Genomic DNA, 252,932 nt, shown 5'->3' with positions numbered 1-252,932 from the left:
TTAAAGTTTTTTTTACCTTAAAGATTCTGATACTGTCAGACAATGAAAACAGAAGATCCCAGTGCAGGTAACAGAAATGTTTATTTAAATAATAATGAGTGCAAAATGACAATAGCACGTCTGGGCTAAAAGCCACACCAAGGCAGACGGCTGGGAGCGGGGAGCACACACAGGCACTGGGGCGAAGAACCACACACGTTCGGGCTCCGGCCAGACAACGAACGGTGGGAGAGAGTATATAAGGCCGATCACCTCACGCAGGGAGAGTAGTAGTCAACCCAGCTGCTGGCACACGAGACAGGTGGTAGAGAGGAATCCTGCAACGGGCAGAGAGAGAGAGGCGGTCAGAGTCTTCAGCAGAGTCCGTGCTGGACAGCGCACAGGGGCTGTCCGAGTCTTATGCAGAATTACGCGCCGGAGCGCACTGCGGCTGGACAGCACAAGATGGAGACAGGCGCTCGGAGAATCCACGGGCAGAGTGTTCACAGCGGCTAGAAGGGAGACACGCCACTCAGGAGAGACTGACAGCGGGCGGGGAATCTAAAGGGGTAAAGTCAGCAGAGAGCACGGAGAGTAATCCAAAATCAAAAAAAGGAGACAGATACTATGGCACGACAGGACAGGACTAGAACTAGACAAGCTAGCGGGCAGGAACATACAAAACGAACTTGCAAGGAACAAACACACACACAGGGATTAAATACTAAACCGATAGGGCATCAAATGAATATCAGGTGAGGGACGCAGGTGAAGGAAATGACACTGATGACACCCGTGACAGAGCCGCGCACGTGTGAAACTGTCAACACAAAAACATGAACAGAGAACCAAAAACATAGCGGTCACTGAACCAAAGTCACGACAGATACTGGATTTTTATTAAGTTGAAAAGCATTATAAAAATATAACGCCAATTCAGTTCAGCATTCAGTTAAACAAAAAGTGAGAAAGATGGAAAAAAAGATGGAAGTTAAACATTAAGCAACCCCTGTTACAAAAACAGATATCAGATCATCTTACATGTTGTACCAAAAGATAAAAAGTCACTTCTTTATTTTATCAGTTATTTCACCATTATTTCTCAAGTATATTTCTCAACCGACAAATGTTTTTTTTTCTAAGTTGTTTTTCCATTTAAAAACAGCTTTTCAGATAAAAGTTGTATTTGCTCCTGAGGTTACAGAGTCCCAACCATGAGTCTGTCTAATGTGTTCATTTTGATGATCGTCATTCCTCAAATTCTTGTTCAGGTAAGAAAGATACAAAGTCCAGTTTATTGGATTTGTTTCATTTTCATGTAATGTTTTATCCTTTTTTATTTTAATGTTTTTTTCCAAATTCCCTCAAGACATAAACTAAATGTGTAATAGCATAAACTGTTTGTATCATGGATTTAACAACATAGATTCAACCCAATATGTCTTTGTTTTTCATTCGTTTGTTTGATTATTTATTGTCCTGTGATGTGATCAACCCAGTCGGTGAGAGGAAAGGACTGTGTGTGCGATCTAAAAAACACTGATCCTGCTTTCCCTAAAAGCAAATTTAAGAGAGTAGAGACCATCGCCTTACAATGCACTGCGACCATCACTTCAGAAAAGGTACACAAAGTACATTACGAATCTTTTGAATTAAATATTTATATTGATAATCTTGTCATTGTCCCTTAAAGATGTAATTTTTGTCGTAGTGTTCAATTTCTAAGTCGCATTGAATAAAAGCAAGAAATGTTTTTGTAGATGTTAGAGAATGACAGACGACTTCTGGGTCTACAACAACGTATCAAGCAGCTAGAGGACTACGTGGGGATACTGGAAAAAGAGGATGATAAAAATTTGTACGGGGCCGTGTCTCTCCGGATCATTGAGCTGGAGTATGCCGAGATTCGAAATCTCCTGGACAAATTTAACAAAACCACCTTCAACTCTCAGCATCTCAATGTACAGACTGTAGCAGACGTAAGGAGATTTTAAACAATAATAATGGTTTAATATTTTTCTTTCTAACAATTACCAGACTTTATCAACAATGTAACAAGTGACACCATGCACAGAAGCGAAGCTACATTAAGGGAGCTGAGATAATGGCATTTTTGTTAAAGGAATAGACCATTTTCTTAAAAGAAAAATCCAGATAATTTACTCACCACCATGTCATCCAAAATGTTGATGTCTTTCTTTGTTCAGTCGAGAAGAAATTATGTTTTTTGAGGAAAACATTGCATGATTTTTCTCATTTTAATGGACTTTAATGGACACCAACACTTAACACTTAACTCAACACGTAATAGAGTTTCAAAAAACTCTAAACGATCCCAAACGAGGCATAAGGGTCTTATCTAGCAAAACGATTTTCATTTTTGACAAAAAAAATAACAAATATACACTTTTAAACCACAATTTCTCGTCTAGATCCGGTCGAGCGTGACTTAACGTAAATGCTTAGTGATGTAGGGAGGTCACGTGTTACATATATAAAACGCACATTTGCGGACCATTGTAAACAATAAACTGACACAAAGACATTAATTAGTATCAGTTGACATACAACAACGTAGGAACGGTCCCCTTTCTCCACACTTGTAAACACTGGGGCGGAGTTTCGCGTTCGTCCACTGTGACCTCTTGATGTCATGACGTATTGCGTGGGGTCACGCTGACGCTTTCAGTACTGGATCTAGACGAGAAATTGTGGTTTAAAAGTGTATATTTGTTATTTTTCTTGTCAAAAATGACAATCGTTTCGCTAGATAAGACCCTTATGCCTCGTTTGGGATCGTTTAGAGTCTCGTTTGAAACTCTGTTGAAAAAAACTGTTACGTGTTGAGTTAGGTGTTAAGTGGTGGTGTCCATTAAAATGAGAAAAATCCTGCAATGTTTTCCTCAAAAAAACATAATTTCTTCTGGACTGAACAAAGAAAGACATCAACATTTTGGATGACATGGTGGTGAGTAAATTATCTGGATTTTTCTTTTAAGAAAATTGACTATTCCTTTAAGGACCTTTGTTAGGGATCAGAGCCAGAACGATGATCAATACATACACAGAGGTAATGATTGGGTTTGGATAATAGCGAAATTATGGATTGCCATAAAAACTAGTCAAATCATAAATTTTTACAGTACTGCAAGTTTAACGTGCTATGCCTATGCCAGTTTGAAACAGGCGGCAAAGGCGTCAAGAGCATAGGAGCATAACGAGAGGGGGCCCCACTAAGGGGGATGCAGACATGCGGTTGCATTACGTATTATTAACATTACAATTTCGGATTGTTTGAAATGATCATCGCTCAGGCAATTGCCTGCCTTGCATTAGATGCCTAGATTACATACAAAGTCAATGTAAAGATGTTAATAGATGCAAACTCATGCGGGAGTGTCTTGCGCAAGTTAAAATATTCAACTCATGCTAAAAATTAAGTTAAATCCCATGAGTAATCTAGAGCGAGGAACGTGATGCTTCGCCTTTGGTGTTTACGCAGCATTAAGACAAGTCTAATGGGGCATACCCACAAATGTGAATACAGTGAATTGCACAAGCAGATTACATACAAATTCAATGCACAGATGCAAATAGATGCATCTGTGCACTGCGCCCAATTGAGTAATGCTTTGTACTTTTTCCTCCAATAGCTTCAGGACATGAAGGACACGATGGCAGAGCTGGAGAGTTTTGACAGCATGCAGGTGATGAAGAAAGAACGTCAGAACCGCAGTTTGAAAAAGGACCTTGAGAAGTGCAAAGAAGACAAAGCTCCACCACCAGCCCCAACACTTCCCCCGGTTAAGGGTAAAACACAAATAGTCCGTTCCTTCGTGCTTTTTGGATTTTGTATTATTAGCCAAATGTGAAATGTTCTTTGTTTTACATTTCTTTATAGGTCGATGTGGTCTGGGTCAGATTGTCAGTGTGAAAGGACCTAAAACTTATTCCCTCACGGTATATTCAACCTCTTACACCTATGGCGCTTGGGGCAAGGATGCGAACCCTGCTCCAGGAGATGAGAATAAATACTGGCTGATGGTGCTGTATACTAGTAATATATATGGCAACTTTATCCGCCAGTACAATAGCTTGAGCACTATGTTATTAGGCATTGGACATACCGATGTATATATTGCAAGCTCTAATCCCACAACTAACACAGTTCAGGGGCCAAACATGGTGATGTATAGAAATGCGCTCTACTATAACTGTTATTACTCATATTCCGTCTGTCGGTTTAATATGACGGCAGCCACTGTTAGTAACGTGGCACTGCCAAAAGATACAGGTTACGAGAACAAGTTTCCGTTCGGACATCTCGGAGCAGAATACAGCTATACAGATTTGGATTTTGTCACAGATGAATTTGGCGTGTACGTTATATATGCAACGACAAGCAATTTCGGGAATATAGTCATCAGTAAAGTTGAGACCAGCACTCCGCCCGTTCTGGGCCAAACTTGGTCAACTTCACTGTTCAAAAAAACTGTCACAAATACTTTCATGGTGTGCGGTGTGCTGTACGCCACCAGGTTTATAGACAATGACAAAGAGGAGATCTTTTATTCATTTGACACCAAAACCAACACAGAGCGCTACGATTTGAAAATTTATATCAAAAAGATGCAAGCCAATATTAAATATCTCAACTACGACCCCAGAGATCATTTGCTGTACGTGTACAGTGATGCCTACATTCTAACATATGAGATCGTGTTTAACTAATTTAAACTGGATTATGGCTACATCCCACTTATACAACCTTATACGCTTTGGAAAGAGCAGATGTTTTATTTTTTGTGCTTTTAAGCTAATACTCTGGAAAATTTAAAGGAATTATCTACCCAAAAATGAAAATTGTCATAATTTACTTACTCTCATGCCACCCCAAATAGATTTAACTTCCTTTCAGGGATAGCATGAGGGTAAATAAATTAAGAGACCATTTTCATTTTGGGGCATAGCCCCATTTTGGGTGATTTATCCATTTAAGGCAGATTTTTACCCAAAAAGTAAAATATAATTTTAGGATAAATTATTTAGCTTGACGCTAACACAGTATGAAATTGTATCCCAATACTAGCAGTATACTTTTTTACTACATATCTAAAAGTATGTACTTTACCATCCACAGAATGTACATTTGGCTTTGAGTAGAAATATGTGATTGGTATGCAGCCTTATAATTTTGAAGTTTTTACTTTTGTCTTTTTAATGCTTAGCTTTGTTTTGTAAGCTTAAGCAATCTACTGATGGAATGGGAATTTTGTGCCTTGAAATAAATCACAGCATGTCTAGTGTTGGATTATCACTGCTGGCAAATACATTACATGCAGATAGCGTTGCAAAGGGGTGGACAATTTCCATGGGAAAAAACGTATTCTCTGGAATTTTAGAAATATTCCAAATTTGAAACTTAACGGGAATTTATGGAATATACGGACATTTGTGGGAATTTATGGGAATTATTAGGAAATTTATATAAACTATATCATATGCAATCATAAATAAATATTTAGTTTGGTCATAACCAGACATGGATGCAAGATAATACCAATTTTTAAAATGACGTCTTGACTGATTAGTGCTGACTGAGCTTTATGTATCACCTTGAGGCAATTAATTTAGGCTATCGTGGTGCTTCACACAGTAATATACACATACAACTTTTAATGCATCAGAAGATACTATAGAATAGTATCTAATATATAGTATATCCTCTATAAAATCAGCTATGTCTGGTTTTTGTTCTCAAGGGTTTTTTACCCTCCTAGGATTTTTTCTCATCCTGATTAAAAAAGCCAGGAGGGTTTTTCTCCTAGTAGGTTTTTTCAACCCCTGGGGAGTCAGCCGAAATTGGCCTAACTTAGCACCCTCCTCTATACGTTACATTATTACTACGCTTGCTCATACAGTTTAATCTTTGCCACTGTTTTCTGCTGCTTATGTTTTTTTCCTGCATCTATTAATATAAAGCTGCTTTGAAACATTTGAAACAATTGTGAAAAGCGCTATATAAGCGCTATGAAATTATAAGAATTTGTCTTGAATCAAGTTATTTCCTAAACAAAACAGTCAGTGGCTTCAGATTTATAGCCAAAATTAATGTCTGTAGGGAGAAGGATTTGTACAATATTTGCTTTGAATGCCCCCTACAGGTTAGATGAAACCATTCAAATATGAGCTGTATTGACAAGATGGACAAAACACAAAACTTTAAGGGTATTCATTGGACAAAATAATTTGACAAAAAGGCAAACCACAGCATATTAGGGAATCTGTGTTTTATATGAATATACAAAAAAATGTCATATTATTGTAATATCTTAACATTTTACAATAATATGACAACATATTAATAACATTTTATCTGTTATTAATATTTGTTGATCCTCTTTGTGGTAATATTTTGTTGTCAGTGTCCTGCACTCTCAGAAAAAAGGTACATGAAGGTACAAAAGTTGACACTTTTTAAAAGTATACTTATAGGACCTTTTAAAAGGTACCGTTCCAGTAACAAAAAGGTACAACTTTTTAAACTTGTTTTTTAAGAGTGTAAGATGTGTCTTTGTAAGGTTTGCAAATGTGTTGTGCACTCAAAAAATGGATGGGTTATTTTTTACCCATGTTGGGTAAATATTGAACAAAACACATGCTGGGTTAAAAATTAACCCAATGTTGAGTTGTTGTTATGCAACCATGGGTTAAAATAACCCAGCAGTTGGGTTAAAACAACCCAGCATTTGGTCAATTTTAACCCATCGTTGTGTTCTGTCTAATATTTACCCAGCATGGGTGTGTGTATTTTCCAAGCCTCCTTAACCCGTTCCCCGCCAGTGTTTTAAAAAAAAATTGCCTCCAAGTTTCCTTCCTGAAAATTTAATAAATAAATAAACATACAATATAGAAAATAAAAAGAACAGACCATCTGCTTTCAAACAAACAAACTTTCAAAAACTCCAATTCCAAAAAATGGAAAAAAGTTTCATTCTACCTTCATTTGTTCTCTTTTTATCACCTCTACAATATGGGTGGGTTTCTTCAAAAATACCAACATTTTTGTAAAGGACTTTGCTTAGAGATCAGATTCAGAACGATTGTCAAAACATAAACAGGGTTATCAATATTTTTGAATCAATTGAGGCCTACATTTTTTATAAGCTGGGTTAGAGCACCACCTAGTGGATAATAGCGGAAATATAGATGACAGTAAAACCTCATCAAGGAAGCGTCACTGGCAGGAAAAGAGTTAAATTCTTCTCAAAGCTGAGCTTACGGTTATACTCCAAACACACCAATGCAACATGTATGCACAATTTTGAAAGGAACACGCCGATTTTTGGATTTTAATTTATTCATCATATCCCCCAGAGTTAGATGAGTCCATACATACCTTTTCATCTCAGTGCGTGCTGTAACTCTGTCTGACACACCCACCGCTAGCCTAGCTTAGCACAAAGACTAGAAGTAAATGACTCCAGCTAGCATACTAATCCCAATAAGTGACAAAATAACGCCAACATTTTCCTATTTATATGTTGTGATTTGTATATTCACATATAGCACTGCTACTTGGGTGGAGTGATTAGCCCAACGCTTGCACAAACTCTCTGCTCCTCACCACGGGACTTCTCTTCCCGCCCAAGAAGCAGTGCTTCGCCTTCTGAGAATATAGTTCCCTGTATGTGGTTAAAAGATGGCTGTGTCTCATATGACCTTGTTATTAAACACTGTGACTATACAAATCACAACATATAAATAGGAAAATGTTGGCGTATTTTGTCACTTATCGGGATTAGTATGCTAGCTGGAGCCATTTACTTCAAGTCTTTGTGCTAAGCTAGGCTAGCAGTGGGTGTGTCAGATGAAAAGGGTGTGTATGAACTTCTCTAACCCTGGGGGATACGGTGAATAAGGTAAAGTCTCAAAAAGTCGGCGTGTTCCTTTAATGCATACTGTATTTGATAAAAAGACAAAGATGTCAATTGTGAAAGCTTTTGGACTCGCTATTTGTACGTCCAGTATTACACTTTGGGAGTAGTTTCATCAAATTATTCACATTCAATTTTACAACAACTTTCCTATCATGATTTTAGAAATGTTACAGTTGGACATTAATGTGCAATTGTTAAAAGTTTGTGTTGTGTTTTTTTAGTAAAACTTACACAACACAAATGCTAAAATGGGACACCAATACCATATAAAAACTCTTTGATGTATTACATATCTAAACAATATTTCAAATGAATAATAATCATAAATGTTGACTAGATTTCGTTTCCTGCCTGTGTGTTTATGTTGAATTCTTTTATTAAATAAATGTTTGTCTTTGCTAAACTTCTATCTCATGTCTTTATGTTTATAGAGTTGCCTGGTGCGATTTTAAGCCAAAAGTCTCCGTGAATGTGACGTAATTTCCGGTAAGAGAACATTGATGTCCTGTTGTTGTTTTCTGATATTCAGTTTTTTTGTGCATTGTGGGATTTCTATGGGAGCTAAATTTTCTTTACCTTAAAACATTTTAAAGTAGGCCTTAAACTGGTTGACTCGAGTCGTGACTATTGATTGTTTATATGACTTTTGTGTATGACTCTTTTGCTGCATTAGATTTTTGTTGTATAATCTAATTAGCTTTACAAGTCATTTCAATGAACTATTTTATTACAATTACAACTCATTTTTATAAGCAATTCAACACTGTTCAGAATTAAAATAATAGCTAAAATTCGATTATACTTAAAGATTGTAAGGAAGCAAAATATTAGAGAACTAATTGGGATGCACCCCATGTATTTTCATGTTTAGTTAAGGTTCCACTAAAATAAAATAAAAAACCACCAACACTTCATAAGCACGTTTATTTGGAAGATTTGGTCATCTTATTAACAAACATTGTAAAAGTGTAATCTTCACATAACAATATAAAACCATACTTATTATTGCTGACTATATGAAGGACAGATCGTATTTCAGTCCCAACCCAAACATCAAATGACTCTGGGCCAGATCCACAACGGAGCTGCTGATTTCGGCACAGATCCGGCCCAGAGTCATCTGCTGTCTGGGAATATAAAAAATAATCGCATCAAGTGTAATTTGACTTTCAATTAAACAGTTGGGCAATGTATCTATCTTATCTATCTGCTTATCTCACCTTAAAAGACCGTGTCATATGCTAAAAGATAAGCATCGTTATACAGGTAAAGTTTCCGGTCAACTGGGTTAAAATGCAGATTGGCTACACCCTCTGCAACTTTCTCAAAAGGTATAGAAAGAGTGTTTATCGCCTGACCAGTGACCGTATCAAAGGCATAAAATACCTCTTCTCGATAAGCATTAACATAACGTGTAGCATACAAGACACCGCACACCATAAACGTGTTAGTGACAGATCTCTTAAACAAATGTGTTTTCCAGGTATGCGTGATATTGAGCTCAACCGGGTCCAATCGGCTCACAACGATATTGCCGTGGTTCTCCTCCGTGGCGTATATCACCCATACAGCGCCTTGATCCGCTTCCAGATCAAAGTCTGTCCAATCACGACAGCTGTAGTAGCAGTATGGAAATGTGTTTTTGAAACCAGCACCAACGATAGGCTTTCGCTTGGTTACTTTTGTTAGAATATTGTAACTGCAAATCTCAGCTTTGTTGTAGCATTGGTAAAACACAGTGTTATCGTACAATATAGTGCCTGAACCCTGGACGGCATTAGCGTGACTGTAAGACGATGCAATGTATTCATCTTTGTAGTTCTTGCTGGCCATGAAATCTTCATATGATTTGTAAATTCTGATTGTGTTGCCGCGTTTGTTTCCACTGACCAGGCTGTGCTCCCAGTAGATTTGCTCGTTCAGTTTGGCATCTCGGCCCCAAGCACCAGAGATGTACGACTTATCTAATGAGTTGAGCTTTGTGACACTTGGAGAACTTATGCTGGTCATGATACGCTGATGACAAGAACCTACAAGTGGAGTAGATTTATGGATTTAGATTAATACAGGACTAGGCTTTAGTTATATTAGGACATTAAAGCAGTTTTTACAAACATAGCTTACAAAGAACATTACTTTTGTGCATCTTGAGACCAAAAAAAATGGCACTGACATACTATATGTTAAGATATGTCAGGGCAAGATGTTTTTTAATTAAAGGGGACATTTCACAAGACAGGTAGTACATAATGTGAAGTTTTAGCTCAAAATATCATATAGACAATTTTATTATAGCATGTTAAAATTGCCACTTTGTAGGTGTGAGCAAAAATGTGCTGTGTCCTTTAACATGCAAATGAGCTGATCTTTGCACTATATGGGAGTGGCATGGTTGGATAGTGCAGATTAAGAGGCGGTATTATCCCCTTCTGACATCACAAGGGGAGCCAAATTTCAATTACCTATTTTTTTGCATGCTTGCAGAGAATGGTTTACCAAAACTAAAGGGGGTCGCACACCGGCCGCGTAGGAAGTTGCTCAAATCCCTGTCACGCCACAGAGTGCCACTCACATAGTTAAATAACACATTAAATAACATCATATTTGTCCCAAATCATTAACGACTAACATTGGCTGCTAACATATATTTTGCATTTTGAAGTAGACACTATCTGACTAAGCTCGCGCTATTTAATGTGCACTTCCGGTTTACGATACCTCCGAGTTGTCCTAGACGCAACTCGGCGTTGAGCTGCGCGTCCGGTGTGCAACCCCCTTAAGTTGCCGAGTTGTTCTAATTCACATTTTCTAGGTTGATAAAAGCACTGGGGACCCATTTATAGCACTTAAATATATTTTGAATATTTTCAACTTGGGCAAAGACGCATTTGAGGTGAAAAGCGAGTGTTTTTGCGCAAACGCACAGCCCATATCGTGTAATTCGCATCGCCCCACGCGAGGACGCGTCTGATTGCGTCTTTGCATTGACTTTATATGTAATCTACTCACGCAAATCGTTGAACTCGCGTCGGGTGTAAACCCACAATTATGCTACGCACACACCAAACGCAGGGCATTGCGTTACTCGCTCTAGATTACTCGCTGGATTTAACCTTGTGTCATGCGAATTTTTTGCCTCATTTGAATATTTTCAACTTGGGCAAAGACACATTTGAGGCGAATAGCGCATGTTTTCGTGCAAACACGCAGCCCATATCGTTTAATTCGCATCGCCCCACGCGAGGAAACGTCTAAATGCGTCTTTGCATTGACTTTGTATGTAATCTACTCGCGTAAATCGATGAACTCGCGTCTGGTGTAAACCCACAGTAAAGGGCGATTTATAGTCGTGCGTAGGTTCTACGCCGTAGCTATCCGTAGCCTGTGCGTAGCTGACGCGCACCTCACAAAAATTTTAATCACATCATTTAAGTCACATCTACGCGGACCACAAGCGCTGTGATTGGTCCACCAGAACCCCTCCCGTCAGGTAAAAAAACTGCGTCATAGGTATTTCCGTTTGTGACGGTGAAAACAAAGATGAGCCAAGTTGAGGAGTGATTTAACTCAAACTGGATCAAAAGTCACTGTTTATTTACTTCCATCATTTCTGGTCTTCTCAAATTATACACAACAAGTTGCTGTTTCTTCTTCGTTTGTGGGTTAACTTGCCAAGCTTCTTCTTCTCTGACGGTCGCGCTGCTACTGTGGTTACACGTGTGGATACTGCATACCAGCGGTTTCTGGGTGTGTTTGCACGTTGACGCGGAGGACGACGCAAAAGTATAAAAGAAAACCGACGCGGAACCTACGCCGTAGGACCTACGCACGACTATAACGAGCCCTTTACTCGTTCTAGATTACTTGTGGGATTTTACTTTGTGTCATGCGGATTTTTCGCTCGAGTTGAATATTTTCAACTTGGGTGAAGACGCGTTTGAGGGGAATAGCGTGTGTTTTCGCGCAAACACGCAGCCAATATTGTGTAATTCGCATCGCCCCACGCGAGGACGCGTCTGATTGCGTCTTTGCATTGACTTTGTATGTAATTTACTCGTGCACATCATTGAACTCACGTCTGGTGTAAACCCACAGTAAAGGGCGATTTATAGTCATGTGTAGGTTCTACGCCGTAGCTACTAGGTTCGTAGGTTCTATCCGTAGCCTGTGAGTAGCTCTGCGTAGCCTGACACGCACCTCACAAAAAATTTAACAGCGCGTCACATCTACGCGGACCGCAAGCGCTGTGATTGGTCCACCAGAACCCCTCCCATCAGGTAAAAAAAACTGCGTCATAGGTATTTCCGTTTGTGACGGTGAAAACAAAGATGAGCCAAGTTGAGGAGTGATTTAACTCAAACTGCAACAAAAGTCACTGTTTATTTACTTCCATCATTGCTGGTCTTCTCAAATCATACTCAACAAGTTGCTGTTTCTTCTTCGTTTGTGGGTTAACTTGCCAAGCTTCTTCTTCTCTGACGGTCGCACTGCTACTGTGGTTACACGCGTGGATACTGCCTACAAGCGGTTTCTGGGTGTGTTTGCACGTTGACACGGAGGATGACGCAAAAGTATAAATGAAAACCGACGCGGAACCTACGTCGTCGCTGCTACGCCGTAGGACCTACGCACGACTATAACGAGCCCTTTACTCGTTCTAGATTACTTGCGGGATTTAACTTTGTGTCCTGCAAATTTTTCGCTCGAGTTGAATATTTTCAACTTGGGTGAAGACGCGTTTGAGGGGAATAGCGTGTGTTTTCGCGCAAACGCGCAGCCAATATCGTGTAATTTGCATCGCCCCACGCGAAGACGCGTCTGATTGCGTCTTTGCATTGACTTTGTATGTAATTTACTCGTGCAAATCATTGAACTCGCGTCTGGTGTAAACCCACAGTAAGGCAGCTTATACATGCATTTTAGTTTGGGACTAGGATAAACTCTGTCCCATAAGGTTTATGTCTATCATATTTCGTATAACATTTAATAATAACATTCACTCAGTGAGTCAGATAAGTACTTACTTCTGAAATCATCTGGTATGGTTTTGCACGTTTGTGCTCTGTTGTTAAGGTCACGTAATCTCATTTTCATGGTCTGGAGATTGAATATATTGTCGTTGTACATGCTCTCAATGTCACTCTTTGTTTTATCCAACTACAGTAAGAGGAATAAAAATGAACACCTGATGATTTCAATATTCAATATATATATTTTTATAAAATTCCCAACAAGCAATAGCCATCATTTCAACGTTTAGGTAACCTATAGATCCATTAAAGTCCGGCTATGAGTAATCCACTTCTAGCCGAAATAAACTTGAATTTGGTTACAACTATTTCACGAGATGCATGATATTCCATTATATAAGCAAAGTCACCAGTGATTATAAGGTGTCAGTAAAAAGCAAAAGAGCACGTGGAGAGAGGTTTACCTCTTTGAGAAGTTTGCGTGTGTCTTCGTTGGGATTTGTCTGATGTGCTTCAGTGGCGGTCTGATGGATCGCTTCAAGTTCCTGGCTTAGCTTTCGCAGTTGAAGGGCGTTGTACAGGCCATTGTTGTTGAGATAATCAAAGGGTTCCAACCGATCTGTGATGTTCTTAAGAGCAAATTCCATCTTTTGTAGCGCTACATTATTGGTCTTTATCTGTAAGTTACAGAGGAAAGAATTCACAGACACTTCTTAGGGCTTAAAAGTAAATGGTTCTTTCCTGTAATAAAAGTGAAGTGTTGCTTGAAGAACCATTTTTGGTTCCCCAAAGAACCATTCAGTCAAATGAAGTGTAAATGAAGAGCTCAGATGCGAAGCCGCTCATACCACCTGGATGCTGCTGTCATCCTTGGGATGTCGTTGCTGAACTTTTTTGACAGCGATCAGCCTTAAAATGTTTTGGTCCTGCTCGATTTTTGTTGACTTGGAGTACTTATTAAGTGTTTTTTTAAAGTGTATTTTAATGCAATTTTTACCATGTAATGGCATTTTTTATCTTATGTTTAGGTTCAGTAATTTCACTTTAATGGCAATGAAAAGGTTATTAGTCTATAATTGAATTGCATATTTTCACAAATCCCACTTTACAATGTAAACCTTGTACCTTTTCTGTCGCTGGAGTGGTACCCCGAGGTTCTGTTTTGTATCTTTACAGGTATACTAAACATAATACAACATTTAAACTTTTTGGGTACATTACTGTACCTTAAGGATCTATTGTGCAGTGGTGTAATGGTGCATTTATATGGATCGACAGCAGTTTTATTTCTAGGGATACAATGCAACTAATAAAATATCGATATGAGGTTTCTTTATTTTGACACTCTCCACGTCCTCATTGAAATAACCACTGCAGCATTGTTTGACTGCTAGATCTGAAGTTTTGTGACAGATCAAATGCTTAAGTTCAACAGCTTTATTTTTATATTCCTCAGTGATTGTCACTATTGCACATTTTGGCACAAAATACTGAAAGACAATGACTGTTGCCATCATAAGTTTGATTTTTAATAATTGTGTCGAAGAAGTGTTTGATGTATTTGCAAATACCGCATCACTGGCGGAGAAATTAATATCGCATCGTAAAGAACGGTCCGATTTACACCCCTATACTGTGTAAATGTACCACAACTGTTTTGTACCCCTAACATTTAATATAAAAAATTGTCTTTAGTACTTCTTATGATAGCTCAGCTGTGCAATTTTGAGAAAACATTTATTTCAATATACAAAAAATCAGACTAAAATATCAAACTGGTATTTAGTATTTATATACTTTAGAAATGTACACTATTATTAAGCAAAAAAAAACAATGTACTACACTGCACTTAAACTGTACCTAAACACCTAAAAATATATATTATTTGGGGGGAGCTGTACCTAAAACACATACAAATCTTAAACTTAAAATTTCCCACTTTAAGTTAAAAAGTGGAACATGCTTAAAAATTTTAGGTGCTACCAATTTAAGTAATTTTTAAAAAGTTGTTTACCTTAAATGTTTTACTTAAAGTGAAAAAAAAATTGGAAAGAAATATTTATTAGGTGCTACCAATGTAAGTATTTTTTAAAAGTGTTTTACCTTACATTTTTTACTTAAAGTCAAAGAAATGTAAGTTGGAAATTTTTTAGGTGCTCCCAATTTAAGTAATTTTTAAAAAGTTGTTTACCTTAAATGTTTTACTTAATGTGAGAAAATTAACGTTGGAAAAAATATTTTTAGGTGTTACTAATTGAAGGAATTTTTAAGTAGATCCAACTTACACTTTTTGCAGAGTAAAAAAATTTAGTTGCTGATATTTAAATGTTTTTTTTAGTACATACAAGTATATTTTATTTTTCTTTAAGTTTATACAGTATGTACATGTATTTAAGTATAGGTTTCACCTTTTTCTGTAAATTCTTCAAGTTTTCATCACAGATCTGGACTTGTGTTTCGACTTCCTCAAACCGTTTGGCAGGAAAAGCCCAGATAGAGCTGCTTAATTTACATACACAGGCATTGTTCTCCTCTACACCTTGAATCTTCTCAGCCTGAACAGTCGACTGAATACACACAGACACATTTACACAGACATAACACACTACAGTTTTTACAATGCTGCTGTTTATGAAATATTTTAATTTTTAAGGGTTTTTATCTGATCTAGAATAAATGAATTAAACAACCACTGCAATGTATCCAAATAAATAAATATTATTGTGCAGTATGCAATGTACAGTTGACATTGAAAATAAACTTACTATGACTGCGAGGAGCAACAGGTACGAGAGCATGATGGTCAAATGGTGCCAAAGACAATAAAGTCCTCCTTTAAACCCGCACACAAACAAATGTTGCAACCGTACTCATGCAAATACTGTCTCTGGTATTACAAAAGCAACATAACGAAATAATATTTAAAAAAAAACATTTCAAAACCTGCATGATTTCAGCATTTTGTTTTTATATTGAAATGATGATTAAGCAAACTCTTATCTAAACATGTCCATTTTCTCACAGATCTGAAGAAACTGTCCACAGAGATAAGAAAACAGAGACTTATTTCTTCATTTGTTGAGTTTTTCAAGTTCAACGTGGTTGGCTTACTCTGCTAGCTGGCCACATTAAAAGTTCAATCAAAAAAGAACCAAATGATAAATTACTGTAACAAAATATAAATAACATTTATCATTTTACAGTCATTCAAAATATTGAACAGTTTTACGGCTGAGGTAAAAAAAAATTGACTTGCATGAAGTATGTGAAACTACAGCGCCGCTCCAGTGTTTACAAATGTGGAGAAAGAGGACCGTTCCGACGTTGTTGTATGTGGAAAAATACTAATTAATGTCTTTGTGTCAGTTTATAGTTTAAAATGGTCTGCGAGTGTGTGAGTGTGTATCACATAAGGTGTGACCTTTCAACGTGATTACGCAATATGTAAGGTCACACTGGCATTTCACACTGCTAATGAAAGATGGGAATTTATGGTCTAAAAGTAAATTTTTTTATTTTTCTTGGCGAAAATTACAATCATTTTGCTGAATAAGACCCTTATGCCTTGGTTGGGATCGTTTATAGCCTTTTGAAGCTGCACTGAAACTGTAACTTTTAACTGCATTAAAACTCTAAAGTGTTGATGTCCAATAAAGTCTTATAAATAGAAAACAATCCTGGAATGTTTTCTCAAAAAAAACGTAATGATTAAAGAAAGAGAAAAATATCTTGATGCAGTGGTGTCTGGTCAATTGAGGCGCGCTACCTATCTAGTTTTTAGACCAAAAATATCAAATTTAAGTGATTTTGTGCATAAAACAAGCCTGCCAATGGGGTAAGCTAAATTTTTTTAAATTTAAAGTGTTTAAGAAACATTTTCAAGATTTTTTTGCTTACCCCATTAGCAGATTTTTTTTGCTTGTATTATGCACAAAATCATTTAAATTTGATATTTTTTGTCTAAAAACTAGACTTATTTTCTTGGGTTGTTTTGCTCATTAAGAAAAAGCATCTTAATTTAAGAATTTTTAGATATTTTTACTGAAAACAAGAGAAAGATACTAGGAAAATTTTTTCTTGAAAATCTTTTTTTGCAGTGTACTTTTTACAGTGTACAAAACAATTAAATACAGTCAGTAACTAACAGAGCAACATCAACATCATCCTTTTTTAAAAATATAAACCATTGAGTTGAAGATACTGCAGTGCATGCTGGGAACTTTTAAGTTCTTAAAAGTCTAGTTTTTTATTGATTACGTTTAGCAAATTGGTCAAACTTTTGACAAGTTTTGTACAAAGACTCAACTTAAGTCTAGACGACAAACTAATCTTATTAATTATTAACAAAATAAGAAATTAACCCTATGTTCAGATTTTTGTTCCTTGGTTAGGAAAAGATTCTGATACTGGATTTGTATTAAGTTGAAAAGCATTATAAAAATATAACGCCAATTCAGTTCAGTATTCAGTTAGACAAAAAGTGAGAAAGATGGAAAAAAGATGGAAGTTAAACATTTAGCAAACCCTGTTACAAAAACAGATATCAGATCATCTTACATGTTGAACCCAAAGATAAAGTCACTTCTTTATTTTATCAGTTATTTCACCATTATTTCTCAAGTTAGAAAGAAACTGTTGGCTCACCGACAATTTTTTTCTTAGTACACCATTTAAACACAGCTTTTTTAAGTCCTGTCAGATAAAGTTGAATTTGCTCCTGAGGTTACAGAGTCCCAACCATGAGTCTGTCTAATGTGTTCATTTTGATGATCGTCATTCCTCAAATTCTTGTTCAGGTAAGAAAGATACAAAGTCCAGTTTATTAACTTCGGTCCACTTTCATGTAATTTTCTTTATACATTATAATCTTTCTTTTTTTCTGAATTCCCTCAAGACAAAGACACATAAACTTAATGTGTAATAGCACACTGCAAAAAATTATTTTCAAGAAAAAAAATCGTAGTATTTTTGTCTTGTTTCAGTAAAAATATCTAAAAATTCTTGCATTAAGATGCTTTTTCTTGATGAGCAAAACGACCCAAGAAAATAAGTCTAGTTTTTAGACCAAAAAAATTCAAATTTAAGTGATTTTGTGCATAAAACAAGCAAAAAAAAAAAATCTGCCAATGGGGTAAGCAAAAAGATCTTGAACATTTTTCTGAAACACTCAATTTAAGAAAAATTAGCTTACCCCATTGGCAGATTTTTTGGAAAATCATTTTTGCAGTGCATGAACTGTTTGTATCATGGATTTAACAACACAGATTCAACCAATATGTCTTTGTTTTTCATTCGTTTGTTTGATTATTTATTGTCCTGTGATGTGGTCAACACAGTCGGTGAGAGGAAAGGACTGTGTGTGCGATCTAAAAAACACTGATCCTGCTTTCCCTAAAAGCAAATTTAAGAGAGTAGAGACCATCGCCTTACAATGCACTGCGACCATCACTTCAGAAAAGGTACACAAAGTACATTACATATGAATCTTTTGAATTAAATATTTATATTGATAATCTTGTCATTGTCCCTTAAAGATGTCATTTTTGTTGTAGTGTTCAATTTCGAAGTCGCATTGAATAAAAGCAAGAAATGTTTTTGTAGATGTTAGAGAATGACAGACGACTTCTGGGTCTACAACAGCGTATCAAGCAGCTAGAGGACTATGTGGGCATACTGGAAAAAGAGGATGATAAAAATTTGTACGGGGCCGTGTCTCTCCGGATCATTGAGCTGGAGTATGCCGAGATTCTAAGTCTCCTGGACAAACTTAACAAAACCACCTTCAACTCTCAGCATCTCAATGTACAGACTGTAGCAGACGTAAGGAGATTTTAAACAATAATAATGGTTTAATATTTTTCATGCTAACTACAGTAGTGAGGCCCTAATAAAAGTTTTTTCATTCTAATATCTTCATTATCCAGACATATTATTATACAACATACAATAGTCAAAACACATTTAACAAAACATAAATTGTTTATTCTAATTAAAATAATGTCAGTATTTATATTACAATTTTCAGAAAATTATGAGCAAAGAGCTCAGATAGTTGCATTTTTGCTTTACGTATTATTAATATTAAAATTTTAGATTGTTTAAATAAACAGCCCTCAGGCAATTGCCTGCCGTATTGCTACAACACCATGCACCTAAAAGGAATTGGTTTAGAATGGCAAATAATAAATATAAGGATATATTTGTTTTGTAATTTCTAATAGCCACTTTCTAACCATTAGTAGTCCATTTCCAGTGACAAGCACTAACTTTAAGATTTAATTCGGAGCATTGGGATTCCAAAGTGGGCGGGGCCACTCGGTGTGACAGTGCAGATGTTAAAACTAATCACACCTACTAATGGGGCTTACAGTATACGCCAAACGCGAATAAAAAAATTGGCACGAGTAGATTACATACAAAGTCAATGCAAAGACGTGAATAGTCACAAATACACGTGAATAGATGCGGGACGATACAAATGATGGGAATCACCTCAAAGTGTCTTCTAGCAAGTTAAAAATATTTAACTCAAGCTTAAAATTTGCATAATACAAAGTTAAATCCCACAAGTAAACTAGTGCAAGGAACGTGATGCTTCACATTTGGTGTGTAAGCAGAATTACATTAAGATAAGTCTTAAAGGGCGTACACACCAAACGCGAATTCAAAGATTTGCGCAAGTATTACATACAAAGTCAATGCAAGGACACGAATAGACAAAAAATAGACGTGGGACAATGCAAATGATGCGAATTGGGTGAAGCGATTGCCGTGAAAATGCCATATTCGCCTCAAGTGCAAGTTAAAAATATTCAACTCAAGCTAAAAATTTGCATGACACAAAGTTAAATCCTGCGAGTAATCTAGAGAGAGAAACGTGATACTTCGCATTTGGTGTTTACGCAGCATTACATTACCGTACTCACCGTAGTTTAAGCCGCAGCATTCAAAAATGTGTCATCAAGACCAAATAACATATATAAGTCACACACGTCGTGTTTATTTAGAAAATTATTTTACAAAATCCAAGCCGAAGAACAGACATCTAATCTGGAAAGGCAAGTTATTCAAATAAACAATAGCAGACAGAACAGCAGGCTGAATAGATGTCTTTACGTTAAAGTAACATTATCAGTTATTTAAACGATAGACCATAGCATCAGAACTTACCTAGAAGGTTGAATAGGCTAGACGGTAATGTTGTCTCTTGCCTCATAAAGGTCAAATTAATTCATATTAAAAGGCGCACCTGACTATAAGACGCAGCACCAGCCAAGTTATGAAAAAAATGCAGCTTATAGACAGAAAAATACGGTAAGATAAGTCTAATGAGGCGTTTAACGGCATTCAAATTCAAAGATTTGCACGAGTAGATTACATACAAAGTCAATGCAAAGACGCGAAAAGATACTAACTTACACGGGCCAGTGCGAATTACATGTATTGGGCAGAGTGACTGCCGCGAAAACATGCGCTCTTCACCTCAAACTCGTCTTTGCACAAATTGAAATTTTGAAAAATTCAGCTCAAGCTACAAATTTGCATGACATGAACTAAAATCTCGCCAACGCAATCCTTTGCGTTTGGTGTGTACACAGCATTACATTAAGATAAGTCTAATGAGGTGTACACACCAAATGCAAATTCAATGATTTGCGCAAGTAGATTACATATAAAGTCAATACAAGGACGTGAAAAGATGCTAACTTACACGGGCCGACGCGAATTACATGTATTGGGCAGCGCAACTGCAGCAAAAAAAATGCGCTCTTCACCTCAAACTCGTCTTTGGGCAAATTAAAAATATTCAACTTAAGCTACAAATTTGCATGACATGAACTAAAGTCTTGCAAGTAATCTAGAGCGAGGAACGCAATCCTTTGCGTTTGGTCTGTACGCAGCATTACATTAAGAATGAGACATACACACCAAACGCGATTGCCGTGAAAACACGCGCTCTTCACCTCAAACTCGTCTTTGCGCAAAGTGAAAATATTTAACTGAAGAATTTGCATGACAAAAAGTTAAATACTGCAAGTAATCTAGTGTGAGGAACGCAATCCTTCATGTTTGGTTCGCAGCATTACATTAAGATAAGTCTAATGAGGCGTACACGCCAAATGCAAATTCAACGATTTGCGCAAGTAGATTACATACAAAGTCAACACAAAGACGCGAAAAGATACTAACTTATATGGGCTGATGCAAATTACATGTATTGGACAGTGCAACTGCCGGCAAAAACATGCGCTCTTCACCTCAAACTCATCTTTGCGCAAATTAAAAATATTCAACTCAAGCTACAAATTTGCATGACATGAACTTAAATCTCGCAAATAATCTAGTGCGAGGAACACAATCCTTCGCGTTTGGTGTGTACGCAGCATTACATTAAGATAAGTCTAATGGGGCGTACACACCAAACGCGATTTCAACGATTGACGCGAGTAGATAACATACAAAGTCAATGCAAAGACGCTAAAAGAAGCAAACTCACACGGGACAATGCGAAAGACGCAAATTGGGCAGCGGGATTGTTGTGAAAACATGTGCTCTTCACCTCAAACTCGTCTTTGCGCAAAGTGAAAATATTTAACTGAAGAATTTGCATGACACAAAGTTTTATCCTGCGAGTAATCTAGTGTGAGGAACGCAATGCTTCGTGTTTGGTACGCAGCATTAAATTAAAATGAGTCGAAAGAGGTGTACACACCAAATGCAAATTCAACAATTTGCGTGATTAGATTACACATTAAGTCAATGCAAAGATGCAAAAGATGCTAACTCACACAGGCCAACGCGAATTACATTTATTGGGAGCGCGACTGCCAGGAAAACACGCACTCTTCACCTCAAACCCGTCTTTGCGCAAATTGAAAATTAACTCAAGCGAAAAATTTGCATGACAGAGAGTTAAATCCCACGAGTAATTTAGAGCGAAGAATGCGAGCTTCACGTTTGGTGTGCATTAGTCTTATTTGTACCTTTTCTTCTAATAGCTTCAGGACATGAAGGACACGATGGAAGAGCTAGAAAGGTTTGACAGCATGCAGGTGATGAAGAAAGAACGTCAGAACCGCAGTATCAAGAAGGACCTTGAGAAGTGCAGAGAAGACAAAGCTCCACCACCAGCCCCAACACTTCCCCCGGTTAAGGGTAAAACACAAATAGTCCGTTCCTTCGTGCTTTTTGGATTTTGTATTATTAGCCAAATGTGAAATGTTCTTTGTTTTAAATTTCTTTATAGGTCGATGTGGTCTGGGTCAGATTGTCAGTGTGAAGGGACCTAAAACGTATTCCCTTACGGTATATTCAACCTCCTACACCTATGGCGCTTGGGGCAAGGATGCGAACCCTGCTCCAGGAGATGAGAATAAATACTGGCTGATGGTGCTGTATACTAGTAATATGTATGGCAACTTTATCCGCCAGTACAATAGCTTGAGCACTATGTTATTAGGCATTGGACATACCGATGTATATATTGCAAGCTCTAATCCCACAACTAACACAGTTCAGGGGCCAAACATGGTGATGTATGGAAATGCGCTCTATTATAACTGTTATAATACATATTCCGTCTGTCGGTTTAATATGACGGCTCGCACGGTTAGTAACGTGGCACTGCCAAAAGATACAGGTTATAACAGCAAGTTTCCGTTCGGATATCTCGCAGCAGCATACAGCTATACAGATTTAGATTTTGTCACAGATGAATTTGGCGTGTACGTTATATATGCAACGACAAGCAATTTCGGGAATGTAGTCATCAGTAAAGTTGAGACCAGCACTCCGCCCGTTCTGGGCCAAACTTGGTCAACTTCACTGCACAAAAAAACTGTCACAAATACTTTCATGGTATGCGGTGTGCTGTACGCCACCAGGTTTATAGACAATGACAAAGAGGAGATCTTTTATTCATTTGACACCAAAACCAACACAGAGCGCTACGATTTGAAAATTAATATCAAAAAGATGCAAGCCAATATTAAATATCTCAACTACGACCCCAGAGATCATTTGCTGTACGTGTACAGTGATGCCTACATTCTAACATATGAGATCGTGTTTAACTAATTTAAACTGGATTATGGCTGTATTCCACTTTAGGACTACAGGCCACAACCTTATACGCTGTGGAAGGAGCAGATGTTCTCTTTGTGCTTTTCAGCTACTAATACTCTGGAAAATTTAAAGGAATTATCTACCCAAAAATGAAAATTGTCATCATTTACTCACTCTCATGCCACCCCAAAAGGATTTTACTTCCTGTCAGGGATGGCATGAGGGTAAATAAATTAAGAGACCATTTTCATTTTGAGGCACCACTGACTTCCATAGTATTTTTTCTTACTGTGGAAGTCAATAGCAGCCCAGATCTGCTTGGTTATGATTTTTTTTTAAATATCCTGTTTTGGAATAACTCTAGGGTGAGTACATGTCCATTTAAGGCAGATTTTTACCCAAAAAGTAAAATATTATTTTAGGATAAATAATTACTAGTAGTATGCTTTCTTACTACATATCCAAAAGTATATACTTTACCATCCACAGTAAAGAATTTACATTTGGCTTTTAATTGAAATATGTGATTGGTATGCAGCAAAATTTTTACTTTTGTTTTTTTAATGCTTAGCTTTGTTTTGTAAACTTAAGGAATCTACAGATGTAATGTGAATTTTGTGCCTTGAAATAAATCACAGCATGTCTAGTGTTGGATTATCACTGCTGGCAAATACATTACATGCAGATAGGGTTGCAAAGGGGCAGAACATTTTCGGTAAATGGGAAAAAACTTACTCTGGGGAATTTTGGAAATATTCCAAATTGAAAACTTAACAGGGATTTATGGGAATTACTGTATTAGGAAATGTATATAAACGATATCATATACAAAAATAAATAAATATTTAGTTTGGTCATAGGTCATGCAAAATAATACAAATTTTTTAAATGACATTTTGACTGATTTAATTGTAAGTAGAACTTGTTTTTGTTTAGTTTAGAGCTTTATTTATTTCCTTGGGGCAATTAATTCAGGCTATTGTGTTGCTTCACACAGTAACATACACACAACTTTTAACACGAATGCTTTGAGAGAGTCTGTCCATTATATACAGCTAGGGGCGGAGTGGGACCCAAAAATCTACCGGGAAATTTCATAGACCACCAGCCCTCTGTGGTCAAAAAAAAAAAGAAAAAAGAAAATGGTTCGCTGTAAATAAGCAAATGCTGAAATCTAAAATTACAATAAAATGACTGCAAAACAACATGAAATACCAAGTGTAATAATTATTATTTAAAAGATCTTAAAGTCAACAGTTCCCTAGTTTTAGGTAAGCTAAAGCTTACTTTGGTTGCAAAGCAGTTGCTTATAAAATTATTATGCCTGTTTGGAGAGAGATATTTTATGTGACAACATGTCAGTCATCGTGTGATAACGAAAATTTAACGAGGCTTAAACTAACTTACGTGTTCTGAGCAGGTGTTGTCAGTGAACAGGCTGTAAACTGTTGGCTAAGTTACAGACGCTCGTGAAAAACTGATGCTGATTATCTGGGAAACATTCTCTAACAGCAGTCAATTTGTCATTGTTTGTGTCAAAGTTGTGCATTTGTTGTAACATTAAAATAGGAGATCAGACTTACTCTGTGCTGCTCAAAGTGATGCTCGGAGCTTCATTCCTCTGTGTGTGTACGAGGCTATGCTTTTTTATTGGTTGTTGCGTTAAATCTTACCCAGATACAACAGTCCTATTTTCTGATTGGCTATTGTGTAGCCTCTTTCTTTATTTTTTGATTGGCTGATAGAACTCCAGGGGAGACGGGCTTGATAAAGAGAGCGCGGTGCGGCCAGATACATTTTAAGCGCTGAAGCATATTAAATATATGATAAATAGGTAGTGTGGCCGGAATGCATGACTAAAGACTGAAAGCACGGCTATTATCAGACCAGCCCTCGCAGCCTTAAAACACTACCGGCCCACCGGAAAAGTCCCGACTCTCCCAATTGCCACTCCGCCACTGATATACAGTATTCCACTGATCTGGGAAGTTTTGTCAATATTCAGGATGTGTGTTGGGCTTATCGAGAGTTCAATCAGATTAATAATAATCACGCTGCACATGATGTAGGTGAGCACGCTCCCTACCCTACTTTCCATATAGTGGTGTCCCATTTCATAGGGAAAGATCGTAACCCCCACTTCCCTCGTTGAGGGGACTTTACTGTTGAGGGCACTCAAAACCAAGTGGAAGTTTTAAGGGGGTAGAAATGGGACGGGGCCTAAATGTACTGATTTGTGGAACATCTAATTGATCTTAAATGTTGCCCAAGGGGCATCCACTCAAAGTAGTCAACATTAATCGTTTTTCTTTTGGGTAACAGAAAAACATAATAAACATTATTATAGTTATTGTAATAGTGCTAGCTTACATTTAGATATCTGACTTACTGGCTAGCCAGCTAGCTACTGTACAAACACATTTAGGTATTTGCTAGTTAAACTTAGACTTCTGTGGTACTCAAGGCCTGGAAAATGGAGGGGAATAGGAGGAAGGGAAGTTTTAAACAAATGTATGTAATTTATGTGAATGCAAAGATTTTGACATTATTTTGTGTGTAGGATTCGAGAAATGATCTGTGCATGTTATGGAAAAATGCAAATACATGCAGGAGGTGTGGCCTCTATGGCCCTTCAGTAAGTGTGCATGTGAATAAAGAATATGCTGGGTCGAAATACAACAAACATTGCTCTAATCTTGTTATTTTAAACAAAATTATGCTGCAAGATTTTTTAAACTATATTTAAGTTCCCTGTTATAGGCAACTCTGCATTTTTTTTTTCAAATTCCCAGTTAATTCCCATGGAAAGTTTCCAGCCTTGAAAATTCCCAACATTTTGCAACCCTACATTTTGATTAACATTTAGCAGACAGTTTTATAAAAAAAAACTTTAAAGCGAATTCAAACCATACACTTTTTAACAATGCATGTGTAATACACTTATTAAATCCACATTGTGTGAAAAAAATTGTCAAAATATGTACCCCAGCTGTCACTATAGGCAGTACACTTTAAAAAGGTCCTGTCATGTAACATTAGGTACAGATACGCATACATTTTGTACCAATATGAGGTACCTCTGAGTCTGACATACTTATATGAACTCTTTAGGTGCAAAGCTATACTTTTTGAAAGGGTATTGATCGGATGGCATCTTGCAGTTGATGGAGATTTGTGGGATGCACATCAAGGGCACGAAGCTCCCGTTCCACCACATCCCAAAGATGCTCTATTGGGTTGAGATCTGGTGACCATTTTAGTTCAGTGAACTTATTGTCGTATTCAAGAAACCAATTTAAAATGATTCGAGCTTTGTGACATGGTGCATTATCCTGCTGGAAGTAGCCATCAGAGGATGGTGGTCATAAAGGGATGGACATGGTCCGAAACAATGCTCAGGTAGGCCGTGGCATTTAAACGATGCACAATTGGCACTAAGGGGCCTAAAGTGTGCCAAGAAACACCTCACACCATTGCATTAATGATAATTGAACAAGTGTTCCTAATAATCCTTTAGGTGAGTGTATATTGATTTGATATAATTTTAAACAGTGTACACTATGAAAACCAAAACCCACAGAGGCACAAAAAACGTCAGTCTTTTACATACAGTATCTGTTTTATTTGATGCACGTTCAGTTTTTTTAGTACACAGACAGTGACAGCTTGTATATAGATGTACATATTACATAAACACATTGTTTCGTTTTATTTTCCTTATTATGGCAAAGCAGGTTAAGTGAATCTATTTCTGTAGATGTATTTGTAACAACCAGCTTCCCTTCCAAAAAAAAACAAAACAGAAAAACAAAGGAACTTATTGCTTAATAAAAACAATGGCTAGTCGTAACAACCATAATCATATTAAAAATTAATAATAATACTCATCGAATCTTCACAATAACAGATGCAGCACACGGTTAAATAAGAACTACCATTATATATATATATATATATATATATATAATAAAAAAAGGAAATTGTATTTGATTTCCACATGACAAGGCTAGTGGTAGAGACCTATTTTTAGATTGTATGCCCTAAAAACAGCAAATATCTACAGCGTAGAACATTGATCGATAGGGGAAAGGGTGCAAGGAAGGCAGGTATGGCAGGTTACACTGGTGTGAGCCCTGATTTTAGTAAAGGTGATATGGGGCCACATTGACAATACTGTACATCACTTCCAAGGACTCGATACATTCAGGGCCCCCAGGCAAACACTGGGGTTTGGGGATAAAAGCGCACCTTTAAAAGGTGAACTTGTGGCATGCTCCTCGTCTCTTATTAAGAGCTCACGACTGCATACTTCAAACAGGATATAACGGACACAAACACGAGGTTGGCAACTCATGCAAATCAATACTGGGGAAGAACGCTTGTTTTTGTCCATTCAGTCTTGAGGAGGAAACGCCACCACGGTTTGCTCTTTCGCTATATTTGCGTTTGGCTTTCACCCTCCTGAACCACTTTGAGCATCATCATCGCTTCTCTCAATCAGACTCTCCCTCTCTCTTTCGCAAACATTCATCTCTCTCTTTGTACAGTATCTACAGTAACGCCCAGCATGGCACGGAGTGAGGAAATCTCGATGCGTTGCCCGGGTCGACAGCCCTTTGAGGCGCCTGGTTGTGTTTGTGAGGGCCGGGGCACCTTGTGATTTTTAGGGTTGGGTTTTTTGGGGTTGGGATTTGACCCTACATTCCGAGCTTGGAGCAACGTCGCTCCTGAAAGCCCCGCCCCTTACAGACACGCATGCAGGAATCACCCCTGAGAAAGTGTTATTGTTTTCCTTATGGTAGAAGCACATGACATTCAGTAAGACAAAAAAGTGCGGATGTGGAACGGAAATTGCTCCGCCCCTTTAGTAAATCAGGCAGTGTCAGCCAATCAACTCATTTCATGCCATTCATTCATGTTTAGTATGGTGGTCGTCTACATAAAGCAACAATAAATTAATACGCCCATTATGAATTAATGAATAATTACAACAATAACAAATGTATAGCAAAGTTTAGCATTCATACAAAAGCATGAATTTAGTGTCTGTACAAACATGCATAACTGACATGCAAGTCTATAAACACTACAAAAAGCTTAGTTCTCTTGCAGAGTCCAGCCCTCATCTATGAATATGCGTTTGTGTGTGTGTGTTGTTTCTTTAACTTTGGTATATTCTTCGTTTAGGGCTGGATGCTGTAAGAGAAACTCGTCGCTTGGTTCATGTCCCACTAATGGCGACTAAATAAAAGCGACAAACCCCGTCGCACGGGCTCTGCCTCAGTTGACGGTTCCAGTTTGGTTTGGGTCAGAAGATGATTGTCTACAAAAGGGAAACCGTACAGAACCGATCTCAGGCGAAGCCACCTTCGTATGACAGGGAGTGGACACTACGACGATCATATGGGTGCCAGGTATGTACCTAAGGTATGGATGCACCTTACCAAAAAGCCACATGAATGTCACATGCGCCTTTCACAGGCGAGAAGATGTGAAAATCATCATGTCGCTTTTTGTAAGGGTCGACTAGCTGGTGCTTAATCCGACAGGAACGGGAAAATACAGGTAAAGTTTGACTATTTAGTATGTTAGTATGAGTTTATAATAAATACTACGCATGCTAGTCAGGTAATGTTCATGCGCTTCTAACGGCTAAAAAAGTGATTGCGTAACACAAGCGATAATCACTAATAAATTAAATGTGCATACGTTCATACAGTCGCCATAAACAATGTCACAACTTGAAAATTAATTAACGAAAAAAACTCGTCACATCGCGTGCACACCTCGTGCAGTGGTTTTGAAATGTACAGTATGTTGTTTATACTACATACTAAATAAACAACACAGTCTCCTGTCGATTCGTAACGATTTGACAAGGTGGCTAATCATAGGCTGAGTTTGGGGGGACAAAGGGGGCATTGCCCCCCCCCAAGACCAGAGCCACTTATAGAAATATAAGAATTCACATTGTATTTGTAAAATTCAAGTTTGAGTAACTTTAGGCTAAAACAGTTTTAATTTATTTAAACCATATTTAAAGGCGCTCAACGCGAATCTGTGTGACGTCACTTCTTGTTGACATTCGAAGTGTTGTCAAACAAAATGGAGCGTAGTTAACTCCTCCCCCTCCCTTCTGTGCTTTCTGAACGAGTCATGAACGCTCCCAACACCTACTCTCAAATCCTTCTTGTCGTTTATTGGCTGGAACACTTTGTTATGTTTCGTGGTGGTAGGTTTGACCACTTTGTTTTTGTTGCCGTTTATGGTGCCTGGGCTGTCAACAGAGACCGCGTTTTTTACAGTGTGTTCAGAGGACAGGCAGCTAGCAGATAGTGAGGAGATGTTTACTGTATGAAACCAAAAAAATGTTTTGTGGCCTAAAACGCGTGAATTTGCTTAAGCCGCACACTCGTGCTAATCTCAAAGCATTGCAGTACCCTTGTTTGCCAGTAGGTGCCCCCAAGGGGGTGGGGCTTAATTAATGCTTTTTATGGTAATTGTGCGTTTTATACAAGTCACATCGCACATTTCATACAAATTGGCCACCTCGTAAAATAGTTACGAATCCCAGTGACCTGAGATGATTAGTCAAAAGCTGCTATTCATTGGTTAATTTTTGCACTCTTTAACAACGCAACTGCTTCGCGTTTACACGTAGCAAAGAGGGAGAGCATAACCATAATGTCACTTTTATATCTCTCTCCGGATCAATCTTCTTTAGCTTTATTTCATATTTTTTCCTCAGGACCCACCCCCTCTATTATGACCCACCAATCAGTTACTCCACAAAGACTGTCGTAGGACAGGAACGAGTGAGAGCTGATGGGACTTGTAGTTTTTTCTTAGGAGAAGGTGAAGGCCAGAGGCAGCAAGCGAAGGGTGCAGAAATACTGACACTTAGCGATAAATAAGTCGTGTTATACAGTTGGGGAGAATCAAACACTGTTAAGGGGAAGACATTATTGTCTTTATTTTACAGGTTATTTAAGTAACAGTTCGCCCAATAATGAAAATTGGGTCATCAATTACTCCCCCAATGTCATTTTAAAACTTAGCTAAGCAGAGTTCCTCTAAATTGTCTGTATTAATTATTATTATTAATTATTAATTATCAGTCTTTATTCACTGCATCTAGACTTAAACAGCCTTACTTGAAACATCAAGTACATTAAGGGAAGCAACGATGACCGATTTGTCATTTTTGGGTGAACTGTTCCTTTAAGAGGGCTAACACTGAAAAAATAATCAAGAGAAAAGTACATGGAAAGTGAATGGCTGAGAAAGAAAGAATGAAAGTAATACGAGTTTTCCATTCTTCTCAGGCCCTTCTTCCATGCAACATGTCTCTCTAAATGTGTGCATGTGCGAATATGAACGAGGGCTCAGCAGGAAACCTCCATGGTTTGGCTGACCTGCCCGACACCCTCTGTGCTGTCTGAATGCGTGCATGCGCGGTTGCGAGTCCCGTCCACCGAGCCGGCGCTGGTCAGAGAGGCTGTTCGCGAACGAGCGAGACGGGTCATACTGGCCGAGGGCACTGGGAGAGAGAAACAAAAGAAAAAGAGAGAGAGAAAGAGATGAATATTTGTATATTCAGATATAATTACATCCAGGGTGCATGAGGTGTTGTGGAGGCAGTATGACATGCTTGAGCTTCTGGTCAAAATCTTTTTAGCCTCAAGCTGATCACATTCCCAAAAAAATAAAATCACATAACCAAAAAAATTATTTTGATCCGCTCAACCTATTTGCAGTTTTTTTTTTTTCAATATCATTTGATGCAGTATCACACAAAAATGTTGTTATCTATTATGCTATAATATATGCAAATGTATTTGTCATCCTTTAGTTTTTTATTTTGCAATCATATAAAATTAATATCCGATAATAGAGTGGCCACCAAGATAAACATAGTTGTAGGCCTATCTCATGTGAATTTACATCGCACTAAACCTGTTCAATAAATGAAGAGTTTCGTTGCAAAGAAATCTCGTTTTTTGGTTGTGCATTCCAATTAATATCAATTCAACTGCAGTTGGTCTGTTTTGATTTAAACCAACATAACTTATAAAATACAGCTAAGTAGCACCATAAAACATAATAATAAACATGTTTTGACAAAAATTTTAAAAACGGATTTATCTCGTTTTCCAACGAAACTCTTCAAATATACTATTAATTTCTTAAAGTCCCGCTGTAGTCAATATTTTTATATTTAAAATGTTATTTTTGATCATCAAAATGTTTTCCCCTGTGAAAACAATGACTTTATGCCTTTAAATAGCTTGAGTTTAACTATATAACCTTGATTCATTTAGTCTAAGTAGATTCATGAATATGTTAATTAGCCCCCGCCACCACTTAAAGGGACACTCCACATTTTTTGAAAATATCCTCATTTTCCAGCTCCCCTAGAGTTAAACATTTGATTCTTACAGTTTTGGAATCCATTCAGCTGATCTACGGGTCTGCGCTAGTACTTTTAGCATAGCTTAGCACAATCCATTGAATCTGATTAGACCATTAGCATCGTGCCTAAAAAATAACCAAAGAGTTTCGATATTTTCCTATTTAAAACTTGACTCTTCTGTAGTTACATCGTGTACTAAGACTGACAGAAAATTAAAAATAACTCTTTGGTTAATTTTTTGCGCGATGCTAATGGTCTAATCAGATTCAATGGATTATGCTAAGCTATGCTAAAAGTGATACAGCCAGACCCGGAGATCAGCTGAATGGATTCCAAAACTGTACAAATCAAATGTTTAACTCTAGGGGGAGCATATTTTCCCTTTTGTGACAAGGAAAAAATGTTTTTTTTTTGTAAACTGAAGTTTACAGATGAAAATACTCGGCAATGGTTTTTCGACTGATGAGTTTGCACATGGTTTGTTTTATATTAAATTAAAAAACACCACACAGACATAAACAACATTAAAAGTTGATTTTCACCACAGGGGGACTTTAAAATATAAAACTATAATAAAAACAAAAATTATTTTTACAAGTTCAGAATATTAACACGCTTTCTAAACCTGACATTTGGAAATAATCGCCATGCAAAGAGCACGAGAGGCCATTCAATGCCCGCAGTGTGCAGAAGCGCAAGACACATTTTTCCTCAAGTGGAAAAATCACTGATCCATAAAGAAAATAATGAATGAATGGAAATATCGGTCTGGGGCAGATCATTCAGAAATCAATCGGGTAGATCAACACAATCGGGAGACTGAAGGTACATGTGTCATCTGAATGAGGGCTGGGGATGAGGAAGAGGGCAGGCGTAAACACAAAACAGAAAGTACCTGGCCCTCCACTCAATCTCCGATCCTTTATAGACGCAACTAGAAAAGGGCAGGAAAGGGCAGGAAAATATACATAGGGTACAGATTATAACAAATACAACATACACACATGGTCCAAAATTAACTAATATCACTTTATTCACCACAAACTATATTTTGCCTTGTTTAAAAATAATAATAATAATAGAGGAGCACAAATGCAGCTAAACGCCACCTCCATCGATTATTATTATTATTAATTATTATTATTATTATTATTATATAAATAGCAATAAAAATGTATGTTGTTGTTGAAAGTATTATTCATATTTTATTTCTACAAATTAGCAAGTGGTAATTTTGGACCCTTACCCGCACACATACACTCCAAGGATGTAGACACACAAGGAAATAAGACACTCTGAGAGTACTGGATCGGATTTACTTTGGTAGGCTGGTTTACGAACATGAATAATTTGTTAAATTAATACACTGATATTCAAAATAATTCCGACTTACTGTATCCCATCCCTTGTAGGAAGTACTTGAAAGCCTCTGTGAGCTTTCCAGGCTGTGGGAATCAAAACATTGATAGTTTAAAGTAAAAATCTATTAGTCTTACAGTCAGCACAGAATATCAAAGACTGATCTGAGATCAGACATTTTAAAATAGGCTGACCTGTGTAATCTGAGGCAATCCACCAGAGTCAGCCATCTGCAACAAAACAAATACGTTTTCACAGAAACTTCACAATTTTATAGTTTGAATGTTTGCAGTATTTCTGTTTTCTTACCTTCAGGAATGTGGTGTTAGTTGGATCCAGTTTGGAGTTGCACTCAACCTAAAACAGAGGACACCATACATCATTTATGAAAAAAATATTCTGCCAGATCTCCTTTTGTGCGCCATAGTGCTATAAAATGTCATATGTGTGCATTTGATATACTATTCAAACGTTTGAAAACACTTCTCTCATGACGCTAAAAATAAAAAAATTCCTTGTTGCACTGAAATTTTTTAGAAACAGATTACAGACCTTACTAAATTAATATACATAAATTACTCAGAAAAATAAAAAAGTTAATAAATAAATAATAATGATACATTTCCATTTCAAGACCACAAGATCCAGACAATCATAATCTAGTTAAACAAGCTTAAATTACAACTTTATTTTTATAATTTATTATAGGAACTTCTTACTAGTCAAAATGTTGAACTGTTAAAAGTTGAAATTTCTTTTTAATTCAAGTTGTTTAAATTTAAACATTTAGATGCAACAAATAATTTTACAGTGTAATTTTACAGTTTTGTTGTTCTATAGTTTTAATTTTACTAGTATTATTTTTTACTAGTATTATTTTAACTCTATAACCTTGCTTCATTTAGTATAAGTAGATCATGAATATGTTAATTAGCCCCCGCCACCACTTAAAGGGACACTCCACTTTTTTTGAAAATATTCTCATTTTCCATGCAGCTCCCCTAGAGTTCAACAAGAGTTCCCCTAATTTTAACTCATTCCTGACAGCCTTTTTTGAAAAGTTGCCCGCCAGCATTTTTTGTGATTTTCACAAAAGTTTAACAAAATGCATTCCAGGAAAATTTTATTTAAAAAATATGTAAACATAAAAATATATCAAACAAAACGGGGACATTTTTTTCGTCCTATCTGTATTTTTTTCTCTGCTTATAAACTCTTAAATATGGGTATTTTTCTTAAAAAAAAAAAAAAATTATTTATTGAAATAATTGCATTTTTGTTAAGAAATGTTGTTAGAGATCAGTTTTAGAATGATTATTAAAACATACACGGGTGTAAAATTTATAAATAATTTTTTGCTTCAGTTTTGTTTATAAATTTGGCCATAGTGCTATAAAATGTCATATGTGCATTTGATATACTATTCAAACGTTTGAAAACACTTCTCTCATGACGCTAAAAATAAAAAAAATCCTTGTTGCACTGAAATTTTTTAGAAACAGATTACAGACCTTACTAAATTAATATACATAAATTACACAGAAAAATAAAAAAGTTAATAAATAAATAATAATGATACATTTCCATTTCAAGACCACAAGATCCAGACAATCGTAGTTAAACAAGCTTAAATTACAACTTTATTTTTATAATTTATTATAGCAACTTCTTACTAGTCAAAATGTTGAACTGTTAAAAGTTGAAATTACTTATTAATCCCAGTTGTTTAAATATAAACATTATTTGCAACAAATAATTTTTACAGTGTAATTTTACAGTTTTGTTGTTCTATAGTTTTAATTTTACTAGTATTATTTTATTATTACTAATTTTAACTCATTTCTGACATTTTTTGTGATTTTCACAAAAGTTTAACAAAATGCATTCCAGGAAAATTTTATTTAAAAAATATGTAAACATAAAAATATATCAAACAAAACAGGGAATTTAATTTTCATCCTATCTGTATTTTTTCTCTGCTTATAAACTCTTAAATATGGGTATTTTTCTTAAAAAAAAGCTGAAATAATTGCATTTTTGTTAAGAAATGTTGTTAGAGATCAGATTTAGAATGATTATTAAAACATACACGGGTGTAAAATTTATAAATAATTTTTTGCTTCAGTTTTGTTTATAAATTGGGTATTACAGATAATCATAAAAACTTAAAAAGAACAGTTTTTTTCATGCAAATGTTTTCTCTTAATTGAAGAGATAACTTGTCAGTGGCAGAGAAAGGGTTAAAGTTCATTATTATACTAAAATATTATACATAAAAGGAAGCAAAAACCAGGATGTCCAAAGATCACATGAACCTTATCACCATGTCCACTGAATTGATTGGGAGCGATGGAGAGCACCTACTAAAGCTGGGCAAAAAAAAAACACCTGCAATTCTCATGCGTATATCATCAGTAAAGCCGGTTCGGTGATTGGTAGTAAATCGGCATCACCTTCTTTCAGATGGAGATGGCATTTACTACACAGAGCCGTATTTCACAGAGAAGCTAGGCAAAATCGCGTTCATAATCGTAGAAAATAATGTATGCGATTTTGCCTAGCTTCTCTGTGAAATACAGCTCTGTGTAGAAAGTGCTGCTCCATATGAAAGCAGATGATAGTGATTTACTACTAATCACCGAACCGGATTTACTGATAAGACACGAATGAGAATCGCAGGCCCAGCTCTAGCACCTATTGCCAAATGTGCTGAACGCCATGGGAGGATGTAAGCGTATTAAAACCTTTGAACAGTAGTCCAAAGTCAGATATAAATACTATATATATATATATATATATATATATATATATATATATATATATATGTATGTATGTGTTGAGAGGGCCTGACCCAGTTACTGTGGTACTGCAAAGATGAGTCATATCCCAGCACTAATAGAAGACAGCTGCGCAGACGCAGACACCTGCAGGCTTATTTCAGACTATACCAGACGGTAGAAAATGGTGCTAAATAGCACTAAAAGTGTTTCATTGGCTCATAATCATAAGGGAACCACTTTCAGTGCTATATAGGAGCTATGTAAACCACTTTCGGTGCTATTTAGCACCATTTTGGGCTTGTATTTTTGCACTTGTCGGTGTGATGCTACATGCAGAAAACAATTTGTCAGGTTCCTACCTTCTCTTTCCATACACATCCATTTCAAAAGAATGGACACGCTTGACTTTTATAGGTCAATTATGTTAAACAGCGTATTTGTTTATTTTTCCGGATGTCTCACTTTAGCTGTATTTTATTTATTTTCTTCTTAATCTCTTACTCATCCCTGTCTATTTTTAAAGAGCCCATTTTTTCCATCTTCCTCCTCTTGCCCTTAATGACTCAAATCCCATTCTTTCTCATCCCTCCCTCATCACACTCTCCTCCTGCGTGTCTGATTTGATATGATGGGGCACTGACCCGGCTTTTATATGTTAGATTAAAAGGCCACGGTGTGGAGCACACAAGCTGGCCAAGCCCAGAAGATCAAGCCCTGGGCCAATGCCATCTGTTCCCACGAGGGATAAGGAGGTAGGGAGGTCGTCACAAGGAGGTAAACAGAGGAAGGGAGACAGATGGGGAATGAATTGACCTGTCACTAGATGACAAAACACTTCCTGTTTCCAGCTTGCTAAATATGCCACATAGACGCATGAATACATACATGTAATGAAGCAGAACAGGGAAAGATGTCTTAAAGGAACAGCTCACACGAACATTTATATCATGTTAAATTGTAATATATAATATAATAGCTGCCAAAACAATGTAATAAATAAAAAATAAATAAAAATGAATAAATAAATAAATAAATAATTTATTTATTTATTTATATTTATTTATTTTTATATTTATTTATTTATTACATTATTTTGGCAGCTATTATATTATATATTACATTTTTATGTTAATTTCATTCAAAGCAACTGACAGTGCATTCAAGGTTCATATGTTTTATCAGTATTTGTGCTCTCTGGGAATCAAACCCACAACATTTTGGGCTGCTAATGCAGTTTTTTACCAATTGAGCTACAGAAACACTGGCACCATAAAAGTAGTTAATTAAATAATATGTGACTACTATGTGTGTGCTAAAATCCCTAAAATAAAATTTGCTGCATTATCATGACATCAGAAGAAAGTAGGTGGTATGGATATATTATTATTATAATTATCATTATATTATGTAGGTGAGACAAAGGTGAGACTCACCACGCCCTCCTCAGCCGGTGCATTGTCTCCAACGACAAGCATGACTGGGCACCTGTAAAAAAAACAAGAGCTGTTAAACATACTGATCATAGAAGCACATTAAATCACATGTATCATCTAATAAAGATTGTCTTCACCTCAGGGTCTTGGCATTCAACACAGAGCCACTGCGGTTCATTTCCAGATCCCTGCGGCTGAGAAAGAGAAAGATTTTTATGTATTTCAAGCCAGTTCCTTTAACAAATGTGTCCATGCCTGTGAAAACCCAACTAAAGTCATTTTTGATGTAAAGAACATCATGTTAAAAATATAACATTGAGTAAATTCAGATCAAAAATTAAAATCAATGACTAAAAAAATAAACTTTGATGCTCCTGTCTGATAATAAAATTATATTATTGTGGATTGATATGTGGAAAGGGTACAAATATGCATTTTACTCATGCATTATGCATATCTTATTACATATTAATGAGGCAGTGGGCGTTACCTGTTGTACATGTTCCAGAAGAGCTGTAGATTGAACTGGTTGACGGTGTTATTAATCTGTTGGCGGTACGTCTGCACCACCTCTGTGTTGCTCATAAGCTCCTCCTATAGATCAAATACAACTATATATTAATATAACTATATAATCTGTTTCACTTTATATCTAATGTTTACAAAGTTAGTTATTTTTACCTTATATTATTAAAGGTGCCACAGAATGCATTGAAATAATCTGTTAAATTGTTCTCTGATCTACATAGGAGGTATGTGACTTTATGAAGTTCCAAAATGATCCAGATGTCCATTTACAACCCCAGAATTTGCCCTTAGAATAAAATTGTCTTTTATTACCTTATTGAAAGGGTCATGAATAATAATGTTGAGCTTTGCTCTGATTGGCTGTTTCACAGAGCAGCTCTTTCAGTAGCTGTGTGTGTGTAAATGCATCTTATGTTTGAGCATGTATCGGATGAAGATACAGAATTTGAGGGAAAATAAATAAATCATACAAAATTAGAATAGAATTGTAAAGACTTTACATTAAATACATAATTTGCTGTTTTGAAACTATTTTGTGAACCAAAGGTGACCCAGTGGTAGTATATAAAAAACTTAAGAACTTGATCCCCTAGTTGTCACCACCAAAAGCAATTTGTTCATATCTGTTAATGTTGTACCTGGCTAAAGAGGTGCGCTAGAACAGTGTCCGGGAGAGAACTGGTGAGTCCAGACAGTTTTGTGGCGGCCCAATCGATCCAGCCTTTCCCATTGGGGTCGATGTTTAATAGAACCAAACCCTCCACGAGATCAGGGAAGATGAGCTATAGGAAGAAAGCAGGATTGAATTGTTAGATCGAATGCGCACAAACAAACAGAATAAACCAATGGTGATTTACTAACTGCAAATTTGGCAAGGATGTAGGCACCAGCCCCGACTCCGATACCAACAATGCTCTTAAAGCTGGAAAAAAAAGAAATTGAATTTGAGCAAAACATCACTTAAAACTGCAGTGTTGACAAGAACAGTTTACAGTACATCAATCATTACTGATCTCACTCACCCAAAGTGTTGCACGACACTGGGAAGCATTCCAGCTAGCTGATCCATAGTGGGGTACTGGTACCTGAAAAATATTTGTTACGAAAGAGATTAAGTTGCTAATAATGGTGGGTTTATGCTCGACTGTAACTCAATTGGTTAAGCATTGCATTAGAAACACAAAGGTCAAGGTCACTGCAAAAGCGTCTGGCAAATGTATGAATGTAAATGTGTGCATGTGTTTGTCTTACCCTTGTGGCAACTGAGGAGCTCCAATATGCTGGCCAGGTGCATCCACGTGGCACACAACGAAATGCTTGGTGATCTCTTGCATGTCTTCATTGTGGAAGAATGAGTTGAAGCACAGCTTATCTGCTCAAAGAAAGGTAAAGATAGTTAACAGTGCAGTCCTAAGTTAGTACAATGGTAAAGTCATAGCAATCAGATGCTACTAGTGCTGCCTCACGATTAGTCGCGACTAATCATTTGCAGAATAAAAGTTTTTGTTTACATAATATATGCGGGTGTACTGTGTATAATAATTATGTAAAAATACACATACATACACACACACGCATGTATATAATTAAGAAACGTTTGCATGTGTATATACATGTTTATATTTATATATAATCTATACTATATATATATAAATATACATATTTATTATATAAATATATTTTTTTTCTTAAAATTATACATGCATGTGTGTGTATTTATATAAACATAATTATTATACACAGTACACACACATATTTTATGTAAACAAAAACTTTTATTCTGCAAACGATTAATCGCGACTAATCGTGAGGCAGCACTATCTTTGCTATCGTTTAGCTTGCACATCAGCGCATCAAACCGTTTGGCTTTTCCAGTAATTCATAGCCAATGACAATGCACTTAAATGCTGTTGGTGTGCTTTAATATAGTCCCTTTTTTACCCATATGCGAGGGTCCGCGTACAGTTCGCATGATGCAAATAGTATTTAATAGTAGTTACAATATATCAAAAAGCGAAACAACAAACAACTCATGCATTCTTACTGCTGAGCCATTTCATTCCATCACAGCTAATGGCATGAACGATAATATAATTTTCACACATTGTTGTGATTATTTAAATTAAATCTTTTGCAAGGTTTACCTGGCAGTAAATACTCATACACATAACACATGTTTAAAAGTAATTATTTAATGAATATATCTTTCAAAAACTGAAATTCTTCATAATATATAAACAATAACTGAAAATAATAATGCAATCAAAACAAACTGACTATACCAGAACAGGCCTTAAATAGTAGCCAGTCCTACTAAGGTCATATTAGTACTGGACCAAATGTCTGTAGTGGTTGCAAAAATCTATTCCTTACAGATCCTTAAGAATAGCATCCTTCACTTCCCTAAATTTGAAATCGCTGTTTTAGAAATGTATGTTTTACATGGCAGTTCATACTACTTATCAAACTTTTGCAGCATTTCTTTAAATGCTGTTTTTTCCACGGCTTTGCAATGTATCGTTTATACAGGCTCTTCAGCTCCCCCTTGTGTTTTTTAGAGAGATGTGCAATCATTGCGGTGATCTGAAATCATTGGGACGAGGTCAAACAAAAACAAAAATGGTTTGGCCTAAAAAAAAGAGATCACATAAGCCATGTAACGTAATCTCAATGTAGATTCCTATAGACTCTAGTATCAATTTTCTGAAATTCGATGATGGTTTAAAAACAAAGAGAAATCAGGTCTGAGCGAGCCTGTGCACTTCACCATAGTGCCGCATCATGGTATGAATCATATTCCCAGCTGTTGACCCAGTTTTTACATCCCCTCCAAGCTGTACTGCTCACTTTGCATTTAGGCCACTTTCGATGGTCTGTCTCTCTCTCTTACTGTTTCTGTCACTGAGTCATGCTTTGGGATGAAGAACGGCCACGCATACTAATCCATGTATCCGCAGCAGAGAGGAAAGAAACAATCGCTCCGTGCCGCAGTGCTGACCCCAAAACACTGCATGATGGGTATGTTTTTGTGACCTAGATATCTCTCCCTCCCTGTCTGTCTCCCTCGCAGCATAAAAATAAAAACAAGCAGCAACATCCGGTCCTAACAATACACATGAGAAATGCATAAGAAATAAATAGATGTGGGAAGGAAGAGACGAAGGGATTAAGAGAAAAAAGGAAGTAAATATGACAAGAAGAGGACAGGAAAGTCATGCTGAGCGTAATAAATGATCAGAGCCAAGGCTGCAGGAGGAATTTAATGCTGTTAGATTGATAGAAATGTGAAGTTCAACATCAAGGTCAATAGTGTGCCGGACGACTTGTTTTGTTGACCCATAAATAAAATTCCTGTGATGCATATTAGAGTAACAATGCTGTTTGAGGTTTTAATGAAATGAAAAACGGTTTAGTTCAAAGCAAGCTAAGTTGTACTTCTTGTAATCTTGAAGATAAGACATTTTTCTTTTTTTTCAAAGCTGTGCCCGCAGCAAATGCGATGCTGAGATCACCTGCCACCTGCGATCAGTCACGTCTCACACTGTACGAGATCTGTTAAAATACCCGAAAAACTGCCATCTGCTGGCATCCAAATTACACCTCTGATGACACCCACATCATTTTCACAGATATTGACGAGGTACAAACAAAAACAGCAGTCTGCTTTTAGTTATGGAGATAAAGAAATTAGCTCCAGTTCAGTGTTTTGGAGACAAGCGAAGCATTTGAAATCGTGCAGTACGTGATGCTTCTGAGAACTTTGACTTTGGTATCACACACAAACAAACAAGCTGTTTACTTACGGTTGAGCCCAACATCATGGTAGGTCAGGATAGCTGGCTTATTGCCTTTGGGAGCTCCCCGGATGACCACATGCAACATCCCATAAGGCGTTTCAATATCGTGTTCCTGCATGTGATACAAAAACAACTATTTTTGTAAAAAGACTTCAATGTGCTTAATGCCGAGACATGACACACTTTTGTGTACATATTTCCTGTATTTTCAGTTTGTATGAAAAATAAGCATGGCTTAAACAAAGACTTTTGCGCAGTACTGTAAATGCGCACCATTAACTCAAATGTGAACTACCAACACCACTCCATTTAACTTGGAATAATTCACTGCTATAAGGAATAATATAACTAAACATGATAATATATACTGTATATCATTTTATTAAATTATAATGAATACATAAGGACAATAAAATGTGCTAAAATTCCATACATATTTATGAAATTATATTCTACGTACTATACATTAATACTTATAATTTTCTGTGCTTTCTTTTCATATAAAGCTGCTTTGAATCAATGCAACATTGAAATAAAAAGCATAAAATGCATAAAAAGTGCTATAAATATAGTAAATAAAAAAAAAACTTTTCACCGGATCAAATTTTTTTTTATAAAAAAGACCCCAATTTACCCTTAAAGGAAAACAACACAATTTTTCATAATTTTACTTTGTTCTTACCTCAACTTAGACAAATGAATACATACCTATCTTTATTCAATGCGTGCAATTAATCTTTGTACAGCGTGTCGTGAATGTGTTAGCATTTAGCCTAGCCCCATTCATTCCTTAGGATCCAAACAGGGATGAATTTAGAAGCCAACAAACACTTCCATGTTTTCCCTATTTAAAGACTCTTACATGAGTAGTTACACGAGTAAGTATGGTGGCACAAAATAATTTATATTCATACAACTATATTGTATGGCGAAGAGCACTTAGTTTGCAGCACTTCGACCTCAGTGCACAGTAACATCATCACTCCTGACTGCTCCCTCTTTCCCTCAAACTTCTGTCAATATTACTGCGCACCGTTTTATTTTGTGCCACCATATTTACTCGTGTAACTACTCATGTAACATTTTTAAATAGGGAAAACATGGAAGTGTTTGGTGGCTTCTAAATTTATCTCCGTTTGGATCCTAAGGAATGAATGGGGCTAGGCTAAATGCTAACACATTCACAATGCGCTGTACAAAGATTGACGTACGTATTGATAAAAGATAGGTATGTATTCATTCATCTAAGTTGAAGTAAGAACATAGTAAAATATTGAAAAACTTTGGTGTTTTCCTTTAACTTAAACCCTAACCATTTTTTACCCCTCAAATTAGTGTGAAATAATAGTTTTGAAAATAATTTTTGAAATGCATCTAACCCAAACCTAAATCTAATATACTTCCTAATCCTGCAATCTGATTGGTTTATAAAAATGTTGATCCAGGACCAACAATGGTGTTGATCCAGGATCACATCCTACTTGGTTAAATCACATTACTTTCTTTATTTACTTGCAGTTAATGCACACGGTTGTCTAATCACTTTTAGGCATTTTAATCTGCGCTGACCCATATTTACACTTAATTTTCGACATGGGGATGTGTGCCTGTTTTATTCTTTTCTTAGGTTTATTTTAGCATCTTCATTGACGAAGCATGCATCTTCAGGCTTCAGTGCTGTGCACAAATCCGGGCATCTAACTAAAGGTGGTAAGATTAATGCAGATCGAGGTACAGACGAAAAAATCTCCCGTGGGATTTAAGCCATCATTTGTTGTTTTTGATGTTGTAAAATGCACGTCTGTTCAGACTGGATGAGTGGTGCGAATCAAGTGAAATCTCGTGACATCTGTCACTTTTGTCACAAAATGCTAAACATGTTTTCTAGTGTGATAATATGTAACGAATCACTAAAGGGATTAAGTATAAAATTTGACCTAGATACAGCAATGCTGCGTAAATATGGCACAAACTAGCTCTAAAATACGTCTATCATAAACATTTTCAAGGTCATAGATTTGTCCTCGCCAGAAGATGTTTACAAGGGCAGATACAATAAAAACAAAATAAAGCAATAAAAACATAAAGACACGACTGTCGGATAGAAAAACAGACAGGCAGACAGACACAAGCACGCATCAGACACGCTCAGGTTATTGCATAGGTGCATGAGTGTGCACACGTTTCACACGTGTCAGTGTGTTAGTGTGTCAGTGCAAATGGCCACCTCACACATGACTGTACATTTCTGCACAACAACAAAAACCTAAACTAAAAATGCATCCTGTCCTTTTTTGTTGATATTAAATATACTAATTTTGCTTAAATTTAAATGCAAATCATTACTTATTAAGGGCAAACATATTTACAAGGAATACATAAATATGCAATGAATTTCTTATACTGAATAACAACCAGTTCAGTAGGTCAACTGATTTATTCTGACCATACTGCAAATAAATGTAAACAGCAACCATTATTTTATCAGGTAAATCATAATACAGCACACAAATAACTATGAAATGCACACCTTAACACAAAGTCATTTAAAATGTCGTAATATTTTTAGAGAAACTAGATCTCTCTCTCCCTATTTACATTACGATATCCCACTCACCCCATCCCAGCATTCCGGCATGGCTGCTCAGAGATAGTGTATGCTTGCGAGCAGTAAAAAGTCAACACAGTGTCGTAATCTGTCAGATACGGGTGACCAGAAGGATGCTGTGGTTGCTACGGCGTCTCTTTGTCTCTTCTCCTCGTCTCGATCAGTGCCTGAATTATGCAGTGCTGCTCTCCCCTCCCCCAGCCTATTTTAAACCCCACCCGAGCTTCTTATTGGTTGGCAGAGTGGACGCGTGACTGTGATTGGCTGCTGTTAGCGTCAGTCTAAATCTGTTGTTGTCTGTATTTGTCCCACATTTGCAATTTCTTTCTTTTATGGTCTCCAAGCTGTTTAAAATGGATGTAGTACATTTTAATATGATTTAGCGCAGCATAGTAATGCTACTTTTTTCCGAAATTAATTGTTTCCACATTTAAATCAAACATAGAAATGTGCCAGGTCAGATGCTTCAAAAGATACGATAGCTGATCGTGTTTAAACACAAAGCTTCGTATGCTGTACTGTATGTGTACAGCGTGTGCTTTGGGTATGTGTACAGTATGTGCTCTCACATTAACACGTAAGGGAGGGCTGAGACATGAACACACGAGGCACACGGCCCACTTTTCTGCAGCCTAAAGGAGGTGGATTTCATCTACATGGCTCGTCTTTTGTGTTCGATTCTTGTTTTTTTGCATCTGATAGGTGAAACTTTAGTTAGTCTCAGCAAAAAAATGTATCTGTTTGCAGCTAACTTGACAATCGGCGTCTCTCACAAATAAACAACTATTATCAGTTATGTGCACGTAAACTGTACTGTCAATAAAAAGGTAGTGGGGCAGTACTCCTTAAACGGTCCTAATATGTACCATTTAGGTACACATTTGGTACCAATATGTACCTTTGAGGTATAATTGTACACTCTTTGGTACCAATTTGTACTTAAGGACGTACTAATTTGACCTCTTTAGGTGCAAATGTGTACTTTTTAAAAGGGTACCATCCCTGTGACGGCTATTTTTTGACAATGTTTCCTGACAGTTTAATAGCTGATACTTTAATTTGTAATGTGGCATCCAAAACAACAATAACTTTTGTATAGATATTGTATGCTTACTTAATTTGTTTTTGCATTTGGGTAGCTGTATTGTGAGCCAACACCTTTTTAATAAATCTTTTCTCTGTCACAATTAAAACCTCTCGCTTGCTGAGCGTGAACCTTACAGTTCCCTTCATCTTCAGCCCCCTCCCCGTTTTGTTTTCTCACTGTTTAAATCAAATGCTTCTCACTGCGATTTCGTCCTTATTCTGTTTGAGGTGTGAAAAGATGATGTAAACCGTGAGACAGACACAAATCCGAGGTGAAAAAGTTCAGAGGCTTAAACTTTTGTCTTATTAGTTCAAAAGCTACAGTTGCAAATGATGCAAGTTAAGGATTCAGGATAAATACAAACACGTATAAATACAAACTTAAGTCAGTTGTTTTCAAACTGGGGGGCGTGAGATGGTCCCATGGGGTTCACAGTTTTATGACATTTTATAAAATACATTAACTCATCCTAAATTCTGTGCAATTAAACCTTAGAAAAATAAGGCTAACCCACAGCACTACATTGTATCCTTTAATGCTTTGTTTTATTCTAAACAAATAAGAGATTGTTGTCATTCATTTTCTTCGGAGGGGTGCGAAGGGATGCACGCCGAAAAGTCTGAGAACCACTGCGTTCAACATGAAATGAAAAACAAGAATAACTAAAAAATCTAAAATCTGTTAATGTTATATTTTGTTTCATCCATGTTATGAACATGATACATAATCATAATATAATTTGGCGATTTTTTGTGTGTTGTTGGTTTGTGACTATCTGCCTGTAGCTGTGCCTTGCGTGTATATGTTCGCTGTTTATTTCTATCTGTGTGTGGGAGCTGGAGTTTCATCCAGCAGGAACAGTGTGTCTGGACATTTTATTTCTTCACTAATACCGTTTGGACTGATGGATCGCATATGCGTGAATTGGACTCTGTTGTTGATGTTACCTGTGATCGAAAGTACATTGTGTTTGTTGTTATATTGTTTTGGTCACTTATTTTGATTAGATGTTCTTGTATGTTAATGCTTTTAAAGTGCATTTAGCACTAGCTGAAGGCAAAAACAAAATCTTTACTTTATAAAGTGGTTTCATTTTATTTACTGTAGCAGACTGGTCATGTGATGTCAACATGGCAGCGTGCATTAGCCCCTTCAGACCCTGCGTCCACTGGAATGGACATCACATGTTTTGTGGTTCAAACCAATAAATATGCTGATCAAATATGTAATCAAAATAAGGCACACCGATTAAACACCTTAAAAATAAGGTCTGAAGGGGTTAAGTGAGTGGTTCTGTAACTAAGGGGTGCAGGCCCTCTATGGTGGGTGTTAGATGGTGCTGGGGAGGGGGGTGCAGTTTTATGACATTTTCAAAAATAAAATAATTCCTCGTAAATTTTGTGCAATTAAAGGTGCAGTGTGTAAATTTTTGTGGTATCTAGCAGTGAGATTGTGAATTGCAACCAGTGGCTAGTGATCGTCGTTTTCGAAGCACTGCTTCATGAGGCTTCGAAACATTTACGAATCTTTTGTTTCGAATCAGTGGTTCGGAGCGTGTTTCAAACTGGCCCAAGTCATGTGATTTTAGCAAACGAGGCTTCATTACGTCATAACTGTTTCGAAACATTTCGAAAATCCGATGGTTCACCACGAGGGGGAGTTGATCACAAATGACCAGTGTCTAATATGTTTAGGTGAACTCAGGTCAGTTTTATTATGCAAGTTCATAAAACATTTATCTGATCTGACTAATAACACTACCATTTTGTCTACTTTTTGTTTATAGACAGATTTAATGACAAAAATGTGCATAAATAAAAGGGTAGTTAGTTTAAATTATTTGTTTGCCCTAAATAAAACTAAAAACACATAATCCACTTTTAATTATGTCTTAATTAAGTTAAATCATTTTTTTAACATATTTTAATAAAAATCTTGCTATTATTTTGTAAAAAAAGTGTAAAATGTTTGGACATATCTGCTTTTACACTACTTTGACCAGCAGGGGTCGCCAGCGTGTGTGGTGTTTTTCGAAATGCTTCGAAAAACTGAATCAATTTTCGAAGCAATTGGTTTCTTCCATCACTACGTGGCTCAGTCTACCGTTCACCAGAACGCACAGAGAAGCTACGGTAGCCGCACAAGGACAAACATGTTGTTGTCTAAGACAAAATAAAAATGCGCTCTGTAGAGCAGTTTGTCCGTTTAGTGCTACTGTAGATACATGGAGACACAAAATGGCGACTCCCATGTGAGGGGACCCTTGGTGTATGTAGATAAAAACGGCTCATTCTAAGGTAATAAACACATAACAGTTCATTATGTGCGGTCTTTATACACCACTGATAATATAGTTATGTATATTATATTGCAGATCCTTCGAAAAGTTACACACTGCACCTTTAAACCTCAGAAAAATAAGGCTACTAAACAGCAATATATTGTATCATTTTATATGTTTCTTCTAATTCAACTTATACAGTAAGTTTAAGATTTTTTGTTATGAATTTTCTTTGGATGGGGGCACAAGGGAGGTGCATGCCAAAAAGCCACTGCATTAGGGGGTGACCTGCTACAATTAAGAATTTGAAAAAATTGTCCAGACCAGCAGTGTCCAACATGGTGCCTGTGGGCATCAGGTTGCCAGCACGGAGTCTGTGAGATTCCGGCCTTAGCGGGCCTCAATTTTAATATTTATTTATTACATATTTTTAATATTAGCTTGGCTTCTTTTATGTATGTTTAGGTGAGATAAACATCAATGATGCTTTGCTACAAGCAGGAATTGCAAGAGCTACTTGGATATGGAATATCGTTCCACGATGAGAAGTGGAGCGTCCACATTGTTGGAAACCCTCTGCATCGTCAGCAGGTGTCTCAGGTTCACTAGCGTTTCACCCCTTAGCCTGTACGCTTCACCTGAGTGGGGCAGCAAAGAGCTTTTAGCCTTTGCCTGCAGAGGGGTTCCAACTCTGGGCTCTCTTCAGCCACAGCCATCTTGAGCTTGTCTCGGCTGCTAAGGCTATCTCCCTAGTGGCTTTTTTCAGATGTCTTGGATCCAGGCCAACTTTCTGCAGGAAATAGCGCAAAGATGTTGTTGGTAAACCGCGACAGCCGACTTCGATGGGAAACATGTTAGCGTGCCAACCTTTGGTAAAAGCCTCATCAATCAAGTCCTGGTACTTGTCCTTCTTAAGTTGATGTGAGATAGCTAGCCTGTCCTCCCACGGCACCGTGAGTTCCGCTACGAAGATGGTCTTGATATTCCTGGAAATCAGGACCAGATCCGGACGGAGTGAGGTCACTGCAATGTCTTGTGGAAAGACCAACCTGCTCCCCAGGTCCACTTGCATCTCCCAGTCAGAAGCACGCTGTAGAATGGATGGCGGGTGTTTGGCAGTTGCCTTTACCGTTGGAGTATGGTTGCCTTCATGCTGGAAATCAATAAATTCTGGAGACTGTGATGCCAGGTTGCTGTTGGCTTTGACCCTTTGCAGATCCACCCATTTGGCGACTTCTGTCAGGACCTTGTCATGTCTCCACCTGTATCGGCCGTCTCCCAATGATTTGGGGCATGCCGTCAAGATATGATTCAGCGTGCAAAGCCCTGCTCCACAGTTCTTGCACGATGGATCTTCTTCCTTGCCCCAGATCTTTAAATTACTTGGGGTTGGCAAGAGGTCAGCTACAGCACGTAGCAAGAAAGCCAGCTTGCCTTGGTCGATTTCCGAGAGCTCTTTCCAGGACAGTGATCGCTCAAGAGCATGACCCCACTGCATCCACTGCCCTTGCGAGGCCAGCCCTACCGCTTTCACACGGCGGTGTTCTTCTTCTGCTTCTCGGACCCTCTGCACCACAAGCTCTCTCTTGCCTTTGGTGTTGGCCGTGCTCCACCTCTTAGTATTGTAGTGTCCAAGTCCCATGCGGCCCTGGCAGACCACTCCGACAATCTCCTGATGTCTCCAGTGTGCTTCAGCTTCTGACACCGCTTCTTGGGGCTTCCATTTCCTGCCGCACTTGATGAACTTGCTAGCGTGCTGGACTTTCCTATCCTTGGACGAGAGTAGAGTGCTGACTGCTCTTGCCTTGGTGACCTTATATTCTTCAGCTACTGATGAAACAGGCAAACAGAGTTTGGAGGTCTTGCTGTATAGGTTTACTGAGCTGAAGGAAGGGGGAACACCCAGCCATTTCCGCACAAACTTGCTACACATCCTCTCCATTGCTTCCACTTGTGTCATAGGAAAGTCATAAAGCAGGAAGGGCCACTGCAGTCTGGGTATAATCCCGTACTGAAAGCACCATACCTTGAACCTCCCCAGCAACTGGCTGGTGTCAATTGCCTTAAGCCAGATGCTTAGTTGGACTTTGGTGTCTTTGAGGTTGCTGGTATCCTTCAGGAGGTAGTCATAGTTTTTCCCAAGGCATCGAATTCCTTGGTCTTGGATTGCTGGGATCTCTGAGCCTTGGATTCTGAAGGTGTTTCTGGTCAACTTTCCTTTGTGGATACTAAGGCTCCTGGATTTCTCTGGTTTAAATTGCATCCGTGCCCATGTCGCCATCTTCTCCAGTGCACTCAGGATCCGCTGTGTTCCCTGAACTGCCGGGGTCATCACAGTCACATCGTCCATAAAAGCCCGACAGGCAGGATGTCTTGTGCCGTCTTCTGCTCTAGGGCCTCTACACTGCGTTTCTCCTGCATTCAGAAGAAGATTCATAGCAGCCACGAACAGGACCACTGAGATAGTGCATCCTGCCATGATTCCCTTCTCCAGCCTTTGCCATTTGGTGGTAAAGTCTCCCACTGTAAACCTCATTTTTAGTGAGCCCATGTGTGACATCACCAGCTTAACAACCTCTGTTGGTACTTGGTAGTGTTCCAAAGCCCTTTGTATCAGCTGATGAGGTACGCTTGGGTAGGCTTTAGCCAGATCTAGCCAGACAACAGCAAGTGTGTTTTTATTTCTCTTTGCTTCTTTGATGATCTGGCTGATCACTGCTGTATGTTGCAGGCATCCAGAGTATCCTGAAACTCCTCCTTTTTGGACACTAGGGTCGATGTACTCGTTGTTGAGCTAATACGATGTAAGCCTTTTAGCAACAATGGACCAGAATATTTTCCCCTCTACGTCCAATAGGGAGATCTCTCTAAATTCTTCGAGTCCTGTAGAGTTCTGTCCTTTAGGCACGAAGCAGCCCTCAGCGAGTGTCCAGAGCTAAGGTTCCTGCCTTTTTTTCCAGAGCGTTCGTAAGAGCTTGGCTAACCTCTTCAGTAGCAGTGGACAGTTTTTATAAATCTTATACGTTGTGCCCGATGGTCCTGGAGCGGATCCTGCACAAGCTTTTTTAACAACTGACCTCACTTCGTCCATAGTGAAGTCTGCCATACTAAATGGAAAGTGTGGTATGGGCCTTGACAGCTGGAACGGGCATTCCCCCAATGGGATGTCTCTACCGGGGTCGCTGTGTGCTGCCGCCACACTCTTCTCCACCTCCTCTGTGGAACACCTTAGCTGCCCACTCTTAGGCTTTCCTAGAAGGTTAGATGTAAACTGGAAGGGGTTGTTAAAAAAAACTTTCCTCTTACAACGCTTTTCTCTCTGCTTCTTCCGGAGTGATTCTGCTTTTTGGAGAAGAATTAAGTTTTTCCGCACTTCCACCTGTATCTGGTTCAGTGCTATTTTTTCCTCATCATTTGCCTTCTGCCATCTTTTCTTGAGTACTCTCAGTTGTTCCCGTAATTCTTTAATCTGCCGCTGTCTCCTGTTTGGACCAGTTGGTGGTCTAATACCATTGCCTTTCTTTTCGCCAAAGGTATCCAGACATGCGTGAAAGACAGTTTTTACCATGGTTTTTATTTTCTTGGTTACATCTCCCTTGAGGGTATTCTCCAAGGTGATGTCCAGATCTCTGTCCAGCTGTGCCCATCTGCAGTCTTTAGCTGATGGTAAATTTAATCGTGGTTTCCTCTCAACTTCCTCTAGCGTTTCAGATTCACCCCCTCTTCTTGTGCTATGAGCAGATTGAGCTGAGAGGTCCTGCGCACTGTGGTGTGCCTCCTGGCTCCAGTCCTCTTCCGACTGACAAGCGACTGGGAAATACTCTGAGATAGATCTCCGGGTATCACCGGGTGCTTCGCGTTGCTGCAGCTGCTTTTTGCACTTGGTCTTGCCTTGGTGAATTTTAACGCCACGCTCGTTCTTGAATACTCTGCCACAGATGTTACATTTTTTACATTTTAAACAATGATAAAACATATTAACAAATAAAATAAAATAAAATCAACAAATAAAACAAAAAAGTTTTGAGTAGACTACACTCTAAAAACAAACGGTGCTAAATAGCACTAAAAGTGGTTCACTGGCTCGTTATCATAGGGGAACTATTTTAAGTGCCATGTAGCACCACACAAAAAGACATTGATTTTGACTAATAAAATACATAAAAAACTACACATTGTCCCTTTAACCGTATACATACTGGGAACTATATTTTCAAGGAAAAAAGCACTGCTACTTGGGTGGAGTGGTAAGCACAACACTTGCGCGAACTCTCTGCTCCTCACCACGGGGTCTTCTCATGTGCTGCGAGCAAATCAATCTGCCCAAGTAGCAGTGCTCCGATGATGTAATATGACGATTTTTGCATCATCGGAGGACTTTTTTGCAGAACCAAAATGCAGATATCTCTCCTCTCAGGGGGAAATGATGGAGGGAAACATGGTCATTCAGTAATACTGCCGGGTTTCTACAGATACAAAGCTGAATGCTAAATCGGTGAAGTATCCCTTTAACGGTGGGTGCATTAGACAGAGTTACGGGACGCACAGAGAGGAAAAGGGTATGTATGGACTTATCTAACTCTGGGTGATACAGTGAATAAGCTCAAGTCCCAAAAAGTTGGCGTGTTCCTTTAATAAGCAGATTACATTTTGACAAATGCAAACTAAAATTTAAAGCGACAAACGAAATCCGTGATATTCCATGACTTTTTGACGTTTTAAAATTCCATGATATTCCAGAAATTCCGTGACGTGTTGGGAACCCTAACAGCAAGTACATCTACAGTTCTTACTGTATCTCATGTGAGTGAACATCACTGTAATGATAATACTAGATGAACCTTTAAATAGATTCATGTAAATTTATTCACAGATGTAAAATAACCTGTCAAATTACATAATACAGTACTGACCAACTAAATTTGATAATGACTTAATCTTTTTCGAATGCTTGTCTCTTATTCTATCTCTTTTTTTGCTGCTATAATATAACTACAACTATAATTGTCTCTATGTGACCAAGATAAACAATGCATCATCTGAATAATCACATAAAAACACTTAACTAAAAATGTATTCATATTAAGCCAAGAAGTTCATATTCATAAATGAGGCAATGCATCAAATAGTCAAAGGGAAGAATTACTGTACCTTCCAATCTCCGGAATACACATCCAGCGTTTCACAGTTTTCCTGCAGGAACACAAACGGTCAAATTCATCAAAGCCTTCAGCACAATTTCATTAACTTAAATCACAACAACTGAAGTGATTGGAGCAACACGCTGCAAGGTTCGGCCGACAGAGGAAAGCTGAAGAGTTTCTGTGATGGAAACAGTTCATATGCTGCTGATTTCAGACCTGTATGTGAGGTTTTCTTTTATTAGACAAGGTTAGTATGTGGGTGACTCAGCTGGCTTCAGATCGGCAGCTGAGATTAGTTTTGCTGCAGATTTGAGTCCTGTTTAATGCCATTATACATTAAAATACTGTATAATGCGCAGCGTTTTTGGTTAGTCCCACTTCAGAATTAACGATGGGTCAGGGTTACTTTTATAGTTTAGTGCTGGGAGAAAAGGTTTAGTGGGTGCAAAAGGGTTAAATTTGTTCCCCTCGCCAGAATCTCCTTGCACCTCAAAAATCACAGCGGGAATAAAACATAATCATGTTGAATGAGTTAACACAATCCACAGAAAGACAGACACGTAGAAAGATAGATACAGCAACTAAAGTGGCATTTATTGTTAAAGAAACATTGACACAATTCACACAAACACAAAAACCAAAACAAGGCACCCACATTGGCAGAAAAGCAAAGCAAGTCTATGAATGATACCTTAAAAGCTGGAACAAAGGTACAACCTAAAGAAAGAGGTTAGTGCATGCAGATTAAGCTGTTGAGAGATGGCTGACGAATGACAAAAGCAGTTTTAATGTCGGACCAGCAGGTGTCACTCCTTTTTAAGATTCAAACCTCCAATGCAGTACCTTAGAATTCCATAAGGGGGCACAATTTTAGGTAAACAACAATGTGCAACAGTATTGCTTTCTTGAGTATGTTATATTTGGGAATCTGTGTTAATATGCTTTTCTAAAAAGATGTGAAATGGTGAAATTGTAAAATGGGATGTTGTTACAACATGACATGTTAAAGCATTTAGTTAGTGTGAAACACATGAAAGGAACTTGCCTAACTTTCGAAATGTGTTTATAAATATATAGACATTCCCTGTGTCCAAAATTGCATACTGTGACAGTACTTATTGAAATAGATGAACGTTCCCAAGCTATCACCGGGGCAGTACCCTTTAAAAATGCCCTAATATGTCCTATTTGGGTACAGATATTTGGTACCAGTATGTACTAACTTTTTGAAAGGGTATGGCCCCAATTACAGTTACTGTAGGGACTTTTTTCACAATTTTTTTCTGACAGTGTACCTACTTATCGACTGTAAAGTCGATCAGTATATAGTATTTTGTGCATATATAGTATATAGCACAATATAGTTCGAAATAGTATGCATACTACATCCCCCATGTTTTCAAACATAATTTGTTACAGTACATCACTAACACTCAATAAAGTTGTTTTGAAAATATTTTATTAGTTTTTTTCTCTTATGATATCTCCTTACATAAGGAATATTATTTTATTAATATGTTACTTTTGTTAGCTAAGTTTAATATACATAAATGTAAATATGGAGATTATAAACCATTATTTCGTATTTTTCTATTAGAAGTGAAGCAATATTTAAATACTATTTATAATCTGATAAACAAGAAAGCTGCTAAATGTATTAATGTATGTAAGTATTTCCATGTTTTTATTTAATTCTTTTTTCTCTTTCATCCCCTGGCTAATGTAAAAACAGTGTTGAATATGTTTGATTAAAAAAAAATATATATATATGTATATATATATATATATATATATATATATATATATATATATATATATATATATATATATATATATATATATATATATATATATATATATATATATATATATATTGACGACGCCAAGTAAAAAAAAAAAAAGTAGAGGTGCCCATCTTTTTAAAAGGTATTTTTAGCTTGAATTTTTTCATGTGATAGAAAAGTGTCCATCTGATACATACTAAGAATTCATAGTGGAAGAAGTACATACTTGCATAGGTGTACTATTTTTTGCATACTGAGGTTTCGAACATTCTCACTTCACAGATTGTTGCATACTATACAGCAGTGGTTCTCAAACTTTCATGGCGTGCCGTCCCCTTTGGTACGGTGCATCATTTTGCGGCCCCCCAAAAGAAAATGTATGACATAAAACTTTTAATTTAAATGAAACAAAACATATTCAATTATAAAACGTATTGCTGTTGGTTAGTAGCCTTATTTTTCTGAGGTTTCATTATACAGAAATTATAATAAATGAATGTATTTTATAAAATGTCATAAAACTGGGGCCCCCCTGGCACCATCTCGGGCCCCCTAGTTTGAGAACCACTGCTATACAGTATAGTAAGCATGCAATTTCTGACACAGGCAATTTCTTTTGTACTGTTCACATCTGTGTCTTCCCCCAAAAACAAGTAAAAGTGAATGCATGTGGACTAGAGACTTGAAAATCTTGATCTTGACTTGCCTAAAAGATGTATTTCATGAAAAGTAATTAGTATCTTTTAGTAAGAAGGGTGGACGTGCTCGGTGCGGTACTCAGCCTACCGGGATGTACCCGCTGGTCCGACGGCGTGTGATGCCAAGCCAGTGCCGGGCCATCGAATGCCAGCGTTTAGGGGGGCGAGCCGTGTGAGGGGAGGGCGTATCACTAGGCGGTGCTTGCACACACTGTTCTTTAGCCTGCACCGTTACACACAGACACAAACACTAGTTACAGCACACTACATCAGACAGCATCCTCTACAGGACTGGAGGACAATGTTTGGTAGGGGTGGTGGGTGAGAAGCTGTATTGGGAGAAAGTTTGATATGTATTTTCTCAATACATCATATGTGTCATATAAACAGTATTGTGATATGTGGGTAAATGAATTGCAGACACAACAGGGTTCGGTGTCAACACATTTTGATGAACAACTTTTTCAGTCGCTTAAGTCATTTTATAGAGATGACAGTGATTTCTAGCAAATGAAATATATGAATAATATATATGCAGAAAAATAAATACTACTTATTAATATATATCATGTTCTAAGGCCCACAGAAAATTAAGGTACTATACTCTCATTCTGGCATAATAATCAAGGACTTTGCTGCCCTAACATGGCTGCGGCAGGCGTAGTGATATTACGCACTGCCCGAAAATAGTCCCCTTGGTTACTTTTAATAGCAGGGGACTACAGGCACTGTGTAATATTATTGAGCCTGCTGCAGCCATGTTACTGTACAGCAGCAAAGTCCTTGATTATTACGCCTAAATAAGAGTATAGTTCCTAGCCATATCTGCCTAGAAAATCGCAACTTTAAATTTTCCCTCGGTCTTAGTACACGATGTAACTACAGAAGAGTCAAGTTTTAAATAGGAAAAATATCGAAACTTTTGGGTTATTTTTTTTGCAAGATGCTAATGGTCTAATCAGATTCAATGGATTATGCTAAGCTATGCTAAAAGTGGTACCACCAGACCCGGAGATCAGCTAAATAGATTTCAAAACGGTAAAAACCAAATATTTAACTCTAGGGGAGCTGTAAAATTAGCATTTTTTTTTTTTTAAGTGGAGTGTCCCTTTAATTCTTTAGCTAACAGGAACTAACAAAGTGCAATATATTTTTACAGCATTTATTTTATACAACATTTATTCATATTTATTTCAGATATGTCACGCTTTTCATTTTACATTTTGATTTAAATTAAACTCAGTATTTGGTGAGGGTAGATAAATACTCATGCACACACACACATAATATTTTGTCATCTTGCAAAAAAGTCACAGTTTTAACCGGTATACTATATTTAGTCAAGGACACACACATCCACACTCACCGTCTCTGGTTCCTGTCCCCTGATTTCTGGCAGAAGCGGTTTCTCTTCAGTAAACTGCTGATCCTTTATGCCAGCCATCCTGGAGAGCAACCTGCAATCACCATGGCAACACACACACCTGAGATTAACATGGTCATGCGACAGCAAACCAGTGTCCAATAACATCAATCTTGCTGCTCTAATAATTGTAATGCTATTATGTACCGCTATTGTTTAAACATCTTATTAAGGCGATGCTGGAAGAATTACCTCTGGAAATACCAGCTTGAGGTGGTTCACCACTTTAGGTGCGTTTGGGACCACAAGTGCCAAGTGTAAAGGTATGAGTTTGGATATAACAAGATCGAGCACTGCATTTACTATGAATAGAAGATGATGCAACTCTAAATATGGCGGCTTTGGCAATGGAAGTCCCGCCAAACTCATGTTAAAAAGTGTGAAGCTCTTGCCAACCTATGTGTATGGGCAATAGTTGATACAACGCAGAAAGAAAGTTTTTTAGCACAATTTGAGCTTAAAGGTGCATTGTGTTACTTTTAGAAGAATCTCTTGACAGAAATGCAATATAATATATATAACCATATCATCAGTGGTTTATTAAGACCTTACATAATGAACTGTATTGTTTTAATTACCTTAACTGTGAATTTTGAGATATCTGTCTTTTCCCATTCAAGTATATAGGACTTTTGCAGACTGATCTCACGGAAAGTCGTGTTATAAACGGTTTCATCACTCATCAGATGCACGTGCGGTGACGCGATACGCGTCTGGTCCAAACTTTACTTCCGGTTTCAGTTTTTTTTAATGGTCTGACTAGTTGCTAAACTGAACTTTGAAAAATACCTCGTCGAAAATAACAAATGTTTTGGTTTCCTGGGTAATCTACGTGTTGTTTATTTTGGTTGTTATATAAATAAACTACGTTTAAAGTACTTTGTTGTTATTTATTCTTAGCTGAGTTTACTTATTTATGTATGGTTTTCTCATAGTTTTTTTCTTATTTTCTTACTACTGTCACTTGGAGTTAGAAACTTTTTTTTTTTTTACATTTATAGACATCTTAACCCAAATCCCTACTCCAGGCGAGAATAGTTTTAAAAGCGGAAGAAAAACATGTAGAAACCAATTCATAAAAGTACATACTAACCCAAAACCCAAATCTACACTGCAAAAAAATAATTTTCAAGAAAAAAATTCTTAGTATTTTTGTCTTGTTTTAAGTAAAAATATCTAAAAATTCTTAAATTAAGATGCTTTTTCTTGATGAGCAAAACGACTCAAGAAAATAAGTCTAGTTTTTAGACTAAAACTATCAAATTTAAGTGATTTTGTGCATAAAACACGCAAAGAAATCTGCCAATGGGGTAAAGCTAATTTTTCATGATTTTTTCTTGAATTTAGTGTTTAAGAAAAATTGTCATGATTTTTTGCTTGCCCCATTGGCAACAATGACATTAAAATAGGGGAAAAATTTGAAAACAATACATAAAATTACACAAAAAAGAAAGTCGTGCCAAGGACACAAAAAAAGTTGAATATCGTGCCATGGACACAAATAAATTAATCCTTTTTTTTTAATATAACACGACTTTCCATGAGATCATGTTGGACTTTTGTCTTGCATGACTGAAATAACTGTGGCCGCCTAGTGGCCAGCTTCCTTTGAAAGCAATACTGGTGATCCAGTTAAACACTTACAGTACATCAGTTAAGATCAGCTAAAACCATGGCTGTGTGGTAAATCTATCTATAAATCAATCACCTCAGTCAACGTTTTGTTTATCATGACAGCATTTCTGGCAAGAAAATACAGTAGGAGCCAAAGGTGATGTTTTTTGAGCAGGATTTGCACAACATTTAAATCCCTCAGGCTAGATTAAACCATCAAAATATGAGGTGTATGGTACAAAGTAGACAAAAAGCTAAACCTAAAAGATATTTATTAGACAAAATACTTTGGCAAAAAAGACAAACCATAGCATATTAGGTAATCTGAGATTTATTTGAATACACAAAAAATTTATAATAAAGCATACACTGGCTACAACTTTATTTGTTTTAAATATTTCTTGATCGTCTTCTGTGATATTTTGTTGTAAACTGTAATTTTTTGCAAAGCTCAGCTTCAGTTCATACTCCAAACAAACCAATGCAACATGCATACAAATTTAAATGCACCTTTAATAAAATATTTAAATAAAAAGCAAAGATATCAATCGTTCAAAGCTGGACATCACTTTTGGCAACTTCTGTACATCAAGAAGTCAATGCTCATTGGATCTCTAGGGAGCGAACGTTGTAATGATCAGAGGTGGAAAAAGTAATAAAATATTGTACTCAAGTAAAAGTAAAGTTACTGGTCTAAAATCTACTCAAGTAAAAGTTACTTTTTTTAAAGCGGGGAGAGGTGGAGGATTCTAGTATAGTTCAAAAATGAAAAGGGAATATAAATCTCAAACTAGTTGTTTTTAATTGTAGGAACATCTTTACAATTAAAGTTAATAAAATAAAAAGCTTTTTTAAACTAACAAACATTTATGGAATTGTTTAATGATTTTTACATTTGAGTTATGCACTTTTGAAGGTGGTCAGCAGCTTGTAAATACAATCACTATAGTAAGGTTGTAATTGACCTCGGAAGATAATGCGCATGATAATGAGCGGTAAAAACCGGTCGTTTCGTACTCAAGAGAGCATGAATCCTACCTTTCATATGAAAGAAACACTCGCTTCGCGTCAGTGGAAAGTGGTCGCTTAAATATGGCCAGGGGTTTCTTTCATAAGATTTGAACTGAGGCGGGTCTGCATTAGCGCGCGCCTGTCTCGTCCATCTCCATGGTTCTTTTTGCGCGTTCCCCCGCCCATCAATCATCCGTTGCGCGTCTTTATCACCTTGCTTTTTTTAAATATTTTTTTACTCAGTAACGGATATGATTTAAAATGTAGCGAAGTACAATACTTTAAACAAAACATACTTAAGTAAAAGTAAAAGTACAGATTTTAAAAACTACTCAAAAAAGTAAAAGTACACAAAAAAACTACTCAATTACAGTAACGTGAGTAAATGTAATTCGTTACTTTCCACCTCTGGTAATGATTTTGACCACACGACAGCATTTACAGACAGTCCTTACTAATGAATTAAAGAGCGGATTGAGAAACACCAAACGTACCAGGTACCATCTGAAGCTGGTAATCACACCATTTTTCATGAACCTACTATATGCCTACATTAGATTATGAGATTTTGTGGACTTCAAATGGGCTTTCATAAGGTGGCAGTGTCTTAAATGCTGTTCAGAAATGGTGAAGATAAGGATGAAACAAAACTCTGAACTCTGTTGGCACATCAGAGCTCCAACAGCGTCACATGATATTTCGAAAACATAACACTAAGTTAACAAAAGCAACAGTGCACAGCTAACTGTAGTATTGCTAAACTGCAATGTTATTATTAAATTGTGAAGACACATATGGTTCATGAAGAAAAGCTTTGATCCAAGCAAGAAAGTAAAGCAAAAGTTATGGGAACGGTTTACATTAAAGGTGAAGTGTGTAGTTTGTACACCATTTGCATACATCGGCTGAACAAAAAAATAATAGCCCCACCTGAAACTCATGCCAATATTGCTATTTTTGGCTATAGTACAGCTGCTTTGAAACTGTTTGGATTGTATAAAGCGCTGTTAAAAAATACGCACTTCACTTTTAACAACAAACACTGCAACTAAAGGTAAATGCGCAGCATTTGGGGCATACTTAAAAACATGAACATGAGCCTTGCACAAATGAATATGAATAAATGAATAAATGTGTAGGTGGTGTCCACCTTTTCTCGAAACATACATGTAACACTTAATACATAATTCACACACACAGAATGAGTCTCACAATTTACTGTAAATACCAGAACAAGTCAACAGAAAGTCATTCAACTCTTATTTCCTCACAAGAGCTGCGTGAGTCTGGAATCATGGGCAGTGTAAATCAAACCCTCGGATGCGAGAGGACAGAATGATTCAGTGCCCTGCGGGGAATGATTATTTTGGTTACGTAACACCAGCCATGAGGTGATTATAAGAAGGTCTAGACTCCACCACAATGATTTCGATTGCCCTCTCGTTCTCTATCTGTCACGATCTCTCTGTTTATCTATCTCACTCACCCCATCCTCCTGTCTCAGATGAACTGACCTTTCTCACATCATTATGAAACCTGTTTTACGAAGGTAATGGGACGTAGCGTTTCGACCACATGCATTTATGTGTTTGCTCTACGTTGTAAATAAAACTTGATATGTACATTTTCTGAGGTGCTTGCAAAATTCAAACCTGTGATGCTCAGGTGTTGCTAAGATGGTTGGCCGACACTCCTTGGTACAACCAGTGGTTGGGTAAAATATGGACATTTTTTAAGTTTTGCATATATTACCCAACAATGATTTCACTCTAAAAAATGCTGGGATATTTTCAACCCAGCATTGGGTAAAAAATGGAAGAACCCAACCTGTTGGGTTTTAATTTATGCTTTAACACAAAAAAGTGGGGTTTTTTTAGGGTTGTGACTTTCATAATGATACTTGGCGTTAGTTATTATTATAATTTGCATCATAGCTTCACATTAACATGCGCACTACTGTACGTGCTTTTTTCTCGCATGAGAGGTTTTGTGTTTTTCTGGACTTGGACTCCATGCATACTTGTCAACATTGGGATTTCAAAATAAGGGAAATTTCCCAAACCCTAACCCCACCAGTTTTCACTTCTACACAAGGGAATGGATGGGTACATTAGTATTTTGTTTTCAATATCTACAAATTCTTTAACCGAGATGTATTTTCTTAATGAGCAAAATGACCTAGGAAAATAAGTCTAGTTTTTAGACTTAAAAAAATCTAATTTAAGTTAATTTGTGCTTAAAATAAGCAGAAAAAACAATGGGGTATAAGAAAAAAAATCTTGAAATTAGTTTATTATATTAAAACTAGTGCTGGGAAAAGATTAATTGCAATTAATCGCATACAAAATAAAAGTGATTTTTTGCAAAATATATCTGAGTGTGTGTAATTATTATGTATATATAAATACACACACATTCGTGTATGTATTTAAGAAACATTTACATGCACTACAAAAAAAAATTTTCAAGAAAAACAATTCTAAGTATTTTTGTCTTGTTTTCAGTAAAAATATCTAAAAATTCTTAAATTAAGATGCTTTTTCTTGATGAGCAAAACGACCCAAGAAAACAAGTCTAGTTTTTAGACCAAAAATATCAAATTTAAGTGATTTTGTGCATAAAACAAGCAAAAAAATCTGCCAATGGGTTTTTTTTTTCTTAAACACTAAATTCAAGAAAAATTCAAGAAAAATTTGCTTACCCCATTGGCAGATTTTTTTGCTTGTTTTACGCAAAAAATCACTTACATTTGATATTTTTGGTCTAAAAATTAGACTTATTTTCTTGGGTTGTTTTGCTCATCAAGAAAAAGCATCTTAATTTAAGAATATTTAGATATTTTTACTCGCGATTAATCTTTTCCCTGCACTATTTAAAACACTTAATTCAAGAAAAAATTATGTTAAATTTTCACACCCCATTGGCAGATTTTTGCTTGTTTTAAGCAAAAATTCCCTAAAACTAGACTTATTTTCTTTGGTTAAGAAATTGCATCTTGATTTAAGAATTGTTTCAGATATTTGTACTGAAAACAATGCTAAGTCATTCTTTGCACATTGCAAAAAATGACTTTCTTACTTCGTATTCTTGTCTTGTTTTCAGTAAAAATATCAAACAATTCTTAAATTAAGATCTATTTTCTTGATGACCTAGGAAAATAAGTCTAGCTTTTTAGACAAAATATATAAAGTTTAAGTAAATTAGTGCTTAAAACAAGCAAAAAAAAATCTGCCAACGGAATAAGAAAAATTTTCTTGAAATAAGTTTACTTTTTCATAAACTTATTATTTTCAAATACAAATATTTTCTTGGTTACTTTAACCCAGTGGTTTTCAAACTTTTTTAGGAGCGACCCTAATTTAAAAAAATAAAAATTATGCGACCCACACTCTACCCCCCCCCCCCCCCTTAGTAGCATGAAGAACATAGATCTGATGAAGCAGGGCGGGGCCGAAAGCCGTCATAGTGGAGTGAGCCCGGTGAAACGTGCACGCGCGCATCTGTATGTATTACCTAATGAGCAGACCCGACGCCAGACACAAATTCACGGATGGGCATTTCATTTTTTCAGGGGGAACAAATGAGATCAACCTCACTGCAATTCATAATATCATTAATTATGAAAATGGGCAATAAACGAGGAAGAACTGACATACGCAACACAACGGAGGAGTCTTAAAGATTGGACCTAGCTTATACTGAAGCAGTCTAAAAACACGTCGCAGGGCTCGACATCAATGCTTGTCCGCTTATCAGGAACAAGTAACGTTAGATTAAAACGCCAATAACAATCACCAAAACACGCTAATGATTCTGCATCCTTTAGTCTCAATGACAACCGAAAGTGGATAATGTAATAACGCTAAGTTAAACAAATAAGTGCAGCAAACACAAAGTGAGTTAACACTGACAAAGTGGGTTAAACATACTGCGGTAAAAATGTGAAGTTTTAAATAACATGATACAGTTAAGCAGCATCACATCACGGTTGAAAATGTGACAGATTTCATGACAGTTCACTAAACAAGTAATTAATATTAAGCCACTTACATTTTAGACGCAATGTTGACTGTTTTTGTGGTTTCAGCAGCGAAAATAGTTCAAAGATAACAGCAGAACCATAACGTGTCAGTCTTACTGCAAAACTCAACCGTGTCGTAACGGTGGCGCTTTGCTTAGCAAACAACTAAACATTTACGCGCTCACTTTCGACAAACCAATCAAATACATTAAAAATATATATTTTGTTAAATCAGACCAAACACATTTTTATTTTTATTTAGGAGTTTTTATTTCCCCTTGCATCATTTAAAAAATGGCTGTGACCCCGTGCGCAATTTAATCTGCTGTCTATGAATTTAATACAGTAAGCTGCGCACGCACATGGGTCATGTGACACAGTGGTGGAGTATTTTTTATTTATTTAGTGTATTTAAAAGATATTTTACTGTGCTTTTATTCAAGTGTGTTGTAATTATTATAGGTTTTATAATAAAATTGAATAAATTATTTTAGTAAAATTTTTTTGAAATCTTTCTGGCGAGTGGCGACCCAATTTTTAATTTCCGCGACCCACCAGAGGGTCGCGACCCATGGTTTGAAAACCACTGATTTAACCCACCGATTGGGTTTCCCCCTTTATGACCCATTGCTGGGTTAAAAATAAGTCAGCATTTATAAAATTTTTAGTCACCACTGTAAAAAAAAATACAGTTTTGAGTTAATTTAACTTAAAAATATAAGTTGACACAACATTTTTACACAACTTCAACAAATACTTTTAAGTTGAATTAACTCAAAATTATAAAGCAACCAGGTAACTTAAATTTTAGATTTTAACAAATCTCTTTTTACAGTGTAGCATTAGGTACGCTTGCTTTAACAACCACCACTAACTTATTAAAACCCATTGGCTCATGAAGGTTTAAAAGCAGACGAATTCCATTTGTTTTGGTATGCAAAACTTGCCCTTTTCCCATCTGGGTCCAATAAATCCCAAAGTCACCGAGCCTCTGGGTTAAATATATCACTCTATTTAATTAATACTGACGCGCTAAACCTCTTGCACAATGAAACCTTTCTATTATTCTCTTCTGAACATGCTAAAGAGAGATGAAAATATCAAACAGACAATCAAGCTCTGGCACTCCATGTTTGCAAGGAAAAATATTTTGTGGGTTCTGCACCCCGTCACTGTTGCTATGGTAACCGCTAGTAATGCCTACAGGCGCCCCTGCAATCTTCAGGGAGCTGATAACCTTCATCTTTACTACGTCCTTTATTCGACAACATCACTGTCAGTACAGTACATCACTGTGGTTTAACAAGAAAGACAAATCGTTCCTAAATAGATTACTATTGGAGATTGATTGTTAAAAAGCCATTAATCTATATATGTGGCTCATGCATCGAGTGAACATCAAGACTGTGAAGACAGACAGTGTCAGCCAGAGCTTGCAAATGACATAGCACGAAGACAGAAAGTGTCTATAAGGGACAGTTTATGTGTGTGCGTGACCCTTAAGGGAGTATAAAGAGTATTTCATCAGACACCAAATCAATAGACGGGGTAACATCTGACCTGATATACAGATTTACAATCAATACCTGGAAACTGGGTTAGGACAGGGTGTGCACATAAAACCCAAATAGCTATCTCCATGTCAGGTGGATTTCTAAAAAACACTCTCCATTTATTAAACATATATCTTGGATTGAACAGCACACTAATATATTATCGTTTCATTGGCGTCACCATTAGGTCATACAAGAGGGGGATCAGATGTATTTAGCCATTTAGATGCTAACATTACAGATGTTAACACCCTGTGGAAAATCTAAGGTTAGCTAGTAGCTATGATTTATGATAGCTGGTACACAGTTGGTCCATTAGGCACCATCAACAAATCAGCTGTACCAGATTTGTTTTTGGACATGTTGACTTGTCAACTAGCCAATGACCAGCTTGGACCAGCTAGAAAGTATCTATGTGACCCTATAGTACCTGTGAAAACCCAGCTAAAGTATTTTTTCGGGGGACTTTACTGTTTCTTCATTAACTCATCCTACTTAATGTATAGAACATTACAAAAAATATAACCTTAAAGGGGACATATTTTTTAAGATGTCAAATAAATCATTGATGTCCCAGAGAACATATGTGAAGTTTTAGCTCAAAATGCCATATAGATAATTTATTATAGCATGTTAAAATTGCCACTTTGTAGGTGTGTGCAAAAATGTGCCGTTTTGGGAGTTTCCTTTAAAATGCAAATGAGCCGATGAAATTCAAACACTGATCACAATGATGGTGGTTTGATGTTATTCAAACTCAGTTTTGCTGTTAATTATTTTCTATCTCTCTTTCTCTCTGCACTAAATGGCAGTGCTGTGGTTGGATAGTGCAGATTAAGGGGCGGTATTATTATGACATCATAAAGAGAGTCAAATTTCTATTACCTATTTTTTGACATGCTTGTAGAGAATGGTTTACTGGGTTGATCTTTTTCACATTTTCTAGGTTGACAGAAGCACTGGGAACCCAATTACCAGTATAGCACTTAAACATGACAAAAGTCAGATTTTCATGCCATGGCCCCTTTAATCTTGCTGTACGTTAACAACTAATTTGTCTCCCCTGGCATGGAGTAAATAAAAAAATGAGACAAAGTGCATGCATGAATGTAATATAAATTAGTTATAAAAGAGGAATATCTAATAAAATTGAGGGACTGTGTAGACTCTGTTAGGTACCACCCACATGCATGGCATAGACCAGTGGTCCTCAACTGGGGGGAGGCGAGATGGTGCGCTATGTAATAAAATCTCAGAAAAATTTGGCTACTAACCAACAGCACTACATTGTATAACCTAATTTGTTTAATTCACATTTTAAGTTTTACAATGTTTTATGTCATACATGTTCTTTGAAGGGCCACAAAAGGAAGCACCGTACACAAGGTGGGCTGTACACCGAAAAAACTGTACACTACAAGAAAAAAAATAGTTATTAAAGGATTTTTTGATAAAGAGTCTGTCAGCGCAGGAAATGAGCAACAGTAGTCTTTTAAGAACACTTGTTGCTCCTGGGAAAAAGTCATAACAAATATCTCCCTTTACACCCACTGGAAGGTGGCTTGGACGTTTGTTAGCTTCTTTGTGGTTGTTGACTTTTATAGAATGAATGATGTTCTTGTTTTCCTCTGCATGTATTACTTTTAGTCGAAGAGGGCCAAGATGAGGAAACAAGCAAACGAAACAGACTAAAGCATCAACAGACAATAATTAACAGGCAAAAAACAGGCATGAACCAACAAAAGACAATGCACACACAAGATTATGACTTCTTCACCTTAGTCAGATAATCTGGTAAACAAGTTACAGTCTTTCATAACATTGATTTTTCACATGGTTCTGCGCATCATGTAGCATGTATCATGCTTTAAAATGTCCCAATAAAGCTATATGAGACATCTTGATAGGTGTAGATGTATATAGATCCAAAAAATGGTTCCCAGTTCAATCCAGTTTTGATTTAGATACAAAAGATTTGACTCCATAATGAATCAGCTCAATACTACAGTACATAATCAGATCATCTGACTGTTGCGAATACTGTGCGTGGGTACATTTAAAGCACAATATTTGTCTATAGCACAACAAGAAATAAAATTAAGCACCTTTTAGGCCACATTTCCACAACAAAGTTTTCAACCAAAAAGTGAAAGCCTTTAATGCAGCATTAGCCAACTATGTGCGGGGTGTGGCTCGTGAGGTCAAAATACATGCCTGCTGCATATGCGTCGAAAGGGTTAAAAATAAAAGAGACGCTCACGTCTCGCAAGACACTTACTTAACACTAAACTCTGATTACACATGAGATTAAGCGAGTATCTAGCAAATGTGAACATCTATTTTATCATAAACCCTTACGAAGGGTCAGCGGCAGGTACGTATTTTGACATGATGCGTAATGCACATAGGTTCACATGATGCATGGAACCAAGCGTGCCGCACAAGCAGCACGCAACAAATAGGTCATAAACCCCGCCTCCCCCATGTTATTCAAGGACTTGAGACCAACTAAACAATTTAATTACACTTACTTAGTTTCTGTCATTTACTGTAGTTTTTATACCGCTGATTTAAATTCAAGTGTTTGTTTTTAAAATAAGTTTGTTTTTAGTTAGTTACTTAATGCTATAACTCTGGGTTTACACCAGACGCGAGTTCAACAATTTGCGCGAGTAGTTAACATTCAAAGTCATGCAAAGACGCAATCAGATGCGTCCTCGCATGAAGCGATGTGAATGACGCGATATGGGCATTGCGTTTGCCGCAAAAACACACACTATTCGCCTCAAACGTGTCTTCACCCAAGTTGATAATAATTAATTCAAGTGAAAAATGTGCATGACAAGAAGTTAAATCCCACGAGTAATCTAGAGCGAGTAACGCGTTGCCCCACGTTTGGTGTGTACGTAGCATAAAAACGGTGGTGTGACGTCATGATTGACAGCTGTGATACGCGCATTCTGCAAGAGCGAGGGCGGGGTCTTGATTTTGCGGCTTTACTTCCTGTTCACTACTGCACAGGACTGGTCCCGAAAATGCTGCTGCACACACTCAAGACCCAAGATGTCAACGCTGTATCCGAACACTGGCGGCTTCACTTTTCACCAATGGAAGAGAGCGAATGGGCGTCGTTCATCTTTTTTTACAGTCTATGCACGAAACACATATTTTGACATGAAGATCCACACACATGACGATGTTTTGACGAGCTTAACATTCGTGCCTCCTCGGAAAAGAAGTCACGAGTCACTACTGCTTTTTAACTTTGGCTGTCTGTTTACACAACATTGGCGTTTTGGGGTCCTAAAAACGCAAACTTTTAAAAACGGGTTTCAAAGTGCAAGAGTTTGGAACGACACTATTACCGTTTCCATGTAACTACAAAACGCAAACGGTGAAAATGGCGACGTTTTGCGCATACGTACTTAACAATCATAATACACAGTGGTGGCCGTCTTGTGTTTGTGCTGCTCAATATATTGAGTATTTTCGCTTCCGCAATAAAATGTACGTTATTTTGACCCTTTATAACCCAGGATCACAATAAACCAACCTCATTGTCCATTCAAACAAAACTTCTCAATGCTTTTGCATCAATTGTTTATTTGTATTACAAGAATTTGTGCGCAGGCGCATAGTGTTTCTTTACAAAGTAACATTTCCACCTACTGGCCTGGCATGCATAATGCAGCATTTTAGTCATTTTAACGATGTTGCCTGTATGCAAAAAAAAATTCAGTACACTGTTGTCATGTACATACCCTGAAATTCATGAACGGATACTCTGGAGCTCTCAGAAAGCTCACTTCACACCTCCAGTGGGATTCTGGTTAACATCAGACGTGCCAATCATGGTTATCTGGTGTCAGAAATGCCCTGATAGCATTGTACCAACAGCAGGAATCCACCCTGATTTCAAGTCCCTCACACTGCCTCTCATCAGGATCTGTCTTGTGTTGTCAACCAGGCTGACAGAAGGTGAAATGGTATGTGGTCCTCAATAGGACTATTTTACATTAGCCAAAATGTATAGTGCGCTGGCTGAAGATTTTATCACGACAGGTTAAAACAGATAAGCTGGAAATCAATCCAGGGACATTAGCTGTGGTTTCATCTGCTTCAAAAGAAACAAATTAAGTAGAATGACTCCATAATGGCCGGTCATCCATTTTGATAAATAACCTGCATCTAAAAGCTATCCTTCACCCCGGCATGGGATTTCATCACAGCTGTCCATCTATTCAGCTCGGAATAGAACAGACTCTCACATCGGCTTTCAGCAGTCATGGGCACTTCAATTATCCATGGAGATTTTTCATTTATTTTAGTTCATTAAAATGAAATGGGTGTCATGGGGCTCAGTTGATTATAAGCTGCATTGGGAGATTTGGAGGTCAAGGCTGGCAAGAATGCAAATTGAGTTTTTGGTCTTCTGAATAGGAAATCGTTCAAACCATTTTGCCACAAAAGAATGTGCAAATCTACATACATTTATTTCATAATTTCAACAAGTGGGTCTTTAAAAGGCCTGAAGAATTAGGGGTCCACCATACCCTTTCATATGGGCCGTTTTCATTATCATTTAACTCAACAATCCTATACTTAAAACAAAACTGGAAATCATGCAACGATAAAAAAATACTTTTGTCCGTTTACTGCATGTGTACATAAATCAACAAGTGAATCCGACATGTTTTCTTGTAAATGAGCATTTTTTTACCAGCCTCTTATGTTTAGGTTCAGTCATTTCAATTGAAGGCAATGAAAAGGTTAATAGTTAGTGATTAAAATGACTTATTTTCACAAATATCATCACTAAAGGCACTTCATTGTTATTTAACAAATTTGACTGTCTGTAGCTGCAAAAATCATACTACATGCAAAAATCTCCACTACTAAAATATCTTCAGTCTTTCTTTACTGTCCTTTCTGAAAAAGGTAAGAGGCTCAAAAAATCATTCAAAATCCATATATTTTCGATAAACTTCTTTTTAGCAGATAAAAAGCTCTTGCACCTTGACGTGCACTTAGAGGACTTTGCTACTTAATCATCTCGCTGTTTTAACGGATTCTACCAAAACTCAATATTTCTGAATGGCTTTACACCATGATATAGCAAATTTAAATCGAAACTATTTGATGAACGTATATGTACGGAGATCATTCGGGTTAATTTTATTATCTCATTTTGTACGGAGGTAGCGTTTAGCGGCTTTTGCATCTGAGCTCCTCGTTTAAAAATAGCACAGAAATACACAGCTAGGTGTGAGATAATGTGTGAATATCTTAGCTAGAAACCTTTAATTGCACATCAGTATCATAGTTGAATAATGCTTACAGTTATGCTATGATAATAGGAACATTATTGTCAAATCTGAGGTCTGAAAGTAATTGCCTTGAAACGTATTTTCGACAACTGTAAAAGTTACTAAGTAGCTGTAGTTGTGTAATAATTATTAAGTGGATAAAAAACCAACAATTTCTCTTTAAATGTTTGTAAAGCTGCGTGCACACCCCCAGCGACTAGTACATTTTAATGGAAGCATGGTGACTTACGGTGACACAAGCAACATTGGCGGCAGGAAGTGGGTGTGTCCAGCTACCCGACAAAGTTGAAAAAAGTTTAACTTTATGCTAATGGTGTTGAGCGATTTTCAGAAGCAACTACCAACGGGAGTGAAGCAGTTGATTTCACTATATGCATCACACGTCACTTACTCAGAGGATGGTTACTCAATTGTTTATATTTATTATAGGGCTGTCAAAAGATTAATCATGATTAATCGCATACAAAATAAAAAAAAAATTTTGGGGATAATATATGTGTGTGCACTGTGTGTAATTAAATATTTATATATTTTTTAAATTTATTATTTTAATATATTTTCTATTATATATAAATAAATAAAAATGTACATAAATACAATTTTTCTTAAATAAACCAACCATAAATATATTATGCAAACACAGATTTTTATTTTGTATGCGATTAAACATGATTAATCTTTTGACAGCCCTAATTTTTTACTAGGATCAGAATTAGGAACGCCTCCTAACAACCTCATTGAAAGAGATGGTATTTAATATTAGCTCTTTCCCCACCATTGACGAGTTAAGGGCTCGTTATAGCTGTGCGTAGGTCCTACGGCATAGCAGCGACGGCGTAGGTTCCGCGTCGTTTTCATTTATACTTTTGCGTCGTCGTCCGCGTCGACGTGTAAACACACGCGTGACCGCTGGTGGGCAGTATCCACGCGTGTAACCACAGTAGCAGCGCGATCGTCAGAGAAGAAGAAGCTTGGCAAGTTAACCCACAAACAAAGAAGAAACAGCAACTTGTTGTGTGTGATTTTTGCGAGGTGCGCGTCAGGCTACACAGAGCTACGCACAGGTACGTAGCTACGGCGTAGAACCTACACACGACTATAAATCGCCCTTCACGCCACGTGTGAATGTACTGTTAACGGTGCGTTAACTCCGTATTTCCGCTATTATCCACTAAGTGGCGCTCTTACTCTCCTAATAAATCCCGAAAGTATTCCCTTAGGGCAAACAGTTCAAGCTTTATGTATCTCTATGAAAAGTCCTTCACAAATACGCATCAATTATATCTATCAAAAATATCAGCTTTTTGCTCAAAATTAGGTATTTTTTAAGAAACCTACACGTATTTGAGAGGTGTTTAAAAGAGAACAAATAAAGGTAGGAGAAAAGGTTTTTTTAAAGCAGATGGTCTGCTCTTTCATTTGATATATTGTATGATTATATATTTAAAGAAGAACATTTTCTGGAAGGCATTAAAATTTATTGAAAATCATAACAAATGTTGGCGCTAGCTGGCAACTTTAAAAAAAAAAACGCTGGTGAGGAAATAGTTAAGATGTGTCACTGTTATTGCAAGCAAGCAAGGATGCAACTTTATTCATGGGGGAGATCACAACAGTCAGAATGGCCTCTCTAGTCCCGCCTCCCAGTAAAAAGAGCCAATTGTCAATCGGAATCCTTGTCAATCCGGAGTCTTGTTGGTCTTGTTCGTAACAAGTCCTGGAGGCGTTGCAAATATGGTGGCGAAGTGCGCGAATTCCTTAAAAAAGACTCACAGTAACATAAGTGTTTAAATTCTAATTTTAAATTCCAATATGGTGGACCTGAGCGTTAAATGAAACAAGGTTTACCTGAAATCAGCTCATTCACATAAATATCTATGTATGAATTGGTCGATGGCTCAAGGCTGGAACAATCTACAGCTATTGGCCAATGATTCATGAGTAATGATTGGTTACTGACACGCAACCTCGTTTGACACACTGCTCAGTGATTGGTCGACAAATCAAGGTGTGGTCGTTATGTGGTCAGACACAGCAACTGGCCATGGATTTAACAAGCAAAAAGACGGACAAAAAAAATGAGATGAATGCCAAAAAACGGAAAATAAAAGCTACAGCCTCGGTCACAGGCGAAACTACGTACATTGTCTGCAGCAGGCTCTGTGGAACCGTGCAGCTAGTCTTGGATGGGAAGTTCCAGAACAATCCGGGCCCCATCTAGCAGTACAAAACAAGATCCATTTGTAATTCAGCGACACACAATATTCGCTACACAGAAAAATCTCAAAGGATGTATGTTGTCCTGGGCAAGACATTCAGGGAAGGGGTCTCACAAAGAGATGTGTTATGAAAAAATCCCAAGTATTTTTTTAAATCCTCTATAAATGACATTCTTTATAAAGCACTGAAGTAAAGCTAACAAGCACAGAAAATGAATTTATAGAAGAATGCGTCTCCACGCTCAGTGGTCGAGCAGCACAACAGTTTTAACAGGGAAAGCTTCCAGGAGTTTTGCAAGACACAAAAGTTTCCAAGGCGTCTGTTGCATGGTTATGTAATCCAGAAATGGGGCCATCTCATTGTTGACTTGCAGGAAGAGACGTAGCAAAAAAAAAAAATCACAGCCTTGCATCAAGTTACATCAGTGTCTTCCTTCATGCATCCTTAATTTTAAAGTACACTAGAGATGAAAATATTTTTTGCAGATATTTATATTCAGTCATCCCTTGCATTAGTAATTAAACCGCATGCTAAGTCCCCACCCACCCATGAGTCACGTAGACACAACATAGGCGATGTATTTAAACCGAATGCCATGGCCAGGATTAAAGCATAAGTCTGTGACATAACAACTTTATAAAAAATCTCCATCGATCAACAAATTGAAAGTGTCAAGCTCCGATTGAACCACCCTGGAAAGTTCCACGGCCCTGCAGCCTTCCAACGCAAGCTGGCACCCGACCAGTTACACTGGCGTCAAATATTTTATGAGGTGTTATTGAGATTAGGAAGAGGGAGAGAAACAAACGCCGTGCTTATCTATTATCACCCAGGCCTGAATGCATCTCAACAATACGGCAGATGGCATTAACCCAACGAAAGGAAAAGACACCTGTTTGTTGACTTACCCTAAGATTAAAGTCGGACTGCAACTGGCGTGCTGTTTTTGGCAAACCCTGTCTGTCTGCCGCAGTTATTTTGCGGGGTTAATAAATTCAAGTCGACCTCCTACTCACGACAATGCAGAGGGGCTGGAAGTGGAAAAGCCCAGCTTGATATCAAGTATAGCGAACATAACGGGCATTATGCAGGGTAGTGACTCAGATGTTGCACCTCAAGGCCCTTGGTTAAGGCACCTTCAGTTGTCCTTGCCAATGTACACAATAAACCTTCACCCACCTTGCGTCAAAACAACAGAGTAGCCCCTACAACCTAACGGATACATGTCTTGGAATTCGCCTGATTCATCTCGATCTTTTCCATCTCATATCTACAAAAGCAAATGAAATTTACTAAGGAGATCATTCTTACCTCTGCTAAAGGATTATGTCTGCTCAAAGATTTTGGTGCGCTTTGACCTCTTCCTGTTTGCTCGTGATTGTGATTCGGAAAGATGCTGTCTAGCCTGTGAAGGCTCTGCTGTGTGATTCTCTCTCCACGTCCGATCCGCCCTCTCTTTCTCTCTCTTTCGCTCTCTCTTTCTCTCTCGCCCCCTCCCCTGTTCGGTAATAAACAGAGAACACGTGTCCTTTCGATGATGCAGCCTGAGCCATACCGACAGATGAGAGCGAGAGCGGTAAGAGAGATATAGAGAGAGAGAGGTACAGAGAGAGAGAGAGGGAGAGATGAAATCTACACAGTAGATCAGGATTGCTTGACTTTGAAAAGCTCAGGGGCCACAAAGTGCTTTAACCCTCAAGGGCAGCACTTATAAAAAATCAGAAAAACAGACAATAAAAATAAGAAAAGATGTTTTGCATTATGTAGTACTGTTAAAGTCACAATGAAATTGAAATTAAAAACTTTTTTTGGAATATTGTGCTTCATTACATGATCTTTGAAAGCCAATGTTGATATTTAAAATCACCTAAACAATCACGCCCCTACCCCAATAGAATCTCGACCTTTTTTTGATAGACCCACCCCACACATATGCAACCCAGGCAACAATGTCGTTTAGTAGACACGCCTCTTACGGTACATTCACACAGGGCGTAAGCGTTAACGCTTAACGGAAAGGCTTGTCTGAAGCGTGGCCAACAGCCAATCACAGTGGCCGCTACACATGCTCCGTTCTTCCATAAACGTAATTGGCTGGCACTGTCTAGGTTATTTGCATAAGGCGATCTGATTGGCTGACGCACGCGTTGCCGCTTGAAAAGTTGAGAAATGTTCAACTACTTCCGCGAGCAACGGCACTGACGCGGCGCCGACGGATCCACAATTCAGTTCGGCAAGGCATGACATCACCCATTAAAAGTGAATGGGAAGCGTCAACGCTGACGCCCCGTGTGAATGCGCCGTTACTGCTGATTGGCTACAAGTGTGTTTTGGTACTCGTCCTGGCTCACTTTTCCAAAGTGTTTTTTCAAAAATCATGCACCCCGCCTTTAATGTGCCCTCATAATCTTTAATCAAAAACGCAAACGCCTCCTCGAAACGATCTCTCTTTACTTCCGGCAATGGGGTATGGCGGGTGGGCGGTGCCCGGGAAAAGATCACAGCGATTAGCGAACAGTAACAATCCAACTAATAATCGATGGATAAATTCAAGTCCCGCCCTACCATTTTTTTCTTATTTCAGAAGCCGTTTTACTCGGATATACGTCATGACGGGGAAAATAAGACAGTTGCTACTTTCATTTCATTGTGACTTTAAAAACCAAACAGTAGTATTTTCTTATTCATTTACTAGCTTATACAATGCTCTCATTAAAGAATTTGTTCTCCCAAAATCTAATGTCATCCCATTAAAATGACTTCATTTATTCAGGTGAACACAATTTCTTTGTTTTATACATTTTTTTACAGATCAGCACTGCAAGTACTATAGCGACACGTTGATAATGTTGATAGTGACTAGTCATATGCGTGTTTTGTAATAAAAATAGCAACACCAATCGGATTTGATGTTGTCAACATGTCGCCATATTTGAACTGACGGTGCTGATCTGTATGTTTCCATTAATATGTGACGTACCAATAACTAAATACCCTCAAAATATTCATTGTGTTTTCTCTCACAAATGTATAGTTTCACTTCAGAAGACATAAATTAACATTTTGGATTACTTTAATGATGGATGTTTGTGCTTTTTGGAGCTCTGCCATGTTGACACCAAAATAAGAAGATAACATGATGGCTTTTTAATATAAAATTTGTTTGTGTTCAACTACAAGTTCAACTAAGTCACATATATCTAGGATGACATGAGGGCGAGTAAATCATGAGAATTTTCATTTTTGGGTGAATATTTTTTACATAAATCTTATGGATAAATCAGATCATTGTAAAAAAAGTTGCCTGATTGCCTGAAATTTTTTTTATTAATTAAACTTAAAAATATTAGTTGACAACATTTACATTCGTGGACATCACATTTTTTGTTGTTTGCACCATAATACTTAATTCTGTGTAACTGGAACCTGTTGTACACAAACATGGACAATTACACTGCTTCATGTTCAAAGAAAAATATTTGGTGATAACATTTATTGGTTCTTCCTAACCCCAAATAGCTGGAAGAAATCTAAAGTGGAAACTAAAGCTTGATTCTTAAGAGGTTAAGTTGAATTAAGTTCAAGTAAGGCAACCCAAGTAGAAATTGAGCCAACAAATCTTTTTGACATAAAAATATTAAAGGTCAGGTTCTTTCTGATCCCATTTTTTAAACCCTAGTTAGTGTGTAATGATGCTATAATAGCATAAATAATACCTGTAAAATGCTAAAGCTCAAAGTTCACTGCCAGGCAATATATATTTTCTTTAATAGAATCTTTCAAAGCCTACAGTGAACGTCCGGTTTGGACTACAGCCCTTTACTTCCTGCTTTAATGATGTCAGTAGAACAGTTTTTGACTAAACTCCGCCCACAGGAATACGTCAGTCACCAGCTAAGCTAACAGCAAGCTAAGCTGCTATCGAATCACAACACACTAAACAAACTATACAATCAGAACTCGTTACGTTTTTCTGAAGTAGGGACTTCATGGACAAGAAAGACATCAGCTTGTTTTAAGGACAGTGAAAACAGCGCTATACAGATAAGTAAATTGTGTGAAATAGAATGTGTTTTTTACACCTGAAACATGAACACATGTAATAAAACAATGTTATGTTCAAAAACACAAAAAGAACGGGACCTTTAATGCATTAAGTTGTGATGTTGCATTACAATTAGGGTAACCTAGTTACACTCAAAGTTCACTCAACCAAAATCACTCAAAAATAAATCAGCATGTTTATAAAATCCCCCATCTGTAACACAATAATTTGGCATTTCTCAGCCTCGCATTTTCTGCTTGGTGAGACTACGTGCGTCATGCTGTATACTGGGTACAACCGAATCACAGTGACGACAACATAAGAAGGGCCACTAGAAATGCGATGCTGAGCTGTGCTTCAAGAGAAGGAGAGGAGAATAAAACAGCGAGACGCTGAGCAAAGCCTGGAGGCTTGGGATAAAAGGCAGTCCAATTACACAGCGAAAGAATGTGAGCTCTGTACAAACACTTGAAGGAGAAGATACGAAAAAAGCATGAGGTTTGTACTGTATGGTCAGTTTTTATCAGACACTGCTCATACAGACCAAAAGTACACCGGGAGTATTCCCAGGTGGGTCTGTCTGTTTTTTGTCTGCGAGGGCCGGTGTTGTCATGCCACCGTGTTAAAATTTGCTGCCTGCACTCACAGCAGATTTCCCCACAGCTTTACGCTCACTTACTGTATTGGAATAATTCTTGCATTATCGTCGAATAACATCTAAAATACATGGAGAACGCGTGACTTCTTTTTCGAGGGCGCTTGATGCGAAGTTCGTCACAACATGTATGTAGCCCCTCATGTGTGTGGTTCGTCATTTCAAAATATGTGTTCTGCGCATCAAGAGATCCTGTGTGCATCGCATATCTTGTCAAAATAAGTGCCTGCTGCAGACGCGTCTAAAAGGTCTATGATAAAAGAGACGCTCGCGTTTGCCAGATACTCGCATAATCTCATGCATAATCAGAGTTTACTGTTAAGGGAGTGTCTTGCGTGTATTTTGTGAATGTGAGCGTCTCTTTTATCATAAACGGTTTTGACGCGTACACTGCACCTGTGTTACTTCAAGTGAAAATGAACAAGTAAGATTTAGAGAGCAGTAGGTTACAGCGGACGCGTTTTTTACGAGAATGCAGCCCATAGTCAATATTCAGAAAGTTTCCTGCATGAACATTGAATTGGTCTGCAACCAAAATCCAATGCACTTTAGGTTTTGATGATTTGACATTATTGCAAACAGTAATTAAGTACGGGATAGAAAGACAAGCTAGTCGTCTCTAGCCCCACATCTAAAGAAAATTTTTGCGGTATGACAACGCAGATGATATTAAAGGTGACAACCTGACATTTACAAGATGCAGAGACCAATGAATCACACCAAATCAATTTCCTAGTACATCCACAGACAAATGTCTCGTCTCCCCATCACATTCTCGTTATTTATTGCTGCTTCATGCTTTACCCAAAAAAACTGCCTGGAGCTCATACAAAAAGCTTCTGGGTGGAAATTGTCAGCATTTTTCAAAGCTATAAACCTTTTCTCTGGAAATGCTTCACTTATTTTGAGGATCTTTTGCGTTTGGATGGCGCACATAACTCACTATGCAGCCAGCATCAGGAATGTAAATAAATAAATGGTTTTTCATGGCTCTTATTATCTTGTTGGCAACCCTGAAAAGGAAAATAAATGCACATGCCAAACGGCTGCTCAACTGATCTTATTTATACTAATACAAACTGACCACCAACCATTTTTTCATAAATATGTTCAGATAGGTTTAAGATCTAGTCATTTACGCATTTGACAGATGCTTTATTTAAAGTGACAGCGTTTGCATGGGAACAAACTTATGATCTAGCGTGTTAGCATCATGTTGCAAATCGATTTTGCAGTCCCAACAACACCAACTAGTCCATTTTAGCTTTAAAACCAAAAAGCTTCGTTTTAAAGCATGGTAGCTGGTAGTGTTGCCTAGGTTGGACCATTTCATGCTGGATTTTTCTTTGCAAAAGGCTTCTTTATTCACCCTGCAAAGTCCTGTCTAGTTTCACCATTGACAATTACAGGCCCATTATCAAGAGACAAACCAACAGGGCACCACAGTTTACAAATTCCTTCACCATTTGTCGAAAAAATAAAGACAGGCGCAAATTCTTGGCACGAGGTCTTGAAGGGCAATTGACACTTATTTGTCTCCAGTTTAGCTCTGCGATAAGGAGAAATAGGCCATTTGCCTTTTTTGGAAAGGTCTAGAACAGTAGATGGACTTTAGCCAGACTTGAAGTGGGGAATTGGGAGAAACCTGGCAATGGAGTGGGCCGGGGTTGATAGGCTAGGCACGTTTAGAGGTCTTTCGTTTATCCGAGGTGTGCTTGTCTGCACATGTGCCAATGTGCTGCTAATATCGTAGCACTCTTTGGTTAGAATGAAATAGCAAAGGCATGAGCTTTCCCAGAGGCTCCCAGATTGGCCATTTGCCAATCAGAAAGTATCAATATGAATACGTGGATGTATATAGATAACAATATAAACATTTAAGTCATTATTTATTTATCCTCATGCAATTTTAAACTAAAGAGCACCATTAAAGTGTTATTAAGCCAATTTCTATATGGCTTCTAAAGCCATGTAATATTTGCAATTATTCTTTCATGTAATGGTACGGACACAACCTTACACTGCAAAAAATTACTTTCTTTCTTAGTATTTTTGTCTTGTTTTCGGTCAAAATATATATAAAAAAATTAATTAAGATGTATTTTCTTGATGAGCAAAATGACCTAGGAAAATAAGTCTAGTTTTATGACAAGAAATATAAAATTTAAGTAAATTAGTGCTTAAAACAAGATAAAAAAAATCTGCAAATGGAATAAGTTTACTTTTTTCATAAACAGTTAATTCAAGAAGATTTTTTAAAGTACAAATTAGCTTAAATTTCATATTTTTGATCTAAAAACTTCATAGGTTATTTTCATTTTGCTCATCAAGAAAATACATCTTAATTTAAGAATATTTAGATATTTTTACTGAAAACAGACAAAAACACTAAGTAAGAAAGTTATTTGTTGCAGTTTATAGTCACTTTGCTAAATTTTCTAGATAATCAATGGTAAATGTAAACTATATTTTGGTATTGTTGCAAAATTTGTCATGTACATATTAGTTTAATTTTTATGTTTAAAATTGTAATATGATTAATATCATTCCTGTAATATTTTATCCTAATAAATGGACAAATGTCTCTGAAAAAGTATATGAATTAGTATATATCCATTTAGCAATAATTTTTATATTCACTTTTTATATGCATATTTGCTTAGCATTATTAATATACCATTCTGACTGCATTCCCCTTCTTGCTAACAATTATTTTATTGTCAGTATAGCTTATTTTTACCTCTTAAATCAGGGGCTTGTTAAATGCTTTATTTTGATTGGTTGAGAAATGTTCCATGGGTGTTGATCATTTTCTGTAAAACCCACACCTGATATGTCAAATGTCTTAAAGGGGACAGAGAATGAAAAACCATTTTTACCTTGTCTTTGTTGAATAATGGTAGTCTACCCGCATTCACGAACATACAAAAAGTGCTAGACATGCTAAACATCTCAGTCTCATAGAAATTCCTCTTTTAGAAATGTCAGCCAGAAAACGGCCCAATCTGAAAAACTGATGCTTATGACATCACAGGCATCTAACTGCCCCTCCACTTTAAAATAATTGGCTACATTTTTTGAGTGGCACCAAAGTCAGACAATCAGTAATGAGATTGCAAGTTAAGCCAGTAGGGGGAGCCAAAGAGGTGCAAAACCACTTGTTTAAAATCCCCCACCCTAATGGCGCTTTTCCATTGCATAGTACCCCACGGTTTAGTTTAGTTTGGGTCGGGTCAGCTTACTTTTGAGAGCTTTTCCATTGGGTGCAGTACGTAGTACCTGATACTTTTTTTCGTACCACCTCGGTTGGGGTTCCAAGCGACCCGAGCTGATACCAAACGTGACGCGAAAACACTGTAGATCACTGATTGGTCTGAGAGAATCGTCACGTCATCGCTATAATGTAAATATTAGCTTTAGCTTACTGCTAGCTTGCGCTGTCTCAAGCAAACATGTTGTTATCTGTGTTCTGCTATAAGTTTCCAAACACCCTTTTATCGATGAAAAACATCCGCAGGTTGAGAATCAGGGACACCATAACAGTTTTTTCCAGACTTGCAGTTTGTGGCGGCACATTCGCGACGTGCACGTCCGCATTATATATGCTTAAATGCAACTTGAATGAGGCTCAGCGGAGCGCCGTTGACTGACGCCACGGGTCGGGTGTTTGAACAGAAACTGTCATGTAAGACAGAGGTAGTTATAAACGCGATGTGCAAACATCTATTTGTGGTGGACAATTTTAATTTTGTGGCAGACTGAGAAATAAATGAATGTATGGGAATGTTCAACAACGCTCTCACGTGTATGATGTCACAGCAGTAGGCAGCGTAAATATAACGACACGCCTATAATCCCTCCCACTCCGAAGTGATACTAAACTCGATGGAAAAGCTAACCACCCCAAAGTGAGGTGAGCTGACCCGACCCAAACTAAACTAAACCGTGGGGTACTATGCAATGGAAAAGCGCCATAATACAGATATCTGAGAGAGGTTTTTAGGAAGCTTCTAAGGCATTACAGACCCAAACAAAAAAAAATTGTCTACATGTCACATCACAGAACAAGGATAAATACCCCGTTTAATCATTCTATGTCACCTTTAAAATAACAACCAGAGCAATTTGTTTATGTAACCGTGGGATATGCGAAATAGTTGACACTGGTCCTTTGAATTATTTTCAAATAATTCAATGGCTTGCCCTCAATTATTCCTTACATAAAAAATATTGTATGCATATTTTCCTCAATTCAAATCAAAAATCAAATCTAAAAAATTTTAATTATTTTAAATCTATGGATATATCCATGTCTATATCTACAGTATATGCTGCTTGACCCTCATGAAAGTTTATAATTTGTCTGAGTTTAAGGCCTTGCTAATTTAAATATTGAAACACAAGAAGACACAAATAGATCCCAATACATTACTTACGCAAAGTTTGAGAAGTTTTGTGCATGCGCACACTCAGATATTCCCGGAAAGCCACATCTCAAGACTTCAGACAGAGTGCTGATACACTTAAATGGTTCAGACACCAACTAAGAGTTTACGTTTTCTTGTGCTTGAACGGACATATTAACACAAAATCATCTTAAAATGCAGCGATAATCTTTTTAAACACAGTCTGATATGTCTTACACCTACTATTCTTGACTCATCAGCTTTTGCAACTTAATAAGGATTGCTCTATATTTAATTTATGAGGACTATGCATAATTATTTTAGTAAATTTTTGCACCAGAAAATTACAGTACTCCTATGCTGTGTACACACAAAATGGTAAATGGACTGCATTTATATAGCGCTTTTAACAGACCTATGGCCATCCAAAGCGCTTTACAATTAGCCTCACATTCACCCATTCACTCACACATTCATACACCGACGGCGGTGTCAGCCATGCAAGGCGCCAGCCAGCTCGTCGGGAGCAGCTGGGGTTAGGTGTCTTGCTCAAGGACACCTCGACACTTGGTTCAGTGGAGCCGGGGATTGAACCACCAACCTTCCGGTTTGTAGACAACCTACATGAACCACTAGGCCACTGCCGATCTTCGCTCGAAATTACTTACAGGATTTAACTTCGTGTCATGTGAATTTTTTTCCTTGAGTTCATTCTTTTCAACTTGCATGAAGACGCGTTTGAGGCAAATAGCGCGTGTTTCAGGTAGGGCTGGGCAAAAAAAATGATTTTTCGATTAATCAGGGTTTTTTACGTGGTCGATTCAAAATCGATTCTCAAAGAGCAGAATCGTTTTTTTCTTATATATTTATTTCCGCAAACATTAAAACGTAAGATTAATGTCAATCTAATTACTAATCTTCTTCACTAGATGTCACCCTCTTTTTTGACTTGCGCGATGTTACCAAGGAGCGAGAGGCGAGCCTGTCATTCATTCATTCCGTGCTTAAAATGGTGCTTCATCCATGTGATGCCACGTCACATAAAAAGTCAAAGGTATGAAAGCATTTTAGATTCCGCAAGCAAGACGACGACGATAGTGTTGTGGCTTTTAATTTCTTTTAGGACAGTTTCACATTTGGTGCGATTGCCTGGTCCCCCCATGGACTGTGTTTACATATTATTTTTGCATCCGAACCGCGGTACGCTTGCATCATCAAGCTGCAGCCGGCGCGTTCTCATGTTGCTTGGCAGCCGCTGTAAACGAGAAGACGACAAGTGTGATTGATGAACTGCAAGCAGAGAGATGATTTCCGAATGCCTCCGCAAAAATTGAAGTCAGCAGACAGACCGCGTTGTCATCGAAACGACTTTAATATGTTTGCGGCAGACAGACGAAAGTGCGTTTCTGTATTATTTCTTTGAAAACAAAACCAAATGTTTAAAAAAATAAGAACAAAACTTAAGCAAGCATTCTATGCATTTTGTTGTCAAGGTAAGTGCACGCACACAAACACACACGTCTGTTTTGGTGGGACATTCCATATAATACGTAATTAACAGCGGTTCACTTCCGCGATTTGATACGATTGCGCTCACATTAGCAGCGAACCGATCTGGAGTTCACATGGAACGAACCCCAGACCACCCTTTTTAAGCGGACTCGAGTACGTTTCGCGGGTGCGCACCCGAGTTCGGAAGACAGCGTTCACATCATCCAAATGTACCGAACTCTGATGTCAATCGAACCCGGGTGCGCACCAAAAGTGCTAATGTGAAAACGCCCTTAATTAATTTCCCACTTGTAAACTGCTATTTGTATTAAATCTATATTCATTGAGTTGAATCGAGAATTGAGTACAAAAACCGGCCCGAGAACCGGAATCGAAAATTGAATCAAGAATAGAAATCGAATTGATAGCTTGTAAACCGAAATTGAATCGATCTGGAACATTTGAATCTATACCCAGCCCTAGTTTCGGGGCATTGCCCCACGGGAGTTCGCATTTATTTGTGTCTTTGCATTGACTTTGTATATAATCTACTTGTGCAAATCCTTGAATTTGCACTGTTTATTTCATTTGTAAGTTTAGTCTGTTTTTATTTATTTGTGATTTTTCACATAGTTTATTTCTTCTTATTTTTTACTGACTGTTTACTTGTTTTTAACTGTAATACATATTTATACCAATAGGTTTTGGTGTCATAACATTATTTGTTAAGGTCACATGGGTCAAAAACAGTAATCAGATAACTTAAAGGTGACATAGAATGATTGAACGGGGTATTTATCCTTGTTCTGTGATGTGACATGTAGACAAAAATGTTTTTGTTTGGGTCTGTAATGCCTTAGAAGCTTCCTAAAAACCTCTCTCAGATAGCTCTATTAGGGTGGGGGATTTTAAACAAGTGGTTTTGCACCTATTTAGCTCCCCCTACTGGCTTAACTTGCAATCTCATTACTGATTGGCTGACTTTGCTGCCACTCAAAAAATTTAGCCAATTATTTTAAAGTGGAGGGGCAGTGAGATGCCTGTGATGTCATAAGCATCAGTTTTTCAGATTGGGTTGTTTTCTGGCTGACATTTCTAAAGGAGGAATTTCTATGAGACTGAGATGTTTAGCATGTCTAGCACTTTTTGTATGTTCGTGAATGTGGGTAGACTACCATTATTCAACAAAGACAAGGTAAAAATGCTTTTTCATTCTCTGTCCCCTTTAAGGTCACATGGGTCAAAAACAGTAATCAGATAACTTAAATGTTTATTTTAGCACTCTTTTCTGGAGGGGCTGGTAAAAATTTTGGCAGGGCAAGTAAAAATCTGAACCAATGGGGAGTAAAAAACATCCCTAGCATTGAGCCCTGACACTTTTTACATAAAGCCGCTTTATTACAATGCAAATATGTTAAAAGTGCTATAGAAATAAATTTGCATAGAATATCTTTGTGTAAATCAAATTAGAGTTATTATTGACTAAAAATGTTGCCTGAGTTTCATTGCTACACAGCCACCATTATCATTTATTTACACTGTATGGCAGTATGGATATATTTTACTACAAAATATTTGTGTTTTTAATAAAAGACTAAAAGAGTCCACTGGGTATTAAAAGACATAAAGGCAAGAGTATCTTTATTTTTGGATAAGCTGGTCTCTTACGCATAACCAGATTGAACGCCTGTAAAACAAAAACACTCCTGTATGTGCTGATGTGCTACCAGAATGATAGAAAAGAGATAAATACAGCGAGAGCTAGACAGCCGAGTGGTGACTCATCATCACTCCATCATAACAGGAACGAAGCAGAGCACCTCGCTGAAGTCCGATATTTTTGGATCGTTTTTCTCATCTTGCCTGGGTGCACACGTCCATCAAAATGGCTTCGAGTGACATTGATAGAGAAAAGAAAAACAAGTCGAGAGATACAGAATCACATCATATCGTGCACCGAACGATCTCACTGCTTATTTATGAAAGACAGGTCAATCTGCAGTGAAACAAAAGGGTGGATCTCTAAAACAACACAGCTAACACAACAGAAAGATGATGTGTTACACGCGGTTCAGATGGGGTCAGGTTTCCAAAACGCTCACACATCCAACATCAGTCGAGTTTGTACCCTGTCAAACAAAACTGAAATGCAACACTGTTCTCAACCTCCCACCTGCTCTTGTTATATCTGGTGCTCCAGGATGAAACCGAGCACAGTCAGGGAGAGATTAAGCCACATTTGAAGAGCAGAGCGGAGGCGTTTGCTCAGATATTGCTAATCCTGACACCTCTGTCTCACTCTCCATCTCTCACTAGGTTTCCTCTGTGCCTTCAAGACATGTCTGTTCTTTACTGTAGAGAAGGTCTGCTTACTGGAAAGTCTTAGACTAGAAAGAAATGTGGAGGCAAACATGGGAACCTTCAATTGATACTTTCTTTCAACCTTGATGAAGATGGAATCAGATGGGATCCCAATATTTAGTAGCAACCTAAAGTAGATAAAAATTTATATTTCTGTGCAATATCTGAAGACTGAAGGAGTCATTAAAGTTTCTTTTTTTGTACAGCGCCTTGTGAATGTTAGCATTTAGCCTAGCCCCATTCATTCCTATGGATCCAAACAGGGATGAATTGAGAAGCCACCAAACACTTCCATGTTTTCCCTATTTAAAGACTGTTACATGAGTAGTTACACGAGTAAGTATGGTGGCACAAAATTTTACTTTTGTTTGGAGCCATAGGAATGAATGGGGCTAGGCTAAATGCTAACACATTTACGCTGTACAAAGATTAAACGTGTACGCATTGAAAAAAGATAGGTATGTATTAATTCATCCAAGTTGAGGTAAGAACATAGTAAAATATTGAAAAACAGTGGTGTTTTCCTTTAATATCCCCTTTTGATAAGTAGTTTAATTGCAATGTGATTTTCCAGGACAGGGCGCTACCTCTTCATTGTAAATATTTAAATGTCTTCACTATATTTAAATGTTCGTGTGTGCCATTAACCCCACTGTCACAGATTATTCAGGATAACATTAAACAGAGACTACTAACAGGTTTAGGTGGCAGAAGTCGAGTCGTATTTACGACTCTCACGTACAGCGGTACTGTATATCATTAGCCTGTGCCAAAAAAGGCTGTTAGTCACACCGTGAAGGTCAGAAGCACTTCAATGAGCAACAACAACAAAAATGATCTAGAAGACTATTATAGCCAGCGGCAGAGGGGCATGGAGATAAACTTGACTACATTTGCAAAAAGGCTACAGTATGAAACTATGAAACATATACAGTTTAATCCATCTCGGCAAGATTCATTTAGTTTTGCTTTTTTAATTTAGTTTTTTTTTTATTTATTCTCAAATGTGCTATTCGGTTCAGTTTTAGTTAGTTTCATTAAGATTTTGTTCGTTTAGTTTAACACATTTTTATATAGTTTAGTTTTACTTTTAGTAATTTTAAATTAGCAGGAACGGTATGATGCTCGATGGGCAATACAGTCTACACTGCAAAAAATGACTTTATTACTAAGTATTTATGTCTTGTTTTCAGTACAAATATCTAAAAATGCTAAAATCAAGATGTATTTTCTTGATGAGAAAAATGACCTAAGAAAATAAATCAAATTGTTAGACAAAAAAAATATAAAATTTAAGGGAATTTGTGCTTAAAATAATCAAAACAAATCTGCCAAAGTAAATTTACACTGCAAAAAATGACTTTCTTACTTAGTATTTTTGTCTTGTTTTCAGTAGAAATAACTAAAAATTCTTCAAATAAGATGCTTTTTCTTGATGAGCAAAATGACCTTAGTAAATAAGTCTAGTTTTAAGACAAATAATATACAATTTAAGTGAATTTGTGCTTAAAACAAGCAAAATTATCTGCCAATGGGGTGAGACCAATGGGGTGCAAATTTTCTCACCCCATTGGCAGATATTTTTGCTTGTTTTAAGCACAAATTCACTTAAATTGTATATTTTTTGTCTAAAAAATGTTATTCTTTTCTTAGGTCATCTTGCTCATCAAGAAAATACATCTTGATTTAAGAATTTTTAGATTTTTTTTCTGAAAACAAGACAAAAATACTAAGTAAGAAAGTCATTTTTTGCAGTGTTTTTCAAGATTTATTTTTTCTTATCCGATGGCAGAATTTATTTGCTTGTTTTAAGCACTAATTTACTTAAATATGATTTTTTTTAACTAAAAAACAAACTACTTTTCTTAGGTCAACTTGCTCATCAAGAAAATACATCTCAATTTAAGAATTTTTATATATTTCTACTAAAAACAAGACAAAACTACAGAGTAAGAAAATAATTTTTTGCAGTGTAGTCTGTAGTGTGCTTTAGATGAAGGTACAGTAGCTATTGTTTCTTCAGTTAAGATGAGATGGTACACTGCAAAAAAATGACTTTCTTACTTAGTATTTCTGTCTTGTTTTCAGTAGAAATATCTAAAAATTCTTAAATCGAGATGTATTTTCTTGATGAGCAAATGACCTAAGAAAATAAGTCTAGTTTTTAGACAAAACATATAAAATTTAAGCAAATTTGTGCTTAAAACAAGCAAAAAAAATCTGCCAATGGAATAAGATTTTTTTTGCTGAATTTTTCTTGTATTAAGTTTAAACTTGTTAAACATGAAGTCAAATGGGTTAAAGCATAGAGATATTTTTACCAATTTGTGTTTTTTAAAATGGTGAAACATCACATTATCACATTAGTAATCTGTTGTCTAGGCAACTATGCAGTGATTGCAGTTAGATAGTAACAAAAGTGACAATCTATCAAGCTAATGTAGGTAAAAACCCAAGAAAATAAGTCTAGTTTTTAGACCAAAAATATCACATTTAAGTGATTTTGTGCATAAAAAAAATCTGCCAATGGGGTAAGCAAAAAGAATTAAGAACACTTAATTCAAGAAAAAAATTCTTACCCCATTGGCAGATTTTTTTTTGCTTGTTTTATGCACAAAATCACTTAAATTTTATATTTTTGGTCTAAAAACATACTTATTTTCTTGGGTCAAGAAAAAGCATCTTAATTTAAGAATTTTTTGATATTTTTACTGAAAACAAGACAAAAATACTAAGAATTGTTTTCTTAAAAATAATTTTTTGCAGTGTAACCTGACTGGAAACTCATATGTTCATGTCTATCTTTAACAGTTTCATGTATGTTTATTTTCCTGTATAAAAGACATGACGTGATCTAATTCAGCCGATCTTGCTTGAATGAAGCGCTATCTACAGATGTTTATTAAAGCTTGTTGATTATTTTTCATCATTATTATTATTTTATTGCAGTTAGTTTCAAGTTAAGAACAATTGTTTACATGTTAGTATTAGTTTTAGTTTACAAAAATAACCCTGCATCCCTGTTGGTTTTGACTAAACATCTCAAAGCATTAAACTGGTAAATATTGCAAACATACAGTAGTCACTGACCAGATGCTTAGATCTTGCTGTAGGGCCTCAGATGGGACAGCACATGACTCATGACCTTGCAGGCATTGAACCAGCAACCTTCTGGACACTTGCCCTAACTTTCCATCATGTCCAATCACCTGAAAATGAGAGAAAGGTGATTGCTACATTTTGCAAGTAAGTGGTGCTTGCATTTGCAAACCTCACAATCCAGTGGCAGGGTTGTGGTTGTAAGCGCTTTGCTAGTTGTGGGGGTCTTCTAAAAAGCACCATGTTCAATCCTTAGATAAATATGATCAGAAATGTAATAACATCTCTACCAAAAAGCCACAAGATTGCAATTATGTGTCAGAGATTAATATCTATGTGGTCATGCAATGGTAATTGATTTTATTCAAAAGCCACTTACGGGACAATTTTTAAAGTAATTTATTGTGGCATTAAAATCTGAAAGAAGAATCTGAAACAAAATAAGAAATAACAACCACTGTCTAAGCATGTATGGTTTTTTTTGTAAAGTCCTTGCCATTTTTGTATATTAAAGCCACATAATGATGAAACTTTAGGAGAACTGTAGGGCAGTAAGTGACTTTAGTTTAATCAAAAGTTTTTTAAAGAAATCGATAATCCCCTCCTCTCTCACCCAAAGCAATTCAACCGAGGTTGCACAGAGATAGAAGGGTCAATATGACCACCCCAGAGGGACATATCAATAACTTCCATTTCGAAATCACAGATGATGTCGTTCACATCAGCTGACCCACATTTTACACGTGAACAAGCAACTGGGACTCTGCATTCATAAACAGACTCATTAAACCGAAGGCAAAGGCATCCGAAATCTGAAACTTTGACACAAAGAGATTCACTTTGGTAGGTGGATGTATGCAGAGTTTGAAGGACAGACCGACTTACAGCTTTTGTTTTATGCGGTGGGAGGTAAGCAGAGAGGCAGTGAGGTGTGGAGACACGATTTGACTTGTCCTTGTGTTGACTGATGTAAATAAAGCTCACGCACACACAACCTAGTGACACATTGAATGTCACCTCTAAAGTATATAAAAGCTCAGACTATCAGAAATCAACTGCCAGCAGTTAAACACATTATTGTCAATTATGCACGTTTCGGTCGAAACACTAAACATAATAATCGTTGAAATGTTTTCTTTGGTATTAATAACATGCATGGTTTTTTAATTCTCCATAATTCTGCAGGACAAATAGGGACGAAACGCGCTCTATTGAACAGTTTGTCCGTTTAGGGCTACTGTAGAAACAAGATGGCGACTTCCATGTAAGGGGACCCACGGTGTATGTAGATAAATACGGCTCATTCTAAGGTAATAAAACAATACAGTTCATTATAGAAATAAATTTTTGCTTTAATAAATCTTGTGCGACTCTTTTGGGTTTGTGAACATGTTGCAATTTTCATAAATGCATAAAAGCATTTTAGTGCTAGAGGTCAACACAACAACAGCAAAGGCTTCAATTTTGATAGAAGTCGATCTGACAGGACATACAAATCATGTTTCTATGCCGTGCATGAACTTCGAACTTTTCTACTTCCGTAATGCGAACTTCTACTTCTGAATGCGAATTAAAGGAGACATATTATGAAAATCTGAGTTTTACCATGTTCAAGTGCTATAATTTGGTCCCCCGTGTTTCTATCAACCTAGAAAATGTGAAAAAGTTCAACACAGTATCTTAGTTTTGTAAAATCATTCTCTGCAAGCACGTGAAAAATTCACGTGGTCATTTAAAAGGTTATTGAACTTTGGCTCCCCTTGTGATGTCAGAAGGGGATAATTTTTGCTCACACCTACAAAGTGACAATTTTAACATGTTATAATAAATAATTGATATGATATTTTGAGCTTGAAACTTCACATATGTGCTCTGGGGACACCAAAGATTTATTTTACATCTTAAAAAAGTCTTGTGAAATGTCCCCTTTAACACTTGCCACACCGCACAGATTCATCAGTGTATAATATGAAAGTAATGCTTTCGAATCACTCTCACGATTCTTTGACGTCGTAGGCCAATCTGTCTGAGGTTTCTGAGGCAGTAAAACATTGACAAGCAACCCTATTAACAGGGATCCCACCCGGTGGCTCTCACTGCCACCTGCTTGTACAGAAAGTTATCTCATCTCACACAGGCGCAGAACACATATTTGCCTGCCGTCCGTTTGGTGTGTCAGGGCAACTTTGGACCCAGATGATATCATAGTCTTATGCTACTTCGTTGGCGTTGGTTTGGTGTGTCCTAGGCTTTACATATTTTGCCTCTAACGTGTGTCTTTTTAATGTAACAATACTATCAAAACAATGCTTTGTTTTTTTAAGAATCCAGCCATATACAACATTTAATGAAGACTAGTTTTTGATCTTCCATACGTTAACACAAGCTTCTAAAATGAAAAACAAAAAAGAAAATAATAGGATAACTGGATTTATTGACTTCATACCAAAATGTAAACACAAAGCAACATACATTACAGTAAAATATAAAAAGTTTATACATATAGAAATAACGCACAAAAGGTCTCATATACTCACAAGAAACTCTAAATAACCTCTACACCGCTCTTACTCCAGTCCGTATGTTGTCTAAGATCACCTCTTAGGTCTGGAGGTCTGTGATTTTTCTCTTTCTGTAGTTGACAACTAGACTAGAGGCAGTGAGGTGAGAGGACTGGCCTTTTTCCCACTGCTGGAAACTATTGAGTCCACTTTGTCCGGCCTTAAACAAGCTTCTCTCTAAATAGTCCAAACGCTCCACCAGCGCTGATGTGTCCTCATTGTAGGCGTTCTGGGACGAGTCCATGGTCCGGCGGAAACGGCCGATGAAGGTCTGGTGAGAAAGATTATGGAGTTAAGTGAACACGGATACAGATATAACACTATATAGACATCAGATAAACGGCATATGCATCACATCAGTAAATCACAAGAACAAACAGAAGAACAATTGTGAATAAAATCCAGGTTAAAGTCTTATAATATAAATCTGAAATTAGGAGCATCAATGTTTGATTTTAATCATTAATTTCAATCTTTGACATGCCCTTGCCCAGTCAACATTAAAGATAATCAAGGTTATAGTCTTAAAGTTTTTGTAATGAATTAGAGAAGATTGTGTATTGTTTAAAGATGGTGTTGTTCTACAACCATCCGGTTTCTCTTAATTATGCAGTGGCCCTTTAAGTATTATGAAATAACAAAATGTAGACAATACAATAGATGCTTAATTGCAACAGTATCTCATCAAGGCTATTGTACTGTAATAATGACTGTAAACATGCTGCTCCCTCTACTGGTGGTAGTAAGAAACAGCAGCACTATTACTCCTGATTGCATTTGCTTGTTATTGAACTTATGTGACTTAATTTCTTATGGCATTGCAAGTCTAACAAGCCAGTTAAAGCACATGAAATAACACTCTTCACCATCTCTCATATACTTTTTAACATGTACAGTATTGATCACTTAGTATCCATCTTGTTATTAAGCAGACTTATACAGATTTATACCCTCTTCAGTATTTTAATTTGTGTATTAAGAATTTATTTGTATGCACTCACCTGAAGTACAGTCTGAGCAATCTCTGGGTTTTCAGGACTGTCAAAATGCAGCATCTGGGAACCTAAGCCATAGTAATAGGGCCCCATTTTGTGAAGGTCCACGACAGTGGGATCTGCTCCAAACACAGTCCTCCAACCCTCACGATAGACCTTGGGCAGCTCCACGGACAGAACTCGCCTCTTCTTCTCATACAGACCCTTGGCCAGCCACAGCGGCATCTCCATCTTATTACCCTAAAATGTACACAAACAACAAGCACTGATGAATCAAAGTACACACACAGCTTACTTTGGATGTAAAAGGTCAATTTAAATTAGGGCTGTCAAAATATTACTTGCGATTAATCACATACAAAATAAAAGTTTGTGTTTGCATAATATATTTGTGTTTGTATTGTGTGTAATAATGATAAATATTTAAACACATAAAAAACACCTACATGTATACATTTAAGAAAAACATGTATTTTTTTGTATAATTTTATTTATTTATATATAATATAAAAAACACACAGTGCACACATATATATTATGCAAAAACAAACCATTATTTTGAATGCGATTAATCACGATTAATCTTTTGTCAGCCCTAATTTAAACTGTAAGGTGTTCGAACATCATGCTAGTAAAGTATTGACTTAAAGTGGAGTAACCATGTTTTGGGGCAGATTGATAACCCTTTGCATTACCATAGTTTTACTACACATATCATGGTTAAACTATGGTTACTATAGTGAGACAATGGTCAATTTGTGGATACCATGGTTTTACTGCAAAACCATAACTAAACTATGGTTACTGCAGTACACTACAAACATGGTTTATTTTCATAAGGATTGTTGCAGTGCCTTTGCATGTCTGCTTAAACTTATTTTATTGATATAAAGTATTAGATATAAAATTGTATTATTTATTGTAATATAGTAAAGAGTAAACTTCATCTGTCTGCAATAAGAAGCTAATTTTATGAATGCATAAAAAATAAAAACTGCAAAATTTGCAGCCATATGAATAAATACTGTAATTTACTTTGGTAATAGAAAACTTTAATAAACAAAAGTATATTACAGTAATAAGTACTCTTTGTTATTGTATACTATAGTATTCTTCTGTAGCATTAACTATAGGGAATTTATACACTTTAGTAAATACTGTAGTATCCTTTAATATTTACTATGGTACATTTCTCAAAGACTTTACTACAGTATACTACAGACGACTGTCTAAGGTTGCTTCCAAAAAAAGTCATAATACAAAGTGTGGTCTTAAATTAATGTAGGTGTCATTTATCTTGTGAAATATGTAAAATAAACTAAAAACGTAACGTTAAAATATCATTTGACGTGTAATGATGTCAGTAGTTTCAATCTAATGTTTACGTTCTAAAACGTATTTTATTTTGCATTATAATTGATTAAAACAAACACAGATAGGAGGAGGTCATAAACAATCCCCACACAAAACGGTATAAAATGCTGTTATTGTATAAAAAATACCTCGGGTATATCTCGATTCTCGCTGGATTTCTCAAGGAACCCGAGCCGTGGGAACGCGCACTCTGTCCTGCTCGGCAGCCTCTCCTGAGACAACAAAATATCATCCAGGGAGAAATAATTCTCCTCCATCCCGATACCCGGAGGTACGGGCATATATGACTGTGAATCCATAAACGATTTATAAACGATAAATAGACAAAGTAAGATAAAAATGAGAAATCAACTTGTCAAAACAAGCTGACTGTCAAAGCAGCGGGCTTTGGCGCGCAACTTCAAAAGAGAGAAGTAATCGATAATCGAGCAGCACTAGGCGGCAAGCAGGCGTGAGCAATCGATAACATCGATTCTGAAATCTGACTAATTTACTGCAAAAGGGGGGAAAAGTATAAAAGGAAAACTGCAAAAGTCTGTCTTCTTTTAACTGAACAAACAATGTTTTGATGCGCGTGTTTATTTATTTTTAACATTTACTAAGCTTATTTTGATAAACAAAGACGGTCTCGAATGAAACAAAAATCAAAGAAGTAAGGTAATAATTATTTTAAACTTCAGTTTTATCCCTTTTGCTCGTTTCTGTTCTGTTTATGTTGGTTTGTGATGTATTTGTGAATTGTTTGTCGTTTTTAGTAAAATAGCCACATGCATGCATTTATTATGTAGGCCAACAGGTGTCGCTACATCTTTAGTTTCTTGAGTTTGTCTATACATGTACTGTGTCTATTAGTTTAGGTTTTTATTACCAATATTAATAGTCTCCTGTTAACATAAGAACAATGCTTTACTTGTCACTAAACAGTGTAAAATAATTATTTAATAGGTGGTGATTAGTGTGTTGTTTTTTTAATACTGGAACACAATTAAATCCTTTAAAAGAGCTTACAGATTGAGATGGATTGTATAGCTGAAGATGTTAGAAGATGTTTTTGTTATTGTTTTTTATTATTATGTGTAAAACCTTTGATGTTTTCCTAGACTTTTACTTACAGTGGAATCACAAAATGGCCCACAATTTATGAGCTGATTTTAGACAAAAGTGGAACTGCAAACCAAAGAAGGTATGTTTCAAAAATCTCATTGCATTTGTTATCTCTTTCTGGACTGCTACACATCTTTGTGTGATGTATATCTTCATATGCATGCCACTATTGCAACAGTTTTGATGGTTGCAGTCACATGCACGACATTCAAATATGGATGCATTTATTCTGCACAGATCCTCAGATTAACCACAAGTTGCTTTCTGTTCTTAAAATAGTCCATAGCGTATGACAATACATAAAGAACTATACATTAGGCTACCATGACTAAACATTTGTTGTACTGAGACCAGCAGGCATGCACTTGCACTATAGTTGCACTAGAATAATCCAAATGTAAAAATAGAGGCATTGGTGGTTACAAGCAAGGGTGTTGCACATACTGACTTATGTCGTTAAGACGTATAAAAGAGAAGATTCAAACATTCAAAAGTGTGAATGTGTCTTGTCAGTTATCTGACTGTTATCTGTTAACCTAATACCATGTTTGCTCCCATTATGGGGATGAAAGACTAAAATGCAAACATTTAAAGACTGCATTTGAATAGAAAATGTTGAAAATATAAACAGGAGTAAATGAAATCATGCAATCATGCATGCCATTGTTAACTTAGTTATGGCACCTTTTTACTGGGTCACATCTCTGTCCCCTTTAAACACAATATTCATATCATTGTGCAGTTGTTGCAGACTACGCATTTTAAATGCATGGCCAGTCCACGAAGGCAACAAAACGAAACGATCCGTCTCAATGATTGATTGTTTGGGCTAGAAATTGTAAATCTATGTAAGCGTTCACACCACTGTTAATCCGCGAATGCGCAGTAAACGCCTCTATTGTCTCCCAGCAGCGGCGAGCGAGTGAGCGGCGCGCACCGACGGATCTGCGCTTGCAGGGGAGCGGTACACATTGACCCGAATCTCCGGGCAGACGAAGGGAGGACAAGCGGACCCAGTCGTGCACACTGGACGGACATCATGGCTGATATATATCGAGTCATTGCTTTTTGAGCAAGAGAGAGATATTAAAGTACTGCGGATCTGTTGTTGCGCTCGTCTCGTGTGATTTTGGGCAGCCTGTCCTGTCAGTTGGTAAAAAGGGAACGTGTTGCGTTTTTTGCTTGATTGAAATACGCGACATCGTGCCTTTGGCTTTATCATCATCATCATCTCTTGTGAGTCAAGGGGATTGACACTTTAGGTCCATGGTTCGGCCAAGAAAATGGGCTGTTGCGTCTGCGAGACCCAGCTGTTGTAGTCAGACTTGACAACCTCGAATTTTAGCGCTTGTTTTGGTCGCTTGCTTGAAGGAGTCTCGAAAAGCGCCGCAGACAAGCGCATCCGTGACAGCCTTCCCGCGACACCCCCGCCCATTTCGGAGGATACTTTTTTGATGGGGGGCAAGCAGAGTACGGCGGGGCGTCCCCGGGGTGCTTTTCCCGGTGTATCGACGGATGATAGTGCGGTGCCACCATCGGCCCACTTCGGGCACTACCGGCCAGGTGGCACGATGGGACTGCGTAGTCGCTCGGTGAGCTCTGTGGCTGGCATGGGCATAGATCACAGCGCCACGGTGCCCTTCGGCTTTTACACCCCTAGGGGAACAGACTCGGACAGGGCTGGAGGGGGTTCTGGCTCGGATTCGGCCCATAACGGGAACGGGTTCCAAGAACCGGGCGGCGGGCACCACACAGACGGCATGCTTTACCTGGGACCCCGCGCGTCGTTGGCGGACACGTTACCCCTGCACATCGCGCCCCGGTGGTTTAGCCCGCACAGCGGTAAGTGATAACCGAAACTCCGCATAAACAGGGCGCGGGGGCAGCAAACTACGGAATATGGACGCCCGTTGAACTTTATAGGGTGTGCGCGCGCGCCCGCTGAAGAGGGACTGCGTACGAGACCTGTCTGACTGGCGGCTGGACGCGTCGCGTCTGCAGCCACTGAATTGGCGATAATAAACCAGTGATTACAGAGGGAGGGGGGCTCAGTGGTTATCATCCGATTAGCTCGAACCACAATATGTCTCCACGACCTGGCTCGTTAGAGGCCCGGGCCGCAGCGCTGTTACGCCACGGTCCCTCTGTGCTCATTATGAAAACCCCAAATGTGCGAAAGATGTAAACAATTGATTTAGTTTTTCTCTTAAAGGTTATTTCACTGACACCAAACGAGGTTACCCCTTATTGTGAGAGAAACCGCCTCATGTTAACAACTCAGGAATTCAGCTCTGAATGTCATGGTGCGTAATTTGGCTCTAAACAGAGATCACCCACAGGTTGCAACTGTGAGTTAATGAATGTCATACTGAACACGGGAGAGGTCAGGTGCCTTTTTTAAAAGGTGGGGGGCCCGGGGACCGTACAGGAGGGGGATTTGTTCTAGGAACAGTTCACATTTCTACATTTGCCAGACATTTTTATCCAAAGGGACCTATACAGTGTATCAAGATAGGCTTATACATTTTATCATTATGTGCGTTCCCTGGAAATCAAACCCATGACCTTTGCAGGGCTAAGGCGATGCTTTACCAATTGAGCTACATATATCTTACTGCTTGTTCCCTTCAGTCCTAACAAATAGATTTTTTGTCATGTCAAGTACTTAATTAACCAGAGACAATGCATCTGGAACATTGACCTTATCATGCACACACATATCAGACCAGTTTGTCTAGAATTCAATGCATAAATGTAAATATAATTGGCCTCAAGACCAATGCAAAAATGTTTTAATGAGATCCTTGAATGTACTTACTGTAGGCCTATTAAGAGTGAAAGTAACCAATTCAAGTTTAATTTGTAATATAGGCAAAATAGTGGAAAACTAAAATAAATAATAAAGTGGAAAAATACAAATACATCAGCGACAAGAGGGTCAGATCAAATAGCCTTCCAGGTTTTCAAAAAGAAAAACAAATTGGATATTCATTTGATATAAAACCTGTTAGCTTTTGTTATCCAGAGCTATCAAATCCCTACAGGCTCCACATTCATAAATGTTTCTGGATTCAATCAGTGTCTTAAACGTTTATTCTGTTTATTCTCACTCGGCAAACAGAAGTACTGTTTACATGAGTAGCTGGCCTACTTGCAACATATTTTTGAGACCTGCAAGTCAGCTCGCTTTATTCACTTGTCTCATGTGTCAAACTTCATCTATGATATTTGCAACACTGCCATCTTTGGTGACATGGAAATCTACTCTTGATCATTTTAAACTTTCTTTCTTTCTCACTATTAGAAAAAAGGTACAAAACTACATATTCTGTCGCTGGGATGGTACCCTCAAAGATTACTTTTTGCACTTTTATGGGTATACAACACATTTTGGGTTACAATATATACCCTAAGGACCAATTGTGTACTCTAAAAATGGCAAGGTTATTTTTGACCCAAAATATTAGTTAAAATTGACCCAATGTTGGGTTGTTGTTATGCAACCACGGGGTATAATAACCCAGCAGTTGGGTTAAAACAACCCAGCTCAGGGTCAATTTGAACCCATTGGTGTGTTCTGTCCAATATTTACCTGTTATGGGTTAAAACATCCCAGCATTGGGTCAATTTTAACCCAGTGGTGTGTTCTGTCCAATATTTACCTGTTATGGGTTAAAACATCCCAGCATTGGGTCAATTTTAACCCAGTGGTGTGTTCTGTCCAATATTTACCTGTTATGGGTTAAAACATCCCAGCATTGGGTCAATTTTAACCCATTGGTGTGTTCTGTCCAATATTTACCTGTTATGGGTTAAAACATCCCAGCATTGGGTCAATTTTAACCCAGTGGTGTGTTCTGTCCAATATTTACCTGTTATGGGTTAAAACATCCCAGCATTGGGTCAGTTTTAACCCAGTGGTTTGTTCTGTCCAATATTTACTGTCAAAAATAACCCAGCCATTTTTAGAGTGTTAAAGGTACACAATTTTTTACCAGTGAAATGTTAGGCGTACAAAACATTTAATTGTACCTTTAAAGGTACAAAATGGGTCCTTAAGGTACAGTAAAAATGTACCCCTAAAGGCACAACATTGTAGGGGAGAGTAGGGACAAAAGTACCATTTTTCAGAAAAACAATTTTTAAAGATAATAGACAGAAATATATATTTTGCTGTGGTCAATAACTCGCAAGTGGTCTATAAATACCAGGTGGAATTTTGAACAAATGTCAAACGATTTCAGTATAATTTCACTTTGAACATAAATGGCAAATTGTTACTTTAGACCCTGTCAGCTAGGACGAAAGTAACACACAGGTTGGTCAAAAGTAACACAACAGAACAAGATACATTTTTGTGTTTCACTGCTTTTAGTAAATATACATGGCTATGACCTTGTTAATATCTACGCAAACATATTTTGTCGTTTAACTTGAAAATTTTATTTAAAATTTCAGTTTCATCAAATGTTTCAAAGCAACCCAAGAGTACAAACTTGAATTGTTGAAAATAAAAAATGTAACAGTATCAACACTATAAAATTAAATTAAAGCGCACGTAACACACGCTGTTTTCTGCATTTCTGATGTTAATCTGGAGTAGAGTAGTATGGCATCCTTTATATCTCCGAAAAGTCTTTAGTTTAATCAGATTTATAAAAGAAAGATTAGCTTTACCGAATCTTTCCGATAACGTACGAAACAATGAAGAAGGAGGAGTTACTACCACGGGTGGAGCGAGTACGAGTCATGGAACACTTTATACAACACTGTTTAACTTATGATTCACTACATGTTCGTGTCATTTATATAATATGCACGCGCATATTTACAACATAAGACAGAAGTCTTACTTACCGCGTGCAACTCGTCATGACCCGGTTGGGAAAATCCAGTGCATCAAACACACACGCAAAACTCAGCTGCTACCCCGGATAATAAACTATATCCATTGTTTTCATAAGGCTGGATTTATTCTCCTTACATCCAAAAACACACTTCTTCATTCGTGCCACTGATGTGGATGTTTGTATGTTCTAGCGTCTCCCGCTGATTGTCAGGTGGGCCGGGTTTTCTGGGGGAAGTGCCCATATAAAGAAGTGATACGTATAGAAAACCCCTGAAACGTCAGTTGGACCTGTAATCGAAAAAAACTTTCCGAAACTTGTACGAACCCTGGCGAAGTGCATTCGGCACAGAAATACTCTGTAACACGTCCAACTGCTTTTTTGACACTTTGCCTACGTTTAGCATGAGGAAACAACTCTATAACTGTGTTAATAAGTCAGAATGCATGAGATACCATTGAACCCCCCCTTTAAATCGAATTAGAATAATAATAATCTTCAACTTAATTTTGCAACAGTATTAGCAGCGGGACAAAAGTAACAAGTGTTACTTTCGTCCCGACAGAAACTCCTCACATTTAATCCTGATTTACTTTCATTTTGAAAAACTCTGAAAAGGCAAACATCGACTTTTACAGCACTAAATAACCTGTAGATTGATCAGTAGGCATACTGGAACACATGAAACCAGAAACACAATGCCTTATAAGAAAAAAATTACTTTACTTATCATGGAACAAAAACAGCTTTCTGGACCCACACGCACAAAACGATGACGAAATAACACGATATTTGTCAGTTTTGTCAAGGGTTGCGTGCTGTCATAGTTTGGAATGAAAATGTAGTCAGGGCTCTGAGAAAATTGCTTTGTTATCCGGTTCTCCCATATTATATTATGTATGCCTGTATATGTACCTGTTAAGGTAAAATACAGTTTTGTACCTTTTTCTGACAGTGTTCTTTCGTTCGCTATCTGTGTGGTTGCTGGGATGTCCCAGATGGTTCAGTGGACTGCTAGATGGTTGTTCATGTCAAAACATCTTGACCACCAAGTCAAAAGACTTGACATCGGTGACTCTTTCATTTGATTTGAAGTTGACATTTGTTTATAGAGAGGAAGTTGTTCAGTTCAACCCATTCTGCATTGTCATAATGTTAACATTGCTTGTTCTCAAAGACAGTTGATTCAGTTCACAACTGAACTGTTGCAGTTTGGGCGATTCATTGTGGCAGTCTCTCACCTGTTTGCTGAAAGAAAGCAGATTAAAAACGAAATAATCACTTTGTTTAAAGCGCTCTGTTTAATCGTTATTGCTCAGCCAGTAGAAAACAGATTAATCATTTACTTCCCCTCATCGCTGTTTACTTTCTGCTCTTCACCTATCCACCATATACATTTGCAACCAAGGTGATATCACAATGGACGTCTTCATGATAACACTCTAGAGATCAACGGTTCACATTAAAGCACCTTTATTTTTAATTTAAGTGGTCCAAAAAGTCAAATCTTATCACCTATTCTAGCTCAACTTACATGATGTGAGTTTCATGTTAAAAATACCAATGCCTGATTCATGAATGAATCATTCATGTGAATCAGTTTAGTGAGATGATCTGAATGTTACTGATCCAGATCTTGAGTTTCACATCAGCAGTTTAAGTGGAGTGGAAAGGAAAAACAACACAAATATTGGTCTGTTGAGGTCATTTTGGGTGAACTGTTTCTTTAATTTCGGCCATAATAGGGTGAAAAGTGTTTTAGGAATGTTGGGATTGTGTAACATCTGTGCTGATCTGTCTGGCAGCAGGATTCAAGAATATAGGTCACTCTCTCGAAAATTATTTCAGTTTTTCTTCGCCTCGCTGGTTTCTCTCTCTTTCTCTCTTACTGTAGCTTAGGTTGTTATGCATTTATGCAAACACGCACATTCGCAGAAACGCACACGCTAGCGTCTTGACACAAAGTTCCAAACACAGCATCAGTCGACAAGAGGTCGACTGTTGCTGTGACAACCTTGTCGTTTGCCACCACTGTTTCACATTCTGCAGTTCTGCATGCAAGCCTGCCACCCCCACAACACTGGCATACTTGGTTCCCCTCGCTCCATCATTTCGTGCGTGCCGCGTTTCGCATCTAGCGGCCCCTGTGAATGACATCTGACTGGGCCCTTCAATGAAGTAGGGGTGGCTCGTGCAAATGACTCAACAATTAGCAGCACCTAGCAGACAGTGAGAGGCCATGACAACTGTTTCCATGGAGCGGGGACCGAACCTTGCCGTTATACAGTGGAGACCAGTTAAAGATAAACCTGTGACAAACCCTATAGGGACCTCTGCATTGTTGTTTTACAATGGCTTCGCTTTTTGCCATTCAGCTTGTTGTTACTTACACATTGTTGGAGTATCGATGAAAAAATAAGAGCCAAAACAACATCCTGTAACCAGGAAGTTTACAGAGGAAAACAGTAGGTCGGCACAATCTACACCCCCCTCACTCCAAACACATATTCACATATAGAGACGAAAACACATATAAACACACGCACAGACACTCGTCTCCCTCTCCATGTCATTACCGCCTTCTCGTCCCACTGTTGCCATGGAAACAGCTGTTCTTTTCCGACTGGAGGTAATAAGTTGAAACTAGTTGAGGAGAGTTCGTTCTGATGTCATCTGAACACGGGTAAGACCATGTATGGGCATCCTGAACTTTCCATTCAGAGGCACCGATTCAGACATCCACCGATGGCTGGGTTTCACAGTATATTGTTTTGCAGATAGTATTATTTAGGGTGAAAACAGCATGCAATATTTATTTGTTTATGTTCTCTATCCTTCTGACTTCTTGCCGGAGAGTCTCACTACACTTTGCATTTTTATAAATACATATCTGCATTGAACTCATTTTGTTATGTGATTGGTAAACTAATGGACAGTTAATTGGTTTTGTTTGGTCATTTTTTTATTTCAACAATCCATTTTTGCACAAAGCATTTCTATCGTTAAATTATTATTATATCATTTAAATTTGTGCATTTGCAGATGCTTTTATCCAAAGCCACTTCTGCATGGCTAATGCTTTACTAAGTGAGCTATAGGAATGCTTAGCATATTTAAATCTTAATGTATTTTCTTAACTCATTTTTATTTATTTTTACTCTTTCTTTTTATTAATACCATAAACATGATGATTCCATTAAGATTCCTGAGCTTTGCAAAAGCAACAGCTTAACCCTTAAAATGCACCTATTATAGCCTTTTTACAAGATGTAATATACATCTCAGGTGTGCCCAGAATGTGTCTGTGAAGTTTCAGCTCAAAATACCCCCATAGATCATTTATTATAGCGTGTCCAAAATGCCCCTATTTAGGACGTGCTGTTTTAAGGTCTGCACCTTTAAATGCAAATGAGCTACAGCTCGTCACTTCCTTACAAACAGAGAGTGAGAGCTTTCAGATATAATAAATCTGATTAATACAGTCTGAGACAATAGTATATAGTGGACAGAGTACAACTCACCTAGGGCGGAAACTATGGTAATGCATGACTGTAAGTGGGCGGGGCTTTATCAATGTGACCTCACATTACTTAATAAAACACAAGGAGCGGTCAGATTTTTTTCTTCGTAGGGTGGTTGTGTTCACACACTGCCAACACACATTATGTCCAAACACCTTGTAAAAAAGTGGATTTTGCATAATAGGTGCCCTTTAATGTTACTGTATTTTGTTAATACGTAAATGTATCTATTTGTGTACCACCCACAATGTAATATGGAGGTGCATGCACACATCTGTGCTGAAAAAGCAAATGTAACATCTTTGAAATAATGACAGAAAATGCCCTTCATTCTTTTGTCCTTGAAATTTTGTATGGTAATGCAGGAATACTCTCCTGATGGGAACTGCTTTAAAGAAAGCTGTCATGCTGTCTTCTTGCTCTCTCGCTCTCTCTCTCCCTTCAGCAGTGCTGTGTCACCATGTTTACATTCTCATCTCACTGTTCCTTAAGGATCTCCCCTTTCATCTATCCTCATTTTTATAAGAGTAATGAATGTAGATTGATGACAGACTAGTCGGGTACAATATTAACAGCATTCATGTAAAATACAGTAAAATACAAGGTGGGTGAGGTCAGGGTGATTATAAACCTTTAACAATAATTGCCTACTTGGCTGATTTTCCAGGACTAAATGCTAGCAGGTTTTTTAAATGTATTGTACATTTCAATGTAATGTCTTTGCATGTTTTCACAAATGCATTTTTTCATAAATCACATAACCTCATATTTCACCTATATATATATATATATATATATATATATATATATATATATATATATATATATATATATATATATATATATATATATATATATATATATATATATATTAGGTGAAATGTGAAACCTAAATTATTGTACGCTTGCTAATCCCGCTGTAAACATTACCTCATACGGCTATTTTTAAATACAGCTTCTGTTGTTTGCACCATCATTTGCACCATGCCAATAATGGCCATCATATTAACTTTTATTGCCAGCCTAATATTGTTTAAATAAATGAATGACTAAATATCCATTGGTTGGAGAGAAATGTATTCTTGGTGGATGTTTTCTGTGGGCATTAACTTGTACCAGGTTAAATAGCCTCTGTTCGTAGATGTCTATATTTAGTTATTCTTTCTGTTTGTTTGCTGGTGAAATCAATGTATGATTTGTACAAATGTAAATGTAAACTGTGTACAGAAACCTTACCCAAGTATGGAATAGTGAAAAATGTATTGCCGCAGATAGATCAGTTTAGTGTCAGTTTTGTGAACTCAAATGGCGGCTTAAATATTGTTAAATATTTAGCTAAATCATAATAAGCTACTTGTTAACCCTGTTAAGCTGCAGGTTAATAATAATTAAAAAACAATTTACTTCAATGCTGCAAAAAGTATAAAGTTGGATGTACTTAAAAAAATTACTTCAATTGGTAAATACTTAAAGTTATTTTGTGTATTTGGTATAATACAATGTGTTTGCGTGGTTTATGGTTAAAAAACACATACGGTACATTTTTGTTACTCCAGATTTCCCTCTCTTCCTGAAACACACAATTTGAAAAGCGCGGTGTCCCTGATTGGCCAGCTAATTTGTATGTTGTGATTGGTCTGAAAACCTCTGACGTCAGCAGGAAATGTGACGCTCCTTACCATGTTTGAAAGATTCGCTCACAATGCAATGCTAACAGGAGTTAACTTACAGGCTGTGAGTCTGAAGCGGGAGGAATTATGATAAATTCGGTCTTGTCTACATCACCAATCCCAGGAAGTAAACTGTTGCCTACAATCCGTGTGTTTGTTGTTGTCCAAGAAAAGAGATTTACGTTGGAGATGATAACTTGCGTAATCGTTTACTTTGGGGTATGTACATTTAGCATATTGTTAACATGTACTAATACAGACTAACACACCAAAGGAAATGTAAAAATGTGAATCGGACAATAGGTGCTCAATTCAAATAAAAAACGTACTATAATTGGTAACACCTAAAATGTAAGGATTTTTTTTCAACTTAAAGTAAGAAAATTTAAATTGAAAAAATAAAATGTTTAAGTAAGAAAAATTAGCTAACGTGAGATCCAGTAGAAAGATCGAATTTTGCATGCCAAAATTGTTTGTATGACACAGAATATCGACAGCAGCAATTTTACCTAATTTTACAATAACTTCAAAATTACAGTAGATAACTGTAATATGTAATAAACTGTTAGTGTGTAATTTTTGATGAGAATGAATTGGAATTTCCAGTGCTACATATGAGATGTGCGTGTTTAAATACTGCTTCATCTTCCTCTGTTGTAAATCTGCGGTCTGTGTGCAGTTAAATTATGATGAAGAATCGATCAATACAGCTCCACTTCTAGTTAATGGAATAAGTAGCATGTTACCAAAAAATAATAGCTGTAGCTACTTTTACGCTAATATAAAGTGCTGTTAAGCTAGCAGTGTCGCTAATGTTATTTAGTTAATCCCCACTGTTAAACACCAAGGTCTCGGTCTCAGTGTAAAAGACTTTAGCATTAAATATGGCTCACTGTTATGACCCCTGATCCATCAATACAGATCAATATTTTGCAATAAAAGAGCCGGGCGAATAAAACCGAGCTCTGAAGGTACTGCATGCCGTGATGGATATATAAGGCGGTAAGCTGTGGTGTGTTATGACAAACGAATGGTCGCAGGAAGTCATTGTTGTCTGGGCAGTCATGGTTTGTAGATAGTCCTGCAGCGCTTAACACCCTTTAATGGTTTGACCTGTTTTTGTTTGTGGTTTTGTGCTGAGTCATGCAGTGCTTCCTGTCTGTACATTAGCTTCTTTGTCTGTCCCCTTCCAAGTGGCCATCATTAATTTAATCGCTTTTATTTAAAATGATCATGCCATTTTCGTGTCAGCTCGATGTCACGACGCGGATCGTAAGATTTAAATTTGTGTTTTGAATGTCACGTAAACAGCAGTCTAGAAAGCAAGTTGATGGTGTAGCTTACAGAGTGGATTTATTTAAATGCGGTGTATGAATAGACTCAAAAATATGTAGTTCTGTGATGTAATCAGTTGCTTTGTTTTATATCCTGGTGTGCTGCCTACAAAAGTATTCGTTGCTGCATAATTACGCTGCCTCCCAGCTATTGTAGAGTAACAATGCCAGAATGCATGGCAATAAACTCAAGAAAGCTTTTATTGTTCCATTGGAGACAAAAGAAGAAAGAAATGTCATGCCTTAAAGGAATAGTCCATTTTCTTAAAAGAAAAATCCAAATAATTTACTCACCACCATGTCATCCAAAATGTTGATGTCTTTCTTTGTTCAGTCGAGAAGAAATTATGTTTTTTGAGGAAAACATTGTAGGATTTTTCTCATTTTAATGGACTTTAATAGACACCAACAATTAACAGTTAACTCAACACTTAACAGTTTTTTCAACGGAGTTTCAAAGGACTATAAACTATCCCAAACGAGGCATAAGGGTCTTATCTAGCAAAACGATTGTCATTTTTGACAATAAAAATAACAAATATACACTTTTAAAGCACAACTTCTCGTCCAGATCCGGTCGTGATGCGTCAGCGTGACCTCACGCAATACGTCATGACGTCAAGAGGTCACAGAGGACGAACGCGAAACTACGCCCCAGTGTTTACAAGTGTTGAAAAAGAGGACCGTTCCGACGTTTGTTGTATGTCAACTGATATTAATTAATGTATTTGTGTCAGTTTATTGTTTACAATGGTCCGCAAATGTGCGTTTTATATATGTAACACGTGACCTCCCTACGTCACTACGCATTTACGTTAGGTCGCGCTCCACCGGATCTAGATGAGAAATTGTGCTTTAAAAGTGTATATTTGTAATTTTTTTGTCAAAAATGACAATTGTTTTGCTAGATAAGACCCTTATGCCTCGTTTGGGATCGTTTAGAGTCCTTTGAAACTCCGTTGAAAAAAACTGTTAAGTGTTGAGTTAAGTGTTAATTGTTGGTGTCTATTAAAGTTCATTAAAATGAGAAAAACAAAGAAAGAAATCAACATTTTGGATGAAATGGTGGTGAGTAAATTATCTGGATTTTTCTTTTAAGAAAATGGAATATTCCTTTAAAGGGTACATATTATGCAAAATCCACATTTAGAAGGTGTTTGGACATAAATGTGTGTACTGACAGACTGATTCATTTTTCCCAATTTGTTTGTTACATAGGGCTAAGCGATAGAGCTAAAATGTTTATCATCGATATACGTGTTATACTGTATCATTCGATAGCGATAATTATTGATACATTTCATTATGGTTTTAAAAAAATGACAAGTAAATTAAAGTTTTAATTTAACCACTGTATGTTTTATTTACACACTTTATTAAGGCAAACAATAAACAATCTTAGTTTAGCAAAATAACAAATCATCTGTGAGGTATTTTGGGTTAAAACTTTACAGGAACATTCTAGACACCTGAGACTTATATTACATCAGGGATTGTAACACTTGAAATAGTTATCCCTAGGGCTGTCACAATGATTAAATAATCGTCTCATCATGATTGTTTTAGCTCACGCGATGATTTCAGATCACTGCAATGATTGCACATCTCTTTATAAAACACAAAGGGGAGCTGTAGTGCCTGAATAAACATGGCCGTGTCAGATGGCACTTCTTAACTGACAGTGTAACGCCTGTTTCACACATACTCCGTATGCAGTGCGTTTGCGGTGCGTAATTTTTTACGTAGCCATGTTAACAGGTTAGAGCTTTCACACATCATACGTATGCAGTCCGTCTGGTCCGTTGCAGATGCGGTGCGGTGCAGCAGTGCTGCGATCGTTTCGGCAGCGAGTCTATTTTTGCTGTACAGCACGCAAGCTGCACGCGCTGATTTAAAGTGATAGCGCATGTTTTGTGGTCAGAATGAACACAGATTTAACCAAAAATGCAGTAATTTCACTCTAAATGGATGTAAATAAAGTTTTTCAGTAGTTTTTTCTGTAATCTTATTTGTTTAATCCCAGTATGAAGCAATTAAAGCAAAACACCACGAGTTGAAAAATTATATATATAACATCTTGTTAAATATTCTACCATGTTTATATACATGCATATACATAAAGTATACTATTAATTTTACCATTGTTTAATTATACTAACATAGTCTTTTAGTATTTATTTGTAGTAAAACAACAGTAACCAAATTCATATTGTCTGATCACAATATCCATAACTGTTAAAATACAAATCATAATCAATCTGACAAAAAACGTTTTGTCAACCGTTAAAATTATGGTTAATTTTTCTAAGGAGAACTATATAAACTGATGTGTTTGAAAGACGGGGAAGCGCACCTGTCAATCAGCCCTATTATAACAGAGCGAGGAGAGAGACGAACGTGCTCAGTAACGGGAGTAATATGGAATAATGTGTGGATCTTGAATGATTGTAAGAATACATTTGCTTTAAATATAATGTTTGTCATATAACGTTATGGGAGATAATAATGTTTTTTTCAATTGTTATTGAGCTTATTTAGACTTGGCGTATTTACCTCAGAGTTTATTTCAGTAATATTGCTGTTTTTCCGGTAATAATAATACAATTTGCATGTCACTCTTGCTTCCTTGTCTGTTGATTCATGTCATTATGCTGTTATTTTAATTATGTGAGAATATTTCTTGCCATATGAGACGTTCATTGCCGTTATATAAATACTCTCGTCTATGCAAATATATAAATAGTAGGAAATGTATAATATAACCATGCCTGTCACCTATATTTTCTCTTCAAAAGTTATACTGCTAATTTATATTTATGATATATGTGGAGATAAATAGACCTTTGATCCGTTATGTGTCCTGACCACTACACTAGAGATTTTAAACATCATAACTAGTCTATCAAATAATATCTAAAATATATTGTTTTGTGAAGAAAAAAACACAGCAGGCTATTATATTGTTTATTGATGAGGCGCTTTTCAACAGAAAGTGTCAATCACATGATCATTTGATACGCAGAAGCAGCGGTTAGCAACGCACTGCAAACGGAGTATGTGTGAAAGCACAACGGATGCTTGACGGATCCCACTGCATACGTACTGCAATACGCAACGCAAACGCACTGCATACGGAGTATGTGTGAACCAGGCGTAACTCGATACATTGCAAAGCCATTCAATACCGTGAAAAAACGCATTTAAAGAAATGCTGCAAAATTTTGAGAAGCGCTATGAACTGCCAGGTAAAACTTACATTTTCAAAACAAACAATTCCAAATATAGGGAAGTGAAGGATGCTGTTCTTAAGGATCTGTAAGAATTAATTTTTTTGCAGCCACTACAGACATGTGGTCCAGTACTAATATGACCTTATGCTACCTTCACGTGCTATGGTAATTATGGTAAATACCAAAAGCAGACGTAGAAAATGCACATGAACACCCCCTCATGTGGTATTTCCACTGGGCAACTCGTAGAATATTTTGATGCACGAGTTGCCGAGATGAAATAACCTTTGACCTTTTCAAAATGGCGGCGAGCAACAGAAGAGTCAGGAGTGATAAGCATTGTACACTACTAAACCTTTTTTGCTACTTTTAGCACATAGTTTTTGTAGCCTTATTGACAATTGTAATATATTGCGTTAACACTCAGTGTCAGTTTTAAAAATACCGTTATGGTTTGGTGTTACCAGTTTTTGAAAGATTTTCAGTTTTTGAAAGATATATTCATTAAATAAAAAATATGTGTTATGTGTATTCATATTTAATGCTAGGTAAACCTTGCAAAAGATTTAATGAAACAATCAGAATGTGTAAAAATTATTTCATGAACAAACAAAAAATTATGAGAATTAAATATAAAAAGCAATAAAACTGACAATTAATCGTCATAATCGTCAAAGTCCTAAAACAGGCAATTAATCGTCATAATCATCACAATTTATTAGACTAACAATTAAGGGGCTGTTTATACTTGGTATTAAGATGTGTTTTCATCGATCGGATCACAAGTGGACGAGAGAGACACATTACGTTCACACCTGGTATTTAAATCCATCTCTTTTGTCCACTTTCGACCGCTTCTGTCCTGAATACTGTGAGGGGGTGGTCTGTGAGCCGGTGGGCGAGTCTCTCTGCTGTCATTCAAACACGAGCAGGAGTAATTATGAGTTTATATGGACGCAAACTAATATTATGTCAGAGTCCGCTGCTTGTTTAGCCAGTAAACATGCTGCACAGAGTTTTGTACGTTTATATGTTGGAGCTTTCTCTGAATTTTTAGCGCAATTGATGAAATAGGATCGCGCAACTTTCACGCTTTCAAAACGAAACTACGGAGAACACCTGGAGTAGTTTTATCAATGAAAGGCTAAAAATAGCGCTGTTCACCGTATGTTCACGCCAGAAGTAAAAAAAATACGTTAAACTTGTGTTTAATACCTCAGATTAGATAAATGGGCGGAGAGAAGGCGGTCGCGTGTGGCTGTTCGAACACATTCAACCACATTGCGTTCCGCAACTCCAAAGCGATCCGATCGAAAGTGGTTTCGACTACCTCTGGATGTGGTTAAAAGTGGTCGAAAGTTGACGCGTTCAAAATGTTTTGAACACCGTTTACACCTGGCATTAACGTCGTCCACTTGTGATCCGATCGACGAAAACGCATGTTAATGCCAAGTGTAAACAGCCTCTAAGTAACCGTCAGCCAAATTTCATAATCGTGACAGCCCTAGTTATCCCCGGGTATTTTTAAACAGAATCCTGGGTTATTTGTTTCACGTTTCACACTATTCATACTTAAACCTAGGTTACTGTTTTCATTTGCATATTCGTGGTGTCAACAGACAAGATTGGATAAAAAGCGATGTCTAGCTGCCTGAACTAAAATAGCGCACTGCCCCTTTAAATAATCGCTTGTCTCACACTTCCGCATCAGTGACAAAACAGTTCGCAACGTAAATCTCTCTTGGCTGTTTAAGTCTCCTGGGATGTCATTTATGCTCCAATTCAGGTGTTTTCAGTACACAGATCGTGATATGATTTATGTTTTCTTTGTGTCAATAATAAATAGTTTAGTGTAATAAAAATGATTGATTATCTCACCTAATATCTGTATGTACTTTTTATTTATATGCTACTGTGTGTTTGCTAACGTTTTATTGAATCAACTGTGAATCGAGTATGTCACTGCCTCCATACAATGTCATGACAAGACTGTCGTCTACGTAGGCATAGACTGAAAAGTATCTCACTGGGTTAAGGAACCAAACTACTGAGTCCTTTACAAAGTCATGCTGTTGACAATTGATTAAGCATCGCTGCTGTCTGTAACATCGCTTGTTTGAATCAATCGGTTTGTTTGAATACTGTTTAGGAAACACTGATCCTTTCAGGTTTCTCTGTGGGAGACAATAATCAATACTTCCATTCTTTTCTTTCTTATAAGAAACATGCATGAATCACTAGAATACTTGATTCTGATTGGTCAGAATACAGTAATCAGGTTCAAAATTACATGCAAAAATAAAGCAGGGAAAATTGTTTAGTATGTACTGCATTTTAAACTAGTGTTGCATTATAAACCTAAGCAGAAGTACACTACAGTATAATTTCATTAGCATTGCATTTGTTTTTAAATTGCTGTTCTTTATCCTGGTTTTGCTTACTTCGCGTAGGCTTAATTTGCTGAATAAGGCCCCAAGTTTAACATTGTTGGTGAGTCTTGGGAATTTTAATAGCAGAACTTGCACGTCGTTTGACTTGTTCGTCTTCAATCGGCAACAGTGCAAACACTATATGTGGAGGTGTCATCAAAAATGCATAAGGATCAGTCGGAGCAGTCAGCTTTGCTCGAGGATAACGTCAGCCCGGAGGACGAGAGCCAGGGGACACTTTAACCGATGCCGGGCGTGATGGCTCTATTACACGTCTGTGCGGAGACACAAAGCAAAGAAATGCTTTACGAGTCACGCGCCTTGATTGTTTTTACGAGGTGGAACTGATGCGGATTGGTGCTGAATTACATGGTTTTTAATAAGCATTTTCATCAAGTTGATAAAGTGAAGGGCCTTTGACACTTTAGCGAACAAATCTGACTGTACAGGGCTGACAAAACCATGAAAAAGTGTTTGCTGAGGTGTAGCGTGCAATGGTTTATAGACACCAAAGATTTTTTATTGAAATTGAGAAGGGATATGAAATATTTTTGCATACAAACTTTAGAAAGTAAGGATTTTTAGTACATTCATGCATTTGGTAGACGGTTTTATCCAAAGTGACTTACAGTGCATTTTTGAAAAAAAAAACCCTTCCATGGCCTTTGCACTGCTAACATACTGCTTTAGTGAGTTACAGGAACTCAGTTAGTGGTTCATTGAAACACCTTAAAGGAAAACACCACCGTTTTTCAATATTTTACTATGTTGTAACCTCAACTTAGACTAATTAATACATACCAATCTTTTTTCAATGCGTGCACTTAAGCTTTGTACAGCTCGCCGTGAATCTGTTAGCGTTTAGCATAGCCCCATTCATTCCTTAGGATCCAAACAGAAATTAATTTATAAGCCACCAGACAATTCCATGTTTAACATCATCACTCCCGACTCCCCCCTCTTGTTCAAACTTCCATCAATATTACTGCGCCCGAGGTCAAAGTGCTGCAAACTAAGGGCTTTTCCGCCATACAATATAGTTTATCCACAAAAAATAGCCATGTTTTATTTTGTGCCACCATACTTGTGTAACTACTAATGTCTTTAAATAGGAAAAATATGGAAGTGTTTGGTGGCCTCAAATTCATTCCTGTTTGGATCTTAAAGAATGAATGGGGCTAGGCTAAATGCTAACACATTCACAACGCACTGTACAAAGATTAAGTGCACGTATTGAATAAAGATAGGTATTTATTAATTTGTTTAAGTTGAGGTAAGAACATAGTAAAATATTGACAAACGATTGTGTTTTCCTTGTTCTGATAAACACTAAGGGCCCTATTTTAATGATCTGAAACGCAAGTGCGAAGCGCAATGCGCAAGTGACTTTGTGGGCGGATCTTGGGCGCTGTTGCTATTTTCCCGGCGGGAGAAATAACTATTGCGCCAGGCGCAAATCAATAAGGGGTTGGTCTGAAGTAGGTTCATTATTCATAGGTGTGGTTTGGGCGTAACGTCAAATAAACCAATCAGAACGCTATCCAACATTCCCTTTAAACGCAAGGGCGCAAGTTCCATGGCGGGTTGCTATTAATATGACTGATTTACCAGGCGCACACCAGGAGCGGTTCACAGCCGAGGAGACCGACGTTCTTGTAAGAGCAGTCAAAGACAGAGAAGTTGTTTTGTATGGGGATAGGAGAAACCCGCCCAAATCAGCGTAGGTTAAACAGGCGTGAGAGGAAATAGCCGCAATTGTCTCATCAGCTGGCATCCCCATCATTGCGCCAAGCGCTACAATTATGTCAGGAGACGGGGCAATCTCAAGCTTGCCAGCATAAATCGGGCACGCCGTGTAACGGGAGGTGGATCTGCCTCTACACAGATCTGCGTCCACCCTCACCGCTGAAAGGGTTTGGGGGCTTTGAAATCGGACCCAAGAAACGCAAGCAAGGTCCAACCCCAAAGAACACTTACAAATCAAGTTCATATACATTAAGGTTTCTTATGAAAACATTTTAATTATTATTTACATAAAATAAACGTAATACAACCACACAACAAACTTATGAAAATATTTTAATCGTTATTTGCATGAGAATTTTTTAACGCAGCCACACAACAGATAAAAACTATCACCACAATGCTCACCACTATGATTCCCCTTATCTCATGTGTTAATATGTTTTTATTGTAACAATTAATGATTTGCAAAAATAACTGTGTAGATTAGATAAGCAAAGTGTGTGCGCGTTGTGCACGCTATACATTATGGTCAGGCATGCGCCCTTAAAATAGCATAATGAACCACGCGCAACGCGCCACTGACTTTAGACTAGTTTTTTTTGGTCAGATAGCATCAGGGACGGTTTGCGCCGCAACACGCCTCTTTTTTTGCGATGAACCGCCCAGGGAGCGCAAGTTCATTCCCTAGTTTGCCGACGTGCGTCTGTGGAGGGAAAAACCTGCTGTGCGCCGGTGCAAAATACGAATGATACATGCGTCACTGACAAAGTCAATTACGCTGGCTGCAAGATAGGGCCCTAAGTAAGATATTTTGAAAAATTTTTGTGACCAAACTGATCAGAGGCCCCATTGACTTCCATAGTAGGAAAAATAATATTATGGAAGTCAATGGGGCCTCTGATCGGTTTGGTTACAAACATTTCTCAAAATATCTTACTTAGTGTTTATCAGAACAAAGAAATTAATACATGTTTGAAACAACATGAGAGTGCATAAATGATGACAGAATTTTCATTTATGTGTGAACTATCCCTTTAAATCTAGAATCTGATTTGAGGCTCTCATCATTTCAAAATGGTCAAAAAATCGTCTCTAGCTGTCACCGGGGCAGTGTTCTATCAAAAAGTGCTCATTTGCACCTAAAGACTGCATATTATTACCCTAAAGGCACATATTGATACCAAATGCTTACATATAGGATTACTTAAATGGTACAAATTAGGACCTTTTTAAAGTGATACCGAAGTTAATAACTTCTTATAGCATCAGCATAAAACCAATAACCAAGGTGAGACTGTGGGTTGCAGTGTTTTTATCATGGTAAAAGGGTTGCACTGCTTTGGATCTTGCCTAGGAATACCGGTGGTAAAATAAGTGTTAAATATGTCCTGTTGTGGTTAAATTCAACTTTAAAGGTTCTCCTTATCATCGGGCTGTAAAACCATTTTTGAAACCTTTATTTTAAATTAAGGTCACATTTAAGTTAAAATGTCTTATTGACCATTAGCCGCCCCCCTTGACCACTGAAATACACAACAACAGCAGGTCACACAAACACACATACAGAACTCAAAAAACTCAATCTCCCATTAGTGTCGTGGTTCGAACCAGAGCTCATAAAGACCAATAGAGGCTCTAATTAAACCATGCACTGTGAGAGCAAGCATCTGGTCTTTCCAGAAGCCCTAAGGATTTCACAGACCGACGGGTCCATCACTTTATTTTGAACTTTTCCCCTTATCAGAGCCCCAGCCCTGTATACAAAGGTTCGATGTATTCTGCCTGATATCTGATGTTCTGCCATTTACATACAGTACTGTGCAAAAGCCACCATGCTATCATTAGATTTGTTGGTTTTTTTTGCAATAGTGATCATATATAATTATTTTGTCTCTTTATTAGAATACAACCAAGAAATACAGAAAAATTTGTATGTAGTATTAAAAACAGTATAAAAGTTTAAGATGAAGTGTCAAGTTTTAAGGGTAAACTCCCCTTCCACTTGAGCAACAGCAGGAAACTGCAGGATCTCTTAAACCTAAATTGAATAAAATCTTATTTCTAATCGAATTACTTCCACATAAAAAAACTCAAAATATGTTTTGTGCCAAGAGAGGTCACACTAAATACCGACTGATCCCTGAAGAAGACATTTAGTTCTGAAAATAGTTTTGTTTTTGTAATTTTGTGAACATATTTCCTGTATTTATTATATATTTATTATGAGTGCAAAACATACAGTTAAGCAGAACACTAAACAACAAAACAAAACAGACAACAAAAACAAAACAGCTATTGTGATTATGATGTTGTTATGAAGCAATGATAATAAGCTAAATAATACTAATAATACTAATAAATTAAACTGATAATAATACAGATGATTATATTGTTATGAAGTAATGATAATAAGCAAAATAATAGTAATAATAATAATAAAATAATAATAATAAATTAAATGGATAATAATACATATTTATGTAATAATAAAAATTATAAAATGTAAATTATGTAATAATAATATGTCCAATAATGTATTATTAGCAATAATAATTATAAGGATTGTTATGAATACAATAATATTTTTAATTCCCATAATAATAACTTAATAATAATAATAATAATAATAATAATAATAAATTAAACGGATAATAATACATAATAATAATAATTATAAAATGTATATTATGTAATAATAGTATGTCCAATAATGTATTATTAGCAATAGTAATTCTAAGGATTGTTATGATTACAAGAATATTTTTAATGCCCATAATAATAACTTAATAATAATAAATAATAATTATTATTAATGATGATAATAAAATAAAATAATAATAATAAATTAAACGGATAATAATACATATTTATGTAATAATAATAATTATAAAATGTATATTATGTAATAATAGTATGTATAATAATGTAGTAATAGCAAGATTAATTCTAAGGATTGTAATGATTACAAGAATATTTTTTAATGCCCACAATAATAACTTAATAGTAAATAATGATAATAATAATAATGATTATTATTAATAGTAATAATACTAACAACAACAATAACAAATATAATATTATATAAAAGGACTGTGATGATATTAATATTTAGTAAAATATTGCATTTGTATTTTCTGTTTGTATCATAATAAAAAAGTGAAAAATAAATATGGATGGACATTAAAACTTTGCTAAAACAACAAAGCTTGTGGAGGTGGCCTAAGACTTTTGCACAGTACTCTACATCATAATTTAAATTACAATTAGGCATTTTGCAGACAAAAAAAATGATTTACAGTGCATTACAAGATGAGAATTTAGGTGTGTTACCTGGGGATCGAAATCATGACTTTTGTTGTGCTGTCAACTCAGTGGTCTACCAATCAACAGACTCTCATATTGCTTTCTCAGGGACTCAAACCCATTACCTTGGATTCACATTTATACTTTGTTTTTATACTTTATTCTACATACTACTTTATAAAATACATTATTTTGTAGACGCACGCTTAATTCGAGAGCCATACACGCGGTGCGATGCACTATTTCTTCCATATATGTTTTCTGAATGCTGCATCAGATCAAAAGAAAGAGGAAAGCGGCACAGTCACGTTTTCTGCACGGTTTAGAAAGCTCAGCATTGTCGTGTATCCGGTGAAAACTAGGTTTTTGGCCTGTGATGTGCTGAGGGGAAACTGCAATGGCTTCTGATTGGCCAAAATGACTTTACTTTAGGGATACATCAGCATCTGTTGTTTTGGCTTGCTATTAACATACCCGTTTTTTGCGTGTTTGTGTGGACGCAGAGATTTTTTTAACAAAGAAGGAATAAACTCTGTTTGTAAAAATAGACACGAAATGTGAACCACCCTTAGATATCCTTAGGTGACGCAGCAAACCATGGGACGAGGTCAGCGTAAGGTAATTTACAAATAACTTTAAGCCAAATTACCTGATCTGATTATCGCATTGTCACTGTGGACAGGTTAGCACAGACGGCTCTAGCCTGTTTACTGCTGTGTTGAGCTTGTGTTGATATTTTTGTCCCATGTGCTACTCGTGGTAGTGGAAGCAGTTGGCATATCTCGCATGTGTGACTCGAGTTCTGCATGCTGACAGATGGAACCCTATGGCCCCCCTTTAGTAGCTTTGTTTTGGTAAATCACACCTCTTGAGATGGGACATCCCTGATAGAGAATTCCACACCTTCATTTTCCACTTCAGTCTTCTTTCCTTCTCTCGCCCTCTCTCTTTCTCTCTTTTTCCATCTGTCCCTTAGGAATGCCTCAAAATAGCAGCCTAGGGAAAAGTGGGTCAGGCATCATCATGGGTTCCTGGGGTGTGTTTTAGAGGTTGGGGTGTATGGGAAGTGAAAAGGGGGCGGAGACTATCGAGCCCAGGTTGTATTGACAGATGGGACTGTCTTCGCAACTAGATTTATTTCGTTTATTTTGTCGACTCTGCATTTTGTAATCTATTTATCTTTGTCTCACTTTCTTGTATGGCTGCCTTTGTACATTAGAATGACTATACTCACTTTCACAGATATTTTTCTTAAAGCCAAATATAATAACTTTGTGGTATACTCACCATATCATTGCCGACCTGTAAGCTTATAACTAAACGTATATATGTTTGTGTAAACTATAAACCAGGGGTCAGCAAAAGGCAGCCCATGGGCCAAAACTGTCCGTCTCCAATACGTAAGCAAAGGCTGGGATGGGTCCAACTTTCCAGATCATAGATATTCGAGCGAGCACTGAGCTAAGCTGGACAACATGCACTTGCTCGATCAAGATGACTTTTGAGACTTTGGGGTGGGACTAAGCACCATTAGTTGTTTGATTGAATCAATGACACGCATTATCTTTTGCTCCACAATCCGTGTCCAGTCAATCCAGGTAGAGAAGACACTTTTTAATATATTTCAGAACAGGTAATTTATGTTAAAACTAGGGATGCACCGATAGGATTTTTTTGACCCGATACCGATACCGATTTAAACAGACAACTTCTGGCCGATACCGATATTAAACACTTGTATACAATACTATACAGTTGGTCTATTAGCTAGTTTATTTCTGCATCAAATTATTTTTACTGAACATGGATTGGATCTAATTAACATTCAACTGACCAACATAATAAGAGAGGCACAAATTAAGCTAAAACAAATATAAAAAGACAGCATGACAACCTTCAAAGGTGGTTTTTGCTATTCAGCATTAATTTTATTAACAACATTAACTCAATTTTTTGCATATAATGGATTTCTTTATGCAGTTAATTAATAAACAATCGGTATCGGCCTTTCTCATGCTACTGCCGATATGCCGATGGTTTCAAATTCATCAAAAATCGGCCGATATATATAGGCGGCCAATACATCGGTGCATCACTACTTAAAACAAAAGTCTTGTTTGATCCATGCAATAAACTGCAAACCAAACAATAATGCCAATTTTTAAAGAGCACCTATTGTCCGATTCACGTTTTTCCATTGGTGTGTAAGTGTGTATTAGTATGTTAACAATATGCAAAAGGTACAAACCCCAAAGTAAACAATGATCTGAGTGATCATCTCCAACGTGAATCTCTTTTCTTGGACTAAAACAAACACACGGATTGTAGGCAACAGTTTAATTCCTGGGATTGGTGATGTAGACAAGACCGATATTATCATAATTCCTACCGCTTGGACTCACAGCCTGTAAGTTAACTCCTGTTAGCATTGCATTGTGAGCGAATCTTTCAAACACGGTAAGGAGCGTCACATTTCCGGCTTATGTCAGAGGAATTCAGGCCAATCACTGTACAGATTAGCTGGCCAATCAGGGACACCAAGCTTTTCAAATCCATGCGTTTCAGGAAGAGAGTGAAATCTGGAGCTACAAAAATGTACCATATGTGGAAAATAATGTGTTTTGTTAACCATAAACCATGCAAACACATGTATTATACCAAATACACAAAATAACGTTGTTAAACAATGAAACAGGTGCACTTTAATGTATTCATTTACTAATTTTGTAAAATTACAGTGTTTTTTGATCCGAAACCTACTTGCCGACCCCTGCCATAAACTATCAATATATAGAAAAGAGCTATTGTGTGTATCTTTTTTTTTAGGGTGGGTAAATAAATAACAGATTATTAATTTTACCAAAAACTTCAACAAAAGCTAACTAAAGTAAAAAACATGCCTGTAAATTAAAATAAAATAAAATCCAGGCCTAAATATTAGTTGAGAAACACTAAAATTATTAACTGAGACAAAATAATTATAAAAATGTAAGTTAAAATAAATATTTATAAAATAAATAAAATATTTGTGAATAAAACAACATTAAACTAAACTAAAATATATTAAACTTAAAATTTTATATTAGTTAAGAAATAAACTAGTAGGAAAACTAATTAAAAAACGAATAAACTTCGGAGCCGATGGTGTAGTGAGCTCCGACATGTGGTGCTTTCGCACTTTTGGTGACCCGATTTCGACTCCCGGCTCATGGTCATTTGCCTGTCCTCTATACTCACTTTTCAAATAAAGGCAAAATGGCTAAAAAATATAACTAAAAAATTAATAAAAAAATAAACATAAGCGGATTTTCGCATTTGTGCTTGGGGGGGCACCTACCGGCAAACAAGAGTACTGCAATACCCTTTTGAGATTAGCAAGTGTAATTTCCTGGTTTTTACACATGATTTAAAATTATTTTAGCCGTATGCTACTCAGTCCACCCTATAAAATATTAATAAAGAAAATATGAATTCTCATATTTCTAGTTCAGACAAAATCATAAATGGCTCTGCCCCCCACAAATTCCACCTATGCTAATAGAATGACAAATGCTAATAGGAAAAATACTAAAAATAAATACAAAAAAATTAACATAAAAGCTAAAAAGTGTAAAAACAAAAGCTAATTCAAAATACTAATTAAAATAATATAAAAACCAAAATAACTTCATGTTTAACTTTTCGTTTTCTATGTTTCTTAAGGCAAAAATGTTATTAAAAAGTCTTGTGTAACTTATGTTTCAGGCAGCTCCCACAGGGCAAACAACCTGTCTTCACCCTAAATAATTATTAACATAAGCACCAAAACTGTGTTAAAGTATCTCAGAAGTGTTTTTAATTAGATTTTACAATCTCCCTCCGAACCGGGGTTCTGCATCATGGGCACAAAGCTTGTCTGGATGGAAACAGGTTTTTACCATATGTTTACAATGTCTGGTAATTTACCCTCCAGGCAATTGTGAAACAGCCCCTTTTTCATTATGAGTACTCGTTTCTAAACTTGGTGGAAACCAAAAGCTGTTGAATTCACCCAGGAGAAGTGCAGATCTATCATTTGTTTGGCTTTTGGCTCATGTAGTATTTTACAACCACACTTGTACCACCTTAAGTCTTCGACCTCATCAGCTTGCTATATAGCCATGCTGATGTGGCAAGTTTACAGATCACTTGTGAAGGTGAATTCATATATCATTGCATTGTAGAGCAAAGGCTAAACATAACATAAAGCTTGGCCTACTGACAGTGGCGGTCGGTGTCTTCTTTTTTCAAGGGCATTCGATGCGAAGTTCGTCACAACATGTACAGTATGTAAAAAAAACATGATATATAGACAAAAACATTCATTAAAATCATTTTTGTGTGTCATCAAAGTGATCAACAGCCAAAACAGTGCATTTACAATAGGAACACATTATGATGCAAAGGATTATGGGATTGCCAGTATTCAGACTGCTACATTACTGCGTGAATGGGTTGTTTTTTGTTAGTGGGTAACCAGATCTAACAACAGGTTTCTCTTTTCCCTATAGGATTTAAGTGTCCTGTATGCTCCAAATCAGTGGCATCCAATGAGATGGAAGTTCACTTCATCATGTGTCTGAGCAAGCCACGCCTCTCCTATAACGGTAAGCCATCCCTTTTTCAGCCACACATTTAATACAGCACACGCCCAATTTTCCACTTCAACCTTGTGGAGTATGTTTGGTAATTTACTGCTATGTAAAACTATCAGTGCCTCTATTATTTTTTTTTTGTGTGTCACTGTATCAGTTTATCTTTACTTTTTCCATTTTATGGGAAAGTGAACTCCAGATAACCCCCAAATCCATCTCCCTTATGTCTTACAGTCTTTTTAACATGAAAACCAAGGTCATCTGTATTTGACACTTTCTTTCTCGCTGTTTCACTTAACCTCATTTATTTTACTGATTTTTTCTAGTCATCTGTAAAGCATTCACAATCTGTTTTACTTCCATATTGTGATTTAATTGTGAATATTTAGTGGAAAATAAGGTGGGATTTTTCTGATGGGTTTTTATCTATACAGATTCGAATTGATCATTTGTCAAGTAAAATGTTTGGCTATGATTTTATTGGTTATTAAATTGATACAGTATATATGAATGTAGTTGAACTGGTAGAGCATTGTGTTATACTCAAAGGTCATGGGTTTCGATTAGAGGTCGACCTATATGGCTTTTTCTCTGGCCGATAAATCAGGGCAGCCGATGGCCGATATGTTTGGCCAATTTTCTATATGTACATAATAACAAAATGTTCTCATCATTAGCAGATATTTTAAATGTAAAAATGTCACTATTTAAGTCAAAGTATTTAAAAAAATTATGACTGGTCTTTCTGAAGAGTTTTACAACCTCCTCTGCACCATGCATTTATCAGACACAGATATTACCTGACACTGCTGTCATCATCTTTGATCAGTTTTTACCATGGCTTTTATTGCTTTGTAGGATAAAATCCTTATTTGGTAGACCTGATAAATTATTTATTCATCATAAAGTTAACATAATAAATGTCTATGTTTTTTACTTGAGACTGTTATTTAGGGCAAATCTTTCTAAACACATTTACATTCTCATTTCTGAGGCGCTATAAGTGACTGATTGTGCTGACAGTGACGTCTTGTGAATTTAGTGTTGGGACAGATCTGTTGTTTCAACCGTTCATTCAAACGAATCCGTTCAAAGGAGTCAGTTCGCGAATCAGACGCGTTGTGTTCTAATCCAGGATGAGCAGCGCAAAACTGTAAACAAAGTGTTACTGTAACAACACGAAATACATTTCCTCGGTGGATATGATTTGGTCTTCGGACCTTTCGCTATTGTACTGGCTGCTTAATTTGCGCGATCCCGCCATCCTTTACTAAAGCTGTTTGTAAACAAGGCATGGCTGCACACACACAGGACGGGAGCGATCTGCCTTGCAGTAAGAGGCAGCGTCACGAGTTCTACAACCATAGATATGTATATAAAGGCTAGATGGCTCAAGGCGGAGTCAGCTGTGTCGTCACTTGGCGGCCATCTTAGGTCAGTGCTGCCATAGTGCTGCTCCCTGCTGCTGTGGACGGAAGGTGAGTGACATACGCCAACTAAAATGCTCGTAACTTGCTGAATTCTTGACGGATTTACAAACGGTTTGGTTTTTTACAAACGTTATTAACGTGGCTATAATTATGGATGCTTTAACATGTTTCATGAATTTTTTATTTATTTTTAGTATACGTATTCAGTGTCATAGGTACATCTTTGACGTTTATAACAAACCAATCCGTTTGAAAATCGGTAAAAAATTAAGCAAGTTATGGTCATTTAAAAGTACCTGCATCATTAAAACTCAATGCTACGAGTGAGCGAGCGCCCTGTCCTAAGATGGCCGCCAAAATGCGGACGTTCCACTCAATTGGCCATCAGCGCGGACGAGCCATCTAGCCTTTATATACATATCTATGTCTACAACAACGCTTAGGTGCCCGCAGATGCGCCTGCCTATTAATCGGCCTAATTTTGCAGCAAAATCGACCAAAGCCGATTTTTTAAAATATGCCAAAAATCTGCCAATTAATCGGCCGGCTGATAAATCGGTCGACATCTAGTTTCGATCTTACGGGAGCACACTAATCTGGGTAAAGAACCAAAATGGGTAAAAATGCTGGATGTGGGTGATGCTGAAGTGGCTGGTTGCTGAAACCACGCCCATCTACCTTGTCGGTAGTGACAGCAGTGGCAGTTCACCAGTCACTCAAGTGGCCACGCCCTTAATTATGCAGAACTTTAAGGCTTAAAGTGACACCATGTAATTTTTCAACCTTCATAATACATTTTCAAGACCCTTGTGATAGTACATTGACTTTAAATAGGTTGAATGACATGTCTACCATAGCCTGCCGGGGTCTGTATCACTTTTACTCGTATTTTAAAACTTAGGGTTTGTGGTAGTAACCAGAGCACAAAAAAAAACTACAAAATTCGACTGCTTTACGGCATACGTCACTTCCTCCACACAATTTGTTTTTAACGTGAATTTTGCTGGAGGCTACTTAAGGAGTGTAGAGAGCAGTTTCTAATATGTGACTCTGTGGCACAGTCTTTAGTGTCACGGACCTATGACACGGGCGACCCGGGTTCGATTCCCCTTTAAGGCAATTTTTTATATAAACTGTTGATTCATACATAAATGCGATGTTCTTTATAAATTACGGCGATTATATTGCATATAGTTCCCTGTATTCAGATGCTGTGTTCACGTATTTACCTTTCTTTTTACTGTGTCTATGATATTTACATTACAATCCAGGATGCTATAGCACTCAAACTTGCTCACAGTGTAAAACCAAACCCTATTCATTCACCAATCAGATCCGAGCGTTTCTCTCTTCTCTCTTCCTCATTTGCTGCGTTCCGCTGTCACTCGCGTGACGTATTACAAAGCGGCAGACCTAAACGCATCGGTTTACTTGGATTTGGAGCGATTTTCACACAAAAAAGAGGAATAACGAGCGCCATTGCGGAAAATCCTGGTGGCGAGGGAGAGAGAGAGGATGCAACAATATTTGTTTGGAAAAAGGCAAGGAAATACGTCTGGTCGTTTCTGAATTGGAAGGCTGCAGCCTCCGGAGGTCAAATATGCAGGCTCCACACGTCATCAAGCCTGGGTTATTAAGGTAAACTGAGCATTACATTCGCAAGTCATAAGCATACTGCAACAATTTACGATTAACTAAGTATAATAGTCAACTTTGTAATTGTTAATATTGTGAAATAAGACAGTCTTGATGACGTATTAGAAATACGACATCCGGAGGCTGCAACCTTCAGATTGAGAAATGGCTTCTGCCACGACGAGTTCCTCATCAGAAAGTTGTAACATGACTGCGTTTCTCCCTGTTGTCTCAAAATGTTGATCGTTTAGCATTTTAAATGTTTAGTTTTTAGTTTAGTTTTAAGGTTGGCCAGTTCCTTTCCTTTGCGACAGTGCTGCGGCGCTTGTGGGCTCTAGGGGCGCTAGAAGTGAAAAATACGTGTCTAGCACCCCCTAGTGGCCAAAAGTTTCATGGTGTCCCTTTAAGTTATAAAAAAATTTACCTCCTCACAGTTAGCTATGTGAGTGATTCTCACGAAATCCAGACTTGTGGTGTCCAGCATCAGATTTATTTAAAAAACCCTTGAAGAACTTATTTTTGCACATATAAGATTAAGGTCTGAACTTACTATAACCATAATTTTTAGAGGATTTAAAAAATATTTCCTATAGAATTATTTAAATTTTTTAGATTATCATTATCAAAAATTATAATTACAGCAACATGATATTACATTAAATATTAAATATATGCATTTATAAACTCGGTAATGAGAACTTAAAATATGTCTACTTTGTGTACTACGACAAAGAAAATGTCAACTTTTTTCTGAAGAGAAAAAATTAGAACTGCTTACCTGGTAGCCATCTTGAGTGTCACAGTCAATTATGTCCCTTCCAAAAAAAAAATTATTGAATATTGTTGCGGAGGATGAGAAAATTTTTCTTAGAAACATTTATATTCCTTATTATTGTCTCTACATTTACCAATGATCACCAAATACTACATGTTTCTTTACTGTAAATGTTTATAGTATAACATGCACTGAAGCTTTTTATTTTTTTTAGATTTTTTAATTATAAATATTTCCATGTCAAAGAACCCAAATCCAGTCATGGACACGTTGCGGTAATGAAAAATTTCCCCTTAAATGGGGGATGAGTCTTATTTCGCGAGAATCACCCATATTGACCAAAAACACTTTTTTACCAGGCTGTAAACATATTTATTTCTGCTGTAAAGTTGGGCATTTAAACATGGGGGTCTATGGGGACTGACTCTCTTTTGGAGCCAGCCTCTGGTGGACAGTCGGTGAATTGCAGTTTAAGTCACTTCCGTGTTGGCTTCACGAGATTGGAAGGTTGCCCCTTATATACTTATGCATGTATCTGCAAATGTTTAAACTTCACAAAAAATTTCAAGAACTGATGTTGACCCATTGACATGCAGCATTAAATCTGGGCACGCTTCACGGACTGACAGCACATGATAGTTGTAGTGAGTGTAAGTCTTTGCCTGTAACAGCTGTGGGGTGAATAGAGGTCTGCTGCTCGTGACTTACTGACAGATACCTGACTGAAAGACAGCTGTCGAACCCTTGCTTGTGCTAAAGGTGACCCTTGGTGACGCACATACACGTATACTGTATCTGCATTCTGCTTGTGTGAAATCTAGAAAAAGAAGCCACATAGTTACCGAGCCCAAACAGTATGACCAAAATATTATCATGTCCTTTAGATGTGTTGTTTTTGCAATTGTAAAGTGATCATATATAATTATTTCTCAGTCTCTTTATTAGAATACTACCAGGAAATGTGTACGTCGTATTTAAAAGTATAAAAGTATAAACTGAAGTGTCAGTATTTAGGGTAAACTCCACTTCCACTTGACCAATAGCAGGCAACTGCAGGATCTCTTAAACCTAAATAAAATTTAAATCCTAATTTCTAATTAAATTTAAATTAATCTGACTTCAGTCTCCTCAAAAAAGCTCAAGATTTGTTTAGTGCCGAGAGACGTCACAATAAATACTGACTGATACCTGAAGAAGTCATTTAGTTCTGAAAATGTTTTGTTTTTAATTTTGTGTACATATTTCCTGTATTTCTGTTTGTATCTTAATAAAAACATTGAAAAATAAATATGGATGGGCATTAAAACTTTGCTAAAACAACAAAGCTGGTGGTGGTGGCCTAAGAATTTTGCACCGTACTGTATACAAACATAAAGTATATAAATATCTACTGGTGTTTCTAGGAACAAGAAACAGTTGCTTCTCACAAACATCTCATTGCCGTTTTAAAATTTTTCCTGTCTGTTTCCTCTTCAAGTTAGTGGCCCAGCTGAAACACCAGAACACACTGCAGCTAATCTTATTTCCCACAATGCACTCTGTCCCATTGTGAGGCGAGACCAGTGACAGTCACACGTCAGCAGAACTGCTCACTGTAAAAATCGCTGCGTGTGAATCCAGTATGTAAACTCTGCTGGCCTTTTCATGCTCCGATTTGTTCCCACCGGCCTTCCAACTTCTGTTGAACTCTGATCCACCTGTTTTGTAGATCTAGGCAGGTCAAAAATCCCAGCACTAATGGTCCTCTTAACTAACACTAACTCACTAACAAATGTTTTACATTTAAAGATGTTAATACAGAAATATACATTAAGGTGTGTGATAAAAGGAAAGAGAAAATGACTATACTAAACATTTATAAAATGCTTAAGTAGTGGTTAAAATGCGTGAGCTTTTTTATGGTTCGCATTGTATGATATTTAAAGGTGCAATGTGGGATCTTTTGACAGAAATGCAATATAATATACATAACTATATTATCAGTGCTGACCCAACATAATGAACTGTATTGTTTTTATGACCTCAGAATGAGCCGTTTTTATTGACATACACGTGGGTCTCCTTACATGGAAGTTGCCGCCATGTTTCTTCATTAGCCCTAAATGGGCAAACTGCTCTACTGAGTGCGTTTCTTCCCTACGTTGTCTCAGACGACAACATGTTTGTCCTGTGGCAGCTACCGTAGCTTTTCTTTGCGTTTTGAAATTGAGGTTGGTTGCAGCTAAAACACATTACAACTTTAAGTATCCACGCATTTTTTTCTGTATTTTATTAAATTTATGCATTTTGTCCAAAGCGACTTACAGTGCATTCAAACTATACATTTTATAAGTATGTGTGTTGTCTGGTAATCAAACCTATGACATGTGCACTGCTAACCAGTGTTCGAATTTTGTCAAAGCCACCCCCACTTTATTATAAGGTCACCGTGATTTCACAAAGTAACGGTACATTCACAAGGGCGAAAGCGTTAACATTTGACTGAAGGCTTGCCTGAAAATGCCCAACAGCCAATCACAGTGGCCGCAACACAAGCTCCGGTCTTGCATAAACGTAATTGGCTGGCTCGCACTAGGTTATTTGCATAAGGCAATCTGATTGGCTGACGAACACGTTGCCGCTTGAAAAGTTGAGAAATGTTAAACTTATGCCGCGAGCAACGGCAATGACGTGACGTTGACGGATCCACAATTCAGTTCGACAACGCATGGCGTCACCCATTAAAGGGGCCATAGCACAAGCCTTTTTTAAGATGTCAAATAAATCTATGGTGTCTCTAGAGTACATATGTGAAGTTTTGAAAAAAAAAACATAAACAATTTATTATAACAAAATAAAATTGACACTTTTAGGTGTGTGCAAAAATGTGCCGTTTTGGGTGTATCCTTTAAAATGCAAATGACCTGATGAAATTCAAACACTGATCACAATGATGGTGGTTTGTTGTAATTGAAACTCAGTTGTGAAATATTTTCTCTCTCTCTTTTTCTTTGCACGAAATGGCAGTGCTGTGGTTGGATAGTGCAGATTAAGGGGCGGTATTATTATAATAAGAGCTCCTTTTCAAATTTCAACGTCCTATTTTTTCACTTGCTTGTCGAGAATGGTTTACCAAAATTAAGTTACTGTGTTGATCTTTTTCACATTTTCTAGGTTTATAGAAGCACTGGGGACCCAATCATAGCACTTAAACATGAAAAAAGTCAGATTTTCATGCCATGGCCTCTTTAAAAGTAATTGAGAAGCGTTAACGCTTATGCCCCGTGTGAATGTACCGTAAGATGTGATCCTGGATCAACATTTTTTTAAACTTCAATTTACCCTTAACTCAAACCCTAACCATTTTATAGCCCTCAGATTAATGTGAAATAATACTTTGAGAATAATTTTTTTAAAGCTCCTACCCAATTCTAAAATAAACAATCTGTCAGTTCCTGCAGAAAACAGCGTGAGGCGCAATTGAGAGTTTACATTTACTTTTGAATTCGTTTATTGCAAAATTGGGACAAATAATGGACAGTATCGCTTTGTGGCAGCGCAGCATGAGAATTTTAAATTCATGTAGTATTTAATTTGAATTAAAAACTAATTCATATTTTTGAGCTTTATATGGGATCCCTTAATGTTTATAGGGGGTCCGGGGCCACCCCAGCCCCCCTCAATTCGAACACTGCTGCTAACTCAATACTTATCCAACGTAGCTACAGGAACACATCACATATGTCGCAAATAAACAGAAATGGTTGTAGTGTAGGAAGTTGTTATGCTCAGTTGTCTACGTGGTGCTTTGTGAAAATTTATGACACACACACACACACAAACACGTTTTTTAATCTGAAATATCTCCCACATATTATGTTCATTTCCAGTTTATATATTAGAGAATTAATATGTAAAATATGAAAATATTTTTAGTTCAATTTGAATAAAACCTTTCCCCTTAGGCACTGAAAATAAATTGTGTTGCAGTGTTATTCGGGCCTCTTACATTCTCTCTCCTGTTTCTCTCTCTCTCTCTCTCTTATCCACCCCCACCCTATCTGAGAGCTAAATTTAACAGCAGGTATTGAAATATCATCATACATAGTCGTGGCATGAAACAGACACTGGTCAGCTCAGTGGGCCATTTCATACACCACACAAAACTGCTATCAAAGTAATATTGTTCTCATTTTTGGTACCATACAAAAAAAATAATACCATAAACAACAAATGACAAACACACCTGTCAAGTCCTGTAAACTAGTATAACTCCTCTTAGCTGCTGAAGTCACTGGCCGTAAGAGGATAAAACAGGCTCAAGTATGGGATGGCCTGCATCCTGCTGTTGTCAGAGATGTTTGCCGGGACCGCCGTCTGGAAAATCGCAGCGACGCGTGAGGATTTCTTTGTTAGGGGGTTGAATATGTGGACCGTTTGTGTCGTTCAACTAAGCTGATTTGTATTTAAAGCATATGTTTGCCGTCTGTTCTCTCCCGTTTCCCCCAGCTCACCCCATCTTGCTTTTCATCCCATGTTCACATCCTCTTTAAACTGACGTCTGTCTGTTTTCTTTTGTTTACACCGTCATCCCACGGTGATCATGCAAACTTGTGTGCATCCAGAGGTTTAAAATCTGAGCAGGATCATAAATCTGTTCTGGGTTGCCAGATTGATGCTTGTTACAATGCACTGGTAAATGTAGCAGCAAAGGCACATTCATACAGTTTATGGCCAATCCTGTCAGAAAAAATACAAAACTGTGCCTTTTTCTGTCGTTGGGGTGGTACTGTCAAAGGTTCATGTTTGTACCTTTTTCTGACTGCAGCTGTTTTATGAATCATTTTATTTTAACATTATTTTGAGTAGGGATGCACCAATATATTAGCCTATAATCGCTATCGACAGAAAAAAGCAAATTTTCCCACTATCGGAAGATTGTTTGAAAGCAGATGATGATCAGGGCCAATTATATCCTGGCAATCAAAAGAGGGAAAACCCATTTTAAATTGGGTGAAAATGACAACAGAAATGTAGTTTGTAGGATTTCATGACATCATAATTTGAAACAAGGAGTAAAAGCAAAACGGTGCATCCCTAATTTTAAGTGTGCATTTGCTGTTATGGAAAAAAATAGTAAAAACAAAGCAAAAAAACTAATGATAATCCTGACATTTAACCTTTAAAGGATTAGTCAGTTTTCTTTAAAAAAAAAAAATACAGATATTTACTCATCACCATGTCATCCAAAATGTTGATGTCTTTCTATCTTCAGTCGAGAACAAATTATGTTTTTTGAGGAAAACATTCCAGGATTTTTCCCATTTCAATGGACTTAAATGGACCCCAACACAAAACAGTTTTAATGCAGTTCAAAATTGCAGTTTCAAACGATCCCAAACGAGGCATAAGGGTCTTATCTAGCTAAAAAATTTTCATTTTTGGCAAGAAAAATAAAAACTATGCACTTTTAAACCACAACTTCTCTTCTATCTCCGATCATGTGACGTGCCAGCAATACTCATGCAATACGTCATGTCGAAAGGTCACGGATGACGTATGCGGAACTACGCCCCGGTGTTTACAAGTGTGGAGAAAGAGGACCGTTCCGACGTTGTTGTATGTCGAATGATACTTATTAATGTCTTTGTGTCAGTTTATTGTTTAAAATGGTCCGCAAATGTGCGTTTCATGTATGTAACACGTGACCTTTCCACGTCATTACGCAATTACGTGAGGTCGCGCTGGCTCGTCACACAGCCGGAGGAAGATGAGAAGTTGTGGTTCAAAAGTGCATATTTTTTCTTTTTCTTGTCAGAAATGACAATCGTTTCGCTAGATAAGACCCTTATGTTTCGTTTGGGATCGTTTAGAGTCCTTTGAAACTCAGTTGAAACTGCAATTTTAAACTGCATTCAAACTGTTAAGTGTTGGGGTCCATTAAAGTCCATTAAAATTTTTCCTCAAAAAACATAATTTCTTCTCGACTGAACAAAGAAAGACATCAACATTTTGTATGACATGGTGGTGAGTAAATTTTCTGGATTTTTTTTTTTTTTTAAGAAAATGGACTAATCCTTTAAATATAGAATTATAAAAAAAGAAAACAGCACATGCTTAATCTTTTAGACCATCTTTTTAGCTGTTATTCACATCTGCAATTTGACATTTATCCTAAAGCATCATGGGTAAGTGGGTTAACCCTCAATAAAGACCCCGAGCTCGCACTCCATTATCTTTCCATGATTCTCGAACCTTCTGTCAGTACGTGGCACATTTCTCACCTTTACACACACAAATGCACACGCTCAGACACGTATACACTATACAGGTGTTTCCAGGGGAAGCTGAAGCTTACAGAAAAGGATGTGACCCTGTTTCGCTTTCTAGCACATTTCCTCTGTAAACTTGACAAAGATGTTTTACTGGAAACTTGTGAGCATCACGTCCTCACGAATATAGTGAATAATTGCGTCAAAAGCGACTTGTGAGGTCATAAATCATTCATTGTTTAGGACAGGGTGCACTTCCGACAAAAAAATTACTTTTGTGTGGCGGCCTAGGCGCAACCACCTTTGTCGCCTTTGTCACACGACAGCCTTGGAGTCATGTTTTGGGTGGTGAGAGTAAGGGTCCGGGTTGGGATATAAGAAATATCATTTACATTTATGCATTTTGCAGATGCGTTTATCCACAATGCATTCGATCTACAGTATATTTATTTTTCTATCAGTATATGGAATCATGATCTTTGCCATGCTAACACAATCCTTTACCAGTTAATCTACAGAAACACATCATGAAAATCTGATTATGAGAGGTTTATACTGATATCGTTTCGTGTATGTGTGTGTGTTTGAGTCATTACGGGGATCATGCAAGCCTGATCATGCTGCATTTCCCCCTTAAGCTGTTTGGAGAAGATGAGTTCACACCTTGTCTGTCTGCTATAACGCTCACAGCACCATGAATTACAGTCTTTAATGAATACTTACCTTAACCGCTAAACCGTCTCACTTGACCAGTTGTCTTCTGTGTTGAGTGAGAAAAACATTTAAATGCATTTGCATCATTCACTCGCTGCTGCCCCCTGCTGGCAAACAGGTCACTATGGCAAAAACACTGGTTGAATTATTCTGCAATGCCAAACATCTCATCCAGAGATCAGAAATGTGCTGTGGACATGTCGATACTACTGCATGTGCATGTGCATGTAAATATGAATATTACAGACAAGAGTTTTATTTAGGGTTTGCATATGAAATAAGAAAGAGAGTTACATTCATTCATTTGGTGCTTTTATCCAAAGCACCTCGCAGTGCAGTCAAGCTATACGTTTTATCAGTATGTATGTGCATGCATATATAAATATTAGGCCTGTCAAACAAATAAGGCCAATAAATTCGACCTTAGACTCAGTTAAGATATGTTCAATGATTTGTTTATTAAAAAACAGTATATTGACTTCTAAAGAAACTATTTGTACTGCCAATGCAATTCATTAACGTAATATATTTAAATTGTCTATTTGTATGCTTTGTTTTAGCATATGCCATTAATTCGATGAATAATTCAGCATATCAACATGTAATATGTTCAATTGTGATTAACAGTGCCGTGTTATATAACCGTGTGTTATAATGCATAAAGCCGAATGTGTTTTGCTGTCACGGTGGGTCTGAGTATGTGTGTATGTGTGTGCGTTTGTTACAGACGATGTATTGTCAAGAGACGCCGGGGAGTGCGTAATATGTCTTGAGGAACTACAGCAAGGCGACACCATTGCTAGACTGCCGTGCCTCTGTATTTATCACAAAAGGTAAGCTGGAGTTGATCCGTACCAGGCCATCAAATCGCCTGTTGGTTTTAATTGTGCAATTTATGCTTTGTTTAATTATGCAAATGATGATGATTTGTTTATGTCAACACATAAACCAAATGCTTTTAATATGTAGTGAATATTGGAGTGAAAAAGGTTCATTATGTACCCATTATGTCAAAACATGTACCCCAGCTATCACTGGGGCAGTACTCTTTAAAAGGGTCATAATATGTACCATCATGTACAGATATGTATATATTTGGTGCCAATATGGTACCAATTTGAGATTATATATAATAATATAGTCTTTAGGTGCAAAGCTGTACTTTTTTGACAGTGTAGGTATAAAAAGGTTGAAATTATTTTTCCCAAAATGGTTTTGTTGTGAATAAACTTTTAAGCAAGTGTAGCAGCCACTCATTAAAAAGTATTTTGGTTGATTATTGGGGTGATAATTGTTAGTCTCAAAGACTCGAACAATAGACATAATTTTTCCCAAGTGAGGTACACACTGTGGGTACATCCCAATTCAGGGGCTGCGGCCTTCCAATGCCGTATTTAAAGGCCAATGAGGTCACGACGAAGGATGTCCCAATTCGAAGGCTCCTTCACATGCAAGCCTTCAAATGTGGCCTTTTTTTCCTTGAAACCAAAGATCCATAGATGTATCCTTTATAGCCTTGGCTATCCCAAGATTCAATGCGTGCTCGGGTATTTTAAAATAAACATTCAAAACTGTAGTTAAATAAAAGTGTATATTTTGCATGTAATATTTTATGTAATATTATTGCTGCAATATTGTGCATGTTGCTTTTGTATATTTCTAAGGTTGGCGAATTTTACATACAGTTGAATACTAGTTTAATCTTCTAAAATAAAAAAATCTGCCTCCATATTTATTTTAAAAGTCTGATAGGTCTCAGCTGTTGCGTCCCGCTGACAAGCATAGTGCGCGCGGGAACAGCAGGTGACGCAACTCTCCCTGTATAGGCTACACTGTCTCATTCAGTTCGCTTCGTGGCCTTTAAAGGCTGCCGCTTTCAAATATCGAGCCTTGCCTTCAAAGTATGCAGACTTAAAAAGACCCTGAATTGGGATGCAGACTGTGTCTTTACTAGGTGCAACACAATAAACTGTGATGTGAAAAATCACATCTATGCATCTCTGGTGATAAATCATATCCATGTATTTTTGATTGCTTGTCTAAACCAGCTGCAGCCATGACAGGCAACATTTTGTCACGCCATTTGGAATAGCTCTGCCTGTCGTGAAATCTGATTGGCTTAGAATAACCTTAAAGGAATAGTCTACTCATTTTCAATATTAAACTATGTTATTACCTTAACTAAGAAGAGTTGATACATCCCTCTATCATCTGTGTGCGTGCACGTAAGCGCTGGGGCGCGCTGCGACACTTCGATAGCATTTAGCTTAGCCCCATTCATTCAATGGTACCACTCAGAGATAAAGTTAGAAGTGACCAAACACATCAACGTTTTTCCTATTTAAGACGAGTAGTTATACGAGCAAGTATGGTGGTACAAAATAAAACGTAGCGCTTTTCTAAGCGGATTTAATAGAGGAACTATATTGTATGGCGGAATAGCACTTTTGGGAGTACTTCAACTCGCCTGAAAATCCGCTCCCCTTCTCCCTCTCATAATGGGATAGGGAGGGTGTTACTGTGCCGAGTCGAAGTACTCCCAAAAGTGCTGTTCCGCCATACAATATAGTTCCTCTTTTAAATCTGCTTAGAAAAGCGCTACGTTTTATTTTGTACCACCAAACTTGCTCGTATAACTACTCGTCTTAAATAGGAAAAACGTTGATGTGTTTGGTCACTTCTAACTTTATCTCTGAGTGGTACCATTGAATGAATGGGGCTAAGCTAAATGCTATTGAAGTGTCGCAGCGCGCTCCAGCGCTTACGTGCACGCACACAGATGATAGAGGGATGGATCAACTCTTCTTAGTTAAGGTAATAACATATTTTAATATTGAAAATGAGTAGACTATTCCTTTAAGCTAACTTAAGGTTGTGATTTGATGCAATTTGGTTTGATAGTATTTCAACATAAAATATTTTTAATAGAAACAATTATTTGATTCAATTCTGCTAGGGCATGTAGTATTCATTTCAACGTCAAATTTTAAAGAGCACCTATTTTCCGATTCACAATTTTACATTTCCTTTGGTGTGTAAGTGTGTATTAGTATGTTAGTATGTTAACGATATGCAAAAGGTACAAACCCCAAAGTAAACGATGATGCGAGTTATTGTCTCCAACGTAAATCTCTTTTCTTGGACTACAACAAACACGGATTACAGGCAACAGTTTACTTCCTGGGATTGGTGATGTAGACAAGACCGACATTATCATAATTCACCCTGCTTCGGACACCAATCTTTTAAACATGGTAGAGAGCGTCACATTCCGGCTGACATCAGAGGTGTTCAGGTCAATCACAACTTACAGATTTGCTGGCAACACATCACAGATGAGTTTTGTACAAATTGAGTGCATTTCAGGAAGATATGGAAATCTAGAGCTACAAAAATGTGCGTTATGTGAAAAATAATGTGTCTGTTAGCCATAAATCACCGAAAAACACGTTGTATTATTCCAAATACACAAAATACATTTTTTAAGCAATGAAATAGGTGCACTTTAATTTATTAAAGACTTTAAGCTGTTGAAAGGTTAGTATTTTTCAGAGACAATTGACATTTGAAATGAAACTTGAAATAAAATTTGTATCATCTTTTCATTAGCTGTATAGACTCCTGGTTTGAGATCAACCGCTCCTGCCCTGAACATCCCTCAGACTGACTGTCATCATCTAGTTATGCTACCACTGAGAAAGGTAAACACACACAAATTTTCATTAAACAGGAGTCTTTGAGAGTGTCAAACTTTATCAAATAGAAAGTAGCATATTGATCCAAATAAAATAAAAATTACATAATGAAACATTTCAAAATCATTTATTCAGATCTCCCACATAAGAAACCTTCATTCATCCTATTGTATTTTTTTATATATATATATTTTTCTTAATTTCTTCATTTTAAGCAGCATTAAAGGTCCAGTGTGGGTTTTTTAGCAGCATTTAGCATTGAGATTGCGAATTGCTACCAACCTCAATTTCGAAACGCAAAGAGAAGCTACGGTAGCTGCCACAGGACAAACATGTCATTGCCTGAGACCACGTATGGACGAAATGCACTCAGTTTGTCCGTTAAGGGCTACTGTAGAAACATGACGGCGACTTCCATGAAAGGAGACCCGCGGTGTACGTAGGTAAAACGGGTCATTCTAAGGTCATAAAAACAATATAGTTCATTATGTGAGGTCACCACTGATAATATAGTTATATATATTATTTTGCATTTCTGTCAAGAGATCCTCCTAAAATTCCCACATTGCACCTTTAATAGCTGTCAGGTTATTTTCACATGAAACTGAAAAAGATGCTTGATAATGTTTATGTTATGCTGCTTATTCTGACATTATTTCCTTGGTTTTGTATTATAGCCTTGTGAAATTAAATGCATGGTAAACCACCACCCACAGGCAAAAAAAACCGAGATAGTCAAAGTTTTAAATTCATACGAGACATCACGGCTTTCACATAGGACGCGGTGTGCGCTGCGCTATGAAACCCATTCATTTCAATGGCTTGCACCGGCGCGAGGGTGCTTTGTTCTTGCGGTCAAAGTTCAAAATAATTTAACTTTTGCGCTGCGCTCTGTGACGATTACCCGCGCGGCCAATAGAAACTTAGCATCCAAACAAGCAAAATGGATGAAAAGCTTATACTCGGAATTCCTCGGAAGGAAAGCCGTGTCATGGAAACACAAAGCAATTCAAGTTGTCATTTCAGGTGTGTTTTAAGTCAAGTAGCTTGTTGTAGGTAGGCAGCTTAAAGTTGCGTGAAATGGAGATAGGCAACATCAGTCTCTGTATTCCTCATCGACTATTTAACTCAAATATAAACACTTTCACTAATTTATTGAAAACCCCACCTACTTTGGTCTGGCCATCAGAGCACATATCGCTTGGATGCGCTGAACACAACGGCGAGCGCAGCGCACACCGCATCCTATGTGAAAGTATGCCGCATTATGCTGGATTCACACCAAGCGCGGTAGAGGCGGCAAAAACGCCCTATTCACACTTAGTTGAACGCTTTAACATTTTGAGTGTATTCGCTTCATTCGTGCACGGAATTCTAGTCATTCGAGACATTAACGTGAAAATTCGCGTCATGAGAGGGGCTTCTGTGAGCCCCACTTGCTTCCTTTAATTACGTCACTGCTAGAGCAAGCTCCTGATTGGTTAACGCGGTGTGATTTTCCGCCAAAGTTCAGATTTTTTAAATCACGCGTTTCCCAGGGCAACGCTCAATTCGCATCTAGTTTGCACAAATGAGGCAGATTCGTGTCTGCCGCGCTAAACACCTCATTCGCACCGTGAGACCTCCAGGCGCACGTAAACGCATCTTTACATTGACTTAACATTGAAATCACTCGCGCTTGATGCCTCTACCGCGGCTGGTGTGAACGCACCATTAGACCCTTGAAACTCGAGTGAAGACTCTTTTGCTGATATATTGTGAAAACTCGAAATCTCATTGTTTTCCTCTCTCCCAACTTACATTAGGGCACTTTATGGACCTAATCCTGGATATCCTGACACCAAAATAACCAAGCGCAACAATCTACAAACCAATTTGATCACACCTACAGGAAGCGGAAACGTGTCGTCGCGAAACTGAACCAAAAAGAAGAGTTCATCCAGCCAACACTGTCATTGCCACTCCCCAGAAACTCCTACCTGCTGTGTTAAGAGACTGCGTAAATGCTACCAGGCCAAACATGATCACCAGATCTCTGGCTTTTTGCCCCCTCTGTATCATCTGTGTACTTCTAGACATGCGTTTGCATTCACGCTCAGATGAATTTGTTAATGGAAGGTGGGAGAGGGGCGGGGCATATATGGGCGGGGCACAGGCAGCATAACAAGGAAGTAGGAAGTAGCTCATGCTTTGCGGTCGATCCAGAGGCCATATTTGTCCTTTCCGTCAAAATATGCTGATTAGAGGGGGCGTCGCTGGAGCTTCAAATCGTCCAATAAGGAGTTGTGGGTTTGGGGCGGGGTTTGAGGTGCTCATGTGTGTTCGATCAGTGGGTTGGGTCACTCTTTGTTGTTGGACGCCCGTTGGATGTAGATTAACTTATTCTGTGCATGCATGTGCGTGTGATCATGTGTACACAGATAGGGAAATGTATAAATTGTGTGTCCTGTTAGCGCAGAAAGATGTGGGGATCAGGGGTTTATGGCCAAAAATGGAGAGAATTACCCAAGGTTTGTCTTTCAAATGTTTACAGTTCACAGTAGGCGTCTTTCCCCCTTGGATTCAAATGAAAATAAGCTAAAAGCTATTTTCTTTGTTTTACTGCAATTTTTGGGCAGTTGTTATGAAACGCTGACTGTAATATTCAGACAATTTCCCTGTAAAAGCCTTGAGTATGTGTTCAGTGTGTGGATGTTTGTGTGAAAAGCTTCTGTCCTTCACGTTTCTGTATGTGACCGACCAACCGATGGTCTGGTAAGGTAATGTTGCTTCACTACTGTACATAAAGCCCAGAGATACACTGGTGTTGAATCTATTACGAGATCATTTGTATGATCTGCGTGTACTTTTTATTTTTGAAAACCCGTGGGAGACCTCACAAGAAAACCATTTAATCTTCAGGATGCCTCTCTGTCTACTGTATAAACAGCAATCACTGTTAGAAAATAATGTTGCCGAAATTGTAAAAAGGTCGAAAAATAACCGCGAGGTAAAATTTCGACAACCTATTCATTTTGTGTGGAATAGAAATAGCGTTTTGAAAGTTTTTCTGCTTTGTGCCTGTAAATGAGGGCGTATACACACGCCATCCATCAAAACAATGGATAATTTCACCTCTGTGTGCAAAGCAAATCAAACGAATACTGAAATGGAGTTGGATAGTGTTGCACTATGCGGTAAGACATTGTCAAAATCCGTTTTATTTTTTCATTCATTCATTTTCACATTTTTGTATGCTTATTCTCAGAGGACATGAATGATGACTGTTTTTAGGAGGTACAAACTCATTGTATAATGGTTTTGATGTGCAATCTGTGGGGCGAGTAATAATGACAATGATCATACATATAATTAAAACAAGATGAATAAATCCAGATGTTTCTTGCTTTAATTCATCATTACACTACAACAGCGTGACATCAAATAAATGGGTATAATATCACCCATCGCATTCATTCGCAAAATACATTCATACAGATGCATTTGAAGGTTGTCAATCAAAAGTACAAGAAGAGATACCGTGGGTACTATTACTACAAAGAACAATCTCCAGAATAAACACAATCATTTAATATGAATTCACATTTTAATATGGCGTGAGGTATTAAAAGTCATTTAGCACTGCAAAAATTATTGGATTGTTTTAACCCATTGTTGGGTAAAATATGGACAACTCCAACCGTATGGTTCAAATTAACCTAGAAAAGGTACGTATTCTACCTAACCATGGAAAAAAGTACACCTTTGTTATCTTTTAATAAGAAAAACCCTGTACATTAATACTGCATATCCATTATAATACCAAAGAAATGATTTAAAGGGACATTCCACTTTTTTTGATAATACGCTCATTTTCCAGCTCCCCTAGAGTTAAACATTAGATTTTTACCATTTTGGAATCCATTCAGTCGATCTCCGGGTCTGGCAGGTCCACTTTTAGCATAGCTTAGCATAATCCATTGAATCTGATTAGACCATTAGCATTGCACTCAAAAATGACCAAAGAGTTTCGATATTTTTCCTATTTAAAACTTAACTCTTGATATTATCCAGCGACCAAAAATAGTCCCCTTGGTTACTTTCAATAGCAGGAGACTATTTTTGGGCAATGCGTAATACCATTGCGCCTCCTGCAGCCATCTTACGGCAGCATAGTCTTTGATTAACTCATGTTGCCAGTGATGCTAATGGTCTAATCAGATTCAATGGTTTATGCTAAGCTATGCTAAAAGTGGTACCGCCAGATCTGGCGATCGGCTGAATGGATTCCAAAACAGTAAAAATCAAACGTTTAACTCTAGGGGAGCTGGAAAATGAGCAAATTTTCTAAAAAGTGGAGTGTCCCTTTAAAGCCACAATATGTAGGATTTGCACCACTAGAGGTTGCTATTTCACAATAACCAAGGCGAAGCTTAATTAATGACGTTATGAAGGAGTGGTTGGGAAGTTTTGTTTTTACCATCAAGAGACTTTTATCTGCATGTTTGATCATTATTTTATGCCATCATAGTGAATTAGCTGCAAGGCCCAACAGCTGCGTGTTAGATGCTGTATAACCGCCACTATTGCATTTGTCCACTCATGTTGCCATAGTTTCTACAACCGGAAGCTCAGGATAGCGCAGATATTAAGTCACTGAAAGGGAGACGATTAGAAAAGAGACGAGGGATGAGCTGTTATTTAAAATAGGAATTTCTCTGGATTTACAAAAATCCTTGGCAACTTTTGGGATAATGCAAGTACACAACTCAATTAAATATATCACATTGTGCATGTGGTTTTTAGATATATTATTACAAAAATCTTACATACTGTGGCTTTAATCGTGCAAAGATTAATATATATATAGACGTGATGAGTCAACATTTTTTCTATGTGCAAATTGTGTTGTGATTGAAACCATGTTTCTTCCCAGAATCAACACCCCATCTTATAACATCTAACTAGAAAACAAACCTCATATTCGTGACATCTAGTTTGCATAAACTGCAGTGCATCTACACCTATAACACCTTCCCAGGATTCATGAGGTCATTAGGGTCCAAGCCTGCCTTCAGACCCTGCATGACTTCTATAGCAAGGGGTCCGACCTCTTCCTGGAGAAGGGTCCGCTTTCCTAGACCTACTCCGTGTTCACCGGTACAAGTTCCATCCATTTCCAATGCCCTCCTAAGAGAAAATGAAAGAAACAACAGAGAAGGAGAAAAAGGAGCATGACAAAAGTGATTAAAACCTTCATTAGGGTTTGAAACTGAAAGTACAGTGCATATATCACAAGAAATGCAAATGTCAAAATCTATGTGAATGCACCCTTATGGCACTGCGGTATTCAGACACTCGGGCTCATCAAGGTAAAGCATTGATCATCTCGTTATTCAGCAACTTAACCCATATGGCAAAAAAATACATTTCCCTGGCCAAAAATATATTTTAAATATATGCTAAATACATTTTGTAGATATATTTTTGAATTTTTAACCTTCATATATCAACATATATTTCAAAATGTTTTTAAAGGGGAAGCAAATAAATTTCTTATTTTACATCCCATATGGCAAAAAAATACATTTCCCTTCCCAAAAATATACTTTTTGAATATATGCTAAATACATTTTGTAGAAAGTAATGCTCAATTGAATATATTTTTGATTTTGAAAATATATTTAGTTTTAAAGGAATAGTCGACCCTTTTGCCATATTAAACTATGTTATTACCTCAACTTAGACGAGTTAATACATATCTATCTTTTTTCAATACGTGCACTGTACAGCGCGTCGTGAATGTGTTAGCATTTAGCCTAGACCCATTCATTCCTATGGTACCAAACAGGAAAGCCACCAAACACTTCCGTGTTTTCCTTATTTAAAGACTGTTACAGGAAGACTTATACTAGTAAGTATGGTGCCACAAAATAAAACTTTTTTTGGTACCATAGGAATGAATGGGGCTAGGCTAAATGCTAACACATTCATAACGCACTGTACAGTGCACGCATTGAAAAAAGAAAGGTATGTATTAATTCGTCTAGGTTGAGGTAATAACATAGTTTAATATGGCAAAAGAGTAGACTATTCCTTTAACCTTCATATATCAACATATATAAAGGGGATGCAAATACATTTCTAATTTTACATCCCATATGGCAAAAAAATACATTTCCCTTCCCAAAAATATATTTTTTTAATATATGCTAAATACATTTTGTAGAAAGTAATGCTCAATTGAATATATTTTTGATTTTGAAAATATATTTAATTTTAAAGGAATAGTCGACCCTTTTGCCATATTAAACTATGTTATTACCTCAACTTAGACGAGTTAATACATATCTATCTTTTTTCAATACGTGCACTGTACAGCGCGTCGTGAATGTGTTAGCATTTAGCCTAGACCCATTCATTCCTATGGTACCAAACAGGGAAGCCACCAAACACTTCCGTGTTTTCCTTATTTAAAGACTGTTACATGAAGACTTATACTAGTAAGTATGGTGCCACAAAATAAAACTTTTTTTGGTACCATAGGAATGAATGGGGCTAGGCTAAATGCTAACACATTCATAACGCACTGTACAGTGCACGCATTGAAAAAAGAAAGGTATGTATTAATTCGTCTAGATTGAGGTAATAACATAGTTTAATATGGCAAAAGAGTAGACTATTCCTTTAACTTTCATATATCAACATATATAAAGGGGATGCAAATACATTTCTTATTTTACATCCCATATGGCAAAAAATAAATTTCCCTTCCCAAAAATATATTTTTTGAATATATGCTAAATACATTTTGTAGAAAGTAATGCTCAATTGAATATATTTTTGAATTTGAAAATATATTTAGTTTTAACCTTCATATATCAACATATATAAAGGGGATGCAAATAAATTTCTAATTTTACATCCCATATGGCAAAAATTTATTTTTTGCCTGAAAATATTTTAAATATATGCTAATATTTTTGAAGTTGAAAATATATTTAATTTTAACCTTTTTAAAATGTTATGTTTAAAGGTTCGTAACATAAACAACGTTTTTCTTCCAATACGATGTGAACATACTTCCTTGGATTGAAATATATGCAAATATATATATATATACTTTTAAAATATATTTCAAAAAATACAAAATTGGCTAAAAAATATTTTGGTGAAAAATATATTTTTGTAAACATTCCAAAATATATTTCAGCAAATATATTTTCAGGCCATTTTTTGTATATTCTGAAATATATATATATTATATATTTTATTTTTTTTTGCTGTAAGGGAAGAAGTGACCATACAGAGAAAAAATAAAAGACTGCAGTCAATTTATAAATTTGCATTGTTAATTGTAGGGTGACCATACATGCCATTCTTCCCGGACGCGTCCTGGCCAGGATTTCGGGTGCGTCTACCGGAAGTCGTATTTATCGACCGCATATATTATAGAGGATTATTATTATTATTATTATTATTACAAAAAAGCAACCGTTATATTTTAAGGTCAGAATGAAACTACAATTGTATGTCTTATGTTTTTAACAGTCAACAAATATGACTTCCGGAAGACACACCGAAATGCTGGCCAGGACGGGTCCGGGAAGAATGGCACATATGGTCACCCTATTAATTGCATAGGAATAGAGATTGTTGTAGGTTCAAGTCCAGCAAAGGGCTCTATGAATAACACATATACACATTTAAAGAAGCAGTCGTATCGCAGTCACATATGAGATCACTGAAAGCAACAGTGATACCAGGAATGTGATGTAAAGTACCTGGCCAGTCTCTGTGCAAAGTCATGAACCCTCTGCACCTCATCTGGGTCATTGGGATCCAGCACCATTAGACAATGAAAGTTCCCATCACCCACATGTCCTGCGATCGGACCTTATAGGAAAACATACTACAGTATAACCCTAACACATAACATTAACAACAGAAGCTCTGATACAAACCAGGCAATAAAACCAACCCGTGAGACTGTTCTTGATTAAATCCTCTTTGGTTTCCACTATAATCTGTGGTAGCTGAGAAATCGGTACACAGACGTCTGTAGAGTACGCCTGTAAGAAAATCAATACAGTTATACACTGTTTAATATGGTCTTCAAATATATTGTGAAATCCAGACTAAAGTCAAGGTTATGTTCTTTAAATTACATAAGATGATTTTATGTACTCTCCAAAAATGACTTTAAATGGGTTTTCACAGACAGGGTCACATATTAAATATTTGATTTATTAAACAGATGTCACCATTCACCAAGTCAGTACGTGATGGGTTGTTGGGTTGCACATGCTTTTGATTTTTTCAGACATTATAAATAAACCGACTGGAACAATCTGTGAACATGGGTCATGTGGTTGCAACCGCTGTACTGCTAGAAGAATAAAATCATGTGAACACCCGAAAAGTACTCAAAAATCCTCCCTTGTGCAGTCGTGCCAAGTTATAATAAAAAAGGAACTGGTCTCAAGGATACGGTCTGAGTTATAAGCAGATAAACAGTATTTGTCTGAGTCAGAATCATATGTGAAGTGAACAATCTGACCTTACAGCCTGGCCTCAGGGCCTGGGCAGCGTACCAGGCGTCATGACGGGCTTTCCACAGTCGGCCACGAATCTCCTCATCCTCCGCCCAGGCAAAATCCGAGCCCCCGTTTTCCCGCGTGATCTCCTCTGAACGGAAACCATGTGACATTCTTTAGTTGCCCAACCAAATGAATTATAATTTGGGTTCACGTATACCTGTGATGGACACCTGCTCCTCCATGCTCTTTGAACTTCCATGAAACTCCAGGAAGAGAGTTGGTGCTACAGCGTAGGACAGGTTGTTGAAGCGATTGCAGGCGTTTATCATCACGTCGTCCAAAAACTCTATGATGAAACGCACCAGCAACAATTCAGATCTCAGAAGTCTCGATTTAAAGATCTTTAAGAGACCAGTCATGCCTGATTACTCATAAATTGGATGGAGCTACGGGTGGAATATTTTCCCTGAGTGAACTGCAATGGGAAAAACACTTTTGTTGTTCTGAGAACTAAGCGATTGATTAAACCCTTGGATGCACTCAGACTTCACTATGCATATGTGCCGTGATGGCTTTTGAATAAATGTTTATGCTATTGCAGGATGCAGCAATGAACAAACTTGAATAAAACAAACGGTTTTGAACTCAATCACACGGCCGAGAAAGACTACAGAGCATGTTATGTTTCAAGACTAGTGCCACGATCCTTTTGATTTTACTTCAAAAGAATAATTTGCTAGTGCGGGGTATACATCAAGGCAAAGGATTTGATTTAAAAGGAATGAATTAACTAGTAAAATATATAACCGGACTACACTAGCTGGGTTTCAATCGAAACCTGAAGCAAATCTTTTCAAAATTCGCAAAACAAGAAAATGCGAATTTAGCAGTGGTTGCCGGTGACTTCTTTTTTCAAGGCCACACGATGCTTTTGCGAAGTTCTTCACAACATGCATGTAGCCCGTCATGTGTGTTGTTCGTAATTTCAAAATATGTGTTTTGCGCATCGAGTGAACCTATGTTCATCACGTGTCTTGTCAAAATAAGTGCCTGCTGCAGACGCGTCTAAAGGGTTTATGATAAAAGAGACGCTCGCATTGGCCAGATACTCGCATAATCTCATGCGTAATCAGAGTTTACTTTTAAGGGAGTGTCTTGCGTGTATTTTGTGAACGTGAGCGTCTCTTTTATCATAAACTGTTTTGACACGTGTGCAGCAGGCACTTACTTTGACAAAACACGTGATGCACATGGTTCACATGACGCAACAAACACATATTTTGAAAAACAAGCAACACACATGACACTCCGAACACTTATTTTGAATTTGCGCCCCTCGGAAGAGCAGTCACGAGCCGCCACTGGAATTAAGTGGATTTCCATCAAGTTGTTTGAGCGAATGATGGTGGTATTGGTAACCAACAGTAAATAAAACAAGGCATGCTTAAAAATTGATGTAAGTGGATGAAGTTATAAATTTACTAGCAGAATTTTTGATGCAGGCACTAGCAGCAAGGGCACTGCGGTGATGTCGAGCCCCATATATGGGAAAGACAACAGGTTTGTTCGACTACATGTGGCGCCGCAAGAATCGACAAGCAGATGACATCACAGTACCGTGAGAGCGATTCAAGAATACGGTGGAGTCTACTGTCGAATAATTCTCACAGTACTGTGATGTCATTCGCCTGTCGGTTCACATGAGGACAAACGCCTAACGTCAGCTGAACAGACGATCAGTCACGTGGGTCTAATGTTTGCCACGTCAGAATTTTTTGGCCAGTTGCGTTTCCATCTCCCATCATTCACATTTACTCTTTTTGACTTATGGAAAAAAACCACCTCAAGCAAGCATAAAAACTTTTTTAGAAATTTGGCGTTTCTTAAGCAATACTTCAAATGCGCATGAAATCAGTGTGATGGAAACCCAGCTACTGTTGCTTTGCATAAAAGCATCTGCCAAATCCGCAAACACACATCTGCATACATTTAAGGGTACGTTTACACAACAACAAAGTACTAAAACGTTTTATCTTTGCATTTTTACGTACAGACGACAATGTTCTTGTTAAAACAATCCCTGTTCACATGGATCCATAAAAATGTATTATTACTACTAGGCTAAAAGTTGGCAACTAAACACTTAAAAGTTTTCAAAAGCTTGTGTTTCAGATCCCCAAAACATCGTTGTTGTATGTGTAAATAAAGTATTTACTTGTATCCTGTGTCCAAACTGTTAATTTTGCAAGCATTTTATGCTAAATTCACCTTTACAAGATGTTTGGATATTAAAGCTCCCAAAACACAAACTGTTTCTGTGAAATCTGATGTTAATCTGAAGTACCTATATAGTAGTATTACATCCTTTATCTTCAGTTTAATCAGATTTATAAAAGACAGATTAGCTTTACCAATTCTTTCCAATAACGTACAAAAAAAATTAAGAAGGAGGAGTTACCATTACTACAGTTTCATTAGACATGCTGTTTTGATTCTCTTGTTAATGTGATATCACACTGACAAAGCCCCGCCCATAGCCATAGCATTTACTGGTTAACTTTACTCAAAAGCTTTTCTAAATGTGTTTGTTTGCACATTGTAGCGCCAATGTGGCTAAAGATCATATTGTATTCACAGGAATCAGATATATTTTCATCTGAAAGCAGTGGTTCATTTGCATTGAAAAGGCACACACATAAAAACAGTACCACCCAAATATGGTCATTTTGGACATGTTATAGCAAATGATTATTACAACTTATGTGTGTGTATGAATGGTAAGTGGATAAGATCTATTGACCTTTCAACCTTTGCGTTCCTCACATATCACTCACCTATGCGGGCAATGGGCACTCCAGCCTGCATGATCTCTACAGTGCTGTCCACCGCTGACTGGACTGATGGAAAAGAGCAAACAGCTGACACCATGCTCTCGGGAATACCGTATAGCCGGAGCGTGGCTTTAGTAATAATACCCAGAGTTCCCTCTGATCCCACAAATAGGTTTGTCAAGTTGTAACCGGCTGAAGTCTTTCTGAAAAGGTATAAATTTAACATTTCCTTTTTAAAAAGGTAGCTGATTACTAGATGAGAATTAAGTTTTGTATTACCTTGGGCGACGCCCCTTTCCTGCTGTATGGAGGACTCTACCATCTGCAAGCACCACCTCCAAGTTCAGGACGTTTTCACGCATTGTACCGTAGCGGACCGCGTTGGTGCCTGAGGCACTCGTTGCAGCCATGCCGCAGAGAGAAGCATCGGCACCTGGATCTGTAAAGACAACAATGTTAAATTATGTTACTCGTTTCCAAGTGTGTGTATAATAAAAAATCAAGGTTTAGTTTTTTGTAACCTACAAAATGTATATAATATACAGTACAATGAAATTTAACTGACCAACGGGAAACCAGAGGCCGGTGTCACGCAGATATGCATTCAAGCCTTTGCGTGTCACGCCCGGCTCCACAGTTACATCAAAGTCTTCCTGGTGAAGATCAAGCACTTGGTCCATCTTCCTAAGGCTAAAACACACACCACCCTAACAAGTACACGGTATGGTTAAAGGGGTATTTGTACCTGTTGTGATGGCATGCATCTGATGCATTTTTTACACTTTGACCAACCTTCAGAGCACCAACTCCTCCCTCCAAGCCCGTTCCAGTGCCAAAGGGGATGACGGGTAATCGATGGTGGTGACAAATTTTGGCGAGAGCGCTGACCTCCTCCACAGACCGGGGAAATACCACCACATCTGGTGGTTGACATCTGTAAAACAAACATAAGCAATGTAAAACACACAGCTCCCTGTTTACTTCTACAGTTTATAAGTGTTTATAAGGCAGTCTTGCCCTCCCCAATATGGCGGCACCGAAACACCTTAGCAACGGGCCAAAGCGCTTGACGCCGCTTCTATGTGCTTGTTCGACTTCAAGCGGCGCTACAAGAACAGACAGGCGGATGACGTCAAAGTACCGCGAGAGCGAGTCGAGAAATCACACGTAGAACTCGCTCTCGCGGAACTCTGACGTCATCCGCCTGTTGGTTCTTGCAGTGCCGCATGAAGTTGAACACACCTAATGCCTAATGTGTTTGTCACTCAGTCAAAGCTTACCTGTGCACGGACTCATCTCTCCCGTGCTGTTCTCTCACAGCTAAACCTACAGACACGCCTTCATCTCCACTGACCGCGCGAAACGCCGCAATGGCGCGCTCCACGGCTCCAGTCTAAACCAACACGTTGGTAAGTGTCCAAACAAAAATAACTTTATTTATTAATAATTGAATAATGTATGCGTCTGTTGAATATGCTACAATCATTTCTTGTGGAAGAAAAATTACTTGTGTTTGGCTAATTAAGCGAATTAGCATAAGTCCTTAGTGTCTTTCATTTATTTATAAGGTAAGGCAATTATGTAACAGTAAACGCTTACATGAGCAGATGAATATCTCCTGCACCTCCAGCACATAAACGGCAGCCGCGAAAAACGTAAGCTTTGTCTTAAAAATGTCATTTTACTGCTTACAATAAATGTGTTGCAATAATCAAGCTTTCATGCATAGACGCCAGTGGAGTTCTTATAGTGTATTTAAATATCCTTCCGGATCAACGTCAAGTCCCGCCCGCTATTCTACTACGGTCAAGACTAGCTTATGAATATAAATTAACGAAGTGACGTTCGCCTAACTGATTGGTTCAAAACGACGAAGACGTTTGACTTATGAATATTAAGTAGCACGACTGGACTTTTCAGAACAGAGCCGTGCAGTTACTCAATTAATATTAATAAGTGTATACCTGTAGCGTAGTAGGAAACGTATAATTTCATTTCTCGTGTTCGAGCACTAAAAGTAGATTTAGATGTAGATTTCAAAGCAACTTTATAAGAAAGACGAAGAAAAAAACATACACCACAGCAAAACAGGAAAATTATTAAATAATATCTTATTTCTTTTTCATATATGGATTGATTTTGAGTATATTTACTGGTTAAACTGAAGTTCTAGTATTTTTTTATGTCAAATAAAGCATCATTTTATGATTATAGGCTACAAGGCGACATTACTACAACAAACTATTGTGAGACATACAGGATTAATGCATTATGATTATTATAGAATAGACACAAGGTGGCGATATAGTTACACAGTTACTGTAGTTCTCTGTATTGGCCTACAGTTCAGTAGACATCAACCCAGACCCACAGTTTTTGACTTTTTGTCTGTCTGTGTGTGAGCAGCAGGTTTTCCACCACTAATACTAATGTCCAAAAACTTTTTTACATTTGCTTTAATGCATTTAATTATTATTAATTAATAATTATATGCTATTATTTAAAGCAACATGAAATGCATTCAATCTATACATTTATCATTATGCGTGCTACATGTGGATCAAACTCTAAACATTTGTGTTGCAAACAAAGTGCTTTACCAACTGAGCTACAGGACATTCATGAGAGTTTAGTTTTTTACTTTGTCCACACACAATCAGGACACAGAAATAAGTCACACAGGATACTGTCATTGTTTGAACTGGCAGGTCATATAAATCTATGATTGCATGATAATAGTGTAACAGTATATCTCAATGCACAAAGGTCGCCCGGGTACTATGAGGTGTGTTTCTCTAACACACCTAACTCAGTGCATCAATTGACCTTTAATTGTGACCTTTATTAGATTGTTAGCACACTTATGGGGTGCATTTCTTTGTAGATTCATATGGAAGTCTTGATAATGATTCACATAGTTTGTGCCGACTTACAGCATTGGTTCCCATAGTAACCATTGCGTTCTCTACCATGTATGAGCGTCATTTGTTTCCCATTGGGAGAGTTTGTCATTTACTCCTCTAAATAGTTACATTATGTCCATATTGACTAAGACAGACGAAAGCGTGTAGTTTTGCAAGAAGTTCAAACTTGTTGACCAAACCTGTTTCAAATAAAACCCACCCACATATTTGAAATCAAACAGATGTTTGAACAAGGCTTGGTGTTATAAAGAGAAAGAGAGAGACAATGCAAAGTATTTTACTTGTTTCACTTGGGTTATTCAAGGTTTATAAGTGTGCGTGATTGTTGAATTGTTTTATTTTAAGAGACTGGAAAAGAGTAGAGAGCAAAAGAGCGTGGAACACAACCCTCTTGTGACAAAAGCATTTCCGATTTGGCGAGGTGATGTATTTTGATGACATCACTGTCTCCTTGGCTCCCATGTTTTGATTCAGGATGTCAGTCAGTAACACCACAAGGGGAAGTGTGTGCCCAGAATCCTGATGGTTTCCTCCTGTTTTCTGGAATGTGAAGAACGTCCTCTGTTCTGACTTGTACATCCATCACTATTAACCCTCATGGTCTCTTCTGAGTGACTTTCTTCTTTTATCTCTGGTTCCTAATAATTAAAGGGATAGTTCACCCAAAAATGAAAATTCTGTCATCTTTTACTTACTCTCGTGTTGTTACAAACCCGCATAAATTTCTTTGTTCTGATAAACACGAAGAAAGATGTTTGTAACCAAACCTTTCGCAGACCTCATTTACTTCCATAGTAGGAAAAAAGAATACTAAAAAATAAGTAAATGGGGTCCACGAACGGTTTGGTTACAAAAAAGTATATTTAAAAAAATATCTTTCTTTGTGTTCATCAGAACAAAGAAATTAATACAGGTTTGTAACAACATGAGAGTGAGAAATTATGACAGTATTTTCATTTTTGGGTGAACTATCCCTTTAAAGGGCCGAAATAATAATAGGAACCATAATATAGGGATGTTACCCCAAAAAGGATTGTTCACCCAAAAATATAAATTCTGTTAACATTTCTGTCATTGTGTTTGACTGCTTATGGCTCTTTTCTCTGTGAAACACAAAAGATTATATTTAGAGAAATGTTTTTATGTCTTAACAAAGGAAGTCAATAGGGGTCATTGTTGTTTAGTAACCAACATTCTTCAAAATATCCTTTGTTCTCTGCATAATAAAGAAAGCCACAGGTTTGGAATGACGTAAAGGTGAGTAAATAATGAAAGAATTTTCATTTGGGGGTAAACTCGCTTTAAGTTTTTTAATCCCTTTCCAAGTATTTTAAATGGATAGTTCACTAAAGTATGAACATTTTTTAATCATTTACTCATCTTAAAGGGACATTACACTTTTTTTGAAAATATGCTAATTTCCCAGCTCCCCTAGAGTTAAACATTTGATTCTTACCGTTTTGGAGTCCAGGTGTAGTGATATTACGCAGTGCTCGAAAATAGTCAAGTAACCAAGGGGCCTATTTTCGGGCAGTGCGTAATATCACTACACCTGCTGCAGTCATGTTACGGCAGCAGAGTCCTTGATTATTACGGCAGAATGAGAGTATAGTTCCTAACCATATCTGCCTAGAAAATCACAACTTTTAATTTTCCGTCGGTCTTAGTACACAATGTAACTACAGAAGAATCAAGTTTTAAATAGGAAAAATATTGAAACTCTTTGGTTATTTTTTAGCGCAATGCTAATGGTCTAATCAGATTCAATGGATTGTGCTAAGCTATGCTAAAAGACCCGAGATCAGCTGAATGGATATTTTTTTTAAAAAGTGGAATGTCCCTTTAAGTTGTTCCAAATATGTGTTAATTATTTTGTTCTGCAAAATACAAAGGAAGAATGTTTGTAACCAAACAGATCTTGGGCACCATTCACTTTCATATTATTTTTCTACTATGGAAGTGAATGGTGCCCCAGATCTGTGTGGTCATTAATATTTTCAGTGTTCAGCATTATTTTATATATATATATATATATATTTAATATGTCCCTAATATGAAAATAATTCATATTGTGAAATATTTTGCAGTTACTGACGCCAAACAGAAACATAACATTTCAGGACAGGCAATGTGTAATCAAGTTTGTTTATACATCATTTCCCACAAAGTTGTAGGTTAATTCCCCAAGTCTGCTAACTTCTAAGCGGATCCTTTGCTAGAATCCTCCAGTATAGCCTACTAAGTTCAGCATTGCTTGAATGTATAAGTTGAACAAGTTCACTCATCCATCCACTTAGCATATACAATTTGATAATAAATTGAGAAGAATGCCATTTTAAGCAGTTTTTCCATTCACTCCCTTGCCTAATTATAGCCATGTTGCATAAGAGTGTTCTTTAGACTTCAGAAATATTTCTTCATGTGGCCCTGCCTTGCCTCAGAGCTCTCTCTCTCTCTCTCTCTCTCTCTCTCTCTCTCTCTCTCTCTCTCTCTCTCTCTCTCTCTCTCTCTCTCTCTCTCTCTCTCTCTCTCTCTCTCTCTCTCTCTCCCTCTCTCTCTCTCTCTCTCTCCCTCTCTCTCTCTCTCTCTCTCTCTCCCTCTCTCTCTCTCTCTCTCTCTCTCTTTAAGTCTGTCTCTTTCTGTCTGTCTCTCTCAGTCAAGTCCGGGTAAGCTGGAATGCATTGACGTCAGAGGAGGCAGAGCGCGAGAGCAGAAGTGAGCGTGCGAGCACTGCGGAGCCTCGCGCACATTGGAGAAAAAGAGCTGCGACGCGCGGGCCGCTACTTGCCTCGTCCTTATCGGACAGCAGGCATCATAATTCATAAATAAGCAATAATAACGGAAACATATCGTACGTTTGCAGATATTTGGAAGCGAACATTTTTATTTAATCACCCAAAAGAAACACAGAGGCGAAGCTGATAATACTATTCACAGCGGATGTTGTTGCCTAAAGACGCATGAATCGCCGTATATCACTTCATATGGTAAGTTATAATTGTAGAGATGAAAAGCGTTTTGTGTGTTTACGTGTTTGTCCAATCGAATGCATATCGTCAGCGCAGGTGTGTGTGTGTGTTTGTGTCCGTGTTGTGCGTCATTGAGATACAGACGAACTCAAGACTGCGCAGCTGAAGTTCATGCTGCTGAAGTGAACCAGCAGTGATTCAAGTGTAGGAAACAAAAGCAATAGAAGCCATTACTGAAATTATAATGGATTTAATGGTTAGAATAAAGATTGTATTGGTTTAATGGTAACAATAATGATCTAAATATGCTTTATATTCCCATATGTCTGGCTTAGATGTAGCTCACGCTGGGTCAGATGCTGGCCTGCATCTTGTTTCTATCCAGTCTCTCTCCTCCACACACACACACACACTCAGTATGGATGTCACCCTATCCGTCTCTCTATATAGACCCAGCTCTGTGGGGAAATCCACTGCTTAATTTTTAGCAATGATAAATAAAGACAGGACAGATAGAAAGGGCCATGCATGCATTATTTTGCAGTGCAAAAGTGCAAAAAGCGTCCACAGTTAAGGTGGAATATGGTTTGTCGAAAAAAAAAGCTGATGAGAGAGCTAGTTTTTGTTCAATTTGTTGCTAATATATTATTCAACGCAATGGATTATGTGTGACGTGAAATGTCTCGTAAGGCAAATCTTTATACAGGTATGACCTCTGTGCTCTGCATTAGTGCCCAGATGCATACTTGAGTAACTATAGCATGTTCCCAAAGTCCTAGACTCAGCATTGTATGTGCATACATGTGTATAAGTGCATATGCGCATGCTGGCAGACTAACAAGTTTGTGGCAGTGGTCCTTTTATGCTTACGATTGAAATGCTGTGTGTGCGCTCATATGTCAGGTCATTGTGTTATTGCAGCAGTATTCTGAGACACATCGACCTCATCACAAGATCCAAAACAAGAGAGGAGATCATACACTTTTAGAAAAAAGGTACAAAAGCTGTCACTGGGGCAATAAGCTTTTAAAACGTACACTTTTGTGCCTAAAGGGTGCATATTAGTACCTTAAAGTTATATATCTATACCTAAATGGTACATATTGGGGACTTTTTTAAGGGTACAGTTCCAGTGTCCTTTTGTAGCTTTTGCAATGTGTAAAAATACAATTGAAATTGTAAATCTTTCTAAAAAAAAAAGTTTGTGTCTTAAACAAGCACAGACCACAACAAGCGGCGGGACATTTCTTCGGTTGCTTGTTTTCTGTTGTTTTGAAGCCCCGCCCACTGTGAAATGCATATTGAAACAGTACATTAAACATGAAATATCTTACGATTTCGCATTCAGTTTGGACACACAAGTTGCATCACTTATGCTTAGACATGGTTACGATTAGAGAAAATATTACAATGATGTGCATTTATGTGTTTCACATTGCCCATCAGTTATTCTGCAAAACCAGCAAACTAGAATTAAAGATGCAATGTGGGTTTTTAGCGGCATCTAGCAGTGAAATTGCGAAATGCAACCAACCTCAATTTCGAAAGGCAATGAGAAGCTACGGTAGCTACCACAGGACAAACATATCGTCTGAGACGACATAGTTATAAAATGCACTCTGTAGTGCAGTTTGTCCATTTAGGGCTACTGTAGAAACATGGCGGCGATTACCATGTAAGGGGACCTGCGGTGTCTGTAGATTAAAACAGCTCATTCTTAAGTAATAAAAACGATAAAGTTTATTATGTAAGGTCTTTATACATCACTGATACTATAAACCATTTTATTGTTTGTACACAATGATAACGTGGCAACGTATGCGCGCGCATATAGGGAACAGAAGTACGGCAAGAATCAGCACTGAAGCAACACAGACAGAGAAAGTTATTTCAAAAAGTTAACTTTTTCAACACAGCTACCAGATCCGTGTCATATAGTGGAGTGGATAGAAGACGTTAGCAGATGGGCAAATATAAAGTGGCCAGATACATATATACGTATATTAGTGCAACCAAACGCAACAACCAGACATTTTGATGCTGGGAAACCACCAACAACACCACTTCTGTTGCGTGTAAAAGGGTCTATAGTTATGTATATTACATTGCATTTCTCTTTTAAAAGTTACACATTGCCACATAAATATATATACACATTGCTATAGTATACACACACTCCTATACATTTGCTTTGTGTTGGCAGTTGAAATGATTTATGTGTGTGAGACTGTAAGTGGTGGTGTACACGTTAATGCACTCCGAACAGTAGGCACGCAAGCTCCCACTGCACCATGCTGACCTCACCACCATGAATGTTGCATGATGGGAACATTTGCAGATGAGATCATATTTAAAGGAAACCCCATTTCAACCTCCCTAACTCCCCGCGTCTCTTTCATAGCCCACCCTCCTCTAAAAAAGAGAGGATGACTCATCCTTTCACACCTCTCCCCGGTACATCTTGTCGAACCGCAAGCCTTCTGACAGCCCTGCGAATTAGTTTGTGTGTTGTGTATCTGCGTGCAAATGAGTCGGGGTCTGTTGTTTTCGCATGGAGAGTGACAAAGGCCCTGGCATCTCTCGTTCAGGCAGCGGACATTTTCTCATGGTGTTCAGAAATGCTGAGCCTGCTGGTTTCCCCTCGCTTCGACGAGCGAAGGAAGAGAAAGAAAGGTGTAGGGGAAATGCACCGTCTGTGTAACTGCGAAAGTCCCTCCGAACTGCGGATGCTGAGGAACGCTATCTAGAGGAAGCATGGTGTGTGCTCCGTGCTCCCAGTAGGAAATACCCGGGCAAGTTTTGATTTGCAAACGGTAGAGCAGAGCATGGAAAGGGTGGGAAGCCCTATCCTTCCTCAAAATGAAGGCCAGCCGGTCTTTGTTATGTCCTTTGTGTTGCCTTGTACTCTGTTTTTCTTTCCTTACCAAGCTTTTTATTTGCCATCTATCTTATTGGCTTACCACTAAATAAATACATTACACAAAAGCCTACCAAACATCAAAGTTTTGTTTTCCAGTTCAACAGTAGCAGAGTTTCAGTTAACATTGAGGATAGACCCAATAATAAAACCAACCTTCTTATATGTAACACAAAACCATTTAATAAAAGTAAAAAGCTTATTTTCAGCTATATCAACTTCATTTTCTTATACAATGCTTGCATAAAGACTAGAAATACTTTATGTAGTGCAAAAAAACGATGAGACAGAATAACAATAACAGAAGTTTCATTTTAAGTGTACTATACCTATAAAACGCAATGTTTATCATTCACTGTATGTGTCAATGCATTATTATTAAGTGAATGTGTTACAGTATGTATAGACAATAACATTGAGTCTTTGTGTTTGTTTGTTTGCGTGTGTGCGTGCCAGGCTGTCACAAACACTCAAACCATCAGACAAAGGGCAGGTCATAATTAGCAGCATTGATTGAGACAAGAAAATCCAGAGAGTCCATTTGCTGTGTGCGTGTGTGTGTGTGTGTTATCAACCACATGTGTGCGAGTGTCTTTAGACTGCTATAATAGCATTAGTGTTCTGTTCAACCTCTAGCGTTGGTCATTAACTATTCAGCTTCTTCCATCACACCACACACTAATAATGATATCCCATTACAGGCATTGATCTACACCATTTGCGCTACGCCCCGTCACCCGACTCCTCTGGTGCAGGTTCCAAAATGCACTTTACTTTTTCCACTTATCAATTTTTTCTGTTCATATTTTTTACTAGGCTTTATATCTCTCTCTGTGTGAGGAATTAATTCTCATTTAAGTTACGTTATATTTTAAAATTCCAAACCAAAATGAAACGAGAATGAGTCCGTCAATTTCGTTTGGGTGTATGAAAACTAAATATTTGAACAAAATCGTCTTCTTTCCTCATTTGTAAATGTTGCATTGGCAATCGGTTATCTTCGAAACATAAGTTTAGATATTTATAATGAAATTCAAGAGCTTTCTGAGCCCCCATAGACAGCACGAAAGCAGCGCATGCATGATGTTGTGCGTTAGCCATAGACATAAATATATACATAGATGCTTCATTAACGTCGAGGTATATTATGTATGTGTGTATACTAGAGATGCACGATATATGTTTATAGAAAATTTAAAGAGACATCAGTAGTTTAATGTTCAATATAACGGTCAATGATTAACATTCAGAAAATTTTATCTTGAAATTTTTGTTAATGCAAGTTTAACCACCAAACTATCGGCATCAGCAGATATCAGGCTATCAGTTGAAAAATGTAATATTGGTGCATCTCTAGTGTATACAGTATGTATTTTCATTCTTGGGTGAACTAACCATTTAACAATTATTTGATTTTACAAAAGATGTCAAGTGATGTCACTATAGATGAGTTACTGTATTAGCATGCTTTGTTTACGTATGTCACTTCCATGTTCGCAATAGAAAGTCATATTCATGTTCACACATGTATTGTCACTCCCTTTCTATTTTATAATAGATGAATAGTACACTGTTAGGCAACAGGATGTTTTGTTTTAATTTGTTAATAATGGTAACTAGTATACAGAAAAATGTTGTTATAGATATACTGTAACAAAAGTATTGTTATTGTGGTTTTTTGAAAGATTTAAAAGTTTTACAAGGAAAGGTCTCACAATACTGTACATGTCTTGTTTTAAGTTGCCGTATAAGAGGAGTACATAAACCTGTTAGACGGCTTACCTTTCACTCCCACACATACATTCACCTTCATCTATTCAGTAATGTGTGCGGGTATGTGAAAGTCAAGTGGTGTTCGTATCTAAATGTAGCAGCATGTTTTTCAACACTAAGAACACTTTTAAAATGAAAGGTTTCTTAAAAGGGTTATCTAACCTGATGCCAAAAAGAAAACCTTTTAGAGATCACTACACTTTAAAAATGTTGGGTTGTTTCAACCTATGGTGACTCAGTAGCATACTGTGTGGCCTAAACAAAATGCTGGGTTTAAATTAACCTATGGTGGGTTGTTTCAACTCATAGTTCAAATACAAACATTCTAGGTTAAATTAAACTAATGGATGGGTTTGTCCATATTTTATCAAACGTTTGAGTTCCACCCACCATTTTTTTTACAGTTTAAAGGTAAAACAAGGTATAAAATGAAGAGTCAGCTGTTTTGTATTTAATATGTATTTTTCTCTTTGTGTTTATGCAGGTGATGTCTCATTAAATCCCTAGTTTCCATCAGCAATCTCTGGTAACAGAGCCTGACCCTGCAACTGTACCTCTACTGCTTGATCCAAGATGGCTGCCACCAAAAGCGGTTACGAGGGCAAAATAGCCGGCTTATACGACCTAGACCGCACGCTAGGCAAAGGCCATTTTGCCGTGGTCAAACTAGCCCGCCATGTTTTTACGGGACAACTAGTGGCCGTCAAAGTCATTGACAAGACCAAGCTTGACGACTTGGCGACCGGCCACTTGCTTCAAGAAGTCCGCTGCATGAAACTGGTCCAGCATCCCAACGTTGTGCGCCTTTACGAAGTCATCGATACGCAAACCAAGCTCTACCTCATCCTGGAGCTGGGCGACGGAGGCGACATGTACGATTACATCTTGCGTCACGAGGGCGGGGTGGCCGAAGACACGGCTAAAGTGCATTTTGCGCAGATCGTCCGAGCCATTGCCTACTGTCACCGACTGCACGTCGTACACAGGGATCTGAAACCTGAGAATGTGGTCTTCTTCAGGCAGCAAGGGACAGTGAAGTTAACGGATTTCGGCTTCAGTAACCACTTTAAGCCCGGGACCATGTTGATGACCAGCTGTGGTTCGCTGGCGTACTCCGCCCCAGAAATACTGCTGGGTGAAGAATATGACGCTCCTGCAGTGGGTAAGAAGTGTCTGCATTTCTTTCTATATTCCTGTTGCTTTATCTGGTTCATTTTAGGGATGTGCAACATATGCGCAAAAATGTACTAGAGCATTGTGTAGGCTGATTTTGGGCTAACAAAACCATGATTGGACACATTTCTTAGAGGAATGTTTACAAAAGTATAAGACGTGTTAATGGGTGACTACCCAACCATAGTGACCCATTTCCAGTCTGTTTCTGTGTCAGTAAATCAAATTTCAGTAGTGAATTCGTACTTCAATTTATATACGGCACAGTTAAATTAATCCACCCGGGGATTAAGTTGCACAAGCCACTAGAATGCTGGAGCTTATTGCTGTCCTCGTGCACTTAGTATGTTCCCCCTCGTTCTCGTCCTCCCTTTCTTTTGGTGTTAATAGAGACCGTTTTCGAAGCGGAAACCTTTTACTGAATAAACGGCTAATCTGCGCTCCGGCAGGGGTTCGACTGTGAAAGTTTGTTTAGGGGTCATACATATACGATTCAAATCCAGCTGCATTCACGTGCGCCAAATGGGGAAATGTTATGGTCTTTATTTCCTAGATCAGGGGTCTCCAACATGGTGCCTATATCAACAAGTAAAATAAAATAAAATTAACAAGTAAAACAAAAAAGTTTTGAGTAGACTATATCCTTCTATAAGTAGCCTTCAAGTTTTATCCATTGTGGTAGCCCTTGCTCACAAAAAGGTTGGAGACCCTTGTTCTAGATTGAAAGAAAAAGAGGTTCTTGATGGTTTACTTACAGTATATTAGTGACACTGCAAAAAATACAAGTATTTTTGTATTGTTTTCCAGTATTAATATCTAAAAATGTTTAAATCAAGATATATTTACTTGAGAAGCAAAATTATCAAAAGATGAGACGAAAAAACGGTAACCGAATTTGCTAGTGGGGTAAGACAAATAAATAAAAATTTAACGTATGTTTTCAATTCATATCCTTGTTTCCCATTGAAGCGCCGTACTTTTAAAAAAACGTCAGGAGCTGGCGGGTTTTGTCCGTTGTGAGCGCCCGACATATTTTCTCGCATTCATTGCTGAGCGGCCAGAAATATGTTCAACTTTGGGTGAAGCACTCAGCTTAGCATTTATCACTCAGTCATCCATTAACAGTGAAAGAGAGACAGGACAAATACAACAACAACAACCAACCTTCACATCGCACAACGACTGATAAACAAAACAGACGCTTAGCTGAAGAAATGCTGGCAAGCTCCCACAGTTGGTGGCATTTTAGACATGTTTAAACGCTTTGCTTTACACGCTAGCTAAGGACTAGCGCAACTTCAATAAAGCGCAAATTTCTGGTGGGCGATTTACTGACAAATGTTAAAGGTGCAGTGTATAAATTTTAGCGGCATCTAGTGGTGAGGTTGCGAATTGCAACCAACGGCTCAGCTCACTGCTCACCCCTTGCTTTTGAAACCCTTAGAGATTCCGCCACCGGACAAACATGTCATCATCGGAGACAACTTAGTAAAAAAAGTTTGTCCGTTAAGGGCTTCTGTAGAAACATGGCGGCACAAAATGGAGACTTCCATGTAAGGGGACCCTCAGTGTATGTAGATAAAAACGTCTCATTCTAAGGTAATAAACACATAGCGGTTCATTATGAAAGGTCGTTATACACCCCTGATAATATAGTTTTGTATATTATGTTGCATTTCTGTCAAGAAATCCTTAAAAAATTACACACTGCACCTTTAAAGGGACTTTAAGTATTTTATTAGTTAAAATCAATGTTTTTATTCATAAATATGTCCTTGTTGGTGTCAAATGACCTCTGCCAATGATCTGACTTTTCTTTGTAAGCTTAGAATTTCTTCTCTTTATTTACATTGGGCGGGTAAGTCCAAGGAGGCTTCCATGTCGTTCCGCCATACTGATAAACTATAATAGCAGAGAGGGACAAAAACTACTAGCCTACTGCAACGTGTTTCCACAAAGCGTTTTCATTCAGAACACATGAACCAGCTGAAGCGGACAAGGAGATCAGTGAGTACATAACGGCTACCGTAGTTGCAACACGCATTTAGAAAAGCGAGGCGCTAGAGAGCACTATTCGTTTGAATGCAAAATACAATTTCACCACTAGATGGGGTAAAATCCTACTTACTGTCTCTTTAAAGAACAGAGGCACAAAAATGTAACGGCCGTAATGAACAACACAATCTATCAAGAGCGGTAGAAGTTAATATAGGATTACTTTTAGGTGTTAAATAACAGCGCAAATACCAGTAAGCTGCGGACCGCAAATCTTAGTAAATGGCGTTGCGTGATTCGTTTAAATACTCTCCTCCTATAAATTCCCATAAATCACGATGGTGGGTTAGATGTCAACACAAATTGTGTTTTGTAGATCCCAGCATCGATATTAACCATCGATTCATATTTTTTAACCCTCCGTTACAGTGGTAACACAAAATGTGTGGTTGCTACAGTGCAGTACATATTTGCATTGTTTCTGAAAGTGCTTTGTTGGCACCAGCTAGTATTTGCTTTAATAGCTTGTCTACGAAAAATGTTGAGAATGAATGTGAAGACTCGTAGAGTCACGTTCCTCCAATTCATCTTCCTTTCTATTGTTCAAACCAAGTCCCCTAATAAGCTCTGAAAGAGAGAGAGATGAATAGGTAAAGAGACATGGATACAGTGAGAGAGAGAGAGAGAGAGAGAGAGAGGCTTTACAGGACACTTAAGCTTAGCAGAAAAATGAAGAGCAACGCTTCTCTATTGATTCCAATCAGACTTGCTAGCCCAGACGTGTGCTGGCACATTTATTAATATCATATTTGCCTGAAGTTTTCTTCTTTAAGCGTCATATGACGATGGGACAGTAATTCTCACTGAGGTTGCATGTGCCAGGATTAGAAACACACAAAGTGGGTCAGCCTCCTCTAAAACCCAGCAAAGCGTGTAAAGGAGGCTGCGCATGCACACAGGTTTGTGACATACGGACGCCAGGAGCGCACAGACCCGAGTGTGCGCCTCGCTTCTCCCGAAATCAACCCACTCTGTAGATCTAGAGCAGATAAGGCCTGAATACTGAGTGATACAGTTGGGTGTCCAATGTCTATGATTCTGACTGACCTATGCTAGAGCATCGCATTAGCTGCACAAAACATTGTGGGTATGATCCCAAGGAACACACATAATGATAAACTGTGTAATGCATTGTAAGCCACTTTGGATTAAAGCGTCCGCCAAATGCATAACATGTAATAAGTGTTTCTTATTTGTTTTGTGTACCCGACCGTGTTTTGTTACATGTGATTGTACAGATGCATCTGTTTATTTCACCTGGCCCAATGGCACGCTGCCCGGTCCTAGTGGTTTTATCAGTTTCTGAAGTTTGTTGGGCACAAGCTGGCATCTTTTAGGTTGTCTGTACAGCCTTTCTGTCTAGTAGTTTTAGGTCAAGTTGGTGCCATTAACCTCAGTAGAGAGAGATAGGATGTCTTTCCATTCAAAGCGGTTTTCCTCTGCTGTAAAGCCGATATCTGTTCGAATGTGTGTCAGTGGTGTGTGTGTGTGGTTTTATTTATTGCTGGTAATCAGCCGGTGACTCTAATCCACTCATCCCAACATTCAAGCTCACACACATACGCACATTAAAGCTGTAAATGCCACTGTATTCACAAGCAATATAATACAAATGAACCCAGTGTGGTTTAGTGCTAAATGTGTGTGTGTATACTTTTAGTTCACAATTGGGGAGGGGGTTACATAACTATAAATTGGGAACAAAACTATCCCCAGATGTGAGCTAATTTAAGAGACAACCTTCCGCTGGGAAATTCGGGGACATTTGGTCATGTACTCACTTTGGACAAAATTATCATGAATTACTTTTTTACTTTTAACTCTTTCCCCGCCAGCGTTTTTTACCTTTATTTGTTCTCTTTTTATCACCTCTCATATATGGGTAGGTTTTTAAAAAATACCAACATTTTGAACAAAAAGCTGAAATAATTGTGTTTTTGTGAAGGACTTTTGATAGAGATCAGATTCAGAGCAATCATCAAAACATACACAGAGCTCTTACTGTTTGCCCTAAGTGGTTGTTTCCGGGATTTATACTTGGGTAAGAGCGCCACCTGGTGGATAATAGCGGAAATACGGATTGCCAGAAAAACTCGTAATTGGCAGGGAAGCGTTATCTCTTAAAGGTGCAAAAGAGGATGTTTGTTTTATACATTTTTGCAATATTACTTGAAACTGCCTTTACTAAATGATAAAAGACTATTTATTAGCTGCACTGAAAGTAATAATATTAATATACGTCATCTGTGCACAAGATAGGGCCTTAAAAACATCAGCCAATTGCTCATGCGGTCATCGCATAAGCGATTGGCCCTCTGGCTTGTCAATCACTACCATTATGATCCTTGTGAGAGACGTGGGCGCTCCAGTAACTAAACACAGGCGACGCATGGGCATAGCGCATGAAACTCCGTCTTAAGTTTCGTTTTTTTTTATTGTCGATCCTGGTTTCCTCCTCGAATTTGCACCACGGTAGAGAAGAAACTCGGAGGACGCAAAAGAAAGACTTTTTTAAGCCGCTGGGAATAGGAGAAAATTGTCAGAAGAACGTAATCTAGCCAGAGTCGTTATTGGAGAAACATTTTAACCCTGAAGAGCAATGAAGGAACCGAGAGGTGTCAAGACAGACGCGCAGTTCGCAAAATTCTTCCCGACAGGTAACAGTGATTATTCTTTCTTTGGGGAATAATTATTGTTGTACTGTTATTCAAGTATATTGACGTTGTTCTTGTACTGTAGTTGTAAGGCAGTGACCAGTCTGCTACATGCTAGTTGAAATGGGAGTAAGTTAGCGTAGACTGATCTAATGTTTTAACGTCTTATTTGTTTATTATCAAATCATTTCACATAATGAATCCACTGACGCGACACAGCATATGCCAGTGGTAAACAAACACTCGTGTTCAAATATTCGTGCACGAGTTTTGGAAGGCGTTCCATAGAAATAAGCCGTGAAGGAGGGAGGCTATTCTTACGCATTAGCTCATTTAAAAAACTCAGTAACCGTTTCTGGATTCTCAGTCGGCGAAAAACATCCTCTTTTGCGCCTTTAAAGAGCACCAATTATCTGATTCACGATTTTACTTTTCCTTTGTTGTGTAAGTGTGTATTAGTACATGTTAACGATATGCAAAAGGTACAAACCCAAAGTAAACGATGACGCGAGTTATCATCTCCAACGTAAATCTCTTTTCTTGGCATACAACAAACACACGGATTGTAGGCAACAGTTTACTTCCAGGACCGACGATCATTATCATAGTTCCTCCCGCTTCGGACTCACAGCCTGTAAGTTAACTCCTGTTAGCCTTGCATTGTGAGCGAATCTTTCAAACATGGTAATGAGCGTCTCATTTCCAGCTGATGTCAGAGGTATTCAGGCCAATCATAACTTACAGATTAGCTGGCCAATCAGGGACACAGCACTTTTCAAATCTGTGCGTTTCAGGAAGAAAGTGAAATCTGGAGCTACAAAAATGTACAGTATGTGTAAAATAATGTGATTTTGAAGTACCATAAACCACGCAAACACATTATATTAAACCAAATAGACAGAATAACATTATTTTTAGCAATGAAATAGGTGCTCTTTAATTGACGAGTTAACTCGTCAATGGCTGGGAAAGAGTTAAATATGCAAAACCCCTTTTTTTGTTTGTTTGGCTTAGCTTTGTGAGTGAATATTTCAAGAATGTCTTTTAAAATATGTATTAATGCGCTGAAGACCTATTTTTAGAGACATTTATAGTGATTCTTATTTTTGACAGCCCGGTTGCCAGATGAGAGAGAATGCTGGGCTAGTACTATTCAGATATGGATGTTTAGTTGAGCAATGTCCAATGTGTTCAGCTCCATAGTGTGGGTTAGCAGTGTTCTGGGCTTAAGGAGGTTGCATTTGTCGTCCCCATACTATTACTTTGCAAAATAGACAAATACATTTTACAACTTTAATACAATTTAAATACAAAGCCTCCGAAATGAGCCGCAGATTTAAGTTACATGAAGCTGGTTTGTAACTTGCAAACAATAAAAACATTGAAAATGTATAAATTAGCAGATACATTTACCCCATAAGTGTGTGTGTTTGTGTGTGTGTGTGTGTGTGTTTGAGATATCAGTCAGTCAGTATCCCAGCTTATCAGTATCAGAACATCTCAGATCAGCCGTGATCCTGATGACATTGAGCTGTTTTACAGCTCACTGCTTCATCTCAACTGATAACAGATACTTTTACTGACTGACACACACTTGTGTTAGATACAGAAGGTCTGCTGTGTGTATGGGCATATACTGTATGTGTGTAAGCAGTAGGATTTGTGTGCCGTGAAGCAGGACAGTCCAGTGATAATGAATACAATAACAGAAAATGAAAGACACTTAAAGGGATAGTTCGGCCAAAAATGATATCAAACCCATGATTTACTCACCCCCAAGCTGTCCGAGTTGCATATGTCCATTGTTTTTCAGACAAACACATTTTCGGATATTTTAGAAAATGTTTTAGATCTTTCAGTTAATTAAATGTGAAGTTACGGGGTCTACGACCTTCAAGTCCAAAAAAAGTGCGTCCATCCTTCACAAAATAAATCCAAACGTCTCCACGATGATAAACAAAGGTCTTCTGAGGGTAATCCGCTCGGTGTTGTTGTAGAAATATCCATATTTAAAACTTTATAAATGAAAATAACTACATTCCGGTAGCGCCGCCATCTTAGTCGCGTCCGCATTCAAGATCAGAGCTTTACGCAGCCTACGGAGGCTACTCTGCTGCTGCTCTGTGTCCTTGCCCTCTGAATTTGTCATACGTCACTAAGAAAAGTGTGTACACTACGCTAATACTCTCTCCTGAATACAGAGGAGTCTAAGATGGCGGCGCTACCGGAAGGTATTTATTTTCGTTAATAAAGTTTTAAATATGGATATTTCTACAACAACACCGTGCGGATTACCTTCAGAAGGCCTTTGTTTATCATCCTGGAGCCATTTGGATTTGTTTTGTAAAGGATGGATGCACTTTTTTTGGACTTGAAGGTCGTGGATCCCGTAATATTACATTTAATCAACTGAAAGATCTAAAACATTTTCTAAAATATCCGAAAATGTGTTTGTCTGAAAAACGATAGACATATGCAACTCGGACAGCTTGGGGGGTGAGTAAATCATGGGTTTAACATCATTTTTGGCCGAACTATCCCTTTAAGAGGGTCGCACACCGGACACGTAGCTCAGTGACACGCAGCGCCGTTTTAAAAAAATCAAACAAATTTTTTTCTGTGAGTATACACACACTGACACCGACAGGTGGTGCCTGTCCGCGGCGCCCAGCTATGACTCAGGCAGTTGCTCAAATCCCTGTCGCGCCACATAGTTTAACATTAAATAACATCATATTTGTCCCAAATCATTAACGATTAACATTGGCTGCTAACGAATATTTAGCATTTTGAAGTAGACGCTATCTGACTAAGCTTGCGCTATTTAATGTGCACTTCCGGTGTACGATACCTCCGAGTTGTCTTAGATGCGACTTGATGCGGCGCTGAGCTGCGCGTCCAGTGTGCAACCCGCTTTAGATTATTATAGATTTTACATCTCAAAAAATATTAGTTTCTAAAATTTCCAAAAGTCCCCATGAAATCAAAATTCTAAATGTTTTGGCTTTTAGTATAAATATGTTGAGCCGTAAGGATATAGTGTGCTTCAAGTTTTGTGCTTCAAAAACTTTAGAAGAAAAAAAAACATTCAAAACTGTCTTCCACCAATTAGGATCAACAACTTTATGACATCATTCTGCATTTCAGCTTCTCTATCTAGGATTCTAGGAGGTGAGGTACTGTAAACTAAATGCTTTTGGCTATTTTTAAAGGGGGAGGTGCAACTTAGGTCCTGTCCCAAATGGCGCACTTCATGTGGACTTTCGGTTTTCTACTAGCCTTAAATTACGCATGCTCGCTTAGTCTACGAATCTGTACGGTGTCCCATCTGTCATTTTACGCTTCGAAGTGTGACGAGACATCCTACGTGAATCTTTCCCATTAAGGCACTTCAGTGATTTTTCTGGGCTTATTCAACAACATTTGCAGCAACTCGCCCCATGGTTATTTGAAAATGACGTTTACGTTAAAAAGCGAATAAAGCAAGTGCATAAATGTTTATTTAAAGCTTCAAAAGTATAGCTATAGCATTGTAATAAATTCACTTGCTAACCTGCATGTAAGGTTAAATCTAATATTGCTTTACCTGCATTATGTTGTCATGGCAACAAAGTAAAGCACACAAATAAGGTATGTGATTTTTCTCACACTAAATTCAAGTCAACAGATATAATGTTTACAGAAACATTGTCACTTATGTACCTAAACACAGGCTCACGTACAAGCTCCATGTTAGCCTTCATTGTGTTTTGTGTAAACTGCAGTCACATGGCACCCTGTTTAATCAAGCTAACAGTCACACTGACCCTAGATCAGCACATTGGGCCTCAGAGAGAATGATTGTATCTCATTTTTATGTAACTCTGATACTTATATCTCTTTATTATGCAAACTTAGTCCAAAATGCCTTCATTTGTAAATCAAATAGTGTATTTATTGTTCTGGATAAGATTTGGTGGAAACCGAATGCATAGTATTTGCAAAAGATTGGTGTCTCCATATGTATATTAAAAAATGTTTGGTCCATGAGCTAAAAGATACCATTGTATGGTAATGTTTTTGCCTTTGTCACATAATGCGTCTGTGTATCTGCCTGTTTCTGAGTAATTAGTAGGAACAGAGTGTACAGTGAGCAGAGAAGAGAGTTATTGTTTGCACAGTTAGAGACATTTGGACAGCGTTGTCTCAAGGGACTGTTTATCACACTTTACTTCTGCTTTGGTTCACACAGTAGTTGCCCTTTCACACAGAGATGATCTTCACACAATCACACACACACACACACACACACACACACACACACACACACACACACAAAGACCTTGGTGCAAAGTTCAAATCCAATCGTATTAAGCAAGTGTGAACGGCAAAAAAACACATGAAGTCCATTTATTTCTATTCATTGCATTTCAGAAAACATTTTGATTTGCACTACATCGGCGATTTGAGGACCTACAAAAAATAAACTTTCTTTTGAAGATAGGTTTCAAATGACAAGTTTTTAAAATTCTTTTAAAAATCTGAACTTCGGCGGATTTCCGCGCTGCTTTAACCAATCAGGACTTGCTGTAGTAGTGCGTGATTACAGGAAGCGAGCGGAGTCTCTGGGGAGTCGCAGAAGCCCCTTCCATGACACAAATTTCCGTGTGAATTTCTCGCAGTAGTTGCCCGCTTTCATGCGCGAATGTAGCGAGTGAACGCAAATGTTCAAGTGTCCAACTACGTGCGAATAGCCCCTACCGCGGCTGGTTTAAACGCAACATAAGTGTGTAAACGATGACGCGAGTTATCGTTTCCAACCATAGACTGTAAAAAAGATGGACGTAGTGTCCGTGACGTCACCCAAAGGTTTCTGAAGATCGTTTTTGAACCTTAAAGTAAGCTGTGCCTGCTTTCACCATCTTGGCCGCACTTCACCACGCATCACTCTCGAATATGCTAAAATGGGTAAAAAGGCGGGACCTGGGTGCAGCTGAGGTGATTGGTTGCTGAAACCAGTGGTTGTTCAACCGTCACTCAACTTTAAGGCTTAATATAATTTAAACGCAAAACATTCACCCCCTCACAGTTGTCATGAAGGGCAAAATTAGCTATTTAGACGAAAAACAATGTTTGTACCAGGCTGTAAACATATTATTTTCTACTGTAAAGTTGGGCATTTTTAACATGGGAGTCTTTGGGAATTGACTCCCTTTTGGAGCCAGCCTCTAGTGGCCAGTCGATGATTTGCAGTTTAAATCACTTCCGTATTGGCTTCGTCAGGGAGATCGGAAGCATGCCCCTCATCTCCAACGTAAATATCTTTTCTTGGACTACAACAAACACACGGATTGTAGGCAACAGTTAACTTGGGATTGGTGATGTAGACTGACATTATCATAATTCGTCCCGCTTAGACTACAGCCAAGTAGTTAACTCCTGTTAGAATTGCATTGTGAGCAAATCTTTTAAACATGGTAATAAGTGTCACATTTCCAGCTGACGTCAAAGGTATTCAGGCCAATCACAATGTACAGATTAGCTGGCCAATCAGGGACACAACACTTTTCATTTCGATGAGTTTTGTACAAAATCTGTGCGTTTCAGGAAGACACAGAAATATAGTATGTTGAAAATGTATTTTTTTAAACCATGCAAACACATGTATTATACCAAATACACAAAATAACATTGTTTTAGCAATGAAATAGGTGCACTTTAAAGTAGCCCAATTCTGTGGGAAAACCACGGACTTGGCAACCCTGGATTGGTGTTTTCACAAGACATTGTGTAACAGCACCAGCTACTGGCTTGGCATGCATAATACACAGTATTTTAGTTTTAGTTATTTTCATGGATTCGTGTGAACAAAGTTTGTTTTAATAATCTTGTTATATTTATGCAAAAAACGCAGTGGAACATTGTCATGTAAACATATCGCAAGTCTAGCTACCTAGGGAATTATAGAAATATTTATTCAATTTTATTGCATAAGCCTAGAAGGACCTGTTCACTTTAAGTTTTGATTTGGTAACTTCCCCTTTTTTCCTATTCCAAGTTCCTGTAGTGTGTCAATTTGAATTCAAATTCAAACTAATGGCTTGTGGCCAATTGTTTAATTGTGCATCTTACGCAACCCTGCACTAAACAGATCATGACTACCGCATGTGAAAACTCCTCACAGATCTGTGTGAAAGTGTCACACGCTAAACTGTAAAAAAAAAAAAAGAAGTCGGTCTTGTTGGTAAGCCACTATGGAAAATTACTCCACCAACTCAAACACGTTGTGGGCCCCTTAACTTTATTTATATTTATTTATGAACCGTTCACTGTGTTCTTGGATGTTACCAAGAATTCCTGGGATCCCAAGATGACTCAGAGTTGGGTGTGGAACACTTGTAGGGTAGCCTGGTCCAACCAGACTCTCGTACATTTATTTCATTTGTACAGAGAGTCTGGCCATGCTCCATTGCAAAGCGTTACTTCCATTAAGGAGGGTCCTCTGTTGAAGTTTAAAACTATTGGATCTGCCCACAAGTCACTCAGGATCTGCCATAGGCGATCGCTAACGTGTGGTCGTGACGTATATCATGCAACGAAACCGGCCGGAAACAACAAGTAAGAATAATCAGACAAACAAAACTTAGCAAACCTGGTTCTTGCTCCAGCTTTAACTTCTGTATATTCTGCAGTTTTGCAACAACGGACCGAATGGCTTTTCTCACGTCTTTCTCCGCTGCCATTACTGAACTACAACTCAAACTGACGCACGACCTCAACGTCATCGTTCTTAGCCACCCCCATCTGTTCGCTGATTGGTCCTGCAGATTTTTGCAGGAGAAAACGAAACTCTACAGAGCAGTTCCAGACGTAGTACTGAAGCGAAATGAAAATTAAGCGGAAGCACGTAGGAGGGCGGAGCCAGGCTACTTGTAGGGATGTTTTAGTGAGATTCTGTAGTCGGTTAATAAGGGGTTAACAGCATTTTATGACTGTTTTTTAATTTCATTTGAATTAAAGGCGGGGTGCATACTTTTTGAAAAACACTTCAGGCCGAGTACCAAACCACACTTTTAGCCAATCAGCAGTAAGGGGCGTGTCTACTAACCGACATTATTGTGTGACTGTGTTGCGTATGTGTGGGGCAGGTCTATCAAAAGAAGGGCCAGATTCTATTGGGGTAGGGGCGTGTCCATTTAGGTGATTTCAAATGTCAACATTGGCTTTCATAGATCATGCACCCCGCCTTTAAGTGAGCATGCACGTGTTTGTTTTTCAATAACGTATCCTGATTATAAAACATATATGTTTGTGTTTCAGATATCTGGTCATTGGGTGTGATTCTCTACATGCTGGTGTGTGGACGTCCACCTTTTCAAGAGGCCAATGACAGCGAGACCCTCATCATGATTATGGACTGTTGTTACACTGTACCCGACCACATATCTCCAGAATGCAAAGAGTATGTATATCAACTGTGCTGTATTACATTCCTGCAAGAACACATACATTTACATTTATATACATGAATATTAAGTTATTTAAAAAATTTGTATTCATGCATTTGTCACACTTTTATCCAAAGCGACACCGTGCATTCAAGGTTTACATTTTTTATCAGTATCCCACCTTGACATTTGCGCTGCTAATGCAATGCTCCACAACTTGAGCTACAGATATGACCTAATGTTTACGTTGGCCGTAATACCACCATGCCCACAAATCCCATTTTCTTTCTGACTCGACATGCTTGTGTAAACTGTTGGTGACAACCGCGCACGGTCAGAACATTATGTTTTAATGGATCGATTTCAAGAAAAACGCCACTCCCCCAGTCTGTTAACACTCTCATGCTAAACTTAATATCTACATGCAGACAGGAGCCCATATGAACATGCTGTTCTCTTTTTGTTTGCACCGGCCAATCGCATGCTTTGGTCATGACACACAGACTCAAATGCTTGACTTATATTGAGTTTAACAGGTCAAGAGGAATTCGTTTTTATAAAATCGCCTGTGATATACAGAGCTGGCAGACACAAGACTTGAGTTATTTTTAGAAAGTCCCTAAAGCGACAGCTCACAGGCTCCAGTTTAGGTCTGAATGGGTCAATTGTGCAAGCGTGATTGTGCGAATGAGACGCATAGTGTCTGGATCACATGATCTGCATCACATTGAAAAGCTTCTTTTTATAGGAATAATTTATTCTCGGTGGAGCAGAACGCTCGTGTCTTCAGGCAGACGTTGATCTGGATGTGCAGCTGTTGCTTTTTTCTCCTCTTTGCAGTTATTTAAGGTCTTGAGGTTAAATGCGCTGAGAGATTCCACTGATGTTCCAGGGAAGCGGAGCATATGGGATTATATTTACACATGCATAAACAAAAGGATATATCTCCTCCTGCTGGCCGTATAGCTGCTATTGGAACATCACACCAGTGGTTTCCAAACGAGGGGCCGCTAGATGGTGCCCCAGATTTATGAAATTTTATAAAACACATTAATTTATCATGAATTAATAAAACCTTAGAAACATAAGGCTACTAACCAACAGCAACTAGTTCCTTTTCATTCCATCTTTTCTGATGGCAAGATTCAATAATCGGCACTAAATGTTTTTATGACTGCACATGAAACGAAAGTATGACTAATACATTAACGGTGACAAAATCTCTCTTTATTTTTCTCTCAGTTTGATTTCACGTATGCTGCAGAGGGATCCCGCCAAGCGTGTGTCTCTCAATAACATAGAGGGCCATCCTTGGTTGCAGGGCGTCGACCCCTCGCCCGCCGGGTACACGGCTGCCCCGCTCGCCTCTCACCGCAGTTTGTTGCCCGAGGAGCACGAGTTCATACTGCAGGCTATGACCAGCGGCAACATCGCCGATCGGGACGCCATCCAGGAGTGAGTACCTGCTTGTTCTTTTTGGATATCGGGGTCCCCAAGCACAGTCTTGGAGGTGTCCGGCAAAGTTGAGCTTCAACCCTAATTAAACACACCTGAAGCAGCTCATTTAGGTCTTACTAAGCACACTAGAAACTTCCAGGCAGTTGTGATGAGACAAGTTGGAGCTAAACTCTGTAGGACACTGGCCCTCCAGGACCAAGTTTGGGCACCCCTGGCTTAGATGCTCTGTTCAAATGAATAAATTAACTTATTTATATTGTGTGTGTTAGAGCCTTGGAGGCTGACAGATACAACCACATCACAGCCACATACTACCTTCTAGGAGAGCGACTTCTCAGAGAAAAACAGGAGCAGTCCAGTCTCACACCTGAACAGAAACGGTACATTTTTGGGATATGCATAGTCACTTTCTTTGTATCACTGCTGATCAGACCAGAATAAGAGTCTGGGATGGTGGACCACACATACACAGCTTAGCATTTCTTCAGCAAAACTTGCTTAGCCATCACTGCTCATTCTTATGGTGAAAGTATTTCTGATTAAATTAGAAAACCTGTTGGGGAGACACCAGCTACCCATATTGGGATCAAAACCATACTGGGGAACGCAATCAAGAACCCACTATCCCACATTCCCACACTCCCATAGAGTTAAACATTTGGTAACCATTTTGTAACTCATTCGGCTGATCTCCAGGTATGGCGCCAACACTTTTAGCATAGCTTAGCACAATCCATTGAATCTGATTAGACCATTAGCATCGCGTTCAAAAATAACCAAAGAGTTTTGATATTTTTCCTATTTTAAACTTGACTCTTCTGTAGTTACATTGTGTACTAAGAATGACGGAAAATTAAAAGTTGCGATTTTCTCGGCAGATATGGCTAGGAACTATACTCTCATTCTGGCGTAATAATCAAGGACTTGCTGCCGTAACATGGCTGCAGGAGGCGCAATGATATTACGCAACACCTGAAAGTAGTCCCCTTAGTATCTTTTAATAGCACGGGACTATTTTCGGGCCCTTTAATGTTCATATGCGTCTGTTTGATTTTTTTTCCTGATAATTCCTAGAAATTCTTCTTTAAGATCACCAGCAAGGTGTGGCTTATATTTTTTTATTGAGCATTGTTATTGGTTCCCCCTACAGGAGGCCGATGTCTGAACCCCTGGACTTGGTGAGCCAAATGCCCCGGGCCGACACACTGAGAGGAGCCCCTCTGGGTCCCTTGGTGCCTCTCGGCTCTCTGTCCTCTGGATATACCCGAAAGGGTGTGAGCGAGTCCGGAGACCTAATGGCTCCCAGAGCAAACCGTCATGATAATTCCTTCAGTGATTTTTGTAGCCCGGCTCCATGTTTGACTTTCAGCTTGCGCCCTCTACCTCCCGACCAACCTACTGTCAAGAGCCTTGGAGCCTTACAGCAGATCTGTGAGGAAGAAGAGGATGAGGAGGATGAGAAGAACAAGGGTGAGGTGAAGCCTGAGGTGGTACCCAGAAGTCTTGGTCTGCTTCCTACCACAGATCTCTCTTCGAAGCCTTCTAGAACATTACAATCAGAGACTCGTAGGAGAACCAATAGGGCAAAAAGTAAGGTGATGGGAAACTGCGAAACACTATCTGAGGTGGAGGAACAAGAGGAAGGGGCGGAAGAGGCAGATAAGAAGAACTATATTACTATATCCATTGAACATGAAATAGAGAAGCCCAAAAAGGCGGAAGAGATCAACCACACAGAGCAACCTAGTAGAGCAACAGACCACCCTAGCGTTTCCTTAGATGCACATGATGAAAAACACAACCAAGGTGTGAAAACAGAAGGACCACCACCATCTCCTAGGTTGGATGTTGTGCAGTGCTGCTGGGGACAGCGTGAACCTTCTAAGGACATGTTAGAAAACAACAACAACACCCTAGCCAAACCCAAGTTACTTGAGGTTGGGGTCGTATCAACCCCTTGTGGTTCTCCAAGGTCATTACCTAGGAACCATTGTGTAGACCTAGGTCCAGATGGCGTAGAGATGCGTAAAACAGGGGGCGAAGTTGAGAAACCAGAAGAGGAACAGCCCAAACCTCAGAAAGGCCTCCATGGATCTAGGGAAACAAGTACAGACCCTACTATACGGCCCGACCCTATCAAGGTCAAGAACGTGAACTTGAGAGAACGTCTTTTGCAGTTTCCGCTCTGCGAGAAGGCCTTGTCTTTCAACATCCAGCCTACGTCTAAAGAAAAGCTTCTTCCATTCGCGCAGTATAACTGCTGTCATGTGTTATAGAGAAAAGACGATGAAGAAGAGAATCAAACTGATATCAAAAAAGCCCCCGGAGTTGGGTAAAGGACATTGTGTCCTCACCTCATAGTGTAACCTCAGAGGTGCTTTGCGACGAAATCTACTAATTGTACATCTTTATTTTCTTTCCTAACCCAGCATTCCTTGCTGCTTCCCTGTATGACAATTAACCTCCTAGCAATGCTGTGTATATGAACACCTGTATCTACTGACACTGCTCACTATATTCTGTGCTATCTCAGAGACTTTCTAGATCTAGAGTATGTCTTGACACCATAGGTGATTTAATTCAATAACTTTTAAACATTTTTGCACTGTAATGTCTTCATCACACTGAATATCACTAAGTTTAAATTTACTTAAACTGGAAGGACCACCCCTTATGCCGCATACACACCAAACGCGAAGCATCGCGTTCCTTGCTCTAGAGTACTCGCGGGATTTAACAAACTGCGCAAAGACTCATTTGAGGAGAATAGCACGTTTTCACGGCAATCGCGCCACCCAATTCGCGTCATTTGCAAGTTTGCATCTATTTGCATTTGTATAATCTAATCGCGCAAAAAGCTAAATTTTCGTTTTGTGTGTACGCCCCATTGCAGCGAGACGGGGTGAGCTTACCCAAGAACGATGAACAATGGTGAACAAGCAAACCTGAGAGCGTTTAAAGTGAGATTAATTCATAGTTGATTAAACGTTGAAATTATGCTGCGTACACACTAGAAGCGACTTAAATTATTTGCATGAGTAGTTTACGTACAAAGTCAATGCAGAGACGCAAATTTGCGCGGATGATGCGAATAACGCAAAATGGCCGAAGATGCGCAGAGTGAAAATATTTTACGCATCGAACGCAATGCTTTTGGTGTGTACACAGCATATAGTTCGGTAGTTTGTTGCTTTGTGGGCCGTGACACAAGTTGGTTCCTGGTACTCACCGAATTTTGAGAAGTTGCATGTTTTGGCACTGTTGCAGTTGTTTATGTGCCAGCTAGCACGTTAGCTCATGCTAGCATGTTAGCAACTTTACACCCAGTCAGCGGGTCGGGAAGAAGAACATTTGATACAGTGAATGGTGACGGCTTGGGAGCATGCTAAATCTGAACAGCTTAGCATAGCGTCAACATTTCATAAGCTGGGGATTGACCAGGGAATGATGCTAAATATATCTGTGATATATTTAAAAGCTAGATGATATCTTGAGCAGAGATTATACTTAAAAGACTTTTTATGAAATGGATATATAAGGCTGGTTTTCTGGAGATATATATTTTGGAGTTTGTTTTAAAACTCCCAACTCTAGGAAACGTGAAGCGTTCAACTATCAGCGTGAAAGCAAAGGGTTTTCGGTAACATGGTGCATCACGACGTCGAACATATTTTTTTTCTTTCGTCATCATCGACATGCGTTGTAATGGGGTACGCTCCATCATGTACAGTGTGTATATATCTTTTGAATGTGGTATGCTATTGGTATGTTGTTGTATGTTAACTCTTACATCGCATACAAAGCATTTAACCCGACCAAGATATCGCTCGAAGAATAGATTGACATTTAGTCGGCATCATAAAAGTCATGACCTTTTTTTAGTGTCATAGCTGTTGTAAATACATCCGAGTTGTATGCTAACATAGAGCTTAAAATTCACATTGATCCAGCCTTCACGTTGCTATGGCATGACTAAAGCTATAACGTTTTTAGCCTAGGAACAGATTTAACGTGTTATAAACCTTTAGATAACAGATGTTACTGGCTACTGTAAATCTGGTACTCCAAAGAACATCAGTACTGTTTTATCACATTCACACGTGTATAACTTTCTGAGCTACCCGTCACAGATTCTTAATGTCATCAGCTTAGTCACATAGTCAGTGAAAATGTTGTGCGTTTATTTTTATGTTGCAAAATGTTGGACCACGTATAAGCTTGACCAAAAGCACAAGAACATGAAATGAATAGGTGCTTTGGGGACAGATAAGTGAAATATGGACCTGAAAATTCCCTGAATTGGTGACCAAATGCATATTGTAAGTAAATGCATTGCTGTCGAGATACTGTATTGGCCAAAAATAACAAAAGGTCTGAGAACCCTGATCTAATACAGACCGAACTTAAAGCAATGGAGTGATGTAAATTCATGCTTTTCTTATGTTTTCATAATCAGCATTTTGTTATTATGTTTGATGTTTTTTTTATTTGACATTGGTCTTTATTTTACCAAGCAGCTGTACACATTTCATGACAAGAGTCAGATTTGGGTTTGTCTGTAGCCCCATTGACCCTTAACTAAAACTATGACTGTCTCAATGAGATTAATTTATTTTTATATTTATTTATTAAAACGGATTAAACTGCAATGTGTGTCATTGTGTTTTTTTTTAATGAAAGACTTTGGTACTTCTTTTTCTCAGAGGCATTCAATGACATAGACAGCATTCAGTGTTACAGCACATCAAGGGCTATTATATACCACTAGACATTTGCATAGCATTTTTACTGAAGCCACATGTGGGTAGATATTTACATCGGTAAAAACAGTTGTACAGTTCAGTTTTGATGAAATGTAAAACATAACCAAGGACAAAATCAGAGTCATTTCACACAAAACCACATTGGATTAAAAAAACAATGTAAAACGTTTTTTTTTTAATTATCATTTTTCTCTCATGTCATTTCAACCTGTATGATTTTCTTTCCTCAAAAGAATATTTACACTTTCATACAACATCAAAATCAAAAAAGCACACATTTTTAGTAACTTTATCAGATAGCACAAAAAGTGATTTTTGCTACCTATTTTATACTTTTCCGAGCTTTTAACAGAGCTTTATTTTCTGAACCTTAACCTTAAAGGAAAACACCACCATATTTCAATATTTACTATGTTTTTACCTCAACTAAGATGAATTAATACATACCTATCTTTATTCAATGCGTGCACTTTTAATCTTTGTACAGCGCTTCTTGAAAGTGTTAGCATTTAGCCTAGCCCCATTCATTCCTTAGGATCCAAACAAAAGTTTTATTTTGTGCCCTCATACTTGTGTAACTACTCATGTAACAGTCTTTAAATGGGGAAAACATGGAAGTGTTTGGTGGCTTCTAAATTCATCCCTGTTTGGATCCTAAGGAATGAATGTGGCTAGGCTAAATGCTAACACATTCACAACACGCTGAACAAAGATTAAGTGCACGCATTGAAAAAAGATAGGTATGTATTCATTCATTCAAGTTGAGGTAAGAACATAGTAAAATATAAAAAAATGGTGTTTTCCTTTAACCTAGAAAGTTTTTTTGCATTTTATTTTTAATTTAGATATTTTTTGTATATTTAACATTTAAAATCCACTGTCATGACTTCCTTGGCCTTAATCTCGGGAGACTTAAAAAAGGCACTATTAATAAAAACAAAAACAAAATATTGAGGTTTATAAAGCCAGTGAACGATACCGAATCTGTCTTTGGTAAACTAGGTCATAAGGTGCATCAGCAAGCTCAGTATATACAGTACAGTAGTGTCATATAGCTTTACAGCTAAGCAGCAATACACCATTCGTTCTTCATCTCTGGCAAGAAAGAGGTCAGATTTTGGTCTTCGTTTGGAGAGCATCACCCACATTGACTCGCTTAATCCTCTGTGGAAAGAAAGCATTTCAAATGTACAGTAATGTCTACAACATTAAATTAAACTCTTTTGCTGGTTTATTGAATAAGTCTATGATTAAAACGATTAAAGGCATTTTATCAAGAAGATTAAAGTAATTTATTCTGCTGAACACAAAGGAAGATACTTGTAATAAAATCATTTTTGAGCACCATTGACTTCCATAGTATTTTTTCTTTCCTACTATGGAAGTCAATGGTGCTCCTGTTTAGTGCTCAATTACAAATAGCTTTCTTTGTATTCAGCAAAACAATAAAATATATACAGGTTTGAAACAACTTGAGGGTGAGTAAATGTTGACACAATCTCATGCGTAATCAGAGTTTACTGTTAAGGGAGTGTCTTGCGTGTATTTTGTGAACGTGAGCGTCTCTTTTATCATAAACGGTTTTGACGCATCTCCAGCAGGCACTTATTTTGACAAAACACGTGATGCACACAGGATCTCTCCACACGCATAACACATATTTTGGAAAAGGGAACCACACACGTGACAATCCGAACACTTATTTTGAATTAGCGCATCCTCGGAAGTGCAGTCACGAGCCGCCACTGGCAGTACATCATTTGTAAATAAAATGAAGTTGTACTCCAGTGAAAGTATTTTAAGTGATGGTGCAGTGTGCTGTACCTGCTTCTTGAGTGCTTGCATAGAATTATACTCGATTTGTTCCCTCTTGATTTGGACCCAATCCGGTTCATCGGGAATGATGAAGGCCAGAATCATCTTCAGTGCGATCAAAGCATGCTGAAGGAATCAGGAAAGGAAAAATGAGCCATGCCAAATAAACGATTTAAACACTGTAGATACAAAACGACATTCTTACCTCCACAATGACAGCAATAACAAGAACTTGTACACTGCTAAAACCAGCATCCTGTGTGAGATCCCTCACTCGCGGAGACAGAAGCAACAGCCAGCAGTTAGACATGACCGATATGAAGCTTAACACCTCAAACGCAGGCTGCAGAGAAATACAACTGAATGTTAGAACGACATAAAAGCAATGCATAGAGTATCACTATTATTAATAAAAGACCCACAATAAAACCATTTTTTAATGTATGGTTCCATAAAGAAACTTTAACATCTGAACAAAAACAGACTTTGTATTTAAAGATGACATTTAACAAGATTTTAAGATGTCAAATAAATATTTGGTGTCCCTAGGGCCTAGAGTACATATGTGAAGTTTTAGCTTAAAATATCATATAGATCATTTATTATAGCAAGTTAAAATTGGCACTTTGTAGGTGTGAGCAAAAATGTGCTGTTTTGGGTGTGTCCTTTAACATGCAAATGAGCTGATATCTGCACTAAATAGCAGTGTTGTGGTTGGATAGTGCAGATTAAGGGGCGGTATTATCCCCTACTGACATCACAGGGGGAGCCAAATTTCAATGAGCTATTTTTTCACATGCTTGCAGAGAATGGTTTACCAAAACTAAGTTACTGGGTTGATCTTTTTCACATTTTCTAGGTTGATAGAAACACTGGGGACCCAATTATAGCACTTAAACATTGAAAAAGACAGATTTTCATGATATGTCCCCTTTAAAAAAAAGGCTCTCCAGACTTAAGGTAAGAAAGAATGGTTCTTGTAAAAACTCTGACTGAATTAAAAATACTTTGAGGAACCAAAAAAAAAAGGTTTCTACTATGGCACTTCTTTAAAGAAGTGTTTATTTTTCAGTTTACAGCCACAGGAAAAATGTTGCACACAATTTCTGACCTGCCATACACCCATGTTGGCCACGGGGGCAGAGAAGGGCTTGTTGAAGAGCTTGCAAAGCTTATAGGCATCTGTACGAATCTCTGTAAGGTTGTTGAGCAGTAACAAAGGGGCGGTCAGAGGGTAGACACAGGAGAAAAGACTCAGATACCCAAATTGAACCAGAAGCTCAATGTATTCAGCAAAAAGGCCCTGGAGACAAACATAGAAGTGATTTAAAAACAATCTGAACTGTTGTATTTTTAATACATGTTACAGGATTAGTCCATTTTCTTAAAAAAAATCCAGATAATTTACTCACCACCATGTCATCCAAAATGTTGATGTCTTTCTTTGTTCAGTACAGAAGAAATTGTGTTTTTTGAGGAAAACATTGCAGGATTTTTCTCATTTTAATGGACTTTAATAGAGCCCAACACTTAATACTTAACACTTTCAACAGAGTTTCAAAGGACTATAAACGATCCCAAACGAGGCATAAGGATCTTATCTAGTGAAACGATTGTCATTTTTGACAAGAAAAATAAAAAATATGCATTTTTAAACCACAACTTCTCGTCTAGGTCCGGTCCTGAAAGCGCCAGCGCGACCTCACGCAATACGTCATGACGTCAAGAGGTCACGGATGACGTATGCGAAACTACGCCCCAGTGTTTACAAGTGTGGAGAAGGAGGACCGTTTCGACATTGTTGTATGTGGAATGATACTAATTAATGTCTTTGTGTCAGTTTATTGTTTACAATGGTCCACAAATGTGCGTTTCATATATGTAGCACGTGACCTCCCTACGTCACTACGCAATTACGTGAAGTCGCGCTGGCTCTATTAAAGTCCATTAAAATGAGAAAAATCCTGCAATGTTTTCCTCAAAAAACATAATTTCTTCTCGACTGAACAAAGAAAGACATCAACATTTTGGATGACATGGTGGTGAGTAAATTATCTGGATTTTTTTTTTAAGAAAATGGACTAATCCTTTAAACACAACATGTTTTTTGTGTGTGTTTAAAGGGATAGTTCACTTTAAAATGGTAATTCTGTCATCATTTACCCGTATGAATTTCTTTTTTCTGATGAACACAAAAAAAAAAGATATTTTGAGAAATGATGGTAAACACACAGCAGATAGTAGTGACCATTGACTTCCATAGTAGGAATAAAAAAATATGATGGAATGGGTATCGTCAATTGTGTGCTAACCATTATTTATCAAAATATTTTCTTCATCATTTATCACAATACTTCCAAAAAAAATTTCCTACTATGGAAGTCAATGGATACAATCAGCTGTGTGTTTACCATCATTTCTCAAAATATCTTATTTTGTGTTCATCAGAAAAAAAAATCATACAGGTTTAGAACAACATGAGAATGAGTAAATGTTGACAGACGTTTAATTTTAAAGTGAACTATCCCTTTAAAGGTTCACAGTGTAGAGTTTTAGTGACAGCTAGTGTTAAGCCTGTGAATTGCAACCAATGGCTCAGTCCACAGCTCATGCATAGTGCAGCTACGGTAGCTGTCACACGACAAACAAGCGTTGTCTGAGACAACGTTGTGATTAAACGCAGTCTATAGAGCAGTTTGTCCATTAAGGGCTACTGTAGAAACATGACAGCAACTTCCATGTAAGGAGACCCGCGGTGTATGTAAATAAAAATGGCTCATTGTAAGGTAATTAAAACAATACAGTTGATTATGTAAGGTCACCACTGATAATATAGTTATGTATATTATATTGCATTTCTGTTCAAATATCCTAATAAAAGTTACACAATGCACCTTTAAATAGTTGTAATAATGACTACTCACTGGGAAAGCTGGTAGATTTCCCTGAGCTTGAAGGTGGTCGACCTCTGGATCATCTTCCTTCAGGTTCCTCTCTGAAGATGTTACAAATCTGTCCACAAGGTAAGGGACCACCACCTCTGTGAACTGACCCACCAGCTGGGTCACTATCAGCAGAGAGGATAACCTCTGTAGAGAACAATGAGATGTTTGTGAAGGATGTAAATCTTTTTATAACAGTATATGTGTCAGTAAATGTTTTTACCTTCCGCAGTAGAGGAATGTCTTCTTTGAAGAAAGCGATGTGGAAGAGGACAGCGAAATTATTAAAAAAAGTAAACTGAGTGAGAAAGAGAGAGAGAGAGAGAGAGAGAGAGATCAGGACCCTGACACATTTTTATTCAACACAACAAATAAGTCCATTGTTCCCATATGGCAAAAAAATTAATATCTTTGGTCAAAAATATGTTATAAATATATGTAAAATACATTTTGTAGAAAGTACAGCTTAATTAATATATTTTTTTATTTAAAAAATATTTATAGTTTTAACCTTTATATGTACACATATTTCGAAATGTATTTCAGGGGCTAAATACATTTCTACATTTACAACCCATATAGCAAAAAATATATATTTCCTGGCCTAAAATTTAAGTATAGACGGTTTCAGAATAAACAACAACATAAACAACATAAACAAGCGGCTGTTGTGGTCATCACGTAACTTCCGGTAAACTCCGCTAAGAATAAATAACAACAAAGTTCTTTAAACGTAGTTCAGTTATATAACAAGCAAAAAAACAACACATAGATTACCTAGAAAACCAAAACCTTTGTTATTTTCGACGAGGCATTTGTTCAAGAGATCAGTTTAGCAACTAGTCAGACCAACAAAAAAAAACGAAACCGGAAGTAAAGTTCGGATCCAGACGTGTATCGCGTCAGCGCACGTGCATCTGATGAAACCGTCTATAAAATGTATAAATATGTATAAAATTATTAGTATATTTGCAGTTGAAAATATATTTAATTTTAATCGTAACATGCTTGTAACATTCAAAGTTTTTCTTCCAATGCAATGTAAATATAAATGCTTTAAAATATACAACAAATATTTTGGTAAACAATACATTTTTGTAAACATATTTCAAAATATATTTCAGTAAATATATTTTTTTGCCTTTTTTGTATATTTTAAAAATATTTAAAATTATATATTTTTTGCCAAATGGGTTTACATTTATTTGTTTAACAGACGCTTAGCAATTCATGTACAAATGCAGTGTTTCCGCTATATACAATCTACCGTGGCGGCCCGCCACGCCTAAAACATCCCCGCCACGCCTTCGGTTGTGGATAGAAGGGATACAGCAAACGAAATTATGCCGGATGAACACTGTTTTATCCTAATCCTTCACCCAAACCCAACTCTAAACACAAAATTTCACACGATTGTAGGATGTATTTGTATCTCATTTAGCCAGAGCCGCTGTTTTCATACTAATAATCCTACCTCCAAATATAATCATTAACTTCTCTGTATTTACTGTATCCCTTCTAGACAAAACCCACGGCGGCAGCTCGCAAAATAGCCCTGTCAGACTGGCTGTCTTTAGAAATAAATAAATTCCTTTCTGGATTCGCGTTGTAAAATTATTTAGAAATAAATCGCCTAAAATATCATAATTTCCCCCATGGGTTTAGTTTAATGCACAAATAGATTTAAATCAACAGATGATGATTAGGCTAAGTCTCTGTTTTGAGAAATAATAATAAAATAAATAAGCCTACACGACATATGTTACACTTAAATAATTATCAGATTGACAAAACGAATAAAAAAGTATTTGAGTTTCTGCTATTTTTTGTGATGCGCTCTAAAACCAAACCAGCAGAAAGCACGTCATGTTTTTAATGATTTTAAATAAGCACAAGGTTTTCTCCTTATTGAGTTTACACAAATAAAAATACATCATTTGAAGTTTCGAATGTTGTTTTACTTTTATCTGTATGACAATAAATTTAGGGTAATTTAAGCTGCAAGGTCATCACGCATATGATGTTCATCGGCGCATATCTACACCGACGCAGCGCAGGGCTGCGAGAAAAGACATTATACAACTTTTGATTTAACATATGACGAGGTTTTTGGACATTCATTTGGAATCACTGTACTCATATTATCAACTTATCAGGCCATTAGTTATCCAGAATATAGGCTATAAGCGCAGCGCGCTGCTGACCCCTCAGCTGTCAGTCAATCTTCTGTGCTTTAGATCGACCCTCACAAAGTTTCACATTAAATGATAAGATATTTGTCCAAAAACAAAAGGCTAAATACTGAATACTACTTATATGGGACTGCAAGACATTAATAGTCTAATCTGTTTGGAAGGAAACTTGCATTATTCATGTGGGAAGAGAAGTATGTTGGTAATAAAAACTTGAAGCAGAAGGTGAGACTGTTTCATCTGTTTCAGAAAGGAGGGTCGGGGTACCCCTGGGTAAAACGCATAATATTTGAGGTAACGCGTGTAATAATATTAACGTGTCATTTGCGTTGTAGATGCAGGTTGGGACTCAATAGAGTTAATTGCGGGTCTAACATCCAACACCAAAAGGTTAGACCGTTAAAGGTTTATATTTAACTGCGCGATTTGCGGTGTGACCGGGTCGGGGTCTTTATGTCAAACAGGCCGGGTGTGGAATAAAATTGCTGCTGATGTCGGATAACTGTTCGGATGTTCTGTCAATCACAGTGGTGCAGATTATCAAACAGGAGTGCGTGACTTTTCTACAGCTCTGTAATGCTAAACACGAGCACGAACTTGCACACTACATTAAAACTACAATGAAAGATCCGTACGAAGCTATAACACGTATTTTTTAAGAAAATACAATTTAGATCAAACATAGAAAAGCAATATGCTATAAATATAAGGAAAAGTAAATGACAGCATGAAAATTATATATAAAAAATACATGTTAGTTTACTGTAGCCTATTTTCTACATTTAAAAAAATTATGTACATTTATAATCATCATGGGCGCCCCCTGCCGCCACAGCTGGAAAAAATCCTAGAGGAAACACTGAAATGAGAGAGCTTTTAACATTTTGTCAAATTTAAACTTGTTAGAAATTTACAAAACTCACCACGAGGACTTTGGTTGTATGATGATAATCGAAGGACGATTCCTCCCTATGATTTTCTTAAAAGAGATTCATAAACATTAATGTATAAATCTATCAATTTGACAATTTCATTGGTTTTAATTTGTGACCGCGCCTATGTGATTTAGTATTTTTTACATAAAATCATCCTATATAATGTAAAGAACATTATGTAGAAATATAACCTTGTTATCTTTAATATTGACTAATGCTGCTTTCACACCAACACGAATAGAGCGTCTGGCGCAACTGATTTCAATGTTTTAAAGGCGTGTTTTTGTGCATCTGGAGGTCTCGCGACGTAAATAAGATGTTAAGGGCGGAGCGGTTCGCGCATCTAGTTTGCTGCATGATGCGAATTGATGTGCAAATGACGCGAATTGAGCAATGCCGCGGGGAAATGCAGTCGATATATTGATATATCTTTCAAGTCGCAGAAGCCTCTCCCATGACATGAATTTCCTCGTGAATATCTCGAATGACTAGAATTTCATGTGCGAATGAAGCGAATAAAACCCAAGATGTTCAAGCATCCAACTACGTGCGAATAGCGCGTTTTTGCAGCCTCTACCGCGTTTGGTGTGAATCCAGCATAAAAATAACTTTTTCACAAGGTCACATTTAATATCCAACATTCTTACCTGCTTCTGTTAGCTTTAAGGCCACATTACGATATACATTCCCCAGCATGTTGGTGTAGACTATATGGGCAATGGAGGGAAAATACAACAAGACAGCTGTGAAGTACGAATTATATGCTTTGTGCCAGCCTGACATCAGTCGCTCGAAAAAGTAGAACCCCGTCATTCCCAAGACCACCAGGCCTAAAAACACCCCGACCACAGGCACCGAAACCAAACCCATCCTGAGCTTTCTCTTCCAATCGGGAAACAGCGGCTCCAGTCGGCCCGTGACCGGATTGGTGCCCAGTTCTCCGCGAAAACCCGGCCGGGGTTCTTGGAACTGTTCGGCTAAATTAAAAGTCCCCCAGCGATAAGCTAAGGTGGCGCTCCGTCTTTTCCAAAGCTCCATAAATACTGTGGACCAAATCATGCTGAATACAGCCTGCACCATGTAGGAACTGACTGGATCGTCATCATCTTTTGGCTGCGCAGACTCCGCCGTTTTGTTAGCTGAAAAGTTTGCGCTGGGGAGGAAGAAGGTGATGAACAGGCCCAGGATGGCTGGAGGAAACAACGATAATGTGTAGAAGTCCAAAAAGCTGAAGTAATACGCGATAGTGCCACCGAAATAAGCCTGGATGCCATCTGTAGAGAAAAATAATAATGACATGCTGTTATTATTATTAAGAAATGAAGGGTTTGGTTACAAAACGTGATAAACGACATTTTTTTTAAAATGAGTTACCACCAAAATCAGTATTGTATCAGGTCAGTATTAAAAAGTAAATTCTTAAAAACACGCTTTTACCCAAATTAGTCAAAATGGATGTACAGTATAGCGTTTTGGACTAAACTTTTCAAATGTTACAGGCAGATTTCATACCTACATAACCTGAAACATTTACATTTAGCAGACCCTTTTATCCGTGTTAGTTTCTTTTTTATAGTCACATACATTGTCGTAACAGTATTTTATTATTGAAAATTAACCTTAATGTGTGTCATATACTGTAGTTCTTAATTCATTATACAAGCTATGTTCACTGTAATGTTAAATATTTGAATAATGTCATTGGTGAATTTGGTTATGCACTGTATGTGTGTGCTGTATACCTAGTGGTTGACCCCAGAGGCTTTTGTGAGAGTACCACTCTTTCCCTAAAGCTGTGAGCTTCTTCTGGTCATGTAGTGGTGTGACGTTGCGAATCACACCCACTTTCTCCAGCCTCTGTACTGCACCACAGAGAGAGAAAAGAAAGAGAGAGAGAGAGAGATGGACAAAACATCAATACCATATTAGGTTTACAGTGGAGGGGGGCTGCAGTGACTAAGCAATTCCGAGAGAGAGAGAGAGAGAGAGAGAGAGAGAGAGAGAGAGAGAAGGAGAGAGAGAGATGTTATGTTTGGAATAGCAGTGCAGCAAACTATTTTCCATCTACAGTTTTGATGCAAGGGGTTGCTATATTATTCACATGCTGCAAGCAGGATTCTTATGTAAAATGCACCACACCTAACCTGTCAAATGTCTTAAAAATAGGCACCAGAGCATTTTTTCTGGTAACCGTGGTATCAGCTGAGTAATTGACTCCGGTCTTTAGAATTATTTGAAAATAATGCACGTTCATGGTGGTAAGGCGGCACAACTTTCATTATTCCTTACATATTATACATGTGCATTTGTTAACCGCTCCTGTTTCTATTTCATTGGCATTTATGGTGTCATAACTGTATAACGTAAAAAATTTCCTGTAAAACTTACAGTAACTTACTGCCAGCAGTTTGCTAGTAACTTACTGTAAATTAACTTACAGTAAAAACTGTGTATTACTATTTACAACACCACTTAACTTGCTGTAATTGTATTTACAGTATAGTATATTGTTTACTGTAAAATATACAGTAATTTTATGCCTCTTTTACCAGTAATATCACTGCATGAAAAGAGGTGTATCCGTACTAGGAAACTCCTGTAAACACCACTGATTTTCGGATGTATCTACTAGTTCCACTGAGGGTAAACTTCTAATTCCACCAAGTTAGGAAACTCCCGTAATGATACCAATTCGGATGTATCTTGCTGATGGGATATTCCTGTGGTACATGCAGCCATTTGTTGCCATGGCAAATAATCCCATTGAAGATTTGGTCAGGGGACATTTTCACACCTGCAGAGGTACTGGGATTTCACACCTTTGCACAATTCTAGTGTCTCCATTGGTGTTTAATCTCAACACTGATTGGTTGCTTTTAAAACCCCCTCCCAAAACTCTGACAACTATTGGGACACAACTTTGAAACTTTCCAGTTGAGATCATTTGATTGGTTACACTTTGTATTAAGCCCAACCCAAGCCCTCATAGCTTAGTGACTTGATTGGTTATTTGCCTGCTATGCAGATAGACTAAAAACCCCCCCACTATATATATATATATATATATTCATATTTATATTCATATACACCCCAAAACCCTTATGTAAAATAAAAAACTTGAATTTAATTTAATAGGTTTATTTAATAAAAAACTGAACAATTCACAATTGTCACAATAACAAAATATTATAAACAAATATTAAAAGTTGCATACATAAACAATACTATTTAAACTCATAAATATACAGACAGAGAAAGCAATATTAGAGTAAAATAAAACAAAATAAAAGCAACAATAAAAATTACATTCAAAGCAGTACAATGTAATGTAGCAGTGGCGGCTCGTGACTGCTCATCCGAGGGGTGCAAATTCAAAATAAGTGTTCGGAGTGTCATGTGTGTTGCTTGTGTTTTTAAAATGTGTTTGTTGCTTCATGTAAACCATGTGCATCACGGGTTTAGTCAAAACACGTGATGCACATACACGCAGAACACATATTTTGAACCACACAAATGACTGGCTATATACATGTTGTGACAAACTTTGCATCGAGTGCTCACAAAAAAAGAAGTCACCACCTGCCACTGTAATGTAGTAAATATCTAAATAAAATAAAGCAAGATCAATATAGTTGTTGTTCAAGAAATCAGTCCTACACTGCAAAATAATGACTTTCTTACATAGTATTTTTGTCTCGTTTTCAGTAAAAATATTATTTAAATAAAATGCTTTTTCTTGATGAACAAAATGACCTAAGAAAATAAGTCTAGTTTTAGACAAAATAAATAAATGCACACAATTTAAGTGAATTTGTGCTTAAAACAAGCAAAAATATCTGCCAATGGTGTGAGAAAAAATCTTAAGTTTTCTTTTTTCTTAAAAACTTAATTCAAGCACAATTTTCTCACCCCATTGTTAGATATTTTTGCTTGTTTAGGCACAAATTTACTTAAATTGTATATTTTTGTCTAAAAACTAGACATTTTCTTAGGTAATTTTGCTCATCAAGAAAATACATCTTGATTTAAGAATTTTTAGTTTTCTACTAAAAACAAGATAAAAATCCTAAGTTAGAAACTGATTTTTTTGCAGTGTAGATACAATTGCAGAGCTCTGTCTTGGAATTATTCAAGAATTTCTCACTGTAAAACCTAAAAGTTAACTAAACTCAAACCATTTAAGAAAACCGGTTGCATTAAACCATTTAAGTTTTAAAACACATAGATTTGAGTACTGTGAACTTAAACAAATTGAGTCACATGCAGTTATGCACTTATATTTAAGTTCACACTAACTAAATATAAGTGCATTATTGCACAAGACTTAAGTTCACAGTACTCAAATGTATGTTTTTTTTTAAACTTAATGGGTTAAGGCAACCGATTTCCTTAAATGGTTTGAGTTAAGTTAACTGTTAGGTTTTACATTGTAAAGCATATACTTGTCAGCAAAGGTAACGTTGATGCACCCTCATCTGGACAGACATCTCTTTGGAGCCCTTTGGAAATATAAAAGTACATATAAGTATTTGGCATAATACTAATACACATACACACGACAAATCAAATGACATAGAATTAAAGTTGTACATTTTAGAAAGTTAACATTAAACCAGTGGTTCTTAACGTAATTCCTGGAGGCCCACTGCCCTGCATGTTTTGTATATCTCTTTTATCTGACAGACGTAGTTCAGTTCATGGAGATCCCTTCTAATGAGCTGATGATTTGAATCAGGTGTGTTAAATAAGGGAGACATACAAAATGTGCAGAGCAGTGGGCCTCCAGGAATAAGGTTAAGAACCACTGCATTAAACTGTACAAAGATACAACAATATATGATCAAAGAACTTCATAATACTTCATAAATCTTCTTACTTCATTTTCTGTGTTGATGTCCTCAGAGTCTCTGTGTTGTTCTGCAGCTTCATTACAGTAGGTTACTTCAATATAGTTGTCTATCAAACACAGAATAAAAAAAATAGAATCACATACATCATAACACATCTATTTACGATTTAACCTTTTTAATTGAATAATTTAATTATTAAACTTACATCATTTTGGCCAGATTGCAGTGACATCAATTTCTTCAGTGTCTGGATCAGTCTGATGTTTTAGCTTTCACTGTTACTTCATTATATTTCTCTGGCAAACACAGAATTAAAAATTAAAATCACATATCACAATACATCCGTTTACTATTTAACATGTTTGATTTTAATTTAATGTAATCATTGAATGATTAAACATACATCATCTTTACCCAGAAACCTCTTCATCGTCCACAAAGTTGACCACAGTGTACATGACCTCTGTAAACACAAACATGTATAGACTTCATATTTAAAAAGATGAAGAACAGCAAACATATAACGTTTAAATATATTATGACTCCAAGCTTCTTTACAATTAGCATCTAGGTTCTCTTAAAGTGAAGCTGGCTTTGTTACAAATCAATATAAAGCTATTAAAACAGTCTTGAAAAATAAGCAGCATCTACCAGAACTGAATGAGCTTTTAAAACAACAAAAGAGCGTCTGTATCATTTAAAATAGCAGAGAGACACTTGCTAGCTGCTAACATTTCAAACACACGAGTTACTGTTGTTTTGTTCATTTTAAGCAAATAACGTCTCATCTTGGCTTCTTTAAAGTTTTGTTTTTAAAAATTTAAACATCGAATTGATTCTTTTAACAGCCCGGTTTGAATGTTACTTCGCGTATTTTTAACCTCATGTTTACCGCTGTGTACCACGTATAACCTTAATGTTTTACTGTTTGTGCTTTAAATTCAAACAGTTCTAGTATAAAGACAAAAACGAATCATAGTTAATAACATAATATGAACAAATAGGCAACCGATCAGCGCGATGCAGACAAATGAATTAAATCAAACTTACCTTACTGTTAATGAGCAAACAAACAAACAAGAGACGGAGTAGTCCAGGCAGTAACGGTTCGCGATTTTGAATTTTCCCGTCAAGCCCATAGGTTGAGCAGTCGCACCTGAAGGGTGGGGGCAGATGAGTAGGTGCAGGTGCATTCTGGGAAATGTAGTCCTTTTCTTTAATATACTTTTTATAATCCGCGTTTTCACACTATGCATTGTTCTTTATACTTGATTATTAATAAAAAATAAAAAATATTTTTATAAAGTTTATTACGTTTACAAAACATGTTTAGTTGACAAACATGTTAACAGTTATTTGGAATGATGCTCAGATTTTCTTAAATATAAAATCTTTGTGAATCAGCAGCACCTTCTTGATGAAATACAAAACTCTTTAAACATGCCTCAGGAATTATCTCTGGGTTTAGTGGATTAACTGCTCATCATTGGAAACATTGAACGTATACCTAAATGAATTCTTACTTAAATATTAGTAAATATAAACTAATGCTGAGTTAAGACATGTAACTTACTGAACTTACTTAACTACAACATGAACTCAAATTAATTTATTGTAAATGACTGCATTAACTAACAATGAAAAACATGTCGTAGTTAATGATGACTCTTCAATAGTTTATTATTAGGATATGCTGTAACTCAGCATTAGTTCATGTTAAAGTAAAAATACATGTATGTCTTTTTTCACTGTGATATATGGACCCTTATTATATTATAAAGTCCCCATCTCTTTTGTTTAAATTGATTGATTGAAGACAAACATTATAATATGTGGTCTGACTTTGTGCAAGCATGCATTATCATATGCTAAAAGTTACCTCCTCAGATAGACTAGAACATTCATTGTTGCCCGAACGTTTTCCTTACAAGGGCCAAACCTGACTGAGGGCCGTGGGCCAAAAGTAAATGTTGTTGTGTTATATTAAAATTAAAGTTGCCCTGATAACCCCTAATTTATAATTTTCTAATATTTTAAAAATAAATAAGCAAACATTACTCTGTTTATGCATAACTAATGCAGTTTTATTTTCCAAGGCTGTTTGTAGGAAAAAGAAATCGTTTTGCCAATCAATTTTAAATATCCTTTTCTCTGTGTGCCACTGCCGCAACCTCTTCATTTTTAGCCTATAGTACCCGAGTTCATTAGGTTTTGTGATGCATTTTATACACCTTCAAGTATGCATGAAACATAAAAAAATTTAAGGTCTTTTGTGGGCCAACTTTGGGCACCTCTGGACTAGAAGTACAGTAGCTGACAGGTATCTGCAGATATGTTTACCCGAGTTTGTCAGTCTGTTTCACCCAACATGTTTTGCATCCACATGTGAAAGACTGTCTTTTAGATTATAGACCTGTCTATTGATATTTTTGTTTCTATTTTAAAAGATTTAATGAAATGTTAGGGTAGAATTATAATAACAATAGAAACAGTGAACTTCAAATCATGAGACATCAGCAAAAATAAGCAGCTTTACATTTCACTGACTAATTTATCAACATCCTAGCTAGCAAAAATGAGTTACATGATGTCATTTGAACGGCTTCCTTTAAACGATGTATGCAGCATTGAGAGATACGTTCACAATATTCTGACCTAGGGCAGTTGGAGACATGTTTTCAAAGTGTTGGAAATATATATTCTGAAATAACATTTGTTGCATTTCTCTTGAGTCAGAGACATAATTTTCACACATTAAAATGGTAATTGTGTCCATTGAATTTTAGTTATTTTGAATGATGCTTAGTTTCTTAAATAGACTAATTAAATTATATTAATAATAAACATATTTACAAAACACAGTTTTTATGTACCACAATACTGTATGTGCTGTCTTAAAGAGACATGGTTAACCCCCCACCCCACCCCACTCAGCTCTGAAAACAAAGAAGACACCTCTACCTGTGGGTCATTAACATATAAAAAGCCGTTCACACCTCACACCCACCGCTCCTCACAACCAGCTGTAAGGATTCCTGGAAACTTCCACCAGTTCCTACATACATCCACAAACGTAAGGTTTCTGGATGTTTCACGGGTTTACTTTGGTGTATTACCTTTCCAAGCACTCTGCCTCAAAAATCTGGCAAACCTAAAGTTGAGCAGGGATTTCCCATTCCGTATTTGTCCGTATACAGCTCTTTTCATGCAGTGTATATTACAGTATAGTTTATTTTTAACTGTAAAACTATCAATTTTAAAAATACAGTATTTCATTGCTGCAAAGAGGATATTTCCCACTATGCAACTTTAAAATACAGTAAAATACTGTACAACTGTTCTACAGTAAAATACAGTTCATATTACAGTAAAATACTGTGTAATTGCTACAGAAATCGCTAACAGTGTATGTTATGTTTGACAATTAAGACAAGTAAAATGTTTGCCATAAAGTAGTTATGCACAAGTAAACTTCAGTATGCAGTGAAACACGTGCGCTACATTATTTTCATGTTGCAAGCAGGATTTATACCTGCATAGCCCTAATTTTCATGTGTTACTTGCTAACAACATTCCTATTTTATTGTCACATATGGTGTCGTAACCCTATTTTATTTTTATAAGCTGACTTTTATGTCTGTCATATAGTTATAGAAAAGAGAATTTCAGTATGCAGTCATAAACTTTCACACTTGGGGTTACTACATTACTGTTACATATTGCAAGCAGGATTAAAACCTGCACATGTGTTAACTGCTTCCATCATTACTGATTTATTGTCACATATGACAAATACGCTGTATCCGTATTTTATTTATTAAAAGTAACTTTTATGTCTGTCATATATTTATAACTGAATTTTATTTTTTAGTGATACACATTTCACACAGTGGTTACTGCATTACTGTTACATATTGCAAGCAAGATTCAAACCAAGATTTGCATGCATTAACCACTTTAAACTTCCCTATTTTATTGTCACATATGGTGTCGTACGTGTATTTAATTTAATTAAAGTAACTTTTATGTCTGTCATATAGTTATGTACATACTTAAGTGATTTTCAGCATGCAGTGATACACATTTCAAGCACTGGTATGCTACATTACTTTCACATAATGCAAGCATGATACAGGGACAGCGCTATACAGATACGCACGTTGTACATTTTGTTTACTTTAGTATGATATCTGGGTGTTCCATGCATATAGACAATTTGCATACCGTTCTGCAAAAAACACCATACACATGCACACCCAAGGTGGTAAAGCGGCACAGCGTTAATTATACCTTACATATTATACATTTGCATGTGTTAACCGCTCCTGTTTCTATTTGATTGGCATTTATGGTGTCGTAACTGTATACTGTAAAAAATGTCAGGTAAAATATACAGTAACTTACTGCCAGCAGTTTGCTAGTAACTTTCTGTAAACTAACTTACAGGAAAAACTGTGTATTACTATTTACAGCACCCCTTAGCTTGCTGTAATTGAATTTACAGTATAGTATATTGTTTACTGAGAAATATACAGTAATTTTATGGCTCTTTTACCAGTAATATATTACAGTATAGTTTGTTTTTACTGTAAAACTATATATTTAAAAATACAGTATTTCATTGCTGCAAAAAGGATATTTCCCACTATTCAACTTTAAAATACAGTAAAATACTGTACAACTGTTCTATAGTAAAATACAGTTCATATTACAGTAAAATACTGTGTAATTTACAGAAATCGCTAAAAGTGTATGTTATGTTTGACAATTAAGACAAGTAATATGTTTGTCATGAAGTAGTTATGCACAGGTGAACTTTAGTATGCAGTGAAACACGTGTGCTACATTATTGTCACGTTGCAAGCAGGATTTATACCTGCATAGCCCTGATTTGCATGTGTTAGCTGCTAACAACATTCCTATTTTATTGTCACGAATGGTGTTGTAACTCCATTTTGTTTTTAAAAGTTGACTTTTATGCCTGTCATATAGTTATAAGTGAATTTTTTTTTTTGGTGATACACATTTCACACAGTGGTTACTACATTACTGTTACATATTGCAAGCAAGATTCAAACCAAGATTTGCATGCGTTAACCACTTTAAACTTCCCTATTTTATTGTCACATATGGTGTCATACGTGTATTTAATTTAATAAAAGTAACTTACATACATACTTGAGTGATTTTCAGTATGCAGTAATACACATTTCAAGCACTGGTATGCTACATTGCTTTCACATAATGCAAGCATGATTCAGGGTACCCTGTCAGAAATAAAGGTATAAAAAAGTACCTTTTCTGTTGCTGGGGTGATACCCTAAGGTTCCTTTTTGCAATTGTTTTTTTAATTAAGTGTGTCTGCAAAATATGTTATATACTTTTAGTGAAGCAAGTATCACTTCTATTAATGCTTGGTGTTCATGCTTAGATTGGACTATACATACACTTATGCATTTTGCAGACACTTACAGAGCATTACAAGGTTTACATTTTATCAACACGTTTGAAACCATGACCTTTTGCGCTGCTAACGCAATGCTCTACCACTGAGCTATACAGGAGCACAAAACTTAAAACGCAGAAAATGTAAACTATAGCTATTTGAGTATTGTAAGAAACTAATATGACTAAAAGCAAACAAGTTGCCACTATGGTGATGCTTTAAAACAGCATGGGTAGCATGAAAATGAAAAGATACATGTAAAAGATACGCACGCTATACATTTTGTTTACTTTAGAATGCCATCTGGGTGTTCCATCCTTATAGACAATTTGCATACCGTGCAACGTTTGCCCAGTGCTTACTGCAAAAAGTATGAGAAGTATTGTAGTATACCGTTCTGCAAAAAAAACCATACACATGCACACACAAACACACACTTACAGATGCTTTCTCTGGCTTTCAACTTCCCTTTGGGTGCCGGGATCCCTGGGATACGTTGGTCCTCCAAGGCTCTCATGGAATCCAGTTCATATTTGACGATGAACTGCCTTTCGGCCAGCGTCAGGAACTGCTGCATGTTGTCTGGTGAAACATGGGACACAGGGACACATACCTTCACAGTCACAATATATTTATATCCACATATTTTTTATCTGAATGTATTAGGTTTTGTATTATATTATTGATATTTATTACTGTAACCAGCAAGCATCATTTTAATGCTTATGCTTATTTTGATGTACTATATGAAATGGAAAATAATGCAGGTTTGCAAGTCTATCATAGCAATTTACTGTATAAATAACAATGAATAATGAATGAGTAACAGTGTTTGCACTTTACAAATGGCATCAATGCCTCTGTGTATTATGCTGTGATAAAGGATTATAACATCCACACTGCAAAAAATTATTTTCAAGAAAAAAGTTTTAGTTAAAATATCTAAATATTCTTGCATTAAGATGCTTTTTCTTGATGAGCAAAATGACCTAAGAAAATAAGTCTAGTTTTAGACCAAAAATATCAAATTCAAGTGATTTTGTGCGAAAAACAAGCAAAAACAATCTGCCAATGGGGTAACCAAACAAATCTTGAAATTTTTTCTTTTTTTTATCAATTAAGTTTTATTGAAAAATAGATTTTAAAAAAAAGGATTGCAATCTTACAGAATCTTACCAAAAAAAAAACAAAAAAAAAAAACAATAAACAAACAAACAAACAAAAAACTTCCCAGACCTGTTTACATTAAATTGTAAAATATGGTGAAAATTTGAAAATATGACAACAATAAAAGATGCATTAGTCCATAGAGTTCCCATCAAGATAACAGAGAAAAGAGCACCAGATTTTGTCAAACTGCTCAATTTTCCCATTCAAACAGTAGCGAATTTTTTCCAAGTGTAAAGTGGAAGTCATCTCTCCAAGCCATAACTTGACTGTAGGCACCTCCTTCTTCTTCCAGAACAACAGTAGTAGTTTTTTTGCTGTAGTTAAACTGTATGCAAGTAGTTTGTGTTGTCCTCTTGTTAATGAACGTATATGTTCAGAAAGTCCCAGGACGATTAATACTGGGTCAGGCTGCATTTGTACCCTAAAAATTTCTGAAAGAACATTAAAAATTCCATTCCAATAACTCTGTATACTTGAGCAAAAAATAAAACTATGAGACAAGTCTGCATCAGCCGAATTACATTTTTCACAAAGAGGTGAAACATTCGGGAAAATTCTGTGCAGTTTCTTTTTTGAATAATGTAGTCTGTGAATGACCTTAAACTGAATTAGGCAGTGTCTAGTATTGATAGAATGATCATTAATATCCTTTAAACTCTCTTGCCATAATTCCTCAGAAATTTCTACTCCAAATTCTTTCTCCCATTCTTCCTTAAGAAATCTAGTAGTGGGAGAGTTAAAAGATTGCAGCAGATCATAAATTATCGCTAAGGCTTTTTTACTTCCTTTACTTTGATCAACACACTTATCAATAATTGAGGGTGAAGTATTTTCCAATGAAGATATATGGGCACGTATATAATTCCTAATCTGTAGATATCTAAAAAAATTATTTTGAGAAAAATTAAATTTCTGTTGCAGCTGACTAAAGGATGCCAGGACCCCATCAATGAAAAGGTCCCCAATAGTACATAGACCCATTTCTTTCCATTGCATTAAGGTCTTGTCCAATATTGATGGTTTAAATGATGGATTCTTAGCAATGGGAATTGAAAACGATAGGGACTTTATCTTGAAGTATTCTTTTATCTGTTTCCAGATACGCGTTATATTCCGAATTACAATACTATTATTGAAAGTTGAGTGGTCTAAAGTTACAGGGGAAAGAATCACCGCTCCTGGATTGTAGGGGTAACACTGATCACAAACTATTTGGAGCCAATCCGGAGGGGTATTATGAACATCCAACCACAATGTAATTAATCTTATGTAGAAAGCCCAATAATAAAGACGAAAGTCTGGGAGTGCCAGACCGCCCTCTTGTTTAGATTTACAAAGGTGCGCCTTTTTAACTCTGTGGTTTTTATATCCCCATAAGAAAGGAAGAATAATCGAATCTAATTGCTTAAAAAATGATTTAGGTAAAAAAATAGGAATGTTCTGGAATAGATACAGTATTTGAGGTAAGAAAATCATTTTAATTGCATTTATTCTGCCGATTAACGAGATTGGGAGTGTTCTCCAAAATTGTATATTACCTTGCAGTTTGGAGATTAAAGGGGTAAAGTTAGCCTTTAAAAGCGATGAATATTTATAAGTAACTACAATTCCAAGATATGTGAATTTTTCCATAGAAACTTTAAATGGAGAAGACCGAATAGAAGACAAATCTTTTAGTCCAATGGGCATTAGCTCACTTTTATTTAAATTAACTTTAAATCCTGAAAAGGTCCCAAAAACATTAATAGTGTTCATAATAACCGGAAGACTATCATGTGGTTTGGTAATATATAGCAGGATGTCATCTGCATATAAAGATTTTATTTTCTGTGTTTAAAGTATTAAAGCCGTGAATAGAGGGATTGGAACGAATAGACTGAGCAAGGGGCTCTACGGTCAAGGCAAATAAGAGAGGAGAAAGGGGGCAGCCTTGCCTGGTCCCTCTCTTGAGATTAAAGGAATCAGACAGGGTATTATTGGTTATTACCCGAGCTAAAGGACTTTTATACAAGGTTTTGATCCAATCTATAAAAGTATCGCCCATGTCAAATTTTTTAAGCACTGCAAAGAGATATTGCCACTCCACTCGATCAAATGCTTTTTCAGCATCGAGAGAGATTATTACCAGGTTGTCTTGGATAGCTTTGGGGTGGTGCATTATATGAAAAAGACGTTGTGTGTTCTGAGAAACATTCCTCCCAGGAACAAATCCATTCTGATCAGGATGAATTAAGCCACCCATTAATCTACCAAGTCTATTTGCAAGTATCTTTGATAATATTTTCTGATCTACATTAAGGAGTGAGATCGGTCTATATCCTTCCACCTCTTCTGTATTTTTACCTTTTTTAGGAATAACAGTTATGATTGCTTCATTGAATGTCGATGGTAGCCCATTGGTCAATGCATCCTCAAAAGTTCTGAGTAGGTAGGGGGAAAGAATTTCATTAAATTTTTTATATAATTCAGAGGGCAAGCCGTCCGGACCCGGAGTTTTACTATTCTTTAGGGAATTTACTGTACTTTTTAACTCTTCTAAAGATATATCCTTATTAAGGGAATCACGCTCATCTTCAGTAAGAGAGGGAAGATTACAGTTATTTAAGAATGTTTCCATAATTTGAAAGTCAGTGGAAGGTTCAGATGAATATAACGTTGAATAGTATTCCATAAAGCAGTTACTTATATCCCTAGAGGATGTCAACTGTGTTCCAGATTTTGTCTTGATCTTATGAATTGTCTTATCATTTTCTAATTTACGTAACTGTCTGGCAAGTAGTTTATGTGGCTTTTCACCGAATTCAAAATATTTCTGTTTAATGAAAATAAATGATTTACTTAGTTTGTCTGAAACAATTTTATTATACTCATATCTTAATTGTAGAATTTTTTTGTGCGATTTTAAAGAGGGATTTTGCGCATTTTGATTATCTAATAAATGAATTTGCTTCCCCAAATCTAAAAGTTTTGCTTTGTACAGTTTATTTTTGGACCCCTGATAAGAAATAACACAACCTCTAATAAAGGCTTTCAGTGTTTCCCAAAGTAATCCTGATGAAACTTCAGGGGTATCGTTATTCTCAAAAAATATTTCCAGTTGTGTACGCATATACTCTTCAAATTTAGGGTCATTGACTAGTCGAGAATCCATTCTCCATACAGGACGAGAGGATGTTAAATTACTAAAGACAAGTTCAAGTGTGACTGGAGCATGATCTGATATAGTATATCATGGATCTTACTATTCATGACATTAGAGATTAATTTGTTATCTACCAGAAAATAATCAATGCGTGTATATACATTATGGACGTGTGAGTGAAAGGTATAATCTCTTTCAGTGGGATGAGAAAGTCTCCATATATCTACTAAATTAGAGTTATTTATAAAGACATTTAAAAAATTTCTTGAATTAGACTGAAGAGCTCTCTTAGAAGATGACCTGTCTAAGGCCATGTTTACATTAGAGCATTTGCGTTTAAAAACGGCATTTTAAAATGAAAACGATCCTCGTTTATACTGGCATTTTAAAAAGAATCTTCATCCACACTATACACCACCATAAACGCATGAAACATGACCAATCATGTAACTGGGCATGCGCATAAAAGTGTAAAATAACTTATTACTCTAATAATAGCTTACCTGCACGTTTACGCAGCCTAGGGGTGTGCGATATTGACAAAAATTCATACCTGGGTCCTTTGCTGGCAACTATAACAGACACTATTTTTAACCTATAAAAATGTGTTTGGGAAAGTCTTATACTGTTCTATCTACCCCCTACAACATATTAATATGATTAATAGGTTAATTTTTATTTTATAACTAAACAGAAAGGTCTTTATGATTTAAAAAGAAAGCATTCAAGTGAACAGTACTAAACAGTAGCGAACTTGAAGCAAAAAATAAATTTTAGCAAATGCCAACTTCAATCAAACATAGTAAGAAGTGAAGTATTAATTTAGCCTACCAGAAATGCTTATTGCATTAATTTTTAAAAGTGTGCGAGGTCCGTGCACGTCCTCCGCTAGCAACACACAAATAGCTAAAAGCGCAACGCCTAAAAGAGCATTATATATTAATGACGATGAGTTTATTGTTTTTATTAATTTATATTCACAAAACTTATCAACAAAACATCGATTAAAATTAAGAGACAAATTATCTGAAACGAAATTCATTTTAGCAAACAAAACTTACATTAAACTGGAAAATAATGTCTGACCCATTACAATTCTCCCTTCATATTAGCCTTTACAACGCCTATATGGCATTTAAAATTACAGTCTATCTTTCATAAGCTAACTAAATTTAAACAAAACATAAACACATTAAACCCAACAATACTCAAACATTCATATAAAACAGACATTATCTATAAGGATACATGTTAAAACAATCCGATATAGCGTTTATAATAGCTGGTTGGTAGATGTTTACTATTTTTGGCAAAACCTCCGTAACAAACCAACATTTACATGAATAAAATAATTTTTACTTTGAAAATGATGCGCTGTCACGTTAATATCAGCTGTTCGTTTACATAAGACTCCGTCTATGTTCATTTACACTCAGAGCAACGTCTGAGTTCTCAAACTAAAACAGGGTCTTCAGCGTTTGCGAACGAATCCGTTTATGAGGGTCGAAAACGGTGATGTAGTGTAGATGAAAGGCGTAAACGTAGCAAAAGTAACGCGTTTTAAAGGATAAACGCATTAATGTAAACATAGCCTAAGTACCCGTCTAAGACACAGTTAAAGTCCCCCCCTATGATGAGATTGGTTTGGGACATATTATCAATAAGAGCGAACACTTTCTTGAAAAAATCTGGGTCATCATAATTTGGGGCATAGACATTCACTAAAGTAATATGAAAGGAGAATATTTCACCAGAGAGTATAATATATCGACCCTCTTTGTCTGCTTTCAAGGTTTTAAGTTTGAATGGCACACCTTTTCGTATTAGGATAGCGACACCTCGAGCTTTAACAGAAAAATTGGATTGATATACACTTCCTATCCACCTGCATCTCAATTTATCCTTAGATTCAGGTTTCAGATGCGTTTCTTGCAAAAAAATGACATCGGCAGAGAGCGATTTCAAATGTGACAGCACCTTACTTCTTTTAACAGGGTGATTTAAACCTTTCACATTCCATGAAGCAAAAGCAAAACCTTGTCTGTTACTTTATGTTACAGTATTAGTTTGCATCATTTAGGACTAAATGTATTATTATCATCTGATTCACCACACATTTTACCACTTTGAGATATCTTAAACAGGTCTCCTCCCCACCCACCCACTAACTTGAACATCACCCCTCCACACCCTCCCATTAACTTAAACGTCAACCCCGCCATCTAGCCGACAACTATTAGAACCTGCGGCGCGACACGAAGTGAATTGAAAATAAGCAGTTGGTATTGGAAAACCAGTAGTATAATAAGCAAATATTTTAGAGAAACAAAAAAAAAACCTTATTCGTCGACCTTCAAACACTAAATTAACATAGCTCCACAAAAGAGTGTCAGTAGAACATCAAATAAAAAAATAAAAAATAGAAGGAAGGAACAGTTACAGTGGGTTGGGGTTATAAAACTTAACACGTATCAAATAATTACACACTTACACTCAACGAGTGATATATTGATCGTACTTAGTACGTGACATCTTAAAACAATCAATCTGAACCGAAGCAATTTTCTGCAAACTTAACGGCCTTATCCGGGTCCGTGAAATAATGTTCTCTGCCATTGTGTGAAACCCTTAACTTTGCTGGGTACAGTAAACCGTACTTAACACCGGGTTTGTCTTTTAGCAACTCCCTTGCTCGTTTGAAAAGCGCACGGCGTTTCGCAACTACTGGAGGATAATCAGGGAAGATGTTAATTCTTCGTCCCCTGAAAGTGACTTGCTGCATCTTGGCCGCTTTCTGCAGGATTTCTTCCATTTCGTGGGTGTAGTGTAGCCGAATAATGAAAGCTCGCGGGGGTTCATCATCTCCGGGACGATTTCGCAGTGCCCGATGTGCGCGATCAACAAGCGGCGGATTGTCTAGCGATAATGCCTCCATCAGTAGTTGTGCGACAAAGTCCCTTGGTTTCATTCCAGACTCGGCCCCTTCCTTGATGTGTAGTATACGAATATTTTGCCTCCTACTACGACCTTCAAGGTCCATGCATTTGTCCGAAAGCTGCTCGATCACCTGCTTTAAACGGCCCATTTCTTGTTCAAGCCTGGCTACTGTATCCGAAGAGGTTGACGCGTTAGCTTCCAAACCAGCCAGTTTTGAAGCGTGTTCGTCCACGGTGATTTTAACAGCTGAAATCGCGGAGCTTGCCTCCTGTTGAAACGCGTTGAGCTCTCCTCTTATAGAGACAGCAAGTTGTTCAATCTTAGAGTCTATCATATCCCCGATATCAGATTTGATTAAGTGTATTTCCGAACGCAAAGAGGAGATTGCGCTAAGAATCGCTACGTTGCCCGTGTCCTGTACATTTCCGGACGGTGCGTCTTCTGTAGCAGAGTCCGAGGCGGAGCCATGTGCGACTGCGGCCTGATCCGCTGGTTTACGAGGTTTGCCAGGCATGCTTGACTATGAATATACCAAGTGTGAATACGGATAATCAATTATAACTCGAAACTTAGTTCCTTTCCTTACAATAGTTGTTTATTAAAGATGTTCTGAACGAATTATACCGGATTTAATGCGGAGCTATCGTCGAGCGTGTGCTACCCACTCATGATGATACCGGAGGTCTTGAAATTTTTTCTTAAACACTTCCACTGCAAAAAATGATTTTCAAGAAATAAAATTCTTAGTATTTTTGTCTTGTTTTCAGTTAAAATATCAAAATTTTTGAATAAAGATGCTTTTTCTTGACAAGCAAAAGGACCCATGAAAATAAGTCTAGTTTTTTAGACCAAAAATATCAAATTTACGTGATTTTTTGCATAAAACAAGAATTTTTCTTGAATTTAGTGTTTAAGAAAAATTTTCAAGATTTTTTTGCTTACCCCATTGGCAGATTTTTTTGCTTGTTTTATGCACAAAATCACTTGAATTTGATATTTTTGGTCTAAAAACTAGACTTATTTTCTTGGGTTCTGTTACTCATCAAGAAAAAGCATCTTAATTCAAGAATTTTTAGATATTTTTACTGACAACAAGACAAAAATACTAAGACATTTTTTTCTTGAAAATCAAAGTGTAATTCAAGAAAAATTCTAGAAAAAATTTGCTTACCACATTGGCAGATTCTTTTTTGCTCGTTTTATGCACAAAATCACTTAAATTTGATATTTTCGATATTCAAGAAAAAGCATCTTAATTTAAGAATTTTTAGATAATTTTACTGAAAACAAGACAAAAATACTAAGAAATGTCAGTCTTGAAAATCATTTTTTTGTCATTTGAATTTCTGTTGGGTGATCATAATACTATAAAGACTGGCAGTTGACAAGACTTTACTAGGTTAAGACGTTAGTATAATGGATATATTGGACTATCAAAATAAAGTGTTACCTGCACAAAATTAGATTTCTGTCTTTATTATATTCATCATATAGTATGTATCTTCTCACCGTACCAATGTTAAGAAAGCTGTCTTTGTCATCATAGGAAAATGTTGTCATGTTGCCATCCTGGTAGGTTTTACAGAGCCCAAGGTCTTCGGTCACCCTGAGAAGAGTGCAGCGAGGGGCCGCCACAACTATCATGTCTCCTTTCATGTCCTCACCGGGATGGACTAAAAGTTGCGCCCCTGCAGAAGACACAAAATTTATTTAAAACTTGAGTATGTTATTAAAACAATTTCAGATGTAAAGATAACATAGGTTAGCAATGTAAATGTCATAGGATAAAAGCATCTGCCAAATGCATAAATGTAGATGTTATTTCCCGAAATCAAAATCTTCTCACACCTCCATTCTTCCCAGGTGCCGATATCGTTGACATGATCCACTGTTTGGTGATGTGTTGAACATTTTCAGCCAGTTGGATCAAAACCAAAGGCTCTATGTGACTGGAAATACAGCAGGGACAGGTGACCCGAGACCAGGAGTTGGGCCCGGATGATTTGCCCGGGTCTGAAAGCTCCTTCTGTGGTTCTTTCTGGGTCGTCATGTTGACCCTGAAAAAAACAAAAACATGTGAGTGTCAAACTTTATTTTTATTTTGCAGTACAGTGTCTTCTTCCCTTAACAACGGTTATAAAACAGGGAAACAAAGAGGCTATGGAAACAAATGGTATATGTACAGTTCATTCAAATCGATTCCAGCGTAAATACACGCTTATAACCCACGTGACTCTTTGCTATCAGACATCTGCCCGTGTATTTGCAAGTCTAAAAAGCAGTTGACAAGCAAACACCCACTCGTGCTCTTCTCACACGCATGCTGCATAGATATCACCACTAAACCACAACATGCAACTTAGTTCGTAGACTAAACCGTAGAGACTTCTACATACAGCTCAAAGTAAAGTGTAACCTAAAAACAAACTGGAAGATACTTGTGTATAGCGTTAGAGACGGTACGTTCGCAAAAACATAAACAGAAAGCAAAAAGATCTGAAGTATAACTTCTTGGAGCCCTGGTTTGGTTGACAATGACACACAGATGTAACAATGAAACAAAATGTTCAAACTTACACAGAGACGTTACGAATCACTCTTCAGAGCCGATCCAGGGTTCAGACGCATTGGCTGGTTTGTTGTTAGAGGATAGGAATGCAGTTAAACATCTCTCCTCCCAGGCTTTAGGGTGTGGAGGCACATTTTCATTTTTTTCTTATAAGTGAAAGCTCTTCTGCAGTCTGTGCAGATCTGGGTCCTACTGCCTGCCAGGTTTGTCTCTGAAAAGAGCCTGTAGGATACTTGAACTTGCAAACAAAGACATGCATAACTATAGGCATAGATCCTAATACTGTACTTAGGTTGCTAGCATGTTTATTATAATGTGCTGATTATGTGTAATATTATTATAATATCAAGTTTTGGAATATAAGTGAAGGGCCAGCTTTACTATACTCCACCCAAATACATAAATTTAACAACAGTACTTCACCTATCAGATTTAAATGTAGTAAAGAAAAAGGGTAATTTTGCATTATACATTGTTGTGGTATATTTTGCATAGGTGAAGGTGTTTTGGATGAAAGTATGACTTTACAGATCCATGAAAGCAGTTTGTGTGTTTATTAGGTAATTTTTAATAATTAATAGCTAAAACAATTTATTGGTTTGAAATTGAAAGCAGACAATGAAGTGCCGATTGGATTGTGGTTGTCGGAAGTTTCCAGCTGTGTACCATTATAGAAGATCACATGAATCATTTTAAGTGACTTCCTGTTCACAGGGATTTTGAAGGCTGCATCCGAAACCGAAGGCAGCTGACTTATTGCCTCGCTGCCTCATGAGACAAAAAATACATTTCCCTGGCCAAAAATATATGCTAAATACATTTTTAGAAAGTAACGCTAAAATTAGATTTAACCTTCATATAACAACATATATTTCATTATGTTTAAATATTTTAAATATATGCTAAATACAAGTAATTTTTGTTAAGTATTTTTTGAAGTTTAAAATCTTAATTTTAACCTTTTTAAAACTGTTAGGTCGTTACAAGTTTTTCTTCCAATACGACGTGAATATATTTCTTTGGATTGAAATATATGGATGGCTAAATATATTTTAAAATATATTCCAAAATATATTTCAGCAAATATATTTTCTAGCCATTTATTGTATATTTTGAAATATATTTAAAAATATTTTAGGGCCATGATTTGCAACAGACAGTGTTAACGTTACCATGTTTAGCCGATTGATTACCATAACCATAGTTTTACTAAAAATACAATATGGTTTAACTATTGTGGTGAGAAGATAATACATTTGTGGTAACTGTGGTAAATTAAAATAGAAAACTATACATCATGGATTCATTTTCGTAGGAGCAAATCATCTAAATGAAGTGCTAAATAATATTACTACTTATGTGTTTCCGTAAAAAATTTAAAACAAACGAGTAAAGCATGTTCCTTAAAAAGATCGATGCTTTCTTGGTAAATCACACATACCGTCTTGATCCTGTTGAAGTATTTTGCAGTATATATTCTGTAACTGTTAAATACGCGACATTTTTTGCAGAGTTTACAGTGTTTTTTCGCGCTCATTTTTACTGATTTTGAGTTGATTACAAGGCAGCAGTCGTTTGGCGCCCTCTATTGGATTTTGTTTGTATTGCACCGATAGTCAATTTTGGACCAAAACCTGAGAGCAAATGCAATATTTAATACATTAAAAAAAAAAATGTACGGGAGTAGTAATTTGATGTAATTTATCAAATAATGTAATTGTTGTTATAAAAGCGTTTATGACCTTATAAAGTGTTTCCCGTTTCCACGATTTTTTTCCCTCATGTCCATGGATACTGTAACCACTTGTGGGAGGACGTCTGTACGATTTGGCTTGGTCTTTTGAAATACTTTTATGCAAATAACTGGAAGTGAAAGAGTTTACTTATGTTGCACATGTTGTGTTTTCATATTCAGGGCCAATTTCTCCCAGATGCATGAACCTATTTACATTTACTTTACAGTATGTCCCTCATTGGGTTCCAAGAGGTAGCCGTTCACAAAAATGTAATTTGGTTGAATTGATAACATAAATAAACTCTCTGTTAATCCCTAAAAAAAACATAAAAAATCGGTGTATACACATTGTATACAAACTGATGTAACTTGTGTACCTTAAATACACTTTAACTCACTCCCCGCCAGCCACTTTTTGAAAAGTTGCCTGCCAGCATTTTTTGTGATTAGGTTTTACAAAATGCCTTCCAGGAAAATTTTCTTCTAAAAACATGTAAACAACAAACAAATATATCAAATGAAAGAACAGGCCCTCTGCTTTCAAACAAACAAACAAAACGGGGAAAAAAACGTTTCATCCTATCTATATTTTCTCTGCTTATAAACTCTTAAATATGGGTATTTTTCTTTAAATATAAATATATATATATATATATATATATATATATATATATATATATATATATATATATATATATTGCAAAAAGTTGAAAAAATATCATTTTTTGAAGGAATTTTGTTAGAGATCAGTTTCATAACGATTATTAAAACTTACACAGAGTTTAAAATTAGTAAATAACGTTTTTGCTTTAGTTTTTTTTATAACTTGGGTAAGTGCGAAATCTAGTGGATAATTGTGGTATTGCAGATTAACATAAAGCCTCATCAGGAACACTTTTTTTTATACAAACCTGAAATAACCTTTTGGTGACTAAGTACAGTACATCATTAAGCAAGCCTATATATATTTTGGCCCGTAAAACAGTTAATAAATTACCTTAAAACGAGTCCAAGTTCATACATTTTTTTGTCATATAAAAAAACTAAAAACTCATCTTTACTTTTGCTATAACCGCCCAACACTGCGGGATGTCAAATCAACATATATTTTTATGTTACTTAAACTTAACAAATTAAGTTAAACAGTTTCAACTCAGTTAGGTCAACTTATCAGAAGTCAAAACTTAAAACAGTAGGTTGATGCTACATTTTTAGCTTACTAAATAAATTACTATTATCTAAATGTAAACAAACAAAAGCAATCCAAAGTCAGTAAATGCACAACTCAAAGAAGTTTCCTCAGAAATATACATAAGTTTATTTACAAATACAATTGCATTTGCATAGAAATTTCCAAAAACAAAATAAAAATACAAAGTAAACAGATTTTGCGATTTATTAGAGGCATCTGTAGCTGAAAGATTTCGATTTAAAGCTTCCCTTAATTACAAGTGTAAACAGAAAAATATATCGCTCCGTTCACTTGCTTAAAGCATCCTCCTGTGCCGTAGGATCGATTCACTTGAGCTCAGGAGGGCGTCACAGTTACAATAATCAAAAACCATCACAAAGTCCATTGCATTTTATTAGTTTCGTTCTGACATTGAATCACGGTAAGAAGAAAGGTCCTATTTAAATGTCCTGAATCGAACCCTGACATCCCTCCCGTGGCTTACATTACATGATGTAACTGGTTCGTAGGGAACAGAAAGGTAGCGAATGCCCCTAAGGCACATCAGGATCATTGTTACTTAAATATATATATATAATATAATCTTTATCTAAATATAGATATATTCAAGAGAAAACTGGTATACGGTGGCCTCATGAAGCTCATATAAAGAAATGAAAAAAATCAACGTTACACCACTGGATAAACCATAATATTTATGCTGATGTGAAAACGTGTGATCATGAATGAAACAATGCAACCGATATAAAAGCGGAGCTGAATGAGGCCACGGCTTCCATTTCACCTTTCTGGAAAATATCCAACATCAACCAGTGTCAAGACAAAAGGTATGAACAAAAGAGAGAAAAGAGCGGTACATAAAAATCTGTCGTATGAACTGATGAGAGATCAGTCACGGTTGCTGGCCCTCTCCTGAAGCCTGGTCAGATGCAACAGATCGTCACACCAGAATGGGGAAGGGTCGCGCTGGCTTGATCTACGAAAGTTATTTTTATAGACCCTCCACCCTAAGATAACTAGTACGGACATCAGGCAACCCCCACCGACAGGAGAGACCCAACCACCCTGCTTCATGCCCTCATTAGTTCATAATCGCGACAGCGAATTTGGGAGAACCAAAAGGCCAGCTTGAATCCTCTATAACTTAATATCTCACTGGATATGTTAAATATTGCTTGAAGAAGCGCTGGTTTCGGTTTCCTGTTTTATTAGTAAGACAATTGGCAAAAAACACCTCAAAGTGGATGAGATAAGAAAGAACGGAGGCTTGTGATCTAACCATCAAGTTCGGGAAAACAATTCCCACGAAAGACTACCAAAGATGACAGGGTTGAAATAACCCCCACCAAAAAGCAATAAGAAGAATATAACGTCACAAATACAGTTCACCAAAAAAAAATCTTTGGACACATGAGTCACATTATTTTTATACAAAACATCAAACCTGCAAAAACATTTACTTAAAATTATTTGATGTATAATTTCCTCAAGATTTTTATGTGTCCAAAGTTTTTGGGGCCGTTATAGGAGACGCCATGTTTGACAGACAGCGGGGGAACCAATGGTCCGTAAGCATCAACACTGAGTAGATAAAAGCGTTTGAGACTTTCCTGAGTTTTCCTTAAAGGCAATGGCTCACACGACCGCCATGGGGTCTGACGGCTCCCTCTGACACCTTTCAGCACATTAACACTACGACTACTAAGATAATCATTTATACTCTCTCTCGCTCTCGTTCATCCACACCTTCACACACCATCCCACACTTACCGTTGTCTATCTATACATCACCTAATGTTATATGGATGGGCAAAACTGTACGTTTTGTGATATTCTGGTGCCTCTAATAAACAAAAGATTTCTTTGATTCATCATTATATTCATAAAGTAAATATAAATATTTATATAGCTCGACATTCTGTGATTCAAGAAGTTTTAGGCACTCTCCCTTTTCGTAAAACTGATGATCATGAAGGCCTTAGACTATAGCTGATAGCAGCAGAGAGGGGTAAGACTGTGTACCTAATACGGTACCAAAGACATAAGACTGGACGGGGATTCAGTGGGAAATGGAGAGGCTTATAGGAGTTTAATGGGAATGTATTGCTTTGGTCGTTGTGGCAAAAAAAGGGAGTTTTTAAAACGTCTGCTCCGGGATGACTGTGTTGAAGGGGTAGTCCCAAAATGTAGTGGTGATCCCGAAACCTGCAGAACAGACAGAATAAAAGAAATCAGATTTACAAACAGAACGATAAAACAACAAGATCATATACCATCCTATACTGACATTTATGACAATATTAAATATGTATATCTTTATTTTTATCCTATGCTATATACATATACATCACCATTTTGTAAAAACGTACTTATTCTTTATTAATATTTATATTTTTCTACATTATGAAATAATAATAAACTTATTCAAACTACAGGCATAACATAAAGGCAACTATAGGAATTATGTTGTGACCAAAAGCTTCCGAAATAAATCAAAACCTGGTTATATTTTATCATTGAAAGTGTAGTTGCCCTTTGTAGTATATTTGCAAAAATCTTACTCATCGCATTTAACCACGTGATCAATTTCAAAGAGTTTTAACGGAAATCACATCCATTCTGGGCTTTTATTTTTTATATGCAGTCTAAGGCATCCATTTCTACAATTATTTTTTTTTATAATTTGAGAAATTTTACTTTTCCAATGAAGAAAAAGAAAAATCATACATACCCCTTCATGCTGGGCAAAGATTATCACGATTAATCGCATACAAAATAAAAGTGATTTTGCATAATATATGTATGTGTACTGTGTATAATTATTATGTATATTTGACACACACAAATACATTTATTAATTTCAGAATTTTTGTATTGTTATCAAATTATTTTTATTTATATTTACAAAAAAATTATCTTTTAAACAAAAAACTTTTTTTATTTTATTGTATGCGATTAATCTTTATATATATATATATATATATATATATATAATAATAAGTCAGTTTTTTGCATAATATATGTGTGTGCACTGTATGCAATTATAATTTATATATATATAGACGGTTTCATCGGACGCACGTGATACACGTCTGGATCCGAACCTTACTTCCGGTTTCTTTTTTTTAATGGTCTGACTACTTACTAAACTGATCTCTTGAATGAATGCCTCGTCGAAAATAACAAATGTTTTGGTTTCCTAGGTAATCTATGTGTTGTTTTTTTGCTTGTTATATAAATAAACTATGTTTAAAGAACTTTGTTGTTATTTATTCTTAGCGGAGTTTACCGGAAGTTACGTGCGGACCGCGACAGCCGCTTGTTTATGTTGTTACTGCTGAAACGGTCTATATATATATATATATATATATATATATATATATATATATATATATATATATACACATACATTTTTTATTTTATTTATGTTTACAAAAAAAAATTATTTACAAAAAATCATATTTATGATTTAAAATTATTATTATATATATATTTACGCAGTTAATCGTATACTATATTGTATTATATATATATATCTATTTATGTTATTATATTAACATCACACATTACACAAACAAATATCAAATATATATTCCAAACACAAACTTCTATTTTGTATGGATTAAGCTTCCATATAAATCCATATATATATATACATACAAATATACCAAATAATAAAGAAAAAGCAGCCAATAAGAGCCCAGAATAGATGTGAACCCCTTCAAAACTCTTTAAATCTTTAATAAGCTGCTTGATAAAATGTCGATTTGTACAAATTCTAGGCAAAGGTTGACTACAATGAAGATAAATATTTTAAAATATTTATAATAAAACCTATAACATTATTTTAGTCCTTTTGATTCTCATAGCTAAATTTGTGTTATGCAGAGTTTACTAGTAAAATATGAGGAGAAAATGAATAAAAAATGTTTAAGTGACCCTTAACATCTGAATGGTAGTATACAGTATATATATAAACCATCATCCCATGCCCTTACACCTGGGGTCTTGATAAACTTGTCCTCACCTGCCCGTTGGTGTTCAAAGTGGTGTTTGACGTGGTAAGCTTTTAATCCATACAGATAAGAGCCTTTCTGTGGCGAGCCGTAGTGCAGGTAATAGTGGATCATGTCATAGACCACGTATCCACACAGACCTCCGACAAACAGCGAGGTCCCCAGACCCTCAGGAAAGATCTTGATGAGCGCTACATAGAAACCCCCGATAACAATAGCCGCCAGACTGGGAGGAAACACCAGACGAGAGCCATCGTATGGAGACTTGAGTAATAAAAAAAGAGTAAAATGAGTGGTTGGTTTTTAAAAAGCTTTTGTGATAAATGTGATGAATCTCAGATATTGAATAAATCACACACCTTGTGGTGCTGACCGTGCAGCAGGAAGTGCAGCATGATGAGGTAATAATTGTGGGCAGGTGGGCGCATGTGGAAGACGAAGCGATGGATGCAGTATTCGACAAAAGACCAAATGAACATACCGATCATGAAAATAAATGGAAAGGTGTACTTGTGGATCAGAACGGAGTAATCTGAAGATGACAAGAAAGAAAGTATAATATGTATACTGATCAAATAGAGTCAAAGTCATATTGTATTTCACTCGATAGGTACATTATCACACGCAAGGTAAATTTAACACTTGGCAACACTTATTTACTTAGCAGTGGCTCTTTGTTACTCGTTTAACTAAAATGAATGATGTTTGGATTAGATCAGATTATGTTACCTGATGTAATGTACAGTCTTGTACTCTCTTGTGCCAGTAATGCGTAGCAATACCAGCTCAGATAGATGACCAATGGCAACCATACAATAGGCACCATGTACCTGCATACACAAATGCAAATGTTTATTGTGTAACAGAAAAAATATTTGAATGAAAATGTTAATATAATATGAAAACATTGCATAAAAAAAGGATTTGTCAGTTTTTTGTGGTGGGCCAGTCAACATGTAAAAACAATCTTGTTGAGCGCTGCATACATTGTTCATTCAAATTTTTCAAACAATTATAAGGAATACAATAAAATAAATTAATCAACAAGAAATCATAACTTAAAAATCAATTCATCTCTCATACCATGAAGTCTTTGTGTTGGCCTCAAAAAAGTCTGACTCAAACAGTCGGATCGGTCGGTCCACAGGCTGATGGACCCACGTGTCATAATTCTCTCCCAGGTTTCCGACCTGCCAGGCCAGCGGTTTTCCCCAGTCTACCAGATCCTAAACAATAAAATCGTTTTCACGATTAAAATTTCAAACAGTATATCAGTAATGTCAGTTTGCTTGTTTATGGCTAGGTTGAGAAGTTCCCTACTTTCTCCACTAGATGTCAGTATAGGCCGTAGCCAGGGTTTGACATTAGTGAGGTCCAGGGGTGTTAACAAATGCTATCCCAGGAGAAAAATGTGCACTAAAATAAACTTTAAGTACACTAGATGTACTATTTTGTGCACTCATTTTGTAGTTAATATATCAAATTAGTCTTTAGTACTTCATTTAAGTGTACATAACTGTGCTATTTATTACGTCACAGCTTGTAAACTCTTTACCGTTAGTGTGGAAAATGTATTTATTTTCATTCAACAATGCAAATTATAGCATTATATTAACCGTGTTAATAAGCAACATATAAACAAGAACTTTGCAAGAACTTTAACGTGTTTAGTGCTCTTATGAATGTTTTTAGCATGACTTTGTTAAATGCTACCTCCTTAACTGAATAAAAAATAACATAGCCTTCTTCATACCCAATTCCCAACATATTTGACATATTTCGCTACTCTACATCTTTGTAGTTTGTATCAGTGTTATTTTCTACTGATTTTTAGTGTTAAAAGCCTTTATTACATACATAATCATGATGATTATTGTGCATGTCTTTCCGAATGTAATATCATGTCAGCAATAACCTGCTCATGATGCTGAATGACGGAATTTGATCACTGTTAGTGCTGGTCCCGTGTTGATAGATATTAGTACGAAAACAAACAAAATGGGCCATAAAGAAAAAATAAGTTCAGACTTTGTCTTTCAGCAATAAATCAGAGACATCGCTAACACTAACCAGCACATTCTCACTTTTTAAATTTCCCAAATTGTCACATTAATTGCTAAAACATTACACACTACGTCTAAAGAGGATTTTTCACAAAGGGATCTGGCAACATTGCGGCCGCCAGCGTCTCACAGCTGTCATTTTTACGCAAAAATATACAGTAAACTGTCCAAAAACTTAATTATATACGCGGATGCCAATATAAATAGTTTAAATTACTAACTAGTCATTCAGAGAAATTCTAATTTGATTTCTTTATATAATGTTTTTTACCGAGATCCGGACCTCGGTGGTCTCATAGCTGGCTACGGTAACGGGCATGATAACAGTATAGTTTAGGGTTTCTTAACCAGGGGTTTCGGTGCCCACGTGAGGGCCTTGAGATGATTAAAAATAATTTAAAATGAGACAAAACTTGCATTACAATAAGTTAAAATAACTAAAAATTAAAACATTTCTTAGTGTTTATATACATGTATATCTTCAGTTATGACAAACTCTTCAATGTTGTTGTTTTGGGGGGGGGTAGAAATAGTGAGTGGGGGCCTTAAAATGCTGTTTTGGACTAAGGAATTAGTTAAAAATGTTGAAATCCACTGAACTAAAGAAGCGAAAGTGAGTGTGTCACTACTCGACCACAAGGGTGCGCTAACTCCCCAAGAAACCTCAAAACCTTAAACTCAACATGGATCCATCCTTCTTTTCTGTCCTTTATGTTCATTTTATGTAACAGTTGTCTGATATAACACAAGTACAGTCTGGTAATCACGTGCATTATAGCACCTCTCCAATGTCACTTACCTAAGATGTGACGACTTCAAGCGTGCAAACTTGTTACAAAGTACGAAAGGCCATCAACTTTCAGTGATGTAAAATATGATTGGCTTTTAAAAAATGCTTATATCATAGTTTTGGCGGTATCAGTCAAGGTGTTACTGCATGACAGGATACCAAGTATAAGATAACCGCCCACTTTGTTGTTTATTGCTTCTTTGTGCAATAAGAGGGAGAGTACGAAGAAAACAGGTTGGATTCTTTGAAATGTCATCTGTCCGTCTATGAACAGGCACATGAGGATAAATCACCGCCTCTTTATTTCCCCTCAAAGGAACTTGGGTATGAATGAAGGCATTGCTAACAGGTGCAGAGACCACATTCCTGTCAATAGGGAATCGTTTTTCCTGTAGTAAGCTGGGTTTTCACACCTGGGTCACATATTTCTGAATAGCTTACTAGTTAATCGGTAAAAAGAAATTCCTAATGAGCACATTTGTTTGCACAATCATGCATATGCAAACATTGAATCTCAGATAATTGGAAGATATAAGCGATTGGTACAGCGCGGATCTCAGGCCCAGGTCACTGCACTGGAGATCACTAACCCTGTCTGTCAAACCTAGAGGCTTTGGACCAAACAATCGATGTTTGTAAAAGATCTATGCGAGTTTACCGATTAAAGCAAATGAAAAAGAAAGCAAAGTTTGTTAGTCAGTTTCGTTAAACCATTCAGCCGTAGAAATGACTAAACTAGAGTAATAACTAAATAACTAAAATGAAAGCTCTTTTTATAGAAAACAGAAAACAATATCACATGCTATTCAGCCTATCACACCGTTGGTGTAAAAAAACGCAATGGTGTTTGTGGTTTCCTGTCATATGATCAAAGGCTCGCTTCCAGATGTCAAGTAAACTGTAATATAGACATTTAAAGGGACAGTTCACCCAAACATTTAATACTGCATCTACCAATGTTGTTCCTAACCTGTCTGACTTTTTTTGTCTGCGAGACACAAAGGAATGATTTTGAATAATGCACTGGCTCCCTTTTTCATGCATTTAGAATAAATGGAGGCTTTTAAGTTTCCAAGGACACAAAAGCTTTATAAAAGTATCAAATTTGTGATTCAATTGTTAAAGGCGGTTTTCTCAAGCGGATATACCGATTCATTGAAAATATCTGATTGAAATGATTTGGACATGCCTATTCTCTCATGAATTCTCATGAATGTGCCAAGGATTTACAGGATAAAACTTCATTCAAACCTTATTCGTTCTGGCTTGCATCCACAGCTATCAAATAGCAAATAAGTCACGGACCAACTTTGCAGAAAAGTGAATGTAAAGGATTAAATAACTTTTTAGTTTTTGGATGGACTATTACTACTATCTGTCAGAAATGTCAATTATTGTGATATGGCTTGTATTGCAAAAATTGGTCCCAAGCTGTCACTGGTGCAATGCAGTACCCCTTAAAGGTGCAATGTGGGATTTTTAGAAGGATCTCTCGACAGAAATGCAATATAAAATATAACTATATTATCAGTGGTGACCTTATATAATAAACTGTATTTTTATTATCTTAGAATGAGCCGTTTATATCTACAAACACCACGGGTTTCCTTACATAGAAGTCGCTGTCATGTTTCTACAGTAGCCCTAAATGGACAAACTGTCTCTATGTTGTCTCAGATGCCGGCATGTTTGTCCCGTGGCAGCTGCTGTTGCTTCTCTTTGTATTTTCAGAATTGAGGTTAGTTAACATGTACCCCATTTATAGCGCTTTTCCATTGCATAGTACCCCAAGGGTTGGGTTGGGTTAGGTCAGCTTACTTTTGGGTGCTTTTCCAATGGATGCAGTACGTTGTACCCGATACTTTTTTTAGTACCACCTCGGTTGGGGTTCCAAGCAAGCTGAGCTGATACTAAAACGTGACGCTAAAAACACTGGCTGTTTCTCAATATGCGCTCTTCAGCGATCTTGCGTCCTTGTGTTCTCGCTCTACGTCATCATTAACCGTCTATGTTCAATTCCAATTCTTAAGAACGCAAGTACAGAGGACCAATGAAAATACCCGGATGTGTTCTTGATATCGAGGATGCATCGAGTGCAGACTTGTGCGCTGAAATCGCTTTGCGCCCCAAAAGTCATTACGGCAAAACAATGGTGGAGGTCAGGTGACCAACAGGAAGAGGCACACATCTCAATTCTCACAAGTGCATTCTGTGATCGATCTCCACAAGGACGCAAGTCAGTTTTTTGCGTTCTTTGAATTGAGTAACAGCCACTGTAGATCACTGATTGGTCTGAGAGAATCGCCACTACTAGCGTCATGCTAAACGCAAGATTAGCTTTACCTTCCTGCTTGCGCTGTTTTGAGCAAACCTGTTGTCATTTGTGCTTTGTTGAAAGTTCCCAAACTCCCTTTTAGCGGTGAAAAACATCCACAGGTTGAGAATCAAGAACACTATACCGGTGTTTTCCAAACTTGTGGTTTGTGGCGGCACATTCGCGACGCGAACATCCGCATGCACGGCCTTTTTGCAACTTGCCGTCGACTTACGCCATCTAAACGGTCATGTGAGACAGAGGTATAGTGATAAAGGTGATGTGCAAACATCTATTTGCGGTGTTCAATTTAGAGTTTGTTGCAGACTAGGGATGCTAAACAATTAATCGCGATTAATCGTTAGCAGAATAAAAGTTTTTGTATACATCACATATGTGTATAATAAATATGTATATATATAAATATGAACACATTCATCTATAATTTTAAGAAAAAAAAATGTATATATTAAGTATTTATATTTATAAATTATACATAAATATACAAATGTATATACACATGTAAACATTTCTAAAACATATACATGCATGCGTGTACATTTATTTATACAAAGTTATTATACACAGTTCACACACATATATGATGTAAACAAAAACTTTTATTCTGCTAACGATTAATCGCGATTAATCGTTAAGCATCCCTATTGCAGACTGATAAAGAAATAAATGTATGGGAATGTACAACAACGCTCTCACTTGTATGATGTCACAGCAGTAGGCGGGCAAATATAATGACACGCCTATAATCCCTCCCACTATAAAGTGATACTAAACTTGATGGAAAAGCTAACCGAGCTAAAGTGAAGTGAGCTGACCCGACCTGACCTATGCAATGTAAAGGGCCATTAGGTACAGATACTGTTTGGTACCAATATGTACCTCTGAGGTACTAATATGAACTCTATAGGGTGGTTTCCCGGACAGGGCTTAGCTTAAACCAGGACTAAGCCTTAGTTTAATAAGGAAATTTAACAAGTTTAAGCAAACATGTCTTACTAAAAACATTACTTGTGTGCATTTTGATGCAAAACAAAGGGCACTGATGTATTTTAAGATATGTCAGTGCAAGTTGTTTTCAGTTTGGACAGCTCTTGCATTTATTTTAGTCTAGGACTAGTCTAATCCCTGTCCGGGAAACCGCCCCAACAGGTGCAAATGTGTACTTTTAGAAAGGGTACCACCCCATTGACAGCTAGGGACTATTGTTTGACTATGTTTCATGAACAATTCAGTATTCATGTCAGACAAGCATCAAAATTTGTATTTTTTCATACCGTTTCTTCATTGACTTTGCTGCATTTTTTGATGGCTGCGGTTGCTTCTTCATTTGTTGTGTCTTCTGTGATCTTCTTTCTCTGTCTTAGAGTCTGAAAGAAAAAAGATAAGAGTCAGGTCAGTAAAACTACAATGAACATGTCTGACAAGATGAGATTTCACTATTGCATCAAATTGTTCATTAATAATAAAGCAACTATATAAGCAACTTTACATTTACGTTTGATTTAAATATTTGACATCATGACTTTACTCAGTAAATATTAAATATATCAAGGTTATATATATGATCAAGGATGATTTTATGTAAAAAGCAAATGAAAAAGACCAGGCTCAAAAAACAATTTCTCGCACAAAACCATCAAAATATTTGGTATATAACCCATGAGACTGGACCACATTTGTGATATTTTTTCCACCCCATACAAAGTTTTCATTTGTATGAACTATTTAAAATCACACTTGCGCGTGACTTGCTATTGTTCGAAAACGTTCTACATACAAAAGAAAGTAAACCGGAAAAATTCATTCAAACGTGTTGAATGTATGAATTCCAACACTGTGACACAAAAGCCACACAATATATGGGAGGTGCACGTCATGAAACGCGTTCAAAACACACACCCATATAAACACATCAAACCACAATAATAACTACGTGACGCTTGATGCATATTCATAATGCCCGATTCACACATGATGTCATGTCTCACAGCGGCGTGCGGAAGGGTTTATGTCTTTAGTCAGTCACACAAACACACCCTTCACAGATGGCTAGTTTGGTGGGACAGGTGAAATATTAATCAGGTCTCATGTCGCACCATACCATTCTAACGTTAAAGAGGTGATTAACCCTGCCCCTTATCACACCTGCGCACGCACCAACGCGCACAAGCCCCTATGGCAACCTTACAGCCGTTATGGGAATATAAGCCATGTGCATACTCTGCATATGTACACTGTGTACTGTATAACATGTTACAAAAGTGGATTCTGGACTTATCACAGTTAATGCCAACTTGTTATTCATGTTTATTGTGATGTGACTGTTTCAATAGTACATTCTCAGAAAAAGGTACAAGACGGTACAAAAGTTGTCACAAAAAGTACACTTTTGCACCTAAAAGGTGCATATTTCTTAGCATACAGCTATACATTTCTGTTCCTAAATGGCACATATTGGGAACTTCTTAAAAGGTACCGTCCCAGTGACTTTTGTACCTTTTTTCTGAAGAACAGCATTCCAGAAGTTGCATACTACAGGTGACCAAATCTGTGTAAAACCAGCTAGTCAGTTTTTGTGATTTTCTGTTTTCTACATAAAATCATCCTACATAATGTTTAAAACATTGATATCTTTAATATTGACTGAGTAAGACCATATCGAAGATATGACCATGGCAATAACAGTTTTACCAATTTTGAATCTAGACTGTCAAAAAATGGTCCAAAGCTGTCACTGGGGCTTTAAAAGGCTCTAATATGTACCATTTAGGTACATAAATGTGTACATTTGGTACCAATTTGTACCTTGAAGGTACTAATTTGAATTGTTAAGGTGCAAAGCCCCAGTGACACGTAGGACCAATTTTTTTTAAAAGCTTTATTAATGTTTTATTACAATCTCCTCCAGTGATGTTGGGTTAATGAATCGTACGTTTCTGTACAATGCACATTTGGTACAAATTCATTTAAAATCCCCTTCTTGTAATTTTTTTTCAGGATGAAAAATCGGTTCTGCTTTTATTATAAATGAAACTCACTCACTGTATAAAATGTATTTAAAATGAAACTAATTTTTGCATTCGAATGAAAGCCAAAATTTGAACTGTTTAGGTGCAAAGGTGTACTTTTTTTAATACTTTTTTTTTAAAAAGATTTATTAATGTTTTATTATAATCTGCCCCGGTGATGTTTGGTTTAGAGTGGGGCTTCATTCTTGCTTTTTTAATGAATTGTACAGTTCTGTACAATGTACATTTGTTACAAATTCATTTAAAATCCCCTCCTTGTAAAATTAATGTTTTTTTTTAGGTTGAAAAATCTGTTCTGCTTTTATTATATATAAAACTCACTCACTGTATAAAATGTATGTAAAATGAAAATATCTGGGAAAAAACTAAATGTAGCATTGGAATGAAAGCCAACATTTGCTCAACAATGAATTTGGGGCACCACCCCATTGAGAGGTGGGGACCATTTTTTGATATATTGTTTTTAAGATTTATTCATGTTTTATTACAATCTGCTCCAGTGATGTTGGGTTTAGGGTGGGGCTTCATTCTTGCTTTTTTTTATGAATCCTATGGTTCTGTACAATGCACATTTGGTGCAAATTCATTTAAAATCCCCTCCTTGTAAAATGTATATTTTTTCAGGTTGAAAAATGCATTCATTCTGCTCTTATTATAAATGAAACTCACTTACTGTATAAAATGTATGTAAAAAGAAATTATCTGGAAAAAAAAACGAATTGTACCATTGAAATGAAAGCCATCATTTGCTCAACAATGACTTTGGGGCACCTCCCCATTGACACGTAGGGACCATTTTTTATATATATTTTTTTAAAGATTTATTCATGTTTTATTATAATCTGCCTCTAGTGATGGGGTTTTTTAGGTTGAAAAATCTGTTCTGCTTTTATTATGTATATTTTTTCAGGTTGAAAAATGCATTCATTCTGCTCTTATTATAAAAAAAACTCAATTACTGCATAAAATGTATTTAAAATTAAAATATCTGGAAAAAAAACGAATTGTTGCCTTGGAATGAAAGCCAACATTTGCTCAACAATGACTTTGGGGCACCGCCCCATTGACAGGTAGGGACCATTCATGTTTTATTACAATCTGCCCCAGTGATGTTGGGTTTAGGGTGGGGCTTCATTCTTGCTTTTTTATAAATTGTACGTTTCTATACAATGCACATTTGGTACAAATTCATTTAAAATCCCCTCCTTGTAAAATGTTTGTTTCTTCGAGTTGCAAAATCCGTTCTGATTTTATTATATATAAAACTCACTCGCTGTATAAAATGTATTTAAAATGAAAATATCTAGAAAAAACTAAATGTTGTATTGGATTGAAAGCCAACATTTGCTCAACAATGACAGTTTCCAGGGCAGGGTTTATATTAATCCAGGACTAGGCCTAGTTATACATTTAAGTAGTTTTTATAAACATACTTTACAAAAAACAATACAGTTATGCATCTTGAGACAAAACAATGGATATATGTTAAGATATGTCAGTAATAGAAGCTCAAACGTGCATTTTAGTCTGAGATTAGGATAAGCCTGTCTGGGAAACCGCCCCTTTATGATCAATTTATATTTAATTCAATTCAATTCAAAGTTATATATAAAATGTTAATTGTTACAAAGAAGCTTTAAATTGAATAGAAACAAAGCACATACAAAAAATATTACCTAATAAAATAATGTAATAGTAGTAATACTCTTAAAGATTGTGTAAATGGAACATAATAATGAAAGTAGCATAAACGTAATGTACAAAAAACTAATGACACAATACAGAAATTCATAATTTTAACCCATTCATTAAAAAAAATGGTAAAAGCAGTACTGCCTGGTAATAACATTTTTATGATCTTCAGCATGACATCCCTGAAATCCGTTATCCCTCCCAATTTTCCCTTTCTTCTTATGTATCTTCTACCCCGCTCCACCCATCTCTCAACGTTCAATCTTGATTCCCAAGGTATCTGGAGTTGACGGTACATAAACCACTAAAACAACTAAAAGCACTACAGGGTGAATATGACCCGAGCCACATTCTTGTGGCGTGAAACAAAGCAGACAAGCCCAACCAGATAATCCAGGTAACTGTGTTTCAGTTCGTAAAAAACACGATCACACAGGTATTCGCATACGCATTTATTTAAGGTTACTGCTGTTGACACTTACACCAGTCAAACTTCATTCTGAACATGTCCGTGTTTCTGTTCTCGGCACTTAACACATACTATCCATTCCACGCAGCCCAAAAAAATACCGTTTATAGTACAATCACTGAGTAATTACGATTTATTGTACCCAGACACACCTTGCTCACGGGATGCATACGTGCCTGCTGGTGCGTTTTACCATTTACAACGTGCCACACCAATCATTATTATAGAAAGAAAGACAAACCAATAGTAAAAAGAGGAAATAGAGTTGATATAACTGTGATGTAAACTCTGACAAGGCACAAATCACGTTGTAAGGGATTTTTTACACCTAAAAAAAGGCACACGTATGTAGATATGCATCAACAAAAAACACCGAACTAGCAACTAGGACAATACACACGGGATTGAATTCAGAAACAAACAGCGGTAGTTATAGGCACAGTTTCCATCTAAGCAATGAAAACCTGCAAGACAGGCATCTCAAACAATACAGTAAGATTATAAACCTTGTGAAATGATATAATCTGATTATCTTTATCACGTTATTTTAAGCAAACAGATTGTACGTTGTACATAAACATGTGAGACAAATTTAGAAACTGTTGTATGAGATGCTATCTGGTCTACGCTAAACTTCGAAACATCCTCGACTTCGCAACTTTAAGGTTTGCTGTGAATGAAGTCCATTGACACATACTTCTGGAGTTCATGGTCAAAGTTAATGTGAAAGATAGCAAATCATTTGCCTTTATAGCTCAGAAATGTTTTATCCTGTCCGGCACATGTGACACGAGATGCGTGTCACCCTTCTGTGGAGAACAAGGGGTGATGGAGCGTAAACCAGGTTGAGATTTTATGTGTAGCAGTTTAGGAACTTTAATGGATTTAGTGATGCTAAAATGATTCATTTCATCTCTACTAAGTATGCAGAGCAAATATAAGAATGATATTTGTAGGTTTGTAGGTGAAAGGTAAAACACTACGGTGCTATTATAACATCGTTTTGTTTAAGCATTGCAACTGGTCCGAGTGTTACAATGTTTTTTACAAGTTTATTTCTGAAGTGCATTTCAAAAAACAGTTTTACAATATTAGCACAGGCAGTAATAAAGATATACCGTATAAAGATGTATACATATATATATATATATATATATATATATATATATATATATATATATATATATATATATATATATATATATATATATATATATATAAACCCAACATGACCCAGCCCTTTTTGGGGACATGTATCTTTACAGTATATTTCACCAGCTTTTTATATATATATATATATATATATATATATATTTATAAAAAAGCTGGTGATATATACTGTAAAGATACATGTCCCCAAAAAGGGCTGGGTCATGTTGGGTTTATATTGGACATAACACACCGGTGGAATAAAATTGACCCCATTTGCATAACAACAACAACCCCAAATTGGGTCAATTTTAACCTAGCATGTGTTCTGTCCAATATTAACCCATTATGGGTAAAAATAACAATTTTTAAAGTGTGGTATTATTGCAAAATACAAGTACACTAGCATTACCAACTGCCAAAAAATCTGGAGGTTTTTATATGTTTGTCTGAACAATGGACGTCTGGAAAATATAGCATTGTCAGACTTAAGCAAGATGAGGGTTGCTAAATAAATAAGCATAAAAGGATTTAAAATCATATTTCACATATAAGAGTTACAAAACTAAACTATAAAGAACAACTTTGGTTGCAAGTCAATTCAACCAACTATTTTAAGTTGACATAACAAGTTGATTGTTTAATTTGTTAAGTTAAACTAAGTTTTGATAAGTTGACATAACATGTTGATTGTTTAATATGTTAAGTTAAACTAACATAGAAATATATGTCGGTTTGATATAATTGTTTACAGCGAATCATGCTTCATGTATTAAGATTCTGGACAGATATTAAGTTGGATCTCTCAAATCTAAAGTTTGGAAAACTTTTCAACCCTTTCACTGCCTTGTTAGTTTGCTTAAAGGGAACAAGACTATTTCACAAGACTTTATTAAGATGTCAAATAAATCTTTGGTGTACCCAGAGTACATATGTGAAGCTTTAGCTCAAAATCTCATATAGATAATTTATTATATCATGTTAAAATTGTCACTTTGTAGGTGTGAGCCTAAATGTGCCATTTTTGGGTGTGTCCTTTAACATGCAAATGAGCTGATATCTGCACTAAATGGAAGTGCAGTGGTTGGATAGTGCAGATTAAGGGGGCGGTATTATCCCCTTCTGACATCACAAGGGGAGCCAAATTTCAATGACCTATTTTTTCACATGCATGCAGAGAATGATTTACCAAAACTAAGTTACTGGGTTGATCTTTTTCACATTTTCTAGATTGATAGAAGCACTGGGGACTCAATTATAGCACGTACACATGGAAAAGTCAGATTTTCATGACATGTCCCTTTTAACTTAGGACTTTTTTTAGGACATTATGTTAATTCTGCTTTCATTATTATGGTCCAGTTACAATCTTACAGATACTGAAAGTCAAATGCTCTTAAAATATCTACTGCATCCATATCCGTGTCTTTATTGTGTGAACATATTCATTTATGGTCAAATCTGGCATGCACTCGAACCTCAGGTAAACAAAGAAAACCTCATCAAATGTGTCCAAAAAGCTACTGGTTTACAGAACTGTATACCTCAAAACCACAAAACCAACACTCAACATACTATGAAAATGCATGACCCCATTTTCTATTTCCATGTTTTGACTTTAATATCTTGTTCCTTTATAGTTTAATATAACTACAATCTCCAATCAAATTGTGTGTGCATGTTCTTATATCTGTCCATAGAAGCACACAACATGCAACTTTTACACCACTAATATAGTTATGTGCATTATATTGCATTTCTGTCAAGAGATCCTTCTAAAACTCCCATATTGCACCTTTAATATAGTGATGTTGTTAGTATGCAGATGAGTATGTATGTACTAATATTGACTCTGCGGTGAATTTAAGAACAACACGGTTATTGATTTCATGCACTTGTCTTCTGTTAACCCTTTCATGAGCAACAGTCAACAGTTTTGCAAGACGTGTGGGCAGGAGAGACTGCAATATCTCGTTGGTGCAAGACAAAAAAAGGGAAGGTAAGACAGGATGATATTGGCAAAAACCTGAATAAACAGACGAGTGGAATCTATGAAAATGCAGACATAACTCATTAGACAGAGCGGGATAGATTTCCGGTGTGGTATGCAAAATCGACAGACTTTAAAGTTGCAAACACCTGCAAAAGCAGAGATGAAATTTAAGGTATGACAGCATGGTTTACATAGAGTGATGTACAAAATAAATGTACCAGGTGCAACAGTCAAAACCTTTAGGTGCTTAACAAGACAATTAATCAAGACTTATCAGCAGGACTGGGCTTTTAGATACCTGAAATGTCAAGACTATAGAGATCACAGGGTCAAAAATGAATCAAATATGCAAAACGAGTAACAAAAACCTATATGTAAACTATCACACACTGTATGTTACTAAAGATAAATATGTGACATTTTCTGCAAAAATCCAGCTAAAGACATTAATTTATTGTTTTCTATATAAACTCATCTTACATAATGAAAAGAACAATCTTTAAAAATATAACCTTGATATATCTGTAATACAGACTATTCCAAAGCTCATACGCTCTCATGTCTCAGGTACAAACATTGTCACCTTATCAGAAAGTACACTTTTGTACCTAAAAAGTGCACATTGGTACCTTGGAGGAGGTACATACAGTACCTTGTACCTCAAAGGTACCTCAAAGGTTCATAGGTTCTGTACCTTAATGCAATCTATTAGGACCTTTATAAAAAGTAGGGTCCCAGTGACAACTTTTTTTCTGATAGTGTTGTTACTTAACATATTAGAAAACATATATTTTCTTATATATTATTCTAAGCTAATACAGTGATTTTTTTATAAAGACCACAAAAATGTGAAAATATTTTAACCCCTTCATGAAAAAGTAAAAAAAATCAGCAAATTCTACTTTAAGTCACATTTTGTTTTAATGCAAATGAAGCACTTGATTAGACTGGTATCATGCGTATTATGCAAAACTATCTTCAGTATGACATGGGTAGATAAATCGCCTGCGTTGTAGTGAATACTGGCATCCGAGCTAAAAGAATTCCTCTGTGTGAACAATAAGGCACATTTATGGAGCAGTAAGACACTGAATGACAAAGTCACAGATACATTTAGAGAGAGAGAGAGAGAGACATAGAGAGAGAGAGAGGACAAAGGCACAGAAAAGAAAAGGATGAAGGCTCAGACTGGTACAGTTGGAAACAGGGTTAGCAGTGTGTTGGACTATGGTTGGGGGTTGAAAACATACATTCAGTCCGGCCAAAGGGCACAGAGGCCATCTGCAACCCCCTCGAACCCTAACCAGCTCTACTGTATATAAATCCTACACATAACCAAACTCCTCCAATGCCCAGATGGTGGGAGAAGTAAAAATCTGTCATTGACAGAAAACACAACATGCATTTTATAATTAAAAAAGGGTATCTGGTGCAATATATCGAATATTAATATGCAAATTTCAATTTTTTGCAATAATTTAAAGGAAAACACCACCGTTTTTCAATATTTTACTCTGTTCTTACCATATCTATCTTTATTCAATGTGTGCATTTAATCTTTGTACAGCTCGTTGTGAATGTGTAAGCATTTAGCCTAGCACGTCGTGAATGTGTTAGCATTTAGCCTAGCCCCATTCATTCCTTAGGATCCAAACAGGGATGGATTTATAAGCCACCAAAACACTTCCATGTTTTCCCTATTTAAAGACATGAGTAGTAACACGAGTATGGTGGCACAAAAAAGTGGCGACTTTTTTAAGCGGATAAAAATGAGAACTATATTGTATGGCGGAAGAGCACTTTGTTTGCAGCACTTCGACTTCAGCACTTTTTCTTTTGTGCCACCATATTTAGTCGTGTAACTACTCATGTAAGAGTCTTTAAATAGGGAAATCATGGAAGTGTTTGGTGGCTTCTAATTTCATCTCTGTTTGGATCCTAAGGAATGATTGGCGCTAGGCTAAATGCTAACACATTCATGATGCGCTGTACAACGATTAGGTGCACGCATTGAATAAAGACAGGTATGTATTAATTAATCTAAATTGAGGTAAGAACATACTAAAATATTGAAAAACGGTGCTGTTTTCCTTTAATGTTTTCAATACTTCACCAAGTTGTGTATAGTCAAACTTTTACGTTGAGGTGGATAATAGAAAGACTGGAACGGGAATGTTAATGTCTGTGTGTGTCATGAGTACCATGTATGCTGGTGACATATTTTCAGTTTTTAAATATATCTTTATGTAGTTCAAATACATTTTTTCAACTTTAAGCATTACCATATCATATAAGTTGTTAAACACATCGCATTTTTTAAATATCATGCCGTCCTAGTATCTGGTCTATTGTATTAGAAGCATTGTTACACTATGCTTAGAGAAGCAAGAATCGATTCATGGGACAACGTCAAGTTAATTATGGCCGCATACCGGCAGAAAACACACCCATACTGCTCTTGCTTTAAGTTAAGAAGAAGCAAACAGAAGACAGCTGTTGTCTCGTTCAATATTTGATTTATTATTAACAAGGTATGGGAGGAGGTATGCATCATCTTTAGACGCTAATTTGGGTAATTCAATGTGAGCGATTGTTACCATAATGCTTAAATAACGAACCGTTTGTTTAGGTGTCACTGGCTGGCCAAGCCTATGGTGAGTCAGTGGTTGCCAAGCAGGGCTTTCTGGTAGGTGCAATGTCCAAAGTTCACATTGACATCGACTAAGATGATAATGGGAAAGATGATAAATGACCAATTAATTCAGCTTGGGTTTGCTACGGGTATCTCATGGTCAATAAATATTAAATACACCATAGTAAAATTGAAATGAAACAGTACTGTTTGTCGTTTCAAACTAAATATAATGTGAAACAAGCTTGATGGTAGGCTAGCTTAGAAAAAAGCTTTAAAACATTACCTCACCCCTTTCAACAGTGATCAGGGTAAAGGGGTCACATGACCCTTGAGGGTTCTTCCGAATCAATGATTAACTATTATCCAATCAGTGCCAGGATACGCAGTTGGACGGACTGATCCTGATAAGAAGGGGTAACTGTTGGACCATTATAAGCTGTCAGCAAGCGAAGTGGCACTGATTCGGGGACAATGTAAAACATTTGACGTGTGATATTTTACCCAAAAGTGACTCACTTGTCAACCTCATTGTCAAGTGTTCATGTGATCCTTTGAAACAGGTTGTACTAAAGTGAAAAGTTGTGGCTTAAACAGGTTCCACCTAAAAATGAAAAAGCATGTGTAATTCATGACTTATTATTTACAAACTGGCATGACTTTCACTTATCAGTGAACATTTTGAAGATCAAAACTTAGTTACTATTTGCTTTTAAACAGAAACTAATAGAGACTGGGGTTGTCAAGCTCTAAAATGACAAAAAGCACCAAAAAATGTATTATAAAAGTGGGTTTATATGCACTATCCCATCCTTATTTACATTCATTATATATCTTCTTTTTTTAAAATTCATCTTTTCTATATGGTTAAAAAAGACAAAGTTTCATTCATGTACCTTTAAATGCAATCAATGCTGAATATACTCTCAGAAAGAAAGGTACAAAAGTTGTCACTGGGACGTTACCTTTTAAAAAGGTCCTAATATGTACCATTTTGAAGTACCAAAATGCAGCTTTTAGGTACAAAAGTGTACTTTTTAAAAAGGTACCGGCCCACTTTGTACCTTCTGGTATGTGTGTTATATGTAGGACTGATATAACAATCTTTGCCATTATCTTTCCTATCCAATGTATCCCTATATAGCTGGTGCGGGATCAGGTATTCGCTGTTCTCCTGCACGTACACAATGACGAAACTGATCCCAGACCTGTTGCTCTGGAAAATGTAGGCGGTACCGAGACGGGTCGACTCTAACCATAAACAGGGATGTTGGTGGTTGGCAAGTCACATCACCTAGGAAACTGGCAGAACCTGTCGAGTCAGATACTGGAAATCCTCTTACAAGTATTTTCTCTCTCTCTGTTTCTCACCCTCCATTCCTTTCCTCATTCACCAGGTCATAGTTACAATCAACCTTTCACAATCCTGGGGTTAGCTGGAATGTGGGGATGGGTAGAATCGTACTAAACGTGCTTACTATCACAGTTCCTATGAAGAACATGGGCCTTAAAATATATCCAGAAAATCATTCTTACAGGCACGCAAAGAGTAGAATGTCAAGAAAATGTTTTAGCGAAGCTTAAAAGATGCAAATCTACATCTAAATCAACAGTGTGAGCCCTTCCCTTCAAACAAGGGTGCAAAGGTCCCTCCACTCACAGTTTACACACACGAGCCATCATAAACAGATCAGCTTCACATGGGGAAAGCGTCATACTAATGATCGAGTAGATTAGAAATCCACGCAAGGCCAGAAGACCACGTCGGAAAACGAAGTTCACAGATTTTCTGTTCCACTTGCATTTTGCGACAGGTACACGCTGCACTTTTGCGTGTAGCTTTACCCTCATCAAATTTCTCAACAGTTTTTGGGAAACTTCGCTTGCAATTCTCCACACCATTTACTCACCACCACTTAGTCGGTTAGTTACAGTCCCAACCAAAAGTACAATGTTAGAAGAAATGCTGTTAACTTTTTTACTTAGTTTTTTTGTCTTGTTTTCTGTACAAATATCAAAATATTCTTACATTTTTTTGATAAGCAAAAAAAGACTAAGAAAAAAACTAGTTTTTGGACAAATAATACAAAATTTAAAGGGACACTCCACTTTATTTGAAAATATTCTCATTTTCCAGCTGCCCTAGAGTTAAACATTTGATTTTTACTGTTTTGGAATCCATTCAGCCGATCTCTTTTAGCATAGCTTAGCATAATCCATTGAATCTGATTAGACCATTAGCATCCATAGAGTTTAGATATTTTTCCTACATTCTTATGTAATAATCAAGGACTTTGCTGCCGTAACATGGCTGCAGGAGGTGCAATGATATTACGCAGCGCCTAAAAATAGTCCCCTTGGGAACTTTCAATAGCAGAGGACTATTTTCAGCATTTGCGTAATATCATTGCGCCTCCTGCAGCCATGTTACGGCAGCAAATACCTTGATTATAACACCAGAATGAGAGTAAAGTTCCTAGTCATATCATCCTAGAAAAATCGTGACTTTTAATTTTCCGTCAGTCTTAGTACACGATGTAACTACAAAAGAAGTTTTAAATAGGAAAAATATCGAAACTCTTTGGTTATTTTTTAGCACAATGCTAATGGTCTAATCAGATTCAATGGATTATGCTAAGCTATGCTAAAAGTTGTAGTGCCATACCCAGAGATGGGTTGAATGGATTCCAAAACAGTAAAAATCAAATGTTTAACTCTAGGGGAGCTATAAAATGAGCATATTTTCAAAAAAGTGGAGTGTCCCTTTAAGTAAATATGTGCTTAAAACAAGCAAATAAATAAAATAAATAAAAATCTTGAAATAAGTTTACTTTTTTCTTAAACAAAAAATGTCTCACTCCATTGGCAGATATATTTGCTTGTTTTAAGCCCAAATTCACTTACATTGTACATTTTTGGTCTAAAAACTAGTCTAATTTTCTAAGGTCATTTGTTCATCAAGAAAATACATCTTGATTTAGGAATTTTTTGATATTTGTACTGAAAACAAGACAAAAATATTGACTTTGAAAAAACTATGAAAGAAAGTCATTTTTTTGCATTGCGCTGCTATAATCCACACCCAGAGTGGTAAAAATTAACCCTGAACCAGTAAATTTTTTTGTATTTTTCACAGAAACCATCACGACACTTCTGTTTTATGAGATTAAGAGTGAAAAATGTGGTTTCAAAATGGCCAAACACACCTATGGTCAGGTAAATGATTACTTCATGATGGTACTACACTGTAAAAATGTATTGTTGGTTTAACTTTAAAAAGTAAGTTACCAGGTTGCCTTAAAATTTTGAGCTTATTCAAATATTTAACTGTTTTGAATCAACTAATATTTTAAATTAAATCAACTAAAAGTTTATGGCAACCAGGTAACTTACTTTTTTTTTTAAGTTGAACCACCAAATCCTTTTTATATTATAATATCAGCATCAACAAGCAAACAATATAATTGTGGCTTCTTTGGCTGTTAGCTCTCCCTTTCAAAAAGTGAAACTAAAAAGTTCATAGTAGTAGTACCTCAAAGGTACATATTGGTACCAAATGTATACCAATCCATACCTAAATGGTACATATTAGGTCCATATTAATGGGTACTGCCCCAGTGACAGCCTGGTAGTGTAGCCCACTATATTATTAAGATGGAAAATGTGTACCAGACGATTATTTACTGTAAATTCTGGCACAAAAAGCATTGAAATTAAGGTGACAACATTACAATGAACTTTATGTGACAATAAAGTTAACACCCATACTCAAAGCAGGTGAAACAAGGGTCATCATTTCCAATAAAAGAGGAAGATCTTGTCTTCATGTTATATAACAGCAAACAATCCGTTAACGCAGTGATGAGAAATGTTATGAGATAAGCGTTTGTAAAAACAATGATATCTAAAAGGCATTTTTTCAAAAGATAGGAGTTTGTTCTTGTGTAAACAGAGGACTGGTCTAACATCCTGTACAATCAATATGCTTTTCTCCTTCCATTTTCCAGCGTTTATATGTCTTTTCTTCATCTCTATCTCTTTTGACAAGGCTGACAAATGAGGTTCTTTCTTCTCTACTGGATGAACCTGTTGCGTAGAACTTGCTGGAAAACTTGGAGCTTTGCTTTACCCCATAAGCACATTTAACTTAACCACCCTTGAAATACCAGAGTTACAAAACACACAAAGTCACGACGAGGTCCTACAAAGGGTGCTTTATTGAGTTCCTTGAAGAATTACACCACCTGGTTCTTACTAACGTAACCTTCACTGGTCAAACTGGTTTAGGCTAGTATCTATTTAACGCATTGCACAGATTTCAGCTTGTCACTGTTGAAGATCAACATATAGTACGAATCAAGATATCAATAATGCTGGTGCCTATTCGAAAATATACTATGTGAAATAAAATGCAACATAAAAGATGCAAATTATTTACTTGAATTTAAATGATGAAAATCAATCTGAAAGCAATGTGTTTGTAGCAATATCTACAAACCTGCTGAAGTTCAATGGTGTCAGTACCAAGCGTCATTTTTCTTACGCAACCCATATGACAAATGAATTGCACTGATTCGGTTCACACAACGATTCTCTGTCAATCCTCTATATGCATGAATCTGAACCACAAAACTCTCAATGCAAGCATAGTCATAAGTTTATATCAAACTAAAGTTCCCATAAAACTGAAATAAGCATTGGTGAGCCATACAGCCTTCAAACACAAACCCACAAAAAACCAACCACCATGTCTGTACTTTACTACATTAGCCAGCGATAGCTTTTCCGTGTCCCAAGGTTCCACACGGTACCATGGCTACAAGTGTCTCCTGGTGACTGTAGCCTTATGAGTCCTGTACCCAGGTACTCCTCTCTTGGGAACCCTACTTGATGCAATTAATGAGCACGCAAACTTTAGTAACTTCAGGGACCAAACCATCTGCCTTTCTTCTCTGTCGTAATCTATAAAAGTGACCTACATGAAAGTCTAACCTCTGAGCATCTGCTAAGATTGGACCTTTGGCCCCAAGCATACTGTATAACGTCCCAATACCGTTTCACCTGCTCCCTAGGTGTGATCCAGCAGTCAGACATAGCCTCCTTGGGGAGAGAGTATGTACGGCTGTAAATTGATGAGGTTTGATGACACTAGAGCACTAAAGTACTGATGCTGTCCCTATTGGTGTAGCATCCCGTAGTAAACATTTCTTACACCTGAGGATAGCCGTTCATCTTTATATTTTTGGTTTTAGGCTCACTGCATAAACCTGAATGTTTCAACGTGAGGTCCTTTATATCCAGGATCACGAGATGAAATTAATAAAGGAATTTTACTGTATTCAGCATTCACAACAGAGAAGGCCCTTGGTAAACGCTGGCATGCTTCTTTGTGGCAGATGAATTAGCAAACAAAAAGGCTATTGAAGGAAAATTCATATCCTCGGAGAAAAACATTCCAGAAGCTAGGAGACACATGCTTCTGCCTTCATACATTCTTCTCAAAACCTTCTCATTGACCAATTTAAATCCTCAACATATGTTTCCGGGCTAACTTTTAAGATAAACAGTTTTTAAAAATAAAGGTGCTTCAAGATGCCACAAAAGAACCATTTTTGGCTGTATGGTTCCATAAAGAACCTTTATACATTTCTGTTTCACAAAAGGATATTTAAATTATAAAAATCTATGAATGAAATGGTTCTTTAAAGAACCTTTGACTGAAAGATTGTTTGTGGAACAAAAAATGGTTTTTCTATGGCATCGCTGTAAAGAACCTTTAAAGCACCTTTATTTTAAAGAGTGAAGAGCCAGTTCACCAGAAATTGATAAATCTATCATTATTTATTCACCAGTGGCGGCTCGTGACTTCTCATATGAGGGGCGCAAATTCAAAATATGTTTTCGAAAATGTCATGTGTGTTCCTTGTGTTTTCCAAATATGTGTTTGTTGCGTCATGTGAACCATGTTAATCACGTGTTTCGTCAAAATAAGTGCCTGTTGCACACGCGTCAAACCCGTTTATGATAAAAGAGATGCTCACGTTCACAAAATACACGCAGGACACTTAGGGTGGCCATTCGTGCCAGTTCCGCCAGACACGTCCCGAACATGTTTTTTTTCGGTTGAGAAATGTATCACAGGTATGCATTATTTTTTTGATAAACGCACACCTGACCTGAACTGTCAAATGTCTTAAAAAAAACCCGCCAGAGCAATGTCTGTGGTAACCGTGGTATAAGCTGAATAATTGATGACGGGCCGTTCAATTATTCGAAAATAATGCACACCCAAGGACATAAAGCATGGGTGTGCATTATTGTCGAATAATTGAACGGCCGTCATCAATTATTCTTTACTTATTCAGTTTTCAGCCCATGTGCACTTCTTTCTTAAGATGAGAAACTTAAAATTCCTACACACAATGAAAGTGAAAGTCGACCAATCTGTCAATAGCTGACGTTTTGCATGAATTATTTTGTAAAAGAAAGAAACCTCATATGGGTTTGGAATGGCATGAGAATACATAAATGATGATAGAAATACATTTTGGGTCTACATTGCCCTTTAAAGTCATGAATTATTGTTTAAGGGCCAAGATACAGTGCACAACATTTATATAAAAGATTACGAAAATCAGAATCATGTACAATAAGACCAGGAACGTTGTGAAAGTAAATACAGATGACATGTTAACTTTAAAGTTTTGGTTTGAAACAAAAAACAGTTTACTGTTGATTCTATATATGTAAGGAATAATTGACGACGGGACGTTGAATTATTCGTAAATAATTCATACCCCAGGTGGTAATGTGTGCATTGTTTTCTTATAATTCAACGGTTACCAAAGACATTGCTAAGACATTGCTCTGGTGGTTATTTAAGACATTTGACAGGTCAGGTGTGTGCTTAGTGTAAAATAATGCATACCCTAGAACATTTCTCAACCAATCATAATAAAGCGTTAAACAGCCCTGTCGTATAATAAGGAATAAAACTGTACACCAAGTCCTCTTATCAAAAGAAAGTAATCTAAGGATTTTTATTGGTCTAATACAAAGTGATACAGCTAGACAAAATGAGGGGTTCTTTCAACCCATGGTAGGGTCACATACGGACAAACCCAATTTTAAAACTAACCATAACTCTTACAAAAATCAATAATCAATATAAGTTTCACTGACTAGGACTGCATGTGTAACGCTAAGTGACATGCCATTTAGTGATGTCACCGAAGGCGCATGAATATAGACTATGTGAGATCAAGTCTTTATCCTTTCACCTCTGTACAGAGTCACTGACAGAAGCGACACCTTGGTTTACAACAGTGAATTATGACCTCACTAATATAGTTATGAGGGCAATGTATCTAGCAACAACATTTTCATCAATTTCTCCATTTATTTGACAAATGAAAAATAACCTCATTGACATTTTACCCTTTTATTATGACACTGCACTGCTACACTGTAAAAAAGCAGCATTTTTGTCAAATCAACATTTATTTTTATGCAACTCTAACTTAAAAATTAAGTTAAACAGCTTCAACTGGTTTTTATAAGTTATGTGAACTATTCACAGGTCAAAACCTTAAATAGTTTGTTGAAGTTGTTTTAACTTCATGCTGCATTTTTTTACACTGCATAAATGTCAGTTATGTTGTCATACTCTCGAGATTTGCGCGAATAAAAGCCGTGCAGCTCTTGCACCAGGCCAACAAGTCAAGCTGGTTTTTCAAGTGATCAATAAGAAGCAAGAGACAGACGAACCCCAGTGCCTAAGGCCTGAGTTTGTCCTCCCAATGTATTATCTGTTAATACTACGAATATCTCCATGTTCGAAAACTTCACAGCAGGTCTAGCTAGTTTGACAGTACTCGGTTAAATGTGTGACAAACATGTGTGAGTCATTCTTAGTGTCTTAGGGAGCAATCGAGATCTTAGGGAGAGGCTGGTTCAAAAACCAATGAGTAATAAAGACTGATAAAAGATGATGGGAATGATTAAACGGTGTTGAACGTGTAGACCGAGCTGGTTTAGTGGGCCTTTTGTTTCAGACTCACAATGATTTTCAGGTTTTGATTTTCTTTAAGAGTGACAGCTAAGATTATTATACAGGTATATTAATCAACATAAAAATTAAATTAAATTAAACATAAATTAAATTAAATTAAACATAAATAATTCCTTAAATAGGCCTAAGACTAAGTGGTAGTTTCCCGGACAGGGTTTAATCCAGGCCTTAGCTATACTAAGACATTTAAGTGGTTTTTACAAGCAAACCTTACAAATAAAAACAATACTGGTGTGCATCTTGAAACATAACAAAAACACTGATATATTTTAAGATTTGTCAGGGCAAGGCAGCTCAAACATGCATTTTAGTCGGGGACTAGGGTAAGCCCTGTCCGGGAAACTGCCCCTAAAAGTTTAGAAATCCCCTCATATAACCCCAACGTTGCTCTACAGAGAAAATTAGGAACTTAATTAGTTTCAATTTATGATCATTGGCAACACATCGACCTGAAAGCTTTTATCCACAAGAAAATTACTAGTGACTGGAAATACAAAAACTATTAAGGATTACATTTCTGCAAAATCTTCTTTCTTAAATGGGACATTATTAAAATGTCAAATAAATCTTTGGTGTCCGCAGAGTACCTTTGTGAAGTTTTAGCTCAAAATATCATAAATTATTTATTATAGCAATTGTCACTTTGTAGGTGTGAGCAAAAATGTGCCGTTTTTGGGTGTGTCCTTTTAAATGCAAATGAGCTGATCTCTGCACTAAATGGAAGAGCCGTGGTTGGATGGTGCAGATTAAGGGGCGGCATTATCCCCTTCTGACATCACAAGGGGAGCCAAATTTCAATGAACTATTTTTTCACATGCTTGCAGAGAACGGTTTACCAAAACTTAGTTACTGGGTTGATCTTTTACACATTTTCTAGGTTGATAGAAGCACTGCTGACCCAATTATAGCACTTAAACATGGACAAAGTCAGATTTTCATGATATGTCCCTTTTAATGGATCGTTCACACAAAAATGAAAAATCTTTCAAACCTGTGAATGTTTTTTGTTCTGCTGAACATAAAGAAAGATATTCATAATCAAGCATAAAGCAGGAGCACCATTGAATTCCATAGTATGAAAGATAAGTACTATGGAAGTCAATGGTGCTCAGGTGGGATACATTGTTCAGAATATCTTCCTTTATTCAGCAGAATAAAAAATTATACCAGTTTGTAACAAACCTGTGAGTAAATGATGACAGGATTTTAATTTTTTGAGTGAACTATCCCCAAAAACTATGCACCACTTTGCTGACCAAACAACTAAAAGCATCCTAAAACTAAAAGCCTTTACAAATGATTTTTAAAATACCAGTAAACCTACAGCACTTTTTATTACACGGGGGTTCAAATGTTCTTGTGAAACACTGTAAAGATTAACAGTGATGTAATATAAATCAGACGCATCACCTCATGCCAAAGCCTCGAGTTCAGTGGTCAAGGGCCGAATTCTCACACTATTAAACAGATCAGAGTATTTACACTGCAACCATCCTATTAGACTCAGCACCGAATATGGGCCAAAATTTGAAATGGGTAACATCAGGGCTCAAATCCACACAAACACCTCTGTACTGTATTGGAAAAACCATACTAAAAAGATTAGCAAGAGCCAAGAGTTAAGCAATCATTAATGACTTTGTTTTATCTGTTCGGCCAAACAAAAGCTGTACTATAATCGGCAGAGGAAACGTGGAACTTAACCGGCAATAAAAAGAAACAAAATATGCAGACGTGGATTGTAAGGCACTAACAAACAGTGTACAGTAACAGATCGATGAAAATGTCATAAATAATCATGACTCCTTTCCTTTTTTCTCAAGCAAAGCAGGTTGATTGGGTAAATGCATTAGTTCCTTCAATATAGCCCAAAAAAGATATAAAGCCTCAATTTTTTTATACAATGCATGAATTAAATGGCTTCAGATGACTGCAAACACTACTGGATGGACAAATCATCATACAAAAATGGAAAGTGGTCATGAAAATCTCAAGATGATATTTCGTGAAACACATAAAGTCCATGAAACCTGTGTTGTGGGTCATGCTTGAGTGTCTGCTTAGACAAGACAGACCGGTTTGACTGTCACACACACCTCTTGCATTCTAAAATATCCACCCTTCAAGCTCAGCTCAAGCATTACATCAAATATTAAATATTAGCAAGTACCAATAAAATAAGTTTAACACTTTACAGCGTTGTTTACTTTACAATATGTACAAAATGATAATAAAATGACAATAATGTATAACGGTGAAACTGGAAGGTGAGCTACTGGTCCTCCCCCACCTGTTCCTCAGGGAGTGACAGATGAGAGGCAAACACAGACACGAGGCTTGTTTATCTAATAAGAACCCTGAAATATATATCTTTATAAATATTGCTCTGATTTATTTTATCCTGGCGTCTAGGTCTCAAAATCCAGCGCCACGAGCGCGTTCCAACAAAAAAAGATTTAAAAAGTAACGTTACACTTTATTCGCGCCTTCGAATTTAAAACAATTTTAATAGTGACCGTTATCTATAAATGTAAAATTTTAGATTTACAGTTAAGTGAAACTTTTCTGTGTACCACAGTTCCTGAACCGAAGCCTGACATCTTGAGATGTGACCTCGCATAGAGGTTAACTTCCTCATAAGTGGTTGTGACTGTTCGAGCGACTTTCTAGTTACGTACCTCCATGTCTTCATCTGTGCAGTCTCTGTCGATTTCGCCGATGTAGTACTGCTCCAGCCACCTCCGGGCGTTCTCCGAGTGCCTGTGCGGTGGACCGTCTAGCTCCGGGCTGATGTCCTTGCCAGAGCGGCGGAGAATGAGCGCCTCTCCGCCCGGGTGCATCCGAAGGAAGCCCGTCACATCGTACACGCGCGTCCCTACTAGCACCCAGCACGAATCCTTGGTGCAGTGCTTGGCTACCTCATTTGGCGAGAAAAAGCGAGGCGAAGGCGACATTTGACTTTTCATTCGGGGGGCATCCACAGTAGAACAGTGAAACGAGAAAGCAAGCAGGTGGGACCCCCACTGACTTTACCCTGTGCTTGTTGACTAGTGACTACAACTACTGTCCTTCAACTTCGCGTTTGAGCTGAGTTCATAGCCAGCCCGCTCATTAGCATATCATGAATATTCATGACGCAAGCGCTGTCGCTCTCTGAGCACCTGTTGCACGCAACAAGTGGCTAAAAGTTTTACAGGATGCCTAGTATTAGTAATACTGCGTTTATATTTTTTATGTTTACATTACAAGTGATATTTGTATGCTGTTTTAATTCATTTATATTTGTGTTAAAATTTAACTGTGTGTACATTGTGTAAACTATATCGATACTTGCTGTGTACCCCCTCCCTTTGTGGGCGGTGGATATGAAATAAACCTCTGGTTGTGTTTGCACATAGGGTGCGTCTCAAATTGGCTGTCAATAGCGATTCATGGAATTGTGAGACGTGACTTTAGTCAAAGAAAGTTTATTTATTTATTTTGCTGTGTTAGATTTATTGTTCTCTTTATTATCATAATTATAAGTAGTAAGCTAGTAGTAGTTTTATTATTAGACAGACTCACTGATCTGACATGGTTTTAACTAACAGTAAAGTAATAAGTTTCATAATTGGTTATTATTAGTTTTCATTCAAGCTGTTATTTATATTAATAGTATATAATTCTGTATGAACTTGTTTATTATTTTTATTGGTTTGTTTATGTTTTTTTTTTTAACTATGGATACCACACCCGTACTAAAAATTCCAGCTCAGACCAGCATAAGCTGGTTGAAGGTGGCAGTCAGCTGGTCTTCCAGTCTGACCAGTTAAGGCGAGCTAGACCAGTTTAAAAAGTGACCAAAACACAGCTAGACCAGTGGCTGGTTGCATAAACTTCTAATACTAGTCTTAAAAGTTATGCTTTTTTTTTATTCAAGACTGATCATAACTGTTTTAAAGGTGCTACATAGAAAGGTAGATTGGTCTAATTTAACCTCCTAAAACCCGAGCTTGGGTTTGGTTTGCATTTTAGATTTCTTCCAGCTATTTGGGGTTAGGAAGAAGCAATAAATATAATAACCAAATATTTTTCTTTGAACATGAAGCCGTGTAATTATCCACGCTTATGTACAACAAGTTCCAGTTACACAGAATTAAGTATTATGGTGCGAACAACAAAAAATGTAATGTCCACAGATGTGGACACACCAGGTCAGGAGGTTAATCCAAATAATAAGACTCATTAGCCCTAACTAATTGCTATGTTTATGCAACCGGCCACTGCTTTCTACTAGGGCTGGGTATCGATTCAGATGTTCCAGATCGATTCGATTTCGATTCACAAGCTATCGGTTCGATTTCAATTCCCGGTTAACTTTTCGATTCCGGTTCTCATGTAGGTTTTTATACTCGATTCTCGATTCAACTCAAAAAAAATTCTTGGAATTTGAATACATGCAATTTACTCCTTAGACCTCCCTAACACACAAACTTTATGCCTTCTTTGATTTTATGTTGGTTAAGTTTGTGAAATATTAGGTTTTATACCCGGGAAACATCATAGCCGGACTTCATTAAAATTCAATTAGACATATTTACATTAGAAAAAGTGTGTTATACTACCGGTCACAATTGTGACCGTTAAAAAATTCTCAAAATATATCTGTAAGTGACCCCACGTACAAAATTGATAGTTCTATTTGTTAATTAAGATGTTTTACTTCTTTTTGTAGTAGTCTGAGGTAGACATCTTCTTCTAGATGTGCAAGCAGGAAGTAAACTGATCTGGTCATATGACCTTTCACCCTAGTCACATGACATTGATACATTTTAATCAAGACAATCTATTTTTTCATTTAAAAGTTTAATTTCTTGCCCAGAGCCAACATCAACACTTTTAGAGCTTTCAGAAAGAAGAAAAAAAACACGGTCACAAATGTGACCGGTGGGATTAAATGGGTTAATATAGATTTAATACAAATACTATATAAATAAAAAAAGAACAGTGAACAGCAGTTTACAAGTGGGTATTTAATAAAAAGAAATTAAAGGCCACAACACGTCCCTGCTGAAAAAAACAGCATCAAACCAGCATGGACCAGCATGGGAATTATGCTGGTCTATGCTGGTTTAGCTGTTGGTCACAGCATACCAGCACCAAAACACAACATATGCTGGTATAACCAGGGATGCTGGTGCTAATGCTGGTTTAGCTGGTGCTAATGCTGGTTTGTTGCTGGTTTAGCTGGTGCTAATGCTGGTGCTGGTTTGATGCTGGTTTAGCTGGTGTTCACTAGCAAACCAGCACCAAAACACAACATATGCTGGTCTTGCTGGTATGCTGGTTTTTTCACCAGGGGTCTTGCTTGCGAAATATAAAATGCTTCCATACCTCCGTTCAATGTTTGCGGAAATAAATATCAAAAAATAGATTCTGCTCTTTGAGAATCGATTTTTAATCGACCCTGTTTAAAAAAAAAAACCGATTAATCGAAAAATCGATATTTTTTTTGCCCAGCCCTACTTTCTACACCAGCTAAAAAGCTGGGAGACCAGCATAAGATTTTTCACAAGGTACTCCAGTCCAGGTATTTACTTTAGAAAGTTTGATTTAATTTTTGTTTCATTAAGAACATAATGAAATTGTAATTAAATGTAAACAACACTTTATGTCAACCTCTAAAGTGTAACTGTTTGTTTTTGCGGGTTATTTGACCATGCTTCACGTTGAATGGCATTGTGATGTCACAAAACACACACCGTTGAACAAACAACATAACAAGAGGATGAAAAAGAAAAGACAGCGATTATTAACCAATAAAAGCCAATGTTATATGTGTTTCAATAAAAATAAAGTGGTCTAAAACTATACAAAGTTTTATTAGTTTTTTGAAACATTCCCTACTGAAAAATCCAGCCAAGACCAGCATAAGCTGTATTTAGCTGATTTAAAATGGCAGTGGCTGGTTTAAGATGGTCCTCCCTGCCAAAGCTGGTGGGTCAGGTGGTCTTCCAGTCCTGCTACACCAGCAAAACCAGCTTAAACCAAGCTGGGAGACCAGTTATGACCAGCATAAGCTGATTTTTCAGTAGGGTTAACTTGTATTTAATGGCTAGTATTTAACCATTCAAAACTTCTTAGTTTTACTTTTAACATCCACGCCAATTCCTGCAGTCTTGGGCTCCGTTGAAGTTTTATGGTGGGGGCTTTCTAGTTTCGTCTCATGGTGGCAGTATTGTAGAGTAAATAAACAGGTTTGACACTACAAACCTGTTTAAAGAGATTATTTAACACTCCTTTAAAATGCTGTTTACATGTTGTTTCACTATAATTAAAATAAAGTCATATTCAGATTTCTTAAAACCCCCTGATTATAACAATGAAAAAAATAATTCTGTGAATCATAAAGTAACCAATATTAAACATTTCACACCTTTAATAAAGTAATACGTATGCACTGTAGCATACTCAACAGGGAGGAGCTGCTAAACAGGAAAGACGTTTAGTGGTGTTGGAGTTTGCACCGGTGGTTACTAAGAGATTTATTGCAGCTCTGTATTTTATGGTGCTGAGTTATACAAATGTGCTGCTTTAGATGAGATAAAGAAAAAAGTTAACAGAGAACTTCTAAGAAATTCTGCTCTCCATATTAAACAACGTACAAAAAAGTGCATAATTTTTCATGCAGTAGAATGTTTAAGATGTATACCCTGCTGAAAAAAACAGCATACCAGCAAGACCAGCATATGTTGTGTTTTGGTGCTGGTTTGCTAGTGAACACCAGCTAAACCAGCATCAGCACCAGCATTAACACCAGCTAAACCAGCACCAAACCAACATTAGCACCAGCATATGTTGTGTTTTGGTGCTGGTATGCTGGTGACCACTAGCTAAACCAGCATAGACCAGCATAATTCCCATGCTGGTCTATGCTGGTTTTTTCAGCAGGGTAAACAATACAGTATACATTATAAACAATGTATGAATGTGAATGATAAAGCTTGGTTTAACTCTGAGGATAGGAATGTTACGTCAAATTCCTCTGAACAAAATTAGCAAATATCTGATTTCCGATTTGAATAGTGTTTTTAAGTCATAGTTTCTATGTAACGTCTTGTACGTTGCAGGTCTGGTACGGCCTGTCTTTGAGGTCAAGAACAATAATGGTTGGGCATTTGTTGACAACTGCTAAACAAGGCAACAATAATGCGGTTAATGTAGTGTTTGGTGACATGCGCTCATATTTGCGCAGTTGATGAGGTGTGTAGAGTTTATGAATGCCATTGTTGCGCTCCATGTTTGTTGACTGGCCACCAATCATTTCACGTGGTTTGAATGAAACTTCTGTGTTGAATGCTGTACTGCACAAACATGTAACCCACAACCGCCTTATTGTAACGTAATTGTCAGTAACTTTATTTCTGTAGGCCACACAAAGCTTCAACCCCAGGTTCACATCCATCATCTTATGGCACCCGTCACGCTCAGAACGTTCCTTTGTTCCCTCCTACGAGACTCTAAATTTACCCACCAGAGACAAAAGTAGCGTGATAATTAAGTGCATGTCACTGCTGCGGAGAAGCTGAAATGTGAGCCCCTTCGGCCCATTGTTATGTCCAGTTTGAGGCAGAGGCTGTAAAGAAGATCTGACATCACCTGGTGATGTCACGGTTAGGGGCGGAACTGCGCTGTTTGGTCCCCAGTGATTGGTTACATCTTGTGGTACCTGGATAAACAAGTGGTATAAGAGTTGTATGCTCGGTGTAGGTGGGTAGAAGTTGCACTAATACTGCAGCATCCCTTTGGACAAAATTGCTGGGTTGGTTATTATGGCTACTGTGGTGCCGGTGAGTATTTTAAAGTTTTGTTGGTTCATGTGTTTTGATGATATTGATGAAGATGATAACTTATCTCCATCTTATTCTTGTATTAAGGATGTATAGTTGACATCATGAATTAATTAATTTAATTTATAAATGAAACACTGAATTTGCAGGAATGATGCTAATGTTTAAAAACTTGACATGCTGAAACTTATTGTCGGTTAGTTTGGATTAAGTTTGCTTTGTTGTTGACTGGGTCAAGTTCTCTTCGTGATATTGGTGTAGATGTATCACGTCTGTAACTTTGAGGCCGATCAGGTGTCAAGTAAAAGAATCTGTGTGTCTTCAGGCTTGTTGAATAGGATGGGTGTGTGTGTGTGTGTGTGTCTGAAGGCTTTGGTTCCTCAGCATATAGTTAATTAATCATCTTTTTGGTTCGAAGGGGTTGTAAACGAATAGCTCGGTGAAAGATTTGTTATCAAACGGCCTTGCTGCCGGATCATCTTGTTATTGGATATCATATCATTTAAACTTCACAACCCTGATAAAACATAGACAACACACACTTATATTATATTTCTATCTTTTTTCATTAGTGTGCATCTTGCTATGGAATCAGAAGTGTCCAGATTTTTGGAAGGGGGTATGGTGGAGACTACATGTCCCTACTACCTTATGGAGGACCCCGAAGGACCCCTCCACGACTGGCCTGCCATGCCCCGGAGATGACGCTGCGTCAGATATATCGCATGCTGCGCATAATGCGTCAGTTGCGCAATAAAGAAGCAGCAGCAGCAGCTGCAGCCGCAAGGTGAGATTTACATTCACAAAAACAATGCGAGTCAAATTTGGATTATTCTGCAATAAAGTACCGCAAAGGTTCCCTCGCTACAAAGCCCATTTATTTTTCCCATAGACTTGGATTATTGCAAAAAATAAGGTCTGTGTTTAACAAAAGTTTATGACACTTGCACGTTTTGTCCAGTTAATTTTCACAGATGAACACAACTTTTATGATTTTTGAAGTATTTTATGATTTTTGAAGTTGTGTTCGTCCATAAAGATTTATTTGTTGGACAAAACGTGTAAATGTCAAACTTTTGTTAAACACATCTTATTTTTTGTGATAATCCAAAAGTCTATGGGGAAATTAATGAGATTTTAGCGAGGGACTTCCAGTGTTGGAATTTTGCATTGATATACTTAAGAAGAAATGGGGCATATAAAAGGACCACCCCTGCATTCAAATTTTTATATTATCAGTACTAAATAGTAGTCGAAATTAGATTTACTATGGCTCATGTCATTCAATGCATTCAGAAGTCTACTTTCCCATAACAAAAACAGAACATACAGTATAAGTAGGCGAACTGGGATGCAGGCTACAATTTGTTAGCTATTGGTAGACAGATAATATAGGAAAATGAGACGATGTTGTTTTAAATACATAAAAATATAGATACATCACCAGTGTTGGGGAAAGTTACTTTTAAAAGTAATGCATTACAATATTAAGTTACTCCCCAAAAAAGTAACTAATTGCGTTACTTAGTTACTTTTAATGGAAAGTAATGCTTACGTTACTTTTAAGTTACTTTTGCGTTACTTTTTCTTACTTGGCTGAGGCTTGATTTCTTTCAAGCCTTGCAGGTGTTTTTTTATGATCGCAAAAATGTCAAGCTTTGCCCTGCCATCTCCGTTTCTGACTCAAACTGTTCCCGCTCAGGCGCGTAATTCTACGTTAATATGTTCAGTTTAATTCAGTACATCATTTTATTTTTAAATTGAATTAATTAAACTGAAAAGTAACTTGCATTACTTTTTTTTAAACGTAACTCAAATATTAATGTGTACATTTATAAAGTAATGCGCTACTTTTCTCGTTACTTCAGAAAAGTAATATTATTACGTAATGCGCGTTACTTGTAATGCATTACCCCCAACACTGTACATCACAAATGTCAAATCTTAAAACCATAATTTAAATAACATTTTTTTTTAAAAGACAGCATATGAGGAGTTCAAAAGTCCCTAAATGCCAATATTTCTTTTCCATTTAAGTGAAAATACTAAACCTAAACATAAGAGTAGTGATAGGCCAATATATTGCATAGGCCGATATATCGGCAGATATTTGGATTTTTTTTTAGCGACATAAGCCCATAAATCTTTTCAATCGGCCAGTAAATTTCTTTATTAAATTAGTTGTTAGTAATAAAAAAGAAACTCAGCGTCACTCAGTGTAACACTTTACAATAAGGTTCATTAGTTAACATTAGTTAATGTATTAACTAACATGAACAAACCATGAGCAATACATTTGTTACAGTATTTATTATGTTAGTTATTAGAAATAAAGCTTTTAATTGTTTGTTCATGTTAGTTCACAGTGCAAAAACTAACATTAACAAGATTTTAATAAAGTATTACTAATTGTTGAAATTAACATTAACAAAGATTAATAAATGCTTATTAGTTCATGTTTACTAATGTAGTCAACTAATGTTAACTAATGAACCTTATTGTAAAGTGTTACCGTAAAGCCAAAAAGAGTAAAATGACCAATAATTATTCACTTTTTAACATGACGTTATGTTGTGCCACACACAACACCACACTAGTTTAACACACTTATTCAAACTACAGTACCATGAGATGCCAGATCCACATTAATTTTGTCTTGTAAATATGTACTTTAAAAGGGTATTTTCATAAATGTCATGCATAACAAATGTTTATTTAGTTTCACCAATTTTCTGTTTGTTTCATATTTACTGTAATAAATACATGAGCCTGATAAAAAATGCTAATTTACAAGAAAACATATCAGACGCGCTTAAGAGGGTTTTGCATCTGAGCTCTTGATATGTAACGTTAAATAATAAAGAAATAGGAAAACAAGAAAAATGATTGAATGCAATACGATATATGGATAGTTCATACAAAATATAATCAATAAAGTGAAAATATTAATCACTAGCCTATTAATAAGCTGATGATGTAATAGCTTAATGTCCAACTTTGTTACGTGTCCAAAACTCAAGTGTGACTCCTTTATTTATGATTCACAGAAAACAGGGATCTCCTGTGGTCCCTCCCAGTTCACCTACAACCAAATCGGAGAGGCGCTGCTTACCCTCCTGCTTTCGCCGCAGACGCAACACCAATATCAAAAGAGTGAGTTAAGCATCCAAACTCTCCAAACTTCCCAATATCCTCAGTCCTGTGGGAGTTTACACAATGGGGGAATGGAGTCAAGACTCACTTTACACCCACAGAAGACTTAAAGTGAGGGATCCAGACATCCCCTAGCTGGATTCTTTTGGATTTAACACGCAAAACAAATCTGTTTTCATTCGAATTATGGGAAATAAAGCTGAACAGATCTTTATGTGTCCTGAATGCTGGAACTCCTTCAGAGATATCTTTTATTTCACGACAGTGAGGACTTTTTCCTTCATATTAAAGGACTAGAGCTTGTTGAATTTTTTTAAAATCTGTGCAATTTCAGTACGGTTGAAGAGTTTTGTGTGCTTCTATCTGTAATTAAACCGATGGAAAGTTTTCATCAGGGTGGAAATGTGACACAGCAATTTGTTTGTTTATTTATTTATCTGTTTGTTTGCTTCCGAGTGGGACTGGGGGCCGAAGGTTCCCTCTGTTTAAGAAGTGTGATGGAAACTTAGCTACCGGTGTGCATTACCGTGCTGAAATTAAATCTACTACACAGCTTGAATGTGTCAACATTGTGAAGCTAATGAGTTCTTATTAATCTTAATTGAGCGACGTTTCAATAATAAAACAGCTGTTATCTAAAATATTGACTTTATGTGACTGAGGAAAACACAATGTAGGTTACTTTTACCAAGGTTTTGACAACGTTTCAAATTTATTGCAGGTTTATAGGCTGTTTTATCTTTACTAAGCCTTGTGCAGATCATAACCAATAACTAAAGATAATTAAAAATAAATAAATAAATAAAGTGACCACAATTACTGTTTCCAAAATCAAACATTGTATTAAATATGGCACTTTCATAAACGGGAAACCAAACAGGGACTATAAACTTTTTTAACATAAAAAGTGAAAGATGCGTAAAGGGAGAGCTCATCAAAAAATGAAATGATGAACAAACCTCAAGTTGTTCCAAACTTGTATCAATTTCTTTCTGTTGCTGAACATAAAGGAAGACATTTAAAAAAATGTTTGTAACAAAGCAGATCTGGGGCACCATTGTCTTCCATAGTAGGAAAAATAATACTATAAATAATCTCTATCTCAGATGATGTCACGCCAACATCTGATACATACGGCACACTTAACTGGAATTAATCGCGATTAATCATTAGCAGAATAAAAGTTTATGTTTACATCATATATGTGTGTGAACTGTGTATAATAACTTTGTATAAATAAATGTACACACATGCATGTATATGTTTTAGAAATGTTTACATGCGTATATACATTTGTATATTTATGTATAATTTATATTATATATAAATACTTTATATACTTTTTTTTCTTAAAATTATACATGAATGTGTTCATATTTATATATATACATATTTATTATACACAGTTTACACACATATGTGATGTAAACAAAAACTTTTATTCTGCCAACGATTAATCGCGATTAATTGATTAGCATCCCTAATATTTATATATATACATAGGATAAATCTGTTAATCATCCTCATTACTGATCGAAATACCAAATGTTTACAAAAAATCCAGGATTTTATTTCTTTAATTGCAAAGTTCATAAGTGATGTCACTGATTTGGGGAAAAACACAAAATGACAGATTTTCGAAATAAAAGTAATTTTTTACCTTATTCATAGTCTTGGGCATGTCAAAGATTGGTAAAAACATTGGCTTTGATGCATTGTTGGTTTTTGTGCAGCATCACATATTTTGTTTTGTCAATTAAAGAGTTAAAATCGTGGAAATTTTGTAAACATTTTGTAGTTTTGATTAGTACTGAGGTTGATTAACAGATTTATGCAGAAATTTAAAAAAATTCATCCGATACATTTTTACGGCTTTTAATTTGGTGGATGTTTAGTGAATTTGAACAATGCACAAGGGTTAAAGGTCCACCTGGAGGCAACACAAATCCGCATGATCGAAAAAAAGTTGTCATATTTAAATTGGTCACAATGCTTCGTCATGATCGAACAATGTTCAGTTTTTACGTATTCAAGTTTCATGGAATAAAGTCTTGAAAGACGTCCAAGATTTTTTAGTCTGATCTAACGAGAATTCTTACATATTTTACGAGTTGGCAAATTCGTATGGACCCATACAAAGTTTATCGTGCAAAAACGTACGATTATCACAACAACAACAACAACAAAACAATAAAGAAAACCCACCCCTAACCTCAGCATTACAGGGGCAAAGGCAGGTCGTACAAAAATTTACGAAAGTGGTTGTACGCATTAATACGAATTAGCCACCTCGTAAAAAAAACATACCAATTGCCATAGTGTTTAAGTTTTACTTGAAGCAATTAGTGAAATCTAAAATAGATATTTTAACATGTTTGCCATTGTTGTAATAAACTTTATAGACGTTTATGAGTGATGGTTGGTCTATTGTAAAGACCACATTTCTAAACATGACACGGCACAATGTGAAACGTGATTGATTGCTTACCAAGAGGCGGTCCTTGGCCATTAAAATCGATAATGGTTCGCAGACCTTCAGTCAGGTTAAAGAGTTCAAATTAAATATTATGTGAGCTGTTTTACTATATCTAACAAGATAGTATTATCTTAAAAAAAATAAATGACACCAATTTGGCTTTTTAGTGCACAATTTCATGATTGGTATAATAATACCATACAATAACTTTTATTCATAGAACGAAAGAAAAATAAAATACTTGGACGTCGTGGATGGAAGGAGTGGAATGTATGAATATTATTAAAGTACATACACTAATAGTGCTGTCATATTAAAAGCCTAAGATGGCTTGATCTGAGTTCACTTTACTTGTGAACTTGCAATTAATTGACAAATGGCCTTTAGGGCTGTAATCACTGTATGACCAAATAGTGCTGAAATTTTTATTGGGGACGATGTTTTCTGAGTGTGAGCTAACCCTGAGTCATGTTGTAAAATAGGAAACCAGAGATCAGGTGTCCTCTTGGGCAGGAAGTTTATCTTTCAATCACACCTGATCGTACTCATGTATCTGACTGACACTATAAATAGCACTTTAGCACAATAAGTCATCTCGTAAGAATGCGGCCACTATGTGGTGTGTTTGGGCAACTGAATGAGACCTCCCACCTCAGATGGTGTGTCATCTATAATATCTGCTTTTCAAAAATGACTTCATTTATCAAATTACTTCAACAAACCACCGATGAGGTTTGTTTGCCCAACAGTCACACATCAGAAACTGTGCAGGAAATGAACTCAGCATTTACAAACCTCTTTACAACTGGAACTAAATGTCATGCAAAAAGCCTCGTTTTTAACTCGCACAAAAATGCTAGGTTATTTTTAACCCAGCATTGGGTTTAAAAAAAGGGACAAACCCAGCCATTGTCTTGAATTAACCCAGAACATGTTTATAATTGACCCAACAATGTGTTAAAACAACCCAGAATAGGTTCATTTATAACCCAAATGCTTGGGTTCATCCCTTTTTGACCCAGCATTTTTTAGTGTACAGTGTAGATTTTGCATTTATACCACAGGCTTGTTAAATGCTTTGTTCTGATTGGTTGAGAAATGTTCCACAGGTATGCATTATTTTTCGATAACCGCACACTTGACCTGTCATATATCTTAAAATAACCACCCGAGCAATGTCTGTGGTAACTGTGGTGTTAGAGGAATAATTGACTCTGTTCCTTTGAATTACGGTTGGGTGGATTACTTTTAAATAATTAAATGGCCCGTCTTCAATATAACACACAGTGACACAACTAATAAATCAAAACTGGTTTGCATATTGCATTTTCTCCTAGTTTTTTTAAAAGCAAATTCCACACATCATGTGTCAGTAAAATAGTGAAATATGTATCTTGGCATACAGCAATGATATGGATATTATAATTAACACTTCCAATTCATTATGCCATATAGAAATGCTTTTAGAAAATGAATTTTTAACTGAATGTAATTCAATAAAACCTTTTGAAGCAACACAACACTGTTGACATGTGACCTTATGGGGGCGTTTTTAAACTAAGAATTATCTGGATTCGAACACTGTTGAATGTATTTGGGATAATGTAAGTACATGGGTGAAAAATATATAACACTGTGCTAGTCATTTTAATGCAAAATCTTACACTCTAAAAAATGCTGGGCTATTTTAAACCCAGCGTTGGGTCAAAAGCGACAAACATATTCTACTGGATTGTATTTTAACCTCTTGGGTTGTTTTAACCAATTGTTGGGTTGAAAATAAACTTTTTGTGGGTTTATTTAAAATTAAACCAGCGATTTGGTTTGTCCCTTGTTGACCTAACGCTGGGTTGAAAATAACCCAGCATATTTTACAGGGCTTACATATTGTGCCTTTAAAGTCACAATGAAATTGAAATGAAAAATGAAATAAAAAATATATCGTTTTCGGATATTGTAGTATTTTTTTGCAAATGGCTTGATCTGTGACCTTCAGTTTTATTAATTTTTTATTATTCATGTGCCCTCATAATAAAGAATGCCAATCTCCTCCCCTCGGGGGCACGTTCAAGTTCAAAACAGCGCGCAATGTTTAGCTACGGTTTCTGGGTTGAACGATACGTTTCTTGAAAACGCTGTGCACCAGTGTGCAACGGGGTTTGAGATACATTTTCTCTTGTTTGGTGGGTTTGTCAGAACTGCAGTCCAATCAGCAGCAACATGTAAATAAATCACGTGGTAGTAAAGAGACAGCTCGCACACTGGGTTCAAGTTAAAATGTTTCCTTTCATTCTGGACGGCAAGTCCTGACTGTAACATCGAGCATATTTTACAGTATAAAACACGTATTTATAACGATTTCATCAGGCTACGGAAACGTTAAAAAACGCATGCTTCTCAGCTACCGTAGTTACATCTCTTGCGTCATCACAACAGGGTGTTCAATGCATCACTGTTACTGTTTGATCTTTTATGTAATGTACTGCAATTAATACTTGTTTTGAAATGTTATTATAAATTTTTTCTTGTTTAATCTTTCTCTCTTCTTTTATATCCGTTTAGATGACTTTGGATGTATTATTAATACACTTTGTGTGTGTTATATATGCTACTTGTACTTCATATATGACAATTCTGAATAAAAATAAATAAAAACCAGAAAAACCAAAGAAAAAAATCACTGTTTCTGTTCAATAAACTGAACAACCTGGGTCACAAGGAACGGGGCGGGGCCCGGGAAAAGATCACAGCGATTAGCAATTAGCATCATAACCCAACTTCCAACATCCAATCAATTTTCGATCGACAAATTCAAGTCACACCCTAACATTTTTTTCCTCATTTCAGAAGCCGTTTCACTCGCATATAATTAACGACCGGGAACATCATACAATCGCTACTTCCATTTCATTGTGACTTTAAGGCACTTTCCACACCTACATGTGAATTTTCAAAGCCGTACCTTTTTATATGCGGTTTGGCCGTTCGTCCACATGCAAACGCAGTAGAAGGTGTCTAAAACCAATCATTTATAAAAATATTTTTTTAAACTCCGGTTGCAGCGTTGTCGTGTAGCTGGTGAATCCGCAGTTAACGTGCTGCTGACTGGAAATCTGAAATGGCTTCTGATTGGCCAACAGTTAGGGATATATCGCCATCTGTTGGTTTGGCATGCTATTGACAGCACTTCCTTCTGTGTTTTCCGTGGTCGTGTGTGGACGTAGTTTTTTTAACAGAGGAGGGACTGATGTTGATTTAAAAAAATTAAAATAACATGATATAACCTTAAATAAATATATATATTAATTTAGGGTCACTAACAGGAAGATGTTGAGCAGACGATCAAAGCCTCTGTAGGCAAAAGTAAGCAAACAAGCCTCGGACATGAATAATGATGAGTCTCTGTTTAACAATGTAATTGAGAACAGGTTCAAAAAAAGAAGTAAACACAGGTGAACAATGACCTGTGGTGGTAGACCGGACCTATGTGGACCGCTGAGAGCAAGGAGGTTGTGGAGAAATCGCGT

General features: G+C 36.9%; 10 protein-coding genes and 1 long non-coding RNA gene across 19 annotated transcripts; 4 read left to right on the top strand and 7 right to left on the bottom strand.

Moving 5' to 3' along the window:
* Positions 1-1,148: 1,148 nt before the first annotated feature.
* Positions 1,149-7,181, top strand: LOC135781796 (olfactomedin-4-like). Its single transcript, XM_065292358.2, has 5 exons — positions 1,149-1,250; positions 1,479-1,601; positions 1,740-1,958; positions 3,633-3,789; positions 3,881-7,181. Exons 1-5 carry the CDS (start codon positions 1,194-1,196, stop codon positions 4,708-4,710), a joined length of 1,386 nt encoding a protein of 461 aa, XP_065148430.1. The 5' UTR covers positions 1,149-1,193; the 3' UTR covers positions 4,711-7,181.
* A 1,671-nt stretch (positions 7,182-8,852) lies between these two features.
* LOC135781797 (olfactomedin-4-like) lies at positions 8,853-15,926 on the bottom strand. The gene is made up of 5 exons (XM_065292359.2): positions 15,656-15,926; positions 15,299-15,457; positions 13,354-13,566; positions 12,944-13,076; positions 8,853-9,949 (listed from the first exon to the last, which is right to left on the bottom strand). The coding sequence occupies exons 1-5, from the start codon at positions 15,686-15,688 to the stop codon at positions 9,141-9,143; spliced, it is 1,347 nt and encodes a 448-aa protein (XP_065148431.1). The 5' UTR covers positions 15,689-15,926; the 3' UTR covers positions 8,853-9,140.
* Positions 15,927-17,480: 1,554 nt separating this feature from the next.
* On the top strand, positions 17,481-23,233 carry LOC135781798 (olfactomedin-4). The gene is made up of 5 exons (XM_065292360.2): positions 17,481-17,686; positions 18,227-18,349; positions 18,492-18,710; positions 21,890-22,046; positions 22,138-23,233. The coding sequence occupies exons 1-5, from the start codon at positions 17,630-17,632 to the stop codon at positions 22,965-22,967; spliced, it is 1,386 nt and encodes a 461-aa protein (XP_065148432.1). The 5' UTR covers positions 17,481-17,629; the 3' UTR covers positions 22,968-23,233.
* A 3,320-nt stretch (positions 23,234-26,553) lies between these two features.
* ndrg4 (NDRG family member 4) lies at positions 26,554-73,504 on the bottom strand. Of its 7 annotated transcripts, XM_065273607.2 has the most exons (18): positions 73,348-73,487; positions 71,960-72,033; positions 56,234-56,324; positions 54,956-55,090; positions 52,393-52,434; positions 41,272-41,377; positions 38,720-38,840; positions 38,491-38,553; positions 38,330-38,390; positions 38,107-38,250; positions 37,431-37,534; positions 37,078-37,134; positions 36,941-36,992; positions 33,037-33,084; positions 32,922-32,957; positions 32,762-32,813; positions 32,264-32,302; positions 26,554-30,495 (listed from the first exon to the last, which is right to left on the bottom strand). In XM_065273607.2, exons 2-18 carry the CDS (start codon positions 72,031-72,033, stop codon positions 30,341-30,343), a joined length of 1,380 nt encoding a protein of 459 aa, XP_065129679.2. In that variant the 5' UTR covers positions 73,348-73,487; the 3' UTR covers positions 26,554-30,340. The 7 variants fall into 7 exon arrangements, with proteins under 7 accessions (XP_065129679.2, XP_065129681.2, XP_065129682.2 ...); XM_065273609.2 differs by lacking the exon at positions 71,960-72,033 and having other exon boundaries at positions 73,348-73,504; XM_065273610.2 differs by lacking the exon at positions 54,956-55,090 and having other exon boundaries at positions 73,348-73,486.
* Positions 73,505-88,090: 14,586 nt separating this feature from the next.
* On the bottom strand, positions 88,091-93,446 carry gins3 (GINS complex subunit 3). Of its 2 annotated transcripts, XR_010536589.2 has the most exons (4): positions 93,152-93,446; positions 91,656-91,889; positions 90,631-90,925; positions 88,091-88,203 (listed from the first exon to the last, which is right to left on the bottom strand). XR_010536589.2 is itself a non-coding variant. In XM_065273541.2 (3 exons), the coding sequence occupies exons 1-3, from the start codon at positions 93,320-93,322 to the stop codon at positions 90,695-90,697; spliced, it is 636 nt and encodes a 211-aa protein (XP_065129613.2). In that variant the 5' UTR covers positions 93,323-93,446; the 3' UTR covers positions 90,496-90,694. The 2 variants fall into 2 exon arrangements, 1 of the variants encoding a protein (XP_065129613.2); XM_065273541.2 differs by lacking the exon at positions 88,091-88,203 and having other exon boundaries at positions 90,496-90,925.
* Positions 93,447-94,156: 710 nt separating this feature from the next.
* znrf1 (zinc and ring finger 1) lies at positions 94,157-137,724 on the top strand. Its single transcript, XM_065291625.2, has 5 exons — positions 94,157-95,969; positions 120,737-120,832; positions 132,353-132,458; positions 135,235-135,326; positions 137,126-137,724. Exons 1-4 carry the CDS (start codon positions 95,582-95,584, stop codon positions 135,290-135,292), a joined length of 648 nt encoding a protein of 215 aa, XP_065147697.1. The 5' UTR covers positions 94,157-95,581; the 3' UTR covers positions 135,293-135,326; positions 137,126-137,724.
* A 1,531-nt stretch (positions 137,725-139,255) lies between these two features.
* Positions 139,256-148,443, bottom strand: ldhd (lactate dehydrogenase D). The gene is made up of 11 exons (XM_065291616.2): positions 148,270-148,443; positions 147,951-148,063; positions 147,463-147,604; positions 147,236-147,377; positions 146,950-147,109; positions 146,674-146,873; positions 144,057-144,185; positions 143,860-143,987; positions 143,281-143,371; positions 143,084-143,195; positions 139,256-140,489 (listed from the first exon to the last, which is right to left on the bottom strand). Exons 1-11 carry the CDS (start codon positions 148,348-148,350, stop codon positions 140,324-140,326), a joined length of 1,464 nt encoding a protein of 487 aa, XP_065147688.1. The 5' UTR covers positions 148,351-148,443; the 3' UTR covers positions 139,256-140,323.
* Positions 148,444-152,260: 3,817 nt separating this feature from the next.
* snrkb (SNF related kinase b) lies at positions 152,261-176,957 on the top strand. Its single transcript, XM_065291627.1, has 6 exons — positions 152,261-152,581; positions 157,738-158,415; positions 170,435-170,576; positions 171,805-172,017; positions 172,290-172,400; positions 173,171-176,957. The coding sequence occupies exons 2-6, from the start codon at positions 157,827-157,829 to the stop codon at positions 174,294-174,296; spliced, it is 2,181 nt and encodes a 726-aa protein (XP_065147699.1). The 5' UTR covers positions 152,261-152,581; positions 157,738-157,826; the 3' UTR covers positions 174,297-176,957.
* A 284-nt stretch (positions 176,958-177,241) lies between these two features.
* On the bottom strand, positions 177,242-204,928 carry ano10b (anoctamin 10b). 2 transcript variants are annotated; one of them, XM_065291628.2, is made up of 13 exons: positions 204,790-204,928; positions 204,061-204,269; positions 203,727-203,900; positions 195,405-195,545; positions 186,410-186,529; positions 185,315-185,941; positions 184,656-184,711; positions 181,764-181,838; positions 181,523-181,687; positions 179,710-179,901; positions 178,804-178,941; positions 178,608-178,724; positions 177,243-177,947 (listed from the first exon to the last, which is right to left on the bottom strand). In XM_065291628.2, exons 2-13 carry the CDS (start codon positions 204,260-204,262, stop codon positions 177,894-177,896), a joined length of 2,061 nt encoding a protein of 686 aa, XP_065147700.1. In that variant the 5' UTR covers positions 204,263-204,269; positions 204,790-204,928; the 3' UTR covers positions 177,243-177,893. The 2 variants fall into 2 exon arrangements, with proteins under 2 accessions (XP_073669396.1, XP_065147700.1); XM_073813295.1 differs by lacking the exon at positions 204,790-204,928 and having other exon boundaries at positions 177,242-177,947; positions 204,061-204,268.
* Positions 188,746-192,725, bottom strand: LOC135781260 (uncharacterized). Its single transcript, XR_010545129.2, has 5 exons — positions 190,568-192,725; positions 189,921-189,980; positions 189,723-189,813; positions 189,544-189,623; positions 188,746-189,166 (listed from the first exon to the last, which is right to left on the bottom strand). It is a non-coding gene; the product is annotated as an uncharacterized lncRNA (long non-coding RNA).
* A 2,882-nt stretch (positions 204,929-207,810) lies between the features above and the next one.
* On the bottom strand, positions 207,811-239,027 carry fa2h (fatty acid 2-hydroxylase). The gene is made up of 7 exons (XM_065291629.2): positions 238,626-239,027; positions 218,187-218,279; positions 212,808-212,950; positions 212,454-212,554; positions 212,084-212,256; positions 211,736-211,988; positions 207,811-209,913 (listed from the first exon to the last, which is right to left on the bottom strand). The coding sequence occupies exons 1-7, from the start codon at positions 238,911-238,913 to the stop codon at positions 209,846-209,848; spliced, it is 1,119 nt and encodes a 372-aa protein (XP_065147701.1). The 5' UTR covers positions 238,914-239,027; the 3' UTR covers positions 207,811-209,845.
* Between the last annotated feature and the right edge of the window lie 13,905 nt (positions 239,028-252,932).

The sequence above is a fragment of the Paramisgurnus dabryanus genome, chromosome 23 (genome assembly GCF_030506205.2).
Source record: "Paramisgurnus dabryanus chromosome 23, PD_genome_1.1, whole genome shotgun sequence".
Classification (NCBI taxonomy): domain Eukaryota; kingdom Metazoa; phylum Chordata; class Actinopteri; order Cypriniformes; family Cobitidae; genus Paramisgurnus; species Paramisgurnus dabryanus.
Note: the sequence above shows the minus strand (reverse complement) of the source record. Positions and strands in the feature narration are given on the sequence as shown.

Bases quoted from the DNA above. Each gene is read 5' to 3' on its own strand.
- ldhd (XM_065291616.2), bottom strand. From the start codon at position 148,350: ATGACATTTTTAAGACAAAGCTTACGTTTTTCGCGGCTGCCGTTTATG. The intron at 144,186-146,673 runs GTGAGTGATATG...GTTTCATCATAG, and splicing joins AGTGCCCATTGCCCGCATAG to AGTTTTTGGACGACGTGATG. The intron at 143,372-143,859 runs GTCAGATTGTTC...ATTTTCTTACAG, and splicing joins CCCTGAGGCCAGGCTGTAAG to GCGTACTCTACAGACGTCTG.
- fa2h (XM_065291629.2), bottom strand. From the start codon at position 238,913: ATGAAAAGTCAAATGTCGCCTTCGCCTCGCTTTTTCTCGCCAAATGAG. The intron at 212,555-212,807 runs GTATGAGAGATG...TTGTGTATGCAG, and splicing joins GCCAACACAAAGACTTCATG to GTACATGGTGCCTATTGTAT. The intron at 211,989-212,083 runs GTGTGTGATTTA...TTATTACTCAAG, and splicing joins TGCACGGTCAGCACCACAAG to TCTCCATACGATGGCTCTCG.
- ndrg4 (XM_065273607.2), bottom strand. From the start codon at position 72,033: ATGGGGCCCGGATTGTTCTGGAACTTCCCATCCAAGACTAGCTGCACG. The intron at 41,378-52,392 runs GTACAGTAATTC...TATCACATGCAG, and splicing joins TGTATTCCGGAGATTGGAAG to GAACACGATATTGAAACGCC. The intron at 32,958-33,036 runs GTAAGAAAACAG...GTTTTGTTGCAG, and splicing joins CTAACACCACATTCCTGAAG to ATGGCTGACTCTGGTGGATT.
- gins3 (XM_065273541.2), bottom strand. From the start codon at position 93,322: ATGGATTCACAGTCATATATGCCCGTACCTCCGGGTATCGGGATGGAG. The intron at 91,890-93,151 runs GTATTTTTTATA...TGTACATTTTAG, and splicing joins AGAATCGAGATATACCCGAG to GGTAATAAGATGGAGATGCC. The intron at 90,926-91,655 runs GTGAGTGCATAC...CTTTCTCACCAG, and splicing joins TTGCTCAGACTGTACTTCAG to ACCTTCATCGGCCGTTTCCG.
- LOC135781796 (XM_065292358.2), top strand. From the start codon at position 1,194: ATGAGTCTGTCTAATGTGTTCATTTTGATGATCGTCATTCCTCAAATT. The intron at 1,959-3,632 runs GTAAGGAGATTT...TTCCTCCAATAG, and splicing joins ATGTACAGACTGTAGCAGAC to CTTCAGGACATGAAGGACAC. The intron at 3,790-3,880 runs GTAAAACACAAA...ATTTCTTTATAG, and splicing joins AACACTTCCCCCGGTTAAGG to GTCGATGTGGTCTGGGTCAG.
- ano10b (XM_065291628.2), bottom strand. From the start codon at position 204,262: ATGACGACCCAGAAAGAACCACAGAAGGAGCTTTCAGACCCGGGCAAA. The intron at 186,530-195,404 runs GTAAGTGTGTGT...TCTGTGGTGCAG, and splicing joins GAAAGCCAGAGAAAGCATCT to TACAGAGGCTGGAGAAAGTG. The intron at 178,942-179,709 runs GTCAGAAATTGT...ATTTCTCTGCAG, and splicing joins CCAACATGGGTGTATGGCAG to CCTGCGTTTGAGGTGTTAAG.
- snrkb (XM_065291627.1), top strand. From the start codon at position 157,827: ATGGCTGCCACCAAAAGCGGTTACGAGGGCAAAATAGCCGGCTTATAC. The intron at 158,416-170,434 runs GTAAGAAGTGTC...TTTGTGTTTCAG, and splicing joins ATATGACGCTCCTGCAGTGG to ATATCTGGTCATTGGGTGTG. The intron at 172,018-172,289 runs GTGAGTACCTGC...TGTGTGTGTTAG, and splicing joins GATCGGGACGCCATCCAGGA to AGCCTTGGAGGCTGACAGAT.
- LOC135781797 (XM_065292359.2), bottom strand. From the start codon at position 15,688: ATGCTCTCGTACCTGTTGCTCCTCGCAGTCATA. The intron at 13,567-15,298 runs GTGAAACCTATA...TGTAACTTACAG, and splicing joins TGAAGAATTTACAGAAAAAG to ATAAAGACCAATAATGTAGC. The intron at 13,077-13,353 runs GTAAACCTCTCT...CTCTTACTGTAG, and splicing joins CACGCAAACTTCTCAAAGAG to TTGGATAAAACAAAGAGTGA.
- LOC135781798 (XM_065292360.2), top strand. From the start codon at position 17,630: ATGAGTCTGTCTAATGTGTTCATTTTGATGATCGTCATTCCTCAAATT. The intron at 18,711-21,889 runs GTAAGGAGATTT...TTCTTCTAATAG, and splicing joins ATGTACAGACTGTAGCAGAC to CTTCAGGACATGAAGGACAC. The intron at 22,047-22,137 runs GTAAAACACAAA...ATTTCTTTATAG, and splicing joins AACACTTCCCCCGGTTAAGG to GTCGATGTGGTCTGGGTCAG.
- znrf1 (XM_065291625.2), top strand. From the start codon at position 95,582: ATGGGGGGCAAGCAGAGTACGGCGGGGCGTCCCCGGGGTGCTTTTCCC. The intron at 95,970-120,736 runs GTAAGTGATAAC...TTTTCCCTATAG, and splicing joins GTGGTTTAGCCCGCACAGCG to GATTTAAGTGTCCTGTATGC. The intron at 132,459-135,234 runs GTAAGCTGGAGT...TCTTTTCATTAG, and splicing joins CTCTGTATTTATCACAAAAG to CTGTATAGACTCCTGGTTTG.